We start from the raw sequence: 288,358 nt of genomic DNA, 5'->3' as shown, positions 1-288,358 counted from the left end.
GAAGAAAAGAGGGAGAGAAGAAAAGAGCCAGAAGGGGGCATACTGCTCTCTCTTTACTCTGGTCTTTTGGTGAATGAGGACTTTTCACAATGCCCTCTCCTTTTTCTTTATTTTTTTTTTCTCATTCTTCCATTGGCAAAAAAATAGAAAGAAAAAAGAAAAAACAGCATTTCCCATCGCGTTTCACCAAATTGTTTTTGCCATATCAAAAACAATTGTCCTCAGGTGAAGAATGCGCCTGCAGAATTACAACCATTCCAGGGGGAGAAAGAGGTCTTCACAAATCTGACTGGCTTCCAGGCAGCCAAGACCCCCTCGAAGTGGTAATGAAAAGTGTAACTTTAGCCTCCCAGCTGTACGTCTCAATCCATAATCCTTCCCCAAAAACCTCACCGTAGTGCCGCCTACCACTCCCATGGCGTTCCCAGCCTGTGCCGGGCTGGGCCTGCACTGATTTATGTGGCAGTCCCGTGTCATACTCTCAACCTGAAAAGGATTTGCTCTCTTATATTTACCAGGGTGGTCAGGGCAGCTCTCTTGAAACACAGAAAGCCCAGTCTCCGGGCCTCACTCCCAGACAGTCTCTTTAGCCCTCTGTGCCAATTGCCAATAACCTGGACATTTTGGACCTTACCAGAAACAGACGAGGCTCCAGTGTTTCCATAGTGGTGTGTTTCAGCAGTGCAGAGGTGAGTGTCTGTGTGGGCGTGTGTGTGTGTGCAGTGCTGACAACATACAGTAGCTGAGTTGGTACCTGGTACGTGTCATAGTGTTCAGGACTGGTGGCTCGGCCTATGAGGTGACAACGGGCCCATAAACCTCTGAAATGCACAGACAGTTAACAAGTCAGCGTGTTTTACGTGTTAAAACCGTGTTTATTTTGCGGATCGTTGCACAGGCACTCACAGCTGGTGTTTTTAAACAATAATTTGGAGATCACGTGTATGAGATGATCCACCTCCATGACATGCACTGTGGTCATTTCTATTTCAGGCTCAGAGAAGTGTTGCAGGAAAGTGTTTTACAGTGGTCTCCTGGCAGCCCAAGCTAACTGCTACTGTGCAACACTATATTAAAAATGTATCGATTCCCTGTGAATTATTCCAGCAAAGTTGAAAAGGAAGACGCTAATTGGTAGAAGTATAACTAATTGATGACGTGTGTGAGAATTACAGATTTTCAAAGAGTTTAAAGACATAAGAGAGAGGAGTCTTCAGCAGGTCTGTCCATCACACTCTCTCCTCCATGGTGCAGCTGACGTGGGTAAAAAGTACAGATTGTGCTACTTACCCATACAGCGTGACTGAAGATCCAGTTAGAGACGAGAGAGCTGAACACATGTTGGTGTGTGAGCTGTCGTGGATGGCGGTGGTCCACTCTGCCACTGTGCATCCACTCCAGTCAAGTAAACAAGCCAAGGTGACCTCTGGACAGCTGGGTTTATACATCCTGTGGTTGGTTGTCTACGTAGTGTGGCGGTGGGAGCAGCGGGTGGTTGACGCAGACTCTAAGGAAGGGATCAGCTCATCCTATTTTACGTGTGCGTGTGTGTGGTGTGTGTGTGTGTGTGTGCCCCGTATTGTGCACACTATTGTGTCCTGTATGCATGTGCATTTGTGTGACAGCCATGTGGTTAATACTAAACACTGTCTGGTACATCCTGAGCAGGAAATGAAGGCATTACTGCTCAGAACACGCACAGCGCATGTCTGATATAATCCACATTTTCCACCATATATCTTGCTTAAAGGCGCAAATTAAGAGACCTCGTTCCTGTGAAATGTCTTGAAATTGATGTCGCCATCTCCCGAAGACCAGAGTTTCAGAGAAATGTGGCCTGACCTGAGAAAGACATTTGGACCAATGCAAATGCAGACAAAATGGCCGCTGTTGCTAAGCTAACAGGGGAGGAAGAAGATGGAGCTGATTCTCTTTGAATGCTGTTTGAGTGCAAGCACATTCATACGTGACTTTTTACGCAATTAAATCACACAACACACAGGATGGTAGAATTTTTCATTGTGTCCAGCGGGTTTGAGAAGCTACTCTGTGTTCAGATATGCAGTCTGTTTCTGTGTTATACAAGCGCTTCACTCTCTCAAAGGTCTCCTGATATTACAGCTTCAGACTTTTTAAACACGTGGAATGCTTTTCTCTGTGTTATTTGCTCAATTTGGAGGAAAAACGGCGTAAATAAAATAACAGTGCACACTTCAGCCGACTCCAGCATTAGAATGACTGACTACTTATATTTTTTCAGCCAGAATTGTGAGTTATGAGATGAGTAAAATGTGACAGCTTCATATGAAAGTCTGTTTGAGTCTTTGCAGTTGAAAGCTTTCATAGTATGACACAAGGAGAGACTTCAGATTTTTTTTTCTCCTTTTCTTTTCGTCCCCATGCGTTAGGTTAACTTTGGGAAATCATGTGAGAGATATTTTCTCTTTGTAATCGAGTTTTAAAAGGATAAGATTGGTAACTTTCTTTCCCAGTATACTTTTCCACTGATCTCAGATTTTAAAAGTGTAGATTATGGAGGTGAATATATTTTTTGGCTTACTTTTTTTTTTACAGTATGCTTCATAATGTTTAAAGTTTCTTTGACAGTTTAAAGTAGGTTATGATTGCGAAAAATAGACGAAAATAAAGAAAAGATTTTAAATATGATAGAAATTAAAATTAGCATTTTATCTATTTAAACCACTACTTTATATCAATTGAATATTTTCTGTAAAATTAAATCGCACAGCAACATTACAGCAGTTAGTGTGAATAAAATGTTTAATATCAACACTATTTTCATTTAAAATGTTAATTGTTCGTACTTTCAAGGCAGTTGGCCCTCTGATGTAAATACCATACAAAAGCTTCGTAAAGAATTGAAGATGTGTGTTGTGGGGATGTCTAAGTGTCCTGATAAGTAGGAGGGACTCTGCTGACAGTTCAATGTCCTCTCTACAGACGAACATACGAAAAACAGATGGTGGCCTTTCATTCTGCAAACTGAGACAAGTTTCACATTTCAATCTAGGAGAAACATCTGATTTGATTTGCAGTTTTTTGATCAAAAACGCGCTTCTTATTTATCATTGCATATTATTAGATTATGATGAGAGCCTCCAGTGTCCCTTGAAGAAATAAAACAGACTTGAAATAAAAGAATCTTCTGCCAGTTAGATTCCACCTTGAAACAGAGAGCTAATGAATTTCATTGTCTTTTGATGCCGCGCATGGAAGTTTTTGCAAATGTAGAAACAATTGAAAAGAATTACAAAGAAAGGCACAAACAGATGGCTTCTTCAACAAACAGCTAAACTAACACAAAGTGTGCATAATCACTTTCCGATTGTTCTACAGATTCCGTTTGTCTGACATAAGCTGGAAAAGTTTTTCCACCATGCTCGCACAACTTTCTTTTCTCCATCTGCTGAAAACGACTATTAAAACTGTAATGTCCGTTTATTACTGTTTCTCTTTGGTGAAAAGTATTGGTGTGTGTGTCTGTGTGAGTGTGTGAGTGTGTGTGTGTGTGTGTGTGTGTGTGTGTAAGAGGTCAAAACCAAGTTCATGCACATTTCATGAAAATTTTGAAAAAAGAAAGAAAAAATAATCTTTTAATTCGAAGACACGTGGGTGAAATTGTAGAATTTTATTTAGACTTTGCAAAAGTTTTTACGATCTTTGTTTTTTAACGAGCCCTGTTACTTTCCTATCAACATGCTAATTTGACATTTAAATGTATTTTTTTTTTAAATTACAAAAAAAAACACTGGAATTATCTTGCTTTTTATTATCACTTTTTACTGAAAATAGTATTTTTATTATCCACGTCTATATATTGAATAAAACAATTTTTCTATTGTATGATTAATTTTAACTTTATTCTTAAATTTTAAGTTTACTTTTTAGAGCAAAACTAAAATTAAATTAAAACCACACCTTAGCCTTAAATTACAGTAACAATATGCCGTTACTTATTGTGTGTCTTAATTTAATTTAACATTTATAATAAAGCCAACGTTTGTGGAGAACTGCTTGCTCGGAAAATTAAAAGTTTAACATCGAGCAACATTTGACTCTTTTTTTTAAAACGCTCCGGTGTTATTTTAATGTTATAGTTAGTGCAGAAAAATTGGTATTATTTTACTTTTTTAATTTCAAAATAAATATATGTTCAGTATCGCCCGTTAGTTAAAGTGAGCGATAAAATGTATGCATTTTATTTTGCAATAAATATTCTGAGTGTTTTGGTACCAATCAGATTACGTAGAAAACAGGAAACAGAGATGATGATGATGATGATGATGATGATGGTGATGATGATGATGATGATGATGATAGCTGAGAGCACTGTGAACACAGTATCAGTATCTGTAAGAAGACTGCACTGAAAGAAGTGGGAGGCCTGCTTATATCACAGAGGCCCCACATTCACTTTGTGGAGTTAAATTGATTCACCTGAAGGTTCTGGTCACATATTTCTTTAAATGTACCTTAAATGAGCCCGGCCATAATTCTAGTGTACAAAAGGGACGTGTCAGAGTCACACAATTGACGAGAAATAAATAGGGAGAAGGTTTTTGTGGACGTTCTTCAAAGGCGTTCCAATTTCACACCGTCAAATTAAAGCACCCTTATATTTTAGTTCCATGAGTGTTATTATTCTCTGCTGTTTGGTCTTCAGGCTTCTTTTCCTTTTGACATAATTTATGCAACGTGAGGGATGATATTTTGGAGTTAAAATAATCAAAACGATTTATATTTTTGCAAAATGAATAAATAGTTAGAGAGATTGTTTTATATTTTAAAACTTTACGTCATTTTTAACCTACATTTTAACTTGAATATTGATGGACTGACACTTTTCCGTCGCCGCTTTTCGGCACCTTACAGCAGTCCCATTCAAATCTGGAGACATGCAGTCATATCTGGGCTGCACTTGAGGCGTGTTTGTTATTTATCAGAACTCTTGTTTTGACTGCTGATGTATATTCTGGGTGAATATTTGTTATCAGTGGCGTTACCTGTCCTGCCATCACGACACCATCTCACATCCCGACACTTGTCTGAGCTGAGCGCTGCCATGCGTCCCTTTTTGTTCTGGGAATATCCGCTGCATGTCACTCAATATCTGCAAAAGATGACATACGTGATGTGTGACCTGTGCACATGTTGGCGCTGATGCTCTTTTGAAGGACTCTGATGTGCAAGTTTGAAAAAAGGAAGAGCAACTGACACAGTGAGGAGGTTCAGTAACCTTTAGCTCGGTTTGCGGTTTTAAAACACACATGATCGCAGCTAGCATCGATGCTAGACGACATCTGCCATCTCTGCTGCAAAGTGATCGGTACAGTTGGGCCCAAATGTAAAAAAGCAGTGGAGAATATTCAGCAAAGTGATGTTTCTATTTTGAAAATTCATAAATAACAAACAGTTTTTTCCAGAGTCGCGATCTGCGCAGTACACTTGAGTGGGACCTACAATCTTCCTTTCAGTAAAAAATGGGTCAGCATTATATAACCAGGAGTTTGACTGCCAACGTCCTGCAGCTTGTTTATGGTGACATCTCATTGCTTGGTCGACAGGGTCCTGCCAGTGTGCGTCTTTATTAGTTTCCATGCACTGCTGGCGTGGGCACCCCGGCAGCAGCAGTGACAGCCCTTATCCCTCCTCTGTGCCCCACCTCATACTAAGCCCTGGATTTGAAGGACAGACAGCTCAGGACAGAACAAGCGCGCCAAAGCAGAGCGTAAGCAAAGCTTTAGAGCAGGAGGCCACATTCCAGTGTATCATTCTTGGACAACAAGTACAACACACTCACTGATTTAAAAAGGACATGTCACAGTTAATGCTTCATGTGCCTCCGTGTGTCAGGTTTAGCCAAAAAAGGGGGGGGGCTTAAAGGGCAACAGTCATGAGCAGGAAGTCATGTATTGAGTGCGTGAAGTCGATCTATAATGAATCCATCAACCCAGATCCTCACATCCTGATTTTAAAGGCCCCATAGTCAGACAGATCCTGGATTCCTACAGCAAAATCATTACAAGTCAACAACATTTTGCTAAATTATGGAAGAACAGCGTGATAAAAAACATAGCAAAACACACTGTTGTTACTGCCTCCAAATCTGTGGGCTGCATTCTTTATTCCAGAAGGAAAAGTTTCCTCCCGGGGAGCACCAGGAGGTGCTGTAAAGCAGTTAGCCTTTGATAGCACCAGCAAAAACAAACATGGCTGATGAAGGGGTGGGTGGGGGTGGGGGGACTGGGCTGACAGTAACATATTCTGGTTCAGGGAGTTAATGCAACGATACCGTCAAAGGAGCTTTTTCGAAGCCCGGGAGCACCGACATTAAAAAAAGATGCCCCTGAACGCCCTCCTACCTGGGCCTCAGAGAGGAGACGCACCCTGCCATGACCTCAGCTGAAAAAAATTCAAAGTCATGTCAAAAAAAAATGTAGCGCTGTTGCTAGCATGGTTGCTAAGAGGCACTCAGCAATGCTGAGCACCCCACAATGCAACATGGCATAATCAATACGGAGCTTTTTCCTAGTAAAGCAGGCGTGCAAACACTGTTAAATATACTGCATATCACAACTTTTGCAAACAATGATTCAGTTGAATGTCAGCTGGTTACCTGTATTTGTATTTTTAAAGCATTTTGGACATTTCAAAGTGTTCGACACTGTGGATACGCAGTGACTGGATCAGTAGGATAGGTGGATAAAGAATGGGTTTTGATGGACTGATTGACAACAGCAAGTGGTGAAGGCTTGTTTCATTGAGTCCCAGATCAGGCCCAGCACAAAGTGATAAACTAAAAGACGAAGTGAGGCGACCTGGTCCTCCCTCATCCTCATGTGAAGTGCTAAACCTCACCCTGACTTTGCAACGCTGAGGCATGTGAGTCACAACTGTGAAGATATAATGTTATTTAAACCCAATCTGTCACCAAATGGAGTGAAAAGAATGCTTGCCAAGTGCACAAGTCTAACATCACCACTTATGAGGCACACACTCGCACACACCAACACACACACACACACACATACACCTCCCTATCCTCATGTCATTACACTAGCAAAATCGCCAATTAATAAAAAGGGAATTCATGGAGTTGTCATTAACACGATCACTATCAAAGGTCAGGTTAGACATTACACAGTAAGTGACAGAAGTATCAACACTGTTCTATGACTTAATATGACACAATTATGAGAAATAATTAGTCGCCATAACTGACAGGTTATTTCACATGGTAATGAAAAAAAAAACTGAAAATATTTTCTTGATGTGATAACATACAGTAATGAATAATTTCTCAGCGACGAACATCACGGCATCCCTCTTGGGTCTAAGCTGTTGCCGCGGCGGCGTGACCCATTTTGCCTTTTAAACAAACCAGAAACGCTGCTAATTTTGACAGCTCCATTGACGAGTACCCAACCCTTAGCAAGTCTGCCACCTTCTGCAGCAATATTGAAGATGGTGACAGACAAGGAACGCTGACATGTTGGTGCCCTGATGGTGCCCAGGTGGTGCTCATGGGTCTGAAACTGCATGCTGCCACATGCTCATGATGAACGGGTGGATGTTGAGGCCAGAAAAGTTAGTTTTGCAAACTGTTTCTGACTCATATATACATACATGTATAGTGGCAGGTGAAGTGTTCAGATCCTTCACTTAAGTAAGACTGTAGAGAGTTTGTTAGAAGCAAAAGTTTTGCTTTAAAAAGAAAGTACAAAAATATGAGCTGCAAAATTAAGTGTAAAAGTCAGTGTTATATTTATGTATCATATATTATATCATCCCACTCATTTTCATGCCATAGTTGTACATGGTGGAGCTAAGCTGACGGCGACAAAGTCTGCAACTATTTTGATGACTGATTGACTGTGTCAGATATTTTCCAAGCAAAAAAGTTAAGCGGGTTTCAGCTTCTCAAATATGAGGATTTCCTGCTCGTTTGTATTGTATATGACGGTAAATTGAATATTTTCTGATTTTAATTATCAGTCAGATAAAATAAACACGTCACCTTGAGCTTTGTGATGTTGCATTGGGCGTTTTTCACTACTTTTTAACGTTTCAAAGCCTAAACGATTAGTTGATGAGCCGGGAAAATAATCGGTGGAGTAATTAGTAATGAAAATAATCGATAGTTGCAGCCCCAGTTTAACCCTTGATGATGTATTATTTTATAAACTCATCATAAAGGAATCTGGAAAGAAATTAGCAGCTATCGGAAAATGTAGAGGAGTGAAAAGTGGTATAAAATGAAAATAGTCTCGTAAAAATCATACCTAAGTACTGCTCTGATATTAAGACTATGTCTCAGCTATGTGTGTGGCTATGTCTTCACCATATCTCATCATAGCGTAAATGACGGTCTGCAATACCGTTTAAATTAGTGCAATGTCACAAAGTTCCCCACTGGAAAATTGCACATTATTGTCTGTTTGCATCGTAGTTGTGGAAATGTATTAAAATATATATTTACATCCAGTTAATTATGCTGTAATGCATGTTTGCTGACAGAGACTCTACAATGATTTGGATTTTTGTCGCAGTTTTTGTGTCTATGTTTGAACCAATTCAGGCAAACTTGCTTTTCAGAAAAGTCTCATTGAGGACAGTCGAGTCCTTTCCAGAGGATTTTCCCCCTCAAATATTATATAACTGAAACTATTCAGGGATGTTGAGCCCTAAAACCTGCACAGTTGGTTTGACTTTGTCTTTGTGAAGGTCAAGGGATTCTGTTGAATTACTTTACGTCAGTTTGTTTAAATCAGCAGGTCTGCAGTATAATGGAGCGGACTAACCTAAGTACACTCGGGATATATCATTCAGGCGCATGAATTCAAACTGCTGACCGAAGCGATATTTGCAACCCCGGGCCACGTTAGGAACTGAATCAACATGGCCGCCAGACCTGAAAGAATAATAATAATCTAAAAGAAAAAATTATATATTGCCAAAATGAAATTGGCGAAGAGTGCAGGGTGTGCACGAGGCAGTGGGCTGCTCTATAAAGACATCTGCTGATTACACAGTTTGGGGAGGCCTGGTGGAGAGGAGCCTGGCAGTGAAACGTGTAAAGAGATTGAGACCGCACGATGACTGCTGAAAGAACACAGCACTCAGACCCTAACAACCAGTCACTCTGAGCATGAAGCCATAAAGACGTGAAGCGGAAAGTTGCCTTCACTCTATTTTACACAACAAGAGAACCTGGGCTGCCCAGGGTGGCAGAATAATATTAGGCCCCCGAAATCCAGTCAAGGGATTTCTCATTTTGTTCAGGCCTACTGTTCAGCAGGCGCACAAAATACCCAACACAGGCTGGATTGCAATTTTTCACTGCTATTGTGAAGTGTTAGCAGACTATTAAAAAAATCCTCTATTTTGATGGTGCAGTTTTGAACATGCTCTCTGCATATGTCAGATGTGCTGCATTCAACTCCCCAAGACAGTGGCAAATTGGCGTCTGTCTCAGCTGACAGTGACATGCCTGCAGACAGGTCTGCCTACATGCATCCCCTGCGTGACGTTGTGTCAGCGTTCTGTGTGGCAGGTAGAGACAGAGACCTGCTTCAGGTGGGCCATGTGCTGCAGCGTGGCCCCCCGGGGAGACGCTATGGCACCATAGTGCAGATGTCTTCCTTGACGTGGCAAGAGGGCAAACCCTGAGAGCCACAACACGAGGACCCAGAGCATTCCACTCAAGGGTGTAGCTTTTGTTTCAGCACTGAGGGGGACACATATGAAACAGGGGGCTTGGAGGTCCTCTGCCAGAAACACTTAATTTCCTGTGATATGGTGAATTTTAAAGCACAAATTTGTGCCTTTGCTGCATCAATTTATGGTGTAATGTGATGTTTTTATTGGGGGGACAAATGCACGTTAGAAATATTGAGGTGGAGGTGTCCCCCCCTGAAATCCACACCTATGCTTCCACCTGACAGGACCAGATCACTGGACATATACACTACCCACACCCTTCTGCCACATTCTTTTTATATTCAATGCTGACTCAGCACTGCAACTGCCACCTATGTAATCATGCTCATCAACCCTGCCATGCCTTTATGAGCCTTTGAAGCTGACTTCGAAGCACGTAAACAGGAATTTGGTTCAGAAGGTGATGAAAAATTAAACAAAAAGTGTACGCAGCAATATTCAACCGTAAAAGTACGGCTTATTTAAACAGAGGATTTCAAGTTAAACTCATAGTTACAGAGAGGAATTTGGGTTAGGTCAAAAACATTTTTATTTTGCCATAAAACTATTTCCCCAGCCTTATCTGATATATCATCTCCCCACCTGCATCTGAGCAGAGGTTTCATAAAAGATTTGTTTGGATCTGTCTCTGTGGTTAGTTACACACGGGCTCTACAACTGACATGCACATTCAGAGAAGAAACAGACGGACCAGAGAGAGTCAACTATCCATTCTTTTATCTTTTGTATTTTATCACATGTCTATAAATATTGGCTGGAACAACCTTTCCTCAGTGGGCCTCAGGTACTTTTTGTTCAGCGAGAGGGCTCATTACATTTGAGATCAGTGTTATTTTGAGAACAACAGCTTTTTAATTTATAACTGGGCATATGTATGTGTTATTTTATCAGGAGTTAAAGACTTTTAATTTAAGCTTATCACTAAATTAAATTTACAGGGACACTTTCCTGATTATCAGCCAGGTTTGTATCATGACAATGTGGGTAGTGTGTGTATATGAACTATAGTAAACTTCCACCCATCTTACCAGCACCCAGATGTCCCATCTCATCTCTCAGCTCAAATCCCTTGGCTCTTGGGTTGTTGCTCGAACTATAGATCGTACTTCCTCATTTTCATCAAGGAAACTGTAAAAGAAAAAAGTCAATATGTCAGTGACAGCATTTGAATTTTGAATTGGTGCCAGACTTTGGTGCTACTTCTATTTAAGTCAATGGGACAAGCATGACAAGTGACACTATAATCTATCATATGTGTTTTTTACCTTTGACTGAAAAATGCCTTCACAAAAAAAACAAAACAAAAAAAAAACAACAAAACATGTTGACTGTTTTTTATCTAAATGTGCAGGTTTGTTTTTCTGGCTTACAAATAGATCACAGATCTGCCTCGAGCCCCTGTTTGGTCCAAGATAGTTAATGTTACATCATGGTACAACAAACGGGGCAAGTCGGACCTATTATCCCCAACCAGACTGTAATTATAATCAGATCAATTTTTAATAGCTCTGATTATTATTCTGGCTGGACTCAATGATTCGGCCTGTCAGTTAGGTAAATATCTGCCAAACTAGGACTTAACCCCATGCTGCAATGCTTTGCTTTTTGCCTCAGTGATTTACATTAATACTAACTAACATTCATATATATTATTAGCTAGCACACACATAAGTCATGACAGTGATTAAGCTTGAGAGGCTGTAACATTTGCAATCACTCACCAACACTGCAGCTCCCTGTCTGTTTCTTTTACACCTTCAGGAGGATTATTGCTTAGTAATGTTTCCATCCAAATTAATGTAGGGTGTCTCAATATAGGTAATGCTGGCTAATGTTAGCTAAATGCTAACTTAGTTTACTGACTGAGAAAGTAGGTCAGTGATGTAGGATAGGTAATACGGCGAGTAGTTTCTTTTATTTTCGTATGCCCGTCACCATGGATACAAAGAGTATACGCAAATGAAGAGAAAGACTCGCCTCTCTCACTCCCAAACTCTGCTTAAATATTCTTAAATATTCTGTTACTGTGCTGCGTATTTCTTGTCTAAAATGTCTTCAGAGATGTGTGTTAGCGAACTGTTTGGCTGTAACACGAACGTTTGTAAACCGGAAGTGGGCGCCAAACTGTTTCCTGTATTGTAAAAACGGACTGAGAAAAAAAATGCGATAAAACAGTAAAAATACGCTGCGCTGATCAAATATAAAGCCATATTCTGTTAACAATTCCACATTTCTCTCTTCAAGTGTTTAGAAATATATGTTAGCTTACCTTTTAGGTGTGTTTTGAGATCATTTGTTCTCAGCCGGTCGCCATTTTGTTTCCTGTGTTGAAAAGTGCAGCACAGTGCATTCTGGTAGTTGTAGGTTTTCTACCTCTTGAGCAAAAACAAACGCTCCAGCCCTTTTTCTCTGTTTTCTCTAGTCATCAAGGATCAATTTCAAAAGTATTTTCATCTTTCTTCTAAAAAGACCATCTTTCCTGCAGTGAAATACTTCTTAAAGCACAATCCACACTGAGGAGGCGTTGTTTACATTGAGCTTATATTTCACCAGGACATCTGAGGGCATCTGGTTCTACCTCAGCTGAGCCATATGGGTCCTTCTGATCATGTTTAGCCAATGCATCCTGCGTGTGTTTTCCCTGAGCCTCCTCTCTCCTCCTGACCTCTCACCCAGGCTCTCTCTTTCGCTTTGTTGTGCAGGTCAGAGTCCACGCACCCGCGCCCACGCAGCTGCATGGCCACGTTTTGGTATGCAGATACACAGACGCAGGTAAGTCGGCTCCAGGTGCACCCCAGGGTGATCCTGACCTATTCCAATTCACTTCGCAGCTCTCAGGTCAGGCCTGAGGCCCAGCAGGCTCCCAGCACAGGTCACAAAGGGCCTCAACATCCCAGAGATGAGACTCCAGACTGGCATGAAGAGGAGTGTTTGATGTGGCCCTGAGCTGGGCTATGTTACCATGTTGCTATGCCTTTAATTAGCTCCAGCAGCTGCTACTTCCTGGTTTGACAGGCCCTGGCAAACTCCACTGTCTGTAATCTCTTACAGGTGACTGTCAGTTGCGTGTCAGCTCATTGTATAGTGACAGGCTGTGTGTTCTTCTTTAAGTCAGGTGTTAGAGCTTTAGAAAGCAACAACGCTCTGCTGTTTACCAAGCTAATTAACTGTGAAGTGACTGTAGACAAGATCCGAATGAAAAAAAAAAGAGCTCACGGTGCTATAATGACCACAGCATGTTTCCAAATATGTTATGCAAATATGTCTCTGAGCACCAATCCCCTGCCCATTATTTATTTTTTTTTTACAACTTTTGTGTCTGTTTTTCTGAGGATGCAATCATGATTAAGAGACAGCAAAGTTCTCCTGGTGACAGTAAAAGTGCCACTCTGCATTCTTTATCTGGATTTCCACTTTGCACAAAGACATCTTAACCACAGGAAATTGCCCTCCGAGGACTGACGGCTAGAAATTGATCTCAGGTTAGATGAGCGCACCTCGTTCCCCTGCTCTCCTTTGTCACTCCCAAGTTGGTGGATCTTTTCTTAAAACTCCGCCAGAGATGAAAAAAGGGAGACTTCTCAGCTGGCTATGGCATACTAATACCCTGGACTCATTAAATTAATGGGGGCCAGATTCCCCTTACTGAATGTGCACGAATGCCCTTTGAGTTTGCCGGGGCTAGAGGGTGTGCAGCACTTTGAAAGCCCTGACCGGCATATTGAACGTGTTTTAATAGAACCCTTTTGAGACTCCTGGTAGGATGCACAGTAACTCTTTGCCTTTAAGTTCCCGCACCTCTCTGTGTGATCTCGTCAGATAGCCACTCTATCCTCGGATTCAGGCCTTGAGAGGGGGAGGGGACCATGTACGTTAAATGAGGCCAGAGGTGCCCATATCTCAGCAGAGGCCATTCTTTCCTGGAGATGTGAATCTTTGAGACGCGGTGCTGAGCAAGCTTTGATGTGTGAAGGTGCTCGGCGTACAGGAGGCCGACATTCAGTGGGATTCCCTTCTGGCCTCTCATTGGACAGCCGTCCATACAGTGTTGATTTAATTACTCTGTTCTGCTATTCACCTAGCCACTGAGGCTGCACTATAAAGTAGATTCAGTCCCACACATGGCCATTTTAAATGTCATCATTGCCATTTAATATGAGGACACCACTGCGATCACTCCATAATATAGGCAAGCCGCAGGAATGTGTAGGATCCAGAGAGGAGGCTTTTATTGCCAAGGGTAACAAAAGCAGAATTTCAAGGTTTAAAGGGTAAAGAAAAGATATTATTTTTGATGGTGATATATTGAATAACTCTTAATATAATGGGTGGAATAGAATATTAATATATGAATTTTGCATTTTGCCCAACAGCAAAAAGATGAATTGATAAGAAAAGAAAGCTGGCGAATTTGCATGACAAAAAAGTCCCTTTAGAGCACTAATACATCACCCTCGTGGTTATCAGAACCACAAGTACCAGATGTAAAGATAGGGAGAGTTTATCCTCAGCGAAATTAAAAACCTTTTTCGCTTTTAGTGATTTTTTTTTTATATTGTTGTTAGGTAACAGCAAGCCAAAAAACACGTGCACCCTGAGCTGCGAGGACATCATGATATAATGATAATCTCGCTTGCAGTTCTGCTCTGTCATCTTGACTTCATGCTCTCATGAAGCAGAAAAACATCACCCACAATGATGAGATTATACACAGTCAGGAATGAGCCAACAGAACTCATCCCTGCGGACTGGAATACCTTTTAAAACGTAGCTGAATAAGACAAGTGGATACTGACAGGAAGACAATGAGACTCCGGCTGCTGAATATAGTGAATAAACAGAAATCCAGTGGAGCTAAAAATGGCTGACTCAGGTGCGCGGTAGTGGAAGCATCACGTTTCTCGATTACAACTTCCCTTTCTCTCCCTCTGCCTCTCTATCTTAGCCTTTGCATGTGACAAAACAGCACTATATACCTCTTAGAGAAATCCGTGTTGGGCAATCATTTGATTTTCATAGCCGGCTTTGACAGTAATGATTTCATAAAGCCTTTGATTTTAGCTCGATCACCATGGCTGCAACATCGCTGGATATCGCTCCTCATTAGTGATTCCATAAGCAGAGAGCAATGCACTGCTGTAGCGGCTGATACTTACATGCCTCCCACTCTAAAGTGTGGCGGTAATTTATTCTCTCCCCGGTGCTCATCATCCTGATGCAACTCACACAGTGACAAGACTCCATCTCTGTGGTACCTGGCAACAAAGCGGGGAGAGGGGTAAAGGGAGGAGGGGGATCACATATTTTGTGATCACAATCAGAAAGGAGAGGAACAGTTACTAGGCAGGTTTAGAACATCCTAATGCCACGTTACTACCACCAGAACATCCTGTGAACACAAAAACCAGAGAGAGGAGGTGAAAACAATTCACCGGCTGAGATTTGATCCAATATAAGCTATCTTCTCCTGCCAAAACTTTTTCTCAGAGTATGGCTTAAGCACTTCAAAGTTAAGCACTATATAGAGAGTATGATTCATTTGGCAGCTCATATTGTCCCGCTTCAAAAACCTAAAGCTAGCCAGAGACACACTGTGGGCTGTTTTCAGCTTCAGAGAGGAGAAAGAATTTGGCTTGAGCTTAGGCGGCCCATCCCCATCCAGAGATGGGCTCTTTTTCATCTTATCGTAGTCTTAGCGCATTGGTGTGGTGACTATGTGCTTCACAGGTGGGAGTCTGCCTCTGTCAAATAAGCCAGTTCACTAAGGACGGGATTTGCCGCTGTTATTTTTCTATTAGGGAAGAATTATGCTAAGCCTTTAGAGGCCATCTTTGTGTTGCTATGGCAGCCCATATTTCCTACCGGGTTGAGACCTTGAATGACTACAGTGCAAAGCCAAGTAGCCCCCAAACCCTTTGAGGATTAGAACCAGGGTCTCATAGTTATGCAAAACACCTCTGATATGATTGAACCTTGAATAGTTGAATGACAAAGTTTATTGAGATTGCCTCTCTTTTCATCTGATTATTGTCATTTGATTATTCCCAATCACTTGGCGCGGCTTCAAACGCAGCTTTTCAAATGGCCATTGTTTAGGACAACACTGAGAGCTCTTTCTCTAGCATGTCCGCAACTCTCATATCTTTGACTATTATATCAGTGGAGAACAAGAATGCATGAATGCATGCATGCGTGGCGGAGATTGAATAGTAAGGCGTTCATCTCAAACAGAAATACAGTGTAATGCCTTACTATTGAGCGCTGTTGGTTCTTTTTATTTTATCTGCTGATTTCGCTCCATTAATTGATCGTTTAGCTTGTTTAAAAAGCCTCTTATATGTGTGTGTGTGTGTGTGTGTGTGTGTGTGTGTGAGCTAAGGGCTCATCTACAAATTGCTAGTTTTGTTCTAAAACCTAGAGATTTTAAATTATATAAATAAAGGCAGCAGAGAATGTTTAGTGTTTTTGCAGATTATTCGATTACCAAAATTACCTTTCCAGCACTAACCGAGGCAGCTCAATAGAAAATATGGTTTGTTTTTATTTTGATATCATTTTCAGAATCATGTTAAGCACCCTAATCTCTTCCTTCATGATATAAGATCATGGTAATCTCATAAACGTGGCACCACACTGCTCAGTCTATCTTAATATGCAGGTTTAGATTCAGAGATAACCCTTTTGTAATATACAGCTGATGGGGAATTTCCTTCCTATATCTCCCACAATGCTTTTCAACCTAATGTTTCCGAGCTGCTGTAACCATCAAACGTTTTTTTGTTGTTGTTTTTTTTTTGCTTATGAAAGCAAATTCACAAACCACAGGTCAAATTCCGCGTGCAGCCAAATCAATAGGAATAGTTTTTCCCTTTCTGGATTTTTGTCATAATGTTCCCAACTGTTTTCAGACCAGCCATCAAAGCCTCAACTCTATTCGCAGACATGTATAGACAGCTACTCAAAGCTGACACGGAGATGAGGCTTTGAAAGTACGAGATTGACACTATTGTGGTCACAAAGCACAACAGGAAACTACTTTGAAGAGGAAAGTGCTTTGAGTATCGGATTTCACTTTAGGAATCGTGGCCGAAGACGAGCTGGAGCATTAGACGTGTTGAATTGGTGTACATTAAACAACAAAACCAGACATGGGCGCTTGTATGCTGCTTCTGCGAGCGTGTCCACACAGAAGGTCAGAAGTTTTGAAACCACACATAAATATGACGCTGCTGTTTTTTTTTTTGTTTGTTTTTTTTTTTAAATGTGGAATTTTTGGTTTCTTACTGCTGCATCTTGGGACGGTGCAGGTTTGTGATGCAACTATAAAGTTGACAATATATCCAAGCAAGCAGTACTTTTTTTCCTTGCTTCACAAAATAAAGTGCTGCTATCAGAGCCATGTCTTGTTGGCAGTTTGGGAATTGATCAGTCTCAATCCCAAGCTGCATCCTTGTCAACTGGCAGGTCTGCTGAAGATGACACATTTTCTGACAGTGCCTTGTCAATGACTGTGCTTGAGTGAAATCCCCAGCCATGTTTGCTCGCTGCCAAAGTGATATCTATCATCTTATTTTTGACAAATTCGTCACACCCGTCTCTCAATCTAATTGGTCTTTGAGGTTCCTGTAAGACAAAGGCTGCTAATCTTAGAGTGTGTGTGCGTGTGTGTTTGAACAGCGCTTGCCATTGAATACTTCTCAAGTCTTTGAGCTTGTGTTCAGCGAAGTTTGAAAAACATGACAGTCACATTTTAGGTGCTCTGATGTCACACAGTCTTTCTGGCTTAAAAGTTCACTCAATATGAGGTTTGGTCTACTTTGATGTGGGGTCTCTAGTGAAGCGATTTTAGCATGCTATCTGCCTCTGCTGTTCTCTGTCACCCACTCCTGCAAAGACTGACATGGGAGCTGCCAGAGCTGAGACTCAGCCTTTTATTCCTAGTGACTACAAATTAAAGATAGGGGGGCTGGGGGGAGGTAAATTCAGGCAGCACCATGACAAGCAGGATGTTGAAACTTCTGCTAGTGTTTACTCCTGCAAGAACTAGAATCTAGATTTTAGATGTGATCAATCATGTATATATTTTATTTATAAGGATAAAGTTTTTTATTTAAAAGGCAGGAGCATGCAAACAAAGATATCAGGTGCTGCATCTTCACCTGCTCCTTTGTTAAAGGAATGCAAGTGTATTTATTCATTTTAATCCCTCACAAAAAAAACAACAACTTACAATTCCTGCTCATTATGCAACATTTCTCCATCTGAGGCAGAGATTGTGGAGTTGCTGTTGTGTGTGAGGGGGGAAAAACGCTCCGTGATAAAGATCTAGTAATCTTGTTTTATGCTTATGACGGCGAGAGGAGATCCTCCGCCCCCCTGCGACGCGACGCTCACCTGAAGAGGCAACCGGAGCTCCACATGACTCCTCCGCTGCTCACATCTCCGTGTCCTGAGAATTGGGATTTAGGGAGGATTAAAGCGGAATATTTCAATTTAGCGGCGGAATTTACCTGCCTGTGCCAAAGTAATTACCCCTCCTGGAAGAAAAAAAAATGCTATTATGGAGACAGTAAAACACACCTACAGACGGGGGGAAGATATAAAGGGCTAAAGGCAAATAAACAGGAAATCTAGGACTGTAATGGAAGTAATTAAAAAAAGAATCGCGCGGCTGCCAGAGCTCTTAATTTATTGCCTAAATAGGCAAAAGGTGATTGAGCTGAAAAGACATAAAATCACACAATGATGCATTCACTGACAGACGCAAAGGGCTGATTGAGGATGCAGTCTGCAAAGGAGACAATTTATTACTCATCTTTTTGTTCATATTGAGCTTTAATAGATTTTAGAATAGTTTTTGGGTGCGTTCAAGGGGAAAAATAATCTGAAATACCTATTTTGCATATGCATCTATTATTATATGCATAATTGCAGGAAAATGCAGTGTTTATTGGACATATTTGGTGTTTATTTTGCAGTGAATAGCAAGTAGCATAACAATCGTGTGTACCTGATAAAATAGGCCCACGCACTTTGTGTGTGCACGCAGAAATACATCAAGTGAGCACATCACAATATATATTTTCATTATCTATAGATAGTAAATGACACATGCATGATAATTTTGGACGATCTGTTTTGCAGTAGTTTGAGGTTGTGTTGGAAATCATAAACAGAGGCACAGAAAAAAATTAAAGGCCAAAAACATCTTGCTTATATTAAAGTGGGCTTGAGGCTGAAGGGCTGGATTGTTAGGGCTAAATTTAGATTATTGGTGCGTTCAAAGTCCTCGTACAAAATAGATTATTTTTTTGCTTGGACACATAACAAAGCCTTGGCTTGAGACGGCCTGCAGAAACAATAAATTCACTTTATAGCCCTTTAGGTAAATTCTGCTTTTGTGCGTCTGTGGTGTGTTCAGGTGCTGCATGGAGAGTTGTTCAATTTATTTGTTTGTTAAAAAGGGGGCTGCACATAATGATTTGGTGTCCACGCGTGTGATGCATGATGATTCGTTACAGTCCAGTGTTATTGCAAGTATAAATACATAATTAAAAAGTGTTTATTCGTTGCACAGTTTAATAAATGCACTGAGGTGAAGTTTGCACATTTCGCGGAGCAGACTTTTCCAACATTTCTGACATAAATGCATCATTAAAATCTAAGATTTGAATCAGGCATGTGAGGGAGAAGTGGCTTTATGAAGCGGGTGAAAATATGCAATAAGAGAAAGATGCTGATGCTCCTTTTAAAGAGACACATTATCTGCTTTGGTTGCAGACGCTCTTTCACTTTGCCTTTCATTCGTAGCCTAGCCTATATATGAGAAGGAGAGAGGGAACAAATAAAGCAGTACCTCTGTCCGGTCTGAAACGCATGGAGGACGAGACAGAGGCCCTCTGTGGGTATATCCCGTGTAAACAGGGCCCTGTGCATTGTGTAAATTAGCTGGATTAGCCCCTGCTTTTGTTGGGACGGGGTGTGTACACACGGACACTGATTCAGCTCTCCTTAAAGCCAGTTTGGCCCTCACAACTTTAAGGAAGTCTTACATTCCCAAACCTTGAGCCGGAGATGATCTAAAGGGGGGGACTCCTTTTGAAGTAACACAGCATTCATCAGTGTGTTCAGGTTTTTGTTTGGCGAAATGCAAAAAAAAAGAAGAATAGAAAAACATCCTGTTGGTGTGTTAAACTCATCACATGGAGCCCGACGACTGAACCGCAGCCTGAGAGGAAGACCTTTAATTATCTCATCACTAATAATCAGCAGACGCCACAACGACTGATTTGAGTGACATGAAATTTATCAGGAAATGTGTCTATGTTTAACACACTCACACACACACACATGCACACACAGTCTCCTGGCCCACCCGCCGCGTGTGCACGTGAGTGCGCGCCTGCAGGATCTGGAGGTGTAAATATAAACATTTGCACATACCTCTTAATAATTTCAGCATTTGGACCAATTAAGGCAGATCACTTTAACGGCTGCTTTATTAGCTGCGGCTATAATTAAAGCGTCCCCTGAATGCATCCTATCTTTAAATCAATCATCCTAATATGATTCATCCAAATCATTTATAAAAGGATGTGTGATACTCGCGGTCACGTGCCCCTCATCCCTGTCAGGTGGTGTGGAAGATTTATTATTTATTTATTTATTCATGATAGGATGCTGTTTCTTTTACTGTGGTGCAAACTTTGCGAATGGAAAATAAATACTTTTTTTTTTATCAACCTGTTTCTCTCCTAAAACTTTTACATACTCTCCCCTGTCTGCTTCCTTGTTGGGAATGTGAGCTGCAGCATCAGTGAGAAGAAAGAGGACACTTTATTTCATCGGGCACCAATTAATGTGGAATTGGCCTATATCTAACATCAGGACTCTTTTATCATTTTAGGGACTAAAATAAAGCTGATTGGAGAATAGTTTTAATGTGGATTTATTTTTTAATGAGAGGCTGAATCAGAGCAGGAGGCCTACAGGCCCACAGTCTGGGCGGTGGTTTCATCTCTATTCCTCCACCTGTGGCACCGAGGCTTCTGTTCATTTCACTTCCGCTAAATTAAAATAAACTTTTTTTGTTTTCATAAAGAAGTGTTTTTGCTTTACTTTTATTTTGTTTCAGCTTTTTGGATTATTTTAAAAATAATTTGCTGCATGTTATTTCTGTTCTTTTTTCTGTTTTTTTCTAATAAATATATAAAAGTGCATTCAGACGCTCGATTTTGTCATCACGTTTTGTGTCACTGTTTACAGCTGACCCATTACACACAGAGGAAACTAATTCATGCAAATTATCTTCACTTCATCCAAACTCTAATTGTCACATGTCGATTTAGAAATCAGCCTTTTCCAAGGCACATAATTGTCCAAGAAGTAAAACGTTACTATTAACGTCATAATTATGATTAAAGAAACATTTAACATCATTTTTATGTGTGTGTGTGTGTGTGTGTGTGTGTGTGTGTGTGTGTGTTTGCAGGATTTTTTTTTATATGTGTGTATGATTCAAATATTGTCGTGTTAAAATACAGTTTCTATTAGACTTTGTGTCGCCCAGCAGCCCGCGCTGACTTTGATTCTGCTTAATATGAAATGATTTTGCGTCTTTGTGCGTGTTTGTGAGTAAGGGGATTAGACTTGGAAAGAGGCGCTTCAACATGTGGTGATAACCTCTTCAAAGAGGAGAACATTTCAGCGGGTCATCGCAGTTTCTTATATTTCAATAAATGTTTTTTATTTATTTATTTTATTTGGAACAAAACAGACATGTAAAAATATCCCGCTCCTGAGTGAAGGGTTAATTGTCTTCATCAGGAAGAAGTGCATGTAGCGTGCCTTTATGGCTGCGGCATTGGCTTCATCAGAGGGAATAAAGCTTCACAATAAAGTTAGAGGAACAAGAAAGTTGCATTTATTTTCTGGAAGAAAAGGAAACCCTCTGTCATTGTGAGTATTGTAAGCACGGATTCCATATGTGCACAAGTGGTTTTAAAATGAAGTAAAAATGCCCCCTTGTCTTTACATTTTCATTTCTGCAGCATTTCCTCTGTGTTTTGTTTAATGTCTCGCTATGTGTGCATCTGAGGAAAAAGACACCCCTGTCCAAAAATCAGGGGGAATCATAGTAATTCAGCAAACTTCAAAGAACAATGCATGCCTCACTTAAAGAAAAAAATGCATATTTGCACATCTGAATCTGGATATTTGCAGCAAAAAGTAACATTTTAATGTGGAAACATTTTTGTTTTCCTCCCATCAAGGTCCTGATAAGACTCCCCTGTGCATCCCTCTGTGACAAGTAGAAGATGTCCAGCAGAATAATGCAGAATCTCAGCCTCCCCTCTAAAAGTGAAGGTAAGAGAAGCACCATAAGAAGTATGACAGAGGCCATGTAGGATGAGGTACTTACACATTTCACAATTTCAACTGTACAAATGAGGTGAGAGCTGCAGGGAAAGCTTTACATTCAATGCCTGACAAGGTCTGATGAATCAATTTGAGTATGACATGTGCTGTATGTTTGAGGAAACAGCAGAGTGAGCTGAGCAAAGCTCATTTCCTGCTTTACGTCTTAATGGATTCTTTATTTAAAGACAGGGTCATTTAATCCATTAGTGTGGCGAATGCTTGTTTCTACACGTCTAATTTTACAGTATACAGTATGTCTGTGGACTTAATTGTGCCTAATTGTGTGTGTCCTGGAATGTGTGCGCTCATCATATTTGTCTTTTTGTCTGTGCCTCCATGTGCCCATGTGCCAACGCAAGTGTGTGCCCATATGTGGGTGTATGAGTGCTCCACTGTTACTCTGTGCCTGCGTGTGTGCCCATGTGTGTTGTATGCAGCCTATTAGTGGAATTTAACCCCTGTGTTCAGGGAGTCACATCCCCTCAACACACCAGGCTCCATTCTTACTGCAGCACGTTAACATTTTACTCTCTTCCCTCCCCACCCACCCCCTTCACTTTTGTCCTAAGAGGGCAATTAAGGAAACAAACGTTTTCCCCAAGATAAGCTGGCTGCCAGCTTTGCATACTAATGCAATGCCAAGTGGTTACAAATAGTGAGTGCTCTAATTACCGCCACTGTTTTCAATCAGAAATTGCTCAATTTCCCAGGATGAGGTCTCCATGGCTGTAGAAAAAAAGCACAACCTGACAGAGGCAAGAGACAATCATCTCTATGTGGAGTGTGGTCTGATTTTGTCTGTGTGTGTGTGTGTGTGTGTGCTCACATGTGTGCGCGCCTGTTGGTGTAAATAAGCTCATCCGCCTCTGTGTGTGTAGACGCCGGCGCGACCCTCTCTATCACTGCTGCCCTTGACAAGTCAAGAAATGGATCCTGTCAGCCTCTGCAGCATTTAGCACCACAATTATCCCCTTTTCACAGCCTGGCTGCATTAATGTAAACCACACCAGGCAGTAGTTGCCACTCAGTGATGAGCACGATGTGGCGCACCATCTCTGGGTGAGCAATTTGATGCAATTGTGTTGCTGTGTGATCATCAGTGCAAATCAGGGCCTGCTCATTTATTAAGCAATTTCTGTAGAAGAAAATTAAAAGGAAGGCTTTTTTTAATTTGGCGGAGGATAGTAATATCTCTAAAAGCAACAATAATGCATAATGTGGCTGACATCAAACAAAAAAGAGATACTGGAGTGAATTTGGCATGCATCAGCCCATCAGGGAGGTGTGTGCTGTTTTTAGAGGAACGGCCATCGTCATGTGGCCACCATGAGCAGGGGGCAGCACAGACCGAAATGACAAGGACTCACTCCCTGGGTGTGAGAATGAGTCACTCCATAGGATGCACACACAGGACCCATCCGTTGGCCTTAGCTGACCTTTAGCTCTGACGGTGGCTAATGGAGGGCTGGCCCTCGATCAATGCACTGAGAGACTGGGCTCCCCATCCCTGCCCTTTCGCCGGGCCAGGAAGGGACGGATGCTGCCAGAAGCCACGCCGCGGAGCCATCGACCCTGCCACTTTCCCATCCTGTGGGTGACAGCTGCAGTGCCAATGAGCCTGGGGACGCCACGCTGCCCTGCCACGCAGGAAGGACAGCCAGCAACTCTATCTCCACGGTGGCGGGAGGGGAAAGTCACTGATGATCTGCTTGTGAATGTCAGATCCATGTAAACAATCCCAGCAAACACTTTAGTGTTGAGTAGATGTTGAAATGACGGCCTGTAGCAGCGCTGAAACACTGCAGAGCAAGACGAAACTTGCTCATAGTCATTTGAAAATGTTTTTTCCAGCCTAGTCTCCAGAAAAGATGTACTTTTCTGCAAATCACGGATACATTACATTTGTGCATTATCATGTTGCAGTTTCTTTAAGTGACTAGAATGCTGTGGTTAACATCAGATTAAATTTAGGCACAAAATCCTCTTGGTTACAGTAAAGAAAATACCATGTTTTTTGCTTAAAATACCCCATTTTGGGGGGCACTATCCCAGAAAGAATAGCAAAGATGTCTCTTTAAAAGGCTACAGCTTTTTGTGCCTAATAAGTCACTGGAAAAACACTGATCGGATGCTACAAAACACTCATGTTTCGTGCCTAAAAAGCCACTGAGAACACAATAACTCACAAAATCCCAGCTGCTGGAAAATACTGTGTTTTGGCTTAAGATACACAGTTTTGGGGGCACTATTTCAGCTGGAAACGCAGCATTGTCTCTGTAAAAAATAACCACTTTCTTTGGCACTATCAGCAGGAAAAACAGTGACCAGACGCTACAAAGCACTCATGTTTGAACGACTCGCTAAATCCCAGGTGTTAGTTAGGAAAAGATTGTGTTTTGGTTTAAAATACCTGGTTTCAGAAGCACTAGAGCTGCTGGAAACGCAGTGATGTCTCTGTAAAAAACAATCACTTTTCGTGGCACATTCTCGGCAAGAAAGCAAAGATGTCAAAAGCAATAGCTTTTTGTGCCTAAAATGTCACAGTGACAGAATGCTACAAAACACAGTTTGGTTCCTAAAAAGCCACTGAGAACACAATGACTCACTAAATCCCAGCTGCTGGCTAGAAAAAGATTGTTTTGGCTTAAAATACCCAGTTTTAGGGGCACTATCTCGGCTGGAAACGCAGCATTGTCTCTGTAAAAAAAACCAACCGCTTTTCTTGGCACTATCCCAGCTGGAAAAACAGCGACCGGGAGCACAATGACTTCCTAAATTCCAGCTGTTAATTCAGAAAAGATTGCATTTTGGCTTAAAATACCCGGTTTCAGAGGCACTATCCCGGCTGGAAACACAGCAATGTCTCTGTAAAAAAACAACTGATTTTCATGGCACTATCCCTGCTGGAAAGAAGAACGACAGTCCATGTTCGGTAACTAAGCTGTTGTTTGTGTGTTGTGTGTTGGTCTCAAACAGTGGTCTGCAGCTTGGCAGACGTCTTGGCCAGGTGTCACACCATCCGCCATCCCCTCCACCTCCACATGACAAAGTCAGCTCATACGACACTTTAGAAACGTTGACATGACTCGTATGAAATGTACAATGTGTGTCTTATTCCTGGGTCACAAAAATGTACAATGCCAATATTTTCTTCAGGCAAAGTTTTAAAAATGCAGTGCTTATTAGTGCTGGAAAGTTTTCATCCATCAAATGCCTGCTTCAAGAGCTTTGTACGTGAAAACAGATTCCAATTAACTGCTTTAATTCAAGTTGAATAGAATTGGACCAAAAGCTGAGAGCTCTTATAACCTTTTGTCAGTAAAAAGCTGAAGTCACATCAATAAAGCCTGACTCCTGCATAACCCTCGTCAAATGTTAGAACTTGTGTTTGCAGTTTGATCGCTCTTTGCATTCCTTGTGCACTTAAAATGTTACCGTGGGGAATATCATTTCACATGCAGCACCATGTTGCTAAGATGTGCCTGATGTTGTGCTTGGTGGTGTACTTTGTAACCCAGATGGTGCACCACTGTATACCTTTTATCAGCCTCCTTGTTGTGTCCATAAACAATGCATGCATGGGAAACACAAACACACAAAACAATATTTGCTGTGCATTTTAATTGCATAGACTTCAATTCAAACGTGTAAAGACATTCAAAACAATAGCAGATAAAACATTCGCTCCATATGGGCAGAGAAGAGAAGACATCCAAGAGGTTTAGCACAGATTGTTCTTTTTATTATCATTAACAGTAATGTGATTCTGAAGCCCCCCCGTGACCTCCTCACAGCAGCAACTCATCTCAGAAGTCATTCATTAGAACAAACAGAAGGCAGGCAGAAAGACAGCGAGAAAGAGACACGGGGAGAGAGCACAGTGTAAAATAAATTAGATTGTTCTTATTAGATGAACCACTTTGAGATGGTAAAAGAGGAGCATGATTCACACATTTAAAGGATATCCAATAGTACAGTATTTGGAGAGGGAGATGTCATGCCGAGCCCCTGATCCAGTTGTTGGTCTTGTGCTATGTGTGTAATCACAGTTACACTTACTGTCCATTTTGGGTTGTAAGGCCCACAGGGAGCCTTGAAATATGGGTCTGAGCAGCGCATGTTTGGATTGAGATTGGGCTGCAGTGTTTCTGCTGGAGACTGGGCTGATGCAGGCTGTGGTGAAACTAATCAAAAAGCTTCTTATGTCTTCTTCCTCTGATATAAATGGATTGTACAGTCCCTGATGATTTGGCTCAGTGTTTACTGAATAAGATTTCATACACTGGAGTGACAGTAAAGGCCACCTCTCTCAATTAAGCCCCCCTGGTTCCTTTTCCATAAGAGCAGTTAGACAGCATTTCGTCATAGCTGCACCCCCCGGTGCTTCTTATCGCGCCAGGCCTGTAATGGTCGACCTCTATACATGTTAATGTGTGAATGTATACATATGTGAGGATATAATATGAGAGTGGTCAGGGGCTCGGTTGGACCGGGGCGACAGAGGAGGAGGAAGAGGAGGAGGAGGAGAGGGGGGTTGAAGAGAGCCGTGTGGATCCTTGGAGTGGTGTGACAGACTCCCCAGCCTCCTGGTAGGATTTGTTGGAATGTGAGAGAGAAGGATTTTAGCACCAGGCGAGCCACGCCAGAGTGCTGCAGACTTCATGCCATCTGTCTCAGCCTCCATCCTCTCTTTGCCAAACTCATCAGACCTTTATTTCCTCTCCCTCTATCTCCTTCTCATCCCTGTTCACAAGAGTAGCGGACATACTGAGATCTGCTAATGTATTGGAGGGAAAAAAATGGCTGGGCTTAATAAACAGATTCAAAAATCTCGATTGATTAATATGTATTCTTGGAGCTAATTGTCCGACAGCCCTCATGGAGATAAAATGTGTGTTCGATAGCCCTGCCATTTGTTACTTGACCAACAGGGAAAGGGAGATGGAGATATTCATACCATAGCAGATCTGTTGATCAGTTAATAATGAAACATGTTTCAAGTGAAAGCCAAAAAGTTCACTTAATTTAATGCATCATTATAAACCATTACCTAAATAACTTTTTTTAGCATACTGTGTCAAGAAATGAAAATTGCCTAATTAAAATATATCTTGTAAATGAATAATGCTGTGTGTTGACGTGGTTATTCTGTCACTGACATTTTATGGATGCATTATATATTAGACACCTGCCAGTGTATTAAAATGAGAATATAACCAAAGGTAAAGGTAACCGAAAATCACTTCCATCTAGAGAAAAACACATTCTTAAGCCATAATTAAATCAAATCACACATCAATAGGGTGTGTGATTGTGTGGTGTTTTGGTGGGACTGATCTCTCACCCTCTCTCACCATGTAGGCGACTAGGGAGGAAGCTGAAGGAGATCACAGGGAGGAGCTGTACCGGCTCCATGTCCTTAACCTGTTCGCAGAAGGGCAATGGAGGGGTGGAGGCAGTGGAAAGGAAATGTACCCTTTGTCCGAAATGGAGCACCAGGTGGCAGGAAGTGGGCAGGAGGCGTTTGAAGATGACCCCTGGTCTCTGCGCTGGGACGGCCTCACCGATCGATCCGGCCAGAGATGGCAGGGAGGGGAGCCAGGTGCCCCTAGAGAGCCTGCAGACCACGCAGATCTATTATGGGCGAGGAGGAGAGTGGAGTCGGCTGGGGCCCAGCCCCACTGCTCCCAGTCATATCACTGCTCAGACAGCCAGAGTCAACTGGCTGCATCCTAACAAGCAGGCAAATACTGACAACAGTCTGGTGCACAACAAGCCCAACGGGCATCATATGAGAACTTTAGGAAGGGTTTCCACTGCAGAATGCTGTCAAATCTGTGTATCAAACATTGGACAACACTGACTAATTGGTGTGAGTGTGCATACATGCAAGTATGGTATGTGACAAATTAAATACACGCAGGTCAATGCAGAGCTTTTGGAAATGTAGCTGCACACAGCGCAGTCTGAAAGAAAAGGAAATGAGTTACTTTAGTATATTGATATATTTATTTTTTTACAGAATACATCCACAGATTGCATTTAAATGACTTGCTGCAGAAGTTGCGGGCTGAAATTATAGTAACACGAGAAATCGAGATTGAATGACGCTACATAACAGAAAGAGGAAATAAACATCAAAAAGGAGCATGGACAAAAAGGAAAAACACAAAAGCAGGAAATTAATTCAGCAGATGTTTGTGCACATCTGCACACGCATGTGAATGTGGGGAGGCTGCTAAGCGATTCAGTAAATTGCAGACATTGCTTTGAAATTGTCAGAAAGAAAACATCAGCAAATACTGAGCAGCCATTGTTTGCTTTGGGGGTACCTCTGCCTGTAACACTAATGCACAATATCCGTGGATAAAGCTGAAATAATGAGGGAAATCAGTGAGACATTTGTATCCTAAGTAGGTCTTACATGTCTATGAATCAGGCATCCCATTCATGAGGAACGTGTTCAGCTAGAACACTAGACTGTTACAGCATTTGTATTTTGGCCAGATTTGGAGGAGGTGAGTGCTATCAGTGTCTATGCGCTCATCCCTTTGTATCTCTACGATGTTTACTGCACACAACATGCAAGCAAACACACACTCGCGCACGCACTTAAATGCACAAACAGAAACTCTAATCCTGACCGCCCCCCCCCCCCCCATCCTCTCTCTTTCCTCTCCCTGCTTCCCTCCCCAGGCGTGGAAATGAAAGCTGGGCACTTTGGAGAGGATGGCTGGAAGAAATGAAGACGTGTCTGATTTCCACAGCAACCAATGGTGATGCAGCGCTCCGCACTCTCTGCCCTCTGATAGGTCTTTGTCACTCTCTTCATCTCTGAGACCCATGTCATTCCCTCTAATCCCCCTCCCAAACACAAACAGGCCAATCCCGAGACAAGGCTCAGGGGCTGGGGAGGGATGAAGGAGCTGAGGCATGGAAGGAGTGAGGGATGTAGTTCAGGAGGAGAGAAAAGGAGTACCAGAAGCTGGTGCTGGTGTGAGAAGGAGCCAGTGTGTTATTATTAATAAAGCATTAAAAAAAAGTGAGCACATCAAAGCATACAGGGGCTATGCTATCATACATGAAAGTACTGCACTATGGCTTAATGTTTCCTAAGGCGTGTTATGGTGACGCTGCTTTGATTTGAAATGCATTGTGTGGAAAATGGATTTACAGGAGTGGGGAGAGAACGCTTGGTGTGGGTGCAGACCATAATTTAAAACCTGACCTCATAGGCTCTTCAAAGTCTCAGTGAGTGTGGATGTTTAGGACTTATGTACAGTATGTGTGAGACCTAAAGCACAGCTACATAAACAACAAATAAACACATACATACGTGCGGGGTGGAAGTGGACGACGCCTGCAAGAGCAGAGAAGGAGCAATCACTGTCACAGCACAATCAAAAATGCGTAATTTCACATTTTGATCATTAGGAACTAATTTTTCAATTTTTCTTTATGCTTTTCTTTCCGAGCAAAGGGTGTCTGCACCTCATTATATTGTACTTGCTCTGTCGTCAATCGGGGCCTGCAGAAGTGAGACATCTTTCTCATCGTTCCCCCGTGGCCAGGTAATTATCCTAATCTACCTTCCTCCTGTGCTGCAGCTCCTGTGCCACACTGGCTCGGACCACCTCTGTGGCTTCATTATCAGTGCTGGGACTCATTAATGGCTCCGCGGCCTCACTGTGCAGGCTGCTGGCAGAGAGAAAACCACGGAATAGGAGAAGAAGAAGGAGCAGGAGGAGGAGGAGAACAAGGAGAAGAGGGGAGAAAAAATGAGACACTAAAGAGCAAGGGGCTGCCCTGGAGGTTAACATCTCAATCATGAGGGACAATACTTGCGAGTCCAACAGCTTCAGCTCCTGAAAAGTCATCGCTGGCTGGCGAAAAACGAGGCTATAGGGCATAACAGTGTCAAAGAGGAAGTCAGGAGATCGGCCAAAGTGCTTCCTGCAGGGCAAAATGACCATGAAGTGAGTGTGTTCGAGGTCGCCATGTCCACGTGTGTGTGTGTGTCCCTTACACACCCCCACCTTGCGTGTTTATAACCTCACAACATACAGAAGGACTGGGGGTGGGAATTCAGTTTCACTTTTTTTTTCCTGATAAATGACACCCTGACAGTTGGAAAAAATGTTGGGGTCCCTGAACAGATTTCTCAGTTACAAAAATAAAATGTGTTGGATTAGACAAAGACAGACATTTTACATTCTACTTTTGAACCCCAATGAGAGCACTGACAAATGCCACCCCACCCCCTCTCCGTCTGTGCCATGATTGTTTTTTTCTCTCCAGAAATGTCATATAGTTAAGAGGTGATAATTCTATATGGCACAAACAGACACTGACGTCTTCCAAGTGTACATAGCATATAGGCTGACACAGATTGAGATGGTGTAACATGTCTTTGCATCACTCTAAATAGCCACTCGAGCTTTGCTCATTCTTTATATACACTCAAAGATTCCAGCGGAAACTTTTTGAAATGGATGAGGAACTCAAACGCAGTGCCCTAGAGGTGAGAAAAAATATTCTTGGGTTGAAGTTACTGCAGACCTCAGTGATGTGTGAAAATCTATAGTACTCGTGTTCCTGTGTAGATGTAGAAGCCTTCCTTCCAGAAAACAGACATACATACAGCACACCGAGTCCTCTGAGAGCTGGTGTTAACAAATTCTGTTTGGTAAGGGCAGCAACCACCAGATCATACGTTAAATGCATGCTTAAAAAATGCTGATGGATAAGGCATGTTGAGCATGTTTGAATGCGCTTGGGCTTCAGCGGGAAGGACAAACCATTTTAAAGGTTAAATATTACATGCAAAACTTGACTGCAGCTGCCACCACTGTGGTGTACACTTATATTATGATAGAGTGTAAAAATGTAGATAGGCATGCACCATTCAAGAAGCAAAAATGACCATTTGTATATCAAATAGTCACCACATGTTACCTTGAATTTGTTAGGAGCTTTGCTTCTCTTCTATACCACCACAGTGAACGGCGAATCCAAAAAACACAAAAGATTCTTCATGAATTAAAGTAAACAGAGACACATTTAACAACAGCAAAACTATATCAAAGCATTCATTTAAAAGCTCACACAACTTGTGCAGTTTAATGCAAGTTTGATTTATCCAGCCATATGCTCAGTACTTCTGGAACACACTGCAATTTCACAATGACACTATGATTTAAAACGTATCAGTACAAACAGTCTCATGCACGCCCGAGGAGTGTGCCGAGGCACACCAACACGTTCTCATCCCAAAGTCAAATATTGCTGCTTTGTTAGTGGACATACACATTCAAATACGATGTGCTACGTACCCTCTTGTGTCTGTTACGGACGTTCAGGGACGGCGTCTCCACTTACGTTTGTTAGATGCATTGTGTCTCCTCAGAGTGCACTTCCAGTTTCACAGGAATTGTACAGTTTCTGCTCGTTACAGGACATACAGCCCTTTGCAAACTAAAGTTACAACGTAAGTAAAACACTGCGGGGTTTTTTTTAGTTTTAGTTCCTCAGGTTTAGGCTACAAAACTGTGGTTAGATTTAGGCAACAATAGTATGTGGTTCAGTTTATTAAAAAACATATAAGTTGGCTGAACATTCACATGGGGAACAAACAACAGGCTCCCTGGTGAACATCTGGAATTTGTTCGATCCATCCACCTCCCCTCTTGCCCGCCCTTTACGCACTTACTCACTCTTTATTTTATGGTAGTTGCTTGTCTTCACGCGTCTGTTTCTGACGCTGACGTCCACTGACACGGTGCTGGTATTTGACAACTCGGATTGTTGCCCACTTCCTCTAAAACTGATGCGCTGTCTGATGCTGACATCACTGACAAAGTGCTGGTATTTGACAGGTAAAGAGTGAGAAGGGGCTGGGTCCATGCATGCGTTCGAACTTACGCTACTAGGTGCACTACTCGTAGGCGGAAGTTTTTGATATTGTAATATTTTAGCAAAGATGGCTGCCATATTTGGGAAGTACTGGGCATATGAGTGGATAAATGAGACTTGGATTATACTGCACGAGACGTGTTTGTAAAAGGATGTTTTGATATAGTTTTGCTGTTGTTAAACATGGTCCCTTATGACTTCAATTCATGAAGAATGTTTGCCTATTTTGGATTCTCCGCTCACCGTGGAGGCATTGAATTCAGGGTGACACATGATGAGTAGCTGATATTTTGGGTGGAGTATTCTTTTTAACACCTCCATACTTAAACATCCTCTTTCACCGATGAAAATTTAACTGTGCACTTTGAGGTCTGGCGTTCGAGTGACTGGGAGCAAATCATCTGCAAATAAGCAGAAACATTCAGTAAGTCACAGGACTGCAGGTACAATATGAAGCCTCAAAGTAAGACTACTGAGCTCAAGTTATGATCTAATGAGCTCTACCGACCCACGAGCGACCAGGACAGAAGACAAGTTATAGTGCAGTGAGTGGCTTCTGAGTTAAAGGGTCAGTTCACCCAAATTACAAAAACTCTTTTACTTACAAACAGCAGCTCTGGAAGTGTTGAGCAATGCAGATAGTTTTGTTTAATCTACCTGGGTTATATCCATCTCTGAGGTTTCTGCCTCCACTCCTAAACAAGACTGTCTCTTCATTATATCTTTCCATTGAAAACTTTTCACAGTGAGTTCTGTTGATTGCAGAGAGAAAGAAGGACAAGGTTTCTGGAAAAAGAAAGATTTTTTAAAATGTAAATGAGATGAATATATCAAAACCTGGCTGAATCAAACCAAATCTCATTGCATGGATACAAACCGCTACAGGCAAATGAAAAAATAGAATATTTCTTTATTTGGGTAAATCAACCATTTAAAATGGAATTTAAAAAACTGCCATTGAATCAGGAGCTCACTATTCACACTCCAGTCCCATGCAGGTTACATACTGGAGCTTAAGGAGGGTCTCATGTTCGAAGTTGCTCGTGACACTTTGAGCCAAACAGAAGAAATCTGCTGGCAGTGCAAACTCAAAGAGATAGTGTGCGGGTGGATTGAATGGCTGGTGTAAAGCATTGCCCTCAGTGCTGGTGGCTGAAAGATATATTGGAAAAAGAATATTTAGAAAATATTAAATATCAAGATCAACAAGAAAACAGTTCAACAATCACCAGAAGAAAATACTGGCATTGTACGTTAATGCAAACCGCATATGGTACATTTGTACGTTTTGTACGTATTACACCAACGTTTGTAAAGTGACAAGATGTCTGCCATGCTGCAGACCACAGTTAGCCAGTCATTGCTGTGTTCTCGTGTTCCCAGCAACTTTGTAGGCACCAAACGTTGCTGTTTTCCAGAGTGTTTGTTTTTTACAGACATTGTTGCTGTTCTTGCTGATATTGTGGCCTAAGAGCGGTTGTTTTTTTACCCAGACATCTACTTGTCTGTACCCCAAATAGGGTATTTTAAGCCACAACATGATAATTTCCAAACCATAGCCAAGTGTTTTTTGTGGCTCAACTTAAACAGGTTAGGTTTCAACATGTCTGCTACCAGTGGCACTAGGAGCTGTAATCCTATACGCACTGTGCGTACATTATTTTCAGTGATTTATTATCCTATCTTGAAAATAAAATCATGACAAAAGAAGCAGAGCGTGTCTTTGGGTTCTTTTCACTGATGAATGTGCCTGAGATGCATTTTTTGGCTGCATCCACTCACTATGACACAAATACATTTGGATGCCGATGATTGGTGCATGTCACAGGCCAGAGGTCAGTGTTTGATAAACATTCCCGGCGCTCAATTGTGATGCTAGGCTCGCATTATTGTGTTACTTAACTTGTGCGTTAGCAAGCAAAAGTAGTTAGCAGTGGTAACGTTACTGGGAACCTACATGTTAAAGGTACCTTACAGCTGTGTACTATGGAATATAATCCTGCCGGTGCCACTCTTTGCTACATAATAGTGAGCAAACGTAATGTGTCCGAGGCTTGCATTTTTTTCTGGTAATTAGGCTGCAAAAACATTTTTGTATTCACATGTTGACAATTTACTAATATTTTACTCATATTTTATTATTTATTCATATGGATGTAATTGTGAAGCTGTGTAACTGACATGGCAGCAGAAAGGAAAATATGACAGAGCAGCACAGGAACTACGCACCATCTTATACAGTGCATTTCAAGGTCCTTCTCCTATAAAGTAATATTTTTCTTACTTTAATTCACCACACATCCCCACAACTTCACTTCCAGTGTCATTAACCAGTTTTAATTTCATAAAAAATGGTCTGTATTTCCAAAATGAGCCAGATAAGACAGCTCTGAGCTCAAGCAACATTATTGTCCTCTTGAAGATAGGTTAGTTCATCTTTGGAAAAAAAAAAAAAAAACTATGCTAGAAAATTAGGATATTGGCAGACTTTATTTGATTGAACATTCAGAGTAAATGACTAAGCGCCTCGCCCTCCTGCTATAGTGAGGCTAAACACTGAAATGGTTCCAGTATAAAGTACCTTTTAGGACACCTATATTTGGTAAGCATATAAACGGATGAATTAAGGTGACAGTAAATGCGCATGCTTGGGGCTCAGGAGGATATTAATACATTCTCCACCCCAACATTGTTGTCAGAGTCAGATGGCACGTGCACTCATCAGAGGGGTGTAACTCTGTGTGGGGTTTGGTGCAGACAAGCATGAAGACATGCTTTATTTTTTGTCAGGGGTAATGTGATGATACTTGATGCTACGACAATCTTTTTTGCGCAGGATTCTGAATCAGAAACGTGCTATAAATAAATATGCTAAAACGGGTTCCGATGGGTTTTTCGGAGAGAGAGAGAGAGAGGGAGAGAGAGAGGAAAAAAAAGATCTGCTTCAAATGCTTCTGTGTTTTCTTCCCACAAGAGCCCTTTTAGTTAGGAAAGAGTTATTGAAGGTGAGAGGGAAAAGTAAAACCTTTTCTTGGCCTTTCCAGGTCACAAGACAGCTTGAAAGGTAAAGGTCTGCTTATGTGAGCACTTCAATTTCTCTGTAGTAGATCACAACCTTTTGTTTATCATCCTGTGTCATGCTGGTAACGGTGTACCTTTCCGCCTCAGGTGTAGTGCTGAGCAATACAGCTATATAACACCGAATGTTATGAGTTATATGACTTGTGTGTGTGAGACTTCTCAGTGTATGCAGGGGAGGACAGTAAAGGGCAGTGGAGGGACAGTTTTTTCTCTCACATGTAAAAACTCAAACCTTACTCACTTCTATAAAAGATAATGAGGGAAAACAAAAACCTGCTGTTCTGCAGCTTTGCTTTGACAAACCAAAATAGGATCCAGCTCCCTCACAAACAAGCATGTGTATAACAGAGGAAATATGGGGTTTCTTCTCTCTAAAGGCTTCTGAAAAATACACAAATAGCACTCATACAGAATATGGTTTACAAAACACAGTCATGCACAATGTTTTGCTGTATTTTGACTAATTGCAGTGCGTGTGTTCATGTGTACCTTTACAGAAATGTGATATGGTTGTTAAATTGCAGCTGACATTTTGAAGTAAATAAAGCTATCAGCTGGTATACAGGCAGGAGTGACAAATCCATAACAGATCTCAGAGACTGGAGTACATGAATTATAATGTTTATTAGTGAAATATACTGAGCATCAAAGTTAATTCTTGACCTTGGAAACAACAGTTTTACCAAATAATCTTAACTCAAGATCCTCTTACCAGCCTTTCCCTGAGCTTTCAATCAAAAATATTTCACTATATAAAATATTCAGTAAGAATTTCTACTGTTAACAATCCTTCCATTTATTGTTCAGATTTTTACATGAATAATATGCCACTCACCATCACCACGACTACCTTTTAAAACTAAAAAGGATACTGAACATGCAATGGTGGAAAGTAAATCGAGCACTGTAGTTAAAGGAAAACTTTTTTTTCAATCTATACAGTATTTTCCCATGTTTTTGTGTCTAAGTGACTAACGGGAACAACATTATTTGAAATTGATCCGGTACTGAGCGATTAGTGCTGCAGTCAGCAGCTGTGAAACAGGGTGCAATAGGGGCAATCGCACACGATCAAAGTATGTCCACTGAAAGTGCTTGTTTTGCCACCGACAGGCTCAGATTGTTATTGTATTATTATAGTGTCTGACAAAGAAATGAAACATTTTTCTTTACCTTTTACTCAATCAAGTTGGTTTGTTATTGTGTTTAACCAAGTGTAGCACAAGGAGAAGGGAAAGGTGAAGAAAGGTAAGGTAAATATATAAAACATGTGATGATCTTATAAAGTCTGATACATTTGTTATAGAGTAACTACCAAACAGTAGATGAAAGTAACCAGAAGGAGCTCTACTTTAATTAGCAACAACACCAAAATGCATCTTCGGCATTATCACATCAGTATTTACTGTCTATTCATGTTGTATATAATATAATATATAATTATTTAACACTCACAGGGGCCCTTTTTGTGCATTTGTACTTTAAATTTTGATAGTTTAAAGGGACAGTTCACCCCCAAATCAAAAACACATATTTTTTCCCAGCCCAGTTACCAGAAGAAAATGTTTGCATTATACATTTCTGCACACTACAAATACATTAAATTTGCATGTTTCATACGTGTTATATCAATGTTTCTAGAGTCCATTTTTTTAAACCAAGACATCACAGCATTTTCCAGCAGTGTTTGAGCCATGAAACCTGTTTTTTTTTTTTTTTTTTTTTTTAAACAGACACATCGCAATGTTTCCCAGCCATTTGAGCCACAAAAAACTAGTTTCTTTCTCTGCTTATCCTGCACCTTTTGTGCTATTGATCAATCTAGATTGTTTTGGTGTGAGTTGCCAAGTGTTGGAGATATCCGCCATAGAGATGTCTGCCTTCTCTCCAATATAATGAAGCTTGGTGGCACTCAGCTTGTGGTGCTCAAAGCGCCAAATAAAGGGGAAAAAAACCTCAACAGCAATGTCTCTTTCCAGTAATCATGATCCAGTCACTCAAGATAATCCACAGACCTTGTTGTGAGCAGTTTCATGTAGGGACTATTTTCTTTATACCAAACTACACCCACCAACCGTATCACCATGCAGAAGGAAGAGTGCATCTACTGCTAGCTCACCTAGCACCACTGAGCTAGCTAACATTATAGCTCAGCCAAGAGTACACCATTAATGTTTACATCTTGCGCTGTCATGAGCACGAGCCTCTTGTCCATGAGTAGATGCATGCTTCCTTCTGCGCAGTGATATGGTTGGTGGGTGTAGTTCAGTAGAAAGCAAATAGCTCCTACATGAAACTGCTCACAACAAGGTCTGTAGGTTATCTTGAGCAACTGGGTCATGATTTCTGCAGAGAGACATCGCTGTCGAGTTTTGCAAATGTATTTATTTTTTGACACTTTGAGCACCACAAGCTGAGTGCCATCTAGTTCCATTATATTTGAGAGAAGGCAGACATCTCTACAGCTGATATCTCCAACACTCTGCAGCTCACACCAAAACAATCTAGACTGATAAACAGCACTACAGGTAAGAGGAAAAATACATATTTTTGATGTTGGGGTGAACTGTCCCTTTAAGTTAATTTTGGAGTATGAAATTTACTATATTTACACTGTGGTATTGCTACTCATATAAGTAAAGGATGTGAATACGTCTGTCTCTCATGAATGTGAATATAGAAACAGCTGAAATATCAGGCTGGGTCACTTACAAAAGCCACTGCTGTTCTTTGCACCTAAGTGCCTAACAAGGTTATTTCAAAGTCAATATGTGCAATATAGCAGACAGTGTAACTTCTGCCAATATTTCCTTCCCCGTATAAAAACTACAATCATCCCTGAGATCAACAAGAGAAGAAGGCGGATCTGCTGAGCAGTGCAAGATGTGCTTTAAGCCCAGATCATGAGTCAGGTCACAGAACCAGGTTAGACAGCCCACAGTGACCCAGTCACACCGAAAGAAAACGTGTTTATTTCCATTTCAAAGCTACAGTGTGACAAAGTATAAAGCGTACTCTGATCCCCATCTGAAGCAGTGTGCAAGGTGTGCTTTTAGCTTTACAGAGGACTGTGTTAGTCAAACAATGGGAGAGCATTAAAACATGCCAATAGAGGAGTATTAGTCAACAGTCTGAGTCAATACACCCCACTGGGCTGCATGTCTTCCTACAAACACAAGCAATTGCTTTAGAAGGCTTCGGCACTAGATAGAAACATCAATTACAGTAAATTACACCAAAACAGTGTGAAACACATCAATTTGTTAAATCTCCTGAGCTGTCTGAGCTGTTTTGGATGAAAGCAGAGCAGAGAAGTGGAGTAAGATAACATTCAATAGCCCTAAGATACAGTACATTGCCCTATCTCTCCTTGGTCGTGTTTATGCATTGAATGAGGGAGTTATTTATATTTTGATTCTTGGGGACTTACTTCGAAGGCATTACCAAACACACAGAGAAACCGGCTCAAAATATTGTTTTTCCTGTGCGCAGCCTACTTTTTAAATGCAGAATTCAAAATAAGAGCGCTCTGTGCCATGACTTTAAATATACATCAGCTGCACTGTGTGCCCAGTTTCCTGTTGGCTCCCACACTTTTTATGGAATAAAAGTAGTTATTTCAGTTTGGTCCAAGTTCATAGAGTTGAAAACACTTGCAGAGGCAAGGTCAAAGGCACTTTGTGTTTATTAAGGCTTTTACATCAAAGTTAAAGGACACAGGTTGATAAATTCTGCGGTAAGCCTACATTGAGACAATGAAAACAAAGGGATAAAACACCATCTTGGTTTACACGCTCGCTTTCCTGCACAGAAGAACCACAAATGATAGCTTTCTAAAGGTAGCAACTATGCTCCGAAACGAAAACGTCCAATTTCTACTAAACTTTGTAGTGCTTCAATGACTTCCCTTGCTATGGTTGATTATCCGGGAGGGGTGTTGGTTGCTGGGGACAGATGAAGATTTGGCTGTTTCAGGGAACATTTTGGGGAGGAGGGCGGGGGGGCTGGAGTAAATGAAAGACAAATGCGAGTAGTGCCCACTCAGCTATTTTCCCAGTCAAGATCAAAGGCACGCCGGACTGGCCGCTCCACGGGAAACTTGAGATGGGTCCTGCCTTTGTTTGCTGTTGCTAGGAGACCTGCAGAAGGCTGAAAGTGTTTGCAGTGGGGTACAACATCAAAACCATTTCCAATATAAATTTTTAAGACAGCCATGTATTTGTGTCCCGGGCTTTCAATTTACTGAGTACACTGAAAACACTAACAAATAATGGCTCATCCCTGTGTTAGTCGCCGAATAAATTTCTTGGTGTTTGTTTAAAAGAGAAAAATCGTTACAGACAATTGCACATGTGCACACTTAGAAAGGGCACTTGTCAGCAGTGTGAACACTTTGCATAGTCTCAGCGCTTTGATAGTATGTAAGCACAGCTGTGTGCATGCACAAACTAAATTCAACAAACAGCCATAAAAGCAACACTTTTTTTTGTTTTGGTGCGGGAACACACAACACGTGAAACTGCACACACAACTTAAATGTAGTTTGATATATTTATAAGCTTAGGTTTGGCTTCCCAACAAAGCTAATTATGATGCTGTTATCTATTAATGGGCCCCATGATAGTAAGGGTGGCTAGACATGTGTCACAGAGAGCTCATTACATATCATTAGTTCGACACTCCAATAATGTCTACACCTGCTGAGCAGAAGATAATGACTTGGCCCCTGATATTTGCAGGACTATTGTCTACCAAGCAAAGCACCACCAGGAGGATAGGTCCACAGGCTGGAGAGCTGCATGAAACCTGATAAAGCTATACAATAACCTAAAGTACACATGCCTTTTTTATTTGTTTTAAGCTACTGTGAATGCAGCATTTGTCGAAATAGCATTTGGGGAATAGCTGTAACTCATTAAAATAAAAACCAGCATTCCTACCATCTGTACATATGAGGTTTTTATATAATTCTGGGAAAAACTCAGGAGATGTATTGCAATTAAGATAAGCAATTAGCTATTTACCATTTATGATGGTTGCTTACATCCTCATGATAGACTTTTCCTGTTTGCTTGATCGCTTCAGTAGCTCTGGATCACCCACTGTTACATAACCTCGTCTGAATAACTTGACCTCGTCTTAATTTGAAATGAAAATCCACATTTTAAAAGTGAGCGTCGGCTAAATCCTGTACTTATATGGGAACTATGCGCCAATTTTCAAAAGTCAGACATTTTATTCCTGTGGTCAGACAGTCCAAAAAGTATTAGTAAACATAAACAACTTTCCCAAATCAAAAGCTAGAGTGCTAAAACTCAAATTTTTGATGTCAGAGGGTATAGAGTCTGGAGCTGCTGCATAGACAATAGATTTGAAAAGATGTTATAGATGACACTGAGAGCACCCAGGTGAACGTTTTGAGTATTCGAGCACATTTTCTGTTTCAGAACTGAGAACACTACAATAGAATAAAGCAGGGCAGCATGATTTACACTTCTTATCTTGTATATTTGTATATTATGCCAGATATTTAATTAAAACTATAAAACTGGACCCAGTGGCCTGCAGAACCCACTGGTTGTTACTGGTTGTGAATGTTAAATTGTGGTTACTTTGCTTAGTGTTACTATAATTTGAAGCATTCTTTGGCACAAGAATTTCCTTCATGATAAATAAACTTCTATTGAAGTGAGAAAAAAAATCATCTTGTGACTATTTTGACAGATATGAGATATGATATGAGTCACAATTTTAGTGGGAGTGGTAATTTTTGCATTTAATTTTCACTGATAATGTGATTTCTGCTGGGGTCTGTACCAAACAAGCATGTTCCTTTTGATCTGGAATACGATTTTTAGGCCGGGGCGTCTCTGTAGCACCACAGTTCTTCATATATATTGTGACACATTTCACTTTTATCAAAAAAATATTGCAGCTCCTGCGATTTGCATATTTCCCCTTGGCTTTATTGTGATCTTTATAATATTTCAATTAACTGTACAGCCCTAGAATAAAGCTCATTATTGTGTATGAAAAAAAAAAACCTTCACAAAATCAGTCTCCCATTCATTGTCTATGAAGCAGCTCCAGACTTTATACCTGATGACATCACATGTTTGAGACTTACCTCTCTGGTTTCTAGCTTTGAGTGAGCTCATGTTCTTGAATACTGATTGAACTAACAGGACCATGGAAATAACATTCTTCATTTAGGTGGTGTTCTTCTTTAACTCAGTTAAATACACACCTGATGAAAAGCAGTGAGTGTTACGTTCTGCTGTGTGGGTCCGCACATAGTATGGAATCTATCTTGTGACTACTGGGACACAGAAAAACTGCAATCGCCACCAGAGTGACCTTCGTGTCTGGAACGATAAAGATTAGAATGGTGCTGTGTCTGCCTCATGTTTTCACTACTTGAGCCAACTGGCACAGCGCTGGCGTCCTCTCCTCGGCTCCCAGTCTGCCATGATGACAATGGCAACCAGCTACCGCATGGCATGCAGAAATGACAAAGCAAGCCAAGGGATATTTGGAAGATGGGGAAGATAATACGAAATACAACTGATCAATCACTCTGTTAAGAAGACGCCGTCCTGGACATTGCTGTCGCTAGCCGTTTTGCATTTCTGGGACATCAGCCTCTTCGTCCATGTTTGGAGTACAGTACGCTTTCAGTGGCTTTAAAAGAGGCAATTTCAATAACTGGAGAGAAGAAATTAGGTTCTTTGAGGATTCTAAGTTTGTATCCTCTAAAGGGCTGAATTTCTTCTAACCACGAGAACTAAAAATGGCCTACATTCAAGTGTGCCACGAGCTTATCTGCTGTGTCCTGCCTTAACCTGCTCCAGTCTGTAACAGTGTGTGTGTGTGTGTGTGTGTGTGTGCTTAAGGAGAGAGGCAGTGTACAGCAGACAGACGGTGACAAACAGAACATTTGTTTCACCATTAAAGACAAAAAAGTCAAGGGTAGTCCTGCTGTTGTTGTCTTCAGAAGACAGAGATGTCTTACCCCGTTGCTGCAGCCAGAGATCCACCCCTGCATGACATCACAGTGAACACACTGCCGCCAAATCCCGCATCAGCAGTCTAAATGCGCTTTAATTGGTGTGTGAGAAGCTGCTGTACTACCAGAGTATCCTGTAGATTTGTGACTGCTGAGCACAATTGAATTAGTTTTTGACTGAGAGTGACTTTGTTCATTTGGCTGCCACCTGCCTCTCAGTAATACAAATACTTCGCTATAGTTATCAACACAGACTCGTATCGGGTCTAATTTGTTTGCCAAATCTCTGCTACATGCAGGACTTCCTGCCAACAGGCTGCTTGTTTTGGAGGGTTGGAAAATTGTTTGATTTAAGAAATAACATAAATCTGAAACCTATTGTTCATGTCCCTCTCTGCAAAGTGCAATATCGCAATTAATAAATCATCTGTGGGAGTATTTATGAATAATGTAGACTTATATAGCCATCAGAAGTTTGAATATATAATATGTATGAAAACACAGTACAAAAGCTTTGAATAGGAAAAAAATATGGCTCATAAGTCCTGGGGCCTGATCTGATGATGGTTAAATCTTAATTTATGGTTCATTTAGATTTGATTGATAACTGATGCTAATGTTTCCACTCCAATGATCTTTACACCGTGAAGATGACGAATTATTATTTGAGATAAAGAGATGAATATTTTAAACTTTAAACAAGATTCTTGGGACAAACTGTCTCCGCACCACAAAATCCACGACTAGTTTACAATGAAGAATTCACCCCTGTGTTTGTTTTGTGCTCCTTCAAAGCCTCGACAGGTCTGAATGATAAGTGAGCACAGTAGCCGGGATGCTTCCCTGAACAGTTCACCTCTGTTTTGGGCATGACTGCTGCCTGAACTCTGCCCCCCCCCACTGAGACAATAAAACGGCTGGATGACTATAGGACTAGCAGAAAAGGCCGACAGTTTATAACTCAAGAGAGGCGAAGCTATACAGCCTGTGTGAAGATAAAGATTTAGTAACGGTAAGAGATTGGAATTCTCTCAGTCTGAGGTCAGACGGCCAAAGTTACCTTTCTCAATTCCCTGAGGGCACGTGAGGAGACCCTGGACTCAAGCTGGAGTGCACAGTTACACGAGACAAAGGAGTTGTCGCAGTGAATCAGAGACCTCATCATTCCAGCCAATAATTGCTTACTTGGTTTGTAAATGACATGCACTATCTTTAGTGGGTCGGTCTCCTGCTTTCACTTTGCTGCAGCCTTTTAAAGCCTATTACAACTAGTAATACGGACATGCAGGGAAACAAAAGTTAACTTAAATTATCATAAATGTGTGGCCAATCCTTCACAATAATTGTCTCAACACAGATTTAAATTTAGACTTAAATAATTTGGCTCACAAATTGCAAAGTATGCAAATAGGTCTTTAATTTTATGTCCTTAAATGTCTTTTTTTTTTCAAAATAAATCTTGAAGAATTTGAAGAGGTTAATTACACAGAGATGAGAAAAAAATGTCATTTAAACAATGTAATGTAAGCTTTTCATATGTAAAAAGTAATTTATACAACTTAAAGTTACATCAAAGATCCACCAATTCAGGTTTTTTCCATGAGAGAAATGTAAATAAAGCAGAAACCTCTCTGTGTGGGTCTTCAATAAAAGCTGTATTCAAAATTCTTATATAAAGAAAAGAAAAAAGAGCATTAAAGCCACTTATTGCAGAGTACTTGGATTATTTTATCATTTTCCTAACAGATTTATACATCAGGAAAACCTATTAGAGTATTGTAAGATGGAAATGTATCTAAATACAGCCATATTTTTTAAATCAACATATAAATGTACAGTGTACAAATTTAAATTTTTTAAAAGCATCCAAAAGTTTAAACATTAGCGCAGTATTATCTTTAGAGTGACTGGTGCATTATGATATAGGAGTAGTTTAAAAGTCTTGATCTTTTCACACTCTCAGAAAGAACTGTTATTGGAGAGGATTTGCTGTGAGATTCCCTTTTCATTCTAACGGCATTAAAAAGCGTAAAGACTGGGAGACAGAGGAGTGGGGCTGACGTCACAGTCCAAGAGTCACCCGCCGTGTGTTCGGCGTCTCCAAGTGAAGACTTATCTGCAAAGAAGTTTGGACGGACAATGTGGGTGGACAGGGCGTGAAACTACTATCATCATCAGTTCTGAATGAGAAAAAGAAAACATATCTTCCACAAAAAAGGAGGCTCATTCCAATTCAGCTGCGTTGTTAGGACAACGAGAACCATCCCTCAGATGATTAGTTCCACTTCAAAAGAATTTACTTTCCGCAGTGGAAACGTCCCCCTTTTGTGTCCTTACACAGGGTTTTCTCAGCCCAAAAGAAGAATCGTATGTTTAGTCAGCCTGTTTATTATTCCTTCTGTTCACACTACAATTGTATTAAATAAATAGAGTACTACTAACAAAGGCCTATTAGCCCATAAACATGTCCTGGTACACACAAAAAAGGCTAAATCACAGTCCCTGCATAAGAATTAAGATACTCTAAATGCTGGTAAAGGCATAAACTACACTGCTCGGGACATGGTGCCAGCTCAGAATGTCTTGTCACTGACATCATGAAACATGCATGTTATGTTGCACATATTTTGTCTAACTGGGGATTTGTTATGAGGCTCAGTCTCAATTCTGAGAGACACCGCCCTGTGCAAAGCGGCAGCGCATTTTCTGGTGCACATTTTATACATTAGAGTGAATGGATTGTGCTTGTTCATGTCTGATAAGCAGTGAGAAGTAGTAAAAGTTGTAATCTTTGAATAAAAATATCTAATAAAAATGCTATGCACACTTTAATTTACATTACACAGATTCACACATTTTACATATCACACTTTAAGTTACTCCTGTTTTGACTAGAATGTTAAAAACACAGTCAGAGTGTGCAAAAAAGTTAATTACAGGTAAATAATTAACTCTAATGTTTGGTGCAAATTTCATACAACCTAATGTGAATATTAATGTGTGGTTAAAGCAGCAGATCAAAGAGAGTTACAGCAGTTAGCGCGATTGTTAACCTGACTTCCTCGAGATTTTAAAGACACAATTTAAATGCAAAAGCGGCTCAGTTGAAGTTCTGCTGGTTGTTCAGATAAACAGACATCTTGCCTGAATCAATATCCCCAAAAAAAATATAGTCAACACACCTAAACGCAGATGAGTGGTATCAGGATGAAAAGTTTTTCATTTTTTTTATTTTTTTAAAGCAGCCTGCGACTGGCAGCTGTGACATTGTGGTTACTTGTATTGGATTTTTCTTGTTTTTTTAATGTGAGGTTTATTTTTGAAGCTGTATCCCCAAATCAGTCTGGAATACAAACATGTCTGCGGGCCTTCAGGCAACATGCAAACAGACTGGCAACAATAAGTGGAGCTTTACTTTTCTAACAAATAATCTGTTTATATAAGAAAACTAAATCTAAAGTAAAAATGTTCTTTGATTAAATTCTACAACTGTAAATTCCTGGTTGATTTAAAAAAAAAAAAAAGGGGTCGAACCACTTCAATCATTTCAGTGGTCCACTACTGCACTGTCTTTGATGACTGTATATTGCAGTATGAATACTGACTGGAACCGTGCTGGTGTGGCTCAGGAGCATCTATCCTTCCCTTCATGATCAGTGATGAGCCTCCTTGTGACCTACAGTATATTAATATGCTCAGCAGAAAGAGGCCTCTTGGCACAGGACACGCCAGCAGCAGCCCTTTAATGTTAGCAACTGTCAAAGCTTTGATTTCTGATTGATGAGTAAGGTCGGTGCAATAGCACAACGGCACTACTGGTCATCTCGGCCCTTTTTCCACAACAGGAAACATATCCTTTAACACAGCGAGGCAGCCCTGCCCCTCGGACCCTCAGCAGCTGCAACATCACCTGTTTGAAACTGCATAGCTATAAAATACATGCCTCACGGCTACAAATGTACAGAATAAACAGCATAAATGAAACATGTATTGACTGAGCGGGGGGCCAACATGAAGGAAGAAGAGTTTTTTTTTCAGTCCACTAGCCAGGATGAAAGAGAGAAATTGAAAACTGGTAGGCAGTTTATCTATAGTGTCACCAACATTGCACAGGTCCTCCTTCTCTACACCTGTAGCATTTGTTATTTCGAAAGACGAACATAAAGCATACACACTCAGGTTACAGTTTATTACATACACAAAGCTCAAACATGGTTACATAACAGCCGGCAGTAAATTCCCCCTAAAATACGGCTGTATAGTTCGTCTGTGGAAGCAGCTTATTACGACACATATTTACGTCTATTGTTAGGATGCATCCTGTGATGGCCATCGCAAATATGACGGAGGAGGAAATTGGGTGACGACATATAAAGAGAACAAAATCTGCGGTGCGTAGGCAGGAGGTCAGGGTGGATAGTTGGGTCAGTCAAACACTGGATTTTCATTGGTCAACTTACATAACATACTATACTTATGTGAGATATGTAGCGTATTTAACTTGCATACGTGACTTAAGGTATAATATGTAACATTTCTGCATTAAAAGTTCAAAAACAACGACATGGATGTTATATATTTTGTTGACTTGTGTACCTACATTACTCTGAATATTTCCAATAATGTTCAAACTCAAAGAAATAAAAAGTAGTTTTATTGAAGACATGGCGTGTGTCATCATGGTCGCATCCTCTTTACCTGTTTGAGTTGTTTTAGGGGAACATGGAAAATACCAGATATGTCATCCTAAATCCTATGAGGTGTGTTATACTAAATAACCTTAACACGGCATTTTTTTCTGCCACACAGCATCATTTTTTTCCATTAATGGTATGCTATTGAGCAACACAGTAGCAAGCTAATGCGTACAGTAAGTTAATGTATATGGAGAACCACATACTGGTTTTCTTTTTTTCCCTCTACTATATAAAATGGCTAAAATCTCCAGCATAGAACTGGCTATACATGTGTAACAGCAGCAACACAAAGTTTGCTTATTCGCTTGGGGAATCAAAGCGGTCTGAATAAGACGCCTGGCACTGTGTTAGCACTAGCTGAACTCAAGTTGCTACAACTACCTACTAACTGAAGGTCTCTGTATTCCCCCGGCCAAATACCACCACAATAAAGTCTCATTAGGGAAACACTGTTCAACAGGATCATAAAGTTATTTTCAGTATGAATATTTTGACCACAGATAACAGTGCTCGGCTACACCACAATTTAAAATTAGCTGCATAATGTTAGCTACAGTCACTGTATGGGTGGTCAACTAACCTAATGCTAGTAATAATTTAGCAAGATAACATAACATTAGTTTCAGCTATTTCATTAGATTGACATGACACAACATATATAAGTGTGACTTCACGTACATGAAAAAAAAATTACTCGGCTACAGTTTCCTTGTCTGTGAATACAACAGCTCTCATTAGGGCTGCCCCCTAAAAGTCCACCAAACATTAGGTGATCAGGCAAGATTTCACTGGTCACTTAGTCGCAGAAGAAGAAGAAGAAGAACAACAACAACAACAACAAAAAAAAAAAACGTGAAACTCTATTTGGAGCTGTGCCTATTCAAAATAAATGAAAACTATATGACTGGACCATGTGGGAATCTAATTTGAAAGGACAGACACAGGAAGAGGCCACGCTCAGCAGTCAGACAGGAGTCACGTTAATTTCCAGGGCTGATACCTGTGGTTATTCCACAGGCTAGTTAATAACATGTCAGGCAGGAAATCCAAAGTGTGGGATCATTTTGAGAAGGTGAAGGACGAACCCAAGGTGATATGTAAACTCATCTTCATTGGTCGACTACAAACATGACGTATCATCTGAAACATGTCAGTAGCTACATGCCCATTAGCCACTTAGCACAATCATTACTGCTTTGCCGACAGCGTCATTACCAGGCGGCTCGCTCAGTGTGTGACGTGCACTTGTAGATAAAATATAGGCCTATATTAATGAAGGTTCATTAGTACGGTTTTATATTTCTCTGTAATGTAGCACAGTGTTAACAGTTTTACTGATACTATTCTTTCTCACACCTTCAACTCAAACCACTGTGTTGAGAGACCGTTAGTGACAGAAATTGGATATTGTGCATTTAAGTTACGTAATAAACAAAGTTTTTTTCTGGACCTAACGAAGTAGTTTTCTGTTTAACTGCAAACAATAAGGTTGTATGCTGATAAAAGCATTACATTTATCAAAAACTAAAATTCCTCCTATGGGCTCCCATAGGTGAAGGGTTCTGTATCCAACAGTTAATGAATGATGATATAATAAAACACACTTGAAATAATGTTGGCATCAATTAAAACTGAAGTTTTAATTGATGCCAAACAGTGTACATTAATCAATACTTAAAATGCTCTTACATCTGCTTACAGCTACATTACAGTGCGTAATTATATACTGCTTATGAATACTAAATAGGGGGACTTGCATATTTCACAGTTGCATTAGCTGACTGCATTAGTGTGAGCTAGATGTACCAAAAAACTGGCAAGTGATTGGCATGTGCATATGTCTTCAAAAGGAGCCTACTTGTTGGTGCGACTTTGTGAAGGGTGGAGTACAGTTTGACCCCTACAGCTATAGTTTCACACCACAACCACAGGGAGAACCACACCAAGCAGAAATACACTTTATTAGGTACATCTGTACAATGTAATGCAATCCAACACAACTGTTCTGCCATAAAGTCTACTTTTATGATGCTTATTACGTTCAGTATTTATAGAGGTGTAAATTCAATTATATGTTTTAGCATCAGGTTCATAGTTAGCGGTGGTGTTGTACTGGATCACATTATCCTCAAAGGTGTTTCTAATATTCCGCTGTAAATAGGGAGGACAAAAATTAGACCTCTCAACACTGATCGGTGTAATGTAGACCAGTGCGACACCACCTTTAACTTTGACTTCAGCAGTAAACATGTAATTGAGTTTACAAATTTACGACAGAATCAACAAAACCTGAACATACATGTAGAGTTTACAGCAGAGAACTGCACTAAATTGTACAGGTGTACCTAATAAAGTGGCCACTGGGTGTAAATAAAGTCTTTCCACCAACACAAACTAAATTATGGTTAAAATGCATTATTATTTTTTCCCTTTTTTGAATAAATGAGGACGAGCTGACTTGGGGAAAAAAAAACAAAAACTTAACTCAACTGCAACTAATTGCTCCTTTCATCTATCCAATTAAAAGCAGAATTTTAATCCGAGTAGTTTATTTCTTGTTTTGATAGCTCATCACGTGCCACAGCCTTTTAATCAGCACAAAAATGTAAGTATTGCATATTAATTCTGCACTGAGGGATGAGCAGTTATTTACACTGGTGATTTTCATCACTCTCTCTCCCTGCGCGGGACTCCTCCAGGGCCGGCCCCTCGATGACTGGGCCCTAATTGACAGCCACACTGAAGGATGTGTTGGCAAAGCTAGCCTGCTAACTGCTAATATTTTCAATCCATACCCACTCAGGTGTGTATGTGTGAGAGGGTGTGAGGAGGTTGTTAAAATGGTGGCGAGGATCAATAGGATGTTGTTGTTAGTGAGAGACCTTTCAAGGGAAACATCAGTAAGGTGGCATCACAAGTTGTCATGTGTGATGTTTGTGAAATGTATCTGGAATGTCTCTACCTTCAGCTGCCTGTATAAACAGTCGGCGGCGACAGCTCAGCCTCCCTGCATTTTCTGTGATGAAACAGCTCGGTTGCATGAGGTAATCTCACCCTTACCCAAATGAGATGGTAATGCCTTCACTCAGGGAATTCAGCAACACGCAGCAGCACCTAGAAGGAGGCAGTGCAACTCAAATGGGACTAATAATAGAGCCTCCGTTCTCTTAACTCGGAATCTATATTGTACGCTTCAAAAATGAGATCAACTATATGGGTCAGTGGGATTTCTGTGAGAGGAAAAAAAAGAAATAGAAAAGGAGCAAAAGAAAATATGCTCTGCTGACAACAGATCTGAGGAATGCAGCAGCTAATAAGAAAATGATTTGGGCAGAGTAACAGCTCAGAACTTTAATTAACAGAGCTGGTTTTAACTGATTGAAAGGGAATACATGTCCACACTCGTGTGCATGCGAGCCTAATTATTTTCAACCCCTTGATTGTCTAAATAGGCTTTATAAATAAAAGCACAAGTGACTTGAAATGTTCAAAGGAAATTATTTTAGAAACGGAAATGATCAAAGAGCAGTCTTTCATAACTTCTGTGATCTGTGAGCTAGAATACACGGGGACTTCAGTCCTCCACGCTGCTGCGGCCTAGGTTTAACTGTGGAGGACACACACACAAGCACGCACAAGCACGCACACCACTACTCCACCCCCAACATCTGGCTTTATCAAGAGACAATAAAGGATATTTATTAGCCTCCATCTTTGTTGAGCGTGCCCGCACATTACACTGAGCTAATAGAAGAAAACAGCATCAATTAACATCAATATGACATATGATATAGATGTGAGAGAGATAAGATGTGAGATCATCTATAAGCATCCAGGGTGATGGATTTACAACATGGAACAACAATAAATCTGGTTTTATTATGGGAATGAATAATGAAACGTGTTTAGATAATGATGTCAGTGACTTCACGTTGCCTCTGGCATCTTGTTCACATGTGTGTATTACCAACAGCCCACGCTGGTTCCTGATGTGTTTACTCTGTTGCTTATGTTGCTGGCTGATATCTTTACTTCATGTGTTGATAAAAGGAAGTAAATGTACAACATTTCAAAACACATGCAAGAGAAAGAGCACAGTTGGGTACTTACAGTGCAGCTGCGCGGTGATAAGCTGGAGAGAGGGAGTGGCGTCTCTCTTTTCTCCCTCCCAGGCTCCTTGGCATTATTCATGACCCCTCGGACGTGGTATATTCTGAATTAAATTAATGTACAGAGCATAGTTAATGATGTGTTTGATCAAGTGGTGATAAGTCAAATACAGTACATGCATAGCTTTAAGTGATTAATTTATAGCTGGGGCCTTTATGCTGGCGCTCTTAAAGTTTCTCATATTGCACACTTTAAAACAAGGATGTCACCATTTCCACAGCGAGCTCTTCTCTTCCACACACAAGTTTCAGAAATCAGACTGAGTGCTGACCTGGTATCTGTCAAAGCAGGGTGGGGATTTTGTATTTGTCATACCGAAGGCATTGCATCTCTGAGGGAATATGTTCTTTTTGTTACAGATAAATATTTCTGAGGCACACCCCAGTTACTCAGATGAATTGCATAATTCTGTCAATTACATAACTGGAGGAACACTATGGCATTCACGACAGCAGCGGTACAGATAATGTATCGTGAATGAAGCTGAGGGCATGTGCTAATTACCTCCGCTATATCCCACTTTAATAAAGGAGCTATATGAAACGCTGTGTTTTTGCATTGTGATGGATTTTTGATCCCCTGCCTCCTCCAGAAACCTTGAACACAGGATTATTCCCTGCGGACTGAAATAGATGCAGTCAGTTCTGCCTTGTTCTTTTTTTGAAAGTCATCTGTGGAAGGGTGCAAACTTCACAGGTTTAAGTCAGCAGCGATACTGGCGCAGCACTGATCCTGGGACAAAAACACTGCAGCTGTTCTTGATGTTAAATGTGTTAAAAGTGTCCGTACACACACCTACACATCCTACATGCCATTACCATATCATAGCATACGTCCGATACAAGGTTAGGCTGCCTCATTGATCATGAAAAAGATGAAGGGATGGTCCATCACTTTCCCTTTGCCACTTTTAAATCCGTTACCTGGGCTCCTCAAAGCAGCACTAGTGGCTAATTACTCTCTCTCAAGCCCCTCCTGCTCCCTTTAGCCTGTGGCTAATGATAAACTATCCCCATCAATAGTTCTTTAACTTCACAGGGACCTAAATGACACTTTGGTCTGTTTGGATTAATTTATTGATGACTGTAAATAAATAAAGCAACAATGCATTTCTTCCTGTTGCCTCTGTGCAGTGAGAGTGCCGCTGTCTGTGTCGAGCACTTTAGGGTCAAATCACATTTGTCCCCTCCATTAATGTCACAGCCTTAAAGCAACATATCATCACAGTGCGGCGCCTGGCCTAACTGTAATTGAAAAGGCCCAAGGGGAATTCCTAGGTTGTGTGTGGGGGCCCCCTAACCCCCGCCACCCTACATCCATCATTGTAGAGTTAGGCCCTAGGGTGTTCTTGTAACGCTGGAGGTTAACAGTGAGATCGCCATGCGTCCTCACTTACAGCTCTCTAAAATGTGGCCCCCATGGGCCCCCCCCGGACTGCCACCACACACCAGCTGAAAGCGACATACAGCATCATGTCAAGTGCATATTAATTTGACGGCCACATACCAAGGACTGCAAGCTCGAGTGTGTCAACACATCCATGTTCAGCGAATGGATGCACTTCAATGGGGATGTGATCAGAAACAGAATCCTTCCTTCAGATGTTGAGTTCACAGGCTTGATTACACAGCCGCCTTGCAATGCATACTGCAACAGATAAAATTAAACACTCGCGATTACTCGCCGCTTTGAAACACCCTGGACCGTGATCAATGTGATCTCTTTTTTAAGTTAAACCTCAAATGACAGAGATTTGAGAAATCATACAAAAAGTATTCAAATGCAGTATCGCACAACACACCAAATTGTTGCTAATGAAATGTGATAGTTTTGAGAGACGGCAAAGACAACAGGCACTTAGGGTCTCTTTGCACTGTTTTTGTAAAATCTAAGGCATTGTGTTCTTTAGGCGTCGTGATCAAAGCCTTTATAACATTTTCGAACAAAAGCTTCAAATGTATCCAGTAAAATGTGAATTATTAAACAGAGGCTCTAAAAGTCTAACTGATAATTTCTCAGAGATCATATACTGCCGAACTGTAAAGAAGCACAGATGAAGATAAAGGCATCAATTCTTGCTCCAGTGTGCAGATTTAAGCATATTCATCTGGCTCTTCACATACATGAAAGCTACCAGCTGCCCTTGCCAGCGAGTGGAGGACATTAAGGCTCAGCCTGGTTGATCTCTGATGACAAGGGTCTGGAGGAGGGATTAGAAGCAAGGGGACCAAAGTAATGGTCATTCCCTTAAAAGGATGGCACTGCATCTCATAGGCCTGGAGCTTACAGGAGTTGAAAGATCTTCAAAGGTCTGCTCACCCCACACAACCTACACTAACTCCCCCCAAAAAACCTTGGATGTATGAATTTTGAAAGATGTGGACTTTTAAAATATTATTTATTTTCCTTTTGCATTGCGACAGCCCACAACAAATACCGCAGGCTCTATCTTAAAACTTTCACTCTCAGTTTGTTGTTTACGCGCCCTATGAGATAATCATTGTCAGTCATTTGGTTGCCTCCTGAGCTTCGCAGCTCATAGGAGACCATTAAAGTCTCCATGATATCTCAGAAACTGGCTCATCACAAAATGTCAAAATATCTGTTACGTAAGGCATGGATAATAAATGAAAAAAAAAGGACATCTTTTTAAGAACCATCCACAGGGGTAAATTGCAATGCATCAAAAGACAAATATGCATTAGATATGAGGATAGGCGGGGCCTTTCCCTCTATCCCGCTGCATATCGGCTGCTCAGCGATTCTCAGTTTTTTGGTGAATTCTGCAACAATAGTCGGAGAGCTGAGCGTTCGAGGGGCTTGGGCTTAAGTTGACAGTGGAGCGACCGTTGGGGAGAGTGAATAGGAGCCTAGTTTAATAAGCCCTGGTACAGGCTGGACTACACAGGGGGCTGGCACCGCTGAAATCAGAAAACTGCAGTGCAGATGAAGATGAGAAAGAAATCTAAAGGATCAGTGTGGTTAAAGCACAAGAGCACAGTGCTGCGACTCCACGTTGCTATTCACCATTTTATGGCTTGTAAACACATGAAACATGTGCATATAATTGTAGTGATTGCATTGTCTTACATAAGAGCCCCTCTTCTGATGGTAAAGCTTATTAATTGTGAAGCTGTCAAATTAACACGGGCTTAGACATGAAACAGATTACCTTACTAATGTTCTCACAGAGTGACACGAGCTACACACTCTGTTGTTTCGTCTTACTGACATTTCTATTATATATTGTTGCATCTTTTCTTTTAGAATCAATCTTTGTTCATTACAGTTGCCCTCAGCATGGTTAGCATCTTTGACGCCTTGATGCCAAAGCCCTCAGTAGCTACCAGTCTCCAACTGGAAAGAGAATGTGAAGAAAAAAAATTAAAGCAGCAGTGCAGCTGCATCCAGTTTACCACGTGGGGTTGCAATTTTCCATGGAGAGAGGGGCAGTGTACAGAAAAGACAGATATATATGAGTCAAGTTCCATGCATGTTTGGGGGGAGAATCTGGCGGAGGACACCTACTTACCATGGAACCACACTGGCAGAGATTAGGGGGCCATCATGAAGGAGCCATAGAGGGTGAAGATAGCCAGGAGCTGCAGGGATAGAGATAGATGAGACGGAGGAACAAGAGGACCTGGCAAAAAAAAGGGGGGGAGGGGGGGCACAGAGGGCTGGATGAAAAGAAAGCAAGTTGGGGAGCAACAGCACCACTGGCTTTGACCTGGGGAAGATGGGGGGGAAAGCCAGAGATCCAATTAAAATCGCACTTGGTCAGTGAGAGTCAACGCTGACACAGCCTCTCCAGCTCGAGCCGAGTGCTTAAACCGTACTTGGAAAAAAGTACGAGAGCCTCACAGTAAGTTACGCAAGATGTCATACGTGGTTATGATGATGCATAAAACCAAAGACCTGGTGTGACAAAGTAGCCCACCCCCTGGTACACAGCTGGGGCTCGGCCCAAGTATGGCATAACAGACAGGCAGGGGGGCGAGATGGCAACCAAATGGATCCCAAGGTGAAATGGATTTATTTACATTAAATTGATGTATACCCTGTATACTGTTTCCAAAATGGCGCCTGCGCTTGTTGCTAGGCAGAGAGCACAAGAGTAAAGATGGCGGCGGGCAAATGGCAAACTGGGAAGCGGAGGTCTAATCAGTTGTGATTACTGGGGGGAAGGGTGTGGCAGGGTTCAATGATTATGGAATATTACCACAGCTTGGTCAGAATACACAACGGGAAGCTTACATGCTGGAGTCGGAGACATTTTAGGTTGCTGCCTTTGGCTTCATACACGTCCTCAGAAAATCAGTTCTCCACATTGCAAACACAGAAGCCTCTCTGAGCACAAAATAATGTTTGATCACCTCCATTGTGATTTCTGTGGAGAGATTTACTATTTTTAGAAATAGAGGACAGGAGGGCAGAGTGTGTGCATACAATAGTTGGGGTTTAGAAGATGAGCTCTGAGATAGAATATCTCCTGATTACTCTCAAAAAATTGATATTACAGTGACACTAAAAGCACTTGATGCAAGCTATTGATAAGGTTACAATACAAGAGGAAGGGGTCTCATAAATTTCAGTCATCACATCACTAAAGTACACTGATCAAAGCCAACCGAGTTCACCTCAATTTTCTGGAAGAAAGAAGCACTTCACAATTGAAATATGTTCCAACATCAACCACTTTAAATCCTTTATCTTTGACCATATCACACCACTTACCACAAAATCTTCAACTGCATAAAAATTATTATCTATATCACCCTGAGTCGTACCAGCGCAGACAGGTACACATCCTCATCAGCAGAAACATGGATTCAGTTCAAACTAGTATGTGACATTGTCAAAACTGAAACCCAGATAATGAAATTTGTGGATTGTTTTCAGAGAGAGACGCCTCACGGAAAGCCAAAAGCGAAATTAACTGCAGTCAAACTCTGAAGGGATTTGCAAAATGCATCATCAAAAATATCTGACTGTCCCTAAAGATGCATCCCCATGAGTATCGTGTGCAACATACACTTTTAACCAGCACACAGAATGCGTAAACAAGTTCATCAGAGCTTTGCAAAATATGGAGAACAATTACAGCGTAATGTTCCGCTTAAAAACATGACAGAGGATTAAAACCGTTATGGGATTTTTTTTAAATGTTTTTTTTTCCTTAAATATAGAAGGATGAACGTTGCAATAAAAATAATACGAGCGTCTTGTAGGCTTGTCTTGATTGTGTTTTGTTTTACAAATAGCATCAAACACTAAAACCAGCATCTTCTGAACTTCCAAAGAGCCTGAAGTGTATTAATATGGTCGACACAAGAAGGAAAACATCTCCTAATACAGTCTTGGAGCATTCACCCCTTGTATTTTTGTGGCCATGCACACAACTGCCCCTCCATCAAATCCTCTCACTGGAATAAAGAACATCCTGATTACAGCTAGTTAGCTGTCAGATCACTGTAAGCATATATTTCAAAGAAATGTAAAATTAATGCACTTTTGACCTGATATCCTTTTGAAACGTGTGAGGCAAATTGGTATATATAATGGCAGTATTCATCCGTATGTTTAATGTTATAAAATGCTGACATCCATACATACAGGTACAAAGTATAAAGCGTTGCTGGCAGGGGAGCTGAGGGGGTTTTATTACCTTATTCATTATAATTGTGACCTGTTTGACCTCCACAATAATCAAGCTGGATGAGGACAGACACTGTGTACATCTTTAGCTGTCCCATTAACTGTACTTAAATCTGGTCACTCACTTTCCAATCACTCTCCTTTTAAGTATTGTTAGAAAGAGAGGTGTAATTTCTGGCTCATGAAACAGGCAGAATGAGCTGTGTGACAACAGTAACTCACTACACATGAGTTCTGCACCAGGACTAAATAGTGAAACTGAATTCCAAGCTCTGCCGAGAAAAAGACAGGCTTCAAACAGGAATCTGCTCAGCTTATTTCTCTGAAATAATGAGGTGTTTGTTGACATTTACATTCCACAAGGTACAAAAACACAACCAAAAACATGAGCAAATATGTCAGCGAAACTGCAGCTTAGGTGAAGTGAAGCAAACATGTTGCTATTAGGAGTTTGTGCATCCAAAAACAGAAAGCTAACATCTTTTTGTTTGGCTTTTTTCCCCCCAAAACTTTCCCAACTTTTATTAACAGCCACATTAAACAAAACACCACATATCTGTCGTCTTTGAGTTGTTTGTGATTTTTTTAAACAGTGAAAAACATCTATCAATTCAGACTCAAAATGAGGAGCTGAAATTATTTGAATTTAAAAGCCTTTAGAGAGTGAATAAAAGTTTTCTGGTTTGAATAGAGTAATGATTGGGGATAAAAATTGAGCATTTATTTGTTAGTGTTTGGACAATACAATATTTTGGGGCTATATGTGTGTTTGCAGCTTACTTACCTTCAAGGTAAGATTTGAAGGGTGTGTGCGCGTATGTGTGTGCGTGCGTGAGCGACAGAAATACAAAGAGGGACGGAAATCAAATGAAAAGATAAAAACTGGTTATTGGATGTAAAAAAAAAAAAAAAAAGCAAAAATTGCTTTGAAGTGGTTGCAAAATGCACGCGAGGACGTGTCTCATTGAAAAACATTGAAACAGAATGCACGTTACCTTGGGGCAAATACACCTGTATCCAAAAACACGCGCATTAATGGCGCAGCTAAGAAATCAGATTGTAAAGTGGACGCTGTTTGGTTGTGAGAGGGCCGGTTGTTTTTTGCCTTGCAGAGTGACCATCAGATTTTAACCACATTTTACTTTCTCGCGTGTTTCTGGTCACACACACACAGTCACACCGGTGCAATAACCTCTGAGTTGCAGGCCTGACCTGCTCCTGCAACTATAAGCACACAATATGATCTTCTGCAGGTGAGAATATCCACCGTGTGCATGCGGTGCATTAGTTTGCACAAAAATCGCAAACCTGCAAATCTGACGTGCGCCACTAGAGAGAATAAAAATTAGAAATAAAGCATAAAAAAGTGAGATGAAAACGCATTGATTGGGTTTAACCACACACGCCTGATCAAAGAGAATATAGACACTTTAATAAAATATAGAATACATAATTAATTATACAGTAGGCTTATGTACAGTAGAACTGTATGCTAATTAAACGTTTTTAATAGTATCACGAACACTGGTTTATGCTCACACTGGTCTTACTTTGCACAGAAATGTGAAATATACATATAATACAAACAGGAATGTGTAATGAAAAGGGAAACTTAATCAAGAGGAGAGGAGAAATAAAAACCTACTGAGCCTCGCAGTATTTTAATTACAGACAAATCATGCTTCAGGCCCATCATCACGTGTTAGGTCCCAAAACTTCACTTGAGAGAGGGAAATTCAGATATTTATTATCTTGCGACATACATAAAGACATGAATAATGTTTCTATCTTCCCGACATACATTACATCTAGTTTACATTCAACAAAGACCCCTAATCTGAGGGCTACATTCAGCAAGACGCCTCCTTTCACTTTCCAGTAACAGCCTAAAAGTTCAGAAGACTTCCCATCAAAAAATCCTTTGTCCTTTTTTTGTCTCACTTAAGATAGATATCTTTAATAATTATGCAACACAGCGAACAATTAGGCATATACACTTTGTAAAAGTTCCTATAACCCACAGTGGGGGAGATATGGCTATAGGCTACGAGCCAAACCCAACCGAACAGGCCTCACAACAACAAATAAAGCTCGCCACATTTCGCAATGCAACATTTCAATAGGATGACTCAGGACGTGTCACAAAATATTTGATACAACATTCACAAAAAATACAGAGAGTAATAGAGACACTGGTGTAAGTTTTTAGGCTATAACATGGAAAAAATAGGCCCGAGAAAGAAAAAAAAAGCTGCAGGTCGTGGCGCATGTGTCCCAACAGGAACTCAGAGAGAGGGGATGTTGTTACATTGCTTTGGTGGGAAAGAGTCCACGCCGCTGTGGCATGTGTACCATCCATTGACGATACTTTTCTGAAAGGGAGAAGTGGAGGGGAAAGTCCGTGAGCTCTGGGCGAAAGTGTGACCCGTCTGTCCGCAGGGGTACTGGGAGGACTGGGACCTGTAGTTGCCTCTCTGTAGCAACAAAGGGTCCAAGAGGGGCTGTGACCTGTGCGCGGTGTAGTCCAAACTGCTGTCAAACGTGTGATGGAAACGTGACCTCGGGGTCGACTCGTCTCGACTCTCTGGGGACAGGGGGACATCTTGGGTGGAGGTGGGGGGCTGAGGAGGGCTGATATGGGCTCCATCCGGGACTCGGGTCGACCTGGCCTCCGCGATGTGACCCCCGTCGCCGGGACGCGCGTCATCGCTTTTGGGGACCTGGGCCTTGTTGCAGTGCAGCTTCATATGCTTTCTCAGGGAGCTCGGGTGGGTGTAACACTTGTCGCAGCCCCTGACCTTGCACATGTAGGGTTTGTCACTGGAGTGCACGTGAGAGTGCTTCTTTCGGTCGCTGCTGTTCGCAAACCTCCGGTTGCAGCCCTCGAACTCACATTTAAAAGGTTTTTCACCTAAACGTGCAAAAAAGAGAAATGACGGCGAGTTACGAGAATGCTTACAGGCCCGTGCATGCTCTCCCTATGCTCTAACACTGATCCTGGTGCACTCCATACCACCATGCTATTAAAACAATGAGCCTGCACACCCAAAAAATGCACATCCAGGCTTCACTGCGAAATGACTATCTGATCTCCATCTTTCAACCAGTGACTCTGCAAACCCACAGCCGCTCCTCAGCCTGTTGGTTAGACATGTTTAAAAATGCCACATCTTTACAGTAAATTATTATTAATGTGCAAAACTAGCAATGAGTCATGAAATTACAGAGTTCAGGCTAGTTGCTGAAACTTTGCTGCAGTCCTGCTCGCAACAAGTGAGGCGTTTAAGTGCGCAGTGACTCAACAAGGCTGCAGTTAAACATGCATTAGATTATGATAAACCTGCGACAGCGAATGCAAAGATTTGTTTAAATGGTTTTATCATGCGTAGAATGAATTATGGCTATCAAAATGCTAATTGATCTTCTAGCACGAAAATGCCTGCAGCTGTGCACTGTCCCTCCTGCACACACACACACACACACACACACACACACACACACACACACACACACACACACACACACACACACACACACAGATGCAGCGGACAATCAGACTCAAAAATAAAACTTCCTGTTAAATCATCATTTTGCAGGCATGCATCTTAAAGGATGTCTTTTGGAATTAAATAAAAAGTGAATGTATTTTTCTGACATAAATTATGTCTAATTAGCGACACACTACGCATGTGCAGTAATAACAAACGCCATTAAGCATCCCCCTTTTCTGTCTCTATTCTCTTTGCTTTCATTAGTAAAACAATTTAACACCACAAGTAAAAGGGGGTGCCTAATAAATATTTTTTCCCCAATCTGAAGCCTCTCTTCTTCCTCAGAGGGCCACTCACTTCATTCGGTAATTATATTTTAAATTTAAATGCCTGCATTTCAGTGTACTTTGTGAGGTCACTGCAGTCCCTGAAGTGTGTGTAGAAATGAGAATAAAATCAGATTGTGCAGTAAAATCTTTTTTTGTGTGTGCATAGGAGGAAGAGCCCAAAGACAGTCACCGTTTTTAAATGAAATGCATTTGATGGCATCATTTCACAGTGCTTGGTGGCAACTAACAGGCCCATCAAAGTGGTGTAAATTAAACAAGGCCATAAATAAATCAGCTTTTTTTTTTCTTTTTTTTTTTTTTTTTTTAAATGTGACTCATTTTGTTTGTATTTATAGTCATCTCATTTTGCTGACTGAGGTCATCTGTTCGCTCACCTTTTGATTTCCCACCGCATCACTGTGTGATGTGCTCTGTTAGTGTTCCTGAGTCCCTGGGAGGCAGAGGCAGCGTAACGGCTACGTCACAGCTCTCCGGTGTCCCAGCATTTATTTAATAATTTCACTGAATGAAGTGGGAGAGGCACCCTAACCACTAGGCCTGCACACCAGGCTCGTTTGTAACTGGCTTACTACTACTCATCTGTGGTGCCTTCACGGAACCTGGAGGTGCTTTTTTTCTGCTGCAAACAGCAGGCAGTGACAGAGACGGCGAGAGGCAGCGAGGAAAGCTTTGCACAAAAACAGTTTTAACAGTGGAGGCCCTAAATAACACTGCACAGGGATAGCAACAACAGGAACAATAATAATAATAGTGATAATACAAATAATAATAAAAACAATAATAATAATAACAATAATAGTGTGGCAGAATTGGCAAACTTCTATTATCAAAAATAAAATAAAAAAATCACATGGATAAACATTTTAAAAACTCCTAAATGTTAATGATAGAGTTTGTTTTTAAGTTGAAAATACAGACTACATTTTTATTAAATAATTCAGCTATCAAAATTGATTATTATTTTTATTATTATTGTTATTATGTCATCATCAATATTATTATCATCATCAAATTGTGTGCTTCATCATGATCATTAACTAACCTGTGTGAGTCCTCTTGTGGATCTTAAGATTTTCTGATCTTGCAAAAACTTTCTCACAGCCGTGAAAGGGGCAGGGAAAGGGCTTTTCCCCTGTGTGGACTCTGACGTGGTTCACCAGCTTGTATTTGGCTTTGAAAGGCTTCCTGTCTCTCGCACAATTCTCCCAGTGACACACATACTCAGAGTGGTCTGGTCCTCCGACATGCTCCACTGTCACATGGGTGACAAGTTCATACATGGTCCCGAAGGCTCTGGAGCAGGACAGCTTCCCAGCCCCCTCTTGGCCGTCACTCCACTTGCACACCAGCTCGTGCTTCACTGTTTGTTTGGAGCACCTGAGGAAAGCGTCGCCTCCTCCACGCTGAATTGCCATGTTGAGGGGCTTGTACAGACCCAGGAATTGGGAGACAAGCTGTTGGCTGTTGCCCTTGGGGTTGATGCTTTGCCCATAAGGGTGAGTCCGGCTGAGGAGGTCGCCAGGTAGACCCAGCATCATCTGGCTGCCGAGGTCTCGGGATGCGTCGGTGGAGGCGTGGGCCTGCTCCTGATAACTTGAAAAAAAAGCATGGCTCCTGTTGTCTCTGTAGCCAGGGAAGTCACGATACCTTCCAATCCCGCCATGTTGGTTAGTTCTTGATGCCAGTTGATCAGTGACGGGTGGCATGCCGGCTCCAGAAAGATTGGCTCCAATGATAATGCCCCTAGGGCTGTGCTCTAACCGGTGGCTGGGGTATCCAGAGTCTGAAAAATTGGGAACCGAATGGTCAACATATGCACTGGACCTCGTCTCGTGGTAGTCTCGCAAATTGTGCGAGGGGCAGAGTTTTAAGGAACTGCCAGTGGGGAGTCCCATGTGCTCTCCTGCCAAAGGTGGCAGCACCACGCTGGGTTCAGTATTGCTCTCCCCAGGGTTGACGCAAGAGAGAGGGCAGCCACTAAACCTCGAAAGGCTTGTCATGTTTTGTTGTGAGTTTGGCTATGAGTTTGCAAAATCAAACCAGTTCAGCACTCAGGATACACCTAGAAATCCCCTCTCCATTTTCCCTTGTTTGTATATCATCTGCATGTGAAATTCTTGGCCGTGAACTTCGCAGAAGTAGGAACCACACTCAATTTCGTTAAAGTTGGTGTGAGTCCCATGCCGTTCACTTTGCCCTCTTGATTTGTGGCAATAACCGTGGTAGTAAAAATGCTTCGAAACAGGCCATGGTGCAATATAAAAGCACAGCAGGCAAACCTGCTTTTAAAAAGGGAGCTTTGGGATTGGTTGGAATGCGCCGTGATTGACAGGCGCTGGGTTTGTTTTAAAAGGGACACGCAGGCGTTCGCTGCACGACTCCGTTTTCAAATATCGCAGAGAAAATGCTTTGAAATGTGCCGCGATACTTGCAAATATTGCTGCCTCTTTAACTTCAGGCGCCTTCTCATAAGACCCCTTCTCTAAGTCTCTGCATATGAGGGGAGAAAAAACCGTGGAGGTTAATGTGTAATACTAATCATCTGATAAAAGTCAAGTGATTAAAGTGCAGACATGAGCAAAACACAAGACTATCACAGCCCATCTACCGGCTTTTATTGGGCTGCAAATCTTGCCAAAGCAAATGTCCCGCTCCTGCCCTGCAAGAATAATAGAGAGACTGGCCATAGCGTGTCCAGGCCAATTATTGTCAAGACTTTCATTTTGAGCTGAGTGTCACATCTGAAAACAGGGAAACTTACAGGAAACTAAATCTAATCACCAAAATCACTTATTTAAAATTATTTAAAAATACAAATAAAGCCTTTGTGCGTCATAGGAGTGCAAGATCACAAAGTTTAAAGCTGTATTTTTTTTTTAATTCAACACAGTTTAAAGATTGGTAAGAGTGGTAAGAGTATCTCTGCATGACACTTTTATTTTATAATGCATGTATTTTTATAAGGGCGCAAAAATACCTCATGTACAAAGAAATAAAACTTCTATAAAGCAACAAGTAGCTCTACATGAAGCACCGGACATCTAAAATATCATTATTGGAAAAAAAAAGTTATTTCAGCTTCAGTGTCAGAGGGGAACACTGCAGAACAGGATGTACTATTTTACCCTTAAGCCCAACGTGAAGCCTTTCCACACATGCACCCTTTTTTCATTAGGCGTTAATAAATTAATAATCATCAAAAGTGCAGCAGGCGTCTTGCAGGCTTTTGCACAAATGTAAAAAATGGTTACGTAAAATGTAAATGCTGGAACGTGACAAACAGCAGAGCAGGACCCAGTGTTCCTGGGAAACTCTGATAAACTTTCCTACTTTGGGGTGCTGTGAGGACAGCAGCTCCAGGCTCTCCATACAGTGCAGCACATATTTCTGCACGTCTCCTCGCTTTGACGCGGCTCTGATTCTATCAGCGCACTTTTCTTCCCTACACCTAGGACCAGTTTAGCCAAATTCTTTTATCTGTTGCTTTTATTTAAATCTACACGACGTGGCGTGGGCTCCCGACTGCAGCTTAAAGGTTTAAGGTGGAGAAGATTTTTTTTCCAAATACTTAGCTGGCAGAATTTTCCAACCTTTTTCTTAAAAAAAAAAAGAAAGAAAAAAAATCCGTTTCCACATTGTTATGCTGACGTCACCTGCAGTGGATCCTAGGCAGAGACAAAGCAAGGGGGCCCACTTGACATTAAGTGCCGCAAAATAGTAGACATGCCCAGAACTGGCCTAATTCCGTCATGATTGTAATGGACGCTCATGTTTGTCAACCTTTAACCCGCTGCATTTCCGAAAATGATTGAGGGCTGAAGGCCAATAAACCGAAAGTTTCCAATCTGTCATTCAGAAAGCAGAAAAAGGGCTGACAGACCTGCGCCCCAAATCAGCCCTGCTCCTCATATGCAGCAAGAAGGCAGAGGACTATCAAGAATAATTACACTTATATGATTAATAGGCTATTCAAGCTCATATTTCTGACAGCACGTGTATGCTACAGGCCTATTCCATAACTAGCCTATACTGCAATATTTTGTACATAAGCACTGACAATATTTAAATGAACATAATATCTAAATGTGCTTAAATGCTCAAATAGTCCTAAATGTGATTATAACTTAACCAAAGTTTAGCCTGATCAACAATTTCCCATAAATTACAAATCTATTAATTCAACTGCAAAACAGCATGGAAGTCAAGCAAAAACAACACACACAACTAAAAGAGTGTGTGTATTTATTTAGTGTGTTAATATGTTCAAAATTTGCCAAACACGTTCGACATTATTCTTATGAAATAAAAAATCTGTTAAAGTGGTGTGGTTAGCTTCACAGCGAAAAACAATACATTTATATTAGCAAATCTGTGCTACGATTATTTATCACTCCGTTTGTCATGTTGCTATAACAACCATCCAGTTTTATTTGTTAAATTTGATAAAACACACCAAATTTGTGACAGTGTAGCATTTTTAATTTGTAAACTACGCATTTAAACTTCAGTTTAAATATCAACACTGTAGCCAGCTCCAGCATTTTGACATCTGCAATCCCCTCCAAGCCTTCAGCATTATGAGATCGGTCATTTATGTTGGTTGCTTGACAGGCCAGACAAAATCCTAGTGACTGTTGCACACAAAATATCACTCCCAACCATCAAAACACTCATGTCAGGAATAGTCTTTATGTCCATAAGATCCCAGTCAGTCCCAGTGCGGTGAATATGGAGCAAATGAATGACAAAGGGGCAATATGCAGAGGTGGAATCAAACAGGAGTGCCAGTCAGAGGACCAGAGGTACAGTGTGGCATCATGCTGCAGACTGGACTGAGAATTCTGCTAATTTTATTTCCGCAATGTGGGGTGTCGACGAGAAGAATTCTTCTGAATCAACGTGATTTTGTTTTTTTTTTGAAACTATATTTTGTGTATGTTTATCGCACAAAGCCGATAAACACACACACACACACACACACACACACATATAAATGTACATGTAAATATGCATGTAATATTCCCAGTGTGTGTGTGTATGCATCACCAGGTGTTACCCTAATGCCAATATAAGACAAGGCATGACAAAAATAATAAAAAGATAGGGAAAAGGAGGATAAATTATTTCATCAAGTATCCAAATCTGTGTGTGCATGTGTGTGTGTGAGTGTGTGTGTGTGTGTCAGACAGTCACAAACTATGCTCATATATGTGGCACAAACAGTAATGCCCATGTGTGTGTACGTTAAAGCATCAGTGTGGAGCAGTGCTGAGATATTATAATTGATGAGGGATGGCAGTGCACAGTGTTGCCATGTCTTTATGAAATTTAGATGAATTAACAGGTTTGGGATGAGTCCATTTGCAGACAGATGCTCCAGTAAATCACAGCAAGAAGTCAATTAGCCCTCTCCATCAGCCATATGAAGGCAAACACCTACTGCAGCAGTCACTCCAGACCCAACTGACCATATAATGTATGAAATATAGATGACGAGCTGTGGTTGGGATTGTGCTGTACGGAGGTACATAAGCCTGTGCTGAGCAATATGAAGCGAATACAGGATGACAAAACATTTCTGTCTCTGCGATGACGAACACAGCACTGAAATATGCCCGATAGTGATGCAACACAGTCGAGCATTACATTGTGAAAATCCAAAATACAAGACAGTTAAATTGTCACTCGTCATGTAAAGCTGTAGCATGCATGGTGGCAAATTTCTTTTCATTATCAGCTGCTACACTTGCACAGAAATGTGAAGTAACATTTGATTACAGGCTACATATGTCTGAAATATACAACGCACAATGAAAATATATTCTGGAAATAAGGGGATGCATATTTAGCATGCATAGAGAGTGTGTTCGCTGAAACAAACGTGAGCCAAAATGTATTTTATTCTGTGAATGTATGAAATCTGCTGGATTATGGTATGAATGCAGACCAGAACCTGAGCTTTTATACTGTTGTGGGCTGAATGTAAAAGAACTGAGCAAAGTGTCAAGGAGAATGCACCCAATGCACAACGATTCATTTTCCTATTATAAAGCAAGGCACAGAGAGAGTCAGAGTTGGCACATTAAACCACAGCAAAAACCTGCATGTTCATTCAGCAGAAGGTCCATTTCAGCAAAACAGTGAATCACAATATCATTCATTTAACTGTGCCGTTGGGATACATTGACCATTTTCTGCCTCTTTAAAATGGAAACACGGAAAACACACTCATATACAGCCAGACTGAGTCAATGGAAGCAGTAGTGGGCTATGGTTGTGCCATTGTTTCCAGGAGATGAAGATTTCACTTTTGTCTGGTCACTATTGAGTTAACTTCAAGTCCACAAACTCCTCTATAGCACCAGCGGCCTGAGCCAGCCAAGCATAGTGTAGGCTACAGGCCAGACAATGTGGACAAAAAAAAAAAAAAAATTACTCAACATTGCTGTAAGGAAAGAAAAAAAATCCAGAAGATTGGGCTGCCAAAGGCAAATTTCTTTATATAAAAAAATAATTCTCATGCATCCAAGTTATTTATCAAATTATGCATTTAAATAGAGTCTAACACTTCTAGTTAGAAGAAATGTGAGTTGTTTACCATTTAGGCTGATGGTTATGTTCTGCTCTTTTCCAACAGCATGGGCTTACTGTCACAGAGGTATGCACACTACAATATTGTGATATTTTAAGGTAACGCGCATGCTCAGTTTGAAGAAGATTATGTTATAACCAATGGGCTATCCCAACGCCCAATGAGGTAATCCCAGCAGAGATAACTAAATCATCAAATTACACATAGTCCTGCAGAATAACGGGATATAATTTACCACCATGTATTGCGCCCACGTTTCATGATCATTAAACATTTTACAGTGTGTCGGACATTTAACACAAAGGAAACAAAGGCCTAAACTAGTTATAGCTGCATGTTGATTTAATCATTTTATGCAATTAAATTTAACATTTTTAAAAGTTAAAATAAATATATAAAATTGTGTCGTGGCAAAACTATGTGAAATTATAACGGCGTAAAATTTACTAGAATTTAATTAAATAGATGTGTCAAAAAATAGAGGTGAAAATGACAGTGAGCGGAGGAGCGAGGAGCGGGGTAAAATATTCTGTGAGGAAAATGGCTGGTGTGAGTGAGACAAACGGTTAACAAAAGTGCAGCCTCATAAAGAAGTCTATGAAGCTGTCTTTCCCCCTCTTTGTAACTTTCACCATTTTCTTTTGTCCTGTAAAAAAATATTACGCGACAAGGCAGCCTGCTCATTTAAAACAAGAGGAGGTAGATTAAAAAATACATTAAATTAACATTTTTAATATATATATATATATATATATATATATATATATATATATATATATATATATATATATATATATATATATGACCTAATATTCTTACAACCCAGAGTTTTTCGTTTTGTTTTGATGTTTGTGAAAGAAATATAATTTAAAAAAAATCGCGTTTGAAGCCCCCTATCGTCAAATTCCACATTTGTAAAATTAATTAAATAATAAAATATTAAATTAATACCAGCATACCAGAAAAAAAAATTGTTTTAAATTTAACTCTCGAGCAACAGTTGCTTTACATTACAGGCCCAGTTGTGATGACAGCTCCCCTTTTTCCCAGCAAGAGCCCAGTGACTGCTGCTGCTGCTGCTGCTCTGTCGCTCACAAACATTTGTGACTCATTTAAAGCACGTTACTTAATTATTTCATAGTGATAACGCGGCTGCAGACGCACGGCACGTAACCTGAGGTGGCGTACGGGGCCTTCACGTTGCAACAAGCCAATAAAATATGGAGGGAATACAGGAGGACTTAACAGGCTGCTTGTCACTTGTGAAAGTTCACAAAGGTCGCCATAAATCTCATAGTGCAAAACTGCAAAGGCAAACTCTGTTAACTGTCTATGTGTGTGTGAGTGAGTGAGTGTGTGTAGGCTTCGGGTTTTATGTGTGTGTGTGTGTGTGTGTGTGTGTGTGTGTGTGTGTGTGTGTGTGTGTGCTCGTGGTGCTCAGTGTGTGTACGCTCGTGCACGCGCATGCTGTGTGCCGTGTGAGAAGACGAGTGTGTGAGAGTGAAGGGAGGAGTAAACTGTGAGAGGCTATGCCTTCGTGGTGAGAGAGAGAGAGGGAGGAAGAGAGGGGAGGCAGAGAGAGGGAGGGAGAGCAGCTTACGGAGGAAAAAAAGGAGATGAAGTGAGTCTCATTCGTCGTTTTGCTTCAAGATAAGTTGTTGAGGTTATGTGCAAAAAGCTCAAGTGGTGCACGACGGCCGTAAAACACAGAGGTATGCAGGTCCCTGCAACAATTAAATTACCATATGAGTAACCGGCCTAAGCACTGAGAGAGAAAACTAAACCCCATGCAGCCTCCACTATAGCTAAATATAATAAACTGTAGGTTCACACACTTCCACACCATGCAGTCCACGCACAGGCCTATCATGGCCCCTGGTCCCAACACACACACGACGGATAAGTAAGAAAACTCACCTTTCAATCTATTACTCTTTCTCGAGGAAATGTTCTGGAGTGAATGCGGTAGGATGAGGGCGAAAGCAGAATGAAGGACTGATTTGAAGATTTTTTTTTTTTGGTCCAGATCCCCTAAAATAAAGAATGTGAGCTCCTTCCTGGGACAGATTGAGGGGGGAAAGGATGTGAAAGGCTTGGAGTTAAAAAGCGCCGCTTGAAGCACTCAGCGCGTCTCTGAACTTGATCAGATTTTATGTGTCCTGCAGCGAGTCAGCGGCAGCCCCTGTGAAACTTGCTCAATGGCACGAATTTTTTGGCTGAGCGAAAAAATCTCAGGATATTACAATTACTGCCATCTTTCTTTCTGTCTTTTATTCCTCCGTCTTACACCCTATAGAGCTTTTGCTTAAAAAAAAAAAAAAAATACCCCCCTCCCCTTTCAAGCGGCTTCAAGAAAGCCACAGTTTGGAGCTGTGCCAAGTACATTCAAGTTTTCAGTTAATAAGAGCCAAACTGGTCACATGAAAGAGAGAAATAACACAGATAAGTCAATGATATATAAACTATATTACATAGATAGATGGATAGATAGATATTTTTAATTTGCAGGCCCTCTTAACAAACTTAAACTTGACTCTAAAAGTATAAGTTTTTCCCCCACAATACATTTAGGGAATAAAAACAAATATTATGTCTCAGATTAACTTCTCTGTTTCTGTAAAACAACATGCACTAAAAGTCTGCACGCACCATGCTGGTTTAAAAACACTGCAGCAGGTATAATAGCCTAAATATATTTATTTTTATGTCATATTCAAACTGCTTGGGGAGTTTCTGGAGGAGTGTACATCACGTATGGCTGCATAAGCCATGCGCTACACATAACACATCCAGGATCTGCGCTAGAGTGCTCCGTTATACCTGCAAAATAATGCCTGTAAGAGCCAATCAAATGAAACCAATTGAGACGACCTGCCATCTCCAATACCAAACTGTGCCAATCACCAGAAATCTAGCCAATTAACACCCTCCTTCGCGGTCACGTGTCAGAGGGGTAGCCGCGCGCTGATTGGCTGTCGTAGCACTGCCTCCCGAGTTCATTTATGTTCTGGGAGTGAGTGATTGACTTTATCAGTCCAAGGACATCATCCGCCTGGAAAGGGGGGGAAGTTTGATCCTCTTTCTCACGGATCGCAGTCAACGGGAGTTTTTTTTCTCCCAACTCTTTACGCATAGGATTTTTCCCCGTTTTGGCTACGTTTGTTTTTTTATTTTAGGATTTTGTTCCCCCAGCAAAACGTGGTAAATCTCGGCGCGGTGTCTGCAGCTTGCGCGCTCCGCTACACTGGATTTTAATTTTATTTTCTGTTTTCTTCCCGTCTCCTAAGTTTGCTTCAAGCTTCATGACTATGCTTCTTGATAGCGGTCCGCAGTTTGCATCGTTAGGAGTGGGGGGTTTCGGGACACCACGGCACCACGACATCGGGAACAGAGACCCGGGTCTGGGACTGAATCCCTTCACCGATTCTTCCCACTCCGCAGCTTTCAAAATCAGCCCCGTGGCTCACGATATCGCCTCCAGTCAGACATCAGCTTTCACCCCGCAAGCCACTGGATATGCAGCTGCCCTGGGACACACTCACGGCGGGCAGGTGGGCTCGTACGGTGGGGGAGCGTTCAATTCAACACGGGACTTTCTCTTCCGGAACCGGGGTGTTGGAGAGTCCACAGCACCCAGCGCCCAGCATGGGATCTTTGCAGCTTCGGCGGGGAGCCTCCACGGGCCGCCCGGGATCACCGATAACCCCGGACATCTGTTGTTTCCAGGACTTCACGACCAGGGGGTGAGCCACACTTCACCGAGTGGACATGTAGTAAACAGCCAAATGCATCTTGGCTTACGCGGGGACATTTTCGGAAGACCTGATCCGTACCGTCCGGTCGCGAGCCCTCGGACGGACCCCTACGGGGCTCAGCTGCACAACTACAGCCATCCTATCAACATGAACATGGGGATGAATGTGCCGACGCACCACGGTCCGGGGGCCTTCTTTAGATACATGAGGCAACCCATTAAACAAGAATTATCCTGCAAATGGATAGACGAGAACCAGATGAACAGACCCAAAAAGACTTGCGACAGGACTTTCAGCACCATGCACGAGATGGTCACTCATGTGTCCATGGAGCACGTCGGCGGCCCCGAGCAGAGCAACCACATCTGCTTCTGGGAGGACTGCCCGAGAGAAGGGAAATCTTTTAAGGCCAAGTACAAACTCGTCAACCACATCCGTGTGCACACGGGCGAGAAACCGTTCCCATGCCCGTTCCCCGGATGTGGGAAAATATTCGCCAGATCGGAAAATTTGAAAATCCACAAAAGAACGCATACAGGTAGGCAGCGACACTATCATGGCACGGTGTGGGTAAAATAACATTTGGAAAAAGTCAGGCTGCTCTGAGAGGAACTGGTGTGTGTTAGGCATTGTGCTCCAGAAAAAAAACAGAGTGCATGTTTTGTTGTTTACAAGAGTAAACTGAGAAGTTGGGCCCACATTTATCATGTGGAACAGTTCCCAAATTGTTATTAGTGCAGCTTATTCCTAACCATCTCTACTTATAAAATAGTGTTGGCACAATTACGCAAAAAACATGGTTTTGTTGAGCAGCCCTGTGTGTTTAGACTCAGTAACTCTGCAGCTTTGATGCTGAGAAGTTGTGTGCGATATATAAAGATAGTTTCCTCACTTGCTAAAGTTTGGGTGCACTAGCTGCGTCAGGCTATCCAGGCAGACTATCTCTGTGGTGCTTTCTGGACGTCATATACAATTATAACGCATCAGTTTCTGACTGTGTTTGTAATCCTCACCCTTGTTCAGCTATCACTTAGAGCAGAGATGCCCTGTTGATTCAGTGTTTACTACATAGGAGCAGACGCACGGAGCAGGCCAGTAGTAGCATGAAGGAGCAGGCCTCTTGAATAAATAAAGCCTGACAGAGCAGAGTGTAGTAGTGGAGCTGTATCCATGTCGCCCCGAAAATGTAGGTTACTCCTGTTATATAATAAGGCTGCAGACAATTTACATCTCCGTGCTTCGGGTTTTTTTTTTACAAGTGGTGTGTGTGTGTGTGTGTGTGTGTGTGTGTGTGTGTGTGTGTTACAATGGGGGGGTTGGTGGTTGTTTGTGCGGGGCCACTGGTGGTAATTCATGGTGTGTATTTAATTCCTGCAGGTGAGAAGCCGTTTAAGTGTGAATTTGATGGCTGTGACAGACGCTTCGCCAACAGCAGCGACAGGAAAAAGCACATGCATGTGCACACATCAGACAAGCCATACATCTGCAAAGTGTGCGACAAGTCATACACACACCCCAGCTCTCTCAGGAAACACATGAAGGTAATTAACGTCTTCATTACTCCTTAAACACATTAACACACACACACACACACACACACACACACACACACACACACACACTCTTCATCCCTCACCCCCTCCTCCCCCCACTGCCACAGACAGGGACTACAACAACTTGAGGCATTTCTTGAGATGTTATGGCACTGTTACACTGCAAGAAATAACATTTAGGATGCCATTTAGTCTGTTAGTGACACTGAAATATATCAGTTATGTCCGTCTCTTTTATTTAATCACAGCTGCCCTTTTGTGTTATTTAAAAAAGTAATGACTTGAAGAAAAACGTTCAAATGTTGTGCGTAAATTACAATTTTTTAAACCACAAGCGTAAAGGCAAAAATGACAGATTACGCACTAATGGCGCATTGATGTTTTGCAGTGTAAAGTTGCCGTGCCACTTTCAACTTTGCTGTGTGTTTACTGTTATAGTAGCTCTATAAAATCTACTTAATCCGCGTTTAACTTCACCACCATCCACAGAGCCACTGTTGGAGCATAAATGGATATTATACGTCAGCCTCGGTTGCTCATTCTTATTTCTTTCTTTCTGTTTTTTGCAGGTACATGAGTCTCAAGGATCCGAGTCGTCTCCAGCAGCAAGCTCTGGATACGAGTCGTCCACACCGCCAGTGCTGGTCTCAGCCAGCACAGAAGACCCGACAAAAACACCGCCGTTAGCCGTACAAAACACGTCTGGCCACAGCGAAGGACTTGCACCCAACTTTAATGAATGGTACGTTTGAAGTCAGAAGAACAGACCCTCTCTCAATGTGGACCACGGGGGTTGTGGATAAAAGAGGATAAAAACCTTAAAAACTATTCCTGTTCTCCTCACACACACACATACTCCCACAATCACACACTCTCTCTCTCACACACACACACACACACACACACTCTCACACACACGTCACGCTGTCAGACACACACAAATGGGATTGGGACAACAACAACAACAACAACAGGAGATGAGAGCAAAAGCCAGCACCAAGCAGGCCACGTCCGTTCTCAGGATCACGAAAAATTTGACTTTTATTCCGCAGTTTTGAGGAAATCAAATAATGAAAAAAAATAATAAAAATCCACGAATAAATAAAATCGTAATACTTTCTCAGTATAAATAAATGTTTTTTTTATCTTTTAGTTTACAGAAAAAATGTTTTATTTTTCATTTTATGTATTTTCTCAAATTTTTATTTAAAAAAAAAGAATAAAAAGGAAGATTATTTCACGCTGTTTTATATGACGGTGACGCGCTACTGTCGCCTCTTCAATTGATTGTTGGAACTTCAAACAGTCTTAAGAAACGTGCCAAAGTCTTTGTCATGAACTTGAACACAGTTAAAAAAAAAATCCTAAATAAATATTATACTCGTGAATGTATTTCCTTGTTTGATGGGGTCGAATCTATTGTCAACGTCCGTTTTCAGGTGGAGAAATGTGGTATTAGGTTACGATTGTTACCGTTGAATATAACGTTGCCTTTTGTTAATACCGTTGTAAATACATATCCATGATGCCATATTTATCAATTTGTAATTTAATTATGGGTATAAGTTCTGAAACTTAAATGATATTTATGGAAATGTTTTCTAACAAGAACTGTACAGTTTTGGTCATAACCAGCTTAACATTGAACAAATGATAAACTCTAAAGCTCCAACATCGCGATTGTATCCTTCTGTTTTTTTTTTCTTTTTAACCAATAGGCCTATATGTGTCTTATTTGGATCGAAGAAATCATCTATATGAATATTATGGATTTGTCTATATATAATGCAGATATTTCCGTCACTTTTATTTTCTTTATGAGACCATTGACATGTAAATCATTGACTTTGTAGGACTGAGTTCAGTTGAGCTGAGAAGCTATAAAACGGTTCTGTTGATATCTTTATTTTTGGTTAAATTTAAACTTGTTTTGTGTATTTTACTTTCATAGAATCAGAAATAGATGTCAATTCGTAGCATAAACTCAGTATTGGGAGAGTGAGAAGAGAGGAAAAAAAAGAATAAACCCATCAGCCTATTGCACTCCTATACAGGTCTTAGACGAGTGTGCGAAGTTCATGATTTCCAAATCAAGGTGACAGCATTTTGAGTATTTCAAATTCGGGGTCAAGCACCCAGATATATGCGCCTGTATGGCACTCTTTATAGTTCCAGCAATGTCTTTGTGCAAGTATGTTTAAATGTGTGCATCGGCAACAATGGAACTGTCACAACACAGTATCTTCAAAAATAAAAAAAGTTTTTTTGTCTGTCAGCTTGCATTGTTTTAAATGTAATTCTTCTGTGAAACTAAGCGTGTTATTTGTTGTGGTGTTGCATATAGAGCAGTTTGATTACACATTTGCTTGTTTTGTGTGAATAACTTGTCAAGATGACATTTTTTGTGTTTAACAAAATTTAGTGGAAGGAATTCTAGATCTATGTGGGTTTGAGGGAGGGAGGGGGAGGGAGGGAGGGGGAGAATACGTTCAGTGGCAAAAAGAGTTACAGCATTGCATTGTAACCTATTCTCAAGAATTAAATATTATGCATACACAAAGTATATTGTACTCATATGAGAACAATTTCAGACCACCAGCACTACTTTTAAAATAAAATGTAAAAAAACGGTACCTCGTGACAGTGATATATGAAATAAGTTTATTTAAATAATTTAAGGAATATATGTTTTATATGCTATTTTCTATACCTTAATTTAAATGAAGTACTTTTTCTTATTCCCACCACCTTTCTGCCCCATGTCCAGAGGTCAGCGAAAAGAAAAAAAAAAATACCTGATGTATAAACACAGCTAGAATGTGATGTTGTAACACTTTCTGGGAGAAATGGGTCACACTCCAAGTTATTCCTGAAGAGCAAAAATGTTTTACTGATGAACTGTGTCACTGTGCCACATTGAGGCAAACCATGTTACAACAGCAGGCCTATGCGTTAGCCTATTTAGCTACCAGAGGCAAAGGTTCCTTGTACTTTTTAGGCTACTGTATGTTGGTTGATTTGTTTTACCAACTATTTATGAAGAAATGTGAACGGAAATTTTGACTGAAATTAAAAAAACATTATGAAAAGCGAGCCTCAGACTGCGACGTTGATTATTATCACCATGTTGTTCTGCTCCCTGCATCTTTACGCATATAGCCGACACTGTTTGCCATGCTGTTTGTATCAGACTAGTAGGAGTCACTTGAACTTGACACTGATTAAGGCGCCATCTTAGTATCTTGGCTGTGTGTGTGTGTATGTGTATGTGTGTGTGCTGTGTGAATGGGAATATTGAGGGGGGAGCAAGTTAGAGGAGCACATCTTGGCAGAGAGCAGGGGGCTTAGATGGGGGATGTGGGTCATCCGTCTATGGCTGCAAAAGTTGCACATGCAAGTTTTTTTTTATTCTATTAAATGAGCGCTTACAAATAATAATCCTGACGTGCAGACTGGAAGACGGGCAACTGAGGACACTGTGTGACCGTGAAAGTGGAGTGGGATACGTTGCCAAAAGTGGCGCTGCCTCAGCGTCTCCCACTACCCGATTAACAAGGAACCGCTTCATAAAAACAACCAAAGGAGTTACCACACATCAATGGACGCCATAATAAGCATTTAAACGGCGAAAAAATCAGTTTGAATCACAACAAGAGCTCATGCACAGGCTCTGAATCTCTAATATTACACAGTGTCATTTACCCGATGTTTTATAGCGCTATATCCGCTTAAACGCAGGAGAAACAACAAATACGCAGTGTGTATAATCTGAAAGACTGCTGTGAGAGAGAGAACACTGATTTACTTCCCTAAAGCAGAGCAGCATTTTTACACCAACCCCCCACAAGGTGCTTCAAACCAACACACACCCCCAATATCCTTCAACTATAAACAGATTTGGGAATATTGATTCAAATTCTGTTTTTGACTTTTGCGCAAGCGCAACCTTTGCATTCCGTTTGATTTCATTTCTTTTCACCCCCTCTTCTCTCCCCTCTTCCCCCTCCCTCCACCATCCTCCCTCCCTCCCTCCCTCTCTCTCTCTCTCTCCCTCTCCCTCTCCCTCTCTCTCTGTCTCTGTCTCTGCCCGGCTCGTCTAGTCGCACATTTCAAGTTCCCCCTCTCAGACACCGTGACGTCAAATAACCGAGACCCGGCTTCCTCTGAAACACGGCGGGCTCACGTGGAGGCTGCATTTTTACGCATGCATCTGTGATGCGCTGCGCTCCGACCTGCAGCGGCTGATCATAACAAGGGAGGACGCATAAATATGATGATAAAAACAAATAAAACGTAAAGATTTATACATCTTAACAAGTGTTTTTCCTTTCCCTTACATCAGATTGCATCAGTCGTTACATTAAACCGGGTGGATCAGCTGCAACTCTGCAAATAAAACAGATTTTTTCCCCTGGTGTTTTAGGTGTTAACCCTCCACTGGGAGCTGCTCGTGTTATTGCCCATGCATGTGCTTTATGCTGACGCCCAATACAAGTCATCGTTTCCAGATAATATGAGAAACCAGAGCAGGCGATTCAATCCAGAAGAGAGAGAGAGAGAGAGAGAGAGAGAGAGAGAGAGAGAGAGAGAGAGAGAGAGAGAGAGAGAGAGAGACAGAGAGAGAGAGAGAGAAACATGAAAGGCTCCTTTCTGGTGGATTCTCAATGGATTAGAAAGCAGTGACGGTCACGTGGATGCAGTTGTGTAAAGACTGGCGGCTGTATCACAGCAATGCCCCTCTGCATGCACACTACTACTGGCTCTGCATTACGTTAGCGCTCATTCATCTCAACTTATCTTATGGATTGCTATACTGGGCTGCGGTGTGTGGACCCGGAGGATGGCAGCTGACTGTTGGCAGCGTGCAGTAGCCTATAATCTCTCCCTGCCTATAGGGTCTGCTGCTTGTTGTATCCGAAGGAGGAAGGGAGCTGAGGCTGCTGGGGGGGGGGGGGGGGGGGTATTCTGCAGGAAATAAAAATAGTACAGAGTTGTAGCCTACTCCTGGCTGTCGCTGAAGTTTGATATCGGATTGATTGGTCAGCCCCAGCCTCCTCTACCGTCTTCCTCCTCCCGTCTACTCAGTCGCAGAGTATTTGCTGGCTAAGCGGGAGAGCGCGCTCTAAGAGGATAAACCGACACAAGCAGGTCCCAAACGCCTTTTGTCACGCAACGGAGGCTGTGATCTTAATAAAGCCAGTGGCTAATTTATCACTCATTAATAATTTGCCAATTATTAAGCGCAACATGCACAGACTTTATCACAATGAATTCAAAAGTGCCCCCGTGAGCATATAGCTGCACATGCAAGGCTGCTTTTTACATTTGGGGCTTTTTATTTGGCACCATTAAAGCTTTACAGTGAGTGAGGCTGTGTAGGCTGCAGAGTGTTGCTCATGAGCACTGCAGCAGGGCCCTTGATCTGAGTATGAGACTTTATGGATATGGGACGGCCCTTATGGCCACACTGCCGCCTGCAGCACATCAGGATGCTCAGATTTCCTCCCATCACCTCTAAATAGGCACGATGCTGCCAAAACCGAATCATCACGAGTTAATTCAGTCATCTGAGAGTGTGTGTGTGAAATGCAGGGTTTTATCTTTCCACATATGGCAACAAGACAAGTTAACCGAGTGGATTACTGCACATATTTATAGCAGTCGTGTCTTTAATCAACACATTAAGCCTGCATATATTTTGTCATTAAACGCACCATGACAATTAGATTGAAGTGAGATGGATTGGTAACATCATACGGGGGGAAAATGTGTCTTGATAAACAAATAATTGCATAAGAGCTAACATACATCTGATAATTGCCTAAACGAGGTGCTTCCATGTGCGCCGAAGTCGATGCGCTTGCCAATTACGGATGCTTATTTCACCTCCAGCAGAGTGTTGAATATGCATTCACGAAGTACCTTAATCCACGGTGTGTCTTTATATCTTTACGCGTTTCGTGGCTTTTTGTGATGCAAACTGATTAACACAATGGCTTTGTCTCTGAGTTCAATTATTCTTCATTTGACTCCTGAGGGACATTTACATCCTCCATCATACTGTATATGTAGCCTGCAGGCGCTGCTGCTGATGATGATGAGGACGTGAGTGAAAGTGGTGGACGTGAAGTTATTCACTCAGTCTATCTGTACTCTGACAGAAGTTGACCTGGTGAAAAGCCCAACACATTAACTGCTTCTGTTACTACAGATAGTGGCTATGAATGTGCGCATTAAAAACACAGAGGGGCCACTAACACACACAAAGCATCCGCCTCTCCAGTGACTCCTCTCTCCTGCTATGGGCTGAAAGACAAACTATTAGTAGGATGTCCAACAGGAGACAGCGCTAATTCCCCAACATCTGGCGGGGTGTCAGAAACTTGATGAATTCCTTATCAGAGCAGGCGCAGGAATCAACGCTAATAGGTCCCCGGAGTGGAGGCTCCGGCAAACGCTCACTCAGCAAAGCAGATGTTCGGCAATTGTGCTTTGCGTTTGTCTTTTGACAGATATATTTTCAACACTTTTGAGAGGTGGTAAATGGGAAAATGAGCAATTGACATGCTTTTAATGGGGCGCTGCTCTGCCCTGGTGGTGATGCCTCCCCCAAAACCGGCGCAATAACAAGAAGTCCCCCTGAGGAGTGCAGGCTAGTTTTATGAATCATTGAGCTGCAGGTTATTGGAGGAGGTGTAATGTGTTGAGGTTTAAACTGTTAAACAATGAGCACCCTAAACTATCACCATATGCAATTAAAGCTTTAATTAAAGCCGAGTGTTTGTCCTTGATTTCAGCTGCCAAGTCAACAAAAAGTTGCTTTTGTTTCACACTGCATGACATGAATGGCGTGATTCAGCACTTCCAGCAAACTTTTCACCTGAGAGCCGACCTCGTCCCGGGACAACCTCCACCTCACAGGACGGCTCTCCCCTGAGGGGACGGACAGCAGCGCTCACATATTCATCAGCCCCGCAAAATAAAGAGGACAATGCTCGTTAATGTCCCCCCTTTTCTACAGACAATGAATTAGAATTGGAGAGTGCCTTTCCATTATTTAAAGACTTCATTCATTCCCACTCTTGGTGATTTTTTCCTGCGCTTGCGCAATGCTCTGCAAAGTTGGCTACTGCTGCAACATCAGGGCGCACATGTGTTTTAATATCAAGATACACGTGTTGCGCAGTGGTGGCGCACAAAAAGTATTTCCCGTGATACATAGGTGGATGGATGGATAGATAGATCAAGTGCATGAATGAATGGAACAAGCAATGAATAAATAAACCGTCTACAGCATTTGTTCCTTCACAAAAATAAAAAAAAAAATATGTCAGTGACTACAACACAGCGAGAAACAAAATGAGCCCGTATCTCCTCCACAACTCCGATTTGTGCCCCAGAAATGCCAATCAGCGCAGAAAAAGGCGAGCTCTGGTTGCATAATGTTTGCGCAATCTTTAATCCGTTATGGATATGCATGAGGCAGGGATAGCACTATGAATAACTATCCGCTTGATCCTGCCTCAGCCTCAGCACGTGCGCGCGCGATTCCTGGCATCACACACACAAAAAGAAAGAAACAATGGAAGATCATTTCTCTTAAAAGTTTTTTTTTTTTTTTTGCTACTACAATTCTCCATTCAGGCAGGTGGTGGGAGGCTGAGCGCACAGACTCAGTTTACAACTTTATTTATGTATTTCTTTAAGCTATAGGAAAGAATCCAGCCACCTTTATGGAGTAACAATAATCTTTGTGATGTAAATGTATGGAATACATCATGGTAAAAAAAAAAAAAAAAAAAAAAAGGAGGGGTCACGTTGGAGATAATAGAGGGTTTTTCCAAGCAGAAGACGCATACATTAGAAATACAGACATTTTTAGGTTACTTTATTCTATGATTATTCACCCACTTTTTTTTAAATTTACCTCCACACCACTCTCCCTCCCTCCTCTAGTAATAACGCTCACTTGAAATGCAATAAATACCGGCTGTTAGCCACCTTCTCTAAGAACACTGCAGTAATTATTTCCCAAAAGATTAACAGTTCTGAAAGAACAGACCTGTTATGATTCAGACTAACATGGTGCTATATTGGCACCTTCTGTGAGACTAAATATTCTCCATCACGCATGCATGATAAACTTTTCCAAGTGTTGCCTCGTGCAAAAACATTGCTGCAGGCACACTTCTTGCAGAGCAGTTGCTCATCAGAATGTAAAATAAAAATTTGAGGGTGATCTATGACGCGGAGGCATCTTTAGTTTCCTATAGGGCAAAGGTTTTGAGTCAGCATTTGGGAGGGAGGTACATATACATATGACAGGACCATATTATTTCAAGCATCAAACACTTGGGTGGATTTTATGCACCAGTTTATGGCGTAAATAACTTAAATTTTGTCAAAATAAAAGTCCTCTGCTTCTTATATGTTTCTGTTGGAGGGGGAAAATGCATGTTCCTGGAATCTTCATATATCTTCCTATATGTGAAAACAGAAATAAATAAATAGAAATATTTACAAAAAATCTTGACTTTACAGAGAACATCAGTGCTGGTGTTATTATTTTACAACTTTGACCTTGTTACATGCCCAACATTTAGTGACACTGAAAAGAAACACATGAAAATGTGTCTTTAATTTGGTTTTGTGTCCAGGGGACACTGACAAAATGTCTCATCTGTAATTTAAAGCATCACTAAAAAAAAGAAAATATTCTTCTGAGCAAACAAGGACTGTCCTTTTGTGCATTTTCAGCATCTTCGTAGGGGATTACCAAAGCAAGGAGCCACTTAAGAAATATTTCTGTGTGTGTTAACATCTGCGGTGTATGGCCACAGGCACCATTGTAAGCATGACTATGAGTGGAGAGAGGAAGCATGACACATAATAGCAAACAGAAGCTTGAATCCATCACAACAACAACAACAACAATGCAGCCTGGGTTTTCCATATGAAATGTCTCAGCCCTTGTTGTGCTCCGCAATGAGAGGTGATCCCGTAATAAGGTGTGTTTGGATAACTGGGCCTTACAGGAAAGGAGCAGGTTTGTGGATGAGTGGTGGAGGGTGGGGTGGGGGGTTCTGCTGCTAAAGGAGAGTGATATTCAACAGCTGTGTTATACAGGTTTTTCAACAGCCATAATAAAAAGTGTTAGACATAGCACCAGTTATTTTCCTGCCACTTTTCCACTAATCTAGACTCGACTCTCCCACTGTGCCTTTTGGCCCACACACCACACCAGCGGCTCATATTTTCACAGCATTAGACGTACTATTATTCTGTGGGTTTTGGGTATTTTCTCGGTTCAGTCTTGGAGTAGACCAACAGAGCAGAGTCTAAGATATTTTCTCCCCGAGAAGTATCAACAATCACTTCCTTCATGATGGGAAACAATACAGTGTGATTGCACATCTTCAACTTTGTGCCACACTCACTGGACACTGCAGATTTTTTTTTCCTGTTTCTAATAATGGTCACCATCCTGGGACAATAACAGGCGAGCAGGGTTTGGAGAGGGAGGAGGAGGCGTAGGAGGAGAAAAAGGAAGCAGGTAGGAGGGCCTGGTGAAGAGAAGGGGGGTGGGAAAGCCAGGTGCTGGTGGAAATTGGCAGGCGATTGCCAAAGCGACCTCATGCCAGGATAATGCATGGGGCCATAGGTGTCCCCCAAGCCAATCCCAACCCTCATGCTGATAGCTTTTCAATGCCTGTGGGACAATCTCTACAATAATTGCTTTTCCTGTTTCAATTCTGCTCTGAGGGCCGGTAACAAAAGAGAGGGGACTTTGTTTCTCACAACCATTGCAAAAGTGCATGTTGTATATCACTCAGAGCTATTATTAGTCACAGTATAGCTCCAAATAGAGGTACATTTTATCTTAGTATGTTATGTAGAACACCGGAAGCAGCGGTTTGGCATTTTGCAGGATTGACAGTGTGCTTTCAAAGTTTGTACACGACTGTGTGATTGGCACATCTCTCCTTAATATGTTGCACATTTTCCTTCAGGAGACCGTCAGAGGTTGTAACTAATCTCCTGTTTGTTAAAAAGTAACACAGCCAATATTTTCATTTGCATCTCTGAGCTCTGAGACATCCTATCCATCGTCTGCTATGATGACCGATGACATACTTCTCTCCTGATGGAGGGAGTGAGGCTCAGCGAGGCCTGGGGGAAACCCAAAACCTCTCACCACAGTTTCCAAAAAAAAAAGTCCAAAGTTAAGGGAAAGTTTGACTTGTTGCTCTGACAATAATTATTATAAAGTGTCTTTTTAAATAAGCTATTCCACCATTTTTTTTTAAAAAATGCCTTACTTTGATGGTAAATATATGTACTAATAAAATATTTTTATTTACACAAATCTGACTAAAAATCCAAGTTTGACATATGAATACTGTTTTTACTAAGATGACATAATTAGCATATAATTATCAATTTTGTTCGTTTTTATTATTATACTCAATTTTTAAATTATACTTTAAAATCCTGCTGACTTTATTTTTCATGCTCGTTCGTTTCATGGTTTGATGAAGCGAATTTAAAGTTGAAAGAACCCCACAAGGCCTTAGTTTTCCAGCTGCAGCAGCCTTCCTCTATGCTGCCTGCACAACTCCAAATCACAGAAAAAAGAAAACGTGCGCACTTCTAATTATTACCGACCCATTTGTCTTGTCCTTGAAAAGATTTGGGCGCAATGAAGTCAAGGAAACGGAGTTCAATCCAAACAGGGCCCGTTTCTATAGAGGGGGGACGGTGAGGGAAACCCCCCTCATTAAAAGGAGCTGGTAAATAAGTTGGATTAATAAAAAGGAAGAAACGAAAAATTACTCGACTTTTTCTCAGGGCAAAAAAAAAAAAAAAAAAAAAAAAATTTAACTCTTAAATTTGTTTGAGCAGACTTATTAATGTTTTTTGTTCTGCAATGAATCGCGTCGATGCTTTTTATTCTCTGCTGCGTTCAAGAGCCAAATAAAGATAACGTAATTTAGATACAGTTCTCCTGTGAATAAAACAAAAGGGTGAGGGGGCTGTAACTCAAGCTGTGTGCAGGTCAGGATACAGTTTAATACCGAGAAACGTTACCAACGCAGGCAGTTTGTTTTCATTCTTGTGGAGCATAAATAATGTAGAAACCTCGCCTGTCTGTCACTTACATTTAATATGCCGTCGTTCATGCATTAGAAATAAGGTGGTGGAAGCTGTTGTAAGAGGTGATATTATAAGACGTGACATTGGGAACTGGCTCAACCTTCAACGACTAAGTTCACACCTTGGGAGGTTACAGAGAACATGGCCCCCTTTTTAAAAAAAATACATAACATGAATTAATAAGTGGACAAACTTACTTGGCAGGTTTTTTTTTTGTTTTTTTTTAAATAGAGATAGAGAGGAGTGATTTTAATGTAGATGAGTGCTTCATTTCAGCAGTTAACTAACTCACAATCTGCAGGTTTATGAAGTGGAGTAAAATCTCAATTTCATTTGCAGCGTTTTACAGTCAACGTTATGTGGCAGAGCGCTCCCCTTGCTCTATGAAACTTTTCATATTCTGTTGAAATTGGCAACCGTGTGCCAGTCCAGTGCCTAGTTTAATTTACCTTGTCTTGGGAATGATTTTTCTGTATTACCTAAATAAGGTGAAATCTGGGGCATGCAGAGTCTCTACTGCTTGTCGAAATCAGTGGAGTGTGAAATTGCAACACCAGACAGCCAGGATAATAGCTCAGAAGGGGGCTAATGTCCCTGCTACATTCACAGAACATTTTTATAATGACTGAATTAAAAGGAAAAAAAGTATAGATTTATGCTATAGTCTGTTTTTTGCACACTTGATCAGTGCTTTAGCTTTCTGTAGGTGCATTTGTCCTGTTTGTATTAAGCTGTGTAAATAGATTTAGATCCAAAATGCTGTAAATGCTGCAAAATGGAAATAACCTGTGCTGTGCAGCAGTCCGGCCTTTCCTGGCTCTTATTTGGGCCCTTTAGGACCCTCCTCTCTCACCCTGCTTCGTCAAAAGGGGGACCAGGTGGAACAGTTAATATTATAGAGGGCTGTTTCTGCTCCATCATCCCTTCACAGACACTCAGTACCACATACATGACCACAGACAGCACACACATGCACTTTAAAACTCCCGTCAAACCTCTTCCTTCTCCGTCTGTCCTTGTAACACATCCACAGACACACACACACTCCAACAAGCACATAAATTACATGGGGATTATTGAGACATGGTTCTGTTCTGTGTGAGATGTCACCAGCAGGGCCTGATTTGTCAGGCTTTACTATACCTAAATTCAGTTGGTAATTCGTCTGCTTTTAGATCATTCCAAATAGCCCCCCAAATCCCTGCGACTCACCATTTACCACTCCCACTGGTGCTAAACCTAATCTTTCCTCTGACTGGGGTCACCATTCTGGTGGTCTTAGCTGTCCAGCCACTGGACCAACTCCTACCAACTTTGTCAACAGTCTGTCTCACATTAAAGCACTCATCTGACACAAGACGTACTCATTTTACACATAGATGTATGAACGAGGCAGGGTGGGGCAGCATAGGTGCTGGAGATGCAGTCATCAGGTAGATTAGGGTTATGGATTTATCACACAAACTAACAGTAAAAGAATAATAAATGCAAAAAGACGGACCAGAATTTACTTAATCACAAGTTTCAGAAGAAGAAACTGTGTAAAATGAGTTAAGAAGTTGATCAACTACTGTTTTAAACAGAAAAAACTATACATACACTCATAGTAAAGTCAAAGTAATGCTTCTTTTAAGGATGTTATTCTGCTGATGTCAAAATGTTCCTGATAATCCGGGTTTGTTCTCAGACTCAGAACCTCATGAAATCTGTGTAAATAAGCATGTTTTCATGCACTCTCAAGCCCATAAACTAAACCCAGCTCTCTTCATTAGGAAGATATAGTGTTTTTAGATTGTTTTGATGTGGTCAGGGAGCAGACGGACCATTGGCTAAGCATTGGAAAGAGCAGACAGACAGACAGTCCAAGCGGTTTAGCCTTGTTTAAAATTATTAATCCACTTCTAATTCCAGCTGGCCCCCTGGCAGCATAGAACCCTATCAAAAAAATCAGCGCCTCCATTGTGAGGCCTGGCAGAAGGGGACTGGGCGTATTTTTTCTGCTCCAATCAGTTTCTAGAGGTTGGGCGATTAAAAAAAGAATCCCAAACCCCCCCTCCTTCCTCGCACAGCGGGGGAATAACGGAATCATTAATTCCCCATTAATTTCGGAAAAAAAAAACCCGAAACGTCGACTCGATGTAGTGCCTTACACCGAATAAAAAAGACAGGAGTGACAGACAGGAGCGACAAGTGCTTTTGGTTTTCTGAAAAAGTGTTGAAGGGCAACATTCCAAAACTCTGTGTTATCTGTAGAACACCGTAATGTGATGTTTAACATTCAATATCACGAGAAAACAGAAAATACAGTCTGTAAAGTCTCATGTATGGGTGCACAGGAGCATGGCTTGTGGTCCTGTCATTCCACCAACTTCACAAAAGCTGATATTTTGAGAAACTTTTCGTCTTTCAGCTTTGTAACAAAGCTCTTCAAACAGATATTTAAAATAAACACATTTACGAGGCGTCTGTTTGGGGCTGAGACATAAAGATACATCAGAGGTCACTATGTGTGGTCGCAGCAGTTTGCAATTTTGGGAAAGGATGTCAAACTACACACATACGTCTCTATTCAAACACACATCCATACACGCATATCTGGGGTTCCAGAGGGCAGATAAAATATTGTAAACGAGGTCTTTAACTCTGAAATATAACAACTGCAAACATTCAGCTGCTTTCTGAGTACCAGTATTAACAAATGAAACTCCTGTATCTGTATCTGAAACTAACCTGTGCAGCTTGTCTGTGTTCACAGGCGCAGATTTCGGGGTGGGGACGCATGTAACATGTCCCCCTCCATATTTATGTGCATTTGTCCCCCACTATAAAAACATGAAAGGAGCAGAAGACTTTTATTTTGATGATATTAAAGACATTTTCACCTCAATCTAACGCAGGACAGGCGCAACTTGGTGTGTTTAAGTCTACCAGAATGCAGGAAATTAAGTGCTTGGCGTTCAAAATGTCTTGGGGGAAGGACCCCTCCAATGGTGGAACAAAATCTACACCCTTGTCTTTGTTCGTCATGTGATTTTGGTGACTGTCCCTCTTAAAGATTAAGTAATTCAGCAGATTTTGCAATCCGTGCACCTGCAGTATGGGCACAGATGATTCAAAGGTGTGTCAGCTGTCTCACTGCTTCAAAATCGCACAAATTATGGCCTGATTTCTGATTTCACATATGACATATAATGTAATAAATTATATGAAAACCAACTTGTTATCGTGATCAACCTTGACAGAGTCTCTGTGATTGAGTTATTTCAAGAGCTCCTTTTTCCGTGACAGGTTTGCATGATTCTGTGCAACCAACACAAGGATGTTCCAGGCTGCTACCCTCACATACAGCAGGGTGGCAGGCAGAGGGGGGTGCAAGGGGGGCCCAATGTCAAATCCCTTAAGGGACAAAGAGGTGGTTCTGCTCCATCTCTCCCAATGTAAACACCATACAGCAAGCACACTGACGCACGAGCACACGGCGAGTGGATGGGTTTTGATTAGGAAGCATGGCCAGGCCCCAAGTGTGGGCCCCTATCATCACCCTTTCATGAATACACACACACACACACACACACACACACACACATACATACAGACGCACACACAGACACTCATGGGGCCATTATAGCTGTCTCTGCTCGGAGTGACAGCCTTTCATATCTGTCTGTCTCCAAGCCAAGTGGTTATCATCGATGCACCCAGCCATTAGGAAATGTCATAAACACACAAGCTGCCGCACACACACACACATACATGCAAGCACACGCACGTAAACACACACACTTTTTTTGCAGGAAATGAGGTCCAATTAGATGTAATCAATGGTGGATAAGTAAAAAGCATTTCAAAAAATTCAATGCTTTTAATTTTTTTAAATTGATTTTTCCACTAATTTCTCTCTGTCTCCCTCACTCGCTCACCCTCTTTCTCTCTCCGTCTCTCAGGGTGACTTTTGAGCGCTCCGAGATTGACAGAACAAAAGAGATTGTTGTGGAGATACTAATTATTTAATGAATTCTTTATTTATTTTAAAAGTTCCCTGGGTGGCGATGTGCCCAGACTGTTACAGTAGATGGAAAATTACAGGCTGGAAGACAGTGAGTGACACATGAACAGAGGCAGAGGGGCAGGGGGTGGGCCGTGCCATCCAAACATGCCCATGCCCTTAAAAGCCATGGCAACACCCCCCTCCCCACCACCACCACCACCCATCCCATCCTGCCAGACCCCCCCGATCCTCTCCAACCCCTCCCCACCTCCATTTGCCACATTCCATTTCAACAAAACTGCCATATTAATCATGTGTGCTCGCTTCAAATCCTGCTTCAGTGTTTTTTCCCTCATGTAACGCTCCATTCAAAGTTCCAATTTTCCAGAAACAATCCTTAAAATGACAAAAATGACGACCAATTTACCTCAGCGAGGGGCCACATGTCCACTACAATGAATGCAAACCGCTAAAATATCAAAATGATGTGTCCTCTTCCCCCAAAACCGATAAGTAGGGCATGGGGAGAGTAGGCCACTAAAGACCGGGTCATTATTGATTTGACAAGTGAGTGAATAATTCATCTCTAGTGGCAGGCATCAGCTGGGATGGCCGTTTACGACTACTACTGTTACTATGAGGGACGTATCCCAAAACTGACCTTCCCTCCATGTCCTCCAAGGCCGTAGCCATGATGTCAGCATTGGAGGGGACCAATTCTGCTGGGGGATCTGCCCTCCAAACACAAAGTCTAAAAATATATGTATGTGTTTTTATTATTTATCATAGGCAAGTACAGCATCCTAAATGACTGACATGTTTGTGGGCTTTCAGACAAATATAAATAAAGAACTAAGCATTAGTTGAATACGTCTGTGAACACTGTTGTTCAAGATTCAAGACTTTTATTTGCCATTTCTTCAGGTACAAGTGTGCAAGGCTATTAGAAGTCTTGTGCTACTCTTGGTCTCTGGGTGGATGTGTGACTCAAGGGTGGAGGTTTTGTTTAAACACTGGGAGGACACATAAAACCTAGAGGTTTGGGGTCCTCCCATAGGAAATCTTGAGCAGCAAAAACTTAATTTTCTGCATTCTGATGAATTTCTTTGCAGTGATTTTTGCCTTTTCTGCATACATTTTTGGTGGAAATGTATTTAATTTCGTCAAAATAAACAAAAGTGCACATGTGCTAAATGTTGCCCCTCCTCCCCTGAATTCTACGCCCATGGTGTGGCTAATTTACTGCAGGTAACTTATTTATTTAGAGACATGGCCAAGGTATCAGCCAATAGAATCACATTTAAAATGTAACAAATGCAATATATAATACAATAGTGGCCTCTCAAGAAAAACAAGCACATATCTGTCACTACATTCTTTATGATGCCCTTTGATTTTTCCATGACCAACGTGCAGAGTAGGAGTATGCAGGTTTACCCAGATCTATTTAAACCCAGGGTACATTAATAAAAAGCAACCACTTGGAGGGGTGTAGCTGGTAACTACCAGAGCTGACACACAGAAGGGTGCAGAGGTGGGATGGAAGTTTGCCCAATATTGCTTTAAAGGTAAAAAACATACCAGTGCTGTTGTCTGCGATTGGTCAATGATGTCCAACCCACGAAATCATAAAGAATGCAGTGATGAGAACACGACTTTGTGTTTGTAATTAAATGTAGAGATGCTTGGCACACTGAATCAAGGCTACGTAAAAGGGAGGAGGTTGCATGCATGTACAATATGTCACTATAACTCAGCTATGATAGCTAACGTTAGTGATGGCTGATTAATTGGCCTCACAAATCAGTAACACAGAACTGCATTACACTGTAATACCAGAATGGGCAGTTATAATGATGGCAATTTGTTAAGTTTATTCATGATTATGATTGCATTTGCATGGGAAAATTTCGGACAGGGGTGTGTGGTTGCCCGTTGTAGCACGGCAATGGTTTTTATTTACATTTTCTTGTATCAATATATTGTGGGGGGGCATTTTGAGCATATTTAAATATGTGCCCCTCCCCAATATATATCATAATTACTGCCTTGATGTCTTCCACCAGTCTGTTATGTAGTCTAGCACTCTGATACTGTACATCCCGTGCCCCACCTCAGTCGGCCTTCCTCACTTTATGGGAACTCCTCTTATGGTCTCTGGTAATCATTCCAAATGTTCCATTCAATCCCAGATTTTGTATGATTTCCTCAGCCAAGTGCTGCTTAATTTACGATCATTTCCAGCTTCCCTGTAGCTCTTGGCCAGCGGGACACAAGGACAGCTTTATGCATGGGTGTAATTCACACACTCATTGGCACCGGCCCCAGCAACTGCCTGCTATACAGAAATACTGATTTACACGCTACCTCAGCATAGAAGATATAAGAAAACAGATAGTTTTGATTGGCTGAGTCATGTTCGAAGCTGCTGCCTGCTAAACACAGATGTGACTGCTGAGCTGTTAATATAAATCAGACATCCGCCATTCGTGCCAGTACTATACTGCTTGGCGCATGAATAACTGCTAGTTAGTCAGCGGTTACGACATGCACAGTAGTGCAAATCTGCTGTAAGTCAATCTTGTTAGTGCTAACAAAAACACAAGGGAGATGAAAAACAGCCCTTGTGGTGGTAACCTCACTGAAAGGTCGCAGGCTGATTCCAGGATTTAACTCACTAATGCCCAGTGACCATCTGAGGCTAACAAATCACCGCCCCCGCCGTGACTTCAGTTCTTGATTCCTTTAAACAAGTATCACTTAAACACAGGCTTTATTTTTTATCATAAAGTTACAGTCTCACAGGTTATTCCGGTAAAAATCTGAATGACATAAATTCTTTGACACACACGCGCACCTTGTGAGAAAATGACTAGAAGCTGAGCAACCCTGAACCTATCCCCATCTGTACACAATAAAAAAGAACTCCTGCAATTTATTCTACAATAAAGGAACAGTCGTGCTCTTGAAAAGAGCTCTCCGGGTGTGTGGAGCGCAGAAAGGCAGAGTTAGTTTCAATCTGTACTCGGACTACCTGCTGAGTTACCAGATCCCCAGCGAGTGTGAAGTCAAGCAGACTGCTTCTCTGACTCACGCTGCCTGCCACCACCTCCACGCTGCATCATGATTTATTCCCTGACAGCGAGACGTTGGGACTGTAAGATTAAGACGCGTTCTGCGAGATGCCTGACACTGATCACCTTGTGGAAAACGACATGTAAGACAAGCATTTAGGTACTCACGCATACAGCCTCCACACCCACTGCTGGTGCTTATTCAGATTTAGTTACATCTATCCATGTACAGTATATATATGCCCACAACAGTGTGCAAACATGCACAGCCTGCCTGTCACTGGGTCAAGGTACTATGAAGAGTGTCAGAGCAGGCTGCGAGGTGATGAGTTATGTGCTTGAGCTGTCTGTGACCTTTGCTGTTTGTCCATATGATATCACTCAGAGAGGAGGGACGCCTCAGTTCCAGATCATGCCACTCTGAACCTGCATACCAGTCTCAGGCGATCTGCATTTTGGGAGCACATGTGTCCGTCTGAGGAGGACAGTCTTCATTTCTTTTGCCATAAAAAGGATACTAGAGAGCAGCTGTGTGGCTTGAAAAATCTCTCTTTCTTTCCTCCTTCCTTTCTACTTCTATTTACATCACCCGGCTCACTCAAACACACAAAAACACAGACATACACACACATGTACACACACTCACTCACACACACACACACACACACACACACACACACACACACACAGGGGCCACAGGGAACTCCAAGTTTCCATTCATGCTTCTCATTATCGGGGCATGTCGGTATTTTATGAGGCCGTGTAAACCGCTGAATTACTGCACTTTAAAATGCATCCTGACACTATTACGCGACCATGTTGATGGAGAGGCCTTTCATTGCTGGAGTGAGGACCTAAAATGGTGGACGACAAAAGAGCATGACTTGTTAATTATTTTTAACTGCCGGATAAAAATGATTATGAAGTAAGGCAGGATACACAAATGGCCGAGGCCACGTCATAAAGTGACCTCCTGTCTTTGGAGAGAAACTTTAGCTTTAGATGGTTTGTCCTGTTAGTGAAACAAATTTATTTTGTCCTTGAGAACGCACACCTGATTGCAACCTGAAGCTTGTGTCTTTTATTAACAGATCATTAAAAAAACGGATCTATATTAAATCAATTAGTATACTATATTAATATATTACATGGTAATGAAAAATGCATTACAATGAGTTCACGGCATTTTTTCAATTTATTCTGACACGTTATATTAATTACAGCAATAAGTGAAATTATTCATCCCAATTGTCTTTTCAATTTAATAGACAAGCATTTAATTAACTCATTCTCTCATTCAGACCCACACAAAGTGCTTCTGAGAAATATCAGTGGATTTTTTGAATGAGTGTGTGTGTGTGTGTGTGTGTGTGTGTGTGTGTGTGTGTTCCAGCCCTGCCAGAGCAGTTCTCATGGTTCTGATTTTTTTTCCTTGCATAGACGCACTGATGAACTGACCATTTTCACAACATTAAAAATTCTCAAATTCATTAAACATCTCCAATTAATCATACTTACTGCTCACTAACAGGCTGGTAAATGCTAAAGATTTGTGTACACTTTTGTCAGACATTTGATTTTCCTGGTATTAGTATTACTAAGTAATACAGGGAAAATTTGGCACAGTCAGAATTTGCTCTGCAGTTTTTTGATGATATGAAATCCCCGACTCTTTTGTCAGTCACACAGATAAGGTAACAAGTGTGTCTCCCTCCCTCTCACTCACACATCCTCCAGTACATTTATAATGTTCATATGCTTTATTTGACCAGTGCTATCATCAAAGCAGATTCCAATCTTTCCAATCTCTTCAGTATGCCCTGGGGTTTTCATATGTGTGTGGATGGGGGGCGGTTGTGCACACAAATGTACGTGGGCGTGCGTATGCCCATGTGCATGTTTGTATGCGCACATTTGCATTCCTGCTCGCAGTGCACGCATGTGTTTGTGCACAAGTGTGTGCACATATGTTGCGTGAGCGTCTCCCCAAAGAGCCACAGTGGCAGTATAGCTGAGGCAGGAGCAAGCTGTTGGTCGGCAGAGTGGTGACAATAAAAGGTGGCAGACCAGTCAAAACAAGCCCTGTTCTTCCAGGCTGGGCCAAAGTGCTGTTGAAGAGGTTCTTTTGAGGCACCCTTAATGTGGTAAAGTGATCTCCTCCTCAATTGGGACACTCCAAGAGGCCATCCCTGACAACCAGAGCAAAGCAAACTCCCTCCCCTCTTCCTCAGCCTTGTCAGTTTCCATCTAACCCCCTTGGCCCGGATCCTGCGGGTAGATATCCCCCAACATGGCGGACTTGTAGTGCAAAAACAATCATACTTAAATCAACATAAAATACTACACCTCTACTCTTCTTTATCTGTATCCATCTGACATCACTCCATTTGTTTGGGCGTTTTGTTGCAGCTGAATCAATTTTTGGCTGGCTGACAACACATTTTTCTCACCTTCACATCTACCGCTGCTCTCGATATCTTACTAGCTGTTCCCCCTGTGTTATTTATCATCTGCGGTGCGGATGTGGCCTAGGTTTCGGAAAAGCCAGACAGTGCTCAGAACACGACAGCAGAGCCCAGTTGGCGTCCTGACAATTTGGCCGACAATACCAGCCGTCTTAGCACTCACTTTTTACAAGGGCTGCCTCAAATTGCTTCTCTCTTTCTCTCTGTGCGGCACTCGCAAAAGAGAGAGTGGCAAATTGAAACTGAACTTTATTGGAGGCTGTAGCCAGACATAGTTGGTAATAAGTATGGTTACCCTGATCCAAATAAATAATCACCATCAAAGGAAACGGTCTCAAGCGCAGATTTGACCATTCTGGCTAACTCTCCGTAAAGTTTCTAAAGAGGAATGGAACTTTGGGCTCAACTTAAATGAAAAGGGGGTTTCTTTTCTTCTTCTCGCCCTATTCTAACTCTTCCTCTTTTCTCTCTTTACTTCGTCTTCTTGTCTGTTGAAACATGTGGTCAGCTGTTATGCTTCCATGTGGTCAGATGATCAAAGCTGGGGAGCAGCAGTAATTGTCCCCCGCTGAAGCCCTGCCCCGGCTGGGATCAGGATCCCAGCAGGTGGGGGGGACAGCCATGAGAACGGAGGGAGAGGGTGGAGGAACGCAAGAGGCCCTGCCTGGCAGAAATAAAGACTTCCTAAGGGCTGCTCTCTGACAACAGAGCCCCAAAGGGAGAGTGAAAAATGAAGCCTCCACACATTCGGAGGGGTTTTCACTCAGGGAAAGGGGCCGCCATTGGGGTGAACATTAGAGAGAGAGGGCAAGATGGAAAGCATAAGAGAATAGGATTATAATATTTGCTCAGAGCGAAGAGGAACAATTGTGCGCACATTTCACAGTGTCCTTAGAACTGAGCCTGTGTCGAATCCAAGAAGGGATTTTTTTTTTTTTTTTGATGGTTCATGAAATATGGATGCTGTTTATTTCACCTGCTAACCCTGACTTCTCTGGTCAAACACCTTCCACTGGCAAACACTATCGCTGGCAAAAAAAGAAGAAAAACTACAGAAATAAACTTGGCAGCCTTTCTTGTAGAACACACAAATACACGAGCCACTGACATGGACGCAAACACAAGAAAGTCCACTCTTTTCCTCTCGCGAGCAAGCCAACAAACACATTATTACCATACACAAACAAAAACACACACACACACACTGAGGTGGGGAAAGACCACGCATACCTCGGGCCGCTCACTGTTTACCTGAAGACCAGAGGGAGCTGTGAAAGCTCACAAGTCGGGCTACTTTGCATGTACGTGGGAGCCCGCAAAACACTTCTCACTGCTGTCCGTCATTTTGATTGCCCAGCACGACTCCTCCGCCCCAAACCTCCCAACACCCCCACCTCGCTGCACCCCCTCCTACCCCCACACCCCCCTCACCCAGCCAGATGGCTTTTTTTTTAACTGTCTGTGGGCTCTTGCACCTCTGCTCTACCACACTAAATCCCTGAGATGGCTGGGTGGAGTGGAGGGTTTGGGAGCTCTGCTTGGACAAATGGTTCGGAGGTAGCAGAGCAAATAAAACGGATTAAGAGGAGTCTTTTCACAGATACTTCAAAACTATTTTGGCGGTGAGCCATGAACACCCCCCCCCCCCCCTTCAAACACTCCGCCTCGATGGGAGGAAAAATCAGACACCCACAAAGAAATTTTCAGAGCATACAGACCTTGTCTTTGGGGGATCTCAGATGGAAAGATTGTGCATGTGCTGCGTTATGTGTCGATCAAAAATACTTTTTAACCTAGCAATCCATACATGACTCTATATGAAGCTATGACAGAGGTATCCACATATATTATAGGTGCATTATTGCTGCAGCCACTCCAAAGAAAAGATTTTTAAATATTGTATAGTCCAACATATTGTGAGGGTAAGGAGTCTTGTACATCGGCTAATATTGCACATGGAAGTGCTCCAGAATTTAATCCAATAATACGACCATACCATAAAGAAACAACAGAAGACCCTCAGCCTCATAACTGAGCCCATTAGTCCTCTTCCATTTTGCATTATGGGAAGAACGATAATATACATTTTCTGACTAACCAAGTGTTTTATGCCCTACCAATATGAAGCCACCGATGACATAAAATACTAAAAGCACATTTCTACAGCGCAGAATGACTCATGCACGTCCATATATAAGGACTGTCATTTTCATAACAGCACCCTGTTAAAGCCGTCTGACACTGAGAACGCTTTCAGGTTTCTCACTGGAGTTTAAACAGTTTTTCTTCCGTACTATATAAGAAAAATACAGTTACTTTAAAGCATACTTTAAACCATTTAAACTCTAAAGTGCAACACAGCCACAGCCAGAACGTAGTGCATCAATAGAAAGTAATATGAAGGAAATCCAAATGTCACCTCTTGGCTCTATCCAGCCAAAGGTTAGATTCTTGACTCCCCGCTGTCTCCTGTCATTAGGTTGCTTGGCAACGGGCTACAAGCTATAATTAGCTTAGCAAAATTAAGATTTCCATTTTGTTAACACAAAAACACTTATCTGAAAAGTGTCACATGTTCACTCAAAGAGATTCCAAAGGCATGCATTGAAATATGAGTGATTTTTCTTCTTTTTTTTTTTTTTGAAGACTTGGCATGCTTCGACTGTCGCCACTGAGTGAGATGTACAAGTGCAGCTGTTATAGCATACTTAATGAAAAATCATAAGATGGGGCATGATATCACCCTGTGAGCATCTGTCAAGTGTTATTCTCATATGTTCGTAGCATACTAATTTCAAAACGATCTAACAGTCCCTCCATCCCTTCATCCTCTTCATTACGCCTGCATACCTGCAGGAAGGAAAAATTCCTCAAGGAGCTATAAAGCGTTTATTTCTCCCTACACTTCTTGAATGCATCCGCCCACACTTTTATAAAGTCACAGGGCAGTAGTTGGATGTTTTTATTCAACGTGCCTTTTTAAATCAATTCCAGCTCTGTCAGACCTGTGAGGAAACAAAGCAGGAACGTTCACACTGTCAATGCCGAGCCACTGAACCACACTTCACCTTGCCTCCTGACTATGGTATAGCAAGTGCATCCACCCTTTTTCTATAATCTATCCTTCCATCATTCCATTTTCATCCCACAACTGCCACCCATCATGAAGCCAGACATCTAGTTATGACTTAAAACGGAGGGCAGCAATACCAGCTCCTGCTGACGTGTTAGCAGGCAGCGACGTCAGGGTCACCAGGATCACTCAATTAGCAGGGGTGACAAAAGACCCAGCAGGATCCAGCCCAGCATCCCCCAACCCTGACAGAACATCAGCCTCCACAGGCAGGGCCCTGCCTGCTGCCTCCAACCTGTATCTTTTGTTAATTATTATAGATTTTAGTGACCCCAGTGCTTTGCTGTTAAAGTTACTGGATATTTTTAGTCAATATTCAGTACATTTACATTCATGCCAAACAATCCTAAAGATGTTTCCCTCATGAATGGTCTTGTCAGCTCCCTAAACAGCATTTGGCTCATTGTGTCAGAACAAAGGCTCCATCTAAATGCTGGAAAATGAAATGATCTGAGATTTAGCAGCTTTAAAAGCAAGTTGACGTACATTTAATGTATAGTACAGAATTTTAAAACAGAAATTAAATTTTTCTGTGGCCTCATCAGTGGATGAAAGTTTGCTTGGTTGTCATGGAGTTGGTAAAGTGGGGCGATCGGAAAAATTACATTTATATACTACTTGTTTGTTTCACCAAATATGATTGTAAGGCAAATGTAACTGCTGCCATTGTAGTGGTGGTTGACGAATTGGGTGTACGACTAGGTAGATGAGAAGGTTACAGAGGAGGAAGTGGGTATCCTTTCATATATAATACAATGGCTTGGTTGGTATACTGTAAACGACCAGAAAAAGAGGTGGGTATACCCCGTATATCCTCCACTACACTACTGGTTGTGTCGTGTTCTCCAGTTAAATAAAAGATACGTTCTTGACACTAGACACCAGGGTTATCATCCTGAATCATCCGTGTTGTTGGGTTTAGGTGACAAAAGCACTTTGGGTAAAGTTAAGGAAAGATTATAGTCTCAGACAAGACAAGCATCCTGAAAGTACAGCTTGCTTAATAGTTTACGATATTTTGCTTGGAAAACCGAGGTGCTGCATTGCAAGTGAGCTTTTTTGTAATGTACATGTTAATACATTTCATGCTCTGTTGAGAAATCTGATGTTTAAATTTATCTGTTGGCTGAACAGGTCTCAAAATGCAATCATAATGTTGTTATCTAATCCTGGTCTCAGTATTGTGTGACATCAGTCAGCTATGTGAAAACACTGGTATGACTGTCTCCTTTTTTTAAAAAAAATTATATGTGTGGTTTTATGTCTTTTTTAAATGGACCCTGAGTCTATCAATAAAGCTACCTATCTATCTATCTATCTATCTATCTATCTATCTATCTCATTTACAAGTTACAACAACATGAACAAGTCCCATTTCCTGATTTAAGTCGCTGTTAACTTTTCCAGCATTTAACCACAATCCACAATCTTACATAACAAGTTCTGTGAGGGCCTCAACATAACCATGAAATATGGAAACCATTCTTTACTTGCCACAAGCAGACATAGTTGGGAAAAGGAATTAAACGTGTTGATATTGAACACCACATTCAGTATGAACATTTGTGAAAACCTTTCTGCATTATGTCGATTAAAAAAAAATGTATTTGAGCATCGTTATGCTTCTTTCAAAATGTATTTACCGTAGCAAATATGTAGTATATTCTATGAGACAGGGTTGAGTAGGAAAGCTCTGGATACAGATAGGTAGATAGATCGATGGATATAGACAGCTAGATAGATTTTTTTTAAGATAATTTCTTTTGGATGTTTTGCCTCTACTGGATATGATAGTCTCTGTGAGAAAGGGGATGAGAGAAGGGGGATGACCTGCAGCAAGGGGCTGCAGGCTGGACTCAAGCCCGCGGCTGCTGCAGCAAGGACATTGCCTTTATATGTGGGATGCCTGTTCTACCCATTGAGCCACCGGGCACCCAGGTTCTTGATCAGTTTTTCCTCTTACATGAAGAACTGTTGCTGCAGCCAATGATTATTTTCATTATCAATTATTCTACCTATTCTTTTCTCGATTAATCCATTAATAGTTTCATTCATAAAATGTCAATAAAAGGTGGATAAACTTCTTCAAATGTCTAGTTTCATCGAACTGACAGCCTAAAATGCAAAAATATTCAAACCATTATAACATAAGCAGAGAAAAGGAGCAAATTCACACATTTGAGACGTTGGAAGCAATAAATGTTTGGGATTGTCCGCTTGATAAATGACAACTTGACCTCTGAGAAGCTAATTTAAAAATTGTATTTAAAAAAAAAAAAAAAACACATTGCAGATTATACCCATCATGACCAGAGCATGATGTCAGAACTGGATTAGTGACTAGTAGTGATAGACAAACATTTAATAAAAAGCCAACAGTGGTCCAACAAACAGGTCTAATCTTCAGGTGTATACATGTGGATTCAAAATCCTGCATGGATTCACCACAACACACAGATGTGCTCACGCTTTTGTTCAGGTATCCGCATGCACATACATCCTGTACGTATGTGTCTTTGTGTCTGTCTGTTCGTTAGTCTACTTTTTTCTCATCCTCTGTCTGTCAGTCTGTCAGGCCATCTGTGTGTATTTCCCCTCCGTGGCAACCTGCCTGCCTGCATTTCTCTCCCCCCCCCCCCTTACTGTCCTATTTGCAGCAAAATGACTCCTGTCTAGATCAGTGTTGGGATATTCCTCGCAGCAAAGAATACACATAACCCTGTGTGTGTTTAAGTGCGCTCCCTGTTGAACGGATGCTTTTGAGTTGAGGATGCCGCGAGTTGAAGGGATATTGCCGCAGATAGAGGTGTCAGCGAGAATGGCAGCATTGTTAATTAAAACATTCCCCTTGATGGGTCTCCACCTCAGCTACGATATGTAGGGCAGTAGTAACATGAAATAGATGCCTTTGATTGTAGAAGAATACACACACACACACACACACACACGCACACACGCACACGCGAGCACATACTCAAGAGTACTATACTGAAGCTGCGATGGAAATAAAAAGATTTAGAGACTTAAAAAATAAAACAACTCTCCTGAGTCTTTCAAAGGCTTTGTCTGTGAGAGAGTGTGTCTGTGAGAATGTGTCTGCGAAAGTGTGTGAGGAGGTTTGTGAAATCACGTGACCACTTGTGTGTGTATATGGTTCTAGGCAAGTCCTGAATCCAGCGGAGGGGTTTTGGGGAGGATGATAAGACTCTTTAAGCTTCCAGCGTCCTTGAAGTTCTTGTATTCCGTGCTTTCCCTCGGTGATCACTGTCACTCACTTCCATCCATTCAGGCAAAATTGATATTTCTTCTAGAACATTCAAACCAGTAATAACAACAACAACAACCAGGAGGGCAAAGAATGAGGAGTGGCAGCTGCCTGATGCTAAGGAAAACATATTGTTGGAGCCCATCATTTCACTTCTTTCCTGTCGTTTTCTCTCCTTTTCCAAGACGGGAGAAGCAGGAGTTGAAACACTGAAAACACGACTTAGCTGACTGATTGACTGACTGAATAATGAAACAGGGATGTTACTGGAAAGCATAAAGAGCAACTGAGCTGCAGGAGAAGAAAACACTGTGCGAAAGTAGTACATTTTCATAGATGCACTCAGCATTGTATCTTTAAGTATGACGCATTTGACCTTGCAGATGTTTAAGACCCAAATGCAAGACAAACTGTAGGTCAAAGCAGTGCAACAGCTGGCACCACAGTTTACACAGGCCTCTACAGCTGCTCTCATTCAGCAGATAAATACACCCATCAGTGATGCAGCCAAATAAACACGCCAGAGACCAGTGAACTTTATGTCTCCATTCATTGCGTTTGCATGGTGCAATTTAAATTCCGAGTTTGTTTTTCTTCTTGTTCTCCTCCTCCGAACTCTCATTACGCACCAAGCAGGTACGGCGCGTTAACACTTCACTAATGGTTCCCTTTTGGTGCTCATTAATTGCCCAATGATTATCTTTACACTCTGCAAACAGTCACACGTCACCTTGTGTCACCACAGGGCCGACAAACTGGTCAATGAAAGGTTGGGGAGGAGTGGAGGCAGGCTGATAAAAGAAATACCTGTATCCAGCTGGTCACTAAAATAACTTGATAAAGCCAAGGACTAACAGCAGATGCCTAATGAGTCAGGAAGAGTAGAATGGCTGTGCTGTTAACACTTATGTCTCAAACCTTATCAAACCTAGAGACATTGTTTCAAACATACATGTAAATTTAGATTAAAGGAATAGTTTAACATTCTTGGAAATACAGAAGAAAATCAACATCACTCCCATGTCTGTGTTAATGGGACAGTTCACCCCCAAATCAAAAATACATATTTTTCCTCTTACCCATAGTTCTATATGTCAGTCTAGATAGTTTTGGTGCGAGTGTTGGAGTTATCAGCCATAGAGATGTCTGCCTTCTCTTCAATATAATGAAAATAGATGGCACTCAGCTTGTGAAAGAAAGTAGTTCCTACATGAAACTGCTCACAGCAAAGGTCTGTGGATTATCTTGAGTGACCAGGTAATGATTTCTGGAGAGACAGTACTGTTGAGTTTTTCAAGTGCACTTTTGGTGTTTTGAGCATCACAAGCCGAGTGCCATCTAGTTCCACTATATTGAAGAGAAGGCAGACATCTCTACGGCCAGTATCTCTCACAAGCCCCTTTTACACTGCCAGATTTCGGCGAATGTTCGGGCCGTTTTGCCGGCAAGCTGCAAGCGTTTAGACACACAGAGCTGGATTGGCGAGTTGATCCGAGGTGCATGCCCAATTTTCCACCTCGTAGGGTAGTCATATTGGAGAGACCTTTTTAGTTTAAACAGAACAAGGCGGCCTTCTGCCATGGGAGGGGCTGTTGATGACTTGTGGGAGGAGCTGTTGATGACGCCACACGTGCGACCCACTGGCGGTGGATAAGCAGGAAACAGCTGATAGCAGAAATGAGCAGCTAGTACCAAGAGGGAAACACAAACCTGACAGACACTGTAAAGATGAGCAACTGGGGAGACAAGCAATTGCATGCCCTCCTTGCCCTCGCAAATGAAGAGGCCATTAACTGTCAGATGATGGGGACGGTGAACGATGGGCCGACTTGCAAGTGAATCACAGAAGGACTGACCAGCCGCGGCTTCCCTCCCACGTCACTGGTTACATCACACGCTGAGCTACACATTTTGTTACTTGCCCACGCCCCCTATTGCCTCGAAAAAGGCACATTCTGTATAGACAAAAGTAGGTAGGTAGCATTTTGCCGCACTCCCTGATATTGCTTTAATACTACCAATGCTGAAAAAAGACTGATTGGGCTTTCCTGCAAATTTGCACAATTCCTGTTTAAAAAGGGCTATTGCATTGGAGAGAAGGCAAACATCTCTAAAGCCGATACTGCCAACATTCACAAACTCACACTAAAATAATTAATAAACAGCACAACAGGTAAGAGGAAAATATCTACTTTTGATTTTGGGGTGAGCTGTCCCTTTAACCATGGAGCTAAACTGTGAGTCAATAAGCCAAACTTAGCATCAAGACTGGAAGCAACTTACTCAAGTTAAAAAGTATGCAGCGCCTCTAACCTCACTAATTAACACGTTGTTAAGTTAGTTTTTTTAAATCTGTAAAACAGAAATATAAAAACAACTAGTTGTGGTTTTATAGGAGTTGCAGGCTATAAGTATTTCTTGGCAACCAGCGAGCGGGCACAGTGAGTCCCTGGAGTCTTGTCAGAAAGCGACTCAGTGTATTTAGATCACAACCAAACTTGTCACCAGTCTTCACACAAATCTATTCATAAAACAAGAAGACTGAGAGATGAAGATATAACTTCCTTGGATTTCAAGTGAAACTGGGATACATGTTTAAAAATTCATAATAGTCAAGCAGAATGTTTAAGTTAAAGGAGCAAGTCAAAGTAGAGCTCCGCCTGTGGAGGAGTGGTATGACAAAAGCAGGGGATAAGGCGGGGGTGTATGACACCTCTGTCTGTTGACTCTACACGTGTGTCGTGTTTAATTAGCTGTAATCCAATTGAGGGATACGGCTTCCTGTTAAGAGAGGTGCAAAGGGTTGAAATAAACAGCTTACAAGACTGTTAAACACTAAAGATGCAGCCTATAGCCTATAGGGAGACAAACCCCTGACCTTACTGACACACTGAGCCTCAGTCCACTACTCAGGTGTGACCTGACCTCCAGGGGCTGCTTCATGTTTGTGCTGCTTTAGCTTTGTCAGATCTTTGAAAGAGTTTTCCTCATTATCAAAGCAGAGAGTGTAGGATGAGAGACACGTAGAGAAGGGAAAATGAAAGGATGAAGAACAAAAGACAAAGGACATGTAGGTTCAGAATAAAGACAATTTTGTTCTTATAAAAACTGTCTCATCTCACTTTTATCATGACATCCATGTCTTCTTTTTTTTGGGGGGGGGGGGGGTTCAGGGGAGATCAAAACGTATGGCGAGCATGTGTTTCTAACTAGAAGCGCAGTGCATGCACTAAACGTGGTGTTATTAGGTCATTATGATAGTGATCTCTTTCTCTCATCAAAGCCTCTGTTTCAAAACCACCCATGAGCCAAAGGTGTCAGCTTGTAAAGACTCTCTCCAAAGCTCCTCCAATCAGGCTCAAATCCTCATCCAAGCCCCCTATTCTGCAGATAAATGAAATTCAGTATATACATGATTTAGAACAATTGGTCGGAGAGGAACAACAGTTGGTTGATGCAGAAGGCATGGGCTTTTTTGAGGAATAAATAAAGCTGAGTGGTCAAAAAAAAGACTGATTGGAACATGGCTGAAAACCATGGCAACAGACTCCTTAGTAAACAGTTTATGGAAGCCCAGTAGGAAACCCGGTGGTTGGGTAAAGACAGCCTTGTGCTAATCAGTGCATACCAACACCTCCAGCTCCCAAAACCTCCGTGAATTTCTCAGGAACAGATGTGTCAACTGTGCCGGCCCCGACGCTGTGCGGCTGCAGGGTCTGAGCCAATCAGAACTGTGTTACTCAAAGAGAATGGCTGCATAAATTACTGTGCATGTGGATGCATGTGTGCGTAGTGGTGGACAAAATATTTTAATGTATTCAGACATCCTGTCAAAATCAAAAGTTTCTCTCTATCAGTTGAAACAAAAAAGGACAACTCTTGTGTGTTTTGCAGTCAGTGAAGCAGCTCAAGTCCTTTCTTGTTTTTGTGCAGGTGCCACCTGGAGACAAAGAGGTCAAACCTGCACAAAATTTCAAAGGTCTGTCCAGTATGCTCTGACATAACTGCTGAATTCAAACTCAAGAAACCTCCACTAAATATTACATTAGACTCCTGCAGAAAATTCCACATCAAGCGGCTTCTTTTCTGTCTGAAAAATCAGAAGAAGAGCAAATAGACAGGAACATGAGAGAGACACTTAAAACTATAAGTTCAAAGAAGAATGTGAAGAAAAAAGCATCTTGACCTATCTGCCTATAGTGAGGAGCCATGTCGTTAAATATAATGCTGCAACTCTCTGCGCTGTGATCAATAAGCCAGCAGCAGAAAGACCGAAGCAATCTTACAGGGTACACTACACACACATCATCTAATCATCTTCAAAGTTTCGCAGCCCAACACAAACCCTGAGACCAGCCCTGAATCAAAGACCATCACTCTCCAACACAACACAGCACACGTGTATCCACGTACGCACACACATATGCAGATGTGCACGCAGACATGCACTTACACACGCGCAGACAGTCCTCCTTAAGCAATTTTTAGCCTCAGCTCCTCTCCCAACATAACCCATAGTGTATAATTCACTCCTATCATCTATCAAAATAATCATCCGCTGGGGCAAGCGGAGAGGCTTGGCAGCGAAGTGACACATCTGAGGTCAAGGGGAATCATCTTTCAGGGACTGCTCTGCGCTGCGGGTTGTTGCCAAGCTGCGGTGCTGGATGGTGAGGTGGCCGTGGCGACGGTGGACGGGAAAAGGAGGTGGGGGGAGGCATGGTGGGGGGTGGGGGTGGGGGGGTGGGGGGGCTGCCAGTGCAGATGCCCACAGACAGACCGCCTTGCCTGAGAGACACGAGAGCTGCCGGAGCCTCAGACAGCTCTCTCCATCACCCCCTCCAACTCCCCCTCCCCTCCCGTTGCCATCTGTGAAGCACACACACGCGCGCACACACATATAAAGAAAGACGGCACCACTAACTGAGAGGCCCAGGGACACTTAGCCACGTTAGCAGCCTCGCTAAGACCGCTGTGCTGGGTAACTGCTGACATGCTTTAAAAAGACTAAGAGAGAGTGAGAGTTAGTAAAGAGGGAGGGAGGGAGGCAGAGCTGCTGAGCCAGATGGTTGGTCTAAGCTAAGCTAAGCGCCGAAGAAGATTGAGATACCAGCCAGGTGAATTCTCCTCTCGATTTTTTTTGACAGGTGGGCAGAGAAGAGCCGTCTGGGGTTGACAGTGCTGCCATGTTTTCAATAAGCAGTGCTGTGTATGTATGTGTGTGCATGTGTGTGTGTGTGTGTGTGTCCTACCGTGTGGCATGTGCAGCCCGTGCTGCTGGTGCGACCGTTTTTTGTGTGTGAATATGTATGTGTGTCTGTTATTCTGTTTCTGCGTGTCCATATGGGAAGTATGTGTGCGTGTGTATGATCACATTTTATTTATTTTTCCATGCGTGTGTGTGCGTCTCGTGTATTTGGTAAGCCTCTGTGGTTCAGCCCTGCACTTGCATCAATTACAGCGGATGGTGTTGACAAGTGTAATGACAGAGTTAGGACCTCTAATAGGCCAGACTCTGTCACGGAGAGGAGCGGAAGCTACTGTTTTCAGCACTCCTCGCATCTCCTTCTCTCCTCTGTGTGCTATTCTTACTTTTCCCGCTCGCCTTTCCCTCTCTTCCTGCTCTTATATCTACTTCTTTCTTTTCGCCTCATCTGTTGTCAGGTTAAAAAGGTCATAGAAGGTGTGAACAGAAGTGAAGAGGGGACTCAATTTATCAGGATTCAACTTAAGGCTTGATGAGCTTCTTAAAGCTATAGTTTTATCATCATCAAGAATGAAGCCAAGGTCTTTTCTCTTTTTTCTCTTTCTCTTTCACTGCTGGAAAAATGGTCTTTTCACAAAACTGGGCTGTCTATGCAGTAGAGAGACACAAATGGTTTTGAAATTGGTGCTACATGACAAGAGACAAAAGAGGAAAAGGGCTGTGGCATATGCTTTTGCCTAAGAGGTAGCAAACCTACAACTACCAGAATGGACTGCACCACAATGGACCAATAAATGCTTCTAATGGGGAGTGACATAATGTGAGCCTGGCCGCTTTCACACAGTAAACAATATGGTGGCCAACTGATAACAAACGATCTTGGATCTTGGAACAGTGAACTAAAATATGTTTCTGGAGACATTTTAACTAAGAATATTTAGTATAGGCAAAACAGTGACAGAGTCTTGGTTCATATTTGATCATCACTGCCTATTTTTACTGTGTGATCGGAGTTTGGTCTCAGTCAGTACGTTGACATGTAGCTTGAGAAAACCGAATTACTGGCTTAGTCCGACTGACGGGACTGCTAAATACATGTAAACAGCTTAGTCCGACTGAAACTGGACTATCAGTGGCTCGACTAACACACCTAGATAATTCAGTTAAAAAAAAACATCAGACTATTGCAGCATGTATCCACTTAGTCCGACTGGAGTCGGATTCAGCGTTCTGCGCATGAACCACTTTTTCTTTCACAGGCTTTCACCTGGAAGAAGAAAGATATGGCGTAGCAGCAGTGCGATAACACCATGGCGACTGAGAAGCAGAGGACGCACTTCTGGACAGACGAGGAAATTACATTCGTGCTCCGACAGCTAAAGGAGCTAAACATATTGAAGTTAATGCATGGTAGGAAAATGGGACACACAGATTTATTTAAAAAAACGTTTCTGAACAAGAACCAGAACTAATTCAATAAGCACTATATCAAAAAGGACGCAGCGCGCCTATTGAGACGGAGTGAGACGTACTTGGTCAGAAATTAGATTTTCTCCTCTGCATGTATACTCAGACAAGACGAGAAGTCTGACTTGACTGATTAGCCGAGCTTTGATTTTAGCTCCACTACTGCATGCATGTAAACATCTTGAATGAGTGAGAGAGAGCTTCTGCTTCTATACTTTTGTGTTTGTGGTGGAGGGCATGGAAATGCGGATGTACAATCTGTAGTCTGGCGTTTCCACTGCAAACAGTACTCTTAAATGTTGGCGGGGTTGTTGTCACTCACATGCTCCATCCAGCACTCGCTGTATTTCCTCATTACTGGTGACACAGAGGTGCACCTTGCACCGTGTTCCTTTTTCCTCCGAGTGAGGATTCCATTGGTACCATCTAAAGGAAAAAAAGTGTACCGAACTGAACTGATCCGCACCATACTGCTCGGTGGAAACAGGGCTTTACACATACTACCCACATTGTTATGGTACAAAGTTGGCTGACAATCACCAAAGTATCCTTTCAAAGTCCTGATCTGGAATCAGCCACATAGACTCATCCACAGTGTGGTTGAAGAGGCTCTGTCTGCAGGTTGTGGAGTGGGGTAATAGTAATTTCACTTTATGTTTTCGCACTGATGTTGAATCTCTTTGATGGCGGCGAAGGTAAAATGGAATATAATTTGGTAAAAGTATGAAATAGTCCTGTACTTTGATATATTATTCAATCAAAGGAGTACGCCATGACAACTGTTGCAGACAAAAAACAACAACAGTAAATACGGGTTAGCTTTTATCACAGATTTATGAGTTTGGGACATCAAAGCTGGAGGTACTGTAACCCTTGACCCTTGATCAATTCCTGCACAGATTTCAAGATATCTTAAAATCCTGCATCATTTAATCTCTTCTTATCTAACTGTGCACATGATGTTGAAACTTTGAGTTAAGATGGCTCGCTTTGAGCTGGATGAGCTCACAAACTTTGCAGTGAATCATGTAGTAATCATCTGCCGTTAACATGAGGTATTATCAATACAGCTTGATTGTTTGAAAATGTATTTAAGAGCAGTCTTAATCGTCTAGTGGTGGGTAGCTACTGCATCGATCTGGGATGCCGAGTCAAATCTGCCGTTAATAATTAATGATTAGTCTGGGAGAGGCAAATGCATTTCGTGATCACTTCGGTGAACGGAGACAGTGCAGATTTGTTCACAGAGGATAAAAGTGCTCTTGCACAGATGAGCTGTGCAGACACACAAACTCGCACACAGACACACACACACACACATTTGTGCGCACACAGTTGCATCGGCTCTAATCTGTAATGCATCCAATATGTGGAGCTATTGGCCAGCGCTCCACGAGGCACGGCTACATGGCACACAGAAACCTGCACGCTAGTCTCCATATATCTATCCAATCAGCATCTTGCCTGGCTCCGGTGCAAGTGGGCCAATCAGATGCCCCAGATGCAGCCCACACCCCGACCCCCCATGGAAACGCACACATATCTACAATAAACACACATGCACACACATCAATCCAGCTGTGATTCTTGGACATAATCCAAGTTGCTTGTCTGGTGGCGTCTTTGTGTGTGTGTGTGAAAGGGATGATCTTCTATCATACAAAAAAATCTCTTAATATCAGCCATCATTGTTGCTCACATACGCAAAACAAAGAGGAGATGAATGCTGAAAAAGCTCAGGTCACTCTGCAAGATGGCAGAACAATAGGCGTACAACTTGTGAGAATTAGAGAACAAGAGAGAGACAGTAAGAGAGGGAGAGAAAACGTGACTGAGGGCTCCAGAAAAGCAGGCAGGCAGTCATTGAATCATTCTCACACACAGAGAGCTTTGGCCCAGATCAGCCAGAGAGATAAAGGAAGAGGATTACACTGGCTGAAAGACTTGGAAGTCTCCTCTGACTCTCTGCCACTTCTACAAAGTCACCTCTGACAATGGAACTATCTGCTAGCAGAGCGATGGATCAAAAACACACACAAGTACATTTGAGAGGTGCACTGTGGAGCTGTGGAGGCTGTTTGAATGTCCCAAAGCAAACATAAAGAGTTACAGAATAGGCAGATGAGCAGAGTTGGCAGGGTTCACTGAGCATGTGCATGGAGAAATAAGGAAATCAGGGTGTCTACAGGTTTCAGACACCTAAAGTTAGTGTTTTCTAAGACCTTTTAAAGATCATTTTAAACCAAATTTAAGACTGTTTTTAGGCAAATCAACTTTTTCCTTTCTCAAGCATTGCAAGTAAATATAAATGCAAGAAGCATGTACTATGTGGTCCTATGCAGAGTTAGGTTTTATGTAGGAATTTGGTCATTAGAGTGAGTTTAATCTACATTTTGTCAAAGTAGAAAGACATTATTAGGTTCAGTGGTAGGTTTAAAGAGTTGCAACATCAGAAATGTGGACTTGTGGACAAAAGAGCTCGACCCATTTTGAGAAAAAGAAATTAACAAATGGATAAATTAAATTAGATGAAATCTTTGTTGCAATATAAGATTATTTAATGACCATTAATGGCCTATGTAAAATTGAATTTGAGACATTTTTAGGCTCTTTAAGGACCTGTAGACACCCTGGAAACATTTGCCCATGATGGGGTCAGTCTTCAGTGTTGACAGGACTCACCAGTGTTATAGAGGGCTGGGTCGATGCTACTTGTAGCTGTGCTGCAGGGAGACAATCAGTGTCTGTGAAGGACAAAAAAAAAATGGAGTGAGTTTCACCTTAAAGGGTTAATTTTACAGCTCAGAACTTATTTGCATGGCTTTGGCCATCAATTTTATTAGTTAGCATAACACTGGAATACTCAAAGTAATAGCTGAATTTTGGAAATACAGCAAATTAACTACAACAAAGTGTCCCAGAGCAAGAACAGTCAGACTATCAGGCTGTCTAAAAGACAAAATCAAAGGTGAACACACACAAAATGTTGCACAGGAGAACTATGAGTGCCAGTGCAAATTGAACATGGAAGTCTGTCTGTAAACTGTGATGGGCCGTTTCACCTTTGCTCTGTCTCCCAAATAAGTTTTGGCTAATCTAATAATTGGTTTAAAACGTGACAGTTTGTGTGCCTTGTGGTTATTCCCAAAAGGAATGAAGGTTGCAGCTACAAAAAATGTGATCAAGGTTGTAGTAAACTCTCACCCCCTGTGCTCTAATCTGAGTAAGACACTTACTCTTGTCCACAAGAGCCACTATCCAAGCCATCTACCTGACTTTAAAGTGTCCAGGCAGTGAGCTACTTGCTAATGGCTACTGATTGTGACTATTTGAGGCCTGCTGCTGACAACAGTGTTAGTCTTGTTTGTTGTGGACATGTTTGCACTATGTCCAACAGGAAACATCCCACAACTTTGGGAAATTCTAACATCTTTATTTAATCAGCATGTTTGTTTGTCTTACCTCTCCGTTAGGCAGCACTTAAACATGCCGTTTTACATCCAGGAAGTGCCAAACCTGTGCCAGCCTATTCCGACTCCTTTTATGGAGGTGTTCCTGGGGGAGTGCACCAACTGTGCTACAGGTGGAGGGGTGGCTGTGATGTATTTTGAGGAAATGCTAGTTTTTGAGTATTTGTTCTGATGTTTAGTGTGGTTTGGTGATAATTAACTAATCGTTTTTTATTAAAAAGCCAATAAATTGCCGTTAATTGAGTTAATTTATTTGTTAATTGGTATGTCCTGAAGTGGGGTGAGGGTCATAACTTAAAGGGACAGTTCACCCCAAAATCAAAAAATAGCCTATGTTTTCCTCTTACCTGTAGTGCTATATGTTAGACTAGATCAGTGGTTCCCAACTGGTGGGTCACAGTCCAAAAGTTGGTCATGGGTCCATTCTGAATGGGCCGCAAGTGACTCGCGACCATGCCACAGTGAATTTCTGGCACAAGCTTTTATTCTGAAGTGCCGTTTCCTGCTGTAGGGTGAGTAAATAACAGACAGATACTTAAAAGAGACAGCAAACTAGCTGGTCGACATGGCCCAACGCAAGTGTGATGCTAAATATATTAGACTTTGTGGACCTTAAACTAATGTCTAAGGAGAGATCTGGACCCCATGGCTGGTTCAAGGTGGGAACCATTGCTCTGGATTGTTTTGTTGTGAGTTACCAAGTGTTGGAGATATCAGCTTTAGAGATGTCTGTCTTCTCTCCAATATAGTGGAACATGATGGCAGTCGGTATTTATGGTGCTGAAAGTGCCAAAAAATTAATCTAAAAAACTCAACAGCAATGTCTCTTTCCAGAAATTACGACCTGGTTACTCAAGATAAGCCACAGACCTTGTTGTAAGCAGTTTCATGAAGGAACTATTTTCTTTTTCCTGAACTGCACCCATCAACTATATCACTGCGCAGAAGGAAGCGTGCATCTACTGCTAGCTCACCCAGCACCAAGGAGCTAGCTAACATTACAGCTAATATTTACATTTCACATTGTTTGATAGACAGAAAATAGTTCCTACATGAAACTGCTCACAACAAGGTCTGTAGATTATCTTAAGTAACCTGGTCATGATTTCTGGAAAGAGACATTGATGTGAGTTTTTCCAATTTTGTTTTCCTTTGGCGATTTGAAACAGGAAACACTGACATAGGAATGGCTTACACCTTTTCTGCTTTGCCTCTTGAGCCATAGGGCAAAATGGTGACTGAACATCAGTGCTGACCTGTAGTGTTACATTGCTGATGAGACTAAAAACAATTTTCTAAAATATTTTCTGTAATATCCTGAATAAATAAACTGGATAAAGGTTTGAATCTTTTCCAAGTTGCTTCTTGAGGCAGCAGTGAGTGTTTGTATGCCTTTTCCTTCAGTAGCAGCTGGATGACAGTGATGCTGCTTTCTGATGACCTTAAATAGCTTATTGATTTCTGCAGGAGCAGGAATGGACAGACTGCAGGGTTTTCTTCGCTGCCCACCTCCTTTTGTGTTTTTTCTCTTCCAAGCCATTGGAATTATCAGGGTCAGATTTATTGTGCTATAAAAATACTTGTTTACTCACTCTGCCTTCTGCTGAAAATAAAAACAAGAACTACACACATAAACAACCCTTGCTATGGTGTGTGTCTGCTGTGCGTGAGTGTTTAAGGGCAGCCGTGGAGTTACTTATCCCAAAGGGTCAAAGGCATAATGGCTTATAATCTCCTTGTGGATAACCTTCACATCTAACAACACTGCTACTTGTAACAAAGAGCTTGGCCTCGGCCCTCAGCTGCCGCTTCCCCTCCTTGGCTTCCACCATCAGACCTTTAGACGACTGGTCCATTGTCGTACAGCCTATCGGCTTGTTAGATGAATTAAAATTTCACATGTCAATTAAATGAGTGTTGCCCTGGTGATTAGCAGATCCCACTAATTGTCACTCCCTCGCTCCCTCCTCCTCTTTCCTCCACTTTTTTTTTGCCTCCTTCCCCTCCTCCTCTTGCTCTCCTGCCATTTTCCACATGGAGGAGCAGGGAATGGGGCTTTGTGCCGTCGGACCCAATGCCCCATGTCAAAGATGGCTCCTCAGCCTCTTCTCCAGCCACGCTCCTCCTCTGAGACTCCCAGATCCCCTTTCTCAACTTTAGGTAGAAGGAAATGGTGGAAATAAAGTGTGTGTGTGTGTGTGTGTGTGTGTGTGTGTGTGTGTGTGTGTGTGTGTGTGAGTGTAACTGTGTGTAGGGGGCACATATAGATCACACAAGCATGAAGAAGTATATAGGCTTGAGTGGACATGCATTTCATCCTGTTTGGGGCTACAGCATCAGGATGCTGGATGGGATGCTCAGAAACATCCAGCACTGAAATCCCACATGCACCTCACACACGAGCACAGGGACGCAGTTGCTGTGACACTCACTCCCACACGTGCACCCTGGCAGATAATTACCCCAACAGCCTCCGGAGAGCAGAACGCCCATGTGGGCCCCATAACCGCTTTAGACAAGGGCCATGGCACACCCAAGAACCTCCTTCTTTGTCTATCTCCCAAGCCATGTGTTTGTTTTGCTTGACTCAGTGAACTTGATCTGTGGATCTTCACAGCATTGTGTTCCCCATGCATGTCAGTGATGTTAGAAAATCAAACCATGGACGAGTCTGAATGTGCAATATGCAAAGGCCCCTCCCCTCTGAAATGTATGAGATATTCCATATTTGCTTTTTTTAGGTGCACCCCTCTTGTGTTTTCACCTCCAAGAAAATGATATACTTTCACTTTTATTTATTGTATAACAGCACAAATTCACACTTAGTGAAAGTAGGTGGGGAAATATCATAATAGAAAATGTTAAAGCTATACGATGCATGAATTGTCAGCTGCTGACTGTAAACAGTCTCACCAGCAAAAGTGAAAGCCGACCCCATGTTCACTAAATATGCTTTTTTTCAGCTTTGTATCTGCGTCTTTCATAGCTTCCTTTTCCTTCCTGTTGGCTCCTTTTAACAACCAAATCACCAGTAAAAATATTCGGACTGTACGTTTATACGTGTATATTTGGGACAGGCGTCTGTATGGGACAGGCCTTTAATTCCTTTCACTCAAAACTGTTGCTCAATAAAGATAGGAAACACAATCAAATTATTTATTTAAAGCAGTATGAATAATACTTGCCTAAAAATTAGGCTTTAGGTAATATATCAATCATGATCTGAGGACCCTTGCCGACTAAAGGAGTATGAATAACTTTCAGCGTAATCGAGGAATGGACACATAATTTGAGGTGGCCAGCAACCTGGTTTTATACATAGGAAGAAAAGAAAGAACTGCTTAGCAACCAGACCAGGCCTCTGATTGAGACAGGCTTTTATTTGTCAAAATATGTAGCCACACCAGGCCAGTAAAAAGGACTAGGCGTTTAATTGGGACGAGGCTTTTAATTGAAGTTTTACAATATATTACATTTATACATTATTTCATAGCTGATACACTGAAACTTATTGTTTCTCAACAACACTAAAAATCATCAAAATCACTTGGTTGTGGTTCGGAAAAGATCACATCTTGGCTTAAAACACCAAAGTTCGGTGGCTCAAACGCTGCTGGGAAACACCACAATGTGTCAGTGAAAAACACGCAGGTACTATTCCCTCTACCTCCTGATGACAAAACTCAGCTTATCTGTTGCGTCAGATTAGATAGTTGATATAATACATATGAAACATGCAAATGTAACATATTTGTAGTTTGCACAAAGGTACAATGCAAACATTTTATTACGGCGACTGCTTTTTATAAAGTCCCGACCTGTGAATTAGAAGAGACAGGCAGGAGGCAGAGTCTGTGCAGATAAATACACCACCTTACACTTCCAGTGGGTAATAAGTGATGATTGAGAGGGATTACTTTTGCCTGTACATTGTTTTTAAGGAAAATCCTGCACAATATACCTTTAAGTAAAAGTATACTTAATTTGTAATCCAATGCACAACATTTTTTTCCTAAAAAGTACAGGTACACACTATTTGATAATATTTCCATACTTCACTGCTCAGGAATGTTTCACTCCGCGATCAAATGAACTCTTAAGGTCACATTCAAGTAGTTGTTTGCTTCCAGCTTGGCTTACTCAAATTCTAGGAGTACAAAATCTTCATGAAATTATTGCATATTCAGTGAGTCACCCTTTTCATTTCCAGCGTGAGTAGTTACTGCAGGTGTTGGATGAATGCATTGAAGTAAAAACTGGGCTATTTCCCACATGAACATCAATACACCCACACACATATGCCCTGCTCTGATCACTTTGACAAGTGTGTCATGTTGGCGCTGTCAGAGAACTCTACAATATTGGGATTTTAAAACCTTTGAAAGCAAGCAAGACAGAAAACTCTCCTCCAGTCTTAAGCAGAGCTCTAATCATCCCTCATCACAATTAAACACAGCGGACAGCAGCTCCAAACACAGGGTGACATCTTAAAACTGTGTGAATGGTCCCTACCCCCAGCAGCAGCCCCCCCGCCCCCCCCTCCCTCCCAATCACCCAGTGTTCAACACTAACCAAGCATCACACAGACCTACATTCACAGCTACAATGAAAAACACTGCAGCAGGCCAGTGCGGCCCAGACGGTTTCGTTTGCACTTTATCAGACCATACAAAACAGCAACGCCTCATTGAGCCACAATTTGCTGCTAGTTTCCTACAAGAAGCAAAACAAAGAATGGGGCGGCTTGGCCTTCCTTTTTGTGCCAAAGCAGCGGACCAGAGAACACACACACACACACACACACACACACACACACACACACACACACACACATATATCCACACACGCACACACTCATATACACACAGCCAGAGTAAGAGAAGTACAGACAGAGAGAAAAAAGTGAGAGCAGCAGAACAACACGCTCCAGAACACGTCTGTCACATCCTTCAAAGCACAACATGAGTAAGCTGCGAAGCTGTGCAGCCTTTAAAGATGTACTATGCAGGATTCTCCTAAAAAAACAATGTATAGACTCATACAGAAGTAATCCCTCTCAATCATCCCTTTTGACCTGCTAGAAATGTTCTGCGGTGTATTTATCTGCAGAGACTCTGCCCTCTGCTTGCATGTTCTTATTTTCTTCATACTTTCTGTGTTCAGGATGTTTGTGGGCATGTACTCCCACATGGCTCAGGTGAGGTTGAGGCTTTATGAACAGGTAGCGACCAGGGGCCAGACTGTAAGCAGCAGGCAGTTAAGAGACACAGCATCGAAAAAAGGCAAATATAGTCAAGGCAAAACCAACACATTCTCCACGTCTGCATGCGAGGTGCAAGGTACCCTGGGTGCATTGGTTGCTGACGTTCTGGGACGCCGTGTCAAGTTCTGCCTGTTACATGCATCATCTTCTTTCAAAATACACTTGTTTTCACAGGAAATGTACCGTTTACATACTGTCTCTTACGAAATAAACTTATTACGTCGGTTCAACACTACAAATTGACGTTTATTAACAAAAAAACTTAACAAAAACACGTGGTTAAGTTTAGGAAAAAATAACAAGGTTTCACTTTAGAATCTTATCGGACCCATCCACCCCTTTCACTGCCTTAACTTTCATCCTTGTCTTGCCACGTTTTCCCCTGACGCCGTCGGGTCCCGTTAAACTATAATGGCAACCAGCCGTGTATCATGCCGTCGTTAAAGGATGCCTTTTTTCGTTAGTTTCTGACGCCACAAGTCATTCCCAAAGCACTGGATTTTGGCGACTTCGGAGTCAGACTGGGCTCGCAAAACACCAAATAAGAGTGAATCTGGGGCTATCTTTTATTTGACGTTAGCTGGCGAGCGTCAATCCTCCATAGTATACCTTTAAACAGCCACTAAAAGTAAAAACAGTGACACTGCACACCTGCAACACAAACAACAAACCTATAATTTTGTTGTTATCAATGCACAAAGTATGTGCAGAACAGACTTTGCATAAAAAAATGCATGTCTTCACTTTAAAACCTGAAACTTTCATTTATTGCACCGGCCTTGCTACAGCAGCCGTGGCAGCTAAGAATGGCTTGTCCTCATGACTGGGTCATGGACATGGCAGCGTTTAAAAACCGCTTGGGGATAAAATACTTCTGTTGGGACAATCGCTCTCCTTTTCCCTCCCTCTGCCCCCCCTCCACCCCCCACCCTGTCTCTGTCCCTCTTCCTCCCTCGTTGTCTCTCTCACTCTTCCTCTCTAGTTTTACTACCATGATAATTCCTGAGTGAGTAAGCGAGTGTGTTTTGTGTGCGTGAGCCAGTTGGGGCTGAAGTCCTGTTTGTGCATTTGTGTAGTCATGCGAAAGCGCGTGTGAATGAGTGTGTTGCTCGTGGATGAGTGCTGCGGCAGCGAGTGTGCTGAGGGAGACAGAAGTCTGCAAAGCCAGAGGGGCTTACAGTCAGGCTATCAAACAGGCAAAAAAACACAGTTAGGAGTTTGGCTGTGTCTGCCCCTACACACACACACACACACACACACACGCACACAACATGAGCAAATTATAAGAAACCCCGCAACCGCTGCAATTATCTTTGGAATGAGGGTAATGCAAATGACACAATAATGTCTGAAGGATAAAGGCTCCACACATCTAAATAAACAAAGGCAAAGAGTTGCTTTACAATGCATACATAAGACTAGATTCATTAGCATACAAACTGAGATCAAAAGGCTTTCTCAAGTTCAGTACATCATAGCCTTCTCCTCAAAGAATTCCTTATCAGAGTACAGTCAAGTGCAGCCCCCCTCCTCCCTTTACTTCCAACCACCACCAGCATTACAGTGCAATTTGAAACAGAGAACAACAGCCCTCTGGAGGAGAAAATTACGTCGCCATGACAACCCTGAAGAAGTTCAACTACTGACAAGACGGTGCAGATGATGTGCTGATTGTGCCTTGTGTGTGTGTGTGTGTGTGTGTGTGTGTGTGTGTGTGTGTGTGTGTGTGTGTTGGTCTCCGTTGTTCTACCTTGCCCCACCCCACCCCTGCTATACCCTCCTCTAGCTGGCAGCTGTTGGTCCTGCCACAGGATGGGCGTGTGATGTTGTGTCTGCCCGCGTGTGGATAAATAAATGATGAGAGTGTTGGGTCTTCAGGACAGGGCTAGGCCGCTGGTCTGTCCTGCTGCAGCTTTTCCGTCCTGTCAACAAGGTGAAAAAAGGCTCCGAGATGACCGCTAATTGGATGTGGCGAGGTGATCTGATGACACTGCGGGGATACTTTGGTTTGTCACAACGTGTAAAGGCCATCGCATTTCAAGGGTGGCTGCTTTCAAGGAGGAGTTAATCAATGCACAGCTTAACGCAGACGACTCAGGACAGAGCGCAGTTGCTGTTCCCGGGGTAACTGAGGTTAAAATCGGGCGAGACATTTCAGGCAGACACTTACTTCCCCCGCTGACTTTGAAGCCATTACAACACAGGAACTGCAGTTTTAGCAATACATCACACGAGAAACTGCGCCAATATATTATGTCAACACTGTCATCTACGGCAGACAAGCTCCTGATGTTGGTATTTTACCTCAGCCATAACTGGATAGCAGACAGCACCACATCCTGCAGACAGCCATGATAGAGAGCCTGTAAGAGAGAAGATAAAAATGCATAAGCTCGGAGCATCAATCATGGTCAGAAAAAAGTGATTCCATACACAATCAATTTCCATGGTATCTTCACTCCCTACAGCACATATGATACTATTTCCCAACGACTTTCTTCACACTCACGAAGACATTTGATATGGGGCACAGGAAGATGGAGGGGGAAAAAAAAGACGTGTGTGTCTGGGGTTGATGCCTGCGCCCAAACATGTCATATGTTTACATCTAATTCCCCTCTAAAGTAAAGAGCGTCAGACGTTACATCTATGACTAAACCCTCTCTCCGTTTTCCTTTTTCACTTACTCTCTCTCGCTCACTCACACACATGCACATTAACCGCCAGCCTTTACGGTGCGCTACACTGACTTGTAAAGTTGTGATTTACACTTGTGTACTAAAAACAGCTTGAGACAAACAAACACATTAAAATCACAAATGCTGAGGTCTTCAAAGTGTGCCAGCAGTTGGGCTAATTTATTGAGGCACCCCTAAATGTAATAGTGAGGCAAAAAGTAGTTGTTAAAAGCTTGTGCACCAAACAACAGTTGTTGTTTTTTCACATAATACACTCAAACTACGAGGAGAAGTCTTAGAGTTAGCCAACTTTTCCTTGAACCCTCTATCATACATGAAACCCGGGTCTCCTGTACGTGCTCCCAGACCACCTTTGGTGCATCCCCTGGTGAAATTAAGATCTTTAGAAACCAATCTGCATTGTAAACACACCACGCAAATCTTGTTTACCATGTTGGGGGTCTGAAGGCACGGTGATGGTTGCAGGTCTGAGGATGCAGATCAAGGGAATCTCCCTGGACCACCACACAGACATGAACACACACCCTGCACCCACTGACTGCATGCCCCCCCTGGGGAGAGCGCCCACCTCCTGACCTCCTCCAACAGGGGGGTCAAAGGGAATTTAACACAAGGGTCCCACATTCCTCCAAGGTGATAATTGATGTAGCTGCTGGCAGGGGGTCACCAGGCGCAGGGTAAACAAGCAATGACTTTCTATGTGCCCCCCTCCAATTCCCACCCTGCTAAATAGTATGCATGGCTGTGACCTGGGTAAATTATGCCTTCAAGCCTGGCGTGACAGCGTGTCACCCGTTACATTGAGCTGCTTGGTGTGTGAGCACCCAGGTGTTTCGGTTAACTATAGCTGAACCATCAGCCAGACAAGCCACTTTACACATACTGACAAATACAAGCTAGAGGCTAAAGGCTAGCTGCATTAAAATCCACTCAGAACAACAGCTACGTGACAAAAAAACATCAGTGTAGCCTAATCACACCTCTCCGTCTTCTCTAGCTCTGCAAACCTGGGAGCAGGTAGGAAGAGCGATGGATGACGGCAGTGAAACAGTGAGGTCTACTTTGCTCCAGACTCTGTTTTCCTCCTGCTCTCTGTTACATGAGGCCACAGACCAATATGTTTCAGGAGGAGCTCACATCTTTTTATTTAGCCAAGGGCATAGGTTTAATTTTAACACAGGGGGAAACACATATGAAGCGGGGGATGTGGGGGTCCTCTGCCAGTAAATTTTGAGCATCAAACACTTAATATCCTGCATTCTGGTTATTTTCTAATTAACCAATTTGTGTCTTTTCTGCACCAATTTATGGTGGAAATGTCTTTATTTTCGTTTTCTGGTACTTTCATGTTTTTATTGAGGGAGGCGAATGCACGTGTTCTAAATATTGAGCGGGATGTGTCCTCTACATCCTCCTTGAAACCTACTGCTACAAATTTTACAGTTCAAATTCATATTTTTCTTATTTCTTAATGTTAATAAATCTCATTTAAAACAAAAATGATTACTAATCCCACTAAGTATAGTTTTCTGTGTAGCCAAATCCTGATACATCCCATTCCTCTGTGCCATGAAGACCTCCAGTGTTGCCCAAAAACTATTAAAAGCACATCAGAGCCCCACCACTGCACTGGGTTACATGTGCCATGGTTACGCTAAAAAACAAATCAAGCAGCAGTGAACTACGGCTCGCTGCAATAACTACATTTTCCTGCAGCTGGGTGGCATGTTCGTGTGTTTCAGGCAGGAACAAAGTCTTTGTAACATGGGTCAACATGTCACAGGAGTTACAGGACTCTGTTAACTGATTGGCTATGGGTATTATCTGGCTGCAATTCACCGCCAAAATTTAAACTATCCCCAACATTTAGTTTGGCCACACTGTGCAGCAGAATCAAATTGCCACAAAGTTCCATGGACATTGTATGACCTCCTGCTGCAGGCCACAATAGATGTGTTTTCGGCATGACAGTGAATATGGACACTGTAGTTTTTATTTGGAGTCCCATGCATGCCATCCTGCTGCTATAAATACTGACACGAAATGCACCAAATGTGTGTTAACCTATGGCTGAAAATAGTTCCCCAAAAATTCAGTTTCCTTTTGTTTGAACAAGGTTTGCTGAAACTGTTGAAACTGAATTTTTTTAGCCCTTTTTTGTAAAAGTAAAACTATATATTTGTGAATCTTGTTGAAAGATTTACAGTACATCACCAGTAGGACTGAATGGGCTTAAGACTAGGAGCCAGAGAGACAGACTGACATGTTGTTGTAGGTTTTGGTCTATGAAAATGGGTTTCCAGCATTACAGAATAACATTTTTGGTAACATAGTTATTTTAAAAACTTAAAAAAGAGATGATATATGCGCTGGTGTCATGAGCATTTTAGTGGTGGTTAGTTTAGATAAGGGGAGGGCCTGGCGGTGTGGTTATTTCCTGGTCTCTGCCCACATGTGGTTCCCCCCCCAGCCGCACACTAAGGCTTGGGGAGGTTATAAAAGCCGAGGGGGTGATTAAGAAGCAGGAATAATGGCCTCCACAAAACTAGGAATGTGTTTAACAGCTACAACGGCTCCGGAATCGTTCTAAATCGGACTGCCGCCGTTAATATCAGGCATTATTCTGCTGCTCTCGGGCAGGGAACGTTACAGGGGTTTTAACATGATGTTCAAAGGAGCTGGCCCTGGGAAAACATGAGAAGCATGGGCAGGATGTACAGTAGGTTTATGATTTATGTCTGAGGGTGACCCGGGAGGATTTAGGGTGGGTATATCTTGAGCTGTGCCGACCTACCCACCAGTTCTGCATTGTTGGAGTTTGGTGGATCCTTCTAAATCCAGGATTAGAAAAGTCAAATATACAAACACCTCCACCTCTCATCTCTTTCTCACATACAGGCACACCAAGAAGAGAGAGAGAGAGAGGTAGAAAGAGTTAAGGTTGGCTGCTACCTGCCTGCTAAGCATGCCCAAACCCCAAACCCCATCACTTTCCTCATTACTGGAGCTTCATGGCTTTTTAGGGCTCTGTGCTTTATCTGGGATTTCACATTTCCCAGCCTGCCACTTGACATGGCTCACCCAGCTGCCAGCAATCAAGTAGCAGAGGGCAGCAGTGGGGCCGGCTGAGTCTTCAGGCTGCACCTTGATTTGAGAATTGCACATCACAGCCACTGGCCCTGCTAAGCTTCGGTAATTACAGGCCACACATCCCATCATGCCTCCAACCCTATTTCTACCCCACATCATACACTGACCTGGTATAATGGGTGGAGGGGAAGGGGGGTGCATACAGGGAGATAGAGATGGTCACGGGTCAGGGGTGGATTCTAAGGATGTGGATCTGTGCCTCAAAAGGCATAAAGTGTGTGACAGTGTTGGAAAAAGGAGTGAAAATGTGCTCCATTAAGCATCCATGCTGTCAATCTTAGATTGTTGTGTGTATAAAACGTCGCTGTATGCGTTTTTCTGCGTGCATGTACATGTGCGCTTGCATCTACAGTACACACATTGTATGTGTGTGTGCCTAATTGAGAGGTAAGCAAAAAAGTTGCCTTTAAAGTTGCCAATAAATATCCTGCCAGTAATGTTAAACACCTGCCCGTAAAGCCCAGAGGAATGCTAAATGAAACCAAGTTGCAGAGCCTGTCTCCTGTCTGGGGTCTCAAGTCAAGACAGCAGGATTTGTAATGGCTGTATCCAGGATTATTGAGTTCAAGCAGAACAGCCAGGAAGCAAGAAAAAAAATTACATGGTCGGCAACACTGCTTTTCCTCCTTCTCTAACGGCCAGTGCAACAACTCATGTGTCCCCTGAGCAGCACAGAAGAGTCCAGATTATTCTTCGATGTAATTGCACGGCAGAATCAATGCTACAACTTTTGGCATCAAAAACATGTCAAAACACATCATGGCAGGATTTTTTTCACCACCACCCTCACAGCTGAGTGATCAAAGCTCCGCATGGACTGTTGTATAATACTAGTGGACATATGGGTGTTTTAACAAAAAGTGTTCCCAGTGTTCTTTGTGTGAGTGTGAGTTAGATAAACTAAGACAGATGATTACCGCAACTCAAAACATGGCCCCCTGATCTTCTCGCCCCGGTGTCACACACCCATAAAACACCCCATACATCCACACGTTTAAGCACACATGCCTGTACACGCACAAAGATAACCATGCACACATGCACTAATGCACATATATTCACAACCATACAATGTCAGGGCAGGAAGAGGCTCTCGCTGTGTTTTGGAGCCTCCAGGGGTGAAAGGGAGCATCTGACCCCAGCAGCCAGAGATGCTGCCGTTTGGCCTCTTCTCTGGTTTCGATTCCCTACACTCCTGACGCCTTCCTCCCGCTGCACCTGTCGAGCGCCAATAGACCCCCTGCTCAGACCCTTTCACCACAGAGAATATATGGCCCTGCTCCCTGGTCCAGTCTGGCTAATTGCTACTGGCCTCAAACTGGCCCCAAACGCCACGACGGAATGGGGCGTTTAGCTGCTGTTGCCACCCTGAGGGCCAGCTCAGCAGTCCTCCCTCTTTCTGGTAGCCCTCCGTTCCTCAACAAGGGCCAGATAGGGCTGACCGAGCACAAGCATTTACTTCCAGAGTCACAAGCTGCCCCATTCAACTTGGAGATTAAGCACTGCTGTCTACACGCAACCATGAATAATGAAGCTATCACTCCAGACAGGCAGGCAACAGCAGCGTGAGTTATATACACCAGTAATCCCATAGGCTGCTGCACACACGTGCCAAACGTATACAGTAGCAGCACAGCACTGTACAGCTCATACATTATTTCACATTGCAGAACACTCGCTTAGAGCCAATTAAACATCTTGAATGTCAGGTCCTCAACTTAGCTTTGCGAACATCTTAAAAAAGGACAATTCACTGACATAAAAAAGCCAAGGGGCCCAGGTGCAAAGTTTTAGTCATGGCCCCATTCCACACTGTTTTTGCACAAGTGCCTTTGGAAACTACTTCAAGTAACAGCATGCTTTATACTCGCAGCCTACACAAACAGAGATTCGTTTGTTGCTATCCTTGCAGACAGCAGTCAGCTCTGACATGTAGCATGGTTGTATTGTAGGACATCAACTTCTCCAGCAACCGGATATACAGCAACATTGAAAACCAATGCATGTACATATGTAACAACCAGGGAAGGGGGGAGCAGGGTGCCACATACAGTGAGCTGAAACAACAGTAGATACTGGAATAGTGGAGTACATTGACACAATATATCTGGTGAAACATATAAATTTACTTTTGATTGCATCAAAGTTTTAGTTCAACTGTTACATTTAAGCTGGTTATCTGAAAATGTGGAGTATAGGGAGAAAGGTAACACCTGTCAGTAGCCTAGCACTGATATAGAGTGCTGCAGAGAGGATATTCATTTGTGGGCCAGCACAGCAGTTAACATCACGCTGCTTCTCTTGTCAAAAAGCCAATGGGATTTTTCCATTGGATTCTGGATTATTGCAAAAACTAAGCTCTTGTTTAGCAAGATAATTTTCTCAATTGGACACCACTTTTATCATTTTTGAAGCTTAGATGTAATCGGCATAAGTGTAAGTCAACCTTAGGCTATAAATGAACTATACCACACTCACATGACTTCACCGTCAGGACCACAATCAGGCTGTAAAGCCGTGTTTGGCACGGTTCAGCGTGATGACGCTCTGTAGTCTCATTTAGCTGCTTCTTAGCAACCATCTTTTATAAGACACGTAAAAAAAAATTCTCGAGTGGGGTATTTACTGACGTATTTCATGACAACCACAGACCTTCTTTCAGGCATCTAACCAAAAACCCATCGACTTCGAGACAAGTGAACCAGGAGTGCTAAAATGTTAATTCATTCCCAGGTTTTAGCACTCATCCCTGCAGCACTCTATTAATTTGACACAAGGTGATTGCTAGATATAGTTGACGGTGTGTCTGTGTATTATCATAAATTATTATCTCTATGGCAAGCTGTGACCTTCCCACCTCATGTCAGGCTATGTCCTGGCAGTCAGGACAGCAGGTGGTGAGCTGATGGAGGCTGCCTGTTCATCATCTTCAAAAATAATATCCATCTGTCCGTCTTTCTTTGACAGGCAGGTTATTTTATAATGAGACATCGAAGCTGGAATTATGAATCGAGACTTTAAAGGTAGGGGGGTCGTAGACTTTATGTGCGGTCAGGTGTAGTGTTGCCTAGTGTTGTATATTCAGCAATAAAAATATTTTCTTTTTTACAGTATTTGGATTATCACTGTGGATATTACATTGCTGTTTGTATTATACATTTTTTTAATTTCTTTTAAATCACATTGTTATCATGGTATAACATTTTATTTAATTTGCCCACAATTTCCTAAACATATTTCTAGTATTTAATTGAGGAACAAAACCCTCCCTCACGCTGCCTCCTCACAGCAGTAGGCTGTACCTGACGTGAGGGTGGATAATAGCAGACACCACGTGACTGCAGCACTTTCCGTCTGGACGCACGACAGGGTCTGTCAGAGCCTCCCTGGTGAGGACGACACACACGCACTGGACGGATAAAAATAGACGCCATTCATGCTTTGAGAGGACGCTTACAAAGCTACACGGTACATACCCAACTTGGTAAACTTCACCACAACCTATTGTTTTTATTAATGTTCACCCATCATCACAAATCGGCCTTTAAACAATCTGTTTATTGTGTCAAAATGCGCAAAAGCGCACAGACCGATCAGCCCCGCACGGATTTCACTCCTCCCTCCTGCACTTGCCATTCAAGTCAAAACAGTGGTGGTTTCTGTTCCATCGCGCACACAACTCACACACAGACACACACCTCACACCGTCTCACAAGAGCGACACCGACACAATTCCTTCATTCACACAACAAGTCTTATCGCCTCTGCCATGAACTGCGTCACCGGCTTCAGAGAGGGGCAAAGTATGGCACCATATCTGAACTTGCATGAATGAAAGTGACGGCATTACAGCACTCAGTCAGCAGGCGACTCACTCAGCCTCCAGTGCGTCTGTCTGTCTCGCCTGTGTGGCGCTCTCCTGCATCCTTCAGTGAGCATCACTTTGTGGAGCCGGTGCGAGCCATCCTTCTGCACAAACACCGGTCCTGGACATCCTAGACAGCCCGTCCTGCGACATATTTTTAGTTTGGACCCGTTGATGTCACTTCCTGCTTGGGTAATAGCCTGTACAAATGAGCACAAGGATGTGGAGGGGTGTTCGGGGAGCCGTTAGAGGGAAATTTCGAGGTCACGCGGCAGGCGAGTTCACAAGGTCATGCAGAGGCGAGATTTCCGGAGGCAGACAAGAAGCGCGTTAGTCTTTAAAATGACAGCCATCATCCCATCTGGCTCATTCCAACTGTGCCCTATACTTTTATATAACCAGTCACATCCACATCATCCTACCCCCCTGTGATGCGCCGGCGAGTTTCATTTCCTGGTACGCTGTGCGCATTTACGGCCACGGTTATGCAACGATGAAGGCGGCATCATCACTATGGCTGTTTTGACTATGCATCACAGCCGGTGTGAACACGATAAACACATATGGCTTTCTATCAGCTATAGTTTAGCACAAAGTCACGGGACACCTGTTGAAGTTAAATTAAAATGATTTTGAAAAAGACTCATGAAGGTAAATTCAAGTTTCCTGCTTGTTGTGTTTAAAATGAGCTCACGGCCTGTTTGGACTTTATTCATCACCTCTGTATTTAAGCTCTAAGACACATTGCTTTGAGAAGCATGAATGTTGTTTGAAACACATTCAAAATAACCTGGAAGAGTCATAATGAGCACACACATTTCTGCTTTGGATGCCTGGGGAAGACTGATTGCTCTTGTCTGATGAGAGCTAGGCACACTGAGGTGATCTGCAGGATGGGTGATGGAAGCCACTCTGAGAATCATCTCCTGCTAAGAGCGCTATCCTCTTTCCTCGCCCAGGTCGCTCCTCTTTACCTTTGAACCTGGGCCCAGCAGCCCATCTCTGATCTACAGACAGTCTCCTCTTACCCACGTCCCCTTCGCAGGCCCCCATGATAGATGACCATCAGCATGCCAATACTGCACAATATTTCAATTTCCTGCCCAGGAAGAGGAATTTAGGGGGTTGAGTGAAGTTCAGAGGCACAGTGTGGTGCCTCCAGCTCACAACCAGCCCCCCAGCCTCGTGCCGAAGACCCGAGATCCAAACATTCGGCCGAGAACATTCCAGAAACCAGGTCCTCACTGTGTCAACAAAACAACCCCTGCTGCCATCGTCCTGCCTGACGGACAGCGGTGTAGAGGACACTGACGGGAGACCCAGCAGCCTCTGAGAGTGCAACATAACAGAGAGAAGAGCTGGTTTTATTCAAAAGTGAATATCCTGTCTGCAGGGTCAGGCCCATGTTGCCCTGGTGCTGGCCTGTTGTGCTACTCTCTGCTGATATGAACGGTTTCAAAGGCTTCTGGGAAATAATAAATTCTGAATTACAAGTATTTTTTGGAAAATTGTAAAAGTCAAGCTGCTAAATATTTTTTTGAATATTTGGAGTCAGTCACAAAAACATTTGGTAGGTCCTATAAATTCCCACCCAACTATTTAACCTTGAACAATTTATGCTTTATGTGATGGCTGTGGACTCACATGGTTAATATTGTAATTTTAACTGCCACTTCTGAATTACTGAAACACCAAACAAGAATGTTTTGGTATTAAATGTATTAGTTGGGTGTGAACGTTCATTCTTATCCTTCAAAACAACAGTTTGACAAAAATATAAATAACTAATCTAAATAAATCCATACTCCAGGTCCTCTTACTAGCTTTTGCTGGAGCTTACAACTACTTTGTATAAAATACTTAATAAAATAAAATACTTAAAAGAAAATATTAAATTTTTTTCTTGTGATAACATGCACCTTTTTTATTTTCTCCTCTTTTTATATACTGTGACAATATTCTGAAAGAAAAACATACACATACTGTACTACAAACACATGGATAATGACGCTGTGTTTGCCTTTATGTGGATTAGTTATATTTATATGCCACGGTGATTCAAACAAACAGGATTATGTACATTGTACCAATATGAGTAAGGCGGGCGGATATCCAGTATATGTAGGACTGTGTACGGTGCATGCAGCCTGTACACAAGTATACATGGCATGTGTGTAGTGTAGTATTTTTTGATAGGAAGCCGCTCTCATGTGGCTCTGTTGTAAAGGTCTGCCATTGGTTGGAGTAGTCAGAGGGCTGTGGCAAGCAGGAGGAGAGGCTGCGAGGCAGGCAGTGCGACCTAGTGGTGGAAGAGGGGCGTGTGGTGCAGAGGGGAGTGCACTTCGGATCACATGGATACACTCACATATACACACACTTCCTTTTGCCCGTAGAAACACACCGACGCACAAACACACACTCGCAATCAAACCCACATGTTTTGTTAATTTGCTGTATAGTAATTTATCTCTTTGAAACACATGCTCTTAACCTCTAACCCATGTATTTGATCTAATGTCCCCAATACTCAACGTGGTGTTCCAGGTTTAAAAATACCAGATAATTCCCCACAACCCACCCACATACACGACTTAATGCTCTGTAACCAGGTTTGTACGCATTTGTTATGTCAGCCCACCCTCCTAGCTCCTCCACCTTGCACCCTCTCCCTCCCTGCTCATACTTCCATCCTCCCACAGCCAAGCCCTGCTCTTGAATCAAATGGCAGTGATGACAACTTCAAAGTCAGGAGCTGTGTGACTACCCAGCCTTCAAACCGAAACATCCCTTTGCCATTGCTGTGGAATATTAGGGAAGTACAACCATACCAGCTGACTGTACAGTGGTGTCAATCAACCAGCTGACACTCGCCTGTTTTGGAGATGTTCGGCCTAGGATCACACTTCCCCAACCCCCCCTCCAAAAAATGACAGATTACCCCACCCTTCCAGATGTGTTTTTGCAGAGATTGAGGGGGCAGAGGGAGGAGCTTTGATAAAGAGGGGGCAGGGTAGCTGGGTGGGTGGAGCTGGTCACCAATTTTGGGAGAAAGAAGAGTACATCATGGACAAGTAAAGTCCCCAAAGCAGGGTTTAGTAGGGGCCCATCTCTACCGGAGCCACGGCCCATTTTTCCTTGAAGGGGATTAATAATGAATTAAGGCACTCCCACCCCCCTTCTAAAAAGATATTCATGCATGCTAATGCATCCATTATTTATAGTGTGCATAGAGGCTGGCTAGTGGTGGCCACATGCAAGTGGGAGGGATGTAAGGATGAAGTGAGGAGGTGGGGGTCTCTTCCCCCCGAATGAAGCTCCGAGGCTCTGGAAGCAACATCCGCCCATTGTGGCTGGGCTGGAGCTGGGTGGGGATGGGATGGGGACTGGATATGGACAAGTAGGAGGAGGTGGGGGAACGAGGGGGCCTCGTTGCCAGACAGGCAGCTCGTGCATAGTGAGAGGGCCGCCAAGTGTTGTGGGGGGAGGGGTGGATTAAACAAATAAATACATGATAAGAAATAATCATGCCAGGGAGGGAGAGCGAGACGGAGACAAAGAGGCTAAGAGGGATGAGGCGGGGAGGTTATTTAAGTCAGACAGGATTTACTGTCTGGATGGGCCCACTCTTGACCAAAAAATGATGTGGAAGGCATGACAACTTTTCACGATGTTCTTTTGATTTCACTGCTTGGTTTGTTAGTTCGTACTGATGATGCTCTCAAAGAAAAGCTAACGAAAGCTTTTTTTTTTTTAAATTTTGTCAGGATGTCAGGAAATGAAATAAACTGAATAAATCTCATTGAGCCCTTCCTGTGATTTCAATGCCGGGTCTAGCACATACAGTAATACAGTAAGGCAGCACTGGGTGATAATTTAATAAAGCTTTGCAGAAGTTGATGCAGTGAAAGCAAAAGTTGAAAAGTAGAAATGTGAAATAGAGGAAAAGTGTGAAGGTGAGAGATGGAGGGAGAGTGAGAAGAGGCTGCGCTCTTTTCATGTGCGCAGCATGCCAGGTATGTGGTGATGCAGTGAAGAAAGGAGCAGGCGAGGAGAGTGATAAGATAAAGCGAAAGCACGAGCCAGATGAGCTTTCTACCCTACTGATCCCCATATTAGCATAGATACAGTCATCAGCATAGCAGGGGACTGGTGTTGTAGAGGTGACACCAGGGCCACGACACCCCAAGCTCATCTCCATAGATATGACTGGAGCCATGCAAGTAAATCATACATCAGGCTTATCTAAGATATGTCTGTAGTGCATGACTTTCTGCCAACAAGCTGCCACCTTAAGTTTCAGTAATCCTCGTATTCTTTCCTAATACTGCTTCAGTTGTCCCCAAATGCAGAAATGAAACACACCTTAAAAATCTTGGTGACGCTCCTTCAGAGTTCAGTGTTTCTGTTTCTGTCCTTGACTCTTGCGTGCATGAATGCACATCTGCTCGAGATGTGGTGATATCTGGGGTAAGAGGTTATCAGTGGGGTTTGCAAAACCTGTTTCAAGAGGATTGCCCTCCCATTTCTAAGTGTTGGTCTGGCATTATACCCATGACATGCTAGGGGACAAAATCCCCCAGCAGTTATGAATTGTTGTACCATAAATGCATCACATATTGTCACATGAACTGTATGATTCGGGAACAATGCAGGTAACAGCCAAACATCCGTTAATGGCAGACATGCAACATGTTTCTCAACAAGTAGCACCGGAGGCAAGACCTCCCAGAAGTGACAATCTGCATTGTGCAAACATTGCAACCTTTGTTCCCCCAACAAACACAAGGTGAGGCACTTAAGTGTTTTTTTTTAATACCGAAACCTCAACCACACACAGGAAAATCCATAAACATTGGAATGATGTCAAAACAACATTGTGAGGTTTGACGGTTTTAATTTTCCACTGCTCAAAGTAAAAAATGGCTCCTGCAACATTTCCTGCACCCCCGGTGATTTTTATGACAAATACAACAGCAGCTTAATTATACATGCGACCACCGCCATAAAAGCAAAACCATTAACTACCATCTTGTTAACACAGAGGACCTGCCTTGAAAGTGCTGGAGTCGCATTTTAAAATCTTTTCACTCAGCGCCTGTCTGTTGTGGCAGATTGGCACTATTTAGAGGAAATATAAAAATGAACGTGGCAGTGTGTACACGCCTCTTACATGGGTATCTGGTTTAAATGAGCAGGATAGTGACCACTGGAGGTAATTTTGCAGGCTGTTTTTATGCACTGTTTGTATGTATATCTAAAAGTAATGCAGCACAATTCGTATGTAATCATGAGCCTGTGACCCACATAGTCAGGAAGGCTGCTATCACGTGACCAAAGCGCTGACAGAACAACACATTCTCACTCCGACCTCTGTCACATATTGACGTTTTGGTCATGGACTTTCCACGTCCAGATATAACGTGCAAGGTATCCTGGGTGCATTGGCTGTTGAAATTCTGGGACACAGTGTCAAGTTCTCTTCTTTCAAGATACACTTCCGTTTTCACAGGAAATTTAACATTTACAGAAAAATAAAAAAGTCAAAATAACAACTTCGTCAGTACAACACCGCAAATTGATATTTTTTTCCTTCAACAACTAACGCACATTGTTAGGTTTCAGCAACAAAAACACATTGTTAGGTTTAGGCAACAAAAGCACTTGGTTACGTTCAGGCAACAAAAACACAGTTAGGTTTAGGCAACAAAAGTAAGTGGTTAGGTGTAGGAAAAAAGAACAGGGTTTGGCTTTAGAATCTTACTGGACGGGTTTGTTGGACCCATCCACCACTATTCCCGCCCGCCCCACTTGGACTTTGGTCACCTTAACTTTCAACCTTGTCCCGCTGTGTTTCCCCCTGACACCACCGGGCTCCGTTAAATCATAACGCCAACCGACCGCATATCATGCCGACGTTAAAGGAAGCCCTTTTTCGTTGATTTCTGATGCTGCAAGTCACTGCCCAAGCGACGGGTTTTGACGACTTCGAAGTGAGACTATGCTCGACAGAAGCAAGACAGGAAGTCCACGTAAGGAGCCAAGTTGGGGTGGTAAATGGGTCAAACAAACACAGTAACTTTCCCCTAGGAAACCAGCATTTGCGAATGTGTTTGGGACCATGTAAAACCAAGTAGACTTTGAGTCATTTTAAGGTAAATCATCTCCATATTTCTCTTCCTACATCTAACTTACAAAACTTAATGTTAAGTACATAACTTCAGAAGACGAGCAAAATGTAGAGAACGAATTATACTTGACATTACGTATGCAACGTGACGACGCCATTCATGGGCCACTAATTTGTTAGATACAATATGAACCGATGTATGAGGAATCCAACAAACACAGGACTTTCCCACAGGAAACTGATGTTTGAGAACATGTTTGGGACCATGTGAAACCACATAAACTTTGAGTTATTTTAAGTCTCTTTATATTTCTCCCCCTAAATCAAAGGAATCAAATAAATACAGGACTTTCACCCAGAAAACCAGTGTTTGTAACGCTGTGAAAACCAAGTGAGTTATTTTAAGGTAAATCGTCACCATGTTTCTTTTCCTGACTCTAATCTATGTAACTTTGCTTACCTAAACCTTACCTAGGCAACTTTACATTAAGTATGTAACTTTACATTAAGTACCCAATTTTACATTAAGTATTTAACTTTACGTTAAGCATGTAACATTACATTAACTACATTACTTCATATTAGTATGTAATGTAACAATGTTATTCATGGGGCACTAATTTGGTAGATATCATACACACCGTTGTGTGAGGATACATTGAATTTTAATGACCTATTCTTGAGTCTTGATGTACTGGCTGTTAGTTGAATACCATCTAGACATATTCAAAGAGAAAAATTAGGACACAGATACTTTCCCTGACTTTGAAATCATCCCACAGCCACACAGATGCAGGAAGAAAGGTGGCTCCTGGTGTCCCTGACCTACCCCAGTGTGTCCAAGGAGAAATCTTTGGAGTCTCCAAATAAGAGTGAACTTCCCACCTCTTCCTCTGGTTAAGTTTCAAAGTCTTCCTGGTTTTAGGTTACTGGCCAAACACGCCCCAGCTGTACACAAAGTGGCCACTCTCAATGAGACCCTATGGAGGCAGAGGGAGATCAGACACCCCGTGACGTAGCCAAACATCCCAGTTAAAAGCGAAGCGAACAGAGGGCGTTCCATTGATGTTATTGCTTTCTTAAACAGGTCAACGTTCACTCATGGCAAGTGTGATATTACAGAAAGTAATATCATACTTGTGGGCAATGGTTCAAGCCCAGAGGCCTCTACAAAGAGAATCCAAAGTTTGTCACTGTCATGAAGTAGAGCGGTCATCTGAATATTTCATACACGCTCCTTTAATCTACCTTATCCTTGAAACGTCCATATGGACTTCATAGAATGTGTCAATCTCTTGAGTGATAGAATGTAAAACCCACAAAACACCCCCTAAGGGCAATCCCATCAAGCAGCATTCACCGTGGGATGTATAGACCTATGTTAAGCAAATGGGCAGAGAAATGGTGACCCACTGAATCCATTATTTCTCCTCCTATATCTATTGTCTTAAAGCCTGCCTTATGTCCCCAAAGTGCCTTTAAAGACATGTTAAGAGAAAAGAGCTCTCTGCCTTGGAATGAGCTAACTCAATTATCATAGCAACTGGCAGTGCTCTTTAACATGTCAATGGTACTTGGCCTGCATGCATAATTTTGCTGTGTTATTGTGGTGGCCTCTACGTTTTTCACTGACAAAAAAACCCAAACCACAGGCACGGGGGCCTATTGTCATGGGCGCATCCATCTGGATCAAGGCCATTAGAGGATATTTGCACTTCCTCTGTGGCTCCTGGCTCTTTTTGACATGCGGCAGAAGGAGCAGGCATCACCCACCAGTGCACGGCCAATTGAGGTGCAGATTGACCAGAGGGACAGTGAAGAAGGGCAGCCAGCAGGGCAGCGCTCCTGTCAAATCCAGTGATGGACACCCACGTGGGGGCTGCTAGTTGGCCTGCGGTTTCTGAGGTCCTATAGCAATTGATGGGACATGACGAGGCAGGCGCCCTGGTTTCATTCCTTTGTCCCTTGGGATGTTGTAGGGTGTATCAGAGTGTCAGAGGCTCTTGGCTACAGCACACTTCTGGTGTCAACTGCCTACGATATACAACTGCCCCTTGCCTGCCCACACATACACCGATAAGAAGAAAGATATTCAAGCGGCTGTGATGTGTGACAGGTATACGCTGCTTTAGAAAATCAAAAAAGGGTAATTTTCTCTTTTTTATTCAACCTCAATATATAAATAAAACATGAATGTATAGAACCTATATGCTGTGAATGGAGCACAAACAATCTGAACACAAATGCATAAATGATACCCTTTGAAGCTGTGGAAACATGCTGATAAGGCACACAGATGGGCCTGATGTGGTTAACACCACAGCATTTACAGGGACCTTGGCTGTTCCTCCACATGTGTATGCATGCGTGTGTGTGTGTGTGTGTGTGTGTGTGTGTGTGTGTGTGTGTGTGTGTGAGTGTGCTTGTGTGCCCAGGTGAGCCGATTAATCGTAAAAGCACAGATCTCTATACACACACGGGAAAGCGGCTTTCAGACATATCAAATAGAACCAATTCAGATCCAACACATAAACACCTCAGCTGTCAATCCATATCCCCCCACATGTAACTTATACGCTTGTCGCTGCACACGCAGCCCCTCTGAGCTGTGTTGGAATGCTGACAGCACAGAGATATGGATCTTGATTTGATTAAGAGTCGGAGTTGAGGCTCTAAACACTGGAGCCAATACCAATTCGGGCGGGTGGGCAGGGAGACTGTTGCGAAGGAGGTGAGATGGAGGGGAAGGGGCAGAGTGTGATGGCAAGGGGTGGGGTGGGGGGGTGGGGGGTTACCTGTGGCCCTGGCTCCAACTGGGAGTAATTTGGAACAGACTGCTCCCAATGTGTTCATTAGGTTGTGATTGGGCTGAGCGCAGGTGGGGAGGGCCTGCCCTGCCCGACGCTGAATAGTCCTGATTGTGCCCAGCATAAAACGCCATCTGTTTCAATGAGGGAATGAGGGGGAGAGAGAGAGAGAGAGACAGGCATGAGGAAGGAGGAGGGAGTTACCGGTGAAAAGTCATGTTTTATGATGTCTGGTTAATTTTGTGAACTAACAAGGGGACAAAAATTAAATGGAGGAAAAACCCCGGCGACATTTGCAACTCTCTCGTTTGTCTTAAAATTCACAATGAGTAGAATAAAAAAACTCAGCAATTCTTTTCTATCCAAAAATGTTTAAGTCTATAAAGTAAATCAATGACTTGGTGTGAAAATTATTGCCATGTAAGCACACTTTGTGTAAAAACACAAATAGCAACTTATTGTAGACAAGAGGTAAAATGGCGTCCATCTCCGGCTTAAATGGCAGGTTTCAGTCTAGCTGTGGCTTGCCACTGTGAGCAGACGGCTGAAGAGACAAGGGGATTGGAGATGGGGCAGCAGAGTTTATTTATGGGCCCTCTGCTTCAAAGCTGGGATGTTTTTGGTTAATCCTGTACTCATACCAAAAGCAGACATACAAATGTTAATCTAGATGTTTACACCCGCATTTAGGCTGACTACTTTGCCGTAGACACAACATTACCCAAAATCACATTCGTAAGTCTCGTGTGGGTAAAAACACAGAAGCCAAAAATATCTTTTTACTCAGTCAGCCTTTCTTTCTGTCTCTTTTTTTCCCCTCTCTGTCACTGCAAGGTCCTGGGAAGAAAAAGAAGAGAGCCGAGGAGAAGAAGGCCACTGTTTGCTGCTCGACTTTTGAAGCGTCTTTATCGGGCTTGGCAGCGTGGTCCTGCGTGTCCAAGCCTCGTCGTGCTTTTCATCCTTTGTGCTGTCCAAGGTGTGTCCAATGCACTGGGGCTTTGTGTGGGGAGGGAGACGACACATCACATTCTGTCTTCTGTCCCGAGCTGGGGGATGGGGGGATAGGGGGGTGGGCTGTACAACAGAGGGGGGACAAAAAGCAAACTTATAGAGGGCCACGGCTCTTCAAAGCCGCGATGCACAAAGGCTTATAAAGCGTTACTTCATGTAGAGTTGTGCCAGATGTAATTGCGGGGTTCCTGGAGATAGAGAATCACATGCAATGCTTAGCCCCGCCCCTGACATCATGAAAGGGCTGTGAAGCTTCAATTGCAAAGGGGGGGTGACCAGAAAAGTTTACTTCACTTTGATGCACAATAAACAAGTGAGTAAATAAGTTATCTTAAAGGTCCTGGTACAAATCCGCCACTCACTGCCTCGGAAAGGGTAATTTCATGCACGGAGCTTGATGGATGCAGGAGGACTGGCTGTCCCCATTAGAAATCAGGAAGGGTGGAATCTGCACTGAGCGACAAGTGATCCCCCTCCCCTTTTTTGCTCCGCCATCAGCTTCGTGATATAGGCTCTCTCAAGTGTGAACACTGCTTTCTACAGAAAATTATGTTGATTCATTGTTAATAAGCCCAGAGGTTGGCAGTGTGAGCACGGTGCATGGCAAGTACAGGTAGGCTGTGGTTTTCCTGATCAACCTGACTAGTCCTCATCTGTTTCCTGTGACCTCCTGCTGGGATGGTGCGGGTGTCAAGTGTGCATTGTTAAATATGTTCCAGGGCACAAACGCTGCCTCTGTCAGGTACATATGCACAGCCTGCTCCCTGTTTGTGTGTGCGCAGGTGGGTTTGTGCATGTGTGTGTTTGTCTTTCTGACAGTGAATGGTGATGGGTGTGGAGGAAAGGGTGGTGCTATCACTTTAGGCCTGCAGATGGGGTTCCCAGAGGAGGGACACGCCCCGGTGTTTTCTGAGACAGCGACGAAGGCAAACATGGCGGCAGATCCATTTTTGCATCTTAAAGGTTCAGCAGACACTTCTATAGCCAGAGAACAGTAAGTTCTTGTTGTCTCTTCATGTGTCATGTCCAAAGGCCTCCTGCTAGGGCTGTGGAAACTGCGGCGTCTGTATCCACAAGGTCAAGGCTTAGATGTCTTGCACAAAGATTTTCTTTAGCGGGCTTCATTTTAAATGTAACAGAGTAAACTAAATCATGTAGAGCTTCATCAAGGTGACAGAGTGTGAGCACAATAATAGCATATAAATGCAGCCCATCTTTGGAGGACAGGTTTACTCAGGGACCGGTGTTTGTTTTACAGACATCTTTGCCGCTATAGATCAGAACTCAAGTTTACTTTATGTCTCCATCGCAGTAAAAGGGCCTGTGTTTGCTCTATACTGGCTGAATTACAATGGCAGTTCATGGCAGAGTGAAACCTTGCCCGTGATTAGAGTGGAAATGAAGGATCTTGTGTATATCCAAGTGATATTAAATGGCACCTGGCAGAGCAGGGGCGCTAAAGCCTCAGCTGGTACGCCTTTGCATATCAATAAGTAGACGCTCCCATGAAATGGAATAATTCAACCATGCGTGTATCGGACTACAAGAATTATGTTTGATGAAGGAGCCACAACTTGCATGTAAAGCCAGCACGGATCAAATATATGAAATAATCATCAAAAAAATTAAATTAATCACAAGTAGAAGTGGAGAAGAGCATCCACCGTGTTGTAATGGATATCATTAGCACAGACTGCAGTAAATAACATTAAATGTTAAATGCAAATACAAATAAATATATTGACACAACGATAACGCCGCTATAAAGTGGGCATACGTCGGTGTTAAAGTGCAGCATTCATTTGGTGATTCACCACTGCAACGTGTGTCCAGATGAAACTTTTGGATTAGCTGTAAGCTGGCCGGTACCTCTCCACATGTACGCACCATTCTCAGGTCACAGAACAAAGCACAAGGGCCAGCGAGCAGGTGTCAGGGGTCATGGTATCCCAAGGGGACCTTGAGTCTCATCCCAAAACCTCTAACATTTTTCAAAGCCCTCCTGCAGCCCAGGCCCTCATCAGCGAGTGCCCCCGATGGCCCCGTGCACATATGCACCACCCCAAACACCTCTCTGCCGGGTGAAGGGGGAACCTGAGTGCATCACCTGGAGCCTCAAGTACGTGACGAACAGGCACAGTCTGTCCAAAACCAGCCTGAGACCCGGTAGGGGGGGCAGTAATGATGTTGAGGGGGCAGGAACACGTACAGGGGGCAGATTTCATTTTCTCCATGTTTCACAAAGGCTTTTCGCACATCCTTGTTGGACTCAAAGCCTAGCTAGAGAGGGTTTCACCCCATGAGAGATAATTACTCATAACCCACATGGCCCTGTTAGCTTGGGTTCATATACACATTCACTCAAATTTCAGATGCTCTATCACCTTAGGTTTACTCAAGCAGAGCAACAATAAAACATCTCAGTTTACTTAGAGTTTAGAGTGGTCTTTCCTTACTTACGTTTCCAACTTTTGACTGTAGACAGTGACATATAAATACACCAAACTTTAACCAGCTTTGAGAACGAGGACAACAAAGGAGGATCATTTAAAAAAGATAGGCACTTCTCGTGCTAATCCTGCATTAATTTGATACGTCTGTGAAAGTGTCCATTGGGCCTTGATGAAGTGATGTGGTTAAAACCGTTGATGCAGCAAATCTAAACCCACATCCCCTTGTCTGCCCAATCAACCATCAATAAAATCTGTCCTCGTCACTACTGCGGACAACTACAACACAGGCCATGCCCTACCTTCCATAGGAAAAGAGACTCAGCATGTCACATGCAAGAGGCTGAGAAAAAATTAAGGTGCTCTATCTCTCAGCAGATTATACTTTATCCGAGATGAAGGGTTGAAAAAGAGCGAGTGTAGTTCAGTCAAACTAGCTAAACGGGTGAGAATTAAGATGTTGTAGCGTGGGATGAGGCAGTTATGCATACATAACATGTTGAGGCTGGGACCCCCTACTGGGGAGAGGCACGACAAAGCCTCTCAAACAGCAATACCTCTGGGACAGCTAATGATTAATTAGCTTGTGTCATTAAGTGAGGCAAATGTCACCCGAGCTTCCTGGGGAAGCTGTCACACCATGTGTAGGCTACTCACAAGTTTCCCCCTCAGGTGTTGGTGAAGGGTGGGGGGGTGGGGGGGGAGGGGGTGAGTGCACTGTTACTAGGCAAATCCTGACATCTAGTGGTCAAATGGAAAACTGCATCAGTCTCCAGCTGCCATACTAAAGGCAAAGTCTAGTCAGAAAACTTATTTACACCTTTATTAACCCCTAAATTCATTTTTTTAATGTTATTTTTTACACATTACACACACACACGCCTGTTACACACACATATGCACAAACAGGACCAATACACATGCATTAATGGAAAGATGTCTGAGCCTTTTTCCTTTGTCTTAGGTAGTGCATCTTAATAATACAGACAAAATGTAAACTTGTACACATATAACTGCAGCCTAAGATCTCTAACAATAGGTCATCAACAAAGAGGTTATCCAGATTCAGCTTTGGGATTACTCCCTGATCTCTGATCCCTGATCACTAAATTGGGTGAGGTGACCTCTGACCTTTTAGTGTCATTCACCTCATTGACCATGGCACATGACGTCAAAATTAAAGCGCTGATGTTTCCTCACAAAGCACGTTTCTAAGGAGGAGTGACCTGACATGTGGGCATGCTTGGCGCCACAGACATGTTTTTTTAATTGCAAAACCTGGCATCACACAAACATTTTAGATACAGCTTGCCCAAAATTAACGTTAAAAAACTGGATAAAATAGTAAATAATTTCAAAAGTAGACAATTAAAATGTTCTTACCAAACATCCAAGATGCAAGCTGGGATTGACGACTTTCTCGCACAGTTTGGATGGAACTAATCCAGACAAGAGAGGCCGCCGAAATGTTTGTAAGAATCAAGTGGCTTACTTTAGTTGCGACTTAAATGCTATTTTTTCCATCAGCTACCTCTGACTTTTCACCGCACACATGCTCATGCATTATTTTTTTCTGTCTCTTCATCTCAGGATCAGTTAGTCTAAATCTTACGAAGGTCAGCACTGAATCCTGGCCTGCTGTAAGACCAGACCACGAAGAAGTGAGAAGGCCCCTCTCTTCACCAGGGAGTGGCAGCGCAACGTGGAGAGGCTTAACACGCTCTCAAACGCACACACATATACACCTCACGTCTGTGTTTATTCACGTCCACAAGCGCACGTGCACACACACGCACACACACGCACACAATCTGCCTCACCCTCACATAGACATACGCATACAAAAGCACACCTGTCAGGGCCTTTCCACTGTGTGAGCAAAAGCAAAGAAGTCTGGCCCCCCCTCTGTCTCTCTGTATGTGGTATCCCATGTCTGTTATATTAAAGCAAATCCATTCAGTTCCCACTTTCTCATCTGAAATAATGGCATGAGCAATTTTCACATTTAGGCAAGCAAGGACACATGCAGTCTCTCTGTCTCGCTCTCTCTCTGCTTAATGAATGGAATCGGATCCGGGCCCCTGTGGCTGCGGTTTAATCTGCCTTTGAAGATTTCTACAATTTCCCGATAAAAAAATAAACCTGCACCTTCTTACACAGATGTATTCTTTTGCAAAATACACTGGGAAATAAGACATCTACTCACACCTACTTATACATTTACTCATATCTACATGTGCATGTGATTTCTGCGTTATTTACCTCAGCTAAAAAGGGCCCGGGGCCTTGCTACGAGCCTCCCAATTGTGCCAGTCTACTGGTGTGTGACGTCCATTTGAAGGGGGAATCTGTCCAATAGAATGATTGAATTAAAGTGCACTTTGGTCCGGAGTGCTCTCTCTTTGCCACTTTGCACCATAACATGTCTTGTCCTAAAATAATTAGATTGAGGCCTTGGGTGGTGGAGTGGCCGGATCCTCAATGGTCAAAAGAAGGAACGGTCTGGCTTTGAATGGAAGCCTCCCATCTTAAAAAAACACTTTATTTCTTTACACTTGAGGTTTGTTGTCTTTTGTGACTATTATCCCCATTCACCATTTGCTTTCATGCAGCTGTGCCCCTCTTAAAAAAGTCTTTGTGCCGGCACCATGAATACAGGGAATGTGTCCATGGCAGGTAGCCCTTATTGCAAGTTAATCTCCTGAAAGAGCCTCATACAAGTACTTTTAAATTCTCCCCGAGCCACAGAGGGCTCATCATCAATCGAGCACTTCTCCCCTTTGTAGGGCTGATGAGTGTGGTGCCCGGCCGGTGACAATGGCTGCCAAGTGTGGCAAAGTAATCACCTTCTGGGGAAAACACTAGTAATTACTTCTAAACTGTTTGGGCTTCGGAGACAACTGCTATTGTGCAATAAAATGAAAGGCTCCCTTTAGAGAGGTGCTGTGATGGCTGCTCTCGATCTTTTTGTCATCTGTTTGTTTACAGAGATTTCTCTTTGCTGTTGCCCACTGCAATGCTTTATCATATATGTGTGTGTGAGCATGCGATTTAGTTTCTGTGTGTCCCATGCCTCATGCGCTTCTATGCCTGAACACATCAACATTTATCATGCTTACAAAATGACACTGTGCACTGTATACGTCTATATGTTAAGAAGAGTCTCTTAGTTTCAGTCACACAATTTAACAAGTGTAATGTTCCCTCCATTTCTCAAGAGTATGTTAATTAAGCACATTCCTGCATTCAACCAGACCTGTTATTCACCCTCTGTTGGGCTCCGAATAATAGCGACAGAAGAATGTCTTCGACTATTTCCTGAGCTGCGCTGATGAGATAATAAAGTTTTTGTTGAGCAGGCATATAGGTGTCTATAGGTCTGCTATCACATGACATTACATTTTGACTCATTATGGGAGAGAGTCGGAGAACAGGAGAAGATTTTATAAAGTATGAATTCTGAAACAGCCTTCAAAATTACAAAATTCATTTCGCAGTCTAATAAATGTTTATCTCTGTAGCTGGATTATAATTTTATGTTTTGTAGAAACGTCTTCAAAAGAGTACAGGCTGCTTTATTCATGCTCCCTCTTTTTGCGTGATTTTCAGTGACACTGACAGGCACCTCTATCGCATTTTTGATGGCTTTAATCACTTTAATGCTTACTTAAAACTGCCATAGACAGGAATATATCAAGGTATGCGTCTAATTTTGTTTTCACAAGAGCTACAGTGAAGATTTATCATACCAGGTCCAAAACAGGTAGATCAGCAGAAAGCTTAGATAAAATCCAACAGTATGGCAACACTGAAAATTATCACAGCATTTATGCACATGTACATGGACTTTAGTTTAAGATTTTGGTTTGCTGGCTTTGCGATATGCAATAAACAAAAATATCAGGAATTACAAAATTTATTAGTAAGTCCCTCTTCTGTTTTATTCACCTCATTTCTACAGTCAGTTTAAAGCATTAAGAAATATATTAGTGCACGTAATGCCACAGATTTTCTCAGAGTCTCTTAGGGCAAACACTGATTTTAAGTGACATTATCGGTTAAAAGTAGCAGCCAGTGTTGATTTTAATAATATCTCGTTGACCTTTTTTTCTATGCCTCGTTAAAGAGTGCTCCACCAGCGAAATCATTTGATTTGCCACTAATCAGACATCTGTTTATTGCATCAGTAAAGAAAATTGTTGAAACTGCCGTGACAGAGATGCTGAGACATAATCTTTGTAAACTCTAACACTGTTTCTATGACAACAAGAAAATGGTTCTAATGGCACGAGACCTTAATTTTCCTTGCAATCTCTTTAATGTCAAATATCAAACACTTCAACCCATATTCACGTGTGTTAGACTCTATGTGTGGGAGACAGAGATTATCAATTAATACAGACAAGTATTTCAGAGACAACCACGGTTTCAGGAAAGTAACTTTGATTTCACTGTTAAAGGCAGATTTAGAAATAAACAACAACCTCACTCACCTCAGCTTCACCATTAGCTCATCTCTTCCATTTAACGCAGCCATGTGGAGCCTGACTGGAAAGGCACGCAGGACTTCTCAAGCTATAAGGGACAAGAAATAATTAAACACAACAATTGGATTTTTTAATAATTTTTAAATTCTTACTTACATCATTCAATCTATCTTACAAGGCAGAGGAATTTGTGGCCAAATTTTTAAAAGATAATTATATTACAAAGTAGTTGGCTGCTGTAAATATTATGTTCTTAGTTAAGACACAGAGGACAAGCAGAGTGTTTTTGCTATTGCATATTACTAAAAAAGTGTCTAAAATATGAAAACTAAGCTGTAAGAAGCAGGTTTGTGTCATGCTGTTAAAATACAGAAACAACAAAAATATCTGTATCTTTAGCATCTTCACCTGCAATCAGGCAAGAGAGAATAGAGCTGTATAATGACACCACTGTAAATTAAATGTACAGAATGCAGTATGTGTGAGAGATGTGATTTTAAGGTATATACACAGATGTTGTATTTTCAATGTCATTTAATCCTATTATTGTTAATCATTGGTTAATCAATGTTTGGCTCATGTTTGCTCTCATTTTTATTGTCATATTGCTTTTTATGTTGTGCCACGTGCTTGGTTGAGCAACAATGATTGATACTAATGCATGCTAATACAGAGACACCCTTTAAGGCCCTTTTTCACCTGCAACAATGCTGGGTGTTGTTATCTGGGTGTATGGTAGCCTTATTTCTTTATATTGTTTATACTGACAGCTATTACTGACATAAGCAATGACAATGATGGTTATTGGTTATGGAAGTGAATAAGAATCCTTCACTCAAGCTCAACCTGTCATGGAAAACCTTTAAAGCTGCATAAGTCTAGTTTGGGCCAGCAGAGGGCAGAAACCATTAGAACAAACTGACAGCACGATCAACAAAAGGCAGACTGACAGTGTTCATGTAGAGAAAAGAAAATTTAGCACAGTGACACTCAACTTTCGGTTAGCGGGCCAAATTTGACTTAAGATAGGGTGCTGGGTGGCCCACTGATAAGATAAAGATTGATAAATCCCAATATCACTAATCACAGTTTGCTTAAGAGGACTTTACAACATATGCCACCCCTCTGTCCTTGGACCTTTACAGCGCATAAGGAAAAACTCGCCCCCCAAAAAACCCTCAATGAGCAAAAAAATGGTAGAAACCTTAGGAAGGCCAACCGAATCCCCCCTTTCAAGATGAACAGATGTGCAGTAGCCTAAACGTTGTGTGTACAGAAGATCAACATAATAAAATCACAGCAATCTAAATCACAAAATAAATGAATACACAATGAAAATAAATTGAGTCACACTGGGATTTTTTGTATTTTGTATGTCAATATAGTACCACAATGAATAAATAACCATCAAAATAGAGCTTATTTCTTAAAAAAAAAAAAAAAAGTGCCAGGGGAGGATTCCCCCAGACCCCTGACCCCTGGGATGACGTCTCTCTGTAGGCCCATGTGGAAGTTAGCATCACACTGGTTCCCTCATCAAAAAAGCCTATGGAATTTTTTCCATGGGATTTTGGATGATTGCCGAAAATAAGCTCAGTGGCAAACAAACGCTCATGATTACTGATATGTTTTGTTCAGTAAGATCATGATTATTTAAGTCTGATAAGTCTGCAGCTGTCAGTAGAAAACTAATGTTACAATATATACAAACTACACTATGGTTGCACAAACTAACATCACCACCAGAACAAAACTGTAAAGCCATGTGTGACGCTCTGTCGTCTCATTTTAGCCACTTGTTTGCAACTGCCTTTTTTGAGATACATAGAAGCTTCAAAGTTCACAAGTGGGGTGTTTATTGATGTACTTTATGTTGTATAACACAAGGTAAAACTCTCGTAAACTTGTGTTAACAACATATCTCAGGCATCTAACCAAAAACTCGTTCAATAAACCATTAACGTAGAGATAAGGGAACCAGGGGTGATATAATGCTAACTCTTATTCAGGTCTTAGGACTTAGTCCTGGGGCACTTTACAGACAATTGCTTGTGAACATGCCAGCCACAATTTTCTCCCCAGTGGCTTAAAACTGAATAATGCAAACATTTAAAAGTAACATGTTAGCAAATAAAAGCCTGTTCACATCTAGAAGTCATGAAGCAACATTTTTATGCATTACGTTACTACCTACCATACAGCAGACAGACTTTAGCAAAGAAAGTAAGAGCATCTATGTTAGCAAGTAAGCAACCCAGATACTGTTTCTCAGGAGCAAGTAATTTTAGGTAGTGACTAACAGACAATTGTGTGCTTACATATCAGCCATAACATTTTTATTTGGTGTATTAGAGCTGTAACTATAAGCTTCCTGTGCAGTTCATCTGCTCCGTGGTGGCCAAAAATCAGATAAGCTAAAATTCAAAATGGCTGACATGCTAGCAAACAATTTCCAGAACATTCACATGCAGGGGACACTTTGTAATGTTAGCATTACTTTGGTATCCTGTTTCTGGCCACTTGAAGAACATAGGTTAAATATTTACTCACCTTATTGCTATGTTTTTGTTTCCGTCACCTCCAACTGACAAAAATGTCTCTTTAGCTTACGCGATACTAGTTGCTGTGTTTACCGTGGGTAACTTTGTCTGCTATTTGGTGCTGGGTTGGTAGGAGCATATGGTGAGTTAAAGCTTCTTTGCTGCCTTCATTCGTAAACAGCAGCTGCAACAGGTGAGGAAATACGGAAATAATAAGGAAATATGTCATTTTTGTGTAACTGTCAGCTTATTAGCTAGTTGTTCTGCTCACAAGTGACCAAAAACCACAACATGCAAGAATGTAAAATGGCTAACATGCTAGAAAACACTTGCCATACAAAGCATTAGCATTAGCGTTCATTTTAGCATTTTCAGGCTATTTGATAAATCTAAATAATCTAAATTCAACATTTACTCACCTTTTAGCTCTGTTTTGGTCTCTGTCACCTCCAACTGACGTTTTAGCTCAGTAGATACTAGTAGCCTAGCTGTGTTTACCATGGGTAACTGTCTGCCATTTTGTGCTAGGTTGGTAGCTAGCATTAGGTGAGTTAAAGCTTTTTGCTGCCCTTTTAATAACAGCAGCAACAACAAGGTGTTTTCAGCAACCTCTGCTACTGTGCACGAACGAAACAGCAGGCACACAGTGTTAGTTATCAAAGGAAGAGAGGGTTAAGAGCTAGCAGGTTATTTTGTGACAGTGAGCAATAGGCCTTTTCACCAGCCTCATCACAGGAGGAAAAGCACAGGTGCAAATAATGAAATTAAATGGCTGAGTCCCGTTTAGCTGCTTTGATTTCAGATTCCTGGGCCCAATTCCAATCCAGCCCCTAAAGACTCAAGCCCTGAACCCTCACTGACTTAACTGACGTCAGCTGTAAGTGATTGAGTGTGAGAGTCTGAAAGGGCTCCGGATGCTATAAATAGGAATGGGACAGCACTTATCCCCCTCTCTACAAAATGTTGTTAACACTGGCGGCTCTGGGCATGATCATTTATTGGTTATTGTCAGCACGCACAAGGCGTGTGAGGGATAGACTCCCTGATTAGTCAATCCTTATCCAAACACTTGCGTTGCAAAATGGGCAAGAGGTAAGTTTGAAATAATGAATTTACTGTGTTTTTACCATATGCATGTTTTTTCTAAACTAGCATCAAAAGAATTGTAAGTGATATAGTGATATCTATCTTATATCTATATCTATATCGTTACCGTTTGCAGATCTGCCAACCGTGTTTATTTGTTTACGGGGTTTTTTTTTTTTGATTTTTTTTACACTTCCGGTGTTCCAAGGGCAACCCCTGTATTTGACGTCACAACACTATGAACTGTGGGTAATTTCCTTACCATAAGTCCGCATCGATGCTGACCTATGTTAAGGGGGCATAAAGGGCTCACTCAGTGACTCACTGACTTGACGATTTGACAATGGGACAGCCCTCACACATTCACGCACTTCACATGAACGGGCTCCTAAGTCTGTAAGGGATCGGATTGGAATTGGGCCCTGGTGTTGTGCATGCTGGCTCTCTGTGACTCTCAATGGACCTTTTTCACAGCAGACATTTTGACTTGTGTCAGTAGAAAAAACACAAGTGAAATTGATAACATTAAGGATGGCTGAGTTCCATTCAGTGTCCCAGTAAGCTAGTAACATATAGCCAACATGGACAATACCAGGGTCTCCCCTAAGTGGAACGCAGCTGTCATTTGTGTCATTGAACACACCTGTGTTGCTCCTACTCTGACGTGTCAAAATGTCTGCCGTGAAAAAGGTCTATGGAGCACTTGAATGCAGCAGGGCCATCGTTAGAGTTATTAGCAACACCTGTGCTTTACCTGCAATGACAAATCACATCTGACTTAATACTGTGACTGTTTGTGTTTCACAGGGAACAAGTAGTGGTTCTGAACGCCGACAACCTTTATTAACATGAACATCAGATTCGAAATTTCAGTGAGGAAATGCAGCTGTGGTCATGAACTGGATGGTGCAAACTAGACAATAACAAAAAAAAAGACATTTGCCTTATGGAACAGAAAACAGGAAACTACAAACTACTTGGTACAGCATGCTGGGAAATGTGGGCACCGCTACAGTCCATTTTTGAAGCAATATGTCAGGGTTGTATATCTGTATCAACATATTTTGTTTGTTTTCTGCTTGCTTGTGGCAGAAAATTAACAAATTTGAAATTTCAAAATACACTTTTTTGGAGAAATTAACCACAACACCAAGCTGATCTAAAACAAGTCCATCAGTCTCTTTAAACACTGTCAGACTTTATCTTATCAAAGACCTAAAGTAAGCCCCAAAAATACAAGCTAATGGTGATCTCTTTTAGATTTCATAAATTTATGTTAAATCTTAAGAGGGAGATGTAGATTGTGCTGGTCATCAAGGGGGCAGCTGTGATAAAGATGCCAGTTTGTGAAGGGTAAACAGCTAGAGAGCGATTTTAAGAAATTCAAAATGCCCACTTTAGATTCAGCTTTTGTCCAAGTTAGAAAAAGGAAACTGTGTCAGTGCTGCAAGGTTTTTATTTAAGTAAATACGGTTCTTATCTATAATGTATAGTTTCTCTTCTTCTTTTTTAGTACATTAATAGACTCTTGCATTATTAATCTGACAACATTGTACATTTCCCCTATTAACTTAAAGATGAACTAAATTGGAAATAGACCCAGAGATAAACAGCAGAGAGAATATAGAAACAGAAAGAGAAAATAGGTTATGTACAAGTTCTGGGCTTGCAGAGCTCCTGTCCAATGTGTGTTTGATTTTATTGGCCCATAGGTGTCAGTGAATGACAGTGAATGAGTGCTGTGAAAACTGCATGACAGAGACGAGCACCTGAGGCCACTGTGAACATTCACACTGTATTAACAGTCTAATAATCCCATGAGGCAGCAGGCCTGTGGGTCTCCCTTTGAACCACAGTCCATTTGACAAAAGAAGAGGGAAACATCTCCCCCTTTGCAGTCACTGGCATTTCATTTGCAATCTAAATCTAAAACACAGGGTGCTCGAGAGTCACATCAAAGGGCTTTTTGATAGCTCGGTTAGAGCAAAGACTTGAAATAAAATGGCTAATTACGAGCGTTGATTAGTAGGCCACGTAAGCTACAGACTAATTGGGTTGCACAATGTAGAGCTGCTTTTGTTTTCTTTGCATCTTAATGACGTCTTTTTGCTAGAAAGGCTGAAACGTTGAAGCAATTTTTATAAAAATGGTGGCTTATACTAATGTGTATATTCTACGAGCATTCACAGGCAAGAGGTTGTGGTTATTTGATCAAAACTGAGCTATCCACATATTCATAAACACTGAATGTGAAAGGTTTTTTTTGTGTCAATAGAGCCGTCTGAAGTCCCATGTAAATACATTTCAGCTCAGTACAATGGGGCTCTATTTATCTATTCAGTCTCTGTTATATTTAGAACGAACTGAGGTCTAGTTTTCAGCTTCATCCCGTCAGAGGTTGAATAATGACGCCTGAAAGAGTTTCAATAATGGAACACATTCGGTTCATTTTCTTTTTACATTAGTAAATAAAGATTTTAAAGGTAAAACTAATTGCTTGTTTAGCAAACAAATAATTCACTTTAAGTGTGTTTTAAAAGGTTGTACTGATGTAGCAAGTCTGGTGCAGATCAGACGTAGCTGCAACTGAGTATAAAAGCAAATATGGAGTTTAAGATATGATATTAATTATCCTCTGGTTCTTTGGGATTGTTCCTGTGAAACTATAGATCAAATAAACTAGTGCAAAACTAAAACTGGTAGTGTAATTCTGTCAGCTATGTTTTGTCTATGAATCCTCTGGGAAAGAAGCAGGAGAGCTGATCAGAGGTGGCGCAGAAAGAAAGACGAAATCAGCATGAAAATAGCCGATGAAGATGAAGTTAGTGAGAGTGAAAGCAGCAGAGCAGCTACTGAATGTAAATTGTTTTCTCAAATGCTGTGTTCCAAAGTCAAGAATGAACTCTGAAGGTCAGTATTTTAAAGGATTACTTCACCCCCCAAATGACTATTTCAATTACTCACTACATGCTATGTTGAATTTGTTAAGAACAGCTTTTGTGCACGCCTTCAGTGAACGTAGAATCCAAAAACAGCAAGCACTGTTATTAAATGGAAGTCACTGGTGATCACGTTGAGCAACAGCAAAACTACATTAAATTACAAACTCTCAAGCAGCTCATGTGATATAATACAAGTCTCATATATTCAGTCATATGCTCAGCACCTCCTATACACATCACATGTTTAGGAGGTTTCACTTTCAGTTGCCCTTGGAAAGTGCCAGCTACAAGATAATGTGATGTGTTTGGGGAAGTACTGAGCAGTGAGCACATGACTAGATAAGAGACTTGATTTTACTGCATAAGCTGTGTGTGAACTTGCTATAAATGGATGTTTTATTATATTTTTTTCTGTTGTTTAATGTGTTCCCGTTTTACTTCAGTTCATTAACAGTATTTGCCAGTTTTGTATTCTTCATTCACCTGAGGCACACAAGAAAAATGTTTTCTTCACAAATCCAAAGGAACACAGACTGAATAGCCTTATTGATATAAAAATGGTATTTCAGGGAGGTGATGTCTTCCTTAGATGTTGCCAAAGCTTATTGAGGGGGTCACAAGGCCTTCTTGACTTTAAAGGGTGTAAGAAAGCTTTTTTTAATATACAGTTGGTCTGCATCTCAGCATTTCATTAATTTCTGTGAAGAAAACTTAATGAAATTGTGATATTTTTTCTCAGTCTTACAGGATAAGGACACGGTGAAGACTTGAACAGTGTCCAAGCATCAGGGAGAATAAAACTCTGAATTTATCAAATAAGACGCCTATGAAGTATGTAAGATTTTTTTTTTTAATTTAAAATATGTATAGTCTACATGAGGGGCGGCACGGTGGTGTGGTGGTCGCCTCTGTTGGCAATGGTTCAATCCAGGTTGTGGGAGCCCTTCTGTGCGGGGTTTGCATGTTCTCTCTGTGTCAGCGTGGGTTTCCTCCAGGTACTCCAGCTTCCTCCCACAGTCCAAAGCAGGTTAATTGGTGACTCTAAATTGTCCGTAGGTGTGAATGTGAGTGTGAATGGTTGTCTGTCTCTATGTGTCAGCCCTGTGATAGTCTGGTGACCTGTCCAGGGTGTACCCTGCCTCTCGCCCAATGTCAGCTGGGATAGGCTCCAGCCCCCCCACAACCCTCAAGAGCATAAGCGGTTAGAAAATGGATGGGTGGATAGTCTACATGATATGGATATACAATTGTATAAAAACATCCATAAAGATAACAGAAAAAAAAATCATGTCTGAAGAAATATTCACACAAAATTATCTGCTCAAAATTCACCCACCCCCTTTTTACACAAACTTACTGCAGTTATTGTATTCACTATTTGGAATAATTGTACAGTTTACCAGTTGACCTGTACTATTGTTGTTATGCACTGAATATGATAAAAATATCCATAAAATATGCCACTTACTCATGGGTCATCAGTTTCACTAAATGATAGAAAAGAGGTCCCCTAAGGAAAAAGGTTGGGAAACACTGACAACATGGACATTAAAGTGACTCTGGCTCTGGTGGTCATTAGAGTGCCCTTGGGAAGAAAAATGACATTTGAACATCTACAACTTCTGGTGACAACTGTACAAACTACGTATACTAATAAAGATAATGTAAAATGATCAATAGCTTCAGGAGGAGTTGTAGTAATTTGACCCTAATGTGAGATTAAAAATGGGCTAATATTAATTATGGTGTGTCAGAACTCTTTCAAAGAAAGAAAATGCTCTGAACAATCCAGTTTGTATTATAGTTTTGATATTTTGCTTTCATAACGCCATAAGGAACCATCACGTTTCACCACATAACAGATGCACCAACTGGGATGATAAAACACTGGTACTAAGTTTGGATACTGGGTGATGTCAGCTCAGTTAACATGACTCATCATAAGAGGTATTTTATTCTGCTTGCAAACACTGCAGCTAAAAATGTATATTGAAAAACTGGAAATCTGAAAATTACCCAGCACAGAAACACTGGATCAATAAACTTGTATCATATAGTGATCCTGAGAAACTACTGTATTCTGTCTGGGAAAAGAGCCACTAACTTTGACTGTATCTTGATATCTTACCACTGTTAGACCCAATTGATTGACCCATGTACTTAGATTAATTATTCCTGGACTTTATAATTTTCTATTTACTAAATAATGTGGTATTTCTACCTTTTTTTAAAACCACATGATTTTGAATGATGTACACCGTACATGGGGTCCAGGTCAGGTCATGTATTTGTGTTTTTGTTTCTTATTTTTTTGACTGTTATGATAAAAAAGGGAATGTGTTACTTCTAGTGCTCTTTTATATTCTGTATATTCCCAATAACTATATCAGTACAAAAAATGTTGATACTTAAAAGGGAACACCACCCAAATAGAGAATTCCAATATGTTATTTCCATGGCTGGAAACTTCAATCAGTGTTTGTGAACGTGAGCTTCTCTCTCTCAAAGCCAGAAATATGATGTCATAGGGTATAAAGTCTGGAGCTGCTCCACTGACAGTGAATGGGAGCCTGATTTTGTAGACCACCAAAATGATTTTCCTTTTTATACCTCTTTCTTTTTTGCTGCTACGTTTCTACCGGTTCTGGATTATGGTGATTTGTCGTACATGAATGCATCTGCACATTGATTGCACGTGTTAGGTATTGCATATCATACTGCACTGAGAGAGCTACAGTCTGAGATCTCAAGATTTAGTTTTGTTGTCTGTTCCTAGTGCACGGACTGAGCTGGGAAAGAAAGCTCTTATCTGCTCTGCTGAAACAATGTGAACTGGTCTGTCTGCTCTAATATTTGTTATATATATTATTAATATATATTAATATATCTGTGTTCTAATATTTCTACATGTTACTAGGTATCTTTTATGTTTTTCATTGTGTGACTGTTTGGCTGTTACATTTTGTGTGCTGCTGTCTTGACCAGTTCACCCTTGTAAAAGAGATTGTTGATCTTTACGGGACTTACCTGGTTAAATATGGGTTAAATAACATTTATGAAAAACTGGGGTGTTGGTCAGAACAGGAGACAGGATGTAGATTTGACCGTGTAGTGGCTTATTAACACTGCACAGCCGTACAGTAGACTCAGTTCAGCATATTTCAAATGTAGGTGTGTGTGGTCTGAAACACACAGGAAATAAAACATAAATGCATCAGATTATTCTACGAACAATTAACTAGGCTTTGCTGATAATAAATGTAGAGGTAGATAGATACAGAGCTTACCAATAATTGTAATTTGAGTTATGACACTGCTATGGTTACTAACAGGGGAAAAATTAAAACAATAATAATCAAACCAATAATCCCATTAATATCAATGCTACCCAAAACATACTCATAACGTCCTATCAGTGCCCAAAGTATCAACATCAAACACCCGCTGACCATGTGGCTGGGTCATGCTTCAGTACAGTGCCGACAATTAACAACTACACAACAACCTTAATGAACAGAGGCAAGATTACAACATTTCCTCCTGAGACCCTGTGTCCCCATATAAGGACATCACGTTTAAGGTTTACTTGACCTTATACTTTAATCTACCTAACTTAAACCTGTTGTCCTCCTTCGTCGACACTTTTTCGTGCCATCTAGCGGTAGTTTGAGAACAGTACACTAATCCGTGTAAAAACAAGATGGCAGCCACTTCTGCCAAGTCAGTAGACCTGTTTAGACAGGAATTGTGCAGGAAAGCCCAATCAGTCTTCGTTCAGCATTGGCAATATAAAAACAAAATCGGGGAGTGTGGCAAAATGCAGCCTACCTACTTTTGTTTATACAGAATGCGCCTTTTTTGGGGCAATGGGGGGCGTGAGCAAGTAACAAAACGTGTAGCTCAGTGTGTGACGTAAACCGTGATGTGGGAGGGAAGCCGCAGCTGGTCAGTCCTTCGGTGATTCTCTAGTAAGTTGGCCCATTCTTCACCGTCCCCGTCATCTGACAGCTAATGGCCTCTTCGGTTGCGAGGGCAAGGAGGGTGCACAATTCCTTGTCTCCCCAGTTGCTCATCTTTACAGTGTCTTTCAGGTTTGCGTTTCCCTCTTGCTACTAGTGTTAGCTGCTCATTCCTGCTATCAGCTGTTTCCTGTTTATCCACCGCCAGTGGGTTGCACGTGCGGCGTCATCAACAGCTCCTCCAACAAGTCTTCAACAGCCCCTCCTATCTGTTTAAACTAAAAGGGTTCCGCCAATATGACTACCCTATACGAGGCGGAAAAATTCGGCACCTTGGATCAACTCACCAGTCCGGCTCTGTGAGTCTAAATGCTTGCAGTTTGCCGGCAAAACGGCCCAACATTCGTAGAAAATCTGGCAGTGTAAAAGGGGCTAGTCTGTGGCTGATCCTGACACAAAAGTGGACAAGGTCCAAAACCTGATCACATTTTATGGTTAAAACTTGTTATAGTCTGATTAATAATGTTTATAGTTTGATATGGCAACAAATTCGACCAAATTTAGCAACAGCAACAAGCTAAGACACTGCTAATTAGGAAGTAGTCATTTGAAGACGTAAGGACGTTATCATCGTATCGTTTGAGGACACTGGGACTAAACAATTGTTTACAATGTTTCGTCTTTTATATCCAGGCTACTACTGATCCCGAATAGCTAGGAGAAATTAAAAAAGCATACCACACAAACGTTTAGGTCTCAGGAGGATATGTATATGTAGTCAGGTGTTTGAACTGGCTTATCATCAATACGTGTTTAAACAGTGTTAAACAAGCAGAGGTGCGATAAGCCAAAGTTTAAACACGCTAATGTAGTCTGTTAACTCCCGTGGGAGTTTATCAATTAACACAGAGTCGAGCAAAAGTCCGTTTTCAGTCTCAATATTGGTGAAGAGGCATAGAGCTTACTGGTTGGACATTGGCGCATGCAGGAAAAGGCGAGGAAACATGCCAGTTAACCAAAGCGAAGTCCGTACAGAATGGGGAATGGAGAGTCTTGCAGCAGTGACTCGGTGTGAGCACTTGCCCCTGTCCGAAGCTTGCTCAGGTGCACCAGACCTTACCAGTTTTGGGCTTTATTCTCAGGTCTGAAACAGAAAAAGAGCCCATATACTCAGAACATTTGCCTGGCTGCTCTCCGTGTTACCTAGAACATCATTCACCAGTCATTGACAGTGGAGCAGCTCCAGACTTTATACCCTATGACATCACAAATTTGAATTTTAGTGCTCTAGTTTTTGGATTTGGGAGGGAGTTGTTCAGGTTTACTTACATTTGTGGACTGTCATAGACCATAGGAATGACATGTATGAATTTTGAAATGGGCATATAGCTCCCCTTTAATATTATAACTCCACACCTTGCTGTGCAGAGATGCCTGCAATGAAGGCTGACTTCTGTTCTGCTCTCCACCCTGACAGATACACATAAACAGCCACCTGAGTGAATCACTTGTTGTTACTAAGGAGATCTGTGAGGCTAAATGTAAAATTAGGCTCTTTATTGTGGGGTGTAAACATATTTCTTGTGCACTGATTTCTATAATGATCCATAGAAACAGGACTGTAGCCTACATGGTGCTTAAAGGGACATATTAATGCAGGCTGTATGCGCAGCTCTGTGATGTTGTGACATATTCAACGCAATGAAAAATTGAGATTTTATATCTTATGACTGCACCATGTAAAACAGGTGTCAGACAGCATCGCGAAACGCACTCGCACATCCACAACAAAAAGGGAAAAAGCGGATGGGGGGGTGTCGGTGTGGTGACAGGCTCCAGCGGGGGGAGATCTCAGCGCAGGTGTCCTTGGTTCCTTTTTTATTTTTTATTTCCTCCTGACACCTCGGAAGACAGGACCCGACCGTAAGTAGCCTAAGACTGTTGAGGAGGAATCAAAGCTGATAAAATAATAAATGTTTGATCTGCCATGAAATCCGAGCAGGAGCAGCGAGAGGAGAAAGATAGGCTCGTCTGGATGAGAGACCCCCGCTGGGTGAAGACACGCAGCGTATGTTAGCTGAGCCGTGAAAGCTCGCTGCCATTGACTGGAGCTGAGGGCTGAAATGGGAGCAAAGCGATGAAAGGCGAGCGCAGGAGACTGAGCATCCTCGCGCACGGCGTCGCATCACTGATCATTTCGAGGTATTATACATCATTTACAGATCCGCGATAGTCGCCACTGTGTGGACATCGTCTGTCGATGCTGACAGGTTGAACGGCGGCATTTATGGTCGCCAGGCAAATTCCATTTTTCCCTCTGCAGATGTGCGCTGCGAGAAGAATAAGGCCTGTGAAGGGATTAATCGCTTATCACGATGAACAGCATCTCAAGCATCACACCACGGATGAGTCGACTGTTTTCACATGTAATGGCTGATGTTTAGATGAGACATGCATGTTGAATCCTGCACCTGAATAAGGACATCCATTGTTTTGACATCCTGAAAAGCAAACAAACCCGAGCTGGTTTTCTCTCCTGACATTCTGCTAAAGCAAGATGGGACTAACCTGACTGTGTGTCAACACTCTGCCTGGGTGTGAGTCCACACATGCACCCACTAGCTCTGGTGTTGGGTGAACAATGCCAAGCTCTCAGGCGCCCGATGTGGGCACGAATTTCACTGACATTCCCTGGGAGCCTGGTTTCACCGGCTCCAGTCATGACCAGCTGTGGTCCTCCACCGTTAACAGCGTGTTGAAGATGGTGTTCATATCTCTCATTGTGTGCGTGTCCTTGTTTGGGAATGTGGTGGTTCTGCTGGTGTTCCAGAGGAAGCCTCAGCTCCTTCATGTGGCCAACCGCTTCGTCCTCAACCTCCTCTTGGCAGACCTTCTCCAGACCATACTAGTCATGCCCTTTGCCATCGCAGCCACCGTGCCAGGTGTGTGGCCCCTGGACGCCCGACTGTGCCAGGCTCTGGTGGTGCTCATGCACCTTTTCGCATTTGCAGGGGTCAACACCATTATAGTTGTCTCAGTGGATCGCTACCTGGCCATCATCCACCCTCTGTCCTATCCCACCCGCATGACCCCTCACCTGGGCACCAACCTCATCATCTGCACCTGGGTGCTCAGTTTCCTGCAGAGCACGCCTCCTCTCTACGGCTGGGGGGCCATTGACTTTGACCGCCATCACAACGTGTGCTCGGTGGTGTGGTCCTCCAGCCTGTCCTACTCTGCTGTGGTGTCCACCTTCTCCTTCTGGCTGCCTGTGCTCATCATGCTCGGATGTTACTGGATGGTGTTCAGAGCGGCTCGGAGGCAGAACGCACTTGTGCACCCCATACAGACACAGTCCTACTCCCAGCCCTGCCCGCAGGACTTCCAGGGACCTAGCAGTCCACAGCCCCAGCCCCAGCCCCAGCAGGCCAGCTCACCTGACGGCCCCTACTCAGCCAGGGGGTACCCTGTTCGAGTTCGACAGAGACGCTTCCACTACCACTGCAAGGCTGCTCGTGTAGTTTTCGTGATCATGGCCTCGTATATCCTCAGCATGGGGCCTTACAGTATACTGAACACTATATCTATGAGTGCCAGAGCAGCCGTCCCGCCCTGGCTGTCCTCCCTTGCCCTTGTGCTCTTCTTTTTGCAGTGCTGCCTCCACCCATACATTTACGGTTACATGCATCGCAGTGTGAGGAAGGAGTTCCTCGCCCTGCTCTGTGGCTTGTTCTGCAAACAGGGCCGCCCCAGCCAGAGCTCTGCGGTGGAGAGCTGCTTCACAACTACAGAGGGACGATTAGGTGCTCACTCTCACCTGCCCAGCCTGACTGCAAGAGTCTTCCCTCTGCGGACATGGGAAGAGTGCACGACATCCTCCTCTCCCACTTTCGAGAGGAAGTCGAGGGACAGTCGTAAAGAGACCACGTCCACCAGCGTCAGCTCTGAGAGGGAGCTCACAGTCCACAGCAAACGAAGCACATGAACCGCTTCATCGGAAAGACCATGTTTGCTCTTAGTTGATGAGCTTGTCACACAGTGTGTTCACACATAAGCTAATATGCCTTCTTAACAACAGGGTCATTCATTCTGAAGTTGCCGGCATTAGGAATATGGTTGATCCCCAACATTATAATCTTTAATCACTTTGTCATAAGCTTGATTAAATGATTCACTTGAGATTGAATACATCTCTTGGACAGAAAATGATTTATTGTTGGATTATGAATATACAATATACTGTTAGAGTGAGAGAGATCCTAAACAGTGACTATTACTTTTGATCAAAGTTTGAAAGTTTTATATGTAAACACAGTTTTAGAGTTACCACAGGTGTGTGCAGCTATTATTTATGTATCTTTATGTTGTATTGTGTTTTGTCTCTACAAACAGTTGTTTTTAATGTATGCAAGTATTGTACAAGCTACTGTTAAATCAAACGGGCATTTGAGTCAAAATTTCAAAAGATTCACACTAAAGTAAAACCAGAAATCACATTTAATTTGTATTTTACGCCCTTACCTGCAGGTCTGTTATAAAAGACACTGTTATTTTTTTAACCTGGACTTGCCATGCCAATATAGAAATTGTTATGTTGCATCAAAGTGGTTGTAGTTAGGACCACTTTGCCGTAATCACAGACCACAGATGTCTCTGAAAAGGCACTGAACTTCTGCACAACTACTCAATCTCCTTTAAACTCTCTGTGTGTTGTATTCTGTGATCACGCCTGCGGGCACAGGATGTACTGTCCTTGTGTTTGTGCACGCAAGCTTCGCCTGCAACTAATGAACTCAGGGTATGCTTGTGGAAAAGTGTGTAGTGCCCGTATCTGTTCTTGAATCTTGTAGAGCAAGTGAACATAGGTGTGTGTACGTCCCTGTCCCTGTCTCTGTCGCCGTAACTGTTCTTAGTCTCAAAGCGCCTTTTCAGTAAATGAGTAGAGTAATGATTTTTTTTTGTGCTTGCCAGTTACAGAACATGCAAGAGTTGGTGACTCCTCCCTGATGGGAAGGCCACAACTCTTTGTTTCCTTTATCTCCTTTAACCTTTAGCTCAACCTGTGGAGGTGGAGGTGGAGATTTTGCGTCTTACTGCAGTGGGCCACTGTATATTTGGATTCAGCATTTTCTGCCTTTGTATCAGCCTTTCTTTGAGGAAGTACAATATTTTTTGTTAAAAAAAAAAAAAGAGAGCAGGGTACGATAAAAACATCACTCCAGTGGACTTGTTGAACTAGTTATTTATCGTAGGCTGCATGCCGCAAGATCTTATGTAACAGATGTCTTATACTCCTCTGAATACATGTAGATTTGTAAAGATACCTCCTGACATTTGTAATGGAAAAACCTGTCTTGCTTAAAGAGGGTGGATGCTTCTGTAAGTGTTTTATGCTTGCAGTGACTCATCGAGATAAAAGTTGATAGGTTAGATGTGTTGCCAAAGGATGTCACACGTGCATCACGACATTATGTGCATTATCTGACAAGTGTAGTCCCAAGTTTGTCCAGTTTTTTTTAACCTTTTGTTAAAGAGAAAAAACAATCGCAGATGAGTCAGGGTGCTCTCAGTGTGTTAATATTATATGTTTTATTAGACTGCAGTTGTTTTTTCTGGGAACAATGCCTAATTTATTGAACCTGACTGGACTGGTATGGAGTTGAGTCTCGGTGAACTGAAAATATCCGTACTATAGTATTTTAAATGACAATCAAACTTGTATTATAAGTTTGTCCAAGTGTTGCTTTGTAAAAAGCAAAGGGGTACAGTACAGTATGTAACAAAATGTATTATCGAACAAGAGAAAATAATGTTTTTAAGTGCTTTAAAACTACATATTTTTGTGATTTCTATTGTGCTTTTGTATTATTTCTGGTTTCATTATTCAACATCTAAAGTTGTCTGTTGTTTAATAAAGGTGAACTAATTGTAGTGGTGCCAAGTTTTTTTCCATATCAAACATTTGCCTGAGACTAAGTCGACCACAGGTGTGTGTGTCTGCTCTCATCAATCAAAGCCTGGCTTCAGATATAATGAACCAGATCTTTAAAATACTACTAACGTATAAGTCTGTGCAGTCAGGTCTTTGCATTACACATGAGGCAAAGGAACATTCTGTATAACAAGTGAGGTAAAATGAGGTACGTGACATTTTGGCAAACCTGTTCACCTGTCATTCATGCCAGTAAAGCTCATTGTAATTGAAATTCCAGAAATTAAACTGACACTAATTGTCCACTAATCAGAAGATCTGATATTCAATCCTCGGCTTCTCCAGCCTGCATGTCGGAGCATCCTTGGGCAAGATTCTGAACCCCAAACTGCTCCGAGGGCTGTTCCATCAGTGTGTGAGAGGATGTGAATGGTTACTGAATAGCAGGCGGCACCTTGTACAGTAGCCTCAGCCACCAGTGTGAATGGGTGAATGTGACATGTAGTGTAAAAAGTGCTTTGAGTGGTTGGAAAACTAGGAAAGTGCTACACAAGTGCAGTCCATTTACCATTTGAAGGAGGGACAGTTTTGAATCCTATGCTAAATAAAAGAAAACCTGCACAGCACTTTAAAATACTTGCCAGAAATAGATTGTTTTGAACAAAAACCAGAAGATTAAAAGGTTTTTTGTACATTTATAGTGTTTTACATTTTTAAAAATCAGAACAAAAAGAAGTATAAGATGTAGGAAATGTTTACCTGCAAATGTTGAAGGTTTCTTTATATAACTTATCTCCACACAGATGCAAAGACAGTGCTGAACACTGAATCATTTATTTTCTGTAACTGCTTATCCTTCTGGGGGTCGCTGGAGCCTTTCCCAGCTGGGTCTGGTGAAAGGTGGGGTACACCCTGGACAGGTTGCCCACTATCACAGGTCTGACTCATAGAGACAGACAACCATTCACACTCACATTCACACCTACGGCCAGGTTAGAGTCACCAATTAACCTGCATGTCTTTGGATTGTGGGAGGAAGTACCCGGAGAAAACCCACACTGACACGGGGAGAAGGGCACAGAGGGCTCCCCCACCCTGGGTTCGAACCAGAATCCCTCTTACTGTGTCGACACTGCTAACCACTGCATCACCGTGCTGCCTGAATCCCATAGTGGCTCTAGGGGAAAAAAAACATGTGGCCTTCATTTTGAATTAATTGCATTTATTTGTAAAAATGTTATCACCTTGGGTGATGTCCACCACACTGCTCGAAGCAAAAGGCAGCAGTGTTTTATGTCGTTACAATTCAGCAAACTGCTCAGTCAAATCTACACGGGTGCATCTCAACGGTGCCTATGCACTGAATCAGTAAATTCATGGACTGCGTTATGGTAACCAGGTGAGAATCTCTCCTGTGGCCAAACACCTCAGGCATGTCATTGAGAGGTCATCCTTCATGTGCAACACACTGTAGCATATGCGTCTGATACATATGTGCTTCTAAACCAAGTGTACCCTTTGTGTCTATGCAGACTTAAACGAAGCCATCAAAAACAAGAGAATGGACATGTGTCATAGCAATGTCAGTGTTTTATATAATTTCTGAACTACAATACAGGCTGATATTTAAGGATGTATAGCCCCATCTTCACCTTAAAAAAAAAAAAATGAAAAGGAAACTCCTACAGATGATTCAATAATGGTGACAATCTTTAAGTAGCATTTTCTCGCTCACTCTCTATACAGTATATGTACACACATTTTTTTTTTCCATCATTACAATACAGGTAATGAAAACCAAAACATTTAGTCATAAGGGAATAGAAAAGCAAAATACAGAACATTTTACTTTCTGTAGAAAATTAAAATACAAACATTTCAGCTTTTCTTGTTAAACCCACCAAAAACAAACTGCTCACTATGACAGCTAGATAGATCATTGGAACCTACACTGATTTTCAAGGCGCCACTCAAAATATTACTGGTCAACAGTGAAGACAAAATTATATATATTAAAAAAAAAAAGAAAAAAAAAGAAAAACAATAGCAACGTAGGTTTAAAGCACAAAAGAGGACGGGCTCTGCTCTTCGGGTCTTTTCTATGATAAGTGATGGTTTCAGTTCAGGGCCATTCAGACCACTTGATCACCCGGCCAGCACTGAGGAGGGCAGTACTGCAACAGGAAGGAGTCAGTCTTTCCCACAGTCCTCTAGTCCACCTTGACCACACTGTAGATCTTATTTACAAACCAGAAGCAGGCGAAGAAGCCAATTGTACCTGAGAAGAAAAGACAGGTTAGAGGGAGGACTTGATAAATGTTATTACAAAAGATATTAAAAAAACAAAACAAAACAAAACAAAACATTGAAGCCAAACTTAAAGGTCCAGCTTGTATGATTTGGGGGCATCTATTGGCAGAAAGAGTGTATTGATATAACACTTCTTTACCCAAAAATAAAAAGACAAAAACTTGTCTCACGGATGTTTAAAAATAAAATAATCTTCTCTTTAAAATGATGACAATAGCGGCATATTTAAAAAATTAGTCTAATTTCCACATCACTGTTGTGTCAGATGTTTGTTTAGAAAGTACTAGACCTCCTATTCAAAAGGATTGCTGTGACACATGAATTGATCTAATCACAATATCATAGCACTGGACAATCAATATTTTTACTTAAGTAGTTTACTTAAAAATTTAAAGGGTTATGACATGGATTTATTTCATCAAGGAACAAGGAAAGTAACAAACAATTTACAGACTACATTAATCATTCACTGTAACAACAGTCACATGTTAAAGTACACAGAAAATATACAACAGCCAAATAACAACAGTAAATGGAGCATGGAGGTGTAATGTTGGCAGGGGTGGAGAAAGTTTAAGTGACTACTACTAACAGAAACACAATCCACGTGTTGATAATCCCTATATGTTACACTCAGGTAGGGACAAAAAGTAAACAGGATAGAGTTGTCTGCCACCATCTTAACAAAGTGCTCCAGTATCATTGCTTTTACTTTGAGTGTCTGCGCGCTGCAGATGCACTACTGTGAGACGTCATATTATACTTTGTAGGCGAGATTTTTGGCTGCAGCTCGTTCTCCAGATAAATCCATGCTTTGACTGAGTGTATCTGCTTTTAAGTTGGCATACATTTTTCATTTGATGTATTTTTGCAACTGATGCGACGTTTGGTAGTCTTCTAGAACACTAAAATCAATTGTTTTCCAGTTCACTAGATAGATTTTTCTGCAATAAAAATGATTCGTGTAAGATGAGCACACTGAAAGTTTTATCAAAACAGATGTCAATAAAGATTTCCTTTGAGGACATGATTTGTAGCTGAAAAAAGGTAATTAATCACAATATTTTGCAATATACATTACATTATAATGATACTCAGCATATTGCAAGTCGTTTAAAATTGTGATAATATTGTATTGTGAGGTCTCTGGTGATTCCCACCCCTACTACTTAGAATGACCCATTAATCATCCACTGAGGCCACCATGTTGTTTCTACAGTAGCCCAGAACAGACAAACCAAAAACTGGCTTTAGACAGGGCTATTTATGTTTTCGCTTGGCATGTGGGAGAAGTTTCAGTTCTACAACCTCATCGCTTAATTCCTCTAAATCCTGCACACTGGACCGTTAAAACACCTGATTGGGACTACTAGCTCCCTTTGGGACAAACATAAGGACACAATTAACAAAAGGCCACAAGGTTCTCAAATAAGGCTGGGCGAGATGCAGAAAATCGGATATCATAATATTTTTGACCGTATTTCTTGATATTGATATCGTGATGATATTGTAGGGTTGACTATTGGTGCTTTCACAAAATATCTACACAGATTTTTGATAGAGCTGGGTTGAAAAAAATCGATTTAATCGATTCGAATCGATTTTCCTTTAAATGGCACAATATCGATTCATTAATTAAAAAAATCGATCTTTTACTATAACTATTTTCCTCCGTGGACGTGTTGTACAGCCGGTAGCAGACTGCAGCAGCCTGCAGTACTATCAACCCAGGTAGTCTTGCGAGATCAGCATTTAGCACCTGAGGTCATGTCGAGAGATCTCGCGAGACGATCGGACATTGAATGAAGACAGAGCAGCAAACAATGGTGGGAGCAAGTCCACTGAAGGCATGGGTCTACGGTGCGAGTATTTTCACTCGCATTTTCCCCTAAAAATATAACGCTAATAATGTACGAATGTTTATTAAATGCACATTAGTTTCACAGAAAAGATTAAGAAATACCACTAAGCATCAGCACACTGCTAACTGTAGCCTCAGTTTGTACCTCGTAACGTTACAGATCTGCTGGTAAGCGTTAGCAAGCGTGATGAAAGACGGCAGAGAGGCGACGCTGTGCAAATAAACCAAAGATTTATTATTTTCTGTAGCAGTAAACACATGGGCCGATAACAAATGTGTTAACTACGCTAAAGCTTTACAAGCTATTCAGGGCTGACGACAATAACGTTAACATGACAAACAGCAAGGCTAACGTTACGGCTAACAAGCTAACGTACTGACGCTCCTCACTCAGACACACACACACACATACCGGACAGCCTCTCAGCCCTTAGCCGCTAACGTTAGCTCATGTACAACACAGGTACCACACAGAAACTTTTACAAAGGGTCATAATGTGCTTCTAGTGACTGTCAAATCGCCAGCGAAAGTTGTTTATACTACGGACACGGAGAGCAGCGTGCCTGCACTCATGGGACAAAGATTCTCTGAGAAGAAAGACAGTTCACTCTGCTCTGCCGTCAGGAACAAACTGGGAGGCAAAGATCCTCTCTGAGGAAGAGGGTTCACTTTGCTGCAGGGTTCACCTACGTATATTGTTTCTCTTCTGATACAGTCAATGTGTGCATCACAACCACTGTAGTGTATTGCACAAAAGCTTTATAAGACGGTTACAGGCAGCAAACTTGTGGATGTCCTTTGTTTACATTTTTTGTAGCCACTTCATTTAAATTGTCTGCCTTGTGATTAGATTTAATTTAAAATATTTATTTTGTATGTGTTGGTCAGGTAATGTTAAATAAAAGTACATGATGACTAATGTACTGCTTTGGGGTCAATTCTTAATGTAAACAGTATTTTTAATAGTAATGCACCAGGTCAGAGGATTCCTTGTTAAATATACTTCGCTAGTTCTCAGAAAATATCTTAATATCCAAGCAAATTTTGTATCGTATTTGTATTGAAATATACTTGACTGAATCGATATAGAATTGAATTGAATTGAATCGAATCGAATCGTGAATCGGATCGAACTGAGTCCTTGAAAATCGAATTGAATCGATCTGGAAAATCTGAATCTATACCCAGCCCTAATTTTTAATAAATATTAATCAATAATGTGGATATAAATGCCTTAACTGGGTAAAGACAAAGAACAGCTAGAACAGTCTGGTAAGATCAGAAAATTGAAAACACTTCACTGTAATGCAGCCTTTAAAAGCAGGAAAAGACAACACTTAAGATATTATAATATCCAAAATATAGAAGACATCTAGTCTCATATCACAATATCACATAATATTGATACATTCCCAGCTATATCCTGAAATTAAAGTTCTTCAGCGACACAGGCACGAAAAGTCCCAAACTGTATAGCCAACTTGCTGTCTCAAGTTCTATCCACTAAAAGCTTGAAACATAACTTTTGACAGTCGGGACTGCAATCTCCACCAGACTGCGAAAACACCAGCACCTCATTTTGTCACAGAGAGAGCATATACTCCAGATTGGTCAAAATCCTGGATCAACTCAAGTGGGTATAAAAGTCCTATCTGACTGCGCAACAGGGGCCACGCAGCCCAATCCCGAATTAAACTGTGATCAAAGTTGGGACGAGGTTAAAAAGACAGACAAAAAAATAAAAAGTTAAAGATGGGGAGTGAGAGAGATTAGGATTATTTAGATCAAAACTGGAAGCAAGGAGGGAAACTGATAATCTTTTCCTTGAATCCTTGGATTATTTCTTAGTGATAATCTTTTGACATCTCGTCCCCTCGCTACTTACAGCTCTGTCTTAAGATAGTGTCAAGCACTACTACGGTGACGAGCAGGGCTACAGGCTAACTTTTATCTGGCCTCATGACAGAGTATCACCAGGAAAAAAAAAAGCCATCATGTGACATCATGGTGGGCGGTATATTTCTGGGTGACATAGAGACTAGGCTGTTATCTAGTCCTGTATATTATCCTTTTTCCCGCACACAGCCCTGGTCTCATCTGAGTTGGTGTGTACAGGAGCTGGACAGGGCTGGAGAGTGCTGTTACCATGTCAACACGTGTCAATCCTTGTCTCCTTTAAAATGGAGACAAAAGCGGCAGCAGTGTTCTGTTCATCCTCACTCTGTGATAACCCCTGTGCTACATAAATCTGCACAACCTCAGTCACACGGCTGGATTTATTAGTCCAGAGAAACGCAGCGATGGTCAGGAATCCTGAGTGTGTATGGACTCATTATCATCCATGGCAGCAAGTCAAAGTGGTGCCTGTATCTTTTGATCTACAGAAAAAAAAACCCTCCCTGATAAAACTAGGCGCCGGCTTGTCAAACAGCGAACCACAGACAGTAAAACTGACCCAAATAAGTCTACAAAACTAGATCTGACCAAGAGGGACTTTGAACATTCTCGTTTTATTTCCCACAGTCTCTCTGATTTTCATTAAACATTAAACAAAAAAAATGACTCAAATGGCACCCTTGCAAATAACACTCTTTAACTTCACGTGACACAGTGACTCTGTACTGCCAGTGCAGAAATAAAAAGACCAAGGGTTGGCTTTTACTATATGACAAAGAAAAAAGAAAAAAGTTGCATAATGGTGTGTTTACTTCCTGGTGTTTAATGTCATACGAACAGGATCAACATCCTTCATCTTGACAGCACAGTTGACCTGACACTGAGCAAACATCACCACACATCCACACCTACACACGACACACCCATTTATGCCTGGCATGCCATAAACTATGAGCTTACTCACCCGTCACTGACAAAATTAAGATTGCAGTTAAACAAGATCTAATGGTTTGTATTGTATTGTAAGGATATTATTGAAACTAATATCAATACTAATATTGCCTATTGATATCTATACTATTTATCAATAGTTATAGTTATTATCAATACTTCTCTCTATAATTTGGTGCAAAAAATAACAACATGACATAAAAAGATGGGAAAAGATGTAACAGTTATTTCATTATTGCTTTTTAGCAGAATTAAGTTATATTTATTCCTGAGTTTCCTGTATTCCAGTATTCCTACACCTTAGCGCAAGCTACATTTAAGACTTTTACGACTTTTTAGAGCCACTAGGAATTATATTGAAGACCAATTTTACGATACCCAAAACTGAAGGAAAAAAAAAAAAATTTAACAAACATCAGTTAACTTGAGTTAGGGACAGTTTGGCCCAAGTGATCATTGTAACATAAAACATGATAATTTTTTTTGTTGGTTAAGTTAAATAGTGCTGAAAATTGTATTGTTATTGTATTACAAAAGTATCCATTTGGTTTGCCTTGACAAACCTTTTTCATTTGTAATTTGATTTAATGTTATATATGTATGCAGTGGTGTTTGTTTCTCTATCCTGATCTGTGTGGCGTAAATGTGAGAGGCATTCATTACCAATTATTTTGAGATGTTACAATACAACTTCAGAAAAGAAAAATCCTACTTCCAATATTTTAGCATTTTTAAGACTTTTTAAAAAATTGATTAAAGCCATTTTGAACCAATTAACCACATTTTTTGATTCATAAATGCAATGTCTTTAAAGACTTTATAATGATGCGCAGGAACCCTGTGTATATATAATGAGGGAGAAGCAATTGCTACAAATGTCTGGTGGTAATGTGCCTCACTGATGCTTCACTACCAGAAGCTAAACTTGTACCATATTACAAATTACCAAGGAACGATTAGTCCTTAAAGTGAGCTGACACTTGTGAACATTTTGCCCTGTCAGCCATAATTGGACATCACTGAATGAAGCATGCAGTTACACAATGCCAGACGTAATTGTCTGATGCCAGCAGCTTCGTCATCATTGGGAGAGGTTAGGAATGTGAAAATGCCAGCTATTTTAGAATGAACTCTGTCTAACACTACGAAACCTTGTTATATCTTACTGTGGTAGTTTCTGTTATTGTTGCGATAACATGTTGTGTTGTCTTGCTGTTGTTATTGCTGAAGCCGTTGTGTCATGCATATGTCCTATTTTGTAATTGTGTTTTTTACACGTTAGTGTCTTTCAGCAGAGACATTATTCCCTGTTTCCTGCCCCACGGACTACAGATGAAAATTAGCTTACAGCTGAGTCTGGTGCAGTAAAGTAGCTCTGCACTGTCCCTGTTAAATAAATTAAATAAATAAATATTACCATTACATAAATACCAAAAGCAGCACTCTCTGTCCAGGAGCTTACTAATGTTTCTGTACTGATTAAATGTACTAATTTTGTACCAGGTCTCAATACCCATCTCTATCATGCAGTGTACTAGATAATCATTTGTCACATTTATAAACTGAGCTCACCAATAAAAGAAACCGATTGCGACATGATATCCAGGTATCATTGCAATGTGTCAGGGCAATAAAGAAATCACTGTGCCTGCTTAAAGTGGTCACATGTCGCTTATCTCAAAGCCTCACCTGTGAAGAGGAAGAAGATGAGAACCATAATCATGGTGTATCCAAAGTAGAGGATGGTGCTGGCAGCTCCAATTATTTGCAGCTTGGAGAAGAAGTAATGCACGGCGTAGACGAACAGATAGACCGCTGTGAAACCGCTGGTCAGGAAGGAACGCCACCACCAGTGGTAGTCCTAGAAACACATTACAAAAGATGACATGCGAGGTCATGTCAACTGAAATTGCCCTATGCAAAAATATTATCAGCATGTCGTGTAGTCAGGGCTGTGTGATGGCATAACAACTAATATATTCAAAGGCAAAACCTAGAGGAAGCTGCTTTAGATATTTGCATTTTTTTTCTTCCTCTTTGACACAAGTGTAGTGCGTTCTATAAACAGTGAAGTCATTGTGAAGTGGAAGTACTTAATTTTCCCAGACCCAAGTCTGATTAAGGAGACAAAATTCTCTGAACACTGAGGTACCTCAGCACATAGGTGGAAGTAGCAGAGCAGGATTGTTGCCTCAGAGCACGTGATGAGTAGAATGATAAAAACCAGGAACAGGAATCCGAACATGTAGTACATCTGATGAGACCTAGCGAAAGGGAGGCAACAAGTGTCAAAAATCCAAAAACCTCCTTGAGATTACAGAGTTCAAAACTGGAATTGCAGACCAACCAGGAGAGGCAGCATTCCTGCCTGCTTACCAGATGCTGTTGAGAATAAAGAAAAGCTGAATGAAGATGCAGCCAAAGGGCAGGATGCCGCCCATCACGATACCAGGAATAGGCTTTGTGAAGAATGACTGCTCAGGGATTTGACGGGGGATTTGGTTTGTTCGCACTGGTTGCTCAATTGCCTGCACAGGAGCAGAAAGAGAGGGAATTATATAACAAACTCACAAATACGTGCACATTTCATCTAAAATCAATACTATGATAAACTAGAGGGCCTAACTCACAGCTTTTTTGAATCCAAAATAGGCACCAACAAAGGTGAGGGGCACGGAGATTCCAAACCACAGAGCCAAAATGGCCACCAGAGTGCCAAAGGGGATTGCTGCTGAGGAGCCCTCCACCCAAAGGATCAGGTTCATCAGGAAGAAGTCTGCAAACACAATACTGGGGAAGACACAATGACAGAGAAAGACAATACATGTTAGATTCAAAAAAGGTGGTGTGTAAGACAAAATACTAGTATACACAGCATAACGTCACCCCTGCACTCCGGGGCAGAATTTAAGTACAAAAATGAGACAAATGAACAAAAAGCTGCGCAAATGAAGTCTGAGAACTCACCCTGGGCACAGGAGCGCCGTCAGCAACACGTTTGTCTTCCATTTTTCGCCTCCAAAAGCTGAGAGCAGAAACAGAGTTGGATGAGGACATTGTGATGAGAAAGATTTCACTGACTGCAACGACTCAGAACACTGAACTCAGATTTTCACTGGACTCTTACTTTTGTAAAGGCGTGCAGACACATAGCCAGCAGGTGTGCCTAGCAGAACCCAGAGCACCACAGCACATGTCATGAGAGCCCCTCTGTTGGCCGGTGACAGGAAACCCAGACAGGCCAGGACTAGAGTGGACAAACAGTCATTAGTGCACTCAGTCAGACAAAACAGCATCACTGTAAATCAAGCACTGAAACATGGATACAAAGACTGCTTTAAATGCTACTCCTTTCTCCACTGCCCAAATTCAGACTGTGAAACCTAAAACTGGCTTCACAATGTATATGCCTTTAAATGTTTCTTCTTCTCGACTGATAAAGCTCTTCATTATATTTCAGAGGCTTCCACAGACGGGCCTTTATCCTTGTTATGAACATCTACAGTGGAAATATTTTGACTTAAATTGTTCTGTTGCCTCTCAGGCTGCAGGGGTGCTGTTTCCATGATGGCACAATAAATCTTTGCTAAGGGAAATAAACAGAGTATGTTTGGGGAGATAACCAGCTGCGTTTTGTGATGTGATTTTAGTGGTGGACACAAAGGAAAAGTGAAACTAATGATAATCATAAACAGAGGATGTGTGTAACTATTACTGGTATTACAAATTACAGCCTAACATAAAACAGTGCTTACAGAGAGTGATGAAGGTCATGATGAAGATCTGGGTGCCCTGTCCGAGGAACACAGACAGCAGCATGCCTTTCCTGGGAGGACGGAAAACGTCCCCGTGCACCTGCTTCCACCCCGACTCCTCCTGCGCGTCCTCCTGGGAAGGAAGGCAGAAAGCAACACGGCAACAGTCACAATCAAGGAAGCAGCTGACATTTGCAAATGATAAAAGGTTAAAGGTTAACCCGCCACCAAGCAGTGAACACTACCTCACCTGTTAGCAAAGAAAAATAAGGTGAAGACTGAGAAAATGTGGTTTACTAAAAGCTGTAAAATGTGGTGTGACAAACTCTTCAGTCAATCCATTAGTGTAAGTCCTTTTCTTGAAGATTTCACACGAAAATACACACCATATTTTACATTCTGCTCTAATGTGCCGGTTTGCCTTAATCACACACCCAAACACCTGATTTCACAACCATAAAAGATTCTGTTAAAACTGCTTTCAATAAGCTTACGTAGAGTACAGAGCCTTTTTCCTTGGTCGATGGAAGCTTTATCAAGTCTGCCTGTGAAATGTAAAAAATTTGTGTGCTGGGTGGTCTTTCACAGTACAGAATTAATTAAAGCATTAGCCATGTAACTAGGATAAAGATGACCAGTAACCATGCACTTACTGGTGAAAACCTCAACCTCTGATATATTTGTGAGTGAAATGTTTTAGCGCAAACCTAATAATTTTACTTTCTACTGTGAGATAAGACAAATCTACAACCACAGACACCAATGACCCTTTAATCTCCCAAAACAAGGCTGCTCTTCAATGTTCCCAAAAAGCTGTTGGCTTGTGAGATTTTCACTGCAGTTGTATCATCTGCTTTGAATAGTTCATTTGCATGGCGTCAACATGATTCCTAGAAACACCCCTGCGTTCACCTAACCTGCATGGGGCTGCTTCGACTGGATTTGCCTCTTGGCAAAAATGAGTGAGGACAGCAAACATTCAAGGTTGAAAAAAGGCAATTCATTTATTATATATACTTAAAAAATATTATTAATATTTGTTTGTTAACAGGCACCAGGCCTCCTATCATTTTAGAAAAGTGGTCCATGGGTAAATCAAGTTGAGTATCCCTGATATAACCTGTTTTTTGTTTGTTTCTATCAACTGCATCTTCAAGAAATGTTCACTTCACTATATCAACTTCAAATCTGGATCAGCTCCAGCTACGGGAGAGTTAGACAATGCTTTTACCTGGTCCACCTGGTTGTATCGGGCAATGTCCTTGTGCAGAGTTCTCAGCATGATCATGGCAACCATGCCAGACAGGAAGAGGACAATGACCAAGGAGTTCATGATGCTGGAAGAACACACAAGTCACACAATAGCATCAGCTGACAAGCACTGAGGCCATGAGAGTTTTCAGGAGAGAGTGTGTGTGAAAAGTATATTCATACCTAAACCACTGGATGTTGGTGTGAGGCATAGAGACCAGGATGTAGTCCCACCTGGAGGCCCACTTGATAGAGTTGTCTTCCTGTAAAACAGCAGTAAAATAATTGCAAAAAACATTACACACAACATTACTTTTTTAATTCTTGTTATATATTAGTATTGTTCGAGATATAATTGGTCTTATAGTTTAGAAGCCTACCTTAAAAGCGACAGAGTAGGTGTAAGTGATCGCCACATCATTATCAAACTCCCCAGGGACCTCCATTGGGCTGCCTCCGTCACAAACTGGGTTCTTTTCATCGAGCTGTTTGATACTGTTGCGCACAAAACAAACAAAATCCTCAGTGTAAGATTATTCAAACATAAAGTGTTGGTTTTGAATGGTGCGTTGCCATTCAGTTGCAACATGTTGAGACAGATTAGATCTAAATTGAGATATGTTGTCATCATGACAATTAACTACCAACCACAATTACCTCCTTGGCTCCAGAGTCGCAGCGACCAGCCGAGCGCCTCTCCATCCTTCTGACGCTCCGCTGTGGTAGGTGATCTTGATGTCCACATGGTTGAAGACATAAAAGGTGTTCTTCTTGTTGAACTCAGACTGAAATAGAAAAAAATTCTATTTAATATCAGGTACATTCCTCAGGTTAGGATTTGTTAACAAACATCTGTAAATTGTTGAGCATCTTCTACACTGTAATGATCTTATTCAAACATCACTTCCACTTCACCTCTATCTCACGTACGTCAGTTGTACTATTCTGTGTCTGTGTGGACTGAAACCCCTCAGTTCAGATAATGTCATATGTTTGATTACATTAGTAACTTCAATAATTATATTAAAGATTGTTACATGGTGTTTTTTGTAAGTATTATCAAATACTTAATGACAGTTAATTCTAAATTAAAGGCTACTTTATTGTTCTAACACAAGAATCTAATGTGAAAAACACTAAATTAATATATTTTTCTGAGACCTCAGATCCTGGGTAACTCAATATATCTGAATGAGGACCGCGTCACAAGCACGCGTTAAGCAGAGCACACGTTCGGAGAGAAATCACAACTCACATTGATAACACAGGCATCTTTAGCTCGGCCATCTGCAGTCACGAGGCAGCCAATGGGGAAGCCCGGGTTGCAGTACTTCTGACCATCTTCCACGTCATAGCACCATGTCACCGGCATGTTGTCAATGATCCTGAAAAAATAATTGGTTCACCTTAACAAGCATCTTGCTAAATTAAATCTGTGCTCGTGTGTGTTTGCTTAACTGCTGTTGTTCATCTTTCAAACAGTGCCTCTCCACTGCAAAAACTCATGCACAATGAAAGACAGTGCAGTTAGGTAAATTAAATACAAACCAGTGGTGCTGGTAGTTGAGCTGCATTCCCATCTTAAGAAAATCCAGTTTGGTTGCGTCACTCTGTTCCCCTTTCTTGTAGTTTTTGGTGCACACCGTGCTGCATTTAACATCTTTTTTGAAGGTGACCTGTAAAAGGCAAACGATCAATAAAATACACTTAAACTGATTCTAACATAAGCAACACCACAAACACCACACAAGCTTAGATGTTTCTGTTTAACACCCACCTTGTATGGTGAAGACTCAATTCGCTCACCAAACAGCACCTGTCCGAGGTTCTCTGAAGGCCTCATTTCCTTGGCATCTTTGCAAAAGTCAAACCTTTACACACACAATGAGAAGGTGTCACTGAGCTGGAAAACATACCCGGTCATTACACAAATGACATCAAGGAGAAATGAAACGTTACTTACACATCATACTCATAAGGCAGGACTGACTCCACTGAGTCCAATCGATTGACAAACAGCTGGACCACTGTCTGTAAAGGAGCAGAAACAGTTTGTCTCTCAGTCTGTGTTTGTTTAACTGAAAAAAAATGGCTCCCTCAGGCCACTGGTTGTCCATGTTCCGGGTTCCGTCATAAAACTAATATTAATATGGAGTAAATGACTCAGTTATAAGCAAAGATTAAGTTGTGGTAAATCTGTGTGCTTGATCAGTCTCTCAAAGGGTTGAGTGATTTACTAGATCCCATCGTTTTTGGCGAGTCCAAGCCCACCTGTTCTTTGAGAGGTAATGTTAGCAGAGCATTGACCGGTCAACACAAGTATAATGATAACAATTATCTATCATAATTCATTATCTGCATCAGTGTTAATATGCTAACAGTCTCATGTTAGGCTGGTGACACCCCCGAGACGCCAGCTACATTATATACTCCCTTGGTAATGACAGGAAGTGCCATTAAAATCAATTAACAATACACTGGAATATTATGCCAGTGCCCCGGTTCCAGGTATTAGCCGGGGCCTAAGGACAGTGTTGCCTAGCTAGCAACACTGAGGAAGCTAACAAATTGAAATTGATAAAACGACTCCAGCTACATCACAAAACCTTCAGCAATACACAAGAGATGTGAGTCTCGTGAATTTGACATACCTGGCAATCTTCACTACCTTTGCCTTCTTCACAAAAACTCACAGGGGCTAAACCCGGAAGATAAAACGCCGAGCACGAACAGAAATACGAGACTAGCAACAAAACCAGCACAGAACTAAAGTGTATCCGCCTCTTCATTTTAACGCGGACACGGTTCTTCTAGTATTCTGTGTTCTTATGTGAAAGGAGAGTGGTCCTTCTTCTTCAGAAAAGGGGATGTTAGCTAGCTGTTCGCTGTTAGCTGGCTACGTCTTTCTACACGGGACGCAGTCACTGAGCTGACCTGTCTGGCGCTGGCGCAACCAGCATCGGTGACGTTTCGCTCCGTCAAACCAAACTACGTAGAAGCGACAGGAACAGGACCGGAAGTCAGACGATTTTATCTTCAAAACAAAAGATCTATAAGACGTAATCTGTTCATTACTCATGTTCATTACATTTATTACACGTTTATAGCTGACGTTGATATACACACGGCGTTCTCAGTGGGAGATTTACCATATTAATACCATTTAAAACAATTATGTTTTCAAAGTGAGCAACAAATGCTTTTAATTTGACAGGACAAAAAACGGACGTCCCATTTCTTATTGAATTGCTTGACACCGTGGAAGTAACACTGACGTTGCTTATCAATTCCTCCATAAACATCCTTGTTTTCTCCGCAGTAACAATACTGTGCTTTATACTCCACATGAATTAGAAAATACTTTTTGAAAGAATAGCTTAAAAAAGACAATGGCGGTAGTACAAAATAAGAAAGAACTGTGAGAGAAAAAAGAGGGGGGACTACATTTTGAATATACATGAGGCTAACAATTACTCATAGAGACCATTGTATGACACGACTGACAAGAAAAACCGGAACGCGGGCATGTTGCAAGAATCTCGGGCTGAAAATAACTTAGCGCATTTGAACTTAACTACTGCACACGAGTACAATTTTAAAGTATTTGAAGGCTACTTTACTGAAGTATACCAATTTGATGCTTCAATATATGTGTAGGCAACTGCACTACAGTTTTTAGAAAAAATGTACTTTTGACTCCATTACGTTTTGTTGAGAACGTAAGTTACTTTGCAGAATCAGATTTTACATACCAAACACAGATCAACAAACAAAGTGTGATGCATTGTTAAAGGATAAACTACTTAAAGGACAACTTCGGTATTTTTCAACCTGGGCTCTATTTCCCCATGTGTATGTGTGCGTATGATTCATGGGTACCACTCGTTCTAAAATTGGTTCAGTATTGAGCCGCAAAACGAGCTAAAACGGTAATGGGGGCAAATGTGTCCCATATAAAACTGCTTTTTTTCGCCACTGACGGGTTCAGATCGCCAGTGCTATCTCTGTAAATAGCATATGGTAGCGGCCCTGGGGCAGTGGTGAGTGTGAATGAGTGGAGTCAGCTGTCAGTCAGTGTTGGAGCAGAAAGGCGGAAGTTGTCCCCGCTCGGTATTGTAAATGAGTATGTGTGTGTGTGAAGTGTGTGTTTTTTCGCCACTGACCGGTTCAGATCGCCAGTGGTAACGAGTGGTACCCATGAATCATACGCACACATACACATGAGGAAATAGAACCCAGGTTGAAAAATACCGACGTTGTCCTTTAACAGTATATAAAGTAGGCTATTAAATATTAGCTCCGGCCACCAGCTACATTAAAGGGCTGGGCTGTTTGTACTTTTGATATTGTTTTCTGTTAATACTTATTTTACACAAGCAAATATTTGAATGCAGGACTTTTTACACTTAATGTTGAGCAGTATATTGATGTGGTATCCTGTGTTGCGCGTCCATAAAAGTCCAAGAGGGTTCACTATTGGATGTTCAGATACTGAACCAGTTTTGCATGTTCATAGATGTCCAAGAGAATCCCTACCCAGATATTCAGACACTGAACCTGTCTTGCATGTCCATAGACATCCAAAAGGGGTCCTAGTAAGACAATCAGAGACTGGATCCATGTTGCACGTCCGCATTCAGATCATGAACCTGTTTTGCACGTCCATAGATGTCCAAGAGAATCCCTACCCAGACATTCAGACACTGAACATGTCTTTAATGTCCATAGATGTCTAGAAGGGGTCCTTGTTGGACAATCAGTTATTGAACCTGTTTTGCACATCCATTGATGTACAAGAGGGCCCGCAGTCAGACATTCAAATATTAAAATCCCATCTTATGTGTCCATAGACGTCCCAAAGGGGTCCTAGTCAGACATTCAGATTTCTTTTGCACTTCCATAGACAAAAAAGAGGGTCCCTAGTCAGACATTCAAATTTTGATCCAACTTGTATGTCCATTGACATCCAAAAGGGTCCTAGCCAGATGTTCAGATATTGAACCCAAATTGCACATCCACCAGGTGTACAAAAGGGGGTCTGGACCAACTGACATCATACAGACATCATCAGAAAGTCCCCCTGATGTCGCATGTTTGCTGGGCACAAGCCCTAATAAAGAATCTGAGTACTTCCACCAATGGTGGTCAGTAAATAGTTTCTCAAATCATCATCATTATCCCAACACCAAATGTGTCCATTCCAGATGGGGGAAACACAACCTGATGCCCAACTGCAAAAAAGGGACTTATTTCACCAAACTGATACTTGTTAATGTCTGAGCCGATCACGTTGAGACTAAGGAACTGGCGTCTGACCGACGGACAAAAAACAACAAAATAGTGCACCAAAGTTGGGCTGCAAGAAACCAATGAGCACTGGTGAACTTAGATGTAGGCCTATTGAAAAAATATTTAAGAAGAGGGTGTTTCCATCTTTTCTTTAAAAATCATGCAACATAAAAAATATAAACTTAGAACTTCCATCTACTTAGAAATGTATTTGGTTTATCGTTGCTTCCCTTGGATGTTTGACCCCCTCTGTACCCTGTGATGTGTGCGCAGACTTTGACACCAGAAGGCTGTTTTTATAAAGTTATCTGCTGGGGAAAATCTAACTTTAAATTTGAGTTTAAGTCTGACACAGTATGACTTTGTGACATCACAACTCAAGTTAGTTTGGAGGGCAATCATTATCCAATATCCAAACATGTGATTTGGAAACCGTGGAGGACATTTTAATGTTTTTGTCTGCAAAACAAATTTGAAGGGGGATCTTTATGTCGAGGATTGCTGTGAATGTGATCATGCCATACAGCCAGTCTGTAACAAGGAGAAAAAGGAAAGTAACCCAGTTTCCCTGTTTTAGAGAGTGGGTGGTCTTAATTTTCTCTTGATACGCCCTTATGCTGTTGGCAAACTTCCTATCAAACTCTCCAACGTTCATAAGCAAGCTCTTCTATGTTGGTCCCTCCTTTATGGCATCATATCCTTATCACGCTGCAATTCAAATATATATGACAATAGTACTATAACCAATTACAGCATTACCATGGATGGAATCTCAATTTTTGACAAAATAATTCATCAGTACTGAATGTGAATTAGACATTAACTTATTCCGAGAACAGTACCACCTGCTGAATATAAATGGACAGACCAGATTCTTGATGGTGAGACGTGGAAAACTGTATTTACCCTGCCTTACAAATGTTCGCTGCCCAACAAAATCAAAGAGATGCTTTTTAAAATTATACGTAGATATCATCCAGTGAGCTCTATTATTTATAGATACATTCATGAGATGACTGACAAATGCACTTTCTGTAACAATATGGTAGAAAAAGCCATTTCTATTTGTCTTTTATTGAGAGCCTCCTGTGTTTTTCATTTATCTGCTGGATTCACAGCCTCACATTCAAAGACACAAACAGTCTAAATGGCATCGTAAAAATCCACTCTGAGACCACAGGAGTGACGCAATGGGTTTTTGCAATCAACAAATCCTCCAGAGAGCCACAACTATTTTAGCTTCTTCTGGGCATGTTCTTGCAGGCGAATTTCCACTGCTGCTGTCAGGGTGTTGTTATATTTTACCTGCTTTTAAATCTAACCAGTATTCAAAATCTTGTATTCCCTCTGCTATTCATCTTTAAAATTCTCTGTAAATTTTTGTTTTTATAGTTTTTATTGTTTTTTTTTGTTTGTTTTCTTTTATGATAGCTTATCTAATCACTTTTATTAATAATAGATTCCTAAATTCCACTGAACTGCATGGCATATTTTTATTTCTATTTTTTATGGTTATTACTCATTTATTTATGTGTCCTCATATATGTTATGTTATAGTATGAGTGCAAGGCAAGCTGTTCAAACAAATTGCCCCTGGTGGGATTGATAAAATTGTCTGAATTTGAATCTCACATCTGAAAACATTAGAACACTTATTCTTTCAATGTGTATATGTGTGTTGAAGTTCAGTTGAATCTTTGAGGCCATTTTGACAAGGACATTTCACTCAAAGAACCTGACCTATTAATAATATTCAAAAATCCAAATTTCTCAAATAGCCTACTTAAAGACATTGCCCTTGTATCCTTCTTCCAAGAATTCAAATCTGGATCTATCCTCCTGAGACACTGTGTCTTCATATGAGGACATCACATTTTGGGTTTATTTGACCTTATACTTCATTTTACTTAACTTAGACCTGCTGTCCTCATTAATGGACACTTTTATGTGCCCCATCTAGTGGTAGTAAGAGCACAGTACACTAATCCATGTAAAAACAAGATGGCAGCAATCTCTGCCAAGTCAATCTGCAGCCGATCCCCACAGAAAAGTGGACATAGTCCGAAACCTGATGACATTTCTGCAGTTGAAACTTGTTTGTAGCTCGATAGGGCAACAAAATTGACCAATTTCAGCAACAGCAACAAGCAAGGACACTGTTAATGACGAAATGCTCTTTTGAAGACATTGGGACTTTATTGTTGTCTCATTTGAGAGCACTGGGACTTAATTATCGTCATAGTGTTTAGTTTTTTAATACATACAGTATCAGTACCTATTGGTGCCAAATAGGAGAAATTAAAAATGCATAAAAAACAAAACTCCGGGTCTCAGGAGGATATAGCTTAAAACAACATCAAACTAAAAAATATATAATAAAAAATGAGCAAAACGATTGATTTATGCATACCTTACAACTTTATAACCAATTAGGTAAACCCCTATATGTGTTCATACTCGTGTTTATTTATTTATTTGTTTGTTTGTTTGTTTGTTTATTGTCTGGTGTTATTGCTGAAGATTGTGCTTACGTGTTACGTTATTCTCATTTATGATTTATGATCATTGCTTTCCACTTTGTGTGCAAACTCAATGTAAAAACACCACATGCATTGTGTATAAACTGTTAGTACCGGATTTGAACTGTGGGCGGCAGTGTTATGTCTTGGGCTGTGTGGACTACCGGAAATCGAAGAGAAGAAGAAGAAAGAAGGGAGCGGAAGAACCGTTGTGCACGTAGCACAAAAGCCGCGGCACACCGAAGTCTGGGAACGGATAGTTGTGTGCCTACATAAGTAAATTACACAGCACTGCTGCTTTTCTATATTTTAAAGTATCGTGTTTTGTAAAGCTCGAGTCCCTCATTGTTAGCTCGCATACTTGCTAACTAGCGTTAGCGAACTAGCTAAAACTGCTAGCACGTTTATCGCCATTTTGCGCATTCAACAGCCCAAGACCTTCGCCAGCAGCGAGGTAATCATCCCAGAAATGTCTGGACACCGACACCAAAAACAACATTGCGTATTTGAGATTGCTAATGCTAAAAGTTTCAATGGCCATGTAATGTTACGACCCTTCTTTTGCCGCAGGTGTTGAATTCAGTAGCATGGCAGAGGCAGACCGACCAGGGAAGCTCTTCATCGGTGGACTGAACACCGAGACCACCGAGAAGGCCCTGGAGCAGTACTTCAGTAAATATGGCAGGATTGTCGAAGGTATGAGTGGAACCACTGTCCGCCATTTTTTATCAGTTCATACCAAGGATAACTCAGGATAAAATATTTATTATTAAAAACGCAATGTTGTTTTGGTTATTTTAAAAATAGCCTATTCGCGCTTTTAATGTGTGCCCTAACTTGGCTGTAACGTTAATTGTAAAGGCATTAAATGTAGGTGAATTCCTTTAATGTTTATTTTGTGAATTAGTTGTTACAAATCTGTGAATTTATTGGTATCTTTTCTTAAACGAATCTTAAGCTCATTACCCCCTTTCCTCCAGTCCCCATTTTCTCGTCACTTAACATGAAGGATATCCTGAGATATCTTATTGCCAAGGACGTTTATGTGCAGTTTTGCTGCAAGACATAAGGAAATCTTTAAACCGTGCAAGAGAGACATTAGTTAAAACCAAAAGCTATTGGTCTTGGTTACAGTTCTTAAAATGTGGGTAACAATAAACTTTCGTCCATTTTAAATCTGTAGCAAGATCAATGAATGTTGTACCTTTTTGTCAGACAAAAATGTAATCAGTCACAAAGCATTCCTCTCACTCTGCATTTCCTCATTCCAGTTCTTTTGATGAAAGATCGCGAAACAAACAAATCAAGAGGCTTCGCTTTTGTTACTTTTGAAAGTCCGGCTGATGCAAAGGATGCAGCGCGTGAGATGAATGGAAAGGTATGTACAGTCTTTAATCAGCCATAATCTTAAAAAAAAACAAAAAAAAAAAACATCAGCTTGAAGTTGTGATTGTAATTGTAACTCCTCTACTACAGTCTCTTGATGGCAAGCCTATCAAAGTGGAGCAAGCAACAAAGCCTCAGTTTGAGAGTGCTGGCAGGCGAGGACCTCCGCCCATGCACTCCCGCAGCCGTGGTCCACCCAGGGGCCCCCGTGGTTCCAGGGGAGGCCCTGGTGGTATGAGGGGCCCACCATCCAGAGGTAAATTCCTAATTTATTTGGTTGGTTGAGATAATATAATGTGTGTTAATGCAAAACACTAATTGAATGCAGTTTGTGTAATATATTTTGGAGCATGGTGTGTTAATATTCGCATTTCTTGTCTGTGCAAAGACTACTATGATAATTCAGGGAATGTAGAACCCTTCTTTAAAGGGATGTCATCCAGAGGCCCCCCTCCGATGAAGAGAGGACCCCCAGTTCGTAATGGAGGTCCCCCACCCAAGAGGTCTGCCCCATCTGGTCCCATGAGCAGAAGTAAGTGTGTTGGTCGTGTACACTTCAAAGAGATTTTGTAGCATCCAATTTTCACTTAAAATCTAGCTCTCCTGCAAGAACCCAGATGGGTTATGAAGTGATTAATGAGTCAGTTTGTCATTACTTTGTGTTTTTCAGCCCCCATGTCAAGAGACAGGGATCCCTATGGTCCACCCCCTCCTCGCAGAGACTCCATGATGTCCAGGAGGGATGATTATCCATCACCAAGAGACGATCATTACAACTCCAAAGACAGGTGGGACATTCATATTTAGTTACATCATACAGCGATGTGAAACTAGTTGGACGAGCAAAGCTTTTGCAGGTTTTGTTGAGCTAAAACAAAAGTAATTTGAATGTTTGTTTCAGACATCTTTACATCATTTTGTTAAACACAAGCTGTGAGAAAAGTTTTGTGGACTTAAGATATGTGCTTTAAGAAAACTATTTGAATACACATTACAATAAAACATGATTCAGATTTAAATATTATGCTTCTTAAATCTCAATCTGTTGCCCTTCTTTTACTTAATTTGACAATGAATGGGCAGCTGGGTCTGAGCTTTCTTGTATCTGAGATAATAAAACGCAACTAATATTTTTAAGTTACTTTAGTGTAATGGAAATCTTGACTCTATGGATGTCAGACAAAAAAAGTATATAGAATATTTAACATATTCTGGTTGCAGCTTTGCAGTTTATTGTGTTATGTTTTTGCAGCTACTCCAGCCGGGATTACAATTCCAGAGATTCGAGGGACTACGGCCCTCCTCAGAGAGATTATTCATACAGAGAATACTCCAATTCCAGCTCCCGAGATGACTATGGCTCGATGTCGAGGGGATACAGGTAGGAGTATGGGTCAGTACAACAGTTTAAAGATTGAGATCACATCTCTCTTGGTCCTTAAATAACAGCTGTTCCGTTATGTAGTGACCGTGATGGTTATGGGGGAGGCCGGGAACCCAGAAGCTATATGGATCGTTCAAGTGGTGGCTCCTACAGAGATTCATATGATGGTTACGGTAAGATATGACTCCATTAGTGTAATGACGACAGATAACCACTGTGGCACCAAGAAGAGCTGCACAAATAACCACAATCTCCAGTCACAAGACGCTGCAGTTGTCCCCCTCCCTAAAGGAAGCAGCATTTCAGTCAGCCTCTTTAAGCTTCCTTTTGCTGCACCCCTGACCTGCAATCCAAGTTGCATATTTTCATGCTAGTAGAAATATGACTATTGGCATCTCAGCTGAGAAACAAAATTCCATTTGAAAACTGTCCACATATCACAGTCCATGTTACCGCTGCATTCGGCAAGAGAATCTGTGTTTTGGCAATATCATGCAGAGATAACGCAGAGTATGTAATGTGCCCCAGAAAGTTTGCAACTATAAGGAACCCCAAAAAGTCCTTGGAAACATCCGTTGACCACTCACTGTATATGTTGCCTAGCAGAGCACTCCCTCAAGGAGTAACGTTCAAAAAACCATCAAGACAACTCTGAAAACCTCGTCCTTACCTGCAGTTCTAACACTTGGAGCTCTAAAAGGAAAAATGGCTTCTCAAATCAATGGCATGCTGAAATGGGTAACTGCCCATTTATTCCCTGTGCTTGGATATGTTACTGCCCATATCAACTAAATATCCATGTTAAACTTAAGCTCGATAAAACATGTCGTCCATTAAATTTATTTGTCAGAGAATGAATTCTATTGGCAAAAAAAAGTGAGCACTTTAAAGTGCAAGAAAATGTATAAATTGAACCTTGCCAATTACCTGACCAACTTGACCCTGCAGGTAACTCTCGAAGCGCCCCACCTTCACGGGGCCCCCCACCATCCTATGGTGGGAGCAGTGGAAGCAGTCGTTACGATGACTATGGCAGCAGTTCCCGGGATGGCTATGGCAGTCGTGACAGTTACCCCAGCAGTCGGAGTGACCCATATCCACCTAGCCGTGGTGAGCGAATGGGCAGGCAGGAGAGGGGCCCAGCTCCCCCTGTTGAGAGAGGCTACCCTCCTCGTGATTCGTACAGCAGCTCAAGTCGTGGAGGGCCACGTGGTGGCCGTGGTGGCAATCGACCCGATAGAGGGATGGCTCGCAGCAGATACTGAACTGGACTTGGAAATCACATTAAAGCAAACGTTAGTCTCCGTGCACAGTTAACACTTGTTTTGGAAGAGCTCTGACGAGACAAACTATCCATGTCTAAATCTGTGGAATATAAAGCTTAGCTTTGAATTGTATTTTGACTTTCCCAGTTTTTTTTTGTTTTTTTTTTTAAATGTGTAAAAGTTATTTTGTTTTTTTTAGTATTTCTCTTGCTCATGTAACAGTACAGTTACCAAGTTAGTGTTAGTTTTTGTACACTCAGTGCTGTTGGAATCTGCAATGCCCTATCAGTCTGGCTTTCCTACTCTAATAAAGCTTTTAGTTGTACCATGATCACTGCTCATCGATTTCTCAAAACAAGACCAGAGACGGTAACACGAATGTCAAGTTACAACCTGATCTCCTTTACAAAGTTCTCTGCAAAGCATAGGTGAGTCTCTGCTCGTGCTTTATAAATAGTCAAATGACTTGAGTTCCTTCTTAACACAAATGTGCCATCAACTGGACGCTGCTGTTTTCAAGGGTTAGGCAAATGTTACTGTCAAAATGTTCCAATGTAGTTTCCTTGGAAATGGATCCATCACCCTAGAGCCATTCGATGGCATGCAACGACAAAACCAAAGGCAACAACAACCAAATGCAACTCGACTGGTAGTCAACAGCTGGTAAGCAAAGCAAACCTCTTTGTTTCTCATCTGTAAATGAGTTTCTCATTGTCCTGTATTGCAATCTCCCTTCAAAGCGTGATACTCGAGACAACTTTTCCCTTCAGAGGACAAAAGAAAAAAGGAAGTCAACTGAAGGTGCCTTTTTCATGTTAATCCGTTGTCATCAGCTAACATTGTCAAAAGTGCAGCAACATCCCAAGAAGTTTCGTCCCTTGTCAGCAATGAAAGTGTAACCGCCATTTTGCCCACTGAGCCCTCAAAATGACCCTTTTTTGCCTAACCAATCGTCCAACCTCAGTAAAATGATTGGCAACAGTGCTTTTTTTAATTCCCAAGTAAAAAAATATCCCAAGTATTGGTAAGAACTTTTTCTTGGTGAAAATTAAGAGCCATTTTTAATTGAAGAGCCATTTTCTCAGTATGAAAACCTGTTCCACAAGCATGCCAATCCAAACAATGGAGACCTCTGGAAGAACACCACCGTCCTAACTGCAAAACTGGAAACAATCACTGAAGCAAATTCACAGTCGGACCGAGGACTATAAAACCATTTTCAGATGTTTCATGAATACATGATCAAAAGAAGGGCAACATGTTAATTGTATGTTCTCATTGCAGGATGACCGCCACTCCAAGGCAACTGCCCTTGCAACGTAACCTGAATGTGTCCGCAAGTTGTTGGACCAATGAGACCACAGTGCACCAGTGTGGGTATATCCACCAGGCTGATTGTAGTGCAGGTACAAGAAGTTATTTGCAAAATAAATGTGTGGGGCTCTTTTTTCAGGGTGTCTGCAGGTCCTTAAAGGCTTAAAATGTCTTAAATTTTCCAAGTATTAGACCTAAAAACTCATTAAGTTGTCTTAAATTTGACTCTTAGGTCTTAATGGCCACACAAATCTAATTGATCCATTTTTCAATTTCTTTTTGTCAAAATGAGTCAAGCTAATATGCTGATGACGTGGCTTTAGTTGGTCTTTTACAGCAAACAGACCAATCAGGTGAAGCTGCCTATCTGGCCCACACTAATGCCCTTCAAACATAGTGTCACATCAGCAAGTTAGAAATGAATGTGAGCAAGACTAAAGAATTGATTATCTGCACAAAACAAGATCCGGAGACAGCCAGTTTCACTCGATGGTCAATATGTTGAAACTGTGGAAAATTTTAAATACCTTGGGACGGTTCTGGACTCCCATGTGAGCTTCTCTTGAAATACTGAGTATATTTTCAAGAGATGCTCACAGTGACTTTATCTTCTTAGGACACTAGCCAAGTAGCCATGGTGTTAGTCAGCAGATTTTAGTATTAGTGTACAAAACTATGGTTGAGAGTGTTTTAACTTTTCACCTACCTGCCTGGTATGGTCACCTTAACAGAATAAACTCTGTAAGAGATTATGACACTGGCAAGTAAAATAGTTAGCAAGCCACAGAAGCTCTTGACCCAACTCTTTACTGACAGGACGAGAAAGAAAGTTAGGCGTATCTTGGCAGATAGCTCCCATCTTCTCTTTCGCCAGTTCGAACTCTTGAGCTCAGGGAGGTGCTATAGAGTCCCTCTGGCAACCAAATATGTATTTAGGAAGTCCTTCATCCTTAGTTCCATCAGTATCCTTAACTCGACAAAGTGACAGATGAGCTTCAAACCACAGACAGACACTAAACTGATATGTATTACGTATACTGTTTGTCTGTTTTTACAATCTTTTCTCATGTTTGGTGAGCCATAGACAAATTTAAAGATATATTCTATTCTATTCTGTGGGAAAGTCCACATTTCTGATATTTCAAATATTTAAATCTGACACTGAACCCAAAACTGTGTTTTTGCTCTTTACTTTCACTTACCTGCTGGTAAAATGCAGATTAACCCAACTTACTCCAATAACCATATTACTACATAAAACCTACCTGTCTGCATGGGACCGTATTTTCCATTATACTTACCTGCAATGCTTGAATAAGAAAAAGATTACTTTCCCTAACATCAGTTTTAGATTTGGTAAAAATGGTCTTAAAAGTATTAAGTTTGAGTAATCAGCTTGACAAACAAATCCTCCGCACACTGACATATTAAGTTTGAGTGTTTGATATCTGCAGACACCCCGTATGCTTGCAATATTGATTAAATGCACTTGTTGCAAATGAATAAATGCATTTACATTGCTGTAAGATTAAACTGTTGATATATAATCAGTTGTTTTTTATGTTTACTGCCTTTCAGATGCTGGCACAGGCTTCTGTTGAGAGCTGGTTGAATCTTCAAGTGGAGATGCAAGTTGAAAGTTGGAAGAACTCAGGCTGAAGATTTGCTCAATTGAAAGTGTTTCTGGTGTTTTCAATAAAGACTTTGAAAGGATCTTTGTTGTTCACTCAGTTTTGTCTCGACATGAAAGAAGAACGCAGGTAGCACAGTCATTTCCTGAATTGGATATTGTAGTTTTTAATGTGTCACATGTGTTTGTGTCCTTTTTTCCCACCTCCATTGTGATACTGAAGCTTCTCTAATGGTGAAACAATCCAACATGATCAGTTACCATAGTGAATTTCGAGTCTACATAAATGGGTTGGCAGCAGTAGTCTGACAGCTTGTATTGCTGTGTCAGAAAACTTCAGCATGACCTAGTTTGCACTTCATCAAAATGGTACACCATACTGAAGATGCCATGGTGTTACAGTGAATGTCAGCAGACTAATTACACATCAGGCCTACTGATCACACACTGACTTATTCCTACTGTAGATTTTTTTTCTTTCCTCTTGCGAAATCTGCTGATGCACACCAGATATCACTTCCCTGGTGCTGCTTCCTGATCACTGCTGCATTTTAACCTGAAACATAATATGAGAGAAAGTGCCCTCTGCCAGCATGTGCTACTTTGCAGTGGGGAAAAAAAAGAGACGCCTGTCTATTGTTGAGGTGCCTATTTGCCAGTAGGGGTGATCATCATTTTTGCGTGTAGAAACAGCGTCGTCCTTCCCCCCACCGCCTCTTTTTTTAACTTCTAGCAGAAGTGCGGATGTGAGTTGCATATTGATACGGAACAGGCCGCCAGTTTTTTTTCCTCTTAGCAATGCGTGCTTAGGCAATGATCATTTTGTGGAGCTATGAATCCAGAGGAGCAGACTGTAACGTGGTTGATATCACTAGGAGTGCTCAGCTCGCCTAAAAAGAACATAGCAGACCCGGAGGAGTTTTTGAAAACATCGCTGAAGGATGGGGTCGTCCTGTGCAAGCTCACGGAGCGGCTCATACCTGGCTTCACTCCCAAGGTGAGTTGTTGATCTAAGTTAACTTAAGTCAACAAATGCCAAATGATCGACGGCTCCTGGGGAAAGGAAGGGAGGGGTTTGATGGAAACGGTACCGACTACAACTTCTCCACTGCAGCAGGCCTTGCATTTTTTGTAGCTCACGGCAGCACCCGAGCCGTGAAGTTTTCAATAGCCGCCTGTGCGTTTTGCGTAATGCCCGATGCATCGAATTACAGCTGCGTTTGGGAGACTTTTTCACGTCAGATTTCAAGATGTGGTTTCCTGTGAAGCGAGGAAAATGTTCCGCATTCTTGACATGAGTGAGTCGGTGTGGACACCCACCAAAACAGGGACTAATTCGGTAGGAAGAGTGCATGAAACACATCGGGCACCGACCATATTGGAAAGCTCGAGTAGGGGGGGGGGTGTTACACGAGACTCAGTTTATAAACAACTTTTTTGGATGTGATAAATCAACGTTAACAACATGCTTAGCTCAGTTGTTGAGATGACAAAGTTGATAATGATAAATAACAGTTGCAAAGGGTTCGTCACTTCCTCCTGAAAGGCTCTTCCCGGTGCGACCTCCCCCTTTGAAAAAAAAAGAAGCGGCGTCAGTACAGCTGAAGTAGAATAAAACCGGAAGTGCTAACTTCTCTCTTGTTTGATTTCCAGCTCCATCTAGTTTGCCACTGTTTCTCTTTTGCCGGCACACATTGCTCTAAAAAGGGCAGACTGGACTTTATTTACAAGCAGCGAGTATAAAAAGTTGTCCGCCATTTTTATTTTCAAACGTTCTGACTTGGCCGTTGACGCGACTTTTATTTTGAAAGTTTGAAGTTGAGCGGATGTCGTATTTAAATATGGCTACTTTGACGTTTCTGTGGTGTTAATGGTTATGTATGCATGAAGGAGACGCAGGAAGAATCCACAGTTATTTTGACAACTGTAGGTTACCACTCTCGGATATGCTTCAGCCATGTTACTTTATGCGCTTTTATGTGTTGGTGACATTACAGTGACGTCGGCGTTAGATAAGTGCCTGTGTGTGTCAGATGTCTGTCTGCCATACTAAGCCGTGGTTTGTGTTTATATATTTATTTCGTGTGTGTGTGTGTGTGTTCAGTATTGCCAGGATCCGAGAACTGAAGCCGACTGCATTACCAACATCAAGGAGTTTTTAAGAGGATGCTCGTCCTTGAAAGTGGAGGTAAGTTGTGTCTTGTCAAGTTTCCTGTGATAAAGTAGGATGTTTTGACATGGCCTGACCTCTCTGTTTCATGATGTCTTTACTCAGCCATCTGAGCCCTCTGCAGTTAACACACAAGACTTAAACACACTCTCGCATGTGTTGTGATCTGCTTACCCTGCTGGCATATGTTTTTCTCTCACGTCCATGCTGTCAGTCACTCCCACTGATCAGTCAGGATGGGGAACTCTTCTGACTGGTGGTTTTCATATGGCCACAACTTAGTTTTCAATATACTTCCTTTTATATTCCCTTTCTCTTTTTATACTGCAGTGACATTGATATTTGCAGGTTATAACAATCCCCTCAGGCGTACACTCCAGGGCTGCTGAAATGACGTCCTAATATTGGAGGGAGGCAAATCACTCACAGATGTTGGGAGTTTTCTCTGTCTCTGTACCAGCCTGTTTGTGACCGCCACACTGGACAGTAATTTCTCCTCCAGCTTTATAAATAATCCTTTCTGGTCTTGAGTCACATCACTTGGTTTCTTTAAACAGCTAATTGAGTCAGCAAGCTTGGCTCACTGCAAAGTCAAGTGGTTCAGTAGTTCTGCCCAGCTGGCTTGTTATGTCTGGGAGGTCCCCTTTGCTTTTATCCACCAACCCTGCCGTAGCCCATAATTAGACCTTTTGCGGTCTGCCAGTAGCTCATGGGCTGAAGTTTTTTGGAGAGCTGCTGTCAAATGTATCAGTCAGGGGATGTCTGTGGCGCTACAAGCGAGCCCTACCCATCCTTTGGTCAGTGATGTGAGCATGGTTGAAGAACTTTTTCTCTCTTTTTTTTTTCGTGCCACAGCAAAATGTAGTGCCTGTTTGTCCTGTGACTGCACAAAGAGAGCAGTCATACTGCTTTCACTTCTGCCCCCAGATGCAGAAAGAGGAAGCACCAATTACTGCTCAAGGCCACTGATTTTTTGCTGCGTTATAAACTGCATGAGATGTTTATTTGTTATGATTTTCTGCACTGCTACAGCCATCCAGAGTAACATGTATTCATCACATGACTCATTGAACTTGGCTCTAACCAGGGTCAAGAAGTCAATACTGGCAACAGTTTAGAGTCAATAATTGTGATGTGAGGCATATGTACTCTGCTTTGTTGTATCAAAACAAATATTTTTTCCAGTATTTTCTACATTTGAAGCCACTGGTACAAAATATTATGCATAATTAGCTGTTTTCTTGCATGATGAAAAGCAATCTTGGTCGTCATGTAGACCCTCAGGCTGACCCCACACCTAGAGATGTAATGGTCACACTTGCTTTAACTCTGGAGGAGTTTGTACACAACCCACGATGAGCAAGGCAGAACTACTCAAACTCTATATTTAAGATGTTTTATTTAAAATGTGAAACCTTATCCGCTGGAGGAAAGAAGATAGCCGTCTGAGACAGAGCAAGCAAGCAGTGTGACCGCCTGTGTGTGCGCGAGCGTCGATGTGTGCGCGCAAGTGCGCAGCGACTCGCAAATGAGTCTGGCACTGTCTGTTTTATTACAAACCACTAAGTCACAAAATATGGGTCATGCTCAACATGTCAGTTTTTATCTCTGTCTTGTTATGGGCTTATTCAAATCTCTGTGTGTGTTTCATTGTGTGTGTGTCTCACTCTCTATTGTCTGTGCTGCAGTCCAGGTTGTCTGTGTGTTTGTGTATACTAAGCAAGACTTACCGCTCAGATCTGTCCTATCAGTAGCAACACTTCTGATTTTGTCTTACTCTTTTTCCCCATCTGATGAATTCCAGCTCGTATGAACAGATGGTTTGGGTTTTTTTTTTTTTGGTCTGATGCCATTTTCTCTGTTCCTTTTCCATCCAGGGGTTTGAACCAGAGTGGTTATACACTGGCGAGAATTTTGGCAAGGTGCTGACCACTTTGCTGGCAGTCAACTTTGCCACACAAGGTGAGAGTTTTGCCCTCTCTTTCTGTACTTCCTGTCACTCATATCGGGCAGTGCTTGATAAAAATTTGTCATCTGTGAAAGTAAAAAATCAAATTGTGTGAAAGTGCGTACATTGTCTGACCAGGACACTGTTTTTGTGCTCAGGTCAGAGTGTAGAAAAACGAAAGATGCAGAGTCCAGGTCTAGATTTAAAGAGTTTATTTAGCTGCAGTTTGAAGCAGATACAAAAAAATATTGTGTGAAATGAAAGTGTCAAATGCTCAGCCCCGTAACAGTTTACATGTGTCTGGTTCTATAAAAATACACCACAACAGCACAGACTGATAAAGAACAGTAAATCTGGCACAGACAGCAAAAAGCAAACCCAGGCTAGACATAGGCATTTACATAACAGCTTGCATACGGAGCCAACGGCTAATAATGTCTGCAATGGAAGCTATCAATTAACAATTAGCAAGAACTAAATAGGCATAAAACTGTGCAGCATATAATGACAGGTACTTGCAAACAAAAATAGTGGCATCTGGTCTCACATTATAGTATCCTGATGTGTGAGAAGACATCATGAATTCATTAAAATCTGCATATTACACTATATACTGCACAAAATAATTCTTTAGTGCTCATTCTTTCCTTGCCACTTGATGCAAACATGAAAATAAACAAGCTCTGATAGTGAAAAACATCACGTGTAGCAGTTAGCATCAGGTTAGTTTCTAGGTTTTTATAGTCTCAGGGGTTCTGCAGGTTATAAATGTTACTGTATATTACGTGCACTTTCTTTTCTTAGATCTAACATGCCCACAAACACATTTTAAAATACAATTTGCTTCATGTCTGGGCCCCTGTTGTCAAGCTTCTGATGGCTTATTAGGGTGTTCCATTTCACATCTCCATTATTTCTTACGAACTGTACTTGTATTTTTTTAATCTGTTCTTTTTTTGTGAATAAAATTGAATTGACTGATATAAGCAGCAGCAAAGTGATGCCTTTTCCACATGTATTTGCGATAATAATAAGAATAATAACTTTATTTGTGCAGCCGTTTTCAAACCACAGTTACAAAGTGCTTTGCAGAACATGATAAATAAGTAATAAGTACACACCTTCAAGATAAAAGCAACAAAAAGATAAATAAAACCAGAGAACAACTAGATAGAACAGTGTGTGTGTGTGTGATAAACAAAATAATAAAAGTGAGAATAGAGCGATAGAAACAAGACAAACAACAGATGAAAAAAAGCCTTTCTGGGAAAGTAGGTTTTAGGGAGTGATTTAAAAGAAGCCACTGAGTTTGCTGACCAAAGTTCCTCAGGCAGGGAGTTCCACAGCTGCGGCGCTCTTAACAGAAAATTTGACGGTGGTGAAATCATAGTGGTCTTGGTCATTTTTCACAGACTTTGTCCATGCAGCCATTGTAAATCATGACTGTGTGTGTAACCCGTGGGCAGCTGGTGTGGCAGTGTGTGTTTGTGTCATGCTGGGTGCCATATTTACTCATGTGCATCCATTGTGAATAATATCCTCTTTATGCGTCTTTTCCATTTAGATTAAGCTCAGAAAGGAGCAAAATGCGCAATGTGACTGAATAGGAGTGTATTGCTTTTAGACACACACACACACACACACACACACACACACACACCCTTCTCAAGTGCATTTCTTCAATAAGGACACAGCATAAAATGGTTTGCAGTGCAGCAGCTCCACAGCAGTCTGGGGCTAATTACTTTGCTCTAGAGTCCTCGTTTGGGGGCACTGAAGAGGTAATACTGGTCTCCCTCTAGTTTCCTGCTTACCGGACAACAACCAGCAGCCTCAGAAATACATAGTCAGCGTTTTTAGACCAATCTGCCACCTCTGCATGCTTTATGATAATCTCATAATGTTCCAGGCTATTTGAGAACATGCGTTTGTGAGATTCTTGTGTGTAAACAGTGAGCTGTGGCTAAATGACAGTAAGGGTGGAGCATGATTTTAGTGCTGCAGCTAATGATTAATTTAATTTCTGATGAACTGATTGGGCTGTAAAATTGTGAAAAATGACCTTCACAGCTTGCCAGGCCCCGAGGTGACGTCTTCAAATTGGCTGTTTTATGTGATTAACAGACAAGTGCACCAAATCCTCACATTTTGGAAGCCAGCAGCAGCAGTGAATATTTGGCATGTTTGCTTGATGATTGACTAAACTGATTCATTATCTGGATAGTTTTTGACCCATCAGTAATAATAACCCTCACCACAACTCAACAAGTAGTCTACATGATGCACAGTTTATGTCTGCTATGTTTCACCATCTGATTGGTCCATCCATGCACCCTGGTCTTCCAAACTTGTTAACAGGTGATCATATTGAGGAGAATTATGTTCTAAACTTAACTTATAGACTTTTCTGCATTGAGACAATCTTTCAAGAAAGAATCGCAGTGCTTCTAAGAACTGATTTTTTTCCCCCCTCACCTTTCTTTGATGATATGTTACACCTGCTATGGCGTTTTAAATGCATGATCAATCTCTTAAGTGCACTTGAATGAAGGGGAGGATGCACGCCACCGTGTGGGACGTGGACTAGAAGCCTCTGTCAGTACTCTGGCTCTGCTTGATATGCGAATCCTTTACAGGCTGGTGATGCCCGGCAGCTGTTCTCCCATCTTCAAAAGTGAACTTGATTTGAAGTGGATTAGTCACAAGTTAGTTGATATGATCAAACATACGAGGCCTCTGTGTTTTTACTCGAGATCCCCTTCCAAGTCTGGCTTTGCTCCTGACTTACTGTGCGTTCCTGTGCTCAGAATTTATGTTTGTTTAGGGGAGATGCTTTTGTGCATAGCCTGCATACAGAAATAACTGTGGTAACCACAGAGCGAAGCTGACAGAAGGGCTTGTTAGGCTTCGCTGTATGTGTTCGGAGTGGCATGCAGGATCGAGGAGCCCCACCTGGAGTACATATAGGCCGCCTTGCTGCCTTCACAGTCCTGTTCGACATATCAGTTTGGCCTCCCTGGCGCCTCAGCATATGGACAACAATAGGGAGTCTCTATACGTTACATAGGTTCTACATGATCTGCTGATAAAAGTGTTACCGTAGAATATTTTACTGCCTGTAAGTGAAAGTGCACTAAGGCATCAGTCAGTTTTATAGGCTCTGTGTTAAACTCCTTATTGGATCTGAATTAAAGGTTACTAAGGCTAATGGTGCAGTCTTATTTATTTTTTATTCCTCTGTGATTTGCACAAGGATTAGACAGTGGGCCTGGCTCGCATCCAGCTGGCATTTGATAAGGAGGCTTCAGTGAGTCTGTTTCTGCTTGTTGGCATGTTAGAGGTTGCAGGGCTGCCATGTGTCACTTTTCAAATGAGTTCTGGCAACAAAATTGATACCTCTGTCAGTGAAGCTCAAGGACTGCACTTACACTGCAGGACAGCTGGCAGCCACTGACCCTAAATCACTGTTCCTCTGCTGCAGTGGCTCAGTGATGGCACAGTGGAGGGGTTGAGTGTTGGTAACATAAATTAGATTTTGATTTTTTTTTTTTTTTTTTTTTTCACTGAACTGCACTTCAAATAGGAGATGGGATTGTAGGACATTTTGTTAAAGGGACAGTTCACCCCAGATTTGAAAATATATGTTTTTCCTTGTAGCTGTAGTGCTATTTATTAATCTAGATCAGGGGTGTCAAACTCATTTTAGTTCACGGGTTACACACAGTCCAATTTGATCGCAGGTGGGCCGGAGCATTCAAACCATTGCATAATATCCTCTAAATAACCTCCAAAAGTTTCCCTTTTCCTTGTTATAAAAAGTATATTTTAAAAGCGCTAATCCATTTTCAAACAAACCGCCTGTAATTTCTTCAGAAGGCTTAAATGCAATTTTAACAATATTTCTCAATTGTTCCTCGTTCAGTCAGTCGACTACTCACTGTCATTACATGTGCATTTTTTCTGTACATTTCCACTCCTGTGTAGTAATCCCGACACCTCCGCACATCTGGCCTTGTCTGTTTGACGCCCCTGATCTAGATTGTTTTGCTGTGAGTTGCAGAGTGTTGGAGATATCTGCTGTAGAGATCTCTGCCTTGTCTTTAATATAATGGAACTAGATGTCACCCAGCTTGTGGTGCTCAGAGCGGCAAAAATACACGATTTGAAAAACTCAACAGCAATGTCTCTTTACAGAAATCATGACCTGCACAAACAAGCACAAGCCTCTTGTCCATGAGTAGATGCACACCTCCTTTTGCACAGTGATACAGCTGACAGGTGTAGTTTGGTAGAAAGAAAATAGTCCCTACATGACGCTGCCCACAACAAGGTCTGTGGAGTAGCTCACCCAGCTTGTGGTGCTCAGAGCGGCAAAAATACACGATTTGAAAAACTCAACAGCGATGTCTCTTTACAGAAATCATGACCTGGTTACTCAAGATACTCCACAGACCTTGTTGTGGGCAGCGTCATGTAGGGACTATTTTCTTTCTACCAAACTACACCTGTCAGCTGTATCACTGTGCTGTGCATCTAAGGTGAACTAGCAGTAGATGCACACTTCCATCTGCACAGTGATATGTTTGTCATTCGGTAGGAAGAGAATAGTTGCTACGTGAAACTGCTCACAGCAAGGTCTGTGGATTATCTTGAGTAACTGGGTCATGATTTCTGCAGAGAGACATTGCTGTTGAGTTTTAATTTTTAAAATATATATATTTAATTTTTTTAATTTTTGGGCGCTTTGAGCACCAGAAGCAGAGTGCCATCTGGTGCCATTGTATTCAAGAGACAGCCAATACCTCCAACACTCTGCAACTCACACCAAAACAATCTAGATTGATAAGTAGAGTAGTAGAATTTTGGGGTGAACTGTTGCTATGAGTGATCACTGAGACCTATTTATATTATAATCTAAAGACATCATGTTGCCTTACAGCTGCTTTTTCTTATTTTGCAGCAGTGTGCCAGTTTTGGTTAAATCAGATGATTCTATCAGGCATAGTAAATGTGTAGCCCGTGTGTGTGGGTGTGTGTTCCCTGTCCTGGGGCTGTGCAGAGCAATGGACCGTACTCACATGAATTATCATCATGTTGTCAGCCCCCAAAGTACGTGCACCTGCGTCAGCTGTGATGAAGATGATGATGCATGTGTTTATGGTGCAGTTTGTTGTTCACCTGATGAAGTTCAAACATCGATGTACTCGAAATGAAAAAGGCTCTGTGTGTGTCCACAGACTGTGCTGCTGAGAGGTCATGTTCGCAGTCTGGTGCCCACTCCCCTAGTCAGTCGACATCTTCACACACACTCTCCTCTGCCAAATCCAAAGGCTCTCTGCGTAGGCAATCCAAATCAGTGGTAAGGTCTTTTTTTATATACAGTATGTTTATTTATCTTGTTTGTTTACTTGACATGCGTGCTTGCTTTTGCACATTTAATAATGTTGTTGTTACTGTCAGATCATTAAGTCGTTGTTTACCCCAGATGACTGCTCAGTGCATTCTCCTGCATAATGAAGAGAAACAAGCCAAATTTAAAAGCATAATGCGCAGGTCAAACAGTGGGTTAATGTTGTTTTATAACGCCCTGTGTACAGACAAGCACATGCAGACAAATATTTCTGCTGATACGTCCCATGAGCTTTGTGTCCCTGCTGCTGACCGTCTGTCTCTCTAACAGGAGATGTCTGAGAACGGCGGAGGCGGGCAGCTGATGGTGAAGGCCCGCTTCAACTTCAAGCAGAACAATGAGGACGAGCTGTCGTTTAATAAAGGTGACGTGATTCAAGTGGCGCGACAAGAGGAGGGAGGATGGTGGGAGGGCACGCTCAACGGCAAGACAGGCTGGTTCCCCAGTAACTACGTGCGGGAGATCAAACCTTGTGGTGAGTTGAGACACACAGTCTGGATCGTGATTTCCTCAGTATCATGGTTTTCAACGTTTCTGAGGGAGTTTTTATAATTTGCAAAACAAAAATGTAGCTTAACTCACATGGTAACTTGCATTTAACACTTTATTTTTGAAGTGTAATGATGGTGTAACGGTAGAGTGCAATGATGCAGTGGCATCGCTTTGGTTTAAAAAAAAAAAAAGGTGATGAAAAACTGTGAAGTTGCAAAACAGATAGCAGTTTAGTGTAGCCTCAGGTCTCAGAGATAGCATGACATTTTTGACATTATGTGTGTTCCAACACATTGTATGAACTATAATTAGCACTAATTAAAATCATTTGCAGGAGAGAATATGAAATAGAAATGCTGAGGTCTTGTTCAACTGAAAAATAATTTCAAATGTGCATTGTTATTTGTGTAGGTCACTAAAGATTTCATCTTTCCTTAGAAGATTTTTTTTCCTTCAGTTGGGTGTTTGACTCCAAATTGATTTCAAAGATGCTTTTTAATGTCTGGATGTTTGATATAAATATTTTAGATGATTATTTTGAATTAGCTCTGCTCTAATCCTTGTTACTTATCTCCTCCACAGAGAAGCCAGTGTCTCCTAAAGGAACTCAGCTGACCAAGAACTACTACAGTGTGGTGAGTCAAAATGATGCAGGACTTGTAAAGTTATTCATTCTGTGTCACGTACACACTTCGTTCCACGGAAAAATGTGTTTTCATGCAGATCGTAATGATACTTAAAGCAGGAATTCATACATTTAAAGTAATGTGTCATTCTCTTAACTCTTTATTGGAGTTTGTCAAAATGCAGGCTGTCTTGGTCCTGCTACTGTCCTGGTTAGGGAAAACAAAGATCATAATGCAAATCATCTAGCAGAGTAAATGAGCTCAAATCTGGACAGTGATCAGACCATAATCATAATAATAATCTTTGTTAATAAAGCACTTTTCAAAACAGCATTATAAAGTGCTTTACATGTCAATAAATAAAACAACTTTTAAGATAACTGATAAAAACACTTTGGGTATATAAAAACTGAAGAAATAAAAGACGGTCTAAATGAGCTTAAAACAAGTGAAATCAGGAAAGGCACCTTGATAAAAGTATGTGTTAAGAAGGGATTTAAATGAGATCACTGACTCAGCCGACCTGATTTCCTCTGGCAGATTGTTCCAGAGCCTCGGGGCCCTGACAGCAAACATTCTGTCCCCTTTAGTTTTCAGCTTGACCTCTGAAATATACAAAAGACCTCTGCGCGAGGACCAAATAGTACGTCCTGGCTTACGGTCCTAAGAGGTCAGAGATATAGCTGTGAGAGAGAACATGAAGACCCTTAAAAGTAATCAGTAAAATCTTAAAATCTATTCTAAAACATACTGGGAGCCAGTGCAAAGAGGCTGAAACTGGAGTGATGTGATCATGTCTCTTTGTTCTGGTTAAAGAAGTAATACCGATGTAGTGATCACAGGATCTGGATCTTTGTTTATTTTTCTTGTTTTTAACTGCCACAAAACTTGTAAGCATTGCATGACTTTGTTCTCTCACTTTTATGTGAACTTAAAGGGACACTTCACCCTAAATCCAAACATACATATGTTTCCTCTTACCTGTAGAGCTGTTTATCAGTCTAGATTGTTTTGCTTTGAGTTGCAGAGTGTTGGAGATATCAGCCGTAAAGATGTCTGCCTTCTCTTGAATATAATGGAACTAGATGGCACTCAGCTTGTGGTGCTCAAAGTGCCAAAAAATACATTTGAAAAACTCAACAGCAATGTCTCTTTCCAGAAATCATGACCCAGCTACTTAAGGTAATCTATAGACCTTGTTGTGAGCAGTTTCATGTAGAAACTATTTTCTTTCCACCAAACAACATTCTCCAACCGAATCACTGCACAAATCTAGATTGATAAATAGCACTACCGGTAAGACAGGTGGACTGAACTGTTTCTTTGACATAACCAAACAACTGATGAAGTATTGTAGACCAACACAGACAAAAATAATCCAGATTTTCCTGATTATTAACCAGTTTTACCTGAACATTTCGTTTATAGGAAATACTGTGCCGTCATAGAGTCATTTGCTGAAATTAAATATTCTGCTGATTGTGCTGCTTTTGCAGGTGGTACAGGACATCTTGGAACATGAGCGGGAGTTTGTCAAAGAATTACAAACAGTGCTGAGTTGTTACCTACGACCACTGCAAGCCAGCGACAAGTAAGTGCAATGACAAGGAGGTGTGACAGAGGCACCAAACACAGAGGGCAATGTGGATTGCCAGAGAAATCTCGTTGGTTAATCGGATGATTCAAAAGCCTTGCATTCAATTTTTTTTTTTTTTTAACTATTTCAGTACATATGAATTTAACGTTTTCAGAAATTGGTGAATATTGTTGAATTAACATTGTGATTGACATTTGTCATTGTCTGTGTTTCTTCAGAGTGAGCAGTGCAGACAGCGCCACCCTGTGTGGAAACCTGGAGGAGATACTCACCTTCCAGCAGGGACTGTGTGTGGCTTTGGAGGACTGTACCAAGTAAGTCACGCTGGACACAGACCTCCATGAAAACCTTTGTAGCTTGATCAGTTTCATTTAATTAATTACTCTCAGTGTAGAGCAGCATTTGGACCGCAGCATACACCCTGCTGTGACTGCTCTGTGGGACATATTTAGACGCCCTTAGAAAACCATTGTTCTCATTAATGTCCTACAGTAGCTCATTTACTACACTGCACACAGAGTGCGCATTATTGCCAAATGTTCTGCAATACATACCATAGCTGATTATTTATGCAATCACTTCCTTCCTCCCAGACATCTCCTCCTATTTATTTCTTCATGGTACAGATACCAACATGCAAAGACTGGAAACATTTTTGAATTAGGTAATCCATCATGGTGAACTTGAAGCGCAAGATACAGTCATATATTTTAGAAAGTATAATGCACTTTGGAAATATTATGTAAAACTCAAAGAAACACTGTAAACTAAAAAAGGTTTCCAAACTGCAAGAACAGTCTTGTTACCTACTTGTCAGTAAAACTGAGCAATGACAGCTTTTCACTTATTGGTAAATGATGCAGGATATCGTCGCTCCAACACTTTCTCTTAGTCTCCTTCCATATCTCTTTTCATTTTCCAGCCCATTTCTTTGCTCTTATCACCTCTCTAACCTTGTCTCTGTCTCTCTGACTTTGCAGAGTCCCAGAGGGCCAGCAGAGAGTGGGGGGCTGCTATTTAAACCAGATGTGTCAGATCAAGACTCTGTACCTGGCTTACTGTTCCAGCCATCCTTCAGCTGTTTGCATCCTCACCGACCACAGGTCAGCCCCTGCACACAAAACAACATACCAAAGCCATTCATTACCACAGCAAAGAAGTCTGATTCTGAATCATGAAGATATTTTGAGAATTGGGATGAATAGTGCAAATGGATAGCCCTGCTGTCATATGATAAATGTGTTAAGTCATTTAGTCATAGACTTTGATGCTTGCAGTAGGACTGGGCAATATAAAGATATTATATCAACATGATATGAGTTTGTGGCGTAGCTTTATCCCCACTTGAAGAAAGTATAAGTTGGGCTCCAGACAAGAGAAGAAACATCCACATTACTGATGATTATTTACCAACCCTCACCTATGGTCATGAGATCTGAGTAGAGACTGAAAGAGCAAGATCGTGGATACAGGTGACCAAAATGAGTATCCTCCGTGGGGTGGCTGGGCTCAGCCTTAAAGATAGGGTGAGGAGCTCAGATATGCGGAGCTCAGATATGCTCCTTCGTGTCTAAAGGGGTCAGTTGAGGTGGTTTGGGCATATGATCAGGATGCCTCCTGTTAGAGGTGTTTGGGGCACGTCCAACTGATAGAAGGCCCCGGGGCAGACCCAGAACACGCTGGAGGGATTCCGTATCTCGGGGAGAGGGATGTCTGGGGTGCTTTGCTTGGCCTGCTGCCCCCGCAACCCGGCCCCAGATAAGCGGAAGAAAATGTATGGATGGATGGATGGATCACAATATCGATATGGAGATATTTGGTCAAAAATATTATGATATTCGGTTTTCACCGTATCGCCCTAGATTTTTTAGGCTTTTGATTGACTTTCATGAGCCTAATGGTGGTAGACTCACTCAACCGATGAAGGTAACTACTTAATATCTGTTAACAAGGTTTTTTCTTTAAAAAAAAATAAACAAACAAAAAACAGAATCTTGTGATATAAACCAGCAGGGGTCACAAGATGACTTCAAGTGGTCAGGAGATGATTTCTTGGACAAAGAAATAAGAGGAAAAAAAGGTTGCGAACCCTCAGACTCTGTTTTTGTATCTGTATTTTTCACGGTAATTTGAGCCATAGTTTTAAGAAGAGTTGCTGTGGGTCATTGGTGTGTGATTTCTGAACTGTTCTTTAGCTTTGAGCCACAAGATGTCAGCATCGCACCTATAACTGACTCGGAGGCCAACCTGAGTCGGAGCAGTTACACCGAGTCCTCCATGTGTTTAAAGTTTCCTTCTGTTCAGTTACTATAATAAAGCCACGTTTTCACTGCTGTTAGGAAACTGTTTTTCGCACATTGATCTCAGTAGCTGTGAAATAGCAGAAACACCATGGTGTAATTTAAATGATTCAGTCTTGTGTAACTTGCTGCTTCTACACTGTGAGCTGCAGCTTAAGTTGAATTACACACAGGAAGCTGACTGTTGACAGGATACACAGTATTGCGGTTATGTTACCAGGCAAGCGAGGCGCTTTTTTCACAGTAAGCACATTTGCATTTCAGTTGCAGAAGCCCTTTTTCTGGTGACATTTACTCACCGTTAAAATATTAGTGATGCTACAGGAGGCCGCCTGATTGAAGTTTTGGATCATGGAAACATGAATGGTGTTACTTTCAAAGCTTTTTTTTTTTTTTTTTTTGCAGTGAACCAAGCATGTTGCAGAAAAAGTGCAGAAATTGATGACCTCATTTGTGCTGCCCTTTAAATGCATTCGCACCCTTACAGTTGCTTGTGGTCCGTTTTCTCACATACAACAGGTGTGATATATTGTGTTAATGTTTCTTGCAGCTATGACAAATACATGGAAACATTTCAAAAGTGGCTTCATACGAGACCGGATTTCTGTTCCTTATCAGAAAGCGGTTTTTATTTCAGTGGTTTGTTGTCACAAGATCTGAACTCAGTGCCTGTTCAGAGAGCTTTTCTTAATGCAGTGAATAAGCATATGATTAAATTGTGACCTTTTTGGAGGATTATTTTTTACTTTCAGGGTGTAAATGCCCTTATGTTGACTTGTGTTATGTTGGTGTATGTAAATGTAACTTTGCTCTGGAGGCACGCTCTGTGGAAAAAAAATTTCCCTTTGGGGACATTAAAATCTATACAAATATCAATTTTCCACTTACCTACACAGATAACATAGGGTTTGATAGATACTCTCTTGCAGTTAATAGCATTTCCAAAACTTGAGTGGATGGTTAAAACATTATTTATGCAAATGTATGTGAATACCAGTCCTACTGAGTGTGTGCCATCTGGACTCACAGACATATTTAGTTAAATTGACGAACCTTACATTGAAATAAATCCTCAAATTAATGCAATGTAATGACCAAACTGCTTTTTGCATGTATGGTATTAACGTATCACCACATTCTCTTCATCTTCTTCTTCTTCATTCATCTTCTAACCGCTTCATCCTCTTGAGGGTCGCGGGGGGGCTGGAGCCTATCCCAGCTGACATTGGGCGAGAGGCAGGGTACACCCTGGACAGGTCGCCAGACTATCGCAGGGCTGACACATAGAGACAAAGACGGACAATTTAGAGTTATCAATTAACCTAGTCCCCAATCTGCATGTCTTTGGACTGTGGGAGGAAGCCGGAGTGCCCGGAGAGAACCCACGCTGACACGGGGAGAACATGCAAACTCCACACAGAAGGGCTCCCACGCCCGGGATCGAACCGGCAACCCTCTTGTTGTGAGGCGAGAGTGCTAACCACCACACCACTGTGCCGCTCCATCACGTTCTCTGCATCTTTGAAACGTCCTTGACCTGCACAGTCAGAGAATTGCTCTGTTCTCTGTATTTTAACCCCATAGGAGTATTCTACCATTGCCCTTAACTGTGCATGACAAGTGTGTGTTTGTGTGTGTTTTGCAGCGAGGAACTGGACAAGTTCATGGAGAGCCAGGGAGCCAGTGCTCCAGGGATCCTGACCCTAACCACCAGTCTCAGTAAGCCCTTCATGAGGCTTGACAAATACCCCACGCTGCTGCAGGAGCTGGAGAGACATGTGGAGGTACAGGAGCAAATAACCACTGAAATCATATAGAATTAAAAACATTTCTTTGATGCTGTGGTAATGCTGTAGTCATATCTATTCTGTGTATTTATAATCACAGTTCAAATATGGACTTGATTCACACCTGACAACTTTATAACCACTAATGTCTGATAAGGTATAACAGTGGAAAGTTAAAAACCCTCAAGGCTTCATCTCTCTCAATCTCTGACTTCCTTTTTGTATCACCGCATACCTAGAATGTCGCTTGAACGTTTAGAGGTCTTGGGTTCGATTCAGGCTGCTATGATTGATCTGATGTTTTGTTTATTTCCTCCACAGGAAGCCCACCCAGACTATACTGACATTGTAAAGGCAACAGCAGCATTTAGGAGCCTAGTGGTAAGTCTGGAGCATCTAGGGGGCTTTGCATGCTTAAACTAACCTTAAACTGTATCATCTTTGTTAATCTCCACCAGGAATCAGGCTGAGTTAAAGAACCTGTAAGCCTCTCATGTCAATTCTCAATTACTGGATTGTAAATCTGCTGGATTTCCTATTTTGTCCATTTATTGATGTGTTTTCGCAACAAAATTCAAGATACCGTTTTGTGTCAAAGGTTAAAATGTGGCTTCAGTAAATTTGCTTTTTAAATGTTTTGTTTCTAATGTTAATCTGGGTTCCCACAACGCCCTGAAATCCTTGAAAGTTTGTGAATTTGAGGCCTGAATGTGTTTGAAAATAGATGTAAATAGACAGTCGGTCATTGAAAGTGCTTTTTCTTCTCAGTATTTTTGTTTTCGTAATGTTAAATGTTAAAAAGGCTACGTTTCGCTGTCTGCATGTGTGTCTCTGTCAATTGCGCTATTGTTGTTTAATTGTAGTCTGTGAGCTTCTGTAAAGTCTGCTAGTTCTTATTATAAAAATTATTTGTGTCGTCACAGGAATTAACCTTGATCGGTGTTTAATGGGTGTTGGGTCCTTGAATTTGATGAAAATTGGAAAGTAGGGCTGCAAAATTAATTAAAATATTGTCAAAATTGCAGTGTGGCTGAGTGCAGTATCCAAATATCAGGAGCTGCAATTTTTTGATAAAAGTGAAATGTGTTATATAACATATGACAGTATAAGAAGACTCTGTTGGTTCAACTTAGAAAATTTAGGTAACAGTTTTAATGCAAATTTATAAGTAGTTCCAACTTGGGCCTTATTGAGTCAATCCTATGGGTCTTTTATAATCTGACAAACCCAATTAGTTTAGTACAACCAACATGATTTTCTTTGACCTCGAAAAGCTTAATTATTCAATATTTAAACAAAAGTTGCGGTGATGTTTTTTTTTTTTTTTATACTGATAATTCAATAAAGATGGACAGAGCATCAACAAACAAACATTGAACCAACAAGGACACAAAGAACAACGCACCCACCAACCCAGGAACAAACATAGAAGGCCAGACCGGGGAAAGGAAATCCGATAGACAAAAATAAATAAATAAATAAATAAATGGAAAAAGAAAAAAATAATTAATTAATTTTTAAAAAAGGGAAAAATGACAACAAATGAATTCACTTGTGTGACATAAGTAGGGGAGTACAACATGTTTCATTACTATTTTCAGCTTCCATATTTGCGAAAAAAGTTAAAAATGGCTGCCAGGTAACAAAGAAGCGTGCAGTCGATCCTTTAATAAAACAATGGATTTTCTCCAAAATGATACATAACATCCTTAATCCAGTGTCCATATGTTGGAGGTGAAGAGTCCTTCCATTTACCCAGGATGAAGTGAGCAGAATGTCCGTTTGGGCTCTACTTAAGTTAACATCTAGAGGAGTTACTCCAAATATTGACAGGGTGTCCGCGGGGTCTTAAAAAGTATTAAAAGTTGATAAATCAAATGTCAGAAAATTAAGGCCCTTAAAAAGTATTAAAAAGTCTTAATTGTGATTTTATGAAGTATTAAATTTTCTTGGCATTCAAGCTTTGACAAAAAGTATCCATGAATGTATAATTTATTTTCCTTCTTGCAACTATTACAAACAACGATGTGTAGGTGGGCACACTCGGACTGCCACTCGGGGCCGTGCACGTACCTGTGCGACATCATGCGACGGTGCACGTCCAGGCGCCAAACAGAGGAGAAAAGACAATAAAAAATCCTTCTCATCTTATCTGAGTTCTGTTGTATGTTTGTGCTCCATAGATTTAATTGCAAACTACAACTGTTTAGTAAGTTAAAGATGCGTTGCTGCTAACGACAGCTTGAAGTGGCGATGAGGTCTTAAGGTTTTTTTGGAAGGTCTTAAAAAAGTCTTAAAAAGGTATTGAAATTAATCTCAGGATCCCTGCATATATTCTGATTGATCAATATCATTGCTAATCTTAGCCACCTGAGCTCTGGGTCAACCGAGTGTTGTGGTGATGTTTAGTGGTCAAATTATTTTATTGAAGATATTCTAACTTGCTTTTGTTAAATTGCATCCCACCCAAAAAATGCCCAAACTGTTTTTGATTGTAACCAACATAAAATAAGTTTTTAAACTGATTAAAACACTTTAATGTAACAAACTGATTTTTTTATGTTGAAAAACGTCTTTATTTTAAGCATTATCTATAAACCCTATGAATCATTTTTTAGAGTGTGTTATATATGAAGCATTGTGGTGCTACAGAGATGCTCCGGCCTACAAATCATATTCCAGATGTAAAGGAACACACTTGTTTGGTACTGTACAGACCCAGACATAAATCACATCGTCATTTTATATCTTTTTCGGTGAAAATAAAATGCAAAAATGACCTTCCTTACTAAAATCACGTCACATATTGCAACATCTGTCAATATAATTGCAATATGCCTGTTTTTGTATATTGTGCAGGCCTACATGGAAGTCCTTGAAAAGTCCTTGAATTTGGTGTTAAAGAATGTGTGGGAACTGCCAAAAGTGCTGAAATGAAATTCGTCTCATGTGGGTTATTTTTGACTATTTAGGGTGTTAATGATGTCACCTCTGTGTGTGTTTCAGATGAGCTACACACAAATAACAATGTAGCGTAACCTAGCATTTCATAATTAAACACAGCTCTGGCGAAAGGGAATGTATATGAGGTTTTTTTTTTTTTCTGCTGCATGAGTGATGATGTTGTTCCTACAGTGGGTGTGAACTGAAATGCCATCTTAAAAGAGTTGGATTAGAAACAAGCGACCGCATTGTACCTGAGCGAACATCGCTGTGAGACACAGTTTCCTCAGTAAAGCTCCGAGTTCCTAGTAAGAATAGATAAGGTGACTCACACATGTCTCTTCAGCAGAGCTGCACAGGAAAGCGGGAAAAAAAAAACATCACACAATACTATTGTGACTTGCAAGCCTCATTTTTCTTGTGCGTTTTGAATGTGTGGTTGGGTGGGCAGATGCTACTAAAAAAAAAAAAGCTTGTTGCGTCGCTGCAGTGCTCCACGTTCAGGACCTCATTTTTACATTTACGATGTGCAGTGGAAAATCACAGATGTTGCATTGTCATTTGTTCTGTTCGTAGAGGGAGAGCCCCTGCCTAGCACCTGAAAATGTATGACTTTATGCTGCAGGTTACCCCACATACTTCTCCCCCCCAATAAAACAAACAACGCAATAAATATCAACGTAAACAGTTACATTTCTAAAGCCATATCCAGATTGGGGTAAAAATCCCTGATGCTCATTACTCAGTATTTCTGAAAAGACAAGAAACCACCTTTTTCAGTGAGAGTAGGTGAGGCATGTTGTGAGTAATTTGAACTGAAACTCTATCTGCAAAAAGATAAAGTTATTTCCAAATCTATCCAAAGTGGCCTTGTGTATCTCACTGTTCCAATGATTCATGAAATGTTTTGTCATCTCCACTGACTGATGCATACATTTGTGTCTGTGTGTTTAGACGCAGTGCCAAGAGCTGCGGAAGCGAAAGAACCTGGAGCTCCAGATCTTGTCGGAGCCTGTGCGGGGCTGGGAGGGAGACAGCATGAAGAGCCTGGGTCATGTGACATACATGTCCCAGGTCCATGTGAAAAATGGCTCCAGTGAGGTGAGAGACGTGTCAGGCTCCTCGCAGTCCAGGACTCGCATCAGTCGTTAGGATTCATATGTCTGAAGCCCAGTTCAGATCAATGATTCACGATGAGATGAAACCGTTTTAGAACGTTGCAGAGAAAAGTTGCAGCAGTGTGAAGGGGCCGTCTGAGCTCAACTCAAGCCGGCTGATGATGTTACCTTCAACTGCAAAGCACGTCACCTGTTTGAACAGCCAGTCAGCTCATAGCAAAGTCAGCTGGTCAAGTCAAAATGGCCACAGATGGCAAGTTCGCTTGCTGCTGCAAGTGCTCCGTCCCCGCTGAGCCGTCTGTTTCCGTCCTCATGGTGTGTTGGTGTCAGATGGTGGGTTGCTGCTGCTGCTCGCTGTATGTGCTTATGCCACCCCCACACACACACACACACACACACACACACACTCACTAACTGATTAATTGGAGCTAGTTATTTATAATATAGTGGCATATCTATTATGAATACAGTCTGTCTGATGCTCATTTTGCTTCTGTTTTTTGCTGTTTCATCGCTACTACAAATGCAGCTGTAGCCAGTATCTCACTATCACTATCCTTAGTCATATTTTAAGAAGCCACAAATTATATTCAGCCACAAAATAAGCGTGAAAAGCTGAAATTCAGAACGGAAGTACAGAGAGTTGTTGCAGAGAGATGATACACTGTCTCACCTAGTTGCATTGGTGTGAACCGGCAGGTTTTTAGAACGCCGCATTGCAAGTAGTTGCCTGTTTCAGCTCAACTCATGGCAAATCTGTGGTCTGAACTGAGCGTTAGTGAAAGCTTTAGAGTCCCCTGAGTTCCATTCAGTCGAAGAGGATAGATAGGCACCGTAGAAGGAAAGCTGTCATAGGATTTATTGCATTGCTAGGTGCAAAATTTGCCTCAGCATGCATAGTGGAGGCTGTAAGAGAGACTTCTTTACCATCTCTTAAAGTCTCTGGAGTAGTTAAAGTGTAGTCCTTGTAACACTGAAATTATCATTAAGCCTACAGGGTAAGACAGTTAGACTCGCAATTGTCGTAGTTGCACAGTAGAAAAAATATTTTGCGTTTTTTTTTTTTTTTGTCTTCAAATTAAGCCCACAGTCCAGACAGCAGCTTTTTTTGGCCTTTATATCTTATATTTTTTGCTAGATTGAGAATTCATGGGTTGCTCGTTGCAGGTAAGCAGACAGAGGAAGTGTGAATGGCACCATGAGGTAAAGCGCTCTAGCTCGGTTTGACTAATGCCAGGTCTCACTATTATGAGTGAAGGGCGCTGATGGTAACTTCACTTCCAAACCCAGAAGTGTGTCATTATTTAAAACAAATGTGGAGCATTTATCTTTGCCTAAATGTGTTACAGGGTTCCCTAAGTCTCTGAACAGTGTGTGCGAAAATCCATCCTCCCTCTTTGTTAATTCAGTCCACCCCTCATATCAGAACAGAAACCTATGTAGGCCATAGCTTACTTAAAAGCCATCTCCTCTTTCTTGTGTGGTTTCTGTGTAGGGGTCGATTTTGAGTCGGTGGTTGGAAGAAAGCCCAAGATCGACATTTGGATTCACCCTCTTTTAATCACTGCTAACCACTTTCCAACCACCATACCAGTCACCGTATTTGTTTCGCAACTCGTCTTTTTTGTTTTCTCGTCTTATTTTCCATTTATTCGGTATAACAAAACAATAGCTGTGCCAGCTAGTTTCTAATGGCTAACTTGAACTATAGTATACTAGTGTCATTCTGTTCAGATCATCCAAATTGGCCTCATTCAGAATGACGCTGTAATGGTATGAGATTTTTACAGTACAATAACCGTCTCAGAAAATATTGCGGTTTCATGGTATCATGGTATTATAGATCTATTATTATTATCAGTCAGAATGACTCTTAAAGGAATGAGAACAGAAAGGTGATTGTTGGTTGAATGAACGTTTTATTACTATAATTGAAACTTGAAACCCATTTTGTTGATGGAAACGTGTAAAAAGTCTCCATTGCATTTTTTCCAGTATTGTAGATAAGCAAATGCACATGGTATGATAACAGTCAACTTTTATGGCATGGTATATCTTGAAACTGGTTATCGCTGTCCCCTAGTTTCAACTGGGGTTTTTATGGCAGTTTCCAACAGATGGCATCTTGCCCGTTTACAGTCAGCTCTGTGCGTTGTCATGGAGACGTGCACAAACCAACTCACAACCAGTTTGCAAAGCTGTGGGGTTCATGCCCCAAAAGAAAAGCCCATGTTTCTTGTCGGGAGGAGAAACACCTACATTTAAACTTTATAAAAAACTTGGATATCAGCAGGTTTTTGGATATGCACAAACAGAGGGAGATTAAAAAAAGTCAGCCACCACTGGCAAACTTCCTGCCACAAGAGACAAATGGTTTCCACATGTTGACATGGTAAACGACATGTTAGGGCATGTACGGCTGCATGTAAACAGGAATATTGGTGGATTATTCATTTTCATTAGCCATGTAAATAGCCTAGTATGAATATTGTCGAGTGACTGACTGCATAAACTACTCTGTCACATTGCAATCACATCTTTTTTTTTGTCTCTCTTGCAGGAAAAAGAGGAGCGCTATCTAATGCTTTTCCCTAATGTGATAGTCATGCTCTCCGCCAGTCCCCGGATGAGTGGCTTTATTTATCAGGTGAGGTGTACCTCATATCCTCCTGAGACCGCAGCTTTTAAAAAGAAATTTTTGGGAAAAAGAAGATGTTCTCATATGAAGACAGTGGCTTTATGTATATTTATAGTCACAAGTGTGTAATAAATTATAAAACTGTTCATTTCAGTGCCTGAACATGGCTGTGCGAAAACAAAATTGCAAATAATGGAACATATCTAAAAGACTTGTGATTTGTTTATTTTGTAACTCTGTATAGAATTTTCCATATGCTCCGTACTTTGTGAAATGCTGGTGCAATACAATAATAAAGCCCTAATGTCCTCAAACAAGATGATAATTTAGTCCCAGTGTCCTCAAACGAGTACTTCCTAATTTGTATTGCTAAAATTGGTCAAATTTGTTGCCATATCAAACTACAGACGTTATTTAGCAGAAATAAACACGTTTCAACCAAAGGATTTGATCAGGTTTTGTACCTCGTCCACTTTTGTGTGGGGATCAACTACTGATTTAGCATTAAAGTGTCCACAAACGAGGACAACAGGTCTAAGGCCCTGATCACACAGGACATGTTTTGCAGGCTTATTTGAACTGAATGCCACTAGTTACAAAAAGAAACACCTGCTGCACCTTTTTTTATTGTTGCCAGGCAACCACCCCATCATCTTCTAACATTCCTGTGAAATCAATGCACTGTTTATTCCTTTTATGTTTTTGACAGTAATAAGAATGTAGTCCCTAAAATGTTCAGGCAGAGGGTGTATGGATGAAAACTACTTACCCAAAACTTCAAGTACTGCACTTGGGTGTTTCACACTTGGTGTTTTCTGTTGAGATTGTGGTAACTGCGGTTTGTAAAGTCGTTTAGCTCTTTGTATCCAGCAAACGCTACCTCTAGTTTCTCCGTCATTGTTTGCCAGTTGTAAACATGTTGTCGCGACCATGACGAAAAAAGAGATGACGTGGGGCGTTGTCATTTCTGTGAGCACGCAATTCCATGAATTTCAGGTGATAACAAGATACAGCACACACTTCCTGTCTTATATTCTGTCTGTTTGTTTGCTCTGTTCAGGGAAGACTGCCACTGACAGGCACCACAGTAACAAGACATGCGGAGGATGCAGACAGCGGCCACTACGCCTTTGATATCACAGGTTTGCATCTAAAGCCTCGGAAAAACTCTCCTCTTTAGTTTATTTGAGGATAAAGCAGTGTTACAGTGTAGTGAATTGTAACCCAAATAAAGACTTGTAGATCAAGCATTAGCTCATTGAACAGCTGTGGGACTGTCTTCAACACTTTCAAGCTCCTACAGTTGTCACTTCAGTCCCAGGGAGCTAATTCATGACAGTGCTCTGAACATTTTAAAAACTAGCTCTCGAGGCGGCCCTTCTGCCTGTGAAATATTCATGCTGGTGTCTGCACACAGTAAATAAAAGGATATCAAACTTGCCCTACTTTTTCAAAGAAGACCAGTTGCTACACACATGAGGCATTTGATTCAGATAATCCCTTGACTTCCACAGTAAAAATTGAAACGTCTCCACCACAGCTGTCACCAGAACATGTTGCTTTATGTGCCTCACACTTTATAGTCATAGTCTATGGCATCTTTATGAACATTTTTTTTCTATTTAAGTCACACAGCATCAATTGCTTAATTTCATAGGTATGTGAAGTAGACCCAGATCTCGACGTGACACCTGCATTTCCTAAATTGGCTGTTCTAGTTGTGGTTGTGGCATGGGTTGACTCCTGTCAGCTATATGTGACTTTCACTGAAGGAAGTGTGTTTCCTGTGCTGCAGGAAGCATGATCGATCGCATCACAGTGTTCTGCAGCACTGCCCAGGACTTACAAGAGTGGCTAGAGCACCTTCAGCCCTTTACCAAAGGAGGCAGCCCTGCAGGCACCATCTCAAAGGTTAGGACTTACACACCCACGCAGACACACGCAGACACACTCACATATATACAGTAAGCACTCAGAACAATACCAAAAGTGAGCCCAGCGCTGCTGAGGTGTGAAAAGACTCATCTTTCATTGCACGTATAATTCCCACGCACTTGCTTATCATCCTTCCTTTGATTGTCCTATGCAGACGGTAGAAGGCAAGTCGCTGAGCATGGTCGGCACCCCCACCCACCTGTCCCACCTGGGCAGCCTCAGCGCCGTCAGTCGCGGCCCCCTGGAGCCGCCAAAGATCAGCAAGCCCTGGTCTCTCAGCTGTCTGCGTCCAGCGCCTCCCCTCAAACCCTCTGCTGCGCTGGGATACAAAGAGGTAGGAGGTCATAGAGCTGTGTAAACAAACCTACACAAGCTTGATATGCATTTCCTATGAGTGGTCGTGCAGTACGTAGTTAGTCAGAAACCACAAAAAGTCCACAGGCCCCACTCTGTCCTCTTTTTCTATCTCTTCTGTATTCAGACCTCTGCTGTCCTATTTCACACAGCACTCCCCACCACACACACAAGGCCATCAAGCGAAGTTGACATTCACACCTTTAGTTTGGTAAAAGAACCCACATTCAGCAGGAAAATATATTAGCACTCAAACTATAGATTTATGTGAATATGGTGTTTTTTGACACACCGCAGTCACCTACAGTCGCAATCTGTTTACGTTGGACACCTGTAATATAATTTAGTACCTCAGCACCAAAGTAGCTCTCAGTATTTACAGATGTATGTTTGACTTTGAACTTGTCTACGAAAGCTAAGAATGGACGTTTTTTTTTTTGTTGGTTTTTTTTGTTTGTTTTTTTAAATGCCATTATCTTGAGATCACAAATTAATTATTTCCTTATCTTGAGAAAACAAGCTTTGCTATCTCAAGATAATGAGGTAATCAACCTGTTAACATGGTTTATCAGAGTTTAGGAGAGTTTAGGAGGCCAGCATGCATACATGGCGTCTTGACAACTGTAAGTACGTCAAATTTTATTTATATAGCACCTTTTAAAACCTAGTTGTGAAAGTGAACAAAAGGAAGGAAGTTAAAAGACAACACAAACATCACAGCAGGAGAAAATCGCACAATAAAACAATTAGCAGCATCACAGCTCACAATAGAGTACACTGTAGCAACTGAGTCATGCTTGAAATATCAGACCAAGGAGTATTAGACTGTATTTTTATCCATGTTTCAGTTATGAATCCTGCCTGACTTTCATGACAGCGATGTAGCATGATAAAATCAGGTGTGATCAAATGAAGGAGAGGTTGTTTTGCAGTTCTCTTTATCATCCTGTGATCTCTAGGAAACGAAAGTCACTTTCTTGTGACTAATTATCTCGTTATCTTGACTTTTTTTTTCTCGAACTGAAAAAATTAACCCCTTTTGTGAAAAAACAAGCTTTGTTTTTCTCCAGATACCGGAATTATTAACTCAAGATGTCGAGATAAAAAAAATAATAGCAAGCATGCCCATTTTCGGCTACCATGCTTTTCTGCTTTTGCTTTACGTTGTTATTGATGAGTAGCAGGAAGTGTACTATTATTAGTATTCAGTGACTCAATGTTTTGATGACTACTCCTTAGTTAATACTCCTGACATTTGACATCTTTACACGATCTACATTTGGCCACAGGCTCTAAAAACCTTCCACTGTGCTGCGATAAGAACAGGATAGACACATAGATTTTGCAGAGTGCGTGGGCGAGCTAAAAAAAAAGTTCATGGTGACTGAAAAGCAGCAGCAAACATCATCATAAAATTAATTATGCAGCAAACAGAACAGATTTAAAACTTCCTCGAGCGTGTTGTAAACATGGCGGTGTGTGATGTAAGTAAGTAAGTAAGTTCCAGTAATGGCTTCCTGATCACCTAGTCTGACTGGCATTGAATGCATCAGTGATTACGAGCTGCTTGTCTTCGTGTGATGGTGGATGCACACCACTGTGGTCGTCGTGGGAGGGTGAAGCTTTCACACAGTCATCAGTCAGCACTTTCTGTTAGTATGGACAGCCGGGTGATGTGTTACCTTATACTTACAGTAAACATGCCTCGAGGAAGTTTTTTTCAAACTCTCTAATCTAAAAGTGACTGCCTCACCGTACTTTTCAACACTAAATATACACGTATACTTTTCCACAAACTGATACTTGTCCACTGTGAGAATAGAATCAAGCAGGCTTGTAGCTATCGGGCTCTTTTTCTCAGAGATTGCATGCATAGTCCTCTGAATGCATAACGTTCTTTCTGCCAATTTCTCCACATATCTCCTTTTTTTTGTACATGAAATGATCGCCCTATTCTGCACAGACAAAGAATAGGTGACTAGCAGAGGGAGGGGGGTGTAAAATGTTCACCATTAACTCTCTATCACACCCTTCTCTCGTCGTATTTTTCATGCACATTTCCCCTTTTTCTCTCTTTCCCCATCCTGACTTCTGTAGAGGATGTCTTATATCATGAAGGTAAGGTTAGATCTCACTCGGTTTCTATCTGTGTGTGTGTGTGTGTGTGTGTGTGTGTGTGTGTGTGTGTGTGTGTGTGTGTGTGGGTAAGGGCGAGGGGTGGGATGGGGTTGCCCGTGTGTGTGTGTTTGCCCCAGTGTTGAGCTGGCATGCCATTGCTCTGTTTGCTTCACTCCTCCTCTCTCATTGGCATCTGTCAGTTTCCTGTTTTCTGTTGCCCTGCGTGTCTGCTCGTTTTTTTTTTTCTCTCTCATTCCCTGTAATGAGTCAAGGTGTCACTCACTATGTGTGGTTTCAGCAATATGTTTTAAAAAACCTTTCTCATAGCACTAAGTTCTACTGGGGGAGCTATTTTTGGAATTCCAGACACAGAGTCATGTCTACCATCTTCCAGCGCTGAGTGTGTTCACACCTGTGTCACATTTGAGTAATTGGCAGCCAGGATATGCTGTCTTAGGGTTACATATGTCTCTTTCAGCTGAATAAACGTTTCTAGAGAAGCTGGTGGGAGCATTCATTACTCACCAGGTGGCCTTAAAGGAGCAGTGTATAAGATTAAGGTGAATTTAGTCAGCTCTTCCGGTGAGGATTGCAGTTTTCAACCAGCTGAAACGTCTGCCGGTTAGAATTCCTCCAGCGCACATTGTTCGGGAGGTTTTTAGCGGTAGTGGAATTACCCGCAGAGGTCTCCTCCTCTCTAAAACAGACGGACCAGGTGATTCAAACCAGTAAACCCGCTGAATAAAGCAGTTTCACGTCACAAATCAGTTTTTCTCCGAACCTGTTCGGCTTGTCGCATATGGGCTGCTAGCCTTTTTTCTCTCATAACTTTAGATCCAGACATTCAGGAGGTTTTTACCATAGGCTGAATTAGCCGGAGGTCTTTTCCTCTACAAAACAAATGGACCTGGTGATTTAAACCGGTAAAAACACTGACGAAGGCCCTGATCACACAGAAAGAGTTTTAGCAGCTGTAGGCACCTTTTTGTAAGATAATTTAATGTTTTGACCTCACGTTTCTGCCCTCTAAGCCCCTGGCGTTTTTGCTCGAGTGCTCTCAACTCCTTGAGTTGAAAAGACTTCAACTCAGAGAGGAAAAATGCCCCACGCCATCTCTTTTTTTGTTATGGTCATAATAACCAGTTGGTTGGAAATGGAGGAGAAACTGGTGGTCGTAGTTGCTGGATGCCCAGAGCTTAATGGCCTGATGATAGACAGCAGCTTGTCAAACTACCCCTGAGTCATCCAAAAATATGCCTGGAAGCAGCCATCATGGAGGCGAAGCTCCTGGACCAACTGCCGGTACTCCCCGTGATGCACCCTCTTTTTTAGGGTTTCATGTACCCACACAGATCTCTGTTTCCCTGTGCCCAGTAGACTATTTACTGACAGCCTCTCACCCTCGATCAGAGCCACAGCAAGTACCCTCTGCCTCAACATTTCAGGAACTAACTACTAATTACTGGGGGAATAAAACAGTAGATTGATTACACAGGAAAGTTAGTGTAACTGTTCCTGGCAACAATAAAAAGGAGCAGCAATTTTTTTTTATTTTTTTCAACTAGTGGTATTCAATCAAAAAAAAACCAAGGCAATGCGATGCAGCTCACGTTTTGCAACCTGCAAAATGCTTTTGTGTGATCAGGGCCTAAAGCAGTTTCACATAAAAAAATAAATGTCTTTCTGAGGCTGTTCATCTAAGGGTGATGGCTGATGCGAAAACGCAAATGACCCTATCTAGAGTGTGGTTTGTTGATTCTGGGCTATTGTAGAAACATGGCAAAACAACATAGTTGACTCTGTGGATGAGGACCTGCTCCCTATATAGAAATAAACAGCTCATTATAAAATAACAGAAACACAGTGATTCAAATTTTAACAAAACTCTGATTTAATGCTAAAGCCTCTCTGTGTCTGCTGGATGTGTAGACAGTTGTTTAACACGTTCAACAAAGAGCTTGACAGCTGATCACATGTCAGAGCTTTATGTCTTTAAGCTTCCTGTGAAGTGCTTCTGCTCCCAAGTGGCCATAATCATCATACAGCTTCAAAGTGACAGAAATTTCACACAACATGTGTGCGCTGTGCATAATGCACTACTGATGTGCTCCAAGCAGGTGGATGGAGCTAAATGCTGCCAATCTTGACACAGACAATGCAGCGTGCCGCTTGGCACACACCACTGTTGTACGCAATGAGAGCACCAAAGCAGCGAGGAAAGAACTTCAGTACACGTCAGGAAAATGTGCTTTGTTCCGCGCACCTGCAGCAACGTGAATCCCTCCAGTGGTTCTAAGAAACATGATGCAGTCAATTATTCCTCCCGATTCTTGTGAGGGACTTTTAGGAGTAGGATGCCCCATGAATCACGTAAGCAGACAGTTATTTACTATTTTCCTTGACTAAGCATCTCCGTTCCAGCCAGGTGCATGGGGCAAATCATGTGACGTATTCTAAGAAAATGACAACCATATGCCACAAGTTAGCGCCACCCATCTGCAATAGTATGAGCACATCGCTATGACTAAACTCTTACTTTTAACGAGCTAATTATTCATCACACCTCAGCTTTTTATGCGTGCTCAGGAGAGGAAACAGACACTGCGTCTGTTTTCAGACCCTAAACTCAACCCAGCAGCTAAAGAAAAGAGAATTTCTCATTCATAAAACCACATCGTTGTGGTTTGATAGAATGTAGAAAATCATGTGTGCACATCTCAGCTTCCTTTCTCATGGCTTAGTAAACACAGTCTCCAACAGGTGAAGCTTCTTTTCTTCTTCCCTCACAGCAGGTAGTTGCAGGTAAAATGTTTTTATGCAAGAAATACCTTGAAAAAAAATGTGCAAACATTTTTTACTAAATGTGATTTGATTTTTGGTTTTCTTTACGTGTCGTTAGGCCGGATTCATATTAGCACAGACATTTTACCCGGCAGGTTTGGTAACAGTCATCACCACATGCTTGCTGCCTTGTTTGTCGATGGAATTTTGTTCTTTTGATGTTGTTTGTTCACAAGGGGATGTGCGTCCCTGTAAGCTTGCATTCTGTTTGGTTTGGAGCCTTGGCTTTACAGGTGTGTGTAGCAGGTGTGTGTGTGTGTGTTGAGAGAGATATGTGCTAAATTTGATGTTGCACTCCTCCAGGACTCCAGCAAGAGCCCGCGGCCGATGAAAAAGTTCCTGCCAGGCAACAGGAAGAAAGAGCGGAAGCCCTCTGATGACGAGATTCAAACAAGGAAAAGTAGGAGTCGTATCTTATTATAAAATGAAATGTACGGGAAGCATGCGTGCACATGAAATGCAGTGTACAAATTAGTGTTGTCACAATACCAAAATCTTTGTTTCGGTACCAATACCAATATGAATTTCGATACTCTTCGATACTCTTCGGTACTTTTCCTAAGGAAAAGTCCTTTTGGCTACAAACCTTTAGAACAATAAATAGTAGGGCTGTAACAGTACCAAAAAAATCATGGTTCTGTCAGTACCTCGGCACGGATGTCACGGTTTGGTTGCTCAAATGTTTCACCAAGCTGGTGTTGTCTCGTGTTGTCTCCCTTTGTGAGGCAGACTTTCTCTTGTCTTTTTTCACGTGCGCCAGCTGCGAATGTTGATACAGGTGTTGTCATACACACCACTTGTGCAATCTGTGCTCCAATAGGAACAAGAAAGGCGTTTGTGTGCATAAATGAGTAAAACAAATTAACTAAATTAATGAATTGAATCAATTTCAAAGTACCGGTATTTTCCAAATGCAGTATAGTACCATTTGGAATACTCTAGTACCACGGTACTATTTTAGTACCGGTATACCGTGCAACACTGGTACAAATTGTGTGTTCATTCCACCAGTGCAGTAGGTTATCTTTGTATATTTGTTCTTGATCATTTTCACCTGCCTTTAAAGGGTTAGTTTGGGTTCTTTTGAAGTGGGCTTGTCTAGGGTTCTTATCCATGGACAGTGTATTACCTGTCATACAATTACAATTCTTCTTCAAAGGAGCCACACTATCTCTTTAATTTAAAAAACTGGGAATGTGCCACACATCATCTACTGAATGAAACTCCTAAATGTGTCTCTATGATTTTGATAATCTCCTGTTTCGACAGGCACGGTCGCTCTGGAGGAGGACGCTCAAATACTGAGGGTGATTGAGGCGTACTGTACAGGAGCCAGCCTGCACCAGACCAGCACAGGTGTGCGTTTATGTAAGAACAATGTTTCTATAATGCCTTATTAGGTTGCACATCGTCAGCAGCTGATACAGTCATGAATCAAGCTTTCTCTTTATCTGTGTCTGTGTCTGTGTGTGTGTGCAGCGGTGCGGAAAGAGTGTGTCCCTCAGGTGCTTCTGCCAGAGGAAGAGAAGATCATCGTGGAGGAGATGAAGAGCAACGGGCAGACAGTTATTGAGGAAAAGTAAGATCATTACTTTGGAAAATTGGCTTTCATTTACTGGTTGTACTAGCATTAGCAAATGGGGCTTTGTCATGATGTGTATTGAGCTTCTGATTTTCTCTGTAATCAGATTGAGAAATGTGATATTGATCCTATTTAAGCTCCACACAGAATGACCCTGGGGTGGAAGTCAGCACAACCTTGACATCCAAAGGATGTTTTTTTTACATGCCTATTTAAGGAAATGTGGATATTTAGCAAAACTGTGTTTTCTTTCTGTTTCTTTCAGGAGTCTGGTTGATGCTGTGTATGCTTTAAAGGATGAGGTTCATGAACTAAAAAAGGTAAGTGTGAATTTTGTTCCAATAATGTACTTTATGTCCTGAAACACATTATGTGTACACACTTTTACATGTGTCAGCAACATGCAGCACTCTCTCTCAGCACTGGACCAATTTCAAAACTTGTTGTCTCCGTTTGTCACTTAAGCCCTGTTAACACCAAACACGTTTAGTGTGGTACCTTTGGAACCAAAAGTAACGCTTTAGACGTGGTACATAGACCCTAGCGTTTCCACCGCAAACAGTGCTCTTAAATGTGGGAAGGGTTGTTGTCACTCACTGCTCCGTCCAGCACTCACTGTAAAAAAACAATTCGTCATGGTCAGAGATGTCACAGTGAAATTTAAGGTGTGCTGATGGATTCACATCGTCAGCTCATGCATTGTGTAACATTACAAGTAAACGTTCCACCTTAAAAGTCGCCAGCAGTCGGCCCAGTGGATAAAGTTAGTTTTATTTCTCAGTCTACAGCTGCTGCGAGAGGCAGCAAAACATTTTTTATCTTTTCAGCAATAGTTTACTAATGTAAAACTTGCCATAGTATGAGCAGTGGTTACAAAACCAGCCACAACTCAGCCCTGGGCAGAGTGACCGTCCTCTATTGACCAATCAACAGACTGCAGTGTTCACAGCTCCACCTTTTAGCATCAGAGCGTGCTAGGTACCCCTGTGCTCGGGACGTTTATGGGTGTGTATCCGCACAGCACTCAGGTGAGGCTGGGACTTTTTAAAAAGGTAGCGACCAGGTCCCAGACTGTAAGCAGCAGGCATCTAAGAGATACAGTGCTGAAAAAATGCAAATATAGCAAGAAGAAACCCCAAGTGAGAGTGAATCTGGGTTGGCTTTTACTTTCATTTTCACTAGCGAATGTGTTTACAAACAGTAATGGACAATCCTTAATAGCATACCTTTAAGGAACATTTGTGTTATCAATTTGTCTACAATTATATATGCCTATTTCCACCATATATATTTTTAACAACATAAAAAAATTAATGACAGTCAGTCTGTTTAATACTGTCTGTATGTTTGACAGGAGAATAAGTGGATGAAGCAGTTCCTGGAGGAGGAGCAGAAGTCTCGCAAAGAGCTGGAGAGAGTGGTTCGAAAACTGGCCAAGCAGAAGAACGATTGTGCTTGGGATGACAGCAGCCACTGAGCACATCCGCACAATCATCCTCATCCTAGCATGGCTGTGTGCGTATGGCTACATTTCTGTATTCATGCTTGCGGAGGGTCAGGCGTGTGTGTGTGTGTTTGTGTATCTTGTCTATGTTGCGTCTCCATATTTCAATCACACACAGCAGAGTCGAACTCCCTCACTGACGACGACAACGACGACGACGACACTTGGAGTTTGTTAGCTTCAAGCGCTGGAGCTTCATGTGACGTTTCTGATGAAATCTAATCTGTCTTCCTGATCCAGACCACGGATACGCTTCGTCATGAAGCAGCTCAGCTAAACCCAGACTGATAAAGTGGGATGTTTCAAACATACTGCCTCTTGGCGACTGGCACTGTGAACACTCCCCCCAGCAAATGGACATAAACGAGTTCTCCGCTGCTTCTTGTGCTTCAGTTGGAAATAGAAAAGGACGAAGCCATCGAGTCCGATAGGTGTTCTCTTTGCATGCATTTCTGTTACAAAGGGGACTGATTTCCTTCTCTCTGCATTTTTGTCATTGTCGTATTTTATTTGTCACACGGACACCCAGTGGGGATTCATTGTGCTTTCATGTGCATTTTGTACCATTCTAGACATTCACATCACAGGTTTCCTGGCTGTTTTGTTGGTGTTAAGGCAAATCAAACAGGTTAGCTCCTCATGCTACATTCAGTTGTTTCCAAATGCAGCCCTCGACTGTATATTTAAAAACTGCATGAATGTACAGTGTTTCTACGGTATGAATTCTGCATCAGAAATGTGATAATCAAGATATATAGTCCAAAGCTATCAGGGATGCAGCTGCGTAATAGAATAGAAAAGGCTTAACTATGTATGATTTATATACAAGAGTACGCAAATAATGACACAGACGTCACCTCTACTCTTCTTACTAAAATATATTCAAGTATAATTTTAACATATTATTGACATAGCCTTGCGTTATTTTGGATTTTTTTTTTTTTTTTTTTTTAAATATTCTTTATTTATTGTTCACCCAAGCATTTAATTGTGGTGTTAGCCTTATAGATATCGTTTTGCTGCCTTTACATCTGTCTTGAATTTGGTAAACTTCACTGATGTGTAAAGGCAGAAAAATAATCCTCATTTTGGCCAAGGGAAAGTAGACTTTTTTTTTTTCATAACAAAAGAGGAAAAATGACTAGAGGGTTTTGTTTGCAGCCTCTGTGGCCTCCTAACAGGGTCCTGCAGAGCTGATGGAGACAGGAAATAAACAGAGAGATTTACTTGTGGGTGTAGAGTAGAGCTCAACTTGTTTAAGTGCCTCCCGACAGGGTCGATAAACTTAAAGAGAGTTTAAGACCGCACTGGGACTAAATGCATGATTTATATTCAAAGTGTCACAGGTGGTTTGTTGAAATATTTCAATAAGAATGGCTCAAGCTTCATGGGTATATTTCGGGTCGGAAAAAACATAACAGGGCTTCACGTGTTCTTGTTTTTTTAAGATGCAGCCTCTTTACAAAGACCCACAGCGGTACATTTCCTCATGAGGCTGGGTGTGTGCACTGTCAACACTGTTATCCTGTCTCGCTGCACTGCAGAGCAGCAGTGGATGCTATTGAAATGCAATAAGTGACTGCTTTACTGACTGACCTCAGGGTTAGTCCCAGCATGGTGGGCCAGATTTGGAGAAACTGCAATAATAATGAATGAATTAACCCAATTTATTAACCAAAAAAAAGAGGCCCGACCATGTGGTTCAGCCACCACACAGTAAGGCTATTCATTATTTTCCATTTGCCTTTTATTTAATCGAGTCTCTAGGTATTGATGATTGTTTAAAGTTCACTGTCCAGGTCCCAGTTTTCATTACAAATAATCCAAAATGTAATAATATTGTAATACTGTACAATACCTGTGGGGAAGTGCTGTTTTTATTGTGTGCACTTCTCTACAGGGAGGTCAGAGCACTGTGTAGGGTACAAGGCAGCACTGGCAGCAGAGCCAGTCTTGCTCAAGGGCACTTCAGCTAAGACATAAAGCTGACCTTAAAGCTGTTATTCTTATAGGACGCTCAATGGGCAGCAAGATTCTCTTCAGCATAACAGAGACTCTGCTTCCTGTATAAATGTGTGACTGTCTCATCATGTGTTCACTGTTTAGATTATTGCTGTTCCTGTACCCTAAATTGTTTTCATCAAGTACCACATACTGTAGTTTTCAATTCCCAATAGCCTCAGTGAGCACTTAAGCGGTGGGAAGGGGTTTAACTTCGGTTTCATCTTGTTTATCTCCAGACCACTGTGTGTATTGTTTTTGAAAGGTTGTTCTATGCAATTATTGTCGTTGCAAGTATTGTAATGCTTTTTTTTTTCTAGACACTCTGTACTTTGTGTTTGGTATGGTCATTCTTTTATTAAAAATTTAATATAACAGTTTTGCCGTTAATTTTCAGCGAGAAAATGGAGAACGCCAAAGGTTTCAAACACGTGTGGAACCGCACAGAGCAACCTGCACGTTCCCTCATTTCATACTGGAAAATCCACCAAGACAGGCTTTTCCACGCGGCGCTCGGCACATGTGTGGCTCAGGAATTTGTAGGTTGCTCAGAAGCAAGAAACCCTTTACAGGGTGGAAGCAGTGACTAGAATAGATGACATCCTGTGAGAGTTTGCCGCCTCTGCATGCATGCACACCTCCATAGAGATTCACACTTTCCATGCTGTTAAGACTCCACCGCTACAGTGACATGTGACACGCTGCCAGGTTTTTGTGTAGTCTGAGGTGCTAGTTTAAACTTACACATTTAGCACCCCAAGCAAGCTTTACCTGGTACCCCCCCACCCCAAGAAAATGTTTTTCTTACTGACAATAACAAGAACTAATAAATCAACAAAAAATAACAAATTTGCTTAAAAAAATATAATAAATTAACAATAAGATGATAGTGAATGTTCAAATTTTACACAAAAATTTCTCTTCTTTTCCACATTCACTCCACCATTGCCCTTATGTTCGATTGTTTTGAATGTCTTTTTTTTTTTTTTTTAATTTATTTTTATTTTTACTTCATTTTATTTTTTTTATTTATTTTATTTTATTTTATTTTGTTGGCACCTGTAGGTAGAAGATTGAGCTACTGCCTATATTTTAAACCAGTCTGCATTTAAACTGCATCGCCACATGACAAAGAACAGAAAAGAAAACTCAAAGTTCTCTGATGGATTACACAACTCAGCAAGTTTCCTGAGTCTGACACATGATTCATATGGAAATGAATTGGAACCAGCAGCTCCCTGGAAAGGAGGAAAAACACATCATGAAAATGGAAAGTCTGCAGCCTGCTTGGAAAAACAGTCAGCGATAAAATGAAGTGTATCATTTTTAATTAAGGACATCATTAAGGTGTGGCCCTTAAAACAATCACATATTAATATTACATTTGCTTCTCACAGAGAAGGTCTCTCTTGTGCCACTGCAAACAACCTGCAGTTTGATGCACATGTCTCTTTACATACATCAAAATGACCGTCAGTACTGAGACGTAGTAAACCACTGCATAGGTGGTAACCTACATCATGAGTGGTCCCAGTTACTTGTGGTTTAGCTTCATGAGAAAATACGTCTGTGCTATGTGGTTGCTTGTGTCCTAGAAATTAAAACCAAAGTGGTACAGGCTGAGCTAGAATGAAAATGCAGTAGGGTTATGGGCTTCACAGCAAACCTTGCAGGCCTCATCTATCTCCTGTGAGTAATTCTGACTAAATTACACTTTTTTTTAGAACTTTAACTTTTTGTAAACTTGGCTGCACACACTGTACAACATCTAAAATACTGATGCAGATATGCTCCATATTGGGACATGCACACCATATAACATCAAATATGTGATGCTCACAGTTTGGATGTTTTAGTCTAAAGGTTCATTTGCAGAAACAGACATTTCTGTTTGTTATTTATTTTGCTAAATCATGTTTTTGTGTGTGTTTGAGCAAAGAAATATCAGTCAAAACTTGGATTGGTTGTTTTAGCAAGATATTGTGTTTTTTTTAATGAGCACTCAAAGGAAAATCAATCAAATTTCCTAGCACACAAATTTTTAAGAATTATCTGTTTTTGCAAATGAACTCTTCGATCTCCATTCCAACTGACTCATTCAGGACAAAGTGAAGAAGAGAGGAATGTTTCGGATTAAATATCAAAGTTTCATTTCACAGCCATTCAAACTTGTTTACATTAATAAATACAAACCAACCATTCACAATACCGACACAAAAAATAGCACAAAATAACACCGTTATGTCTGATTTAATAAATATAATATAGGAGTATAGTTTGGGAATGTGGCCTCTGAAATCCACCCAAAAAGATCACAATCCATTAGTTTGGTTACTGGTCCAGTCTATTTAACAGTGTTCTTAGTCGATTTAAATCCAAGTCCATCCACGTAATGAGTCCCCACTGCCCAGCTTAGGTCCATGCCTGTGCTCACGTGGGAGGCCTACAGTTTGTACATCCCAAAGGTTGTTGCTCTTTCCTCAAAGTCCACCAGTGAAAGGCCTTGTATCCAGACACCGAGCTGATTTCCTTCCTCCAGTGTGACCACCTCTCCCTGTGTGGCTGTACACGGGTGAGAGATTGATGCATTTTCACCGCTGCTGTCCAGGCTGCAGTAGGCCTGCATCAAAACCTTCTCCTCCTTGTCTGACTCACTCTTCCTCAGCATCACCCTGGTGGCCAGTGGGACCTTAGGGTCGCCCTTGGAGAAGGTCACCCTGGAGTAGACGTAGTAGTCACCTGACTGCAGGATAGTCAGCCAGCTCTTGATGAAGGGCCTGGTGTTCCTAAGAGTTGAGTGGTCCCAGTCCCACTGGAGATAACCAGCTGGAGAGACAGAGGCAGAAGTTGAAGCAACAGTATTGAGAGTACTTGTACTCTTAATCTCTGAATACACTGAGGGTTTTTTACAATTAAAAAGAAAAATCCAAACTATGTCCCCAGTTTCTTACATTTAGATTTCTGATCTGGTGTCTGTGGTCGCTTGACAAACATGCGTGCCAAAACTTTGGCGGAAGTTTCCTGCTTATCTGACATGAGGGCAGCAGCTAGAGAAGAGAACAAACACTGGGTCAGAGACATGGTTTAATTTGCATTTTTATATGCAACTTGGTGTGTAAAATTACTTTCAAGAAGAACAAATAAATTAACGTACCTTTTGCTTCTTTTTTCTCAGGTGAAAGAAGCTGAAATGAATAAAGGATGAAAGGAGAAGATCAGTAACAGGCAAAATGTTGATTTTCTTATGATATTTGTTTTCCTCACACAATATTCATAATTAAATATCATTGTATCTTTGTCCACACAATACTCATTGTGTTAAAAGACACTGAGTCGTGAACAGCACACCTCACTTGTTTGTTCACTTTCATTTCCTGCGTTTCATACTTAGGTATATTTTTACAATGTATGAACCATTGGAAGATTTAAAAAGATCTACTTCAATACTCTAATGTAAGAAAACCCACATGCACTGTCATGTATACATTTGCTTCATGTTTTAGAATGAAGCTGAATTAATTTGGCACAAAAATAAAATATCTATTTAATAGTTTTTTTATTTTATTAAAAAAATCAGCATTTTAATAAAAATCTTACATGTAAAAGTAGTTTAAGATTTTTTGAAATAAAAATTTGGCTATTTTCTTTAAGTTTCACCTTTAGGTCATGTAGCAGGTGCAATTCAAAATATTTTAATTTGTAATGGCTTGCAATATACTATACAATTACTGTAATGACACATGCAAAAGTACCACCAAATATTAGTACATCTAAGTTAACAGAAGAAAAATAATAAGATAATAGTTTCTTACCATTTGGTCATTGTGGTACAGGAGGATGAATCCTCCGACTGACAGAAATAATTGCAGCAACACTGCACCGACCAAAAACCGGATGAGAGACTTGCTGTGGCCTGAAAGCGGAGTTGGGATTAGGACCTGGTGGGACTTGCCGAGGCGCGGAGGCACCGGTGGTGGAGCCAGGCTGGTCTGGTAAGTGTTGATCATGGTGGAGAGGAGCGGTGAAACCTAGAGAGGCCCGAGGTCTGTGACATCCCATGCACTTCTGAACTGCAGCTCTCTTGAGCATCTGAGTTTTTCTCTCGCTACTTCCTGGAAGATCTGAACTCTACTACATACAGATCTGTTGTGACCTTTAGTGAGGTTATGTGTGTGTGTGTGTGTGTGTGTGTGTGTGTGTGTGTGTGTGTGTGTGTGTGTGTGTGTGTGTGCGCTGTCAGACATACCTCTTTGGATTTGTTTCCCTCCTGTCAGATATTATGTCATAATGCCTCACAATTCCACAAGGTCTTATTAGTCAGTATTTCTTTGTCAGTCTGACAATACTTTTGGCCAGTGAAAACCAAATTCTAAAGTTTAGTATATAATGTAGTATGACATAACCATACTAGTCATTTAAGTAGGCGACAATACACTGAGTACACCTTTGTGTCAAGTGGTCAGTCTTATTTTCAGTTTTGATGCAGTGGGCTTTTCTCTGAGACCACAGCAGCAGCAAATAGAAATTACTTACAGAGTCAGATGAGAGGCAGGAAATAACATGTTTACAATTTCCCCAATAAAATATTGATGTCATGCTCACTGACCACTTCACCTCAGCTCTGCCTTCCACATGGTAGATAAGACATGTCCAAAGTCCGGCCTGGGCGCCAATTGTGGCTCACTGACTGATTTTAAACAGTCCTCAGCTTGACTTTCAAAATATAGTATACGTGGCCCCCCACACAATATTGGTTAGTCAAGCAAGATCACTTCGGTTTCTCACAATGGCTGGACTATCATACAGTTTGTAGACATTCATCAAGTAGGAACTACACAGGCAGAAGTAATGTTTTTTTCATAAATAAATAGTAAATAAGCAAACAGAACAGTTACCTAACAGCAGGAGTTTACTGCTATGTAGCAGACATGGCCACAGAAAAGAAGCAGTTGCAGTGTTAATAGCCAGTTTGATGTGAAAAGCAGCTCGCCCCCAGGTATTTTCACATTATCTAATCTAGCCCCACTAAAAAAGGTTTGGACAGCCCTGGGTTATATCAGTGTATTCTTTTAAATAGGTTTAACCAGTTGGTGGGTTGATAGGTTTTTTTTTCTTTTTCTTTTTATGTCTCTGTGGGTCAGTTTATGTCAGACACAGCACCTCTTTCATGTGGTGTCGCACAGGGTTCTGTTCTGGGTCTTCTATTATTCCTTTTATATATGCTGACTCTGGGACAGATCATCGGCCATTTGAGCAACATTTCTTAAATTTTTTATGCTGATGATATTCAGTTATATTGCTCTTCTAAACCTGATGAGATCAGCCAGTTGTCTATTTTAAATGAATGTTTGGATACCATTAAGATTTGGATGTCTGATAACAGCGTTCAGTTAAATAAGAAATAAGACAGAAGCTCTTACTATTGCTCTTGAGAAGTATATTCCTTACGTCAAGCAGCACTTAGGGGTCTCCTAGTTTTTGTGTTAAGCAAAACCTTCGAAACTTAGGTGTCATCCTTGACCCGTCCCTGTTACTTGATAACCATGTCAGCCAGCTTATGTGTTCATGTTTTTTTTTAGTGAAGGAACGAACATTGATAAATTAAGATCTGGGGTGACCAAGGTTGAGATGGAGATGATTGTTCATGCTCTAATATCTTCTTGTTTATACAATTGTAACGCTTTTTTTTTTTTTTTTACCTGTTTAAATCAAACTAATGCAATCAGTCTACAAACTGAACACATATCATGCCACTCTCATCCTCTCTTTACTGGATTCACCTTAAATTCCAAATCCATTTTAAAATACTGGTGCTGACTTTTAGAGCCTTGGTCAAACACCACAATACATTACAGACTTCCTCCTCCTGTATTTGCCCAAGTGGCTACTTAGATCATCTAAATATGAGTTACTGCCTGTCCCTCATACCTGCTTTATCACCTGAGTTGACCGAGCTTTCTGAGCTGTTACATCAAACTTATTGAATGCTCTCCCCTCATTGCTGCGACTCCTAGATTCCTGTGATAACTTCATGAAGCAGCTAAAAACATTTTTATTCACATAAGAATACATCACCTACATTATTTATTACCTTTTATATGTTATATTCCTGGTTTGTACATATGTGTCTCTGCCCGCATTTGGTTTGTTGTTACTGTGATTTAACTCTATGATTTAGCTCTGTGCTGTTTGTCACTGCTATTTCATTTTTATACAGATTTTACTGTCTATTTGTTTTTAATGTAAAGCACTTTCTGATTTTTTTTATCTGTCAAAGTCAAGTCAACTTTATTTATATAGCACATTTCATATGACTGCCTCACTGTGTTTAAGATACATCATACATGACAATCATAAAATATCAGATAAGACAATAAAGTACACATATAGTAGTACATATATAAAAACAAGCAGGACATGATAAAAACAAACAAAATAAGAAGGTACTATTATCATCGTTTCTTAAAAAGGGGAGATAATCACAATAATAATACTAATAACATCCTAACATAAATAAAAATAAAATTAAAATCCAAGTTAAAAGCTTGCAAAAGAGATACAAGTTTAGTTTGCTTTTAAAAGAGAACCATGTAGCAGACCATAGTTCATGTGGGAGAGAATTCCAGAGAGCAGGACCATAATGACAGAAAGCATGGCTATGAGCTGGTTGAGAGAAGACCCCTATTTGATGTTTTAAAGGATCTTTCTGGTTTGTACTCTGTGAAAAGTACTTTACAAATAAACCTTACTTACTTATTTAAAGTAAAGCTGGCTGTGTACAGTGCCATCCCAAGAATTTATAATAATAATGATAATAAACTTTATTTATATAGCACCTTTCAAAACTCAATTACAAAGAGCTGCACAATAAAACTAAACAATTAAAACACAAGAAGAGTAAAACAAATAACATGTCATAAAATGTCATCTAGTACAAGATAAAATAAGTAAGGCCAGAAATAAAATCGAGATAATAAATGGAGATAAAATCAGTAAGACAGCAATAAAATGGACAGACAGCTCAGATAAAGTCTTTCTGATAGAGGTGCATTTTTAGGAGACACTTAAATGAAGCCAGTGACTCAGACAGCCTTACTGTATATTCTTAGGCAGGTGATTCCAGAGCTCTGTCCCCTTTGGTCTTCAGTCTGGACTCTGGGACAAGCAGAAGACCTCTGCTTGAGAATCTCAAACTACCTGAAGGTTCATAAGCGACTAACAGGTCTGAAATGTAATCTGGAGTCAGGCCATGAAGAGCCTGTAAAGTAATTAAGATTTTAAAATCAATCCTTAAAGACACAGGGAGCCAATGTAAGGACGCTGAAACTGGTGTGACGTGGTCATGCTTCTTGGTTTTGGTTAAGCGGCCCCATCTGGCCACCCTATGAAAAATTTCTGGTGGCACCACTGGCTGTGTGACCACATAATGAGCACTATGCAGTTTGATTGTTGGAGTTATTTATTTTACAAGGAATTTAGATGGGCTGCCTTTTAACAAATATGCAATGACCAGATAAAGGCCAGGTGAGTAAAGCCTGGGTGAAAGCCACTCCAGTTCAACTGGAAGAGGTTTATTCAGATACACGTGGTCGTCAGTCTTTGACAACAACCGCAGTCTTTGATAACAACTGCTTGGTTGTGGTGGAACATTTGCCTGGAATGAGACCAGCTAATGTTTCTTGTTGTGCCCACAGAGCCTGCTGGCTTGTGTGAAATGTTTTTAATGTGGTGTGTGAACACTGTAGGTTAAAGGATGCTGCATGAGAGTGTAATGCAACTAATGCTTTGCAACAGGTTTTGCCTGCATGAGGTCACAGAATAAACTTTCAATCAGCAGGTCAGTACAGCTTTTGAGCTTAGGTAAAAACCCAAGAGAGTAGGTTATCTAACATAGTGTAAGTGGTTTTCCTTACACACATATATATATTCATCCACATTAAAGCACGATTACAAACAGTTTTACTTGTATGCCACTACTTGCTAATGATAGCTAACAACATGTTTATGCTTTGCAGGTTTGAATCTTGAGCGATATGCACATCATTTTGTGCACCATACATTTGTGACAGTTTTAGTGTACAACTTGAGCTTGTTGTGTCTTAAAGCAGTGGTTCCCAGCTACTGGGTCACAGTCCAAAAGTGGGTCGCAGGCTCATTCTGAATGGACCACAAGTGACTCATAAATGTGTCAAGTTTGTTAAAAACACTTTATTTTAGGGTACAGTTCCAGCACAGAGCTTTGATTTCAAAGTGCCGTTTTCTGCTGTAGAGAGAGTGACTAACGGACAACTACTCGACAGAGACAGCAAACTAGCTCAACAACATGGCCAAACACAAGTATGGTGCTGAACGCATTAAACTGTGGGACCTCTAACTAATGAGTAAGGAGAAATCTGGACCCCGTGGCTGGACCAGTTGGGAACCACTTTCTTAAAGAGTCAAAATATATACATTACATATTTTAATCTGGATAAATAAACCAACAGTATTTTCAAAAGATAACACTGACCCTTTGATAGTGGTTAAAGTCAATCCAGTATTGAATCAGATCTTTAGTGACAGAAGTGTAGGTAACATATTAGTGTGTATTAAACTGTACACTGTGTCTGTTTACTGTTTACACTACAAAGTGAGTGCTAATGGATAGAGTAAACAAAAGAATACACTACATTCATGGATTTGTATAAAAGCTGTGTCTCTGATACACAAAAGATTGAGGTACACTTTTCCTTCAAATATTATAGGTAATCGATGCTGCCAAGTGGCTGACACATATTCAGCAAAGCAATGTAAACGTTTTTTTTTTATATACTTATATTTACAGCATATGTATAGTTATGATGATGCAATCACTATGAGTAGCCTGCATATCTACTGCAAATGGCATGTTTCATGTACACATTTAACGACTCACAGCTCCCTCTGGTGGTTACAAATATTCTCAACTGTAAATATAAATATACCAGTATTTACATGTACAAATACACTGACTATATTAAATGTTAATAACAAATCCTAAAATCTGCTTTATCAGTTTTCTAGTTTATTGTCTTAGCTGTTGCCTGTGGTGTAAGATACTGTGTGATCTTTTTCTTTTTTATTCTGTATGTTAAATTACCCGTTTTCCCTCTTTTTTTTAAGTAACATCACATAATTGTGATGTTCTAATGTTACAGTATGTTATGACTGAATTTAATACTCCTATTTGCTATGGTTGCTTTTTATTATGGAAAAAATAAAAGAAACAAAAACCAGGATGACACATGAAAATCAAATTCACCTACAGATGGTTTTGTTCTGATCTATACAAACCATGACAGACATTCATTTATTTGGCATTCTTTCATATGGATGTCTCTCAGAGAGCTGAGGACTGCTTTAAAGGTGCAGTGTGCAGGATTTAAGGGCATCTATTCACCTCAAAATAAGAATCATTGTGTTTTTGTTACCTTAGAATGAGCTGTTTATACTGTATGTATATAAAGAGCGGGTCCTCTTCCACAGTGTCCGCCATGTTGTTCTACAGTAGCCCAGAACGGACAATCCAAACTCTGACTCTAGAGAGTCTATATAGGACCATTCACCTTTTCCTGCCGGCCACCTTAGTTCTCCTACACGCTTGACACATGAGAGAAGTTTAAAGTCTACAGCTTCACTACGTGATGCCACTAAATCCTACACACTAGACCTGCAACAAACGCATTCATCCAAATCACGTACACTGACTCGTTCACATATGGTGGGTCAGAACATAACTAAATTAAATATGCAATAAAGCTGAGGCTGAACTACATGGCACTGAGTTTACATTCATATGTTGGAGAGCTGACAGTGACATTCATCTTCATATGTAAAATCAATAGTACACTGTGGAGCAATTTGTGTCTCTTAGTTGCACTTTGGATTCTGGACAGTAATTCAGAAAAACGAACAAACACTTGCTTTCACAGTCTGTCAGATGAAAAAAAGATGAAGTGTTCACGGGGTGTAGTGGACGACCAGAGCGTGGTGGTTATTGTGCCGGCTGCAGAGGGCGGCGCTTCTGTAGCCGCTGGGGGTCTGATGGGGTGAAGAGTTGAGGCTGCTTTGCCTGTGGAAACCAGAGAACTGCATCCTCTGAGTTGTTGGCTCCTCTCCTTGAACAGTAGAGGGTTCCCCGCTGCACTTTATGAAGGCCACAAAGCATCCATAAAACTGTGCGGAGGGACAAAAGACTGAGGTCAGAATTTGGTGATTTTCAGGACAAAAGACGTCAAGATAAAACTGCAAACAGGTTGGTTTTGAGGGGACACTGTGGTAAATGTTTCAACAGCACTGAAAAACAAATAGACATTTCCAAGAATTTCCAATTTCATCTGAACTGCAAAGCACCTAATCAAAGCTCACTGGGTATGAGCAATCAGCAAGAACACACAACATCCGGCACATATACATTTGTAGGGGAAATAGAGCTCTTGTGGCTACAATGATAGAAGTATGCCATCTACTGTAGTGTGCTACATGTAGCGCATGAGAGGTGCTACTGAAGAGACACTGAGAGTGACAGCAGATTAACTGAGGCCCGACTGCCTTCTCAATGTCACAGAGGCCTGGGTGTCATTGAGTTCTCCTCTTCACCTGCTTTATATTCAGATAAGACTGAGCAGTCCTGTGCACTTCAACTAACAGATCTTACATAACACACTCCAATCTACTAACAAATGCAGTGGAGAAAGTGATTCTGGGTCATTGTTCATCACCACCCTGCCCTCGCCTCTCACCTGGTTGTTGAAGAACATGTAGATGACGGGGTTGACGACAGTGCTGAACTTGGCCAAGATGGAGGGCACCACGCTAGCCATGGGAGTGACCAGTCCCGTGTTTCCGAAGGTGGCCATCAGCGCCATGATGCCGTAGGGCATCCAACACACCATGTAGCAGGACACCATGGACAACACCATCGTCAAAATGTGCTGCTCTCTGCGCTGAGCTGCCAGCAGATTGATCTTACCCACCTGGAGGCATGAAAGAGGAGCAGAGGTTAAAACCACCTTGGCAATATTTTTTTTGGCAGCGTGAGGAGTACCCTACGATAACGGTGAGTGGGAAGTTCAACAGGCTGACCCCGTACATGTCATTCGTCACACATTCATTCAGTGACAGACTCATTCCCGCAAGGTGCACCACAGCGCCACAGGAAATCATTCCTGCCTGTGGCCTAAACCTGTACAACTCCTCCATCAGAGTGTGAGCCGCTCTGAGTCAGTAGACAGGCATCTGGACTTCCATCCAACATGTATGACCCAATAATGGTCATGTTGCAGTAACCATAGAAACATTCAAGAAAAAAAAAAACACCGTGGTCACTGTACTGCATTTTTTTTCTTTTACATCTGTCCTGCTGGTTTCCCCTGATGCACTGTGGTGCTGTAGCTGCAGGTTAAAATTGGCTCATACATCATAAGCCAAGTGGTTAGAGCAGCGTCTCATCTCTGGTAATTGTCACCTCCTCAGTATTGATTTTATTCCCCTGTGGTGGTCGCAGTCTTGTGTAATCACTGTGATGCTCATCATGGCGCTTCGTGCATAAATGAGTGTCGACGCAGTGAAGGAAGCTCTGTCCTTTCTGTCAAATTACTGCACATTCACACACTCAATTACACTTCACCTTGTGTGCTATTAGGTCACAACCTTTGTTGCTCTGTCTCCTCGACCCCCTATCATGTCATACATATTCTGACAACGTTCAATTAGTGGGTGATTTCTGCATCCCTGAACTTTTGCTGTGCTTGGACAATTACCCACAGGAAGAAATCAGAGAAGCAGCACAGCCACATAGAGACTAAAATATAACAGAGAAACAAAAGGAATTATGTGCATATTAAATTGAGTCTTTTATTTGGAATAAAACTGTATATTTCTGTGAGGAAATGTGTTCACTGTCAACTCAGCGAGACACAATTATGGAACAGTCAGTGTGTGTGCTTTACAGACAGCATCATGAATCTAAATGCGGTGCTGTCATGCAGAGTAAAAAAAAAAATCCATGCTTGAGCCACACTGATACTGTCGATATAAATGTCACCTCTCCTTATGATGCGTCACTTTAAGCCACCTTCGAGAAGCCAGCAGAGGCTCCACAGACTGATTGCTCAGTTTCTAATAAAAGCCTGAGGCGGGGCTCAAGGAAAACTGATGCGCAGCTGAGCCCCCATTCACCGACACAGTAATCAAGTCTGCATAGCCCCTCTCTGCTCTGACTCCCTCCGGTGTATGTGTTTTTATAAAAAAAAAAAAACCCTGAGGTGGTTATATAACAGCAGTATCCAATAGTAACAGGTTGCTCCCACAATCTAAAAATATCATCTAGGTGATTCACTGATAGGAGTTGTGGCTGAAAGTGCACGGAAGGGCCCAACACCAATTGGGAACCCTTAATTGTCAATTATTTGTGTGAGTGGCAGGTTTATGTAAGCCCAATCAAGGTGGGGATGAATCACTGGAAGGCAAGAGGTGGTCACTGCCCTTAAGAACCCACCCAATGCACTCTCTGCCGAAGACACTGCCCTCATTCCTTCTCCTGCTCGATAAACTGATTGCAAGATCGTAAACACAGAGCTGTGGCTTCTAGGACTATCTGGCCCGATGCTCTTTGAAAATACCTTGAAAACATGTGACTAAGCATTAATGGGAGCCTGACACCAATCACTCAACCTCTGAGCTATAATCTAATGTCCTAAGAACATCTTGACAGCTCAAGAGCCACAACAGAGCCCACTTTAGCAGAGCTATTAAAGCTTCATAGCAGATGGACACGGTGAAAGGCCACACATTATGTGGAGAAAATTACAGGTCTATGCATGTAATCTGTGTTATATCCTGAACCTCTGTAAATGTTTGTATTCTTTACTGTTTGGGAATTGTTCCCAGTTGTATCCAACCATACCAGACATGATGACATTATGCCGGTGGGATACTTATCCTTCATAAGAAGAAGCCACTGATGACTGAAAAAGGGGAAAGCATGAATTCTAATCAGTGGATTTACTGTGGAAAGGTAGTCACTTCATGACAGACTAACTGGGAACACATTTCCTGACTGTAAGTAAATACACCGCTTGCATACGAATGACACAAGTATCTAAATTTAGATCCAAGTCAATTTAACTTTGAGCTTCCATCTGCCACTCTGAGACTTTCTCCTGTGTGCTGTTTTATGCCTTCAATCCGTTGACAGCTGTGGCATTATGTTTTTGGTTTGTTCGTCTGTATGTCCATATATCTGTCTGCCCATCCCGTTCTCGTGAACGCGATACCTCAAGAATGCCTTGAAGGAATTCTCTTCAGATTTGGCACCAATGTCCTCTTGGACTCAAGGATGACCTGATTGGGTTTTGGTGGTCAAAGGTCACTGTGACCTGATCCGTCTCATTCTTGTGAATGTGATATCTCAAAAACACTTTGAGGGAATTTCTTCAAATTTGGCACAAACGCCCACTCGGACACAACGATGAACTGATCAGAATTTTTGATCAAATTTCAAGGGTCACTGTGACCTCATCTGTCTCATTCTTGTAAAAGCAATATCTCAAGAGGGATTCAAGGGCGCTTCCTTAAATTTAGTGCAAACATCCACTTGGACTCAATAGTGAATTGATTATAATGTGGTGAAAGTCAAAGGTCACTGTGACCTCATCCATCTCATTCTTGTGAATGCACTATCTCAGTAATACTTTGAGGGAATTTCTTCAAATTTGGCACAAACGTCCATTTGGACACAACGATGAACTGATTAGAATTTTTTTGATCAAAGGTCAAGGTCACTGTGACGATGCATCTGTCTTATTCTCATGAACACAATATCTCAAGAAGGCCTTAAGGGAGTTTCCGTAAATTTGGCGCAAATATCCACTTGGACTCAATAATGAATTGAGAAGAATTTAGTGGTCGAAAATCAAAGGTCAAAGGTCACTGTGACCTCACACAACATGTTTTTGGCCATTATTTAATAATTCATGTGCTAATTATGACAAATTTTCACACAAACATCTGATAGGATAAAATGATGAAATGATAACATTTTATATCCAAAAGGTCAAAGGTCATCTTCACTGTGACATCATAATTTTCTGCAAAAACACTTCTCTAGCCATTATGTCGTAACCCACCTTAAAACTGTGCTGATTGTATCGATATTCTGTGGTGTTTTTACAGACATGAGTGTAAACTGTGAGTGCAACTTGACTGGTTCATGGAGGCATAAAACTGTGAGGTGAATATTCTGGTTTTTTTTTAAAAATGTTCTCCCATTTCATGTTGTGTTGTGCTACTTGGTTGGTAGCAATATTTTTTTCCATAAGAAACTGACTTAACGCTGCATTTGTCATCGGCTAGAAGGTTCCTGGTTCAAACCCCAGGGTGGGAGAGTTTGCATGTTTTCCCCATGTCAGCATTGGTTTTCTCCAGGGTCTCCAGCTTCCTCCCACAGTCCAAAGACACGCAGGTTAGCTAGTGACTCTAAATTGTCCGTAGGTGTGAATGTGAGTGTGAATGGTTGTCTGTCTCAATGTGTCAGCCCTGTGATAGTCTGGTGACCTGTCCAGGGTGTGCCCTGCTTCTCACCCAATGTCAGCTGGGATAGGCTCCAGCCCCCGCCTGGGATCCCCAGCAGGATAAGTGGTTACAGAAAATGAATGAATGAATGTATTTTTCAGGAAACTTAGATGTAGATTTGCTCTTGATTGAGCTTATCATATAAATATTTTACCTCACAGAATAACTGTATTGATTATCTGGTGACAGTTTTCATCCAGAGCCCCCAACATAATGTTTAAAGGTATTTTCTCATCAGAAGAAGATGGATTAATGAACCACTGATGACTAAAAAGGGGGAAAGCATGAATTCTAATGAGTGGTATTACTGTGGAAAGGTTATGACTTCATGACAGACATAAGAGGAAACACATTTCCTGACTGTAGGTAAAGATACACCGTTTGCATACGAATGACACAGGTATCTAAATTTAGATTGACGTCACTTTAACACTGAGCTGCCATCTGCCGCTCAGAGACTTTCTCCTGTGTGCTGCTTTATAGAAAGGTGTACGTTCCTATGTACACATGAATGAGACATAATATACTTATAAAATGAATACACTGACACAAAAACCCACAGAAGCAGAAGCTCTCTGCCTAAAATTTGCATTACATGTTTTTTATTTTGTTATACATGTTTTGTGTTTCATGTGCTCCAAATGAACCTGTTTTCGTGAGTCTTTGTGTCCCATACAAAATCCACAGTGCAAAGAACAAGTCCATGATATGGAAGATCAAAATAATTTTCCTATTTAGGACTGTAACAGTTTGAGTCTGAACTCACCCTCCTGATTGCCACCAGGATTCGGCCATAAGAGTAGACCATGAGCAGAAGGGGCAGCAGCAGGCAGAAGATGAAGAGACACAACACGTATGAGACACTGGTGGGTGAACGGAGGTGCCACTGGACGGAACACGTGGTACCGGGTCCCTCGGGCCCGTAGCTGCTCCATCCCAGGAAGGGCGGCAAGGTCCAGAGGAGAGAGTAGAGCCAGGAGCCACCGACGCAGAGCCAGGCCTTCCTGAAGTCTGAGATGTCGACCTGGGAGGATTGCAGCACAGCGGTGTAGCGCTCATAGGAGAGGACAGACAAGGACACCAGGGACACAATCCCTTCATGATCGAGAGAGGAGACATAAAGGTAGATCACAAGTCAACAGATTGCAGTACTTACAGTGAGGAACTGTAAACTGTGAAGGTCTAACCTCGATTTTAAGGTTCTTTTATTTGTTTTTAAAACCATACATAGGCTCAATAGTACATTGTTGAACTTCTCTGCCCCTACTCCAACTCCTGACCTCTTAGATCCTCAGAGCAATGTCTGGTGTCTGGTGGGTGAAGGAGATCATGCCTTTGCAGTAGCTGCTCCAAAGCTCTGGAGTCAAATGCTCCCCCTCCACTGACACTATAAGACAAATCTTAAAATGTACATGTTGTCATTGGCCTTTGTTTGGTTGTTTGGTTTTAATATTTTAGCATTTTTATTTTAGCACTGCTATATATTTATGTGTCATTCTTTTATTTTGTGCAGCACTTTGGTCAGCTGCAGTTGTTTTTAAATGTATTATATACGAATATGCTTGATTTGATTTGATTCATATTTACTGGAATAAAATGGAAACTAATTAGCTTAGAAATCACTACAGTTGTTAATAAAACATGCAAAAGTAAATGCATATTTTGTCAAAATCTTTATGTGAAATGTTCAACAGACTTTGTCATGTAATTTCTGATGTAAAGGTGCTAATGTGCTTTTTGTTATATCTTCACAACAGGGGAAAATTCCTTACTCAATTCTGTATCAGGATCACGGTACGATCTAGATCCAATCTTTACTGTGCAGTGAGCGTGGTACCATATATATATTATATCATATAATGTAAGCATGTCTTAGCATCCAGTGTATATTTAAATCATGTATTATTTGTTAATAATTTAGCATTTTGTTCCCCAATGTTTGGTCCACCTATTACCTATTAATTGTCTTTATCTCATGCATCCTAACCCCTGGCAGAGGAAGTTTTTAAGAGCAGTGTTTCCCAACTGATGGGTCACGGGTCCATACTAAATGGGCCGCAAGTGACTCACGAATGTTTATTTTGAAGTACAGTGAATTTCTGGCACAAGCTTTTATTTTGATGTCCCGTTTGATGCTATAGAGTGAGTGAGTAATGGATAGTTATTTAACAGAGACAGCAAAGTAGCTGGACAACATGACCAAATACAAGTATGACGTTGATATTAAACCTTGTGGATCTTAAACTAATAACTAAATAAATTTAGACCCTGTGGCTGGACCAGTTGGAAACCACTGTTTAAGAGTATGTTTATCTGTAAAGCCAAAGACACATTTCCATGTAAGTGGACAATACAGATTTCTATTCTGTTCTGTTCTCTGTAGTTATTGGTGTACCAACTGACAGGACCTTACTGAAGACCAACTCTGTGGCTGAATGCAGTTCACCTGAATGTGGGAATGGTTTATGTCTTCTATTATTTACCAACAGGAAACCTGAAGGCCAGGAGACATTCAAGGAAACATCCCACACAATCCCATGATGTTCCAGAGTTTTCATTTATTTTGCTTTACAGCCAGCGCGGTTCAACAGCCGTCACAAGGCCATAGCCATGGACATGAATCTGCCAGGGGGAGTGGGGGTCCCTCACTCTCAGAAAAAAAAAATCAATATATTGTATATTATAATATATTCTTAATCATGAGCAAGACAAAGCTTCTACTACATAAATTAGAAATGCAGTGCAACATAGATTGGCACTTAACTCACTGGCTATCTGAATGATGTAATGCAATTAAAACCTTAATGTTGGTTTTATACGCCATGAGCTGTGTTCTGCCACTTGGACAAAGCACGCGCAGAGCTGCTGTACACTGTAATACCCGAACCACTTGTAACTGTGGTGGCAGAAGTGAACACATGAGGAGTGAATCAATCAAGCTGTCTTTTGTGTTATTTAATTAAGTGACATAACAGAATAATACGAGTCAATCCATTTCAGCTGGAAGGTCAGAGCTCTGACACCTGGAGTCCTCTGAAGGTCTGACAGAGAAGAATAGATTCAGTCACATCATATAATAAAACTTATAAAGAGCAGGAGGCCCCCAGTTTACAGATAACTGTCTTGGGAACAGCTACAAAGCAAGTTTGTCACACACAAATCAAACTCCAAGGACACAGTTCACTGTACAATTAAGCCTTACATAAAGGAGAAGAAGCAGGATATTACACGTCTATATATATGGAAATTATAGATTTTGTCCCTACAGTAATTATAATGGCAAGTTGTTAAGTTAATTTAGTTTAAAGCTTGTGTCTGTCAGTCCACATCTTTGGTCCAGACTTTAATACATCAGCCACCCAGAGACTTTTCCCTGTGTGCTACTTTATAGAAACATCATTGTGTGTTCCTATTTACACATCAATGAGACATAATATATAATAAATACGCTAACACAAAAACCCACAGAAGCAGCAGGTCTTTGCCTAAAACTTACATTAAATGTGTTTTCTTTTAATATGTTCCAGATGACCCTGTTTGCATGAGTATTTGGGTCTCAAACAAAACCCACAGTGACTCAGTCCACCCCTTTGGTCCAGACTGAAATATCTCAGCAAGCATTTGATGGATTGCCATGAATTATTTGAGAGACATTATTGGTTCCTGCACACAGAATCCTGATGACTTTGGTGACCCCTGACTTCCTGTTGCGCCACCACAAGGTGTAAATATGTGGTTTGAGAGAAATGATTGAACAACTAATGGATTGTTTGCCATGATATTTAGTACAAATAGTCATGTTTCCCTCAGGATGACTTGTAATAACTTTTATGATTCTCTGACTTTTCATATAGCGCCATCATCAGGTTACAGTTTCATTTTGGAGCCATTCCCACCAGTCCATCATATAACTTTCTATATTGAACACAAGTGCGTGGAAAACAGGAGTAAACACACACAAAGTTCTTCACTCACCAAAGAGGGAATTGGCGAACCCGTACCACTTGCAGCCGTACTCTCCAATGAGCCACCTGCCGTGCAGACTCGCAGCGAAACTGAAGGGTGTGCCGAAGACGCACACGAGGATGTCGCTCACACTGATGTTCAGCAGGATGACATTGATGGGCGTCCACAGGGAGCGAAACTTTGCGAAGATGAGCAGAGCGAAAAAGTTGTTGAGAATCCCCGCCACTAAGATGAAGCCGAGGCATACCGCCACCACCGTGTGTCCGGTCCGGCTCAGCCCGCCGGGGCTGTGGGACGCCGGGGAGTCTCGCAGGGTGGAGGCGACGGTGCTGCTGAGGCTGGAACCGGAGCCGGAGAGAGAGCTGTCTGTGGTGCTGAAATTGCAACCGCGTATGTGGACGACCATAGCAGAGAGAGGAGAGAGCTGAGGGCTGGAGAGAAGCACAGAGTCCTGCACAGCTCCAGCTGCAGCAGCTGACTGAGGGCCGGTATATGACAGGTATATTAGAGTGTGAGGAGAGTTGAGTGTGCCCTGTGCACTTCTTATACCTGCACCCCTATAATGTATGTAAATACCCCCTCCCCTCTTCTGTCTGCCACGCACACACTCACTGTTTGTCTTTCTTTTTCCTTCCTCAGAGTCTCTCCAGTTATTATAATGAGTCCTTTTGATCACAATGGCCTGCAAATACAGTAAATCCCCCAAATGTGTTGCTTTCCAGCAGCAAGGCGTGAATCAAATTCGCAGTTACACCGGCAATTTCTCACCGCAGATGTAGGCCAGATTATGTGATTGTCCAAAAATGAAGTTATAATTTTCCAGTCACATTTGGAAGAATCAGTCAGGGCGTTCTGCTCCAGAAACACAAACTTTGGTTGCATGATTTTGCTGAGCTGTGTGTTTCATATTCTCTGCTGCTGTCTGTGCCAGACTGCAGCTAATTCATCTGAGCACAAAGAAAGTCACCAACAAAGAAAGTTTCACAACTGTTCAGCATTTTCTTTTTTACTTCCACATCCAAAATTACTTCCACAATAACTTCAAATATGTTTTTTTTTTCCTATTTGGGTTAACCATTTCCCAAACTGACTGTACAGGTATACAGGATATACCCACCTCTTTTTCTGGTCGTTCACAATATACCCACTTATCATACAAAAAGCCATTGAGAAGACTACTCAGTATTCTGGACAACGCCTCTCACCCCCCTGCAGGCCACTCTGGAGTCAGAGCACATTCAGCCACCACAGAACTCTAGGAGATCTTTTCTACCTGTGGCCATCAAACTGTATAACTCCTCCCCGTTTTGTAGGGAGGGGAGCTGAAACACAGGACACTGACAGCAACATTCACCTACATTAGGTGCACTACACATTTCACACGATGTGCATTACTACTTTTCAATATCTTATGCAAATCTTTCACGACATCATGTGTTATTCTTCAATATCATGATCACTTATCAATGTAGTGCAATTTCACTTTCTCAGTCATGTCACTTTTTGCTTTTGCTCCTTGAAAACACTTCTGTCTCGTATATTTGTATATTTTTCCATATATTTAATACTCTATTGGTTTCCTGACCCGGGGAACCCACTGGTTTTCTGGCTGCTACTGGTTGTGAATCATTAAAATTGTATTTACTGCACTTTCATGCTTTCCCTCGGGATGAATACAACTGAATCAAACTGAATAAAATATAGGAGGGTATGCCCTATAGAAGTAAAATTAGATTCTATTTCCACAGTACACTTGGTAACCTACCCATCTCCTTAGTAGCACTCCCACCTCATTAACTACAATATGTAGAGAAACATAGATGTGGGATGGGAGCTCAGTTTTTTTCTGGATAAAAGGCACGATAAAGTTTATATTTCTCAGCTAACTGCAATGAGTCATTTTTCATACTCATGGGTTTACGTGTAGTGGAAAAAGAAAGAGAGAGAGAAATAGAATAAAATAAGATAGATAAGATAAGATAAGATAATAGGAGAAATTTGTCTTGGACATTTGAGAGAACACAGACACACACATGTACAATCAAACTACAATTAAAATACAGCATCACCCCCAGATCCACACACCCCAAGAGTACTGAACGATACCCAAGAGCCAGGAGTTACACAGATGCCCTGTTACACAGATGCCCTACAAAAGAATATTGCGCACACACACACACACACACACACACACACACACGCACACACCCTTCCTCTTGTTAAGTAGTTTGATAGATAATGGAACTAACGAAAATGTAAATGTGTTCAGCTTACAGTTTGGTAACCTGTACTCTCTGCCTGTAGGCAGCAACTCATACTCCTTATGAAGGATGTGGTTTGGGTCAGTGGTGGTTTTTAGGCCCTGCTTCCTAACTGTCTCCTCAAATATGGGAGGAGAAGATGGGGGCAGTATGACAATTATTTTTTCTGCCTTTATGATCAGGTTTTGGAGTTGTGGTCTGAATTTGATCTTCAGGTCACAACATGGTTTTGGTAACCTAACTGTCAGCTATCCATCCATCCATCCATCCATCCATCCAGATGCCCCTCTCCCCAGCAACACTTTCCAGCTCCTCCTGGGGGACCCTGAGGCGTTCCCAGGCCAGATGAGATATGTAATCCCTCCAACGTGTTCTGGGTCTGCCTCGGATGTGCCCTGATCAGAAACCTGGTCAGAAAATCTCAATTGTTAGGCTATAATCACTGCTGGACACTTAAGACAGGAGTGTGTGTCAGGTTTACATGAACTGAATAACTCAAGTGATGTAAAATAATTCAAAATCATGAGGAACTACAAAAAACTCACGTTTGTCAAGCATGTATTTGGCTTATTTTCCTTGGTTGCAGATGTCCCTATTTAACAGTGGTTCCCAGTTCCTGGGTTGCAGGTCCTCTGTAAATGGACCGCAAGTGATTTGCAAATGTGTCAAGTTTTAAAGCACAGTGAGTTTCCAGCACAGAGCTTTTATTTTCAAGTGCCATTTCCTGCTGTAGAGTGAGTAACTAATGGACAGATACTTGACAGAGACAGCAAATCAGTTTGACGCAATGCTCAAATGCAAGTATGACACTGCATATATCTAACTGTGTGGACCTTGAACTAATGACTAAGGAGAACTCTGGACCATGGCTGGACCAGTTGGGAACCACTGCTATCTAACACCCTTTAATGTGGAAGAAGATGACTTGCTAGCATGCTACCTAGCTAACACTGTCTGTCTATTAACTACTTGTTCACTAACAAAGACCACACCAATAAGATAAATATTAAGAATGGTGTATTGCATGAAGGGATGGAAGACTGAGGGTTGAGGGATGAAGGCTGGGATTCTGGGTAGCAGGTGAGCACGATGACGGATGTGTTGGGTTGAAGGCGGGAACGCAGGAGGGATCCTGGGTGTGAGACTGAGGGGGCGAGCTGTCTCATCATGAGCTTGGCTTCAGATGGAGCCCCCACTGGTTCCTGTATGCAGAAAGGAGCAGAGAAAAAGACACAAGAGTCAAGAAGGGATTGGATGGGTGGGATGTGAGAAATGTGTCGAAGAGAAAGAGAACTTCTTCAATACTTTTGGGTGGAAATAGGATGTGTTCAAGGTGTGGTCTTTGTTCCCGAACCTAGTTATAAAACTACATATCATAACAAAATATAATATCCTTTCACCACTGCTCATTTCATAACGGCCACTGTAAGAAAACCTGTTCTCTGTTAATGTTAGATAACGTCAGTTTAGATTGTTTATGTGTCTGTGATCCACTACCACTACACCGCTTGACACGTCCCCCTCAATATTTAGAACTTGTGCATTATTAAAAAACATGAAAGCAGCAGAGGCCTTTTGTTGTGTGTTTGTGTTTTGTTGTACTGCTAGAACATGACTCACAGACGTAACAATGCCTCCAGTAAAATAGGCACTGACAGTCTGCAACCTCTTTTGCTTACAATCTGCCATAGAACAGAAAGAAGCAGCAACTATGTACACAGAAAGTGCCATGATATTTTCTTCATAAATTGATGCAACACTTGATACAGGTGATCCATGTTAGCAAATCTCAGTTTAAGTTGTCAGTTCAGTCATTGTTGCATGCTGATGCAGTGACTTTTGCACATCCAGCATCATCATCACTTTGACAACAGCTGAAGCAGACTGTCGTGATCCTGGGTGTATGTTTATATTCTGTTATCTTGCGGACTTCGTTTTGGGGTTTTCTGTTTGTGTTCTTGTTTTGTTGTTCATTCATGTTTAATTTCCTGTTTTATTTTGTAGATTCTCTCCTCACGTGTCATGTGTGGTTTTACTTCCTGTCTTTGTGTGTTTTCCCGCCTGATTTCTGTCACACCTGTCTCGTTAGTCCTTCCTGTTCCCAGAGTCTTCCCTTCACACCTGTTCTGTATTACGGCCAATTTCCACCAGATGCGTGTTGGTTGCGTCTCCGCTCTGGCACGGCAGTGGAGCCGATAGGATTCAATTCTAGTCAATGTGTGTGTTTCCACCAGCTGCAGCTGGGCTGCGTTCCGGTTCCGTCTCAGCTCCGGCACTCTGGAGCATAGACATACAGTACAGGCCAAAAGTTTGGACACACCTTCTCATTCAATGCGTTTTCTTTATTTTCATGACTATTTACATTGTAGATTCTCACTGAAGGCATCAAAACTATGAATGAACACATGTGGAGTTATGTACTTAACAAAAAAAGGTGAAATAACTGAAAACTTGTTTTATATTCTAGTTTCTTCAAAATAGCCACCCTTTGCTCTGATTACTGCTTTGCACACTCTTGGCATTCTCTCCATGAGCTTCAAGAGGTAGTCACCTGAAATGGTTTCCACTTCACAGGTGTGCCTTATCAGGGTTAATTAGTGGAATTTCTTGCTTTATCAATGGGGTTGGGACCATCAGTTGTGTTGTGCAGAAGTCAGGTTAATACACAGCCGACAGCCCTATTGGACAACTGTTAAAATTCATATTATGGCAAGAACCAATCAGCCAACTAAAGAAAAACGAGTGGCCATCATTACTTTAAGAAATGAAGGTCAGTCAGTCCGGAAAATTGCAAAAACTTTAAATGTGTCCCCAAGTGGAGTCGCAAAAACCATCAAGCGCTACAACGAAACTGGCACACATGAGGACCGACCCAGGAAAGGAAGACCAAGAGTCACCTCTGCTTCTGAGGATAAGTTCATCCGAGTCACCAGCCTCAGAAATCGCAAGTTAACAGCAGCTCAGATCAGAGACCAGATGAATGCCACACAGAGTTCTAGCAGCAGACCCATCTCTAGAACAACTGTTAAGAGGAGACTGCGCGAATCAGGCCTTCATGGTCAAATAGCTGCTAGGAAACCACTGCTAAGGAGAGGCAACAAGCAGAAGAGATTTGTTTGGGCCAAGAAACACAAGGAATGGACATTAGACCAGTGGAAATCTGTGCTTTGGTCTGATGAGTCCAAATTTGAGATCTTTGGTTCCAACCGTGTCTTTGTGAGACGAGAAAAGGTGAATGGATGGATTCCACATGCCTGGTTCCCACTGTGAAGCATGGAGGAGGAGGTGTGATGTGTGGGGGTGTTTTGCTGGTGACACTGTTGGGGATTTATTCAAAATTGAAGGCACACTGAACCAGCATGGCTACCACAGCATCCTGCAGCGACATGCCATCCCATCCGGTTTGCGTTTAGTTGGACGATCATTTATTTTTCAACAGGACAATGACCCCAAACACACCTCCAGGCTGTGTAAGGGCTATTTGACCAAGAAGGAGAGTGATGGAGTGCTGCAGCAGATGACCTGGCCTCCACAGTCACCGGACCTGAACCCAATGGAGATGGTTTGGGGTGAGCTGGACCGCAGAGTGAAGGCAAAGGGGCCAACAAGTGCTAAACACCTCTGGGAACTCCTTCAAGACTGTTGGAAAACCATTTCAGGTGACTACCTCTTGAAGCTCATGGAGAGAATGCCAAGAATGTGCAAAGCAGTAATCAGAGCAAAGGGTGGCTATTTTGAAGAAACTAGAATATAAAACATGTTTTCAGTTATTTCACCTTTTTTTGTTAAGTACATAACTCCACATGTGTTCATTCATAGTTTTGATGCCTTCAGTGAGAATCTACAATGTAAATAGTCATGAAAATAAAGAAAACGCATTGAATGAGAAGGTGTGTCCAAACTTTTGGCCTGTACTGTATATACATAGACGCCGCATCGACTGCCTGAGTGCGTCCTTGCCGGCCGCCATCTTGGATGGGTCTCGCTTCGCCTCCACAGTGCATTCACTTCTATTGAGGAAGGAGCTGTATGCACAAGTAAAATAGAATAACTCACTGAATTTTCAACTGATTTTCACGCGGTTTGGTTTGTTACAAATGGCACACATGTAGTTATGATACAGGATGCTTTCGTACATTAAAAATGCGGGATTTCATGCTTTAATACTTTCTGCAGATAGCAATAGCATGTTATTTAGGTCACAACACAGTTATTTTATTCACCTCAACCCCAGAGTGATTTATATCTATATAAATATATCTATATATTTATATATATATATATATATATATATATATATATATATATATATATATGCACAACGCAGCAATTCAGCACAGAGCAGATCGTGCGGGGCAGGAAGTCGTGCACAGAAACACAATAAAACATCCGGTTAATTTCAAAATAAAATACAGTGTTCACTGCAGATCATATTTCCCTGCACTACACCTTAAAAACTACATAATGGGCAGAGGCAGGCCTGAAGTCAACAGGTCAGAGGTGGGTATGGTATTGACGGACGGCGGAGCACGCAGCGGATAACCAGCGCTGCCGTTCCGCAACGGACATGCATCCAGTGGAAATCCGGCGTTAGTCTTGTTTGCTCCACCCTAGTGTTCCCCTCTATACCCTTGTTGTAAGTCAATCCCCATTTCCCTCCTTTTGCCTGTGTCCTCCTCCTCCAGCTGTGTCTCGTTCCTGTGATTAGTTATCTGTGTGTATATATACCTGTGTGTTCCCCTTACCTGAGTTCATTGTATTATCCTGGGGCCTGTATCACGAAGCGAGATCAACCTTTCCTGGGTTACCCAGACCTATCCTGGGTTGACTAACCTTAACAATGGCAATCGGGATAATCGGTATCACTACGCTGGATATCAACTCGGTAACTCAACCCAGGGTTGCTTTATCAAGAGCCGTGAACGCGCACGCAGCGGACCAATCAGTCACTGAGCGTCCTCACAGAGCGCCGTGTGTGAGGGGAAAAAAGTATTTCTCGTGAGGATCAGAGATTAATTCTACTAAAATATGAGGAGGAGAAAAGCAACATTACAGAAAAGGCCAACACCGTGGCAGCTGCAGGAGGAGGAAACATGCGTGGCAACGCATAACAGGATGAATAATGTTTAGATTTAGTTTAGATTAGTTTATTTGCACATAATGTTAAAAACAGACAGTATAAAATTTACAAGATTAAAAAAACGAAAAGTGCCGGAGAGGTCAGAAGCCACTAAAAGCTTATCAAAGAAACTCCCCTGTCAAAACATCAATGAAATCACATAATAGAGAATAAAAAAAAACGGGTGAGGAAAGAAGAAATAGAGGAGGAGAGAGGGAAAAATCAAGACAAAACAAGGTAGCAAATAAAATTATGTGTAGGTTAAATTACTCATCACTGGTTCAAGAAGCTGCAGTACCTGTACCTGTACATCTGACACTGATCACACCCTTGAATCCCATGAAATCAATGCTGCGCAGATGAATTGCGTGTATTACAATTATCGTCTAACATCATTGCGTCTGATAAATTGGTCTTCTTTGTCATAACGTTATATATGCTACAATGAAACTTAAAGCTGACGCCACAATTAAATCATATCAACACCAAATTGATAGTCTGAATAAAATCATCCTGATATTGAGCTGTGTTAGAAATTAACAGCTGTGCAAAAATATACCTAGTCTCCCTCTTTAAAAAACAAAAGGGAAAATCCCTCAAACACCATGAAGTGTAGACATGATAGGCTACTTTCCACATTTCCAGCAGCAAAGCTATTAATTAGGCCCATTATCTTTAACAGGGATCATTTCCTCCAACAAAACAAAATGTTGGCGCTAATTAATGGTGCTATTAAGTGTCTGCAAATTATCAGTTTCTTTCTTATGACATTTCGACTTCTTTCCACTCCTTTTTGAACAGTCTTTTCATTGTCTGTTGTTGTTGCTTTCTTTTCTTTTTTAATGTTCAAAATAAACTTTCAAATCAAAATCAATCAAATGAATTAAACTTGTTTTTGTTTCTTCAAACCAGTCACAATCATCTTGAGCAGGATAAAGGTGCAGCCATGGCGCTCTTGCAAAACAGTGTCAGGGGTGAATTTGTTTTGTTGGAAAATTTGCACTTGGGGAGGTGAACCTTGTCATTAAAATGACCCTGCACAAGAAAACGCCACAGCTGTATGTCACTGTGTGATTAAACTTTTTGTGATAAAATAAGACAAACATAATTTGATAATCAGTGCTCTAGAGGTGATCCCTGACTCATTGGACCCAGAGAAACCCCAGATGAGTTGCAAGCTGTATGCGGCTCCTGCAGAACATTATTATGACGATATCACAAAAGCTCTGAGAAGTGGAACTGATCTGTACGTTAGTGAAGTATGTTGGTGCCAAATGTTGCTGCCAGAGTTTAAAGATGTGGCAAATCAACCATGACTGGCCGTGTCAGGAAATGGATCAACAGTGGGCATGACAGTCCTGTGAGACAGAGTCTGGGCTTTTCCGAGGTGTGTTCACAAGTTGTTTTATTTGTTGTAGATCTTTACAGTTCACCAGAGGAACAAAGTAGGCATGCCTTATTGCACAATCTTTAACAGAATATGCCATTTTCAGTGTGTAACTGTGTTAGTGTGGAGGTTATTTATGTTGTTTCTGATTGCAAAGGTGATTCAGAATCAGCAATATACACATAGCTGAATAAAAGGAGAATGCTGGCTGAAATCATCAGCTCTATGGAAGGCTTATAGCCACAGTTTACATCCGGTGAGTCAGACTGATGTGACACTGACACCCTGCACTTCCACTTCCTTTATACCTGTGCCCACATCATATGTCTTAGTGCGTGTTTTTTCTACATACTGCTGAGAAGAGAGACGCTATTCCTGGAAAGACAAGATGCACTCATATGAGATTCCAGCAGACACATAACTGAAGTGACTGACGTCATGCTGCCCTTTGACGCCACTGTCTTAGGGGAGATCAGAGTAAATATCAATTGCTTTGGTCACCGGTGTCATCTGGAACCCTACACGCATCAGCCATGAGCATTTAATGCTCCCTCTTCTCGCTCTGCCATCAGCATCACTGGCTTGTTGAAGGCTCGATGGGCTCATTCTCTCTCTCATATGGGCTTCAGATCAGCCTGATTATGCCTGACACAAAGGAGAGGGATTATGGTTTCAAGTCTGTATGGCTGCTGAATCCACACCTGCCTGGTGTCCACACCTGGAGAAATGAAGATCATCTGCTCTTCCCTCTCTACACTTGCATTCAATCTGCTTTATATATGATTCTGAAACTGTTCAGGGAAAGCCCTTCAGATCCATAACTGCTACAGTTTGTGTACCCAACTCTGGCTTTTGTACACCACTGACTCCATCTGAGCTCTATAAGACAAAGAGGAATGAATTGTTGTCCTAATTGGCACCTGCTGTACACTGAGCTTGAGTTTGAGAACCGTGGGGTTCTTTTTACATTTACTCTGTGCACTATAGTTTATCTCATAGTCTCTAGTTTATTCACTTTCATAGCTGCAGCAAGCGAACAACAGCAAACTGCAGACTTTTGCATCTTTAGGCTTGTTGTCTATGCTTTTTTCATTCCTGTTTAAAACATTAATTTGTTTGCAGGGAACCTGAGAATCATTCATACAGTTTTGAAGAAGCGATAAAATTACTTAAATCGTATCATGAGCCATACAGTTTATCTTTCTTATATATTTAAAGGGACAGTTCACCCCCAAATCAAATATCCATATGTTTCCTATTAACCGTAGTGCTGTTTATCAATCTAGGTTGTTTAAGTGTGAGTTGCAGAGTGTGTGAGATATCAGTTATGGAGATGTCTGCCTTCTCTAGTCATATAATGGAACTAGATGGCTCTCAGCTTGTGGTGCTCAAAGCAAAAAGAACTACATGAACCAAATCAACGCAGAGAAGGAAGAGTACATCTACTCAAGAGGCTCATGCTCGTGACAGTGTGAAATGTAAATATTAATGCCGTCCTCCTTGGCTGAAATGTAATGTTAGCTTGCTCAGTGGTGCAAGGTGAGCTAGCAGTAGATTCACACTTCCTTCTGCACTGTGATACAGTTGGCGGGTGTAGTTCGGTAGAAAGGAAATAGTTCCTATATGAAATTGCTCACAACAAGGTCTGTGGATTATCTTGAGTAGCCAGGTCATGATTTCTGGAAAGAGACATTGATGTTGATGTTTTTCAAATGTATTTGTTTGGCGCTTTGAGCACCACAAGCCGAGCGCCATCTTGTTCCATTATATTCAAAGAAGGCAGACGTCTCTACAGCTGATATTTCCAACACTTGGTTACTCACACCAAAACAATCTAGACTGATGAATAGCACTACAGGTAAGAGGAAAAATATGGATTTTGAATACTGGAGTGAACTGTCCCTCTAAATCTATATAAACGCTAAACTGTATGGTGAACTAGATTCTTTATCGCTTACTCCAAATTTTTTATATGATTCATTTGGAGATTGTAGCATGCATGTTAAAGGAATTCTTTAATAAAAGGTCAGCCCCATATTATCATGTAAAAAACATAACAGAACTAGAAAGAGTGACAGATTTAACTGTATCTCTACTGAAGACAAATTCAACTGAAGGGTTTTCTTTTACATTTCCAACAGAATAAACTAGATCTGAATAAAATATCACTTACATACGATACAGACCGTATTTGAAAAGAAGAGGTAAAAAAGAAACACAAATTGTATACGACAAGATAAATTCTACATCAAACACCAATACTGAACTTCTATATCATTCAGCTTTGTAACAAGTAACAAAGTGTGTAACAAGATGACATTAAATATTTTTAGACATTCAGAGCAAATCAATAGAAAGATATTGGCTGGTACGGATGGAAAGGCTGAGTGGAGTGGAGAGATGAATTAATAATGAAAGGACTGTGAAAACTGAATAATTTCAGGAAAAATACCAATACAAACCCAAAAAAGACCGAGCCACAGAGTGAGATCATATCACTGGAATGTTTTACCAGGCTTTAGTTTTCTGAGTTGGCCCTGAAATGATGAAGAATGATATTGGTGTGATGATGATGGTGTGATGAGATTCATCCAGAAAACAAGTCCTGTTATTATAGAACAATTAATTATAGCGTCTTAATGACCGCACTGTGTTAAATACCGTCTTCAATAAGTTTCCAGTGTCGTCAAATGACAAATTACCATATGAAAAGTGACATTACTGAAACTCTGGGATAATTTGCACCATCTGCATCATTAACACGCAGCCTATTGTTCCACAGTCATATAATATTATGTGGTTCCTAAATAATAGAAGCATGAAAAGGCTATAAAATATCATAATTAATCATTTTTAATTGCAAGTAATCCAACCTACTATTAGTTTTTTAGTCAAGCTACTACGCAAACTTCACTGTGACACCACAACATTGTGACTGTACTTTAAACTTCTATTCTGTCCCAAAGCATGTGATCAATACACGTTTATTCATACTGCACATTTCAGACACAACGGCAATTCAACATGCTTTACATGAGCATAAACATACAAAACAAACAAAACTGAAAATGAGACAGTCCATAAAATAGGAAAAAAGGGCGTAGTGTAGATTTAAAGGATTTAACAGACATATGAGAATGTCTTTAATCTTTACATTACCTCAGGAAAAGCTGGAAACATTTTAAGCTGTTCTCTAAGTTTATTCCAGATCTGCGGTGTATAGAAACTTGTGCGTGTTGGCTCTTAAGAAAGCAACATATCAGACATGTATTTTGGCCACAAAACATACTTTGAATGGCAGTAATTGTATTTTTAAATCAATTCTTTGATTCACAGGAAGCTGGTGCAAAGCTCTTAGACGTGGAGCGATGTGCTCCACTTTCTTGGTTTTACTGAGGACTAGAAGAAGGGGAAAAGCAAACAGTTGGTCAGTAGGTCTATCTAAACGTAGAAAAAGGCCAACAGGCTGTATGTAATAAAAATCACAGTACAAAGCAATGCACATCTAAACATTAAATATCTCTCTTTTAATGTTACATATATGTACCAGAGTGGTGTGCACAACTTCAACTCAGGAGAGGAGTCTAGGTCACAGAAGTTCATAACAAGACAAAAAGTTTACAGCACTGCTAGCTGCTTTGATTGTCTGTAGGGACGTGATAGTTTGAGCTTCATATAGAGGCATGCCTATTGTTTGGATGGTCCAAAATTTCGAAGAATATGGTTAAACAAAGGATCATGTTTTGGCCTGAAACACCCATGTTTGGTGGCACAAAAGTTGCTGGAAAAGCAGGGGCAGGTTGGTGAAAAACACCTGTGTTTGGTGGCTCAGTCATCACTGGGAAATACCATGAAAGGTCGGGAAAAAAACACCTGGGAGTGGTGGCTTAAATGCCCTTGGGAAATGTGGTGAAGGGCTGGTAAAAACTCTTGGGAACATTGGTTCAAATGCTGCTTGGAAATGCTCTGAAGAGTAAGTAAAAAAACCTAGGAGCAGTGGCTCAAACGCCACTGGGAAACACTGTGAATGGGCGGTACAAACACTTGGTATCGGTTGCCCATTTGCCCCTGGGAAATGCTGCGAAAGGTCGGTAAAAACACAGAGGTTTAGGGCCTTAAAAGCCATGAGGAAATGCTGTGTAGGATCAGTACATACACCTGGGATTGTGGCTCAAATGCGACTGGGAAACTGAAATTTACTGCAGGAAAAATGGCATGACACCCAGAATGTTAACACCAGCATGCTAAATACTACAATTCTGATGTTTATAGTAACCATGTTCAGCATTTAGGTTAGCATGTTAGCATGCTATCATCTGCTGATTTGCAGAAAATCACAAAGTACAGCTGAAGTTGATGGGAATGTCTTCTTTGCAGGTGTTTGGACATAAAGTGTTGGAGGAAATAAAAATTTGAAAAGATAATAGTTAAAGGGAACACGGAACTTATTTGAATTCATCCGAAAGTGGACATAAATGTGTGAATCAAAGTTTACAACTATCCGTCCAATAGTTGTTGAGACATTTCACTCAATTCCAGATATGTCAACCTTGTGCCTGTGCTGCAGGAAGGATCGGAGGATCATCATCCGGCAGCTGCGAATGATTGTATAAAATTTCATGTCAGTCAGCTTTACGGGGTTCCACCCCTCCTGGGTGAGTCTGATTAACAGGACCGGTGTTACTGGTGCTGTAATTTGCACTGCAGGAAGCAATTTGCAGGAGATGGTACCTGGGGTCCTGAGGAGAGTGCCGTGAAAGCACTCATCATCACATCAGACACACCAACCTCAATCACACAGTAACAGACGAGTTCAGAATGAATCGGTCGAACCAGCACCTCATGTCAGTGATCACCTAGTCTGCCTTTCATCTGGTAAAACTGTAGATGCTGATGAATGTCCTGTGTGTTCAGGTGATCATGGAACCTTTTGGGCAGAAGGAATGGGTCAGTTATGATGTCTGGCTCTTTGGATTCATCTACATGCTAACTGCAGAGACAATAAAACCCGGGAAGTAGACAGCAGAGATGTAGACTCTCTAAGCTTTGGCAGAAGTCAGTTCGTCAAACCCTGAGGATGTTATGAGGATGTTATCTTTTTTGCTTCTGTGCAACAGGTGGTAGATATGTAAATGAGATGTGCAGATCCAGTGTGGGAGAAGATGTCCATATGTAGTCTATATAACATATGAAGAAGTCTATATATAGACTGTGTAGGCATGCAATGCACATATGCGTTTGTGCATAATTTTGACAACAAATATGTTCTGCCTGTGTTTATCAGATATGATAGCTGACGTGTTTCCCTGTTCTTGCGTCATTTTTTTTGCCTGGGACTGATTATCAGATGTTCAGCTCCTGAGCCCCCTTTTCCACTCATTCCTGCACCTGGGAGCAGTGCACAGTCAGCCAATTTGGTTACCCATCCGTCAGTAATTCAGTACTAGATGGTATGAAAGTATTAGCACAGGATCATCAATAATCCACCCTCATCATGTGGAGAATCTACTCCACCATCTGTGGCCATGAATGGTGTCTGCAGTGAAATGTGGATACTGTCATCATGGGACTCTTGCTGTGTCTCAAATCGTGTACTTCTGTACTTACACTTAATATTTTGAGTGCATAAGTGCATTCACACTGAGAAGTATGGAAAAATGCAGTGCACTATGAGTACCTGGATGGTGCACTCAAAACGGTCAAGAAGTTGAGTGTGGAACTATAGACACTTCTCGCCCTCAATGTTCGCCATCTTGGCTACATAGCGGAAGGGGAGGGACCACTTTTCAAACTGGAAATGGTGGCTGAGGACTGTGCGACCGTGAACGTCATTGCATTTTACAAATACATGTATCTTTTGCACTAAGCACCACTACACTGTTGTCGGGTATAAGCCAGCAGTATGTTTATTGGGTTAATTTAGCAGTCTGTAATGATTTGGTTCCGCGAATGATAATGCGAATGCTAATGCTAGTTTGCTAACTAGCTAATTTGCGGTCATCATTTCCGGTGAGTGCGCAAGGCCGTGTTTGGTTTGAGACAACTCTACCCTGTTGTGTTATTAATTGAAATTCGCACACATTTTTTGTTTTGTTTTTGGGGATGATAATTTAAGATGATAAACATTATACCAGCTAAACATCAATATTAGCATTGTCATTTAGTTAGCATGTTTAATTTAGCTTAAAGCTTTTCTGTAAGTATATGGCCTTACAGAGTTGTGAGCATGACTGTAGACTGTAATCAAAATATGGATTATGTTAAACGACCAGTGTTCAACAGGACTAGTCTTCACTAAATCATGACCTACTTTCAGTCTTCACTTGCTTGTCTGAAGTTGAAATAAGCTTCCATTACTGTAACCTCCCAAAAAGTGTCATCTAGATATAGAAGTTTAATGAGCCTCCTCACAAAGCCTCGGGCGAAGTTCTTGTTGACAGAGCTCAGCTCAAGGCGTGAACACGCTCAAATAATGACAACAGATCTCTGAAGTTCTCCAGAAAAAAAACTCCACTGTGGGCTCCACATTTTTAATTAGGCTTCTTTTGCACCATCTTCTTCTCCGGGGTTACTAAATGAAATAGGTCATGTGGATGTGTGAAGAGTTAAAGGAACAAACAGGTGAATAGAGCTGAGGAAATTAATGATGCTGATGATGATGATGAACATTGTGCGTCCTCAAAAACAGCTCGTATTTGGAGCTCATCTCGTCCTCACACTTTTGTTGGTAAAATTGTCCATTGGTCAATTCACTATCAGAGTGTCACTCTAATGTAGCTCTAATGGGTTTGCTCCATGGACTTTGCACAGCAGAAAAAAATCTCTATCCAACTACTTTGTGGGAAAAATATCAATTAAAGCACTCAGTATGGATTAATCTATAAGACACGAATCACAGGAAGAAATACAGGACAAATATAACTCTGACATTGTGAAAGGTCCTTTGCATTTCCATTCAAGCTGTTCTTTTTATGTCCTTTTAATTCCACAATGCCATTTCATTTCATCAGCTCTTTGTCAGCCAGTCAAGACAAACAGAGCAGAAGCAGTTACCGTATGTGACTGCCATTTGGTCACTGTTCAGTATATGTATCTTTTTATATGATTTCTTTATTTCATTATGTCCCGTTTACAAACAAACTCACTGATCGAGGCAGAGGTAGACCAGCAGCTCCCGTGTTCAGTGGCGTAAAATTACTGTGTCTGGCTTTGAAGAGAGCATAAATAAGTTTCACTTTCAGTTCACTTCCCCTGTCAGAGAGAGCTGTCTGACAGTAAGGTAGAGCAGTGAAAGTATTCTAAACGTAGCATACACTTAAACCCATACTGACATTTTTTAGGTGGCTAAAATAAGTTTTGCCTCATACGTCGACAAGCAGAGCACCTGCGCCAATTAAGCATTTAAAATAGTTGCATGTGTTCAGGAAGTACTGAGCATACGACTGGATAAATGAGACTTGGATCATACTGCATGAGTTGTGTGAAAGGTGGTAAACAGATATTTCTGAAATAGTTTTGTGGCTGTTAATGGTCCCTATATACTTCATCAAGAATTTTCCCTAGTTTTGGATTCTTTATTCACAAAATTTTCTTTACAAATTCAAAGTAACACAATTCATTAATTTTCTGTAACCCCTTATCCTCTTAGGGGTCAAAGGTGTGCTGGAGCCTATCCCAGCTGACATTGGGTGAGAGGCATGATACACCCTGGACAAGTCACCAGACTATCACAGGGCTGACACATAGAGACAGACAACCATTCGCACTCACATTCACACCTACGGCCAATTTAGAGTCACCAATTAACCTGCATGTCTTTGGACTGTGGTAGGAAGCTGGAGTACCTGGAGGAAACCCACACTGACACAGGGAGAGCATGTGGACTCCCCTACCTCAGGGTTTGAACCAGGAACCCTCTTGCTGTGAGGCAACCATGCTAACCACTGCAACGCCCTGTATAGTAACAAAAAATACTCAAGTAAAGTTCAGTACTTGAGTCAATGTGCTGAGTTACTTTCCACCACTGATCGATGTCTTTTATATATTTTTGTAGGAAAAATCTCACACTGTGCATCATCAGGTGTTGGTATTGTTCATGCTGACTGTTTGCTATTTGACCCTCATCAATTTATTTCACATTAAGAGCATGTTAAGTAGATATCTGTGTTCAACACTGAATGATATCAAGATTTTTTGTTCGTCTGCTCAGATATTTATTTAACTTCATATATGATTCCATTTTTGTACAGTACACGACACACAAGATTACAGAAAACAAGTCATTAACAAAACATCACTATCCTTCATATATTTTTTTGTTTGAATATATAAAATATTCTCACAGCAACTTCAATTTAACTGTGGACTGTAACAGATATTAACATCAATATTTATACACTCACAAATGCTCTCACTTTAAAGGTCCAGTGTGTGGGATTTAGGGGGATTTTGGAGGAAATGGAATATAAAACAATGAGTATTATTTTTTTGGTGTGTAATCACCTGAAAATAACAATTATGTTTTTGTTACCTCAGAATGAGCCGCCATGTTGCATCGCCATGTTTCTACCGTGGCCCAGAACTGACAAACCACACACTGGCTCCAGATAGGGCCATTCATGTTTTTGCGTTGGCCTCTGCAGTTAGCAGCCCCTCTGTGATGAACCAAACAACACCGAAAACAACATGCACTTGCTTCATACAGTGATTTTACTTTTTTAAATCATCTGGGGGCTCATTCATAAACAATGTGTACGAACAAAACGAGGCATGAAAGATATCTACGCCATTTCCCACGTAAAAGTTGTGATCTATGAAAACAGACTTGATGGGAGAAACTTTGACCCATGCTTACGAACATTTTGGAGATGGTAAATTGGCGACGCAGACGGTGAGGTGGAGGCCTGATTGTAGAAACTGTCAAGTATTTTTTGGTGCACACCATTTTTGGCTTTTGTCCATATGTACATTTTTAACATGAATCCTATGCACTGTTTTATAAATGAGACCCCTGGCCCATTTTTGGAGAGAAGGATAATCCAGCTCCTGGTAAAAAAATCTCCTGAACAATGAACACTGAAGGAAATTAACTGAGAGTTCAGCTGGTTGCAGTTTGCAATCCTCACTGCTAGATGCCACTAAATCCTACAAACTAGACTTTTAACTTACTGTAATACTGGTCTTCTTACTGGTGTAGGCTAGAGTTGTCAAAAATATAGATATATTGATACATATTGATTTCAATACTCATTTTTCGCAGTGTTGACGCTATCAATACTCTTTCCTCACACTGTCTTCTTTCCAACAGTGAGTTTACATACATACCACTGCAGTGGCCCCTGTAACCCCGCCTCCACTTGTGCTCTCCTCTAAATTTTATTCAGTTTAATTCAAAGGGGGCCTCACTGCCATGGGACACATACTGTTACACTGCCAAAACCAGTGTGACCTTAAAACAACAAATGCACAATAGGTAAAAGCCTACTGGAATAAGGAAATGTTTTTTTCCCTTGCACTTAAGCACTTTAAATGTGTGACTTTAAATGCTTCTGAACATGTGAACTGCCATATTGTTAATGGGAATTTATTGTTGATGTTTACCACAGTCATTCTGCTGCTCTCTGCTGCTGACCAAGAAAGAGAATTTGTTGTCATTTTAAAGCCCATGTCATATTTATCTTTTAGTAAAAATCTCTAATCTATACGCCCTAAATGACAATTTTTCCCACTGGTATGGAATATCTATCATGTCCAAGGTATTGCATCGAAGTTAGGAATTCCAGTATTTGACAGGCCCACTAGAAGAGAAGTGCCTGATGACAGCAAAAGAAAAATGCCCTTCAATCACCGGGAGCAACAACATATACAGTTCTTTGAGATCTTACAAGAGGAGTGACAGAGTTGAAGAACAGGTTTGTCAGAGAGTGTTCCCTTTCAGAAAGGTTGTTCCAGTTGGTGCGTGCTGACGTGCTGAGCTCATTTCACTGTGGAGTGGAAATGGAAGCGCTGCAGTGCTCCTCCTGTGGGTATTCTTAGAGGACGCTCAGTGACACCTGTTTGACGAGAAAACACCTGACGGCTGAGCAGAAAGCCAAGCGGCTTTACAGAGTCACAAGTATGTGTGTGGTGTTGTTGAAGCTGTTCCTGCCTCTGCTGCTCCAGCCACTCTCCCTCTGTGTCTCTTTTCAGTACCAGTACAAGTCCTTCTTGTCCAGACGACGTCCTGACAGAGAGGAGACAAAATGAGTTCTAAGCAGCTCTAAGTTTGTGAAAAGTATGCTGAGGAAAAATGGCAAATATTTTAGAATTTCTCAGAGTAAGATGCCCAAATCAGTGCTTACTGTTTATCAAGTAAAGACATCAGCAACAGGTAATTAATACCTGACAAATAATTCATAATTTACTCTAAATAGGATTATATAATTACAGGCTGTCTATTTTCTTGGCACATAACTACTTATTATTTATGCCTCCCTTGAAGTGTTATTGCATTTTGATTGTAACAAACTTTTGCTCTAAGTGCTTTCCATAAACAACTAAAGTTTTACAGTAAAACCTCGATTGGCATTTGTTCGGTAGGTGATGCCTTTACTTACCCTGAGGGAACACAAAAAAATAAACAGGTACATACAATACAGGGAACTAATGGTGAGTCACGATGGTTCAAGGTTTTGTTTCAGTGTTGGGGGGACACCAATGAAACAGGAGGTTTGGGGGTTTGAGCATCAAACACTTTTTGTGCACCAGTTTGTACCTTTTATGTGTCAATTTCTGGTGTAAATGTCATTAATTTTGTCAAAATGAAAGTCCTCTGCCACTTTTATTTTTGTATTCCGGGGGACAAATGCACCTGCTCTAAATAAAGAGTGGAATATGTCCCCTCACCCCCAAAATCTACCCCTGTGCAATGGTTTGTAGTTTAAGTCGGGGATTTTCAAGAAACAGATGGTCAAACGTGATGCTGCAAAGATGTCTTTACATTTAGTCTGTATGTTTCAAGATCCAAAAATGCCAATAACTACACTTCCCATGACACAATTCAGTACTTTCTTTTTGTCAGACCCTTTTGTCTGATAAATGTCTCCGTCCACACCCCCAATTTGTTACCCAGGCTTACTGTCAAGCTCATAGTTGGTTCATCAAGAATACATTTATCCAAATACAAAGATTTGTGGATCTTATTCAAAAGTAAGAAGTTATTCTTATCCTTCTGGTTGAACGACATGTCAGATTGCAGGTGAAGACCTACCAGGTTCAAATCCTAAGGTGGGGTCCATGGAGTCTCTAAATCCCTGAGGCATCGTCCAGCTGGGATGCAGTTCTGGCTTGGAGCTGGAGGCCACGCTGGGTCCCATCTCACCCCGGTCACTATGCAGGAGGTTGAGCAGAGATGAGGCGTATTGCTGTCCAGTAAGACTCAACCCATCTGGGGACAGGGAGTAGGTGAGGGACGGCAACCCCGGACCCTCTCCTGTCCTGGTTGTGAACGAGTGCCACGAGCCAGCGGGGTCGTCTGCAGGGCTGAAGTTCATGAGACGTCCTGCTACAGGAGGGAGCTGTGACTCTGAGTAACACTCAACAGCTGGCCCCTGACAGGTGCTGGTTTCCTCTGCGGGGGGACGAAGATAGAAGCCAGACAGTGAGGATGATCATCCTAGGGTAGGTCAGGTAGGTCATATATTGTGCTCACCAGAGATTTGGACTCAAGTGGCAAATTTGATGACTTTAGACTTGATTTGACAAAATCAAAAAAGACTTGCAACTAGACCTGGACATTACCATGAGTGACTTGTTACTTCACTTGGACTTGAGCCTTTTGACTTGAAAACATTTAATACCTTCCCACAAGCTCAAATATTAAATGCTTTTTAAAAAGCATGCCACAGATCAATTCATTTCCCTTCACTTCATGAATCGGCACTAAATTCTCCAGATCCACTTTGTTTAAACTGATCCGACAGAATCCAATCATCATTTGGAAAAAATGATGTCAAAGATGATTTCATTTGCAGAGGAAAATTAAAGGTAGTAGGTAATTGCAATGTGCAAGATGTGCAGGTCAAAATTACAGACAGAGATAAAACAACTTCCAGCTTCATACGACATTTGAAGTTGCTCACAGAGCAGTAAGTCCAGGCTACGTTAGCTTAACATCTAAGTAACTTTTTCACAAACTTCACAAACAAATCAAAATTTTAAAAGCATGGATGATTTTTGTGAATTTCAATGGCATTGCATTTGGTGAAGAATGCTTTATGACTTGTTCAGGACTTAAAACTAAAAGTTAGGGATGTGGAACTTGACTTAAGACTTAAGTGTAAAGACTAGAGACTTACTTTGACTTGCAAAATAAGTACTTACCCAGTTTAATACTTTTACGTATTTTCTTTGCCTTTGCTGCCGGTGCCTTGGCCTTGCAGCCTTTGCTGAGGGCACGGCTGAAGTGAGCGTCCACCATGCTGTTGATGTCACCCTGGAAGTAGGTCAGGATGACACACCGAGAATGCTCCTCCACCTTCACGGCTATGGGACTGTCTGTTCTGTCCTCCATGTGGGTCAGCTGAGACTGAGACATAACAGCTTGTTTACTCCACAAGATCCACAGAACAACAGATTTTATATTTTTATTTATTTATCTATTTATTTCCTAAAACCCCTTTTCTCTTGAATAATTGAAAGCAATTTAAACTTAAGTTGCCCTGAGTGACTCACTGTTGAGATGTCCTTGAGGCAGACTGATTATAGTGTCCCACAAAAAAACATTTTTACTTAAACACCAACAGTAAGTGTGTAAAGCACCTTTCATTTTGGTGTATTGTAAGTCTCAATATTAATATATTATACTCAGAGTGAATGAAAATGACGTGCACAACATATTAACTCAGCACCAAATGATCAATTCTGAGAAAATCTGGAAGTATTCACATTGTAATTTCCAAAAAGATGGACACTGTGGTGGCACATTTAATAAGACTTAATAAGAAATATATTGTGCGGGTTTTCACAAGAGGATGTTTAAGTAAGGGGGCTGAAATGCATAATGAATGCGCCTTATTTCAGGGAAAACATGTCAGCAACTGTAACTTAAAAGTAAGGAGCAAAGTGTAAATAATCAGATTACATCCATCCCACAGTGCTGATAGAAAACACTTAGTTAAACTGCTGTGAATGAGTAAAGAACCAAAACACTGTGTCAGCTATATTTCAAGGAACTTTGCTTCCCTTACCTGACCTGATGATTGCTTAAAGATGACCAAGGAGTGCGTCCTTGCAATGACCGGTGGATCAAAGCTGAAGTGTTCACCTACATGTGCAGCAGCCGAAATTGTTGGGAAAAACGTCACCTGGTCTTGAGTTTAAACACCAGAGTCATTGACTTTGATTTGAAGACGCCGACATCAATGTTCCTCGTCTCTACGGACAAAATATTTTGCTCACTGAGCCTCCAATTTGCATGATGTGTTAGACTGTTGGGAGGGCGTGTGATGTTTCCTGAACGCAGACAGCTATGAGCAGAATGTCATCCAGCAAGTTCCTCCAGAACCTGACGGACACCTTATTAAAAACATTCCTCAGCCACACACTCAAAGTCTTGAACACAGTTTACCTTTACGGGTTGACCTTCATATCATGGGTTCTGTGGCTGGCTTCTGGGTCTTTGTGTTTTCACTGCAGTAATTAAGTGTTGGACCCTGTTTGGTTCATCCTTTGGCTTTTTTTTTATTGTTGCACAGAAAAGTTGTGAAGTGTCTTTGGCTGACACTTTGTCTGTCAAAGCCATTTTTATTTTATCTTTGAAATCATTTGGAACACAACACTATAATGACACAGTCAGTGTAGATTTTATGATAGTAACTGATCGTCTTTAAGAAAATAATCACTTTATTTTAACACACTTTGTAGTGTGGGCTCCCAGAGGGTTTCCAGTCAGTCCTAAAATAACATTAGCATTTAGTTTACAGTCAGAAAAAATCAGACATGATCTTGATGGGTTGTAATCTTCACACACACAAAAGCAATCTTCAGACGCTCACAAAACGTACATGAATATTTTCTTATCATTGAAATAAAGAATACATTTAAAGTGGAAACAGACAACTTTTCCATTGTTCAAAGTGGTATTATTGCTTGAGCCACTGACACAAAGGCAACCAGATTGCTTCCATTTTCCTCAGAGCTTAGCAACTACCACAGTTTCCACAGCTACTTCAGTTGCCCCACCATCTGCCATTTCCACTTCTAGGGGTAGTACCTGCAAAGAACTTTTCAGTGATTCACTTTGGTAACTGGGGACAGCTACTGATAGCTTCTGAGGAAAACAAAAGCACTCTCCTCCTCCTGTCTTGGTTGTTTTAATGGTTGTCACACTTCCTTTGTGCCGTAAATCGAGGCTTCATTTTCCTGGTAAATCGTACCTGGTGGCAGACAGAATTGCAGAGTGAAAGCGAGACTTATAGGGAACCAATCTAAATGCTGATGGTGTCATTATTCTACAGCCAATTAAGTTTTACTTCATAATGATATGTTAAAGCACCAAAAATGTGTCTCTTTCCACTTTAAAAACATTTTCAAAGGAAACATGAGCAGTAGAAATTTTAAGTTCTGAAGAATAAGCAGGCAGGAAACTGAGCTGTGCAACAAACAACATCTCATGTCTTACCAAAAAAAAAAAAAAAATCATGACCACAGTTTCTTATGTTTCGTCCTTGAACAGTTCTTGGTTACAGATCTTTCACATTAGATTTAAGTGGAAAACTTTTGCTGCTTCCTGTTACTCATTACTTCACTAAAAGTTTTACAAACACAAAATATTTTTTAAGCATCTGTCCTTCAACAGTCCAGTGAAAGCAGAAATGTAAACCTTGAAGGTGAACTGTAAATTGGGCTGTCTGAATAAAATATGCAATTTTTAGGGCATACTTCTTTGCTGTATTTTGATATGGCTGTCAGTGCAGTATTATCATAATTTTCATGTCTGATGAAGGAGTGTCCACGGACCCATTGTATCTCCCTGTATGTGTGCTTTATTTGATCCTTCCCTGCCCATAACTCACACGGAGCTGTTCTACTTTCTGCTGTCAGTGTTTGTGATTAATAGACCTTGAAAGGGAGAGCCGCACAGAGTGGCACCGACAGAGGCCTGCTCACGCCCCCTGGTGGTGCTTTGGTGCTGATCCCGTAGAGGAGTCGGAGACCTTCCTGATGGAGGAGGTGTTGTCAGAGGCCACTGAGTCAGAGTTAACAAGATGGTTCTTTTTGAAGTGACCGCCCACTGTGACAGAACGGCTCCAGTCTGAACACAAGGGGGACCAGAATGAGAAAACAATACATCATCTGTGTTGAAAATACTTCCCCCTCAACCATCTGGCTATTATACTGCAATATGTCCCATGTGCACAAACAATATGTACCTGAGTAATCACTGAGTCTGAAGCGTCCGCAGCACAAGTGGATCCTCCACTGTTTCCTCACGTTTTCTTTCATCAGGCAGTGGAACAAAAAGATAAAGAACCCTACGAGGGAAGAGCAGAGACAATAATGGAGACATGATAGAGATATAGTACAAATTTTTGTTGACTGACCTACATGTTGCTCCACACACTAACAGACTTACAGATGTGTTAAAAATGACACTCCTCTGTAATGATTAACACCCAGCCCTGCTGCCAGAATAAAATGCTGGCATCAAACGTTTCTGCAAACCACAAATAAGTTACATTTGTTTGTTTCGTTTGTGTCATGGCAACATCGCTAAGGTGATGTAGCTCAGATTACATGTCTACAAGCTGAGGTTCTCAGCAGGAGGAGGTGGATGGTGTGACACACTGTCTGTAACCAACAAAAGCAGGTATTTTTAATGACATACTGGGACTTTTCCAGTATTGTTTTGTTGCAACAAAACTGGCTGTTTATTTGACATCACGTCAGGACATTTCCAGCAGTGTTTGTTTCGACAAAACCAGGTATTTTTTAATGTCATGTCAGGGCATTTTTAGCAGTGCCTGTTGTGCAAAATTGGGTATTTTTTGAACTGATGCCGGGACATTTCCCTGCAGTTTTTTTGTGACAATATTGGATTTTTTTAATGTCACATCGGGAAATTTCCAGCAGTTTTTGTTTTCGACAAAACGGGGTATTTTTTAAATGTCATTTCGGGGCATTTTAAGCAGTGCCTGTTGCGCAAAATTGGGTATTTTTTAAATATCAGGGCGGGACATTTTCAGCCATATTTGTTGCAACAAAACCAGGTATTTTTTAACATCACATCAGGACATTTCTAGCAGCGTCCGTTGCAACAAAATCAATTATTCTGTAACGTCACATCAGGAAAATTTCCAGCAGTGTCTGTTGTGACAAAACAAGGTATTTTTTAATGTCACATCGGAACATTTCTTGTTTGTTGCAACAAACCAATATTGTTTTTTGTTTTTTTTATAACATAATCTCAGGACATTTTCAACAGTGTTTGTTGCAACAAAACTGCTTATTTTGTAATGTCACATTGGGAACATTTCCAGCAGTTTTTGTTATGACAAAATTGGGCATTATTTAATATCAGGGTGGGACATTTTGAGCCGTACTTAAACTTAACCACACGGTAACAACAACTTTTTCACAGCATAAGATTAAAAATGAATGTACAATGCCAACATTTATTCTGGTGACTGGACTGTAACAAAACTGTCACACAACTGACTGTTACCTTGGAACGAGTTGAAGATGGTGAAGAAGTAAATCAGGACCATTCTGCCTGGCCCAAATGAAAAAAAGCCCATTGACCACGTCAGGCCTAACAGGACGGTGAGACTGGCCACCGCCCTCAAGTCATGCACATAGCTGGGGCTGTTTGCTGACTGCTTATTGGCCCTCATCCTTCTGATCTGGACCAAAACCACGATGAACACACAGATGTTGCAAAACACGATCAGAAGGACAAATGCCACCACCGTCATGTAGAAGAAGATGTCATTCTGCAGCCAGCAGCTGGAGGGAGGCAGAGGGTTAGTCATTATGTAACTGGGATTTATGAAATGTCATCATAAATGTCATCAACTATGTTTGTTTGTGTAAGACCCTGTTGAGTGTTTGATTTCTTGTGTGTTTGTTGTTGTTTTGTGTAATTTTATAAATCTATGATATCGGGCACTCATATGACCTGATCTCACAGTTTTCATCACACAGTTTAGTCGTGATGCTCCCAGAATAGATATGACTCACCTTGGTCACAACTACAGACCAGTGCTTGTACTTACAACTGATCAGTGGACTGAATCACCGCAGCGTCTTCAGCCACACTGTTCCCGTAAGCATCTTTATCTATGGCGAGCACCAGGCTGACTATGGCCAGAGGAACACCTGTTAACACACACAATAATTACTTTGGATCAGAGTTAACTAAACATATTTACCCACTGTGACGAAGAAGAGAATAATTCCTGAATACATTTGGATCATTCCTGACATGCAGCAACAAACAGGCAACCTAACAGGGTGGATATTTTGAGCTTAGTTAGGCTTAGCTGAGAGTAATCCAGATTGAGTGACCTCCTACACATGTACAGAACTTTTATAACGATATCAAATATGTTATGTCATTTCTTGACAATGGTCTCAAAGTAATATATATATATATATAGGACTGGTGAGCATCAGAGCTATTGTCAAGGACGAAACTACCAACATCCAGGAATATATCCGGAGGATGGCCCCCAAAGTTGAGCTGCTAAGTGAATACCTTAGGCAGCAGAAACCTGAGAATGTAGGAGAGGAGGATGAACCATCAAGGAAGGACAAGCCCCTGCACTGCATTTACCACCGTCAGATTGAGGAAGTTGCCGACATCTAGAAATCCTACCAGTGGCTGAAAGACATCACAGAAGCACTGATCATGGCAGCACAGGAACAGGCACAGGCACAGGTCAGGCTGCTCCCGAGACAGTTCAGCACATACTAACAGGGTGTAAGATGCAGGCAGGAAGAGCGTACGTGGAACGCCATAACCAAGTGACTGGCATGGTATACAGGAACATCTGTGCTTTGTACGGGCTGGATGACTGAATTAAGTTCCTGTGGGACTTCCAGATCCAGTCTGACAAACTGATGATAGCAAACCAACCAGACAGAAGAAGGCAGTGGTGATAGATGTAGCAATCCCGAGTGACAGCAACATCAGGAAGAAGGAATATGAGAAGCTCGACTGACCTAGATCTATAGCTTCTGATGGAATTCAGCACAACAACTGTTATAAATATTTGACATTTTACGTTAAGCAAATATAAGTAAGTTATTCACGGGGATAGAAATGTTGCTGCATAACAGGAATGATTCATTTCTGATAGAAATTCTGTTAATCTGCGTTTTTTTCTGAAATTCCCAAACTGACAGTGTCAGGTGGTGTAAATTGGTCATTCCTATCTTTATAATACATTACATATTTCTTTCCAGGATACTTCTCGGAAATTCTTTGAAAAACAAGGATCTATAACATCAAAAGTTACCAACTCAGCCCCCAGCAGTTTGACAACAACCAATCGAAATCCACTCCTGAAACCAATCAGCCAATCACAGCCAACCTGACTGTCTCTACTACAGTGAGGAGCACCTAAATCCTGTCTTACCCCATCCTACAATGCAGAACTTGAGGATGTAGGAGGGAACGTAGATGTTGAAGACCTTGACCAGAGCAAGGTACATATGGACAGCCTCCAGGCCCATCCAGGTGAACGAAGCCAACAGGAAGTAATGCAGCGTGGTAGCAGTGGCGATGCACAGACCGTAGTTGGAGAAGGATGAGAGCCAGGAGTCCAGGAGGAAGAGCATGTTCAACCCTAGCAGAGCGACTGACAGGTTGATGAGTATTTTAGACGGGTAGTCTTGACGCAACTTCCTAAAACGAGCGAGAATGAGAAAGAGACACAGGGAACAACTCAGTATGACAGACCTCTGGATTTCATCCTGATGTGCAAATAGGCTGATTAAGACTTTGCTGGCTGACATTACAGTATGCGAAGTTTTACTGACAGTTAAAGGAGTGTTATACTGCTGTGAAGATGGTCTTGTCATTAACTAGGCTGTCTATCCAGTGGAAGTTTTAGTTTTGCAACCTCACTAGATGCCGCTAAACCCTAAACACTGGACCTCTCGTTAACACATCCTGCTTTTACGCAGTGCAGCTAATGTAAATCCTCACTTATGCAATGTCTTCTTTCAGCCTCCTTTGGCTGGATAACCTAGTAAAGATCGTCTCCATAAAATGAACGTGTTACAGTGAAATAAGTATGTTAGTGTCGCTCCGAGTGTCTTACTCAAAGGCAAGGTAGGTGAGAACTGTGATGCCCAGAAAGATGGAGGATATACCACAACCAAGATACGAGATCACTGTCAGAATCTGACTGTCGGCCTCACTGATAGGTGTTCTGGATACATCCTGAAACACATACAGAGCATAGCAGTCACACACATCCAAAAACCATTTAAAGGTCCAGTGTGTAGGATTTAGAGGGATATATTGGCAGAAATGGAATATATGATGATAACTGTGTTTTGTGTAAAATCATATGAAAATAAGAATCATTGTGTTTTTGTAACCTCAAACTGAGGTTCCCAACATAGGGAGAAGGTCCTTGTCCGCAGAGTCCGCCATGTTACACTGCCATGTTTGTGTTGGCCACCGTAGTTAGCAGCCACCTCATGAGCAGCATCAGAAAAACATTTATTTTTGACGCTTTATTCAGTGTTTTTACTGGTTTAAATCAGCAGGTGTGTTTGTTTTGGTGAGGAAGAGACCTCTGCGGATAATTTGGCTCATGGTAAAAACCTCCTGAGAGAAGTTTAAGCTGGTTGCAATCTGCAGTCCTCGCTGCTAGATACCACTAAATTCCTTTAATCTTACACACTGGACCCTTTAAGCCAGATGCTGGACCAAAAGAGACAGCAATAAAACATGGTTTGCACACTGTAGCTCCATGAAGTGCAATTTATTAGCACATCCAAAAATCCTGAACACACCATACAAACACAATTAATATATTTTTGCATATGTTGAAAGCCCCCTAGTGGTGGTGTCAAAACTGACACTATGGGAAGCAAAAGTGCAAGCTTCAAAAAATCATCCCATCATAATTCTTAAAAAATAATCATGTAGGAAATTCACACATTGTGCTGATAACATCAGCTTCATGCATCGCTGGCAAGAAAATTTACAAGCAGCCAGCAACTGGCCAGATTGTGCACAGTATGTTGGGGCTTATGGGAGCTGTTCGTCTCCTGGTTTGATTTATAAAGAAGCAGAGCAGTGACTCACCAGGAGCACAGCGAAATGTGTGAGGTGATCGCAGAGACAGCTGGTCTGATTAGCAGAAACACTCCACGTTTCACAACCTCTGCTGTTCCAACCGCCCTGTCCACCTGACACACACACACACACACACACACACACACACACACACACATGTTTGAACATTTGATAAAAGCTGCTTATCAACAGCCTCCTACGTCAAAGGACCTTTGTTGATGTCACTACTTCATAAAAAGTACTTTGAGGCTCAATAACTGTAAATCATCGAAATCAACTGTAAACATGTGAAGTATAAAAGATGACGACCATCTCACCATTTTTCTGGAAATCCCAAAACATACACTGCACCTGGTCTCCTGACTGTGAAGATGAAAAAAGGGAGGTGATGATGGTTTCACAGTGAAAACCCTTCATCCCACTGACGAACATAACGTATTAATTTCTCACCTGTTTGAGTTTTTTGTGTCTGAAGGTCACCACCACTCGATCTTTCAGGTTGCTGACAGTGCTGTTATTGATGCTGGCAGAAACTATATAGGAATTCAACATCAACCCGCTGTGTGTTGCATTAGTCGTGTGTGGATCCTGTTAAAAGTAAAGTGATTGTAACATTAAGAGGAAGGACGAGGATAAGGTCACTGGTCAATATAATACACTCCAGTGAGAAAGATCAAATTTGTCAAATTTAAGTGATTATTTATCTTTGTTTGTCATTTACGCTTATTTGTTTGCTTGCTGAGAGTTAAATGAGATGTTTGACACCTCTCATGTGTTTATATTAAATATGAAGCTATGAAGGCAGACTGGAAGTGGGGGAAACACCTAGCCTTGGCCATTTTCCTTGAAGGCTCTCAGGAAGTGATGTGGTAATTACAGCTCAGTGATGCCAAGAACATACCACAGTTTATGAACACAAAACTATGTTGAACATTGGTACACATATTGAGTACATCTGTCCATAGTATGCGATTTTGGATGCAGCGCATGTCTTGTTTGTTTAATCCTCAGAGAAACCCAAGAGTAAAAGTGCTTGTTGCCTGGCAATTACTGCACCCAGCCAAGAAATAGCCTGGTGCATAATAACCCCCATAAAACCACAGATTGTCGTCTTTACAGTTTGGTTTTTGTACAGATTAACAAGCCAGAAATAATGTGTTTTAATAGTGAGGTTGTTGTTGTTACCTTTGGACTGAGCCAGGATAGCTGTCTCCACCTGTTTCGATGCTAAGCTAACTATTATCTGTCTGAAGTTTCATATTTATGCGACAGACATGCGTATGGCATTGATCTTCTCAGGAAGCCAAATTAGCTTATTCCCCAGAAGTTCAACCTATTCCCTTAAAATGTCAGAACTGTAAGCATCATTCATTCATTCATCTTCTAACCACTTCATCCTCTTGAGGGTCGCGGGGGGAGCTGGAGTCTATCCCAGCTGACATTGGGCGAGAGGCAGGGTACACCCTGGACAGGTCGCCAGACTATCGCAGGGCTGACACATAGAGACAAACAACCATTCACACCAACGGACAATTTAGAGTTATCAGTTAACCTAGTCCCCAATCTGCATGTCTCTGGACTGTGGGAGGAAGCTGGAGTGCCCGGAGAGAATCCACGCGGACACGGGGAGAACATGCAAACTCCCCACAGAAGGGCTCCCACACACCTAGGATCGAACCGGCAACCCTCTTGCTGTGAGGCGACAGTGCTAACCACCACACCACCGTGCCACCCTGTAAGCATCACGTGGTCTGCATAAGATATTGTAGGCCTAGTTTAGTCAGCCTTTTAGAAAAGAGAAGAAAGGAACAATGACCAAAAAAAGACAGAAAGGGAAGATTTAACTGGCAGTAGGTACCTGAAAAAGGTCGTCTGTTCCATAGAACTGAAACTGGACACGAGTTTTATTTCTTTCTCCAGGATTGAAAAAGTCATGGACTTCAGCGGGCAGAGAGATTGTTGCATCTGTGTCAGGGAGTGGTTCACTCGCAAAGCTCTGGTTGACAAAAACCTGAGGGGAAAAAAAACTGTGATTCAGACTATGAGTTCTTCTCATTTGCCTCTTTGTTAAAGGTTCACTTGTCACAGCTGATTGAGGCCTTAATGTCTATTCATTAAACTGTTTCCAGGACATTAACACAACAGAAATTGTCCTCAAGCAGTCGAATGGAACCAGTTTTGGAGTTTAAAGAAAATCTAAGACAGGTTATTCCTTCTGCTTGTGAATATCTCATTTTTTTCATTTAAAAAAAATACAGGTTATATGTAAAATTTGCTCCTCTATTTAGTACACAATTAAGATTTATAGCTTCTCACCTCTGGATTCAGGACTGGTGAAAGTGCAGATACACCAAAGGTGAGGCCTCTGAATTCATTTGGATCTACATTGATCATGGACAGGGCCAGCGAGGGTGCTGTGATGCTGACAGATTCCTCTGGGAAATCCATGTTGTTCCCCATTCTGTCCGTCAGATCGAGGACACTTTTTCCAAAGACAAAGGACAAATGGATTCAATCACATGCAAGTGTTCAAAAGTTTATATTTACTGGGATTAACCAGGCACACACTTACATGCTCGCCACTGGAGTGATGTCAGTTTTGGAAAGCAGGATATCTGAAACAATATTGACAATGTCGGCACCGACAGCAGGTTTGACACTGCTGATATTAACCACTTCACTGAGCTTCTCCACCACTGTGTCCAGCTCGGAGGAAGAGAGCTCTGCACTGTCCCCCAGCTGAACGTCCACAAGGTCCTGGATCATGTCCACAACCTCAGCCGCGTTACCTAGAGAGTAATAACATCATTTATGCTTTTTGTTTTTTTGGCCACATTTTTCTTGTGGTTTATTTAGATGGAAGAATAAAAGACGAAAATGTGATGTCTAATTTCAAGTGCTTTGGCAAATAATCTTATTAAATGTTGTTCTAAGCAATATAAATTAACCAGACTCTCTGTGTGTGTGTGTGTGTGTGTGTGTGTGTGTGTGTGTGTGTGTGTGTGTGTGTGTGTGTGTGTGTGTGACTGATCCTCTTACCAGTGGTCACAGTGATATTGTCGAGGTCTGATATGGTCACAAGCGGGTCGCACTGTGTCATGTCAGGATCAGCCCAGTTGGTGTTGTCAGTTTCAATGTCTAACTTACTGAGGAGAGAAGAGAATCACAGAAACAACAGAGGCAAAAGTAAATGAATATTCTTTCTGGTCTGTTTCTGATTGGTTTAATTAAAGAGGACCTATTAAGCTTTTCTTTAATTTCTGTCAAATATATAATGTTACAGTGTCACATGGCCACAGTTTCAAATCATGAGGTGAACAGGACCTGACGGGACCTGGGCTGGGTTCAGATAAATATTTACAAATGATGTTCGGGTTCGGGTCCAGCCTGTTATGTGTCTATTGTCTGTGCTGGGCTACTTCTTGACTGCTGGGGTTTGGGATAAAGGTATGATCCCATATGGTCTAGCGGTTAGGATTCCTGGTTTTCACCCAGGCGGCCCGGGTTCAACTCCCGGTATGGGAAATAATGTTTATTTGTCGAGGTAGAGCGAGAGCAGTTCAACCACTTATCAGAAAATCAGTGGTTCAATCCTTGCATGTCCACGTAACCTTGGGCAAGATAGTGAACCCCAAATTGGTCCTTATGTTCCATTGATGTGTGTTACACTGGTAGCCTTGGCCACCAGTGTATGAATGTGTGTGTGAATGTGACTCGTCCTGTAAAAAGTGCTTTGAGGGATCAGATGAATTAAAAGCGCGCTGTACAAATGCAGTCCCATTGCATCTGCAATTTACCCCCATGACCACAACACAAAGCCTTGTCAGGTTGTATGAGTAACCTTGATTTTTAGCGGGCGTAAGTTACCGTTAGCTAGCTAACAATGAAGGGTATCAAACAAATATGTCATCACCTAACATTACCAGAGGCCCTTCTTGCTTGAGACATTCGCCTTTCCAATAATAATAATAATAATAATATTTTAATATTTTAAATATTTAATATTTTTTAATATTTTATTTTATTTCATGACACTCAAGGTCGCCTTACAGAGAAAAATACAGAGTAAAATACAATAAAATACAAAGTACAAGATAATTCAACATTTTACAACACACAAACAAACAAACAAATGTCAGATGGGGAGCAGAGCGGCTGAATGCTCTGCCCTCCATGGTAGTGAGGCGAACGGAGGGGACAGTGAGGTGAATAGAAGACAGAAGTATAATCAATAGCAGGGAACAGAACTCCAGCATTGCTGGAAGACTAATCGAACAGAGGACAGTGCTGAACATTCGTGGTGGATTCTATACTCTAACTTCACAATACGACTATGAAGACCTGACATACGTTAATCTTGAGACTCAGATTATTTATAACTGATGATGAATGTGTGTGTGTGTGTGTGTGTGTGTGCTATATAAGCCTATAAAACAATAAAACAATGTCTTCTGACTGTCATTTACAAGGTGCTACGTGTTTAATCACGATAAAGTTGCAAGTTGAAACCAAGGTGAAAACAACACCGTGTCAAGGACAAACTCAGAACTTAAGTAACGTAGCATTAACTGTGCCATGCTCGGGGCAGGTTTGGACATAAAAACCAGAATGTGTGTCAAGTTCGGTTCATGGGTGCAGATCCCGGGGGGGATGGGGGGGACATGTCCCCCCCAAATTCTGAAAAACACAAATTGTCCCCCCCAATTCTAAATAGCTTAAATGATTGAAACTGAACAAATGTATACAGTAGTCCTATATACTGGGAGAAAGAGAAGATGATGAGGAGAAATGGGAATCCGTGAGAGGCGAGAGATGAGAACGTGAGTGGACATAACATGCCTGAGACCCTGAAACTAGAAGTAGCATTAACTAACAGCGAAGCAGTGAAAAGGAGGGTGATGGCTGGTTCCATGTACTACTGGCTGTTTAAGAGAAATAAACAGTAAAGGTAAGCATATGATTCTCTTTGTAGTGCTTTTTGAATGACTTGGTGATGAGACTCTATGAAATTGTGAAATATGCTGGCAATCTCAAGCGCTCTGTGGGCATGATTTGCACGCGTGCAATAAAAAAAAAAATCACAACTGATTGTGTCCCCCCCAAACTTGTCATCAGATCTGCACCCATGCTCTCTGAGTTACTAATTTGTAGGGCTCGGGTCGGGTTCGGACAGAAATAGGCAGCCTGAGCCGTACTCCAATACAAATAGGGTTACTTCTTTCTCTTTAAAAAAACAAACAAAAAAACACACACACAAAAAAACAAGATGGTGATGGCCAAAATGCCTAACTTTATGAGTAGGTATAACCGCTGGAGCTGCTATGTGACCTGCCTTCTAGCTACATGACTTGCCCACCATATCTACAAGTCAGTCCAAGATCAGCCCCCTTCGCTCCTTTGCCTGGAGGTGGAAGTCCAGACGTTAGCAATTAGCTAGCTAACTACGGTAAATGAGAGGTGGTTAAGGTTAGGCTAAGGGTTATGGGAAGGGTCACATCTTATAACTTACAAAGGGAATCACGTCTTCATGTATTATGAAGTATAAACTTGATTACTGCTACATTTGGTCTCCTTATTCACTACAGTGTAGCATTGTAGCGCTGTGCAGCTGGCGATCGCACTGATGGTTTCTCTTGTACTGGTGGTGAGCGCAGTTTGAAGGGGCGTGGCATGTATGTTTCTGCAGCTGTACATGTCTCAAACTCAAGGCTTCAAAATGGTAGTCCACAAACCAATGTATAATGTCAGCCATGGTGTTTACATTATGTAGCCTACACTGCTACATGTAGCTTCATGCTAACGCCAGGGAAACAAATAATCTTGGTTGCTCTTGTTCTTCAGTCTGATCTTATTTTGGAAAATATGCAGCTGTGAAGATTTTAGTTTAGAAGCTTTTATTGGTGATTTGACAGGGTAGGAAGTGTGTCATTACTCCACTGCAGTCATTCCTTTGGCTGCAATGACAGTGCAAAAACATTGAGGTATGGATGACCCGTAACTACTGACCATTCAGAGCAGACTGGGCTTTTTCAGGTTTAAAGTGTCAGTAAAACAAAGTGTATGAGACAGAGGGTGAACTCATGTGTTCCAGCACAATGGTATGAGGAAAATAAATTTTCTTTGCCCACCTACACATGTTCTAGTAGAAACCGAAAATACCAGTTTGAATAGCAAAATAAGCATAATAAACTTGACTTGAATATACACTGTATCTCCCCCATGATCCTCTGCTCCTACAATTATCGCCAGACAAAGGGTAATAAATAAATAAAAACCACCTGTCCACACATATCAAATTTGGCAGAGATGATGCCTGACGATTGAAGCCCTTCATTACACTAATAATTCACTTAAAAAGGAAATTGATTTTTTTTTTCCTTAGCTGCGGGTTGGCATAGATCCATCAGTATTACATGTGATGGGGTCAGAGCTTGTGTGCAGAGTGGGAGGACTGATTGGAACAGGACATTGTAATTGAGGGAATTTTCTTGTCTCGCTGAGCTGTCTCTGTGGAAACTGGGTTGTTGCGACAAAGATAAACAGGATCTGCACAAGTAAATAGAGTGAAAACCAATCCTTTAGGATGAATGTTGGCTTATGACTCAGGCTGGTATGAAAACCCCCCTGGACATTATTACACGTTGTCTCAGTTGTAAATCACTTCATGTTTATTATTGATTATTAGATTATGTAATATGCTGCTGTTTAAAGAGTAACTAAACCCTAAAACCATTTTTTTCAGCTGATAATCATTGTTTTAGGGTTTAGTTACTCTGACTGATCCTGCTCAAAATCTTGACAGTTTAGTGCAAACTGTTGGAAATCTACATTTTATTTTTAAAAATGTGGTATGGAGTGCCCTCTACAGCTTGAAACCTGGTTACTGCATTTGAATTTACATTACATTACATTGGAGGCGAATGATTCTTTTTTGGGGCGAATGACATCACTAACTGTCCACGCTAAACCTGCCCTCCTCCCTTTACTCCTCCTCCCCTTACTATCAAACCATTCTGTCCGCAGTTATCAAACTGATAGCGAATAGGTTGGATCAGAGCAGAGAGAGTAGCTAGTAATTTGTCGAATTGTATTGTCAGTGTAAGGTTGGTCGAGTGGTGAAGCGGTGTGGCCGGCTTGCTAGACAGATCTCAGAAACTTTAGAGAAGCTTCTAACTCCTGCATATATAGACAGTAGCTCCTCCTACACATGGGAAATACAATTAATAAATCAATCAACAACCAGTAGTGATTAATTCATACTCTTCAGACTACTTTTTATAAGCCAACAGTGAAAAACATTGCTACACACTCCAAAAGAGTAAAAATGTTCTTAAACTGCTCAAAATCAACCCTTGCACAAATATCTCCCCAGAACTCCCCCTCATCCATACTACACTTGGCACATTCCCCCGGGAACTTGACTATAAAAGGAATCCAAATGGGTGGGGTCTGGTTTGGCAGTTCCTGAGTCCAAACCAGAGGTTGGCCAAGTGCAGTCTGGTGAGACACACAAAAGAATTAGTCAAATAAAGAGGTTTAAAACCACAATATTGTCAGACTTTTCTTCCTGACTTCATGTAAATGTGCCTGTGACACTGAAGCACCAAAACAACTACACCTACAACTACCAGGTTTCAACCTTAATTGTGCTAATTACCAACCCCAGACACCTGCCGGCTAGATGGTGTATGAAAATGCCTGGAGGTGGACAAGCATTGTGTGTGTTTGTCTTTTACCATTAGAGGTCACAGGGCATCCCCGTGACAGTTAGCATAGTGTATTTTAGTGTAGGTTTACAGTTAGTAGTGTGTTTATAGTATTTAGGTTAGTTGGTCAAGGAGAGGCGCCGAGGCTCTGGAGTATATGTGCACGGCGGCAAGGGAGGGATGTGGAGGGCCGCTGTGCGGTGAGAGAGAGCCGAGCCTCGTGGGTATATGTAGTCCATGGATGCCACAGGGCTAAAAGAATGTATACAGTTTAGGTGAAAATGGTGGGAAAACGTGTATTATTGGTGGTTTAAAGAGCTCTGGTGACCTCTATGTTTGTCAGAAAGACCCAATACTGGGCTTACATAAAAGCCAAGAAGGTCCCCTTTATAATGATACCAAACACTACATTATAAAACATTAACAAATGTCCTTACCATAAGCCTGAACCAGATATACACCAGTGTCAAAAAACGGAATTTATCTGAAGGGGTTGTTAACGTCATGAGCTGATAACAGTGACTAAGCTGCCACTATGGGATTGCTATCATACCAAAATTTCATCTACAGACATGTATCTTTTCAAAAATTATGACCTCTCTCTTCTCCCCGCAGCGAGGGACAATCTTCACTCCACTTCAGCCGCTCGCCTGCCCCCCCCCCCAACCCCTTTAATATAAATAAAACATTAAATCATTTTGAACAGCGTGATGATTGTTTAAGATTAGTGTGTTGGCTGATTAGCGGCATGTGTTGAGATCATAATCTCTCAATCAGACAATTCAGTTCTCATTGTCTCTGGTCAAATATTTAATCCACTAAATAAAAGGAAGTTAATGTCTTACCAAAGCCTGGAGGCTCTCCCTGAATTTGGCTCTTTGCATCCCATGACTTGGTCGACTTGTGGAAATGCTTCAGGCCAAATGTATGAGCCATAGATTGTTGAAGTTGTTTCTTCTAAACAGTTTGCCGGAACTGAAAAAGAAAATAAGTACATGTTGCTGAGCCATTACTGAACACATCTGTCTCTTTTTATTTGTGTCAGGAAATCCATCTTACGTATGTGCTTGATCACCACATCTGTAGTTTGAATAACAATGGAGCCATTGTCATACTTTGTCGTCAGGGCAGCATTTATAAAAGCTTTACTGTCTGCCACACTGTTCTTGTTGTATTCCTGTACATGGAAGGTGCAGTAATATCTGTGGATGAAACATACAGTTAGTGGCATACAAAACAGGCAGTGCAGGTAGCTTTCACAATAATATGCTTCTCCTTTTTTAATAACTCACTCTTTTTGTTGGCCGTGGAAAAGCTGAAGGAAAAGCAGAGAGATACTGCATTATAAATGTCAGTGGTTGAAGTGGTATGAGATATTATTCCTAGTATTAAACTATAAAATGAATGGCATTTGTATCATTTTTATTTACTGATCACTGTGGCAGGGGGGCATAACGCCTTAAAAAAGACATGTTATGGAACTCACAATGCTAATTCTATCAATATTAATATATGCAAAGCAACTAATAAGAAAGTCAGATTCTCCGGAAAAGGAGCAATTGTCAATATTTTGGTCTTAACCACTCTATTTCATCATAAACAACCCAGAAATGGGGCTCAAAGTGCAAAATACTGGACTTCTCCTTTAAGTAACATTAAAGAAAGTAACAGGAAACAATATGGTGGACGGCTGGTAACAAAATGATCCCAAAATACAGTAAAACAGTTAGCTAATGTATGTTTCCGAAAACACAGAAATAGACAATGCAGTAACAGAATCTTGGCAGGTCTCTCTCTCGATCTGCTTTGTGTCTGTGGTCGCTGACATACAAAAATGTGGAAACACACAATCTTTAGATTTGAGCTGGGAGATAAGCCAGTAGATGTGGACACTGGTTAGATAGAGGGAAATTTACCACAGTCCATTTACACATACGACGTACATCATTATGATACAAAGCTGGTTGAAAATTGGCAAAGTATAACTCTAGAGTAAGAAACCAAAGTATGTGAATCCATAACTCTCATACTAATATAGTTTTAACTAGCCTAGCAGTGACATAATGGAGTTCTTTAAATGTCTAAGGGGCACTGTTGTAGATCTAACTTGTCTTGCTATTAAAATGACGTGCGTACTCACCAGGAGTCCATTGTTCTGCTGCATGTCCCTATGAAATATTACAGATGAATAATAAGTCAACTAGCACTTTATTAAGAAATATATTAAACACATGGTGCTTGTTAGCAACAATAAATGAATTCAATGGGACTCACCTGCCAACATTCTCCTTTATGATGAGATTCAGCACAGTCATAGTCTTATTCACCTGCAGCTGTTCTTTCACCTTTTGCCCAAAGAGAATAACTCAGTGTACACATACACATATACATCTACATATACATATACACAGTGTAATGTACACATATTCTTTAAAGCGCAGAGTCTCATACCCATTTCTCAATGATATCCTCTGGTTTCGTCGGGCTACCAGTCATACTTAAGGTCAGGTTAACTCTGAAGAATGTGTCTGGTCCAACTACAGGAGTGATGACAGATAGCACAGCAGTGTGTCTTTACAGTATGTGTGTATGTTTCACTATTATATTTAACGTTTAAAGACGAAATCTGAATCAAATTGTGTAATATTTTACCGAAGAACAAAAAAATGGTGCAACATTTGCCCTTCACATGTTCCCTAAGAACACTGTGTCGTTGTCTTCACTACTGTTTATACGTCATACCAATGACTGTACAGTGTATGGCTGTGAGTTAATAAACTGCTAATGACTGTAGTACCTTTGTACTTATAACAACAAGAAACTGAACTTTGATGTGAAGGGCAACAAAGACTGTGCATTCTGCTGTTTAGGTCAAATGCTGACATAGAGTTGATGGTGTTATTTTACAGATCCATCACTGAAACAGATCAGACCTATTTGTCAGAATGGGAATTTAAGTGTATGAAACGAGACAGCAAGTAAAATCATGCAAGATCTGTCACAGCATATCCAGACCACACTGTCATAAAAAAATTTCTCTGGTAAAGGATTCAGATGACCATAAATTAAATGCAACCAGTTCAAACTTTCATTTATTTTGTGTGCAGTAAGTGCTCTTATTTCTCCTTCCCACACAGCTCCATTCTCTCCATGCGATTTGACTATGGATTCATCACCCTCCTTATATCATACCATCTCAACGGGGTGTAATGCCGAAGACTTCTCACATTTTAATCATTATTATGTGCACGTTAATAAATATTCTTTTACAATAAAAAAAAATGAGTCCTGATTGAAAAGTTTTTATGTTATAATGCTTCTCTAGCAGGAAATATTTTCTCTTGTAGGACAGTAAAGGCCTGAGCTGACATAAAGAAGAAACAAGCATGATTCATATAGGTTTGGTGAACTGACCGGCAGTCTCGTTGAGATCTAGAGGGTCTCCTGTCGTTGACATGTTAGCAGGTCGAGCTGACAGACTGTGAGTCGGACCTGTTTCTGTGAATTAAATAACATGACAAAAAATATTACAGAACAAAGACACTGTCTTGCAGTTTTATCTGCACCTGACTGAAAAACATGACATCACTGCTATCACAAAGGCTTCATTATTCCATAAAGCTGCAAGCACCAAGTACTCATAGACATTGTTTTATCCTTTTCTTGCTCACCTGATGTAGGTGCACCCGTGCTGACAGTTGGCAGCGGGCCTACAGGGAATAACTCTGAAAGAAACAAATTAAATAAATATTAATATTAATTGCAGGATCTTAAAGAAGAAACATTCAAAAGTAGCATAGTGTGTGACGCAAATCAAATTATGGAAATGTACATTTCTCATAATGAGCAGTCGCACATATCTTAGTCATCTATTAGGTATTTTTGGAAACACAGAAATGTCTTATCCGTCTCTAATGTGTTTCTGCAGGTGTGCAATTACTTTTTCTACCTTCATTATCTGTGCAGCTTCCTGTTAATTCAGCCACTTAACAACCACAGTGAGAGTGCACGGTAAATGAAATCACTTTAATGGATTTGTTGATGTTCACGCCTCAAGTGAACATTTCCAGCTACACCCAAAGTCTGCTTTGTGTCTATAAAATACAATTACTGAACAAATATTGTGTAATTATGTCCTTTATGTTACATGGACATACATCCTTTTAGAAAGCAATAAAGCAGTGTGTTTGGTTAATGTTTGACTGGTGCAGTAGTCCACTGAAACACAGAAGTCAATACATTTTACAGGTGACAGGGCTGAAGTGTACCATACAGACTATACATACCCACAGGTAGTATACTGATGCTGTTAGGATCAGCTGACAGGTTGAGGAAGTCATAAGAGAAGGTGGAACTCAGCAACAAGGCAATGCTTGTCTGAACCACTTCTACATTAGCAGCAGGATTGACATTCACATAGACGCTACAGCTGAAACTTGGGATTCATCACAATGACATGAGTTAAATCTGCTTTATAAGTTTGGATAGTATACACTTATGCATTGTAATTATTATAACTCTTTTCATGTCCTGAATTTGTCTTACCACTTGTCACAGATGGAATTTGAGAGAGCTCTTGATCCCTGAAAACACAGAATTATTTCATGTCTTTATTAAAAGGCTGACTGATTGCTCTTAATATAATTCACTGCCAGCGGTGGAGTGTTACTAAGTACAGATGCTCAAGTTCTGTGCTTAAGCACAATTGATAGGAATTTACAAGCTACCCAGCAGTATAAACCTATTAAAATTAGCCAAACTTTGATCAGCTGCAACATTAAAGGTCCAGTGTGTAGGATTCATGGGGATATACTGGCAGAAACTGAATATAATATAATGTTTTCTTTAGTGTATAATCACGTGAAAATAGGAATTTATATGTTTTCATGAACTTAGAATGAGCTGTTTATATCTATATAGGTGAATACACATTATACAGTATATTCATTACATAGTACTTATTTATTAGTAGTATATATTAGCAGGTGTACAGCCTATCTGCAAAGTGTCGAACAGTGTAACAGTAATCACATGGTCCGTTTGTTTTGGAGAGAAAGAGACCTCTGCAGATAATTAACCCTTTGCTAAGCCTCGCCCCTTTGTGATGGTCCGTCAGCTTGCTAGCATTGAGCCCACACTGTAACTAACTGCACTCCCTGATGAAATATTATCACATTTCAGGAAAAATGAAACAGTGATTGCAGAGAGAAGCAGACAGAGGGCTCTACAGTCTGTGTTTGAAGGATATATCCAGGATGTCAAACTGACCCAGCAGCAACAACAGGTTAAAAAGACAAAGATAGTTAGAAGCTAAAGCCGAACTTTAGGCTACAGATCACAGTGTAAAAGTGAACCACTACATCACTGCTGATCGCCACACAAGACAATGAATATAAAGGGAAACTTTGCTGATATTGAACCAGCTGTGTGGCATCACAGTGTGTGCAGATGAACGGTGTTTGGCTTCTCCCCGTGCTGCTGCCAGCACCTGGACCTCCACCAGCAGACGGGCAGGGATCAAACAACGTTCATCTACCCACAATGCGATGACACACAGCTGGTTGAATATCAGCAAAGTTTCCCTGCTTCCCTTCACTGGTTCCTGTACAGCAGGGTCGGTCTTTGTTTCACTGTTATAATCATTAAAAAGCAAAAGCAGCATGTGTATACATTCAGTAGGCTATATCTTCAGTAGCTAGCTAGCTAACCCTACACTTTTCAGGGTTTGATTTTGGTTTTGGAATAGGGAAGAAACATATATCTTTTTCCAACCTCTCCAGGTAATGAGTATCATTAATACATGACGTGCCCCAGGCACAACATTTAGCTCCAAATCCACAAAACCAGCCTGAAAATGAAGGAAACCTGAAATAATTGCATTAGAGCCAATGGTGCACAGCTGTGTCGTTGTCGGACCCTGGTCTGAGCCGGCCCAATGCCACACTGTGATTGGTCACTCTGCGTCCGGGAGCGGCGCTTAGCAGAGGGTCAATTCAGCTCCCAGCAAAAACCTCATGAAGTATTAACACTAAAGGAATTCTAACCCGGAGAAGTTTCAGCTGCTTGCAATCTGCCGTCCTCACAGCTGGTAACTACTAAATCCCCATAAATCTGAAACACTGGACCTTTAATTCAAATGTACTATACCAGTAAATTATTGAAATCTAGCAGTGGCTATAACATGAAAAGTCTGAAAAGTGCCATTCTGCATCATGAGTACTTCTACTTAAGGGCACTTTAAGTATATTTTGATGCTACTATTTATGTACTTTCACTTAAGCAACACTTTGAAGAACAAAGTATTTCTTCACTATGATATTGCTACTTTTACTTAAGTAAAAGTTTTGAGTGCCTAGCCACCTTCCTCTGAACTGACCTGAGTGCTCACATACGTCATTCATTTCCTCGGAAAATGACATTGTCTCAATAAGATAAAGCTTTTCATCTGTTTACTAATCAGCTGTCTTTGAGGATATTGCTGTGTCTTTCCATGGAAAATCAAACGGAGAACTCTTAATAGTGGTGTACCTGAGGTTGTTGCACAAGTAGTGCAGCAGAATTATTAACCACATGGCAGCTATGCCTATAGGGAAACACAGATAACAGATAACAGATTACTGACAGGAATGTTGCCAAGAATTACAACTGTGATCAAAGTAGGCTTATAGTGCACCAATTACCTCTGTCATTAAATGGCAAAACACACACATACACACACACACACACACACACAGCTATTCTATCTTAATGAGAAACCAGCTGGCAGGGATGGGAAGTAATTAAGCACATTTACTCAGAGACTGTACATGAATATTTCAAATCTATGCTACTTTATACTTCTACTCTTCTACAATTCAAAATTAAATATTGTAGTTTTTACTCCACTACATTAATTTGACAGCTCTGGTTACTTGTTAGTACTCTTTACTAATATGTTTTACGACATGTATTGAGTACTTATACTTTGGCGACAGTGATTTTTCCAATAAAGGACCTTTTCCTTAATTTAAGAATCTTTATATTACAGTATTGGCACTTTTATCCAAGCAAATATCTGAAAACTTCCTGTACCACAGCCAGCTGACAGTGAGGAGTGTATTGCTTGAAAAGTTACCTTGGGGATGATATATGGATGTCATGGACAGAAAAGTTGTGGGGGAAAACGCTCTCCAACTGACAAGAGATAACAGCAGAGATGAGTTATTTGGATAGGCAAATCGGATTTGTTTGTTCAAAGTCATTGCTCGCCAAATCCTTCTGACATATTTACATATTCTTCATACCCAGTTTCTTGTGACTCCCTCCAGTGACACTGAGCAATTTCCAGGCTTCGTAGAGTGAACTATGGATGTCCACATTTTAATTTTGTAGAGTGACCATGCTAAAAACAAAAATAAAAGACAAGGAAAAGATAATGTTTCAAGAAAAATGTGTCAGACCCGTCTAGGGTTTATGTAGCAGTCACTGCTGAACTCATGAATGTGCGGTTTACCTTTTCTTTGACCTTAAACTGTAGTTACTGAACAGCAAATCTGCCTGCTCATTAGACCCTCATTTACACTAGACTGCCTTGTTATGTGAACTGGTGAGAAAGCATGCAGTGGCGCTGCCAAGGGGGCTGGGGAGAGCAGGATACAGTTGCTGCTACAATTGCTGGCCCCACCTGGGCAAAAATAATTTGAGACCTGGGGTGTCGGTGGCTTAGTGGTAGAGCAGGTGCCCCATGTACAAGGCCATTGCTGCAGCGGCCCGGGTTCGACTCCAGCCTGTGGCCCTTTGCTGCATGTCACTCTCTCTCTCTCTCTCTCTCTCTCTCCCCCTTTCATGCTTGTCTGTCCTATCAAATAAAGGTTAAAATGCCCCAAAAAATATCTTTAAAAAATAATAATAATAATTTGAGGCCAATATAACTCTTTAAGTGACTGTGGTACACTTATTTTTAAGATAGCAAAGGTGGTGATATCTTGTGAAACTAGACAACCTACGGCATTCATTCGTACCAACCATGTCAGCTCAGCTTGTCAGGAAGGGGACTAAATAATGCTCCAAAGTGAGGCTAAGTCTTTAGGGAGGGAACAACTGGCATGGCCATTTTCAAAGGAGTCCCTTGAACTCTCACGTCAAGATATCTGAATAAAAATGGGCTCGATGGGTACCCATGAGACTCGGAGTCGACGAAATGTTTTGTTCCTTGCAATCAATGTACTCATTCAAATTAGAGCTGTATATTTGTACGTTAAAGGGAAAGGACATCCAGCCTATTTGAGGAACAATTAATCATGTGGCAGGTACAGATACATAACTCATTAGAACAGGACTGTTATGTAGCTCAAAATGTTCTGTACTGTACTGTACTGTACTGTACTGTACCGTACCGGTGTTAGTCTATGAACATCAGATAATTAGTAACATTAACTGTAAATAAGAAACCAGATGCAACTCCTTAACTCTCCATATTGACATAGATTTCAACTAGCCTATATACTACAGCATCTATTCTTGTATTTAATCCATCCATCCGTCTATTTTTTGCTTATCTGAGGCCGGGTTGCGGGGGCAGCAGGCTGAGCAAGGTATTCCAGACATCCCTCTCTCTAGAAACGCTTTCCAGTTCCTCCTGGGGGACCCATCCCAGGCCAGATGAGATATGTAATCCCTCCAGCGTGTCCTGGGTCTACCCCGGGACATCCTACCAGTGGGATGTGCCTGGAACACCTCTAACGGGATGCGAAGGAGCAGCGGCTCTACTCCAAGCTCCCTCCAGATGTCCGAGCTCCTTACCCTATCTCTAAGGTTGAGCCCAGTGACCCTTCTCAGGACACTCATTTTGGCCGGTTGTGTCCATGTACTGTATCATTCTTTTGGTCACTTCCCAGAGCTCATGACCATAGGTGAGGGTAGGGATGTAGACGAAACCAGTAAATCAAAAGCTTTGCCTTCTGGCTCAGCTCTTTCTTCACAGCGATGGTCCGGCACAGTGCCCACGTCACTTCAGATGCCGCGTCAAACTGTCAATCCATCTCATGCTTCATTCTACCCTCACTCGTGAACAAGACCCCGAGATACTTGAACTCCCCCAATTCATATTTGAGCTTGTTTTTATTTTTGATTTTCTAGCTTTTTAATGGCATTTTGATTGTATCTAAATGTGATTCTATAATGGGTTTCTTTTGCACTTTGCCTTAATGCTTTTAATGTTTTATGTAAAGCACTTTGAATTGCCTTGTTGCCAAAATGTGCTACATAAAAATAAGTTATGACTTTTAGTTTTGGCGTGCCACCCCAAGATTTTCAGTGCATGACCATGAAACACAACAGAAAAAGGTGACACTATATTTACCACAGCATAGACTGTTGTCAGGCTCAGGGGGAGGACAGTTGTGTTTCCACTGCTGCAGGTCCCACCTCACCACGTCTCCATCTGCACAGTTCTGCCCCGTCAGCTCCTCGGCACTCCATTCTCGGGCCCATATCCTGAACAGACCAATGTCACCAAGCAGATCCATCCCAGTCTCCTGCTGCACCTCACCATTTTTGTCTACATAATGAGACACCCCCAGAGTGAGAGTGCCGTTTGGGGCCAGTTGCTGGGGAAGCACGGGGCTCACAGAGACCTCATGGTGACTGGTTCCATTTATGTAGATCCTCAGTCTGCGAGCTTGGCCAGACCAGGTGAAACATATAGAGTGCCATTCATGCAGTTTTAAATCCCTGTCCAAGCTGTGTTTTTCTCCAAACAGCCATACTGTCAGCTGTGTACCTTTGCCCCCAAGCCCCAGCTCGGTGTGTCCCCCATGTGGTGCTTGGTAGTCAAAACCAGTCCATGTTGTTCTATGGGTGAAGTATAAACGCATGCATACACTCAGCTCCTCCAGGGCTGGTACCACAACATCTGGTTGTAGCTGCCATATACACCGACGAGACCTGAACGGCAGCTTCTTACCCCACAGGCTGGTACTGGCAGAGGCAGCTGAAGCAACACATAGGTGGAAAAGACACAGGCAAATAAACATACATGAACACAATGGAAATAGATAGACAAACAAAGACTTTAAAGTGCTGCCAAGTGCTTTAAAGTCATTTAATTGGTCTGAAATCTTACTTGAACCCAGGAGCTGTATACAGAGACAGATTAGAGACAGGCTCCTGAGGGAGTTCATGGTAGCAAACAAGAACGCTTCCGATGTCAGTCAAGTTGTCATCTGCTGAAAGGAGACAATAAGATGAACAAAAAGAATTTGCATTCACTTTGAAATAAAGAAGTAATGATAAACTTCATGTGACTAAATACAATCTTAGACTTACCACCGTCATCTCCTTGAAATCTGAGCTTGTGAGAATCTAAACAATCAGTATCAGCTCCTGAGAAGCTGGCCGAGCCATGAGTCTTCTGGCAAACGTCACTTCATTTCTCTATAAGAAGACCTCCACGCCCTCTCCCTGCAGTTCCCTGAGTTACTCATTAATCTCCAGCAATAAACATACCTAACAAACATGATAACGTTAAAATCTCAACTTGATGAAATGTTTGCAAAAGTGAGCATCAAAATCCACCTGTGACCACTTTTAGGTGATTTGTGTCCAGTGTGAATGGTTTCAGTGTCAGACTTTCAGTGAGAGTTTTGATGGTAATAATTATCTAAACCAGGCTTAAAGTTTGAAGAGATACTGCAGGATGTTGAGAAACATGACACATGCCCCATGTTTGTGTAGATTTTGATGACACAGATGTACCATTCCTGTAATGTATAAAAATAGCTTGTACATAACAAGCTTTATATTTAGAGTTGTTGTATAAGCTTCCTTTTATGATTCCTTCTACAATAATGCTTCTGAGAATTAATTTAATTGACATTAATGATCATGGCAGCTAAAAGCAGAAGATGGCCAGCCCTGTCGCAGCTAAATTGTTCTAGCAAATACGTTTTGAGGAAACATAATGAAGAGGAAACTGCGTTTTCTATTAACATAATGAGGAAATGTTGCTAATTAATGTACCTGGTAAGTTCCTCCCAACAGTGTTAATACTAAACGTATTAACAAAAGGTCATATGACCAATGTGAGATTATCTTTCCGTGACTTAACCAAAGACAGGAGTCTGGGCATGGACCCAAAGTTCTGGTGTCAAGGTCCTGCACTTTGTACCCCTGCCGTCCTCCCCAACCATCTTTTTCCAAAGCCCTACACCGTACAAGAATGTAGTGTATCAGTCATATAAAAGAAAAAGAAAACGTTGTCTCTGATCATAATCCAGGCAGTAATAAGAAAGCAGTTTAGTAAGTTTGGTTTGACATGTCAAAAGTAAAACAGGCGGCTGCAGAGGGTTCCCGGTTCGAACCTGAGGTGGAAGGTTCCTCCTGTGCAGAGTTTGCGTGTTCTCTCCCATGTCAGGTTTTCTCCAGGTACTCTGGCTTCCTTCCGCAGTCCAAAGACATGCAGGTTAGTCTAATAGGTGACTCTAAATGAGCCATAGGTGTGAATGTGAGCGTGAATGATTGTCAGTTTCTATGTGTCATCTGTCCAGGTGACCTGGTGACACGTACAGGGTGTACCCTCTCACCCAATGTCAGCTGGGATAGGCTCCAGCCGCCCGCGACCCCCTACAAGATAAGCAGTTACAGAAAATGAATGTAATAAAACATCATCTGCATAGGTGGCAATTGCTTCTACAAATGCTAGATATGAAATATATATTGAGTAACGTTACAGAGCACTTTTTCGGTCCAGCACCACACACCACTACACCTACATGAATGAACACACACATGTTGAAATCCACATGCTCAGATTAACCTCTCTGATCCAACACTAAACTTCACACACAACAGGCCTATTTACCAAGCGGCAACCTCAAAGGCTGAATTATGAAGTCAACACAGAAGTACAAAAAACTGCTCTTCCTTGAATGCTGTGATGAAGCTAAAAATGTGGCAGTGTAGACAAAAAAATGACTTAATCATGTCCAAATGCAGGGAGATGTTTTAGAAAATATGCTGTAAGTTTTCTATAATTTGCACCGCTAATATATAGACAGAAAGAAAAATGTGTGGTAGGATTTTGGGAGAAATGCAGCAAAGTTTTCAACCATAGCAACCTTCAATTCAGCGGCCTCACTGACCCCCCTGTTTCCACTGTCTGCGTCCATGATTATGACTGAGACGACAGGTCTGTGTGTGTTCCATATGTCAAGTCTGCAAACAGTAATATTCTTGATCTTGTGCTTTACATCCTCAGGTAATAACTGCTCAAACAAATCTAATTGGCTTTTCTGTGTGACACATGATGTCCATGTCTGCCTTGTTCTCAGCTGTACAGACCTGAAAGTAAAGGAAGTCCATAGTACAGCCCTGCTTTATGCCTGAACAACTGAAACAGCCAATGTATGTCAATAACTCCTCCTTTTTTTTTTTACTCCCATAATATCCTGTCTGGTTGATGTAATGGTTTACACAGCAGCGACATGTTTTTATGAGGTTTTTGGCTCCATCCTACCACAATGTGGTCAAATAATATATTGCAACTTAACAATTTTGTCTGTCTGAGAGTCTCACCTTCAGCATGCCCCTCCTCAGTTCTCTCAGAGTGCAAAGCAATACTGGTTGTAGTATTAAAGATTTTATTTCCAGCCTGCAAACACGCTCACACAAAGTCTCCTTGTTGGAAACATGTTCATTAACAAGGGTCTCATTCATACATTTTAATTCCCTCCCCTCCTCCTCTACTCTGTCTGAGAGGCCCGAGCCAAAACGAGTGGGTTCCCCAGAGGGAATATGAGAAGACCAGGTGTGACGTGAGGCGTCCAGGTGGAAGACCTGAAAATCTCATATTCATTGGTTGGTAAGCCGGTTGGGAACCTCTCCTGCGTCATCAGTGATGTAGAACGAGGGGCAT

At 41.4% G+C, this 288,358-nt stretch overlaps 10 protein-coding genes, 1 long non-coding RNA gene and 1 other non-coding gene across 24 annotated transcripts; 6 read left to right on the top strand and 6 right to left on the bottom strand.

Annotated features, from left to right (window-relative positions):
- Positions 1–12,485: 12,485 nt before the first annotated feature.
- On the top strand, positions 12,486–28,964 carry LOC125894645 (uncharacterized). Its single transcript, XR_007450088.1, has 3 exons — positions 12,486–12,513; positions 22,014–22,107; positions 28,858–28,964. It is a non-coding gene; the product is annotated as an uncharacterized LOC125894645 (long non-coding RNA).
- Positions 28,891–125,055, bottom strand: zic6 (zic family member 6). Of its 5 annotated transcripts, none has more exons than XR_007450084.1 (8): positions 124,636–125,055; positions 117,216–117,274; positions 108,861–108,922; positions 54,560–54,670; positions 52,534–52,674; positions 50,968–51,070; positions 29,653–29,859; positions 28,891–29,521 (listed from the first exon to the last, which is right to left on the bottom strand). XR_007450084.1 is itself a non-coding variant. In XM_049586196.1 (2 exons), exons 1-2 carry the CDS (start codon positions 62,524–62,526, stop codon positions 58,971–58,973), a joined length of 1,584 nt encoding a protein of 527 aa, XP_049442153.1. In that variant the 5' UTR covers positions 62,527–62,772; the 3' UTR covers positions 58,214–58,970. The 5 variants fall into 5 exon arrangements, 1 of the variants encoding a protein (XP_049442153.1); XR_007450085.1 differs by having other exon boundaries at positions 28,892–29,521; positions 54,560–54,629; XR_007450086.1 differs by lacking the exon at positions 52,534–52,674.
- Positions 70,144–75,223, top strand: zic3 (zic family member 3 heterotaxy 1 (odd-paired homolog, Drosophila)). The gene is made up of 3 exons (XM_049586198.1): positions 70,144–71,411; positions 72,251–72,414; positions 72,996–75,223. Exons 1-3 carry the CDS (start codon positions 70,421–70,423, stop codon positions 73,176–73,178), a joined length of 1,338 nt encoding a protein of 445 aa, XP_049442155.1. The 5' UTR covers positions 70,144–70,420; the 3' UTR covers positions 73,179–75,223.
- A 28,811-nt stretch (positions 125,056–153,866) lies between the features above and the next one.
- Positions 153,867–156,155, top strand: gpr101 (G protein-coupled receptor 101). The gene has a single exon (XM_049585785.1). The coding sequence runs from the start codon at positions 154,676–154,678 to the stop codon at positions 156,017–156,019; it is 1,344 nt and encodes a 447-aa protein (XP_049441742.1). The 5' UTR covers positions 153,867–154,675; the 3' UTR covers positions 156,020–156,155.
- A 3,016-nt stretch (positions 156,156–159,171) lies between these two features.
- On the bottom strand, positions 159,172–172,955 carry LOC125894468 (transmembrane 9 superfamily member 2). Of its 2 annotated transcripts, XM_049585869.1 has the most exons (18): positions 172,643–172,955; positions 171,955–172,022; positions 171,769–171,862; positions 171,540–171,667; positions 171,247–171,376; positions 170,649–170,776; positions 170,372–170,486; positions 170,175–170,254; positions 169,972–170,077; positions 169,235–169,285; positions 168,741–168,873; positions 168,113–168,232; positions 167,953–168,010; positions 167,616–167,775; positions 167,362–167,513; positions 167,138–167,249; positions 166,675–166,846; positions 159,172–160,244 (listed from the first exon to the last, which is right to left on the bottom strand). In XM_049585869.1, the coding sequence occupies exons 1-18, from the start codon at positions 172,778–172,780 to the stop codon at positions 160,177–160,179; spliced, it is 2,013 nt and encodes a 670-aa protein (XP_049441826.1). In that variant the 5' UTR covers positions 172,781–172,955; the 3' UTR covers positions 159,172–160,176. The 2 variants fall into 2 exon arrangements, with proteins under 2 accessions (XP_049441826.1, XP_049441827.1); XM_049585870.1 differs by lacking the exon at positions 169,235–169,285.
- A 5,008-nt stretch (positions 172,956–177,963) lies between these two features.
- Positions 177,964–184,862, top strand: rbmx (RNA binding motif protein X-linked). 3 transcript variants are annotated; one of them, XR_007450072.1, is made up of 10 exons: positions 177,966–178,253; positions 178,370–178,495; positions 179,071–179,177; positions 179,276–179,441; positions 179,574–179,717; positions 179,856–179,973; positions 180,438–180,566; positions 180,651–180,742; positions 183,119–183,240; positions 184,727–184,862. XR_007450072.1 is itself a non-coding variant. In XM_049585923.1 (9 exons), the coding sequence occupies exons 2-9, from the start codon at positions 178,387–178,389 to the stop codon at positions 181,832–181,834; spliced, it is 1,155 nt and encodes a 384-aa protein (XP_049441880.1). In that variant the 5' UTR covers positions 177,964–178,253; positions 178,370–178,386; the 3' UTR covers positions 181,835–182,165. The 3 variants fall into 3 exon arrangements, 2 of the variants coding, with proteins under 2 accessions (XP_049441880.1, XP_049441879.1); XM_049585923.1 differs by lacking the exons at positions 183,119–183,240; positions 184,727–184,862 and adding an exon at positions 181,518–182,165 and having other exon boundaries at positions 177,964–178,253; positions 179,601–179,717; XM_049585922.1 differs by lacking the exons at positions 183,119–183,240; positions 184,727–184,862 and adding an exon at positions 181,518–182,165.
- A 458-nt stretch (positions 184,863–185,320) lies between these two features.
- Positions 185,321–219,260, top strand: arhgef6 (Rac/Cdc42 guanine nucleotide exchange factor (GEF) 6). 5 transcript variants are annotated; one of them, XM_049585508.1, is made up of 22 exons: positions 185,321–185,775; positions 186,883–186,966; positions 188,826–188,910; positions 194,134–194,255; positions 194,577–194,781; positions 195,381–195,433; positions 196,921–197,015; positions 197,240–197,335; positions 198,002–198,124; positions 200,967–201,105; positions 201,430–201,489; positions 205,006–205,152; positions 207,730–207,816; positions 208,868–208,949; positions 209,603–209,718; positions 209,897–210,076; positions 212,194–212,214; positions 215,359–215,455; positions 216,325–216,411; positions 216,535–216,634; positions 216,903–216,957; positions 217,992–219,260. In XM_049585508.1, the coding sequence occupies exons 1-22, from the start codon at positions 185,611–185,613 to the stop codon at positions 218,112–218,114; spliced, it is 2,322 nt and encodes a 773-aa protein (XP_049441465.1). In that variant the 5' UTR covers positions 185,321–185,610; the 3' UTR covers positions 218,115–219,260. The 5 variants fall into 5 exon arrangements, with proteins under 5 accessions (XP_049441465.1, XP_049441467.1, XP_049441464.1 ...); XM_049585507.1 differs by having other exon boundaries at positions 185,322–185,775; positions 216,325–216,423; XM_049585511.1 differs by lacking the exon at positions 185,321–185,775 and adding an exon at positions 186,520–186,704 and having other exon boundaries at positions 216,325–216,423.
- Positions 219,261–222,373: 3,113 nt separating this feature from the next.
- On the bottom strand, positions 222,374–224,246 carry cd40lg (CD40 ligand). Its single transcript, XM_049585689.1, has 4 exons — positions 223,955–224,246; positions 223,297–223,327; positions 223,094–223,189; positions 222,374–222,968 (listed from the first exon to the last, which is right to left on the bottom strand). The coding sequence occupies exons 1-4, from the start codon at positions 224,147–224,149 to the stop codon at positions 222,586–222,588; spliced, it is 705 nt and encodes a 234-aa protein (XP_049441646.1). The 5' UTR covers positions 224,150–224,246; the 3' UTR covers positions 222,374–222,585.
- A 5,454-nt stretch (positions 224,247–229,700) lies between these two features.
- On the bottom strand, positions 229,701–239,157 carry tmtops3a (teleost multiple tissue opsin 3a). Its single transcript, XM_049585792.1, has 4 exons — positions 238,710–239,157; positions 235,501–235,829; positions 230,903–231,136; positions 229,701–230,336 (listed from the first exon to the last, which is right to left on the bottom strand). Exons 1-4 carry the CDS (start codon positions 239,104–239,106, stop codon positions 230,121–230,123), a joined length of 1,176 nt encoding a protein of 391 aa, XP_049441749.1. The 5' UTR covers positions 239,107–239,157; the 3' UTR covers positions 229,701–230,120.
- A 16,183-nt stretch (positions 239,158–255,340) lies between these two features.
- vgll1 (vestigial like family member 1) lies at positions 255,341–260,950 on the bottom strand. Its single transcript, XM_049586634.1, has 4 exons — positions 260,694–260,950; positions 259,828–260,032; positions 258,716–259,075; positions 255,341–257,689 (listed from the first exon to the last, which is right to left on the bottom strand). The coding sequence occupies exons 2-4, from the start codon at positions 260,015–260,017 to the stop codon at positions 257,652–257,654; spliced, it is 588 nt and encodes a 195-aa protein (XP_049442591.1). The 5' UTR covers positions 260,018–260,032; positions 260,694–260,950; the 3' UTR covers positions 255,341–257,651.
- A 236-nt stretch (positions 260,951–261,186) lies between these two features.
- Positions 261,187–286,057, bottom strand: adgrg4a (adhesion G protein-coupled receptor G4a). 2 transcript variants are annotated; one of them, XM_049586620.1, is made up of 29 exons: positions 285,772–286,057; positions 285,569–285,668; positions 284,807–285,436; positions 282,750–282,847; positions 282,581–282,639; positions 281,995–282,049; positions 280,012–280,049; positions 279,753–279,901; positions 279,138–279,191; positions 278,881–278,964; positions 277,918–278,003; positions 277,741–277,811; positions 277,607–277,634; positions 276,759–276,781; positions 276,526–276,668; positions 276,312–276,441; positions 270,800–270,906; positions 270,333–270,549; positions 270,077–270,242; positions 269,619–269,771; positions 268,211–268,348; positions 268,078–268,123; positions 267,770–267,873; positions 266,772–266,893; positions 266,085–266,353; positions 264,720–264,822; positions 264,170–264,450; positions 262,878–262,979; positions 261,187–262,759 (listed from the first exon to the last, which is right to left on the bottom strand). In XM_049586620.1, the coding sequence occupies exons 2-29, from the start codon at positions 285,624–285,626 to the stop codon at positions 262,611–262,613; spliced, it is 3,663 nt and encodes a 1,220-aa protein (XP_049442577.1). In that variant the 5' UTR covers positions 285,627–285,668; positions 285,772–286,057; the 3' UTR covers positions 261,187–262,610. The 2 variants fall into 2 exon arrangements, with proteins under 2 accessions (XP_049442577.1, XP_049442576.1); XM_049586619.1 differs by having other exon boundaries at positions 261,188–262,759; positions 285,569–285,671.
- trnae-uuc (transfer RNA glutamic acid (anticodon UUC)) lies at positions 271,214–271,285 on the top strand. The gene has a single exon. It is a non-coding gene; the product is annotated as a tRNA-Glu (tRNA).
- Positions 286,058–288,358: the final 2,301 nt, after the last annotated feature.

This window comes from Epinephelus fuscoguttatus, linkage group LG9 (assembly GCF_011397635.1).
Source record: "Epinephelus fuscoguttatus linkage group LG9, E.fuscoguttatus.final_Chr_v1".
NCBI lineage: Eukaryota > Metazoa > Chordata > Actinopteri > Perciformes > Serranidae > Epinephelus > Epinephelus fuscoguttatus.
This window is presented reverse-complemented; position numbering and strand designations above follow the sequence as displayed.

What these genes read in the sequence shown, in the direction of transcription:
- zic6 (XM_049586196.1), bottom strand. Translation starts at nt 62,526, where the DNA reads ATGACAAGCCTTTCGAGGTTTAGTGGCTGCCCTCTCTCTTGCGTCAAC. An exon ending in CCACAAGAGGACTCACACAG is followed by an intron (nt 59,597 to 61,568) that starts GTTAGTTAATGA and finishes TTGCACGTTTAG; the next exon opens with GTGAAAAACCTTTTAAATGT.
- zic3 (XM_049586198.1), top strand. Translation starts at nt 70,421, where the DNA reads ATGACTATGCTTCTTGATAGCGGTCCGCAGTTTGCATCGTTAGGAGTG. An exon ending in CCACAAAAGAACGCATACAG is followed by an intron (nt 71,412 to 72,250) that starts GTAGGCAGCGAC and finishes TAATTCCTGCAG; the next exon opens with GTGAGAAGCCGTTTAAGTGT. An exon ending in CTCTCAGGAAACACATGAAG is followed by an intron (nt 72,415 to 72,995) that starts GTAATTAACGTC and finishes TGTTTTTTGCAG; the next exon opens with GTACATGAGTCTCAAGGATC.
- gpr101 (XM_049585785.1), top strand. Translation starts at nt 154,676, where the DNA reads ATGCCAAGCTCTCAGGCGCCCGATGTGGGCACGAATTTCACTGACATT.
- LOC125894468 (XM_049585869.1), bottom strand. Translation starts at nt 172,780, where the DNA reads ATGAAGAGGCGGATACACTTTAGTTCTGTGCTGGTTTTGTTGCTAGTC. An exon ending in ACCAACATCCAGTGGTTTAG is followed by an intron (nt 170,078 to 170,174) that starts GTATGAATATAC and finishes GTGTTCTTCCAG; the next exon opens with CATCATGAACTCCTTGGTCA. An exon ending in TTTATTCTCAACAGCATCTG is followed by an intron (nt 167,250 to 167,361) that starts GTAAGCAGGCAG and finishes CCCTTTCGCTAG; the next exon opens with GTCTCATCAGATGTACTACA.
- rbmx (XM_049585922.1), top strand. Translation starts at nt 178,387, where the DNA reads ATGGCAGAGGCAGACCGACCAGGGAAGCTCTTCATCGGTGGACTGAAC. An exon ending in ATATGGCAGGATTGTCGAAG is followed by an intron (nt 178,496 to 179,070) that starts GTATGAGTGGAA and finishes TCCTCATTCCAG; the next exon opens with TTCTTTTGATGAAAGATCGC. An exon ending in AGATTCATATGATGGTTACG is followed by an intron (nt 180,743 to 181,517) that starts GTAAGATATGAC and finishes TTGACCCTGCAG; the next exon opens with GTAACTCTCGAAGCGCCCCA.
- arhgef6 (XM_049585507.1), top strand. Translation starts at nt 185,611, where the DNA reads ATGAATCCAGAGGAGCAGACTGTAACGTGGTTGATATCACTAGGAGTG. An exon ending in CTGCAGGCACCATCTCAAAG is followed by an intron (nt 209,719 to 209,896) that starts GTTAGGACTTAC and finishes TGTCCTATGCAG; the next exon opens with ACGGTAGAAGGCAAGTCGCT. An exon ending in GGATGTCTTATATCATGAAG is followed by an intron (nt 212,215 to 215,358) that starts GTAAGGTTAGAT and finishes GCACTCCTCCAG; the next exon opens with GACTCCAGCAAGAGCCCGCG.
- cd40lg (XM_049585689.1), bottom strand. Translation starts at nt 224,149, where the DNA reads ATGATCAACACTTACCAGACCAGCCTGGCTCCACCACCGGTGCCTCCG. An exon ending in TGTACCACAATGACCAAATG is followed by an intron (nt 223,328 to 223,954) that starts GTAAGAAACTAT and finishes TATTCATTTCAG; the next exon opens with CTTCTTTCACCTGAGAAAAA. An exon ending in ACCAGATCAGAAATCTAAAT is followed by an intron (nt 222,969 to 223,093) that starts GTAAGAAACTGG and finishes CTGTCTCTCCAG; the next exon opens with CTGGTTATCTCCAGTGGGAC.
- tmtops3a (XM_049585792.1), bottom strand. Translation starts at nt 239,106, where the DNA reads ATGGTCGTCCACATACGCGGTTGCAATTTCAGCACCACAGACAGCTCT. An exon ending in GTTCGCCAATTCCCTCTTTG is followed by an intron (nt 235,830 to 238,709) that starts GTGAGTGAAGAA and finishes TCGATCATGAAG; the next exon opens with GGATTGTGTCCCTGGTGTCC. An exon ending in ACATGTTCTTCAACAACCAG is followed by an intron (nt 230,337 to 230,902) that starts GTGAGAGGCGAG and finishes CCCTCCGCACAG; the next exon opens with TTTTATGGATGCTTTGTGGC.
- vgll1 (XM_049586634.1), bottom strand. Translation starts at nt 260,017, where the DNA reads ATGGAGGACAGAACAGACAGTCCCATAGCCGTGAAGGTGGAGGAGCAT. An exon ending in ACGTAAAAGTATTAAACTGG is followed by an intron (nt 259,076 to 259,827) that starts GTAAGTACTTAT and finishes GTCCCCCCGCAG; the next exon opens with AGGAAACCAGCACCTGTCAG. An exon ending in CACCTTAGGATTTGAACCTG is followed by an intron (nt 257,690 to 258,715) that starts GTAGGTCTTCAC and finishes CCTCTCTGTCAG; the next exon opens with GACGTCGTCTGGACAAGAAG.
- adgrg4a (XM_049586620.1), bottom strand. Translation starts at nt 285,626, where the DNA reads ATGAACTCCCTCAGGAGCCTGTCTCTAATCTGTCTCTGTATACAGCTC. An exon ending in AATTCCATCTGTGACAAGTG is followed by an intron (nt 279,902 to 280,011) that starts GTAAGACAAATT and finishes ATGAATCCCAAG; the next exon opens with TTTCAGCTGTAGCGTCTATG. An exon ending in CACATTTCGCTGTGCTCCTG is followed by an intron (nt 266,894 to 267,769) that starts GTGAGTCACTGC and finishes TATGTGTTTCAG; the next exon opens with GATGTATCCAGAACACCTAT.